At 44.8% G+C, this 288358-nt stretch overlaps 1 protein-coding gene across 1 annotated transcript; it reads left to right on the plus strand.

Annotated features, from left to right (window-relative positions):
• The first annotated feature begins 62526 nt into the window (after nucleotides 1-62526).
• EBPL (EBP like) lies at nucleotides 62527-231290 on the plus strand. Its single transcript, XM_069205362.1, has 4 exons — nucleotides 62527-62770; nucleotides 119638-119707; nucleotides 219201-219339; nucleotides 227942-231290. The coding sequence occupies exons 1-4, from the start codon at nucleotides 62609-62611 to the stop codon at nucleotides 228180-228182; spliced, it is 612 nt and encodes a 203-aa protein (XP_069061463.1). The 5' UTR covers nucleotides 62527-62608; the 3' UTR covers nucleotides 228183-231290.
• Nucleotides 231291-288358: the final 57068 nt, after the last annotated feature.

Below are 288358 nucleotides of genomic sequence, written 5' to 3' on the forward strand. Positions count from 1 at the left end.
CTTTGCTAAAAGGATGTCTAAAGCAAGCCAATTTTGAAGAGTCATAGCTCTTTCCGCCGCAAGTTCAGTATCCATCAGGAGTATAGCCCCTGTAAAATTTGTCAGCATGTTATCCACAATAGTGGACAACTTTCGAATCTTTATGGAGTTTAAGATAACCTCTACTGAAGGAATTATGGCTCTGAATATGTCACCAACGACAGCAGCCACTGTCTCTCGTTTTTGCCTAGCATGTTGTAATTCAGACATTTTAGGTATTTTCTTTAAGTCATCAATCTGGTAGATCTTTGGGAAGACTATCCCCAAATAACATGTCCCATACCATCCCTTAGGAAGACGGTAATAAGCATTAAGTCCACATATATAATATATCCCAGGGATCGCTGGATCCTGTCCATTTAACATAAATGTCCACTTACTCTGAAACAAAAACACATTCCTGCAATCACTCGTTGCCACAAATAAAATGTCATGTTCAGATTTTTGCCTATATATACAAAGTCTTCCTACATGTAGTGCATCTATGGCTAATTTGCCTTGCGTCTTTATTGCAGTGTAAGCATAATCATTTGCATGTGTGCGTTTCTCTAGCCCCTTTTCTAATCTTTCCTTCAGCGCTTTGCGTCTGTCATCGGTGTGATCTAGGAAGCATTTCTCTACAGGTGTTAATAAGCAGGTTAGATTGTTGCGGTGTGCATAAGCTGTCCCAAATGTTAGTGTCGGCTCAAAGAAACCTCTAACTAATTTTATACTATGCTCCTTAGCTAACTTATTCAAAAACTCAATCACAGGCACAAAGGAAAACACCACATCCAAATTAGAATAAAAATATTGCACATGTTCCTGATCATAGAATCTTGTTAGTAGCAGACTACAGCTTATCCCGTAAGTTAAAGGAAGACTATTATAGGTGACCCCCTCTTGTACTGATGAAGGAATCTTTGTACACACATAACAGTTTCTCGCATCCATTGTATCAACATACTCATTCAGCAAGCGATAGAAGACATTAGTAGAGAGTTCCCCCTTTAAATTAGTTCCCTCATGCAAATATTTTGTATCTTGCTCGAATTTTTCCCACGGCGTTAGTGTAGCGGTCTCAGGTTTTGAAGCATTGTTAGTCATTTTCTTATCAATCCATGGCATTACCACAATCACACCCACAATTATTATCACACACACATTACATAATATAACACTTAACCAACCACACACTTTACCTTTCTTGTTACTACCTCTACTGTAAGCCATGGTCTGTAAAGAATCGGATAGCAGAAAACTCAAAACAAACAATCAACTTGAGGACGATTTAAAAGCTCTTTTTTTTTTCAAAGTCTCTCTTTCTCTCTGCGTATATTTATAGCGTTTCACTCACCCTAGGACCTTTTTGTCAGATTAGGTTAACAGCTTGTCATATTCGTTTTTTCAAAGTCAATTCAGGTACAAGTGTCACATCCGGAAATTTATAAGTCTCTTTTCTCAGTTATCAGCTTTCAATTTGAATTTATTTTTTAACATAGTTTCTTGCTCTGTTTGAATTCAGGTACCGTAGTATTGGCCTGGTACTTCTCGATCAAAACAAAATGCTAAGAATTCTTGTTGTCATTCAGATGTCGTTGCATATGCCCATTCAGGACCTGCGTACCTTCTGTTTGCGACTCTCTTTCTTTTCAGTCTGCGTTCTCTTTGCAATTCTCCTTCACTTAAATCCTCTACTCGGGTTGTATCGATTTCTTCCGCTATTGTTTAGTCTGGTACGACCTTTTCTTTCGCAGCTTGCTTCTCTGGCCAGTTATCACCTTTGTGCGTCTTCTTCTTGCTTGGCCTTTCAGGACGCTGAACAGCACCCTCCTCTTGTGCTATGGTGTTTTCTCTTGACGGACCTGCAACCGGTTCAGGGGATGTCGGTGTGCTTTGACTTCTCTCTACTATTTCCCCTTCTTCTTCTGGGTCTGTAACAGGTTCAAGCTCCAACCCGCACCTGTCTACTTCTGGGAGAACCTCTCCTTGACTTATTTCTCCTGCTGCCTCTACTGAGATAGGCTCACTGTCACCTCTCTCGAACTCGTTTACTGTTTGAGGGACTAGGCTGTTCTCAGTGTGCTCTCCTGTAGGCTCAGGCCCCCCTGGGCTGTTTTCCGGCCTTGAGACTTCCTTCTCTGGAATTTCTGAGTCAGAAACTTCAAGTTCCTCATCAGTTGGGCATGTTACCTTCTTTGTGTGACTGGCATGTATCCAGTTTGGGACGCCTGCACATTTCACAGCAGAGGTTGTTGTCAGTATTACTTGATATGGCCCCTTCCAACGTGGCTCCAAACATGACTTTCTCACGTGCTTCTTGACAACCACCCAGTCACCGGTTTGCAGGTTGTGACCTGGATCACTGATCGGTGGCAATGTGTTGGCTTCCACCTGGTGGGAAAAAGAGCGAACCACATCAGCCAAGCCTTTGCAGTAGTCCAACACCATAACATCCGTGATATTCACAAGAGCATTTCCGTGTACTGCGGGTAGCCTCATAGCTCTGCCCATCAATATCTCGTGGGGAGATAGTCCTGTCTTCTTATCGGGTGTGTTTCTCATCGACATCAGCACTAAGGGCAATGCATCTGGCCATTTCATATTGGTAGCTGCACACATTTTTGCCATTCTCGACTTCAAGGTACCATTCATCTGTTCTACTAGTCCTGATGCTTCAGGGCGGTAGCTACAATGCAGCTTCTGCTCAATGTCTAACGCAGCACACAAGAGCTTAATCACCTCATTGTCTGCCCCAATCCGATTCTAAAGAGACCGGAAAACCGAACCTTGGTATTAATTCTCTGAGCAACAGCTTTGCGACTGTGAGACTGTCATTTCTACGTGTGGGGTAAGCTTCAATCCAGTGGCTGAAAACACACACAATCACCAACACATACCTCAATCCTCCACAAACAGGCATTTCAATAAAATCCATCTGCATCTTGCTAAATGGGCCATCAGCTCTCCCTATGTGGCTCAAAGTTACCACAGTCCCTTTCCCTGCATTCATCTGTTGACAGATGATGCACCTGTGACAGGTAACCTCTGCGGCTTGTCTGAATTTCGGGTTAAACCAGTCAATTTTGAATAACCTGATCATTGCATCTCTCCCAAGATGTGCCTGTCCATGATAAAGCCTTGCAAATTGTAACAAGAGACTGTTTGGTAAAACTAACTTCCCCTCCTCTGAGACCCACAATTCGTAAGCTCTTTGTACACATTGCATTCTCTGCCAGGAGCGTTTCTCTTCCTTGCTAACACGACCCTGCAGTGATTTTAACTCATCTAATGTGTCAACAACTCTTAATGCAAAGTTCAAACATGTCTCATTTTCAGTTTGCGGTAACAATTCCCACTGATCCTTGAACGATATACAGTTCAATGCGCAAAACCTTGCGACTTGATCTGCATATCCGTTTCCCATTGACACAAAGTCTTGTGACTAAACATGAGCATTGCATTTCACCACGGCAATTTCAAGAGGCAACTGAATCGCATGTAACAAATCCTTAATCTGTTCGCCATTTTTCACTGGAGAACTAGAAGAAGTCATGAAACCTCTCTGTGACCATAATTGGCCAAAATCATGTACAATGTCGAATCCGTATCTGCTGTCAGTATAAATAGTGACATTCTGGTTTTCAGTTGCGTGGCATGCTTTTGTAAGGGCAATTAATTCTGCCACTTGTGCGGAATACACTGTCTCGAGCCAGGAAGCTTCAATAATACCAGCTATTGTACACACAGCATAACCGGCTCTTAGTATTCCGACTGAGTCTCTCAAACAGGATCCATAAACAAACATAATGCAGTCATTTTCTTTTAACTGCATAGCTTGAATGTCAGGTCGGGGTTTGGTACACAGTTCTGTTACCTCAAGACAGTCATGCTCCTCCTCCTCCGAGTTACTAATCTCAGTATTTTCAACAGGAAGTAGAGTTGCCGGGTTCAATAGAGTACATCTCTTTCAGGAGACATTTGGCGACCCCAAAATAATTGTGTCATATCGGGTAAGTCGGGCATTTGTCATGTGCTGAGTTTTAGTTCGGGTCAACAGAATATCAACTGAATGTGGAACCATTACTGTTAAGGGATGTCCCATCACTATGCCTTCACACTGCGTGAGGCTCTGACCAACTGCTGCAACTGCACTCAAACGACCCGGTAAGGCTGCTGCGACTGGGTCCAAGGTAGCTGAAAAATACACTACAGGGCGGTTTCCACCTCCATGGACTTGTGTCAAAACAGACAAAGAACAAGCATCACGTTCATGCCAAAACAGTAGAAAAGGTTTTGTGTAATCAGGCATACCTAAAGCTGGGGCCCTGCGCATGCACTCTCTCAATTCCATGAATGACTCAAGCTCTTCCTCGGACAGAGTTATAGTATATAGTTCATCCTTAGTTTCCTTGCCTGTCAGCTTTATCAATGGTTTAGAGATAATCGAAAAGTTGGGAATCCACTGGCGACAGTAACCCACCATTCTCAAAAACATTCTGACGTCTCTCTTTGTTGTCGGGGGATTCCTGTGTAATATGGCTGTCACCCTCTCCTTTGATATTCTCCTGGACCCTTTCTCAATCAAGTGCCCTCAGTATTTCACCTCTTTTTAACAATACTGCAGCTTCTTTGGGGACACTTTATGTCCATTCTTCCCAAGTGGTTCAGTAAGGCAATTGTGTCATGCCTACAGTCATCTTTTGTTCTGGACGCAATTAGCAAGTCATCAATGTATTGTACTAGAGTCAAACTGAATGGCAGTTTTAATGACTCCAAGTCCTTCTTCAATATCTGATTGAAGATGGAGAGTGACTCAGAAAACCCTTGAGGAATTCTGCACCAGCTGTACACCTTATCCAGGATTTTGAAACTGAATGAAAATTGGCTGTCCTTATGAAGAGGCACCGAAAAGAAAGCTTGTGACAAGTCTACAACGGTGAACCATTCTGCATCACATGGGACCTGAAACATAATCACTGCCGGGTTTGGCACTATAGGGCAACATTTTACCACAATCTTGTTTATTTTCCTCAGATCCTGAACAATGCGAACCTTCCCACAAGGCTTTTTCAATCCCATTATTGGTGAATTACATGGACTGCTCAATACTTCCTTCAGGACTCCTTGCTTTACAAAGTCTGCAATTATCTGCGACACCTGAATAAGGACATCTTGTGCCATGTGATACTGCGGCACCTGAGGAAACCCTGCATTCGGCTTTACCTGTACCTTAACTGGTTCAACTCCTTTAATCAATCCCACTTCCTTTCCTGTCAAATCCCACACTTTCTCTGTCACTGTTCCTTGCAACTCAGGAGGCAAGTCAGTTACTGTAAGCATTGGGAATAAGGTTATCAAAGTGTAGTCTTCATTTGCAGTCTCCGTTTATGATTCTGTGAATTGCCCATCATCCCCCTCATCATCACTGTTTGTTTGTACCTCAATTCCATCATTGGAACAGGTAATTGAACATTTCGTTTTGCACAGTAAGTCTCTTACGAGTAGGGACACATGACTTGAATCGCAGACTACAAACTTATGCAGTCCCTGAAAGTTGCCAATCTCAAACTGAACTGGATCTGTGATCGGGTTTGTCAAGTACTGGTTTGCTACTCCTACCACTCTTATGGTACGCCCTGAAAGTGGCAGTTTCGGAACCTCTGCACTTCTGACTGTGGAGCGTGTAGCTCCGGTGTCAACCAAGAATGAAACCTTGTGACCCATCACCTTCCCCTCTACATAGGGTCCTCTCTGGTCTACTTCTAAGAACGCTGCAAGTCTGCATTCTTCACTGTCTGAACTGTCATCCGACCATTCATCATTCATTCCATCTTCGCCACGCAATGGGAATTGCTGTACTGTATTATTTTGACTCACTACTTGACCTGTGACCTGCTCAGGAAGCATCACCTGTTGCTGTCCCATTGGAGCTAAAGGTAATTGTATTTGCGCTCTAGGTACCATGGGAACCTGCTGTTGTACTTGCTGCATGGGCTGTAACCCCTGCATCTGAACCATGTTATTTTGAAAGTTCTGATTTTGACCTCTTAATTTTGGATCTCTCACATTTTGAAATGTACCGACATTAGAGCTTTGTTGAACAACACCATCATGCACCGCATTTGGGCATTCCCGCTTCCAATGCCCCACGCCCCCGCACACGTGACATTGTGACATCTTTTTCAACTCTTGCGCATCATTTTGAACCACAACAGTATTCAAATCTGGACCGCGATTCACAAAACCTCGTCCTCTGCCTCTAGGTTGTGCCTGAAACACGCCATTTCATTGCGGCTGTTGCTGTACCATCTGCTGGACTCCATTCCCTTGCATACCTGCCTGCGCTGCCCTTATCTGCATCACCATCACTTTCTCCTTCAGTTTTCTCTGCTTCAGCTCAATCTTGTCACTACAGTATTTTGCATACTGCAACACCTCATCAATCGGCTTTGCTTGCCAACAGATCAAATGATTCTTAATCATCTGGCTAACCTCTGGTCTCAGCCCATAAACAAATCTAAACACAAGATAGTTCATGTCTTTCGGCTCAATAGTCTCAGTGCCACTGTAATGTTTGAACGCTTTCAATAACCTCTCATAGTAAGCATGGATTGACTCTTTAACCTCTTGTGATGTCCGGTCGATTTTCTGCCAATCTGTGACTTTCGGCGACACCTTTTACTTTAAAAATTCAATCACTTTATGATAGTACTTCATCACCTCCTCAGATGGTGCTCTGGTCGCCTTATCCCTTGCCGGCTCCTGTGTCGGCCACTCTACACCTCTCTTGCACTCAAGCCATAGGTAAGGTGGAACAATGATCTCAAACAGGGTATTCAAATCTTCCCAGAGACACTTTGCAAGCTTCACAAACCTATCTGTCTGCTGATACCATTCTATCGGTTTCTCCCTCAATCTGGGGTAATCATTTGTGAAAGACAGAATGTCTCCCCTGGACCACGGTACATGGACTAGAACCCCTCCAGCTGTCTCTCTCATCGGTAACATCTTTACTGTCTCAGTGTCCGGTGAAGCTTTGGTTGGACTTGATCCCGGACTGTCACCTTTCTCTTTATCTCTTTTCTTTGCCAATCTGCCTTCCCACTTTTCTAGGGCCCCCCAGATCTGCGCACTCTGCAGTATTTCCTTAAGATGCGCTTTTATTCCCGCTGACCTCATGTGATCAAAATCTTTGGAGTCGAAGTCTAGCCTGTAACTTCTTTTCAAATGTTTAGTATTCTCAATGTCAATATTGTATTTGTCTGCTAGGTTCGCCAACCTCTGGTTTACCTTGCCCACTTCTTTAGTAATCTTGGGGCACAGATACCTTAACTCTGCTTCAGTGTACGATTCTAATCTGTTTACCCCTATTGTCCCTTCCACTAGTTCAGCAGCTTCCACGCTTAATCTCCCAAAGTTCAGGTACTCATCTTTTTATGACCTTTCTGGCTTCTCCGCAGTTACTGCAGTCTTTTGTGAAGTATAAGTCTTTTCTAACCACTCATTTAACTGTTGTACCGAAAAACCTTGCAGTTAAATATTCCCTGCGTGCATCATTGGTGACTGTGAATGATTCGTATTTATTGTCTATGGGGTTAACACACCTAGCCCTGCCTGTCTCATTGCCTCCAACGGGGCTTCAACCGGGCTAAGGTCTAACAAAGACCTTGGTCTTTCGACTGATTGCTCTCCCGGGGCCATTAACTGAGGAGTTCCTATGGACCCTCCTCTTATTGCATCTTGGGTCATTACTCCCTGATCACACATACCAGACTTACCTTGTGCATACAATGGTACTGGTGGACCAACAGTAATCGTTAGTGATATGGCAGCTGGTGTCTGACCTGGTCCCAAACCCCGCGGAGCAGTAACTCCCAGAGCTTGACTCACTGAAGCTGGGGAAGGTACTAATGGAGGTCCTGCCGCTGGACTATACCCTGGTATCAGCTGTTGCTGCGGCTGGGGCAGCAATTGTGGAGTTGGCTCAATCTGTACTAACCTTGATTTTGTGTATATCGGATCAGGCGGCACTATCAGATTTGTAGTAGCCTCTAGTATTGGGATGTCTGGATAGATTATCTGTATCTGCGGTGGAGGTTGCAACTGTATCTGCATGTCTGGCGCAGTGGGTACACTGACACCATTCTGTATCAAACCCGTATCACTAGTCTGTACTGTATCAGTAAATCCATTCTCCTGTGTCTGGTTCCGAGGACCCGCACTAGTGCTCGGAGCATTGTCGTCCCCTGCATAAGGTGGCGGGAGATCATGCAACATCTGATTAAGAAACTCTTCATCGTCTGAGTCATCTTCTTCTATCCAGGACCTCTTAGTCTCTTTAGGCTTATTAGAGTCTTTGTCTGTCTTGCAAGTGGCTTTCTTTCCCCGTATTTCGTCTCCCTGTGTTACTGCTGGGAACAATTTAAGTCCGTCAACTATTCCCCATCTCCACATTTTGCTCTCATTGTCCCATCTAGCCTCAGCTAAAGTCTTTTCTGCTCTTTTCATTCTCCTCTCGAATTTCTGCTGTCTTTGTTTAATAGCCATTAAATCCCAGACTGCCAATGCCTCGTACTGAGCTGGCCTCGGAGGTGGCTTTTGTACACTTAACATCCACCTCAAATTTTCTAAAATTCTTCTGTTGAACGTCCCGTGCTCCGGAAACGCCAAACAACCCTCTTTTTCTGTCAGTTTGCGCCATTGTTTCATCCATAAGCAAGGTGCGACTCCCTTTTCCTCCATGACTATATAAGCTGGAGTACCCCCAGGCGGTGAAGGGTCCCCTTCACTTGCCATAATGTATGCGTCTCCTTTCAGAGCGCTCCTAAAAGCTTTGATAAAATTCATCCTTTGCGTCTTTTCTTTTGTTTGTATTTAATCAGAAAGTGACTTGAATTCCCAGGACACTCTTCACCCACCTTTCTCAACCTATGGCCTCTCATGGACGGCAGCCAATCCGTGCACGATGCCTCTCGGCAACTGACCTATCTCAGCGTGGCACCACTGACGTCGCACTCACACACTCTGCAGCAGACAAAGTCCTGCGGCTTGTCCGCCCCTCACAGGATTCACACCAAGCTAATGCAACATATTGCGAGCACCTTTAACAACAACAACAATTCAAATTTGCCGGTTTACTACAGGAAGGGTAACACATTTGCTTCAGAACTTTACAGAGATTTCACTTGAAGCCTCTGCCGCTACTCTCTCCTTCTCAGTTCCTGCATACGCAAGTAGAATTCGACCTGCAAATCCTACTCTCGACTTGTCAATGGTTTGTCCTAGTGCACTTTAGAACTTGCCAAATCTCCATCGAAGGTTTCACTCACACAATTGACTCAAACTCGACTTGTCAACCACGCCCGATTGACCTACTTAAACCGCACAAATTACAACATAAACCCAAGTGTCTCCTACAATTGTCAATATACTCCGGAGTCTTAGACCACGACGGGTCCGTACATTACCAACCAACCATGTGGATAATTTTCGAGCACAAAGCGCCACACTCATATGAATTAAGCCGACTTCCCTACTCTCATACTGTGGAGTACGCCCACTCCTACTAAAACAACATTACCTGGCCTAAACGCACATAATCTTCACAAATCACCTGCAAAAAATGCATAAGCTGAGCAAGCGCAAGATCTACACCACACATGCTAAAACGCCGAGAACATTCCAAACTCACTTAGGCAGGCTTCGAGATCCCGGGAAAGTCATGGGTAATTTAGAAACACATCATATCTCTAGTTTACATTATCTCAGAAAAACAATCTAAATAATAATTCTCCGTCCTAGGGCCCCAAAAGGCCAAACCGTCGCTCTGCTACCATAATTGATAACGCGTCCCTTTATAATAATTTATTACATCAGGACTCGTTTTAGGCCAATGAATCTTTTGACCCAGTTGAGAGACACCTTAGGACGAGATAGCTAATCAATATGTCAATCAATACGTCAATGATGTCATCAATATTTATCACAACAATACATTTCACTTTAGTCAAAGTCATTAACCAAATTCAAAACACTACCATGACTTTCAGTCATGAATGACCACACCAGTCTAGTAGAATTTTATGAATTTTATTCCCTATTAGTTACAATTCTAAAAGCAGGTGCGTTAATCTCAAAACCAAGAAACATAATAACATAGTCACGATATGGCAACTTTGATAAGATTTCATTAAGGCAAGAATCACAAACATCGAAGCATAACACGGCGTGAACATAAATCGGTTTAGCACAATGTCAATAACGCGTCGGTTCAACAAAGTATAGAATCAGTTGTTTGTCTATTTGCAAAAACACAAACACATAAAGAGTACACTGTTCCTAAAAAACAAAAAGGTCTAGGGAACCAGGATGTTCAGGAGCAAAAGCCCTCACGCATCACATTGGATGACAGGCATCATCATCGGGAATTGCTGCACGTCAGGCCGGCGCTGCAATGCCTGACGTGCTCCCAAGAAGGGAGTTGTCAGCCGTAATTGCTAATGTGATGACTAGTGGAAGGAAAGAGCAAACCACCAATCCAAAATCAGGAGAGCAAAAAAGGATAGTTTAAAATTGGTTACTCATTTCAAGCTCACATCATAATTTTAATCAGTAAAGGGAAATGAGGACCAAGGTTAAAAATACAAAAGGAAAGTGAGAAATGAGTACAATGCTCAACAACTTTCAAAACACTCATAGAGGATCCCAAAACGTGTGGTACCTCTACCAAAAGGTCGACATGTTTCGCGTCTAAAGGTCCAGATGGATCCGTTGACGCTTCATCAGGACCAGAAAATAGCTTCTCCAATTAACATAGGAAAGAATAAAGCAATCACTTACATTTAGTCAATTATTAAATTTGTCTATTTGCGTCAGTTTTAGTGAACCCCTGTCCTAACCACTGATTAGCATTAGCATGTTGGACTTCATGCAAAACAATTTGGAACACAAATTTGGAAAACATCTAACTACGGTCTCTGTCAAAAGTAAGCAGTTGGTACCTAGAAAGGAAAAGCAAACAGACAAATTACAATTGCATTGTCATAGTTACCCTCCAAAGTTTAGGTCAGCGCACAGGTTCAGTCTTCGTCTTCAGGACATCAGTCGAATCGCCATCAGTCAAAACTCAGCTCCGGGGCAAAAAGGGCACTTCCCTCATATGGAGCTAAAGTGTAAAATGGGCAGTCTAAGACAGAGGATGGTTTGAGCAAACCAATAAGTCACCATACAGAGTGCCAAAGTTTCTGGATAAATTCAATAGCATTCCCTACCTAATTCTCAATGGCTCCCCGTGTCATGGGTTTTTATCCCTTTTTTGTTGTACATTCCCCTAGAATCTAATTGGCTTACAGTTATACCCCACTATCTTTACCCTATTAGAAAACTGATTATGTCATTAATCTTTCACCCCATATTATTTTACAGACATTTTATTGGTCACCATGATTGACGTCTTCAGAGGTAACACGTCCGGTGTGATTTCAGTCTTCTGTAATTCTTTGCACATCTTTTGGTCAGTAGCTCCATTGTCTTCACCGGTTTGAACGACCTTGTATATTACATTAATCTACACTGTTGCATTTTGATTAGCAATTTCTACAAGCAATGGGGATTTCATGTGAACGGATCTACTATGGTTACATTCAGCCTCTAGTTTGAAGAAAAACAAGGGGTCATGTCCTTTTGCGAGCCAGCACACTGCAAAAATAGGAAAACACATTTAATATGAGAGCCAGGCAGCTAAGCTCCGGCTCATGCTAACTTAAGGCCTACAAAGATTTCAGCACAAATTCAGTAACGCAATGATTAATAATTAGTACAAAGCCACACTTAATATTATATTTTATGAATATTAGTCATTCTTATTAATTCTCGTATATATTGGTGGCCACTCCCCGTGGTCACGATTCAGGTGCACGTTTAAGCAAAATACATGAATGCAATTTTCTATGCAACATCATCACACATTAGTTCATAAACATTTTATGTTAATATGGATTATGTAAACTACGCTCTCTCAGTCCCTCCTCTGATGACGTTCGTCATCACACAAACCTTTCCCTTTCAACCTTTCATGTTTAATTTTTCACCTTGCGCATAATGCGCATTTCAACATCTTGTCCCTTGTGTGAACTTTCCCAAATTTCATTGAACATTTTCTCCCTTACACTTTCCTCATTTCTCTGGTTTCTCTTTGTCCAATTTCTTTTAATTCTGTCATTAATTTTGCATGCTCCCCATAAACCTAATAAACAGATCAGAACAATTAATAGACCCCCTAATATTTTTGCAAGAACCCTGTTCCAAATATTGGTAAACCAGCTCCCTACTCTGGAAATTCCTTTTCCAACTTCCTCCCAAACTCCCGGTTCTTTCAGATCCTTCAAGTCTGCACTATCTCTGGTTAAGTTAGTAAGCATACCTCCAATCTTTTTACTATTATCTGGTATAAATGGGCAACAATGACGCTCGTTGAGCATCTTGCAGACTCCGCTGCTCTTTGCTAAAAGGATGTCTAAAGCAAGCCAATTTTGAAGAGTCATAGCTCTTTCCGCCGCAAGTTCAGTATCCATCAGGAGTATAGCCCCTGTAAAATTTGTCAGCATGTTATCCACAATAGTAGACAACTTTCGAATCTTTATGGAGTTTAAGATAACCTCTACTGAAGGAATTATGGCTCTGAATATGTCACCAACGACAGCAGCCGCTGTCTCTCGTTTTTGTCTAGCATGTTGTAATTCAGACATTTTAGGTATTTTCTTTAAGTCATCAATCTGGTAGATCTTTGGGAAGACTATCCCCAAATAACATGTCCCATACCATCCCTTAGGAAGACGGTAATAAGCATTAAGTCCACATATATAATATATCCCAGGGATCGCTGGATCCTGTCCATTTAACATAAATGTCCACTTACTCTGAAACAAAAACACATTCCTGCATTCACTCGTTCCCACAAATAAAATGTAATGTTCAGATTTTTGCCTATATATACAAAGTCTTCCTACATGTAGTGCATCTATGGCTAATTTGCCTTGCGTCTTTATTGCAGTGTAAGCATAATCATTTGCATGTGTGCGTTTCTCTAGCCCCTTTTCTAATCTTTCCTTCAGCGCTTTGCGTCTGTCATCAGTGTGATCTAGGAAGCATTTCTCTACAGGTGTTAATAAGCAGGTTAGATTGTTGCGGTGTGCATAAGCTGTCCCAAATGTTAGTGTCGGCTCAAAGAAACCTCTAACTAATTTTATACTATGCTCCTTAGCTAACTTATTCAAAAACTCAATCACAGGCACAAAGGAAAACACCACATCCAAATTAGAATAAAAATATTGCACATGTTCCTGATCATAGAATCTTGTTAGTAGCAGACTACAGCTTATCCCGTAAGTTAAAGGAAGACTATTATAGGTGACCCCCTCTTGTACTGATGAAGGAATCTTTGTACACACATAACAGTTTCTCGCATCCATTGTATCAACATACTCATTCAGCAAGCGATAGAAGACATTAGTAGAGAGTTCCCCCTTTAAATTAGTTCCCTCATGCAAATATTTTGTATCTTGCTCGAATTTTTCCCACGGCGTTAGTGTAGCGGTCTCAGGTTTTGAAGCATTGTTAGTCATTTTCTTATCAATCCATGGCATTCCCACAATCACACCCACAATTATTATCACACACACAATACATAATATAATACTTAACCAACCACACACTTTACCTTTCTTGTTACTACCTCTACTGTAAGCCATGGTCTGTAAAGAATCGGATAGCAGAAAACTCAAAACAAACAATCAACTTGAGGACGATTTAAAAGCTCTTTTTTTTTTCAAAGTCTGTCTTTCTCTCTGCGTATATTTATAGCGTTTCACTCACCCTAGGACCTTTTTGTCAGATTAGGTTAACAGCTTGTCATATTCGGTTTTTCAAAGTCAATTCAGGTACAAGTGTCACATCCGGAAATTTATAAGTCTCTTTTCTCCGTTATCAGCTTTCAATTTGAATTAAATTTTTAACATAGTTTCTTGCTCTGTTTGAATTCAGGTACCGTAGTATTGGCCTGGTACTTCTCGATCAAAACAAAATGCTAAGAATTCTTGTTGCCATTCAGATGTCGTTGCATATGCCAATTCAGGACCTGCGTACCTTCTGTTTGCGACTCTCTTTCTTTTCAGTCTGCGTTCTCTTTGCAATTCTCCTTCACTTAAATCCTCTACTCGGGTTGTATCGATTTCTTCCGCTATTGTTTCGTCTGGTACGACCTTTTCTTTCGCAGCTTGCTTCTCTGGCCAGTTATCACCTTTGTGCGTCTTCTTCTTGCTTGGCCTTTCAGGACGCTGAACAGCACCCTCCTCTTGTGCTATGGTGTTTTCTCTTGACGGACCTGCAACCGGTTCAGGGGATGCCGGTGTGCTTTGACTTCTCTCTACTATTTCCCCTTCTTCTTCTTCTTCTGGGTCTGTAACAGGTTCAAGCTCCAACCCGCACCTGTCTACTTCTGGGAGAACCTCTCCTTGACTTAGTTCTCCTGCTGCCTCTACTGAGATAGGCTCACTGTCACCTCTCTCGAACTCGTTTACTGTTTGAGGGACTAGGCTGTTTTCAGTGTGCTCTCCTGTAGGCTCAGGCCCCCCTGGGCTGTTTTCCGGCCTTGAGACTTCCTTCTCTGGAATTTCTGAGTCAAAAACTTCAAGTTCCTCATCAGTTGGGCATGTTACCTTCTTTGTGTGACTGGCATGTATCCAGTTTGGGACGCCTGCACTTTTTCACAGCAGAGGTTGTTGTCAGTATTACTTGATATGGCCCCTTCCAACGTGGCTCCAAACACGACTTTCTCACGTGCTTCTTGACAACCACCCAGTCACCGGTTTGCAGGTTGTGACCTGGATCACAGATCGGTGGCAATGTGTTGGCTTCCACCTGGTGGGAAAAAGAGCAAACCACATCAGCCAAGCCTTTGCAGTAGTCCAACACCATAACATCCGTGATATTCACAAGAGCATTTCCGGTACTGCGGGTAGCCTCATATCTCTGCCCATCAATATCTCGTGGGGAGATAGTCCTGTCTTCTTATCGGGTGTGTTTCTCATCGACATCAGCACTAAGGGCAATGCATCTGGCCATTTCATATTGGTAGCTGCACACATTTTTGCCATTCTCGACTTCAAGGTACCATTCATCTGTTCTACTAGTCCTGATGCTTCAGGGCGGTAGCTACAATGCAGCTTCTGCTCAATGTCTAACGCAGCACACAAGAGCTTAATCACCTCATTGTCTGACCCAATCCGATTCTAAAGAGACCGGAAAACCAAACCTTGGTATTAATTCTCTGAGCAACAGCTTTGCGACTGTGAGACTGTCATTTCTACGTGTGGGGTAAGCTTCAATCCAGTGGCTGAAAACACACACAATCACCAACACATACCTCAATCCTCCACAAACAGGCATTTCAATAAAATCCATCTGCATCTTGCTAAATGGGCCATCAGCTCTCCCTATGTGGCTCAAAGTTACCACAGTCCCTTTCCCTGCATTCATCTGTTGACAGATGATGCACCTGTGACAGGTAACCTCTGCGGCTTGTCTGAATTTCGGGTTAAACCAGTCAATTTTGAATAACCTGATCATTGCATCTCTCCCAAGATGTGCCTGTCCATGATAAAGCCTTGCAAATTGTAACAAGAGACTGTTTGGTAAAACTAACTTCCCCTCCTCTGAGACCCACAAGTCGTAAGCTCTTTGTACACATTGCATTCTCTGCCAGGAGCGTTTCTCTTCCTTGCTAACACGACCCTGCAGTGATTTTAACTCATCTAATGTTTCAACAACTCTTAATGCAAAGTTCAAACATGTCTAATTTTCAGTTTGCTGTAACAATTCCCACTGATCTTTGAACGATATACAGTTCAATGCGCAAAACCTTGCGACTTGATCTGCATATCCGTTTCCCATTGACACAAAGTCTTGTGACTAAACATGAGCATTGCATTTCACCACGGCAATTTCAAGAGGCAACTGAATCGCATGTAACAAATCCTTAATCTGTTCGCCATTTTTCACTGGAGAACCAGAAGAAGTCATGAAACCTCTCTGTGACCATAATTGGCCAAAATCATGTACAATGCCGAATCTGTATCTGCTGTCAGTATAAATAGTGACTTTCTGGTTTTCAGTTGCGTGGCATGCTTTTGTAAGGGCAATTAATTCTGCCACTTGTGCGGAATACACTGTCTCGAGCCAGGAAGCTTCAATAATACCAGCTATTGTACACACAGCATAACCGGCTCTTAGTATTCCGACTGAGTCTCTCAAACAGGATCCATAAACAAACATAATGCAGTCATTTTCTTTTAACTGCATATCTTGAATGTCAGGTCGGGGTTTGGTACACAGTTCTGTTACCTCAAGACAGTCATGCTCCTCCTCCTCCGAGTTACTAATCTCAGTATTTTCAACAGGAAGTAGAGTTGCCGGGTTCAATACAGTACATCTCTTTCAGGAGACATTTGGCGACCCCAAAATAATTGTCTCATATCGGGTAAGTCGGGCATTTGTCATGTGCTGAGTTTTAGTTCGGGTCAACAGAATATCAACTGAATGTGGAACCATTACTGTTAAGGGATGTCCCATCACTATGCCTTCACACTGCGTGAGGCTCTGACCAACTGCTGCAACTGCACTCAAACCACCCGGTAAGGCTGCTGCGACTGGGTCCAAGGTAGCTGAAAAATACGCTACAGGGCGGTTTGCACCTCCATGGACTTGTGTCAAAACAGACAAAGAACAAGCATCACGTTCATGCCAAAACAGTAGAAAAGGTTTTGTGTAATCAGGCATACCTAAAGCTGGTGCCCTGCACATGCACTCTCTCAATTCCATGAATGACTCAAGCTCTTCCTCGGACAGAGTTATAGTATATGGTTCATCCTTAGTTTCCTTGCCTGTCAGCTTTATCAATGGTTTAGAGATAATCGAAAAGTTGGGAATCCACTGGCGACAGTAGCCCACCATTCTCAAAAACATTCTGACATCTCTCTTTGTTGTCGGGGGATTCCTCTGTAATATGGCTGTCACCCTCTCCTTTGATATTCTCCTGGACCCTTTCTCAATCAAGTGCCCTCAGTATTTCACCTCTTTTTAACAATACTGCAGCTTCTTTGGGGACACTTTATGTCCATTCTTCCCAAGTGGTTCAGTAAGGCAATTGTGTCATACCTACAGTCATCTTTTGTTCTGTACGCAATTAGCAAGTCATCAATGTATTGTACTAGAGTCAAACTGAATGGCAGTTTTAATGACTCCAAGTCCTTCTTCAATATCTGATTGAAGATGGACAGTGACTCAGAAAACCCTTGAGGAATTCTGCACCAGCTGTACACCTTATCCAGGAATTTGAAACTGAATGAAAATTGGCTGTCCTCATGAAGAGGCACCGAAAAGAGAGCTTGTGAGAAGTCTACAACGGTGAACCATTCTGCATCACATGGGACCTGAAACATAATCACTGCCGGGTTTGGCACTGTAGGGCAACATTTTACCACAATCTCGTTTATTTTCCTCAGATCCTGAACAATGCGAACCTTCCCACAAGGCTTTTTCAATCCCATTATTGGTGAATTACATGGACTGCTCAATACTTCCTTCAGGACTCCTTGCTTTACAAAGTCTGGAATTATCTGCGACACCTGAATAAGGACATCTTGTGCCATGTGATACTGCGGCACCTGAGGAAACACTGCATTCGGCTTTACCTGTACCTTAACTGGTTCAACTCCTTTTATCAATCCCACTTCCTTTCCTGTCAAATCCCACACTTTCTCTGTCACTGTTCCTTGCAACTCAGGAGGCAAGTCAGTTACTGTAAGCATTGGGAATAAGGTTATCAAAGGGTAGTCTTCATTTGCAGTCTCCGTTTCTGATTCTGTGAATTGCCCATCATCCCCCTCATCATCACTGTTTGTTTGTACCTCAATTCCATCATTGGAACAGGTAATTGAACATTTCGTTTTGCACAGTAAGTCTCTTACGAGTAGGGACACAGGACTTGAATCGCAGACTACAAACTTATGCAGTCCCTGAAAGTTGCCAATCTCAAACTGAACTGGATCTGTGATCGGGTTTGTCAAGTACTGGTTTGCTACTCCTACCACTCTTATGGTATGCCCTGAAAGTGGCAGTTTCGGAACCTCTGCACTTCTGACTGTGGAGCGTGTAGCTCCGGTGTCAACCAAGAATGAAACCTTGTGACCCATCACCTTCCCCTCTACATAGGGTCCTCTCTGGTCTACTTCTAAGAACGCTGCAAGTCTGCATTCTTCACTGTCTGAACTGTCATCCGACCATTCATCATTCATTCCATCTTCGCCACGCAATGGGAATTGCTGTACTGTATTATTTTGACTCACTACTTGACCTGTGACCTGCTCAGGAAGCATCACCTGTTGCTGTCCCATTGGAGCTAAAGGTAATTGTATTTGCGGTCTAGGTACCATGGGAACCTGCTGTTGTACTTGCTGCATGGGCTGTAACCCCTGCATCTGAACCATGTTATTTTGAAAGTTCTGATTTTGACCTCTTAATTTTGGACCTCTCACATTTTGAAATGTACCGACATTAGTGCTTTGTTGAACAACACCATCATGCACCGCATTTGTGCATTCCCGCTTCCAATGCCCCACGCCCCCGCACACGTGACATTGTGACATCTTTTTCAACTCTTGCGCATCATTTTGAACTACAACAGTATTCAAATCTGGACCGCGATTCACAAAACCTCGTCCTCGGCCTCTAGGTTGTGCCTGAAACACGCCATTTCATTGCAGCTGTTGCTGTACCATCTGCTGGACTCCATTCCCTTGCATACCTGCCTGCGCTGTCCTTATCTGCATCACCATCACTTTCTCCTTCAGTTTTCTCTGCTTCAGCTCAATCTTGTCACTACAGTATTTTGCATACTGCAACACCTCATCAATCGGCTTTGCTTGCCAACAGATCAAATGATTCTTAATCATCTGGCTAACCTCTGGTCTCAGCCCATAAACAAATCTAAACACAAGATAGTTCATGTCTTTCGCCTCAATAGTCTCAGTGCCACTGTAATGTTTGAACGCTTTCAATAACCTCTCATAGTAAGCATGGATTGACTCTTTAACCTCTTGTGATGTCCGGTCGATTTTCTGCCAATCTGTGACTTTCGGCGACACCTTTTACTTTAAAAATTCAATCACTTTATGATAGTACTTCATCACCTCCTCAGATGGTGCTCCGGTCGCCTTATCCCTTGCCGGCTCCTGTGTCGGCCACTCTACACCTCTCTTGCACTCAAGCCATAGGTAAGGTGGAACAATGATCTCAAACAGGGTATTCAAATCTTCCCAGAGACACTTTGCAAGGTTCACAAACCTATCTGTCTGCTGATACCATTCTATCGGTTTCTCCCTCAATCTGGGGTAATCATTTGTGAAAGACAGAATGTCTCCCCTGGACCACGGTACATGGACTAGAACCCCTCCAGCTGTCTCTCTCATCGGTAACATCTTTACTGTCTCAGTGTCCGGTGAAGCTTTGGTTGGACTTGATCCCGGACTGTCACCTTTCTCTTTATCTCTTTTCTTTGCCAATCTGCCTTCCCACTTTTCTAGGGCCCCCCAGATCTGCGCACTCTGCAGTATTTCCTTAAGATGCGCTTTTATTCCCGCTGACCTCATGTGATCAAAATCTTTGGAGTCGAAGTCTAGCCTGTAACTTCTTTTCAAATGTTTAGTATTCTCAATGTCAATATTGTATTTGTCTGCTAGGTTCGCCAACCTCTGGTTTACCTTGCCCACTTCTTTAGTAATCTTGGGGCACAGATACCTTAACTCTGCTTCGGTGTACGATTCTAATCTGTTCACCCCTATTGTCCCTTCCACTAGTTCAGCAGCTTCCACGCTTAATCTCCCAAAGTTCAGGTACTCATCTTTTTATGACCTTTCTGGCTTCTCCGCAGTTACTGCAGTCTTTTGTGAAGTATAAGTCTTTTCTAACCACTCATTTAACTGTTGTACCGAAAAACCTTGCAGTTAAATATTCCCTGCGTGCATCATTGGTGACTGTGAATGATTCGTATTTATTGTCTATGGGGTTAACACACCTAGCCCTGCCTGTCTCATTGCCTCCAACGGGCCTTCAACCGGGCTAAGGTCTAACAAAGACCTTGGTCTTTCGACTGATTGCTCTCCCGGGGCCATTAACTGAGGAGTTCCTATGGACCCTCCTCTTATTGCATCTTGGGTCATTACTCACTGATCACACATACCAGACTTACCTTGCGCATACAATGGTACTGGTGGACCAACAGTAATCGTTAGTGATATGGCAGCTGGTGTCTGACCTGGTCCCAAACCCCGCGGAGCAGTAACTCCCAGAGCTTGACTCAGTGAAGCTGGGGAAGGTACTAATGGAGGTCCTGCCGCTGGACTATACCCTGGTATCAGCTGTTGCTGCGGCTGGGGCAGCAATTGTGGAGTTGGCTCAATCTGTACTAACCTTGATTTTGTGTATATCGGATCAGGCGGCACTATCAGATTTGTAGTAGCCTCTAGTATTGGGATGTCTGGATAGATTCTCTGTATCTGCGGTGGAGGTTGCAACTGTATCTGCATGTCTGGCGCAGTGGGTACACTGACACCATTCTGTATCAAACCTGTATCACTAGTCTGTACTGTATCAGTAAATCCCTTCTCCGTGTCTGGTTCCCAGGACCCGCACTAGTGCTTGGAGCATTGTCGTCCCCTGCATAAGGTGGCGGGAGATCATGCAACATCTGATTAAGAAACTCTTCATCGTCTGAGTCATCTTCTTTTATCCAGGACCTCTTAGTCTCTTTAGGCTTATTAGAGTCTTTGTCTGTCTTGCAAGTGGCTTTCTTTCCCCGTATTTCGTCTCCCTGTGTTACTGCTGGGAACAATTTAAGTCCGTCAACTATTCCCCGTCTCCACATTTTGCTCTCATTGTCCCATCTAGCCTCAGCTAAAGTCTTTTCTGCTCTTTTCATTCTCCTCTCGAATTTCTGCTGTCTTTGTTTAATAGCCATTAAATCCCAGACTGCCAATGCCTCGTACTGAGCTGGCCTCGGAGGTGGCTTTTGTACACTTAACATCCACCTAAAATTTTCTAAAATTCTTCTGTTGAACGTCCCGTGCTCCGGAAACGCCAAACAACCCTCTTTTTCTGTCAGTTTGCGCCATTGTTTCATCCATAAGCAAGGTGCGACTCCCTTTTCCTCCATGACTATATAAGCTGGAGTACCCCCAGGCGGTGAAGGGTCCCCTTCACTTGCCATAATGTATGCGTCTCCTTTCAGAGCGCTCCTAAAAGCTTTGATAAAATTCATCCTTTGCGTCTTTTCTTTTGTTTGTATTTAATCAGAAAGTGACTTGAATTCCCAGGACACTCTTCACCCACCTTTCTCAACCTATGGCCTCTCATGGACGGCAGCCAATCCGTGCACGATGCCTCTCAGCAACTGACCTATCTCAGCGCGGCACCACTGACATCGCACTCACACACTCTGCAGCAGACAAACTCCTGCGGCTTGTCCGCCCCTCACAGGATTCACACCAAGCTAATGCAACATATTGCGAGCACCTTTAACAACAACAACAATTCAAATTTGCTGGTTTACTACAGGAAGGGTAACACATTTGCTTCAGAACTTTACAGAGATTTCACTTGAAGCCTCTGCCGCTCCTCTCTCCTTCTCAGTTCCCGCATACGCAAGTAGAATTCGACCTGCAAATCCTACTCTCGACTTGTCAATGGTTTGTCCTAGTGCACTTTAGAACTTGCCAAATCTCCATCGAAGGTTTCACTCACACAATTGACTCAAACTCGACTTGTCAACCATGCCCGATTGACCTACTTAAACCGCACAAATTACAACATAAACCCAAGTGTCTCCTACAATTCTCAATATACTCCGGAGTCTTAGACCACGACGGGTCCGTACATTACCAACCAACCACGTGGATAATTTTCGAGCACAAAGCGCCACACTCATATGAATTATGCCGACTTCCCTACTCTCATACTGTGGAGTACGCCCACTCCTACTAAAACAACATTACCTGGCCTAAACGCACATAATCTTCACAAATCACCTGCAAAAAATGCATAAGCTGAGCAAGCGCAAGATCTACACCACACATGCTAAAACGCCGAGAACATTCCAAACTCACTTAGGCAGGCTTTGAGATCCCGGGAAAGTCATGGGGAATTTAGAAACACATCATATCTCTAGTTTACATTATCTCAGAAAAACAATCTAAATAATAATTCTCCGTCCTAGGGCCCCAAAAGGCCAAACCGTCGCTCTGCTACCATAATTGATAACGCGTCCCTTTATAATAATTTATTACATCAGGACTCGTTTTAGGCCAATTAATCTTTTGACCCAGTTGAGAGACACCTTAGGACGAGATAGCTAATCAATATGTCAATCAATACGTCAATGATGTCATCAATATTTATCACAACAATACATTTCACTTTAGTCAAAGTCATTAACCAAATTCAAAACACTACCATGACTTTCAGTCATGAATGACCACACCAGTCTAATAGAATTTTATGAATTTTTTTCCCTATTAGTTACAATTCTAAAAGCAGGTGCGTTAATCTCAAAACCAAGAAACATAATAACATAGTCACGATATGGCAACTTTGATAAGATTTCATTAAGGCAAGAATCACAAACATCGAAACATAACATGGCGTGAACATAAATCGGTTTAGCACAATGTCAATAACGCGTCGGTTCAACAAAGTATAGAATCAGTCGTTTGTCTATTTGCAAAAACACAAACACATAAAGAGTACACTGTTCCTAAAAAACAAAAAGGTCTAGGGAACCAGGATGTTCAGGAGCAAAAGCCCTCACGCATCACATTGGATGACAGGCATCATCATCGGGAATTGCTGCACATCAGGCCGGCGCTGCAATGCCTGACGTGCTCCCAAGAATGGTTTTCAGCTGCGTGGCATGCTTTAGTAAGGGCAATTAATTCTGCCACTTGTGCGGAATACACTGTCTCGAGGCAGGAAGCTTCAATAATACCAGCTATTGTACACACAGCATAACCGGCTCTTAGTATTCCAACTGAGTCTCTCAAACAGGATCCATAAACAAACATAATGCAGTCATTTTCTTTTAACTGCATATCTTGAATGTCAGGTCGGGGTTTGGTACACAGTTCTGTTACCTCAAGACAGTCATGCTCCTCCTCCTCCGAGTTACTAATCTCAGTATTTTCAACAGGAAGTAGAGTTGCCGGGTTCAATAGAGTACATCTCTTTCAGGAGACATTTGGCGACCCCAAAATAATTGTCTCATATCGGGTAAGTCGGGCATTTATCATGTGCTGAGTTTTAGTTCGGGTCAACAGAATATCAACTGAATGTGGAACCATTACTGTTAAGGGATGTCCCATCACTATGCCTTCACACTGCGTGAGGCTCTGACCAACTGCTGCAACTGCACTCAAACAACCCGGTAAGGCAGCTGCGACTGGGTCCAAGGTAGCTGAAAAATACGCTACAGGGCGGTTTGCACCTCCATGGACTTGTGTCAAAACAGACAAAGAACAAGCATCACGTTCATGCCAAAACAGTAGAAAAGGTTTTGTATAATCAGGCATACCTAAAGCTGGTGCCAGGCACATGCACCCTCTCAATTCCATGAATGACTCAATCTCTTCCTCGGACAGAGTTATAGTATATGGTTCATCCTTAGTTTCCTTGCCTGTCAGCTTTATCAATGGTTTAGAGATAATCGAAAAGTTGGGAATCCACTGGCGACAGTAACCCACCATTCTCAAAAACATTCTGACATCTCTCTTTGTTGTTGGGGGATTCCTCTGTAATATGGCTGTCACCCTCTCCTTTGATATTCTCCTGGACCCTTTCTCAATCAAGTGCCCTCATTATTTCACCTCTTTTTAACAATACTGCAGCTTCTTTGGGGACACTTTGGGGGTCATTCTGACCCTGGCGGTAATTACCGCCATGGCGGAGGTCGGCGGTAGCACCGCCAACAGGATGGCGGTGCACCGCTGGGCATTCTGACCGCGGCGGTTCAGCCGCGGCCAGAAACGGAAAGTCGGCGGTGTACCGCCGACTTCCCGCTGCCCTTGAGAATCCTCCATGGCGGCGGAGCGCGCTCCGCCGCCATGGGGATTCTGACACCCCCTACCGCCATCCGGTTCCTGGCGGTTCTCCCGGTGTTTCCCGCTGGGCTGGCGGGCGGACTTTCGGCGGTCGCCCGCCGGCCCAGTGGGAAAGCCAGAATGACCGCCGCGGTCTTTTGACCGCGGAGCGGTCTTTCGGCGGGAACCGCTTGGCGGGCGGCGACCGCCGTCCGCCGCGGTCAGAATCACCCCCTTTATGTCCATTCTTCCCAAGTGGTTCAGTAAGGCAATTGTGTTATACCTACAGTCATCTTTTGTTCTGGACACAATTAGCAAGTCATCAATGTATTGTACTAGAGTCAAACTGAATGGCAGTTTTAATGACTCCAAGTCCTTCTTCAATATCTGATTGAAGATGGACAGTGACTCAGAAAACCCTTGAGGAATTCTGCACCAGCTGTACACCTTATCCAGGAATTTGAAACTGAATGAAAATTGGCTGTCCTCATGAAGAGGCACCGAAAAGAGAGCTTGTGAGAAGTCTACAACGGTGAACCATTCTGCATCACATGGGACCTGAAACATAATCACTGCCGGGTTTGGCACCATAGGGCAACATTTTACCACAATCTCGTTTATTTTCCTCAGATCCTGAACAATGCGAACCTTCCCACAAGGCTTTTTCAATCCCATTATTGGTGAATTACATGGACTGCTCAATACTTCCTTCAGGACTCCTTGCTTTACAAAGTCTGCAATTATCTGCGACACCTGAATAAGGACATCTTGTGCCATGTGATACTGCGGCACCTGAGGAAACACTGCATTCGGCTTTACCTGTACCTTAACTGGTTCAACTCCTTTTATCAATCCCACTTCCTTTCCTGTCAAATCCCACACTTTCTCTGTCACTGTTCCTTGCAACTCAGGAGGCAAGTCAGTTACTGTAAGCATTGGGAATAAGGTTATCAAAGGGTAGTCTTCATTTGCAGTCTCCGTTTCTGATTCTGTGAATTGCCCATCATCCCCCTCATCATCACTGTTTGTTTGTACCTCAATTCCATCATTGGAACAGGTAATTGAACATTTCGTTTTGCACAGTAAGTCTCTTACGAGTAGGGACACAGGACTTGAATCGCAGACTACAAACTTATGCAGTCCCTGAAAGTTGCCAATCTCAAACTGAACTGGATCTGTGATCGGGTTTGTCAAGTACTGGTTTGCTACTCCTACCACTCTTATGGTATGCCCTGAAAGTGGCAGTTTTGGAACCTCTGCACTTCTGACTGTGGAGCGTGTAGCTCCGGTGTCAACCAAGAATGAAACCTCGTGACCCATCACCTTCCCCTCTACATAGGGTCCTCTCTGGTCTACTTCTAAGAACGCTGCAAGTCTGCATTCTTTACTGCCTGAACTGTCATCCGACCATTCATCATTCATTCCATCTTCGCCACGCAATGGGAATTGCTGTACTGTATTATTTTGACTCACTACTTGACCTGTGACCTGCTCAGGAAGCATCACCTGTTGCTGTCCCATTGGAGCTAAAGGTAATTGTATTTGCGGTCTAGGTACCATGGGAACCTGCTGTTGTACTTGCTGCATGGGCTCTAACCCCTGCATCTGAACCATGTTATTTTGAAAGTTCTGATTTTGACCTCTTAATTTTGGACCTCTCACATTTTGAAATGTACCAACATTAGTGCTTTGTTGAACAACACCATCATGCACCGCATTTGGCCATTCCCGCTTCCAATGCCCCACGCCCCCGCAGACGTGACATGGTGACATCTTTTTCAACTCTTGCGCATCATTTTGAACCACAACAGTATTCAAATCTGGACCGCGATTCACAAAACCTCGTCCTCGGCCTCTAGGTTGTGCCTGAAACACGCCATTTCATTGCGGTTGTTGCTGTACCATCTGCTGGACTCCATTCCCTTGCATACCTGCCTGCGCTGCCCTTATCTGCCTCACCATCACTTTCTCCTTCAGTTTTCTCTGCTTCAGCTCAATCTTGTCACTACAGTATTTTGTATACTGCAACACCTCATCAATCGGCTTAGCTTGCCAACAGATCAAATGATTCTTAATCATCTGGCTAACCTCTGGTCTCAGCCCATAAACAAATCTAAACACAAGATAGTTCATGTCTTTCGGCTCAATAGTCTCAGTGCCACTGTAATGTTTGAACGCTTTCAATAACCTCTCATAGTAAGCATGGATTGACTCTTTAACCTCTTGTGATGTCCGGTCGATTTTCTGCCAATCTGTGACTTTCGGCGACACCTTTTACTTTAAAAATTCAATCACTTTATGATAGTACTTCATCACCTCCTCAGATGGTGCTCCGGTCGCTTTATCCCTTGCCGGCTCCTGTGTCGGCCACTCTACACCTCTATTGCACTAAAGCCATAGGTAAGGTGGAACAATGATCTCAAACAGGGTATTCAAATCTTCCCAGAGACACTTTGCAAGCTTCACAAACCTATCTGTCTGCTGATACCATTCTATCGGTTTCTCCCTCAATCTGGGGTAATCATTTGTGAAAGACAGAATGTCTCCCCTGGACCACGGTACATGGACTAGAACCCCTCCAGCTGTCTCTCTCATCGGTAACATCTTTACTGTCTCAGTGTCCGGTGAAGCTTTGGTTGGACTTGATCCCGGACTGTCACCTTTCTCTTTATCTCTTTTCTTTGCCAATCTGCCTTCCCACTTTTCTAAGGCCCCCCAGATCTGCGCACTCTGCAGTATTTCCTTAAGATGTGCTTTTATTCCGGCTGACCTCATGTGATCAAAATCTTTGGAGTCGAGGTCTAGTCTGTAACTTCTTTTCAAATGTTTAGTATTCTCAATGTCAATATTGTATTTGTCTGCTAGGTTCGCCAACCTCTGGTTTACCTTGCCCACTTCTTTAGTAATCTTGGGGCACAGATACCTTAACTCTGCTTCGGTGTACAATTCTAATCTGTTTACCCCTATTGTCCCTTCCACTAGTTCAGCAGCTTCCACGCTTAATCTCACAAAGTTCAGGTACTCATCTTTTTATGACCTTTCTGGCTTCTCCGCAGTTACTGCAGTCTTTTGTGAAGTATAAGTCTTTTCTAACCACTCATTTAACTGTTGTACCGAAAAACCTTGCAGTGAAATATTCCCTGCGTGCATCATTGGTGACTGTGAATGATTCGTATTTATTGTCTACGGGGTTAACACACCTAGCCCTGCCTGTCTCATTGCCTCCAACGGGGTTTCAACCGGGCTAAGGTCTAACAAAGACCTTGGTCTTTCGACTGATTGCTCTCCCGGGGCCATTAACTGAGGAGTTCCTATGGACCCTCCTCTTATTGCATCTTGGGTCATTACTCCCTGATCACACATACCAGACTTACCTTGCGCATACAATGGTACTGGTGGACCAACAGTAATCGTTAGTGATATGGCAGCTGGTGTCTGACCTGGTCCCAAACCCCGTGGAGCAGTAACTCCCAGAGCTTGACTCACTGAAGCTGGGGCAGGTACTAATGGAGGTCCTGCCGCTGGACTATACCCTGGTATCAGCTGTTGCTGCGGCTGGGGCAGCAATTGTGCAGTTGGCTCAATCTGTACTAACCTTGATTTTGTGTATATCGGATCAGGCGGCACTATCAGATTTGTAGTAGCCTCTAGAATTGGGATGTCTGGATAGATTCTCTGTATCTGCGGTGGAGGTTGCAACTGTATCTACATGTCTGGCGCAGTGGGTACACTGACACCATTCTGTATCAAACCCGTATCACTAGTCTGTACTGTATCAGTAACTCCCTTCTCCTGTGTCTGGTTCCCAGGACCCGCACTAGTGCTCGGAGCATTGTCATCCCCTGCATAAGGTGGCGGGAGATCATGCAACATCTGATTAAGAAACTCTTCATCATCTGAGTCATCTTCTTCTATCCAGGACCTCTTAGTCTCTTTAGGCTTATTAGAGTCTTTGTCTGTCTTGCAAGTGGCTTTCTTTCCCCGTATTTCATCTCCCTGTGTTACTGCTGGGAACAATTTAAGTCCGTCAACTATTCCCCGTCTCCACATTTTGCTCTCATTGTCCCATCTAGCCTCAGCTAACGTCTTTTCTGCTCTTTTCATTCTCCTCTCGAATTTCTGCTGTCTTTGTTTAATAGCCATTAAATCCCAGACTGCCAATGCCTCGTACTGAGCTGGCCTCGGAGGTGGCTTTTGTACACTTAACATCCACCTCAAATTTTCTTAAATTCTTCTGTTGAACGTCCTGTGCTCCGGAAACGCCAAACAACCCTCTTTTTCTGTCAGTTTGCTCCATTGTTTCATCCATAAGCAAGGTGCGACTCCCTTTTCCTCCATGACTATATAAGCTGGAGTACCCCCAGGCGGTGAAGGGTCCCCTTCACTTGCCATAATGTATGCGTCTCCTTTCAGAGCGCTCCTAAAAGCTTTGATAAAATTCATCCTTTGCGTCTTTTCTTTTGTTTGTATTTAATCAGAAAGTGACTTGATTTCCCAGGACACTCTTCACCCACCTTTCTCAACCTATGGCCTCTCATGGACGGCAGCCAATCCGTGCACGATGCCTCTCGGCAACTGACCTATCTCAGCGCGGCACCACTGACGTCGCACTCACACACTCTGCAGCTGACAAAGTCCTGCGGCTTGTCCGCCCCTCACAGGATTCACATTAAGCTAATGCAACATATTGCGAGCACCTTTAACAACAACAACAATTCAAATTTGCCGGTTTACTACAGGAAGGGTAACACATTTGCTTCAGAACTTTACAGAGATTTCACTTGAAGCCTCTGCCGCTACTCTCTCCTTCTCAGTTCCCGCATACGCAAGTACAATTCGACCTGCAAATCCTACTCTCGACTTGTCAATGGTTTGTCCTAGTGCACTTTAGAACTTGCCAAATCTCCATCGAAGGTTTCACTCACACAATTGACTCAAACTCGACTTGTCAACCACGCCCGATTGACCTACTTAAACCGCACAAATTACAACATAAACCCAAGTGTCCCCTACAATTGTCAATATACTCCGGAGTCTTAGACCATGACGGGTCCGTACATTACCAACCAACCACGTGGATAATTTTCGAGCACAAAGCGCCACACTCATATGAATTACGCTGACTTCCCTACTCTCATACTGTGGAGTACGCCCACTCCTACTAAAACAACAGTACCTGGCCTAAACGCACATAATCTTCACAAATCACCTTCAAAAAATGCATAAGCTGAGCAAGCGCAAGATCTACACCACACATGCTAAAACGCCGAGAACATTCCAAACTCACTTAGGCAGGCTTCGAGATCCCGGGAAAGTCATGGGGAATTTAGAAACACATCATATCTCTAGTTTGCATTATCTCAGAAAAACAATCTAAATAATAATTCTCCGTCCTAGGGCCCCAAAAGGCCAAACCGTCGCTCTGCTACCATAATTGATAACGCGTCCCTTTATAATAATTTATTACATCAGGACTCGTTTTAGGCCAATGAATCTTTTGACCCAGTTGAGAGACACCTTAGGACGAGATAGCTAATCAATAAGTCAATCAATACGTCAATGATGTCATCAATATTTATCACAACAATACATTTCACTTTAGTCAAAGTAATTAACCAAATTCAAAACACTACCATGACTTTCAGTCATGAATGACCACACCAGTCTAGTAGAATTTTATGAATTTTATTCCCTATCAGTTACAATTCTAAAAGCAGGTGCGTTAATCTCAAAACCAAGAAACATAATAACATAGTCACGATATGGCAACTTTGATAAGATTTCATTAAGGCAAGAATCACAAACATCGAAACATAACACGGCGTGAACATAAATCGGTTTAGCACAATGTCAATAATGCGTCGGTTCAACAAAGTATAGAATCAGTCGTTTGTCTATTTGCAAAAACACAAACACATAAAGAGTACACTGTTCCTAAAAAACAAAAAGGTCTAGGGAACCAGGATGTTCAGGAGCAAAAGCCCTCACGCATCACATTGGATGACAGGCATCATCATCGGGAATTGCTGCACGTCAGGCCGGCGCTGCAATGCCTGACGTGCTCCCAAGAAGGGAGCTGTCAGCCGTAATTGCTAATGTGATGACTAGTGGAAGGAAAGAGCAAACCACCAATCCAAAATCAGGAGAGCAAAAAAGGATAGTTTAAAATTGGTTACTCATTTCAAGCTCACATCATAATTTTAATCAGTAAAGGGAAATGAGGACCAAGGTTAAAAATACAAAAGGAAAGTGAGAAATGAGTACAATGCTCAACAACTTTCAAAACACTCATAGAGGATCCCAAAACGTGTGGTACCTCTACCAAAAGGTCGACATGTTTCGCGTCTAAAGGTCCAGATGGATCCGTTGACGCTTCATCAGGACCAGAAAATAGCTTCTCCAATTAACATAGGAAAGAATAAAGCAATCACTTACATTTAGTCAATTATTAAATTTGTCTATTTGTGTCAGTTTTAGTGAACCCCTGTCCTAACCACTGATTAGCATTAGCATGTTGGACTTCGTGCAAAACAATTTGGAACACAAATTTGGAAAACATCTAACTACGGTCTCTGTCAAAAGTAAGCAGTTGGTACCTAGAAAGGAAAAGCAAACAGACAAATTACAATTGCATTGTCATAGTTACCCTCCAAAGTTTAGGTCAGCGCACAGGTTCAGTCTTCGTCTTCAGGACATCAGTCGAATCGCCATCAGTCAAAACTCAGCTCCGGGGCAAAAAGGGCACTTCCCTCATATGGAGCTAAAGTGTAAAATGGGCAGTCTAAGACAGAGGATGGTTTGAGCAAACCAATAAGTCACCATACAGAGTGACAAAGTTTCTGGATAAATTCAATAGCATTCCCTACCTAATTCTCAATGGCTCCCCGTGTCATGGGTTTTTATCCCTTTTTTGTTGTACATTCCCCTAAAATCTAATTGGCTTACAGTTATACCCCACTATCTTTATCCTATTAGAAAACTGATTATGTCATTAATCTTTCACCCCATATTATTTTACAGACATTTTATTGGTCACCATGATTGACGTCTTCAGAGGTAGCACGTCCGGTGTGATTTCATTCTTCTGTAATTCTTTGCACATCTTTTGGTCAGTAGCTCCATTGTCTTCACCGGTTTGAACGACCTTGTATATTACATTAATCTACACTGTTGCATTTTGATTAGCAATTTCTACAAGCAATGGGGATTTCATGTGAACAGATCTACTATGGTTACATTCAGCCTCTAGTTTGAAGAAAAACAAGGGGTCATGTCCTTTTGCGAGCCAGCACACTGCAAAAATAGGAAAACACATTTAATATGAGAGCCAGGCAGCTAAGCTCCAGCTCATGTTAACTTAAGGCCTACAAAGATTTCAGCACAAATTCAGTAACGCAATGATTAATAATTAGTACAAAGCCACACTTAATATTATATTTTATCAATATTAGTCATTCTTATTAATTCTCGTATATATTGGTGGCCACTCCCCGTGGTCACAATTCAGGTGCACGTTTAAGCAAAATACATTAATGCAATTTTCTATGCGGCATTATCACACATTAGTTCATAAACACTTTATGTTAATATGGATTATATAAACTACGCTCTCTCAGCCCTACTTCCACTGAAAAACCAAACGAAGGCAGAGCATCTTCATTTTAAAAATTGCCACCTGCATTCACTGTGTGAAATGAAATGAATGCTTCATACAAAACGGTGCATGCTATTTTCAAACATGGCCATCCGCTACTTCCATGAGCGCTGAGACATGCCCAATCCACTCTAAACAAAGTGGTCCATGCTAGCTTCAAACATGGCCGCCCACTTCAGTGTGTGCTCTGCCCCTTTTTCCTGCCGGGAAAGAGCAATACATGCTCTATTTGTATGCAAGAGAAGCTCTAGATGCGAGAGGAGCTTGAGACACTAATTTTAAACACTACGGGGACCACACGAACCGAGCTCCCCTACGACTGCGTTTTACCATCGCCACTTCAGACCCACAGTAATTATTTAAATCAACTCCATAATATTTCCTTTGTCTACAATATAAACTACTACCAGTGAAACGTCTCCATAATTGATTAAATATAATCTGTTCTTATCATAACCTCACAATTTGAATCTCACTCCTAAACAAATACATTCCTTCCTCAAAAATCCATAAATTGAATTGAACCCCAGTATAACAATTACATAAATCCATTCAAAACATCAAACTTATTTTCTAAATATACATTAATGTAAAGATGAAAGAGTGTACTTATCTACTCAGAAGCAGCAAACAAAATGGAGAAGATAGAATGTTGTGGAGTTCTATGGACTGAATTTTCTACGGTTCTACATGAGTCATGCAATATTATTGTTTTGGAACTTTGACGTGTTGCTGTTTGGAGGCAATAAATAAGAGAATGCATAATTCTAGCCTCCTTCTCTTTAATAAAATCATGATTCTCTTGTCACTAAAGCTATGAGAATCGACATTCTACACTTGTGACCAGGTGGTCACTGACCATGCACGTTAAACCATCATTTTTACTTGAACATGTGCCATTGCTCCTGTTGTTGAGCAATGTTGCCCTCTGATGAAGACAAACTGACTTTAAAATTGAAGCAAGTCCATTGCTCATGTCTGACAGTCCCCTACGCTCCTGTTGTATATGTGTCTTAATAGCCACTGTCTTTCGGGACCCACTCTTCATTCAACCTTTTGAATTCTGACACTCTGGACTTCAAATGGTGCAAATGGATTATAGTGTTTTAGATTTATATTTGTGGTCTTTGCATTGCAAATGAAGCATGGTTGATGTACCAGCTAATGGACTTTGTTGGACCTGAGATGAGGGTTATCATCCTGTATTTCAGTGAAGATGATTGTGAATCATACACCAACTGAAAGACAGCTTGACAGCTTTTATTTCTTGCCCAAAAAATGTTGTCTGTGATAAGTATGTTCTTCATATTACTCTTCAGATGATGGGTCAGCCTATCAACTGTTTTGTGACAGGCTTGAAGGAGTGTGTCCTTTGTCTGTGGAGTAAGCCATCCACTCTAAAGTCACTAATGGCTGCAAATCTGAGACATTTCATCAAAAGCTACCTCAAAAGCCCTCAAATTAGATGACGTTTTGATGCTGGTGATGACATCACATGCTGTAGAATACTAATGTATTGTTGTAATAGACACAAGATGTATGGTGTCTTGGGATGCACATATGAATCATCAGCATTGTTTGCTAGTTACTAAGCTTGCGTCCAACCGCACATGCCACTAATTTGCCAGTTACCTTCCATATGCTTTGCCCTGCCCAGCACTACTGTGAACGTGCCAAGATGTTTCAAACCTCCTATTTCCTGCCTGTGTGCAGGAGTATAAATCATTCCAGATCCAATTCTAAACCTTCCTCCTCATCAAAACCCAGGAAACAGACAGTCTTCTATCACAGACATGCCCTAGGTTCCACGCAGAGAAATCAAATCTCATGATAACTCTTCTTTCAAATCAGTATCTTCTGATTGAAGCTCAACAAAGTCAGCTACAGTCTTCTCTGTGAGGGAAAGTGTTCTCACAGATGTCAAGGAACAACCACCGGGGCTGGTTATTGAAATGGGCAGTTCCATTCCTCATTGACACAGGAACCACAATCAATGTCATAACAGATATTGGTGGTCATTACAACCCTGGCGGACGGTGTTAAAGGTGCGGTAATACCGCAAACAGGCCGGCGGACAAAAAAAGGGAATTATGACTGTGGCGGAAACCGCCAACATAGACAGCCACTTTAACACTCCGCCCGCCACGGCGGTACAGACAAGCAGCGCGGCGGTCACCGCCAACAGACAGACGGGAGACAATACACCGCCCACAACCCGCCAATCCGCCACCTTTTCCGGGGCGGATTCATCGTGGATAAAAACACGGCAGAAACAGCTTTTGCAATGGAAAAACGCTCACCTCTACACATCCCACGAGGAAGGAGGACACCATGGAGCCGGAATTACAAATACTCCCTGCCCTTGTCTTCCTGCTCATCTACGAACACCAGCAACGGCGGTGGCGAAGACAACGGTGAGTACTGCACCTACGACATAGGGGAGGGGAGGCAAAAGTCAGGGGGACACACACGCAACACCCCCACCCCCATCCTCACCCTCGCACATTACAACACACACACCAATGCATTTCCAAACATCACAGTAACAACCCACAACCCCCCCGGAAGAATACAAAGACAAAAGGAAATCAGTTCAAATATTGTAATGTATCAAAAAACAATTACCAAATATATACAGATATATATACACATTCAAAATTATATACATTACGAGAAGTTGTGCAGGTATGCACATATCAATGTCCGTGCATCACTGAGCCAAAAATGCATGGGCGAGGCCCACACTAGATACCTGTCCACAAACGGAGAGAACACTGCAGGGGCATCAGATAGAAATACAACAGGCACCTCAGGGGGAAGGGAAGGGGGGGGCACCTCAGCCAGATTACAGCACCACGCCAGATCCACGACGGGGCTCCATGCCCATTGATGTATCCTGGGGAGTGTAAAGCCACAGTCTCTCAAGTCTCTCCAGTGGGTGGGTTGCCCACTGTACCATCCTGGGGAGTGCAAAGCTACAGTCTCTCAAGTCTCTACAGTGGGTGGGTTGCCCACTGTACCATCCTGGGGAGTGCAAAGCCACAGTCTCTCAAGTCTCTACAGTGGGTGAGTTGCCCACTGTACCATCCTGGGGAGTGCAAAGCCACAGTCTCTCAAGTCTCTACAGTGGGTGGGTTGCCCACTGTACCATCCTGGGGAGTGCAAAGCCACAGTCTCTCAAATCTCTACAGTGTGTGAGTTGCCCACTGTACCATCCTGGGGACTGCAAAGCCACAGTCTCTCAAGTGGATAACAGTCTCCACTGGTTCTGGAGGGGGACTGGTGCCCAGAGTGCTTCATCCTGTTAAGGACAGACGGAGTGGATGCATGTCTCCACTGGTTCTGGAGGGGGAATGGTGCCCAGACTGCATTAGGCTCCCCGTGACGGTTCCTGTTCCGTCACTGTCCCAGCTGTACATGGGATAACGATGCTTGATGTGGCGGTGTTTTCCTTGTTCATCGGTGCTTTGCCCTGTTCAGCGGTGTCTTGCCCTGTTCAGCGGTCTTCACCATGGCGGTGAATTCCTTGTTCAGTGGTGCTTTGCCATGGCGGTCTCTGACCTGTTCAGCGGTGCTTTGCCCTGTTCAGCGGTCTTCACCATGGCGGTGAATTCCTTGTTCAGCTGTGCTTTGCCATGGCGGTCTCTGACCTGTACATTGGTGTGTGGCATGACGGTCCCTCATTGCCCAGCGGGGCTGTGGCAGCCGGGGCCCTCCTGGGCACTGACTCCGGCGGTGGTCTCCTGACCAGTGACAATACTCCTGCCCTCCTGGGCACTGACCCCGGCGGTGGTCTCCTGACCAGTGACGATACTCCTGCCCTCCTGGGTACTGACTCCGGCGGTGGTCCCCTGACCAGTGACGATACTCCTGCCCTCCTGGGCACTAACTCCGGCGGTGGTCTCCTGACCAGTGACAATACTCCTGCCCTCCTGGGCACTGACTCCGGCTGTGGTCCCCTGACCAGTGACGATACTCCTGCCCTCCTGGGCACTGACTCCGGCGGTGGTCTCCTGACCAGTGATGACCAGTGACGATACTCCTGCCCTCCTGGGCACTGACTCCGGCGGTGGTCTCCTGACCAGTGACGATACTCCTGCCCTCCTGGGCACTGACTCCGGCGGTGGTCCCCTGACCAGGGACGATACTGCTGCCCTCCTGGGCACTGACTCCGGCGGTGGTCTCATGACCAGTGACGACGGTGCTGGCGGTGGCGTCCCGGCCGCCGGGGAGGATGGCGCCCTTCTCCGCCGTGCTGCTCTTACCAGACTGTGCAGACTTCTTCTGGCACTTCACCACCTTTGGAGGAGTCACAGCTGACTCTGCAATCCCCCTGGTACCCTTGTGAGCAGTTTTGCCACCAGGAGTCTTCACCCTGTCCCGTCGGCCACTTTCCAACTTGAGATGCTTTACAGGGGGTGGACTGGCAGTGCTTTGGCTCCGTGTCACACTGCCTGCCCTGGTGGCCGGTGCACTCCACACACCTGTAACACGCACCACTGGTACTGGAGTCTTTTTGGCTGAGGCGCTACTACGGGACTTATGAATTGGAGGGGTGGGGGTGGGGGCAAAGAGGTCAACGTTGCTGAGGGAGAGTTTCTGACGAACAATGGGATGGGTAGCTGGAGGGGGTCTGGGAGTGGAGGAAGAGGAGGTGGTTGTAGGAGGTGTCACTTTAGGTGTTTTGGGTGCAGGTGCAGGTACTGGAGGCTGTTGTGAGGTGGATGGATGTTGGGTGTGTGGGTGCCCGTGTTTGTGTACTTTGGGAGGGGGTGTCACAGACACACTGGGAGAGGACACAGGGGACGTGTAAATGGTAGTGGGGGTGGTGAGTGCAGGTGAGCGGGGTGTGGTGCTGGGTGTTCTGGTGCGAGTCCTAGTGGCTGTAGATGTAGTGCATGCAGGTGAGAGTGTAGACGACACTGGGAGCGAGGAGGGAGACGACGAGGAGGGGGACACAGTGGAGGCAGTGGATGTTGCTGTGTCTGTATGTGGGTGATGCTTGTGTGAGTACCTGTGGGTTGTGTGGTGCCTATGTTTGCCTGAGCTACTTTTGTGTGTTGAGGTGTATGCATGCTGGTCTGATGGTGTGCTTGGGATAGGCTGGGGTACAGGGGATTCGATCTGGGTGGAGGAAGTTGGAGAGGGGAGGCTAGACACAGGGACAATGGCTGCCATCAGTGCTGAGGCCAGAGATTGCAGAGTTCGATGATGGGCAGCCTGACCAGAATGAATGCCCTTCAGGAATGCATTAGTGTGTTGCAACTCCCTTTCTACACCCTGGATGGCATTCACAATGGTAGACTGCCCAACAGTGAGTGACCTGAGGAGGTCAATGGCCTCCTCACTGAGGGCAGCAGGGGTGACAGGGGCAGGGGCTGAGGTGCCTGGGGTGAAGGTGATGCCCACCCTCCTGGGTGAGCGGGCACGGGGCGAACGCTGAGGGGCTGCTGGGAGGGCGGTGCTGGTAGGGGAGGTGGCGGCTGTACCCGTAGAAGTGGGGGGCACAGATGGTGCCACCACCACATGGAAGCTCCCATCGGCGGACGAGTCTGTGTCGCTGGTTGGTGATCCGGTGACCGACGTGTAGCTCCCCTCGCCCTCCATCCCACTAGTGCATTCTGAGTCCGTGGTGTGGCCCTCCATGGCCATGTGGGATGCAGCTCCCTCGTGCTCCGGTGCCACTGTACCTCCGCCTGATGATGCTGATGCACAAAAGAACAGGGAGAGCACAAAAAGGGGGGGGGGGTGAAACGACAGAAGAAAGACAGGTTGAGTGCATGGCTTACCGCTACCGTTGGCGGACAATACAGACACAGCAACCCCCTGCACTACGCCGTGCTCTTGGCCTCTACATATGCAATTCCTGGGATATGGCCTACATGGCTATGGTGGACATCTGCACACATGGATGCCACAGGGGCATGTATACCTGTAATTGGCCCTCTACTGAGGTGGGGTGGAGTGGCACATGGCCTGCATTACGGAGGGGCCTAGCCTACGTAAGTCGCCCTGGCCTAGGGAAACCCACAGCCCTCCTACCACACCCAGACCCCTCAACTGCGCGCAAAGTCCCCAGAATGAGGGTGTACTCACCCCCTTGTGTCTGCTGTGATGCCCTCAAGCGCCCATCCAACTCCGGTTAGGCCACCGCCAGGATCCGGAACATCAGGGGGGTCATGGGGCGACGGGCACCCCTCCCACTTTGGGAGGCCATCCCCAGCTGAGCCTCCGCCGTCTTCTTGCTCCAGCGGCGAATGTCCTCCCATCTTTTCCAGCAGTGGGTGCCCCGTCTCTGGTGGACCCCCAGGGTCCGGACGTCCTTGGCGATGGCACGCCAAATGTCCTTCTTCTGGTGGGCGCTGACCTACATGACATGCACAGGGGAAGAAGAGAAGTCATTACCAACTGCACCGTCGATGTGAGTGGCCCGCATCCCTACCCTTGCCATGTGGCACATGCATTCACAGTCCTTCATGTTCCCTGAACTCTGCCCCCTTCCCTCTTACAACCAGCCCTCTCCACCCAGGCATAGCCCATACAACGTGCTCCCTGTGTACTTACCTGTTGGTCTGGAGGACCGTAGAGTAGCGTGTACTGGGGGAGGACCCCGTCGACTAGCTTCTCCAACTCCTGAGCAGTGAAGGCAGGGGCCCTTTCCCCAGACGCAGCACCTATTGTCTCTTCCAGACTGAGGTCACAGCAGCACTTGCAGTGTAGGTCCTCTCCTGTCGAAGATCAGGTATCGAGTGATTGAACAGATAGAAAATGGCGGTGACGTCCACGGCGGTGCGTATCATCACCACCGGCGCACTTCATCGTTGGCTCCTGGGACCCATAGGGTCCAGTGTTAACCAATGCAGCATTGCGCCGCGGTCTACGACCGCCTACCGCAACGGTGTACAACGCCAGCGCAGATACCTCACATCCCATTGTCCCAGTTTAGAGGTCAGGCAGCCGCCATTTCAGGGGCCCACATGGCTTCATTTACTACTGCGTCAAACATACCTAGGCCTACACTCAACACACATACAGGAAGAGTTTTGTCTTTGGTGTCGTGTTCTGTGTATCTGTGGGTACATACCTGGGATTTTGTTGACTCTGTGGTCGCTGTTGTCCTTCCTAGGCACCGTCAGCTGGGACATTTGAGAAGATGGGGAATCCTCCGGTGTACCGACCGCTGGTGGACCTCTTGACAATGGAGGAGCGACATTTAATCATCACCTACAGGTTTGACAGTGCCACTATCCAGGAACTATGTACCCAGTTGGAGCCAGACCTGATGTCACCAATCCGCCATCCCACTGGAATCCCCCCTGACGTGCAGGTGCTGTCAGTGCTCCATTTCCTTGCAAGTGGGTCTTTTCAGACAACAGTGGCCATGGATCAGGGATGTCCCAGCCTATGTTTTCCAACGTGTTGTCCAGAGTGTTGGCTGCCCTGCTGAAACACGTAAGGAGCTACATCGTTTTCCCTCAGGTGGAGGATTTGGCTACAGTGAAATGCCCTTGGACATATCCCCAACATCATAGGTGCTATTGATGGGACCCATGTAGCTCTGGTCCCCCCCCACAGGAGTGAACAGGTGTACAGGAACCGGAAGAGTTATCATTCCATGAATGTACAGATGGTATGTTTGGCAGACCAGTACATCTCGCAGGTAAATGCTATGTTCCCTGGCTCAGTGCATGATGCCTACATCCTGCGCAATAGCAGCATCCCTTATATGATGGGTCAACTCCAGAGGCACCGTGTGTGGCTATTAGGGGACTCTGGTTACCCCAACCTGTCATGGCTACTGACCCCAGTGAGGAATCCCAGAACCAGGGCAGAGGAACGCTACAATGAGGCCCATGGGCGGACTAGGAGGGTGATCGAACGCACCTTCGGCCTCCTGAAGGCCAGGTTCAGGTGCCTCCATATGACAGGTGGTTCCCTATTCTACTCACCGAAGAAGGTGTGCCAGATCATCATCGCCTGCTCGATGCTTCACAATCTTGCTTTGCGACGCCAGGTGCCTTTTCTGCAGGAGGATGATCCAGATGGCGGTGTTGTGGCAGCTGTGGAGCCTGTGGACAGTGATGGGGAAGAAGCTGAGGAAGAAGACATAAACAACAGGGAGTCAGTCATACAGCAATATTTCCAGTGACACACAGGTGAGAACAGTTTTTTTTTTACCATTACATTCACTTTCACACTTCTACCTCTATCCTGTCTGTCATTTCATAGCAGTATTTGGTCACTGAGTTGTACCTTTCCATTACGGTTTCACAGGTGTGGTTACCAATGTGTGTCATCTGCTTGCATCCTTCAAGGACTTGTGATGTGTGACATAGGTATGTTGGCTTTACAATTGAGAACGCATTTTGACACTGTCATTGATAATACAAATTTACCAAATCACAGACTGACTCCAGATTGTTTTGTGGTTCAAGGGTGTTTATTTAAGTGCTCAAAAATGGAGGGGGGTTGGAATATGGTGATGGGGGAGGGTGGAGGAATGTCCATGGCAGAGTCCAGTCCATTGGTCACACAGGTGCACTGCCCATATGGGTATAGGAAGTGGAGCTGGGGCAGTTTAAGTATGGACAGGTTAACAAAGTGGGACAGTGGGAGGACAATCAGGGTGGTCTCATTTCCTGGCGGGGGTCTTGCCATCTTGCTCTGTCCTGTTCCTGGATCTCAGGGACCGCTTGCGTGGTGGTTGCCCGTCTGCAGGGGGTGGGGTGCTGGTGTGGTGGTCCTGTGGTGGGCGTCCTGTCCACTAGCGCCGGCAGAGGTGGTGGGCAGTTCATCGTCCAGGCTAGTGTCAGGGGCCCTTTGGAGTGCCACGGTGTCCCTCATGGTCTTTTGTATGTCCTTCAGCACCCCTACGATGGTGCCCAGGGCGGAGCTGATGGTTCTGAGCTCCTCCCTGAACCCCAAATACTGCTCCTCCTGCAGGCGCTGGGTCTCCTGAAACTTGGCCAGGACCATCGCCATCGTCTCCTGGGAGTGGTGGTATGCTCCCATGATGGAGGATAGGGCCTCGTGGAGAGTGGGTTCCCTTGGCCTGTCTGCCCCCTGTCGCACAGCAGCCCTCCCAGTTCCCCTGTGTTCCTGTGCCTCCGTCCCCTGGACCGTGTGCCCACTACCACTGCCCCCAGGTCCCTGTTGTTGTTAGGGTGGTGGGTTATCTTGGGTTCCCTGTAGTGGTGGACACACCGCTGATTGACGTGTCCTGGGTACGGAGGTATGGGCCCGCTGGGTGGGTGCTGTGCTGGTGTTACCAGAGGATGGCGCCCTTCTCCGCCGTGCTGCTCTTACCAGACTGTGCAGACTTCTTCTGGCACTTCACCACCTTTGGAGGAGTCACAGCTGACTCTGCAATCCCCCTGGTACCCTTGTGAGCAGTTTTGCCACCAGGAGTCTTCACCCTGTCCCGTCGGCCACTTTCCAACTTGAGATGCTTTACAGGGGGTGGACTGGCAGTGCTTTGGCTCCGTGTCACACTGCCTGCCCTGGTGGCCGGTGCACTCCACACACCTGTAACACGCACCACTGGTACTGGAGTCTTTTTGGCTGAGGCGCTACTACGGGACTTATGAATTGGAGGGGTGGGGGTGGGGGCAAAGAGGTCAACGTTGCTGAGGGAGAGTTTCTGACGAACAATGGGATGGGTAGCTGGAGGGGGTCTGGGAGTGGAGGAAGAGGAGGTGGTTGTAGGAGGTGTCACTTTAGGTGTTTTGGGTGCAGGTGCAGGTACTGGAGGCTGTTGTGAGGTGGATGGATGTTGGGTGTGTGGGTGCCCGTGTTTGTGTACTTTGGGAGGGGGTGTCACAGACACACTGGGAGAGGACACAGGGGACGTGTAAATGGTAGTGGGGGTGGTGAGTGCAGGTGAGCGGGGTGTGGTGCTGGGTGTTCTGGTGCGAGTCCTAGTGGCTGTAGATGTAGTGCATGCAGGTGAGAGTGTAGACGACACTGGGAGCGAGGAGGGAGACGACGAGGAGGGGGACACAGTGGAGGCAGTGGATGTTGCTGTGTCTGTATGTGGGTGATGCTTGTGTGAGTACCTGTGGGTTGTGTGGTGCCTATGTTTGCCTGAGCTACTTTTGTGTGTTGAGGTGTATGCATGCTGGTCTGATGGTGTGCTTGGGATAGGCTGGGGTACAGGGGATTCGATCTGGGTGGAGGAAGTTGGAGAGGGGAGGCTAGCCACAGGGACAATGGCTGCCATCAGTGCTGAGGCCAGAGATTGCAGAGTTCGATGATGGGCAGCCTGACCAGAATGAATGCCCTTCAGGAATGCATTAGTGTGTTGCAACTCCCTTTCTACACCCTGGATGGCATTCACAATGGTAGACTGCCCAACAGTGAGTGACCTGAGGAGGTCAATGGCCTCCTCACTGAGGGCAGCAGGGGTGACAGGGGCAGGGGCTGAGGTGCCTGGGGTGAAGGTGATGCCCACCCTCCTGGGTGAGCGGGCACGGGGCGAACGCTGAGGGGCTGCTGGGAGGGCGGTGCTGGTAGGGGAGGTGGCGGCTGTACCCGTAGAAGTGGGGGGCGCAGATGGTGCCACCACCACATGGAAGCTCCCATCGGCGGACGAGTCTGTGTCGCTGGTTGGTGATCCGGTGACCGACGTGTAGCTCCCCTCGCCCTCCATCCCACTAGTGCATTCTGAGTCCGTGGTGTGGCCCTCCATGGCCATGTGGGATGCAGCTCCCTCGTGCTCCGGTGCCACTGTACCTCCGCCTGATGATGCTGATGCACAAAAGAACAGGGAGAGCACAAAAAGGGGGGGGGGGTGAAACGACAGAAGAAAGACAGGTTGAGTGCATGGCTTACCGCTACCGTTGGCGGACAATACAGACACAGCAACCCCCTGCACTACGCCGTGCTCTTGGCCTCTACATATGCAATTCCTGGGATATGGCCTACATGGCTATGGTGGACATCTGCACACATGGATGCCACAGGGGCATGTATACCTGTAATTGGCCCTCTACTGAGGTGGGGTGGAGTGGCACATGGCCTGCATTACGGAGGGGCCTAGCCTACGTAAGTCGCCCTGGCCTAGGGAAACCCACAGCCCTCCTACCACACCCAGACCCCTCAACTGCGCGCAAAGTCCCCAGAATGAGGGTGTACTCACCCCCTTGTGTCTGCTGTGATGCCCTCAAGCGCCCATCCAACTCCGGTTAGGCCACCGCCAGGATCCGGAACATCAGGGGGGTCATGGGGCGACGGGCACCCCTCCCACTTTGGGAGGCCATCCCCAGCTGAGCCTCCGCCGTCTTCTTGCTCCAGCGGCGAATGTCCTCCCATCTTTTCCAGCAGTGGGTGCCCCGTCTCTGGTGGACCCCCAGGGTCCGGACGTCCTTGGCGATGGCACGCCAAATGTCCTTCTTCTGGTGGGCGCTGACCTACATGACATGCACAGGGGAAGAAGAGAAGTCATTACCAACTGCACCGTCGATGTGAGTGGCCCGCATCCCTACCCTTGCCATGTGGCACATGCATTCACAGTCCTTCATGTTCCCTGAACTCTGCCCCCTTCCCTCTTACAACCAGCCCTCTCCACCCAGGCATAGCCCATACAACGTGCTCCCTGTGTACTTACCTGTTGGTCTGGAGGACCGTAGAGTAGCGTGTACTGGGGGAGGACCCCGTCGACTAGCTTCTCCAACTCCTGAGCAGTGAAGGCAGGGGCCCTTTCCCCAGACGCAGCACCTATTGTCTCTTCCAGACTGAGGTCACAGCAGCACTTGCAGTGTAGGTCCTCTCCTGTCGAAGATCAGGTATCGAGTGATTGAACAGATAGAAAATGGCGGTGACATCCACGGCGGTGCGTATCATCACCACCGGCGCACTTCATCGTTGGCTCCTGGGACCCATAGGGTCCAGTGTTAACCAATGCAGCATTGCGCCGCGGTCTACGACCGCCTACCGCAACGGTGTACAACGCCAGCGCAGATACCTCACATCCCATTGTCCCAGTTTAGAGGTCAGGCAGCCGCCATTTCAGGGGCCCACATGGCTTCATTTACTACTGCGTCAAACATACCTAGGCCTACACTCAACACACATACAGGAAGAGTTTTGTCTTTGGTGTCGTGTTCTGTGTATCTGTGGGTACATACCTGGGATTTTGTTGACTCTGTGGTCGCTGTTGTCCTTCCTAGGCACCGTCAGCTGGGACATTTGAGAAGATGGGGAATCCTCCGGTGTACCGACCGCTGGTGGACCTCTTGACAATGGAGGAGCGACATTTAATCATCACCTACAGGTTTGACAGTGCCACTATCCAGGAACTATGTACCCAGTTGGAGCCAGACCTGATGTCACCAATCCGCCATCCCACTGGAATCCCCCCTGACGTGCAGGTGCTGTCAGTGCTCCATTTCCTTGCAAGTGGGTCTTTTCAGACAACAGTGGCCATGGATCAGGGATGTCCCAGCCTATGTTTTCCAACGTGTTGTCCAGAGTGTTGGCTGCCCTGCTGAAACACGTAAGGAGCTACATCGTTTTCCCTCAGGTGGAGGATTTGGCTACAGTGAAATGCCCTTGGACATATCCCCAACATCATAGGTGCTATTGATGGGACCCATGTAGTTCTGGTCCCCCCCCACAGGAGTGAACAGGTGTACAGGAACCGGAAGAGTTATCATTCCATGAATGTACAGATGGTATGTTTGGCAGACCAGTACATCTCGCAGGTAAATGCTATGTTCCCTGGCTCAGTGCATGATGCCTACATCCTGCGCAATAGCAGCATCCCTTATATGATGGGTCAACTCCAGAGGCACCGTGTGTGGCTATTAGGGGACTCTGGTTACCCCAACCTGTCATGGCTACTGACCCCAGTGAGGAATCCCAGAACCAGGGCAGAGGAACGCTACAATGAGGCCCATGGGCGGACTAGGAGGGTGATCGAACGCACCTTCGGCCTCCTGAAGGCCAGGTTCAGGTGCCTCCATATGACAGGTGGTTCCCTATTCTACTCACCGAAGAAGGTGTGCCAGATCATCATCGCCTGCTCGATGCTTCACAATCTTGCTTTGCGACGCCAGGTGCCTTTTCTGCAGGAGGATGATCCAGATGGCGGTGTTGTGGCAGCTGTGGAGCCTGTGGACAGTGATGGGGAAGAAGCTGAGGAAGAAGACATAAACAACAGGGAGTCAGTCATACAGCAATATTTCCAGTGACACACAGGTGAGAACAGTTTTTTTTTTACCATTACATTCACTTTCACACTTCTACCTCTATCCTGTCTGTCATTTCATAGCAGTATTTGGTCACTGAGTTGTACCTTTCCATTACGGTTTCACAGGTGTGGTTACCAATGTGTGTCATCTGCTTGCATCCTTCAAGGACTTGTGATGTGTGACATAGGTATGTTGGCTTTACAATTGAGAACGCATTTTGACACTGTCATTGATAATACAAATTTACCAAATCACAGACTGACTCCAGATTGTTTTGTGGTTCAAGGGTGTTTATTTAAGTGCTCAAAAATGGAGGGGGGTTGGAATATGGTGATGGGGGAGGGTGGAGGAATGTCCATGGCAGAGTCCAGTCCATTGGTCACACAGGTGCACTGCCCATATGGGTATAGGAAGTGGAGCTGGGGCAGTTTAAGTATGGACAGGTTAACAAAGTGGGACAGTGGGAGGACAATCAGGGTGGTCTCATTTCCTGGCGGGGGTCTTGCCATCTTGCTCTGTCCTGTTCCTGGATCTCAGGGACCGCTTGCGTGGTGGTTGCCCGTCTGCAGGGGGTGGGGTGCTGGTGTGGTGGTCCTGTGGTGGGCGTCCTGTCCACTAGCGCCGGCAGAGGTGGTGGGCAGTTCATCGTCCAGGCTAGTGTCAGGGGCCCCTTGGAGTGCCACGGTGTCCCTCATGGTCTTTTGTATGTCCTTCAGCACCCCTACGATGGTGCCCAGGGCGGAGCTGATGGTTCTGAGCTCCTCCCTGAACCCCAAATACTGCTCCTCCTGCAGGCGCTGGGTCTCCTGAAACTTGGCCAGGACCCTCGCCATCGTCTCCTGGGAGTGGTGGTATGCTCCCATGATGGAGGATAGGGCCTCGTGGAGAGTGGGTTCCCTTGGCCTGTCTGCCTCCTGTCGCACAGCAGCCCTCCCAGTTCCCCTGTGTTCCTGTGCCTCCGTCCCCTGGACCGTGTGCCCACTACCACTGCCCCCAGGTCCCTGTTGTTGTTGGGGTGGTGGGTTATCTTGGGTTCCCTGTAGTGGTGGACACACCGCTGATTGACGTGTCCTGGGTACGGAGGTATGGGCCCGCTGGGTGGGTGCTGTGCTGGTGTTACCAGAGGGTGGAAGGTCAGTGTTGGGATGTGCCTGTGCAAGGGGAACCGACTGTCCCGAGGCCCACGATGGACCGGGCTGGTCATTAGGATCCAGTAGGACAGAGCTGCTGTCGTCACTGTGGGCCTCTTCTGTGGGTGGAGTGGAGTTGTCTGGACCCTCCGGTGTGGTGACGTTCCTTAGTGGTCCTGCAGGGATATAAGTGCATGATTATTGCATGTGTGTGTGTAATGGTGTGCAATGGGTGGGTGTTTGTGTACCCCAGTGCAAGCATTCCTGTCTGTGGGTTTGTGTGATGATGGTTAGGGGGTTGTTATGGGTATGTGCAGTGAGCATGCTTTGGTGAGGGGTGACCATGCTTAGTTTTGTCATGCAGGGCTTGGTATTGGGATGAGTGGTTTGTGTTATTAGTACATTAGTGAGGAGTTTGAGTGATGGGGCGGGGGTGAGGGTGGGGGGGTGTGATAGCATGCAGGTAGGGTGGGGGATATGATAGTTGAGAATTTGACTTACCAGTGTCCATTCCTCCACCAACTCCTCCGAGGCCCTCTGCATGCATGATGGTCAAGACTTGCTCCTCCCATGTTGTTAGTTGTGGGAGAGGAGGTGGGGGTCCGCCGCCAGTCCGCTGTACCGCGATGTTGTGCCTGGAGACCACTGAACGCACCTTCCCCGTAGGTCGTTCCACCTCTTCCTGATGTCCTCCCGATTTCTTGGATGCTGTCCCACAGCATTGACCCTGTCCACTATTCTGCGCCATAGCTCCTTCTTCCTGGCTATGTAGGTGTGCTGCACCTGTGAACCAAATAGCTGTGGCTCTACCCGTAGGATTTCCTCCACCATGACCCGGAGCTCCTCCTCGGAAAACCGGGGGTGTCTTTGGCGTGACATGGGGTGGTGTGAGTGATGTGTGGGGTGGTGTAAGTGTTGATGTGTGTGGTGATGTGTAGTGGTGTGTGGTGTTTTGTGCGTGTAATGTTATATGGGTGATGGTGTTGTGTGCCTCTGTGTGGTGGGGTTCTCAGTTGCTGTGCTTTCTGTCTCTCTGGCCTTCGTCCGTGAATTGTGGTTGTAGGGGTTTGTGGGTGATGTGGGTGTGTGTTTTATATTGTATTGGGTGTGTGGGAGTGGTGTTTGTATATGTATCAGGTGTATGTATTTGGAATTGTCCAATGTGGCGGTGTTTTGGAGATGTGTGTGTATTTTGAGCGCAGCTGTGTGTACCGCCAATGGAATACTGCGTTTGAAAGACCGCCGCGTGGATTTGTGGGTCGTGATAGCATGGGCGTGTTTCTGTTGGCGTGACGGTGGAGGAATTGTTATCGCCAGTTTATCACTGACCTTTGGTGTGGCGGACTTGTGTGGGTGTCTGAATTTCAGCGGATTCCGAGATGTGGGTCATAATAGCTGTGGAGGAATTCCGCGGCGGTGTTTTGGTGGTCTTCTGCATGGCGGTAAGCGGCTTTTACCGCCAATGTTGCAATGACCCCCATTGCCTTTGCTCAGCTCAGCCGAAAGTACGTTAATGCCTACCAACATGCACGTCTATACCTAGGGTTCTAAGAAACCTCTCAAGTGCATCAGTTACATTCGAATGAGCCCCAGGCATAGTGTTCATTCTGCTCACTGGTATATAAATGTGAATTATACAGTTGTGAGCACTGGATTACCACTCAGCTTGTTGACAGTTGTAGAAATGATCTTCTTCAAGTCCTACGTGAAATACCCCCTTTATCAAAAATCAATCTGCTGATATGATTCAGATGGTCCCAGACCTCTTCTGAGGGATCGGAAAAATTCAGGACAGACATATTTACCCCCACATCTATGACACAATTCAACATGTAGCTCAGTACTTTAGAGGCATGCCATTCAACAAACTAGTGGAAGAAGAAAACGAACACTTACGTGAGCGCCTTTGCCGTGGGTGCCTGCCACCAACATGAGGAGGGCAAGATGCACATCTGTTTGGGCATGTAGCCTTCCACCCCCCACCAAAATGCTGCTGTTTGAAAACATGACTTGATTTATCAGCTCAGTGTCACCAGAATCTTTTCAAATGTAGGCCTGAATAAAGGCTATTATCAACTTGAACTCGCGGAAGTGTCTTGCTGTATCGCCACATTGAATACCCACAGTAATATTTTATGCTACATCTTCCTCGGTTTTTGGCATGTCATCTGCCTCTAAAGTCTTTTAAATGGAGATTGTTATATCATAGAAGGTATTCTGGACTGTTTAAGTTATAGCAATGACATACTCAACTCTGGAAAGTTCCAATCGGAAGACAACATGACGCTAATAAAGGTCTGCGAGGCCTTCTAAGCTGCACATCTAATGCTGAACAAAGGTGAGTGCCACGTTGGTAAAACTTTGTTGATGTAATTTAGCCACATCTTCTCTGAAAAAGTAAAGCGGTCTGACCCTGAAAAGTCACTGTGCTGATCTTTGCACCAATACCTAAAAATGTTTCAGACTTCATATCTTTTCTGGTTCTGTCAACTTACTGTGCTGGCTACGTCCTGAATTTACCAACTTCAATGTGCCCTTGAGAGATCTCATGAAAAAAGGTGCAGTTTAACTAGACACAAAATTATAATTCTGCATTCAAAGTAACATGCACAAATATCACTATGGTGGAGAATCTGCATTATTATGATATTCCTTGCAAACTTACCCAATCATCAACTCCAGCCCTGTGGACATGGAAGCCATGCTGATGCAAAAATGTAACTGGACCCTGAAGCACCCCGGATGTGACACTGACTATGATGAGTTGTAATGCGAGGTAGTACAAAACGGGTTTGACATGCCATTACCTCGGTCGTAAGTGTCTTGTTGCAAATAGTGAAGGGTTATTTGGTGTCTGGTTCCGCCCCAGAGGAACGTTGAGGCAGATTTGTCCAGGGCTGAAAACCGGGCTCAAGTTAAAGGGATTGGAATGTTTTGAAACATATACAGGAACCGGGACAGGACCATCATTTTATACAACACTATGCGTCCCAGGATGTTGAGAGGGAGAGACCACCTTTGTTGACTTTCTGCATCAGAGGCCAAAGGTTCAAAGACCATGTAAGGTCAGGAAGAAGAGACACCCAGATCCCTAGATATTTATAGCTCAATTGACGTTGGGGTATTTAGTCCTGTCAATCAAAACAGTCTCTGGATGTAGCAAGAGGCACGAGAATTGATTTAGCTGGGTTTCATTCGTAGACCCGACATGGTGAGGCGACAGAGAATATGGATGCATCTGGGGTCACTGATGGCTGGACTACTCAAGTAGAGGAGGATGTCATCAGCGTATAGGGCCACTCAGTCCTCCATCCCCCTTCCCATCTCCGTCCCCTCATCAACGGGTCCTCCCTCAACACTCATGCCAGCGGTTTAATCGCTAATGCAAAAAGGAGGGGAGACATAGGGCAACCCTGCCAGGTTCCGCGACAAACAGAGAACGCCCACGAAAGGGTCCTATTAATCTGGACCCGTGCTGCTGAGTTTTTATATAATGCCTCGACCAGTCTGCAGAACCGCGGCCCCATACCGGCCCGTTGCAACACCAGCCCCAAGTACATCCAGTCCACCATATCAAATGCTTTTCCAAAGTCAGAGAACAGCAGCGCTAGATAGGATGGCAGGCTGTGGTGGTGTGCCAGGGCTATGTAGAGGCGGCGAATACAATGTCTTGTTCCACAGGTGGGCATAAAGCCACATTGGTCCGGATGGACTAAAGTGTGGAGCACGTGTTTACATACATCTTAACATCCCCATTAATCAGGGATATTGGCCGGTAATCAGAACACAAAAGTGAAGGGGAGTAGTTTTGGGGATGACAACTAGAGTGGCCGTATCCATATCAGAGGTGAAGGAGCCCACTCGACCCACCTCATTATAGAGGGCCTGGAGGTTTACGAGCAATGTCTCTTGAAGTGCACATGGTATCCAGTTGGAAAGCCGCCTGGGCCTGGGATCTTTCCAGCAGCTATTGCTGAGACCGCCGATTCGAGTTTGGGTAGCGTGATGGGCTTGTCCAATGTCTGCATCTCTATAGAGGACAATTGGGGAAGGGGAGCCTCATCGAGAAATTGGGCTAATTAACCTGTTAAAACTTCCGGGTGAAGGAGCACATAGTTGTTGGTAGTAGTCGGCGAAAGCATTCACCACTTCCGTGTCAGGGTTATGCCCTCTTCCGTAGTTATTTCAGAGATAATTCTGGAGACGTGGTGATGAGGGACCAGCCAGTAAAGCAGCATTCTGTTTTTGTTGCCCCAGCCGTAAATGTGCACTGTGGGCGCCCGTCAGTGATGTTTGGCCACCTCCATGGCTTGATGACGTATTTCTTCCCTCAACATGGACAGCTGCTGGGCAGCCACTGCCTCAAGGTCTTCAGACGCAGAGCACGCCCCACTTCACCCCACCCTGCCCCCGCCAGGGGGACAAAATCTGGACCTGCTGCCCACCCCCGCCCCTGCCAGAGGGCCAAAACCTGGACCTGCTGTGTGAGAGCAATAAGTGTCTATCGTGAAACCTGTTGAGAAACCATGCCAATACCTGAAACAAAAGCATTTGTCAACAATAAAACGCAACACCCCTGAATTCCCACATTCCCCCAACTCCTACCCCATACTTCCCTCCAGAAGCATCTGTTGCCTTCATAACTGATTTATACCAGAGAACTAAAGACTAAACATTGGTTCATGGTGGACCCCTCCGTAAAGTAGGATATTCTGTGGCCATCAAATCGTAGAAAGAATTTTCAGTTCTGTGTCCCATGATCAGGCTGGGCCCAAGACAGACATCATATCACAGGGCTCTGGGAAAGATCTGTGTCACTACATGTCCCCAGTCGCCTGAATGGTTGGATTTCCTTGGCTAGAGGTGGGAGCCACCGCCACATCTGCTCCTCCTGCAGCCTGTTGGGAGGGTCCCGGTCCTGGGCTGGAGGAATCGGCAAAATTGATCTTGAGTGCTGCTGACTTTTTAGTTTACGTGAGTGAGTCTGCCTACGTGGCTGTCTGGACCCGCCATGATCTATTGAGTCAAGATCGTGCAGAACTCCCATGGGAGTAGTTTGAAGTGGTCGTTCTTCCATAAGCCACGTCCATGACATCTCCAGTGTTTCAGAGAAATAGGATTTGTTGTTGTAAATTACCTTAAAGCCTGGCTGGGAACAGGAGGCGATATTGTATCCCCAAAGTTCTGAGTGTTTATTTCACCACCAAGTAGAAAGGTGGAGTTGTTGGACTTCATGGGTATAGTCCGGAAAGAGGAGGACCTTGGTGCATTCACATCAGAGATCACTGTGCCTCCAGGCCTCTTGGAGGGCAGCATCCCTGTCTCGAAAGTTAAGGAAGTGAGCTATCACCAGACTCAGCGACGGCCCGGCGGCATTTTGGGGTCAGGGCCCGTTGGGCTTGTTCTAATGCAAACAAGGTGGAGAGGTGGGTGAGAGGCGTCCAAGCTTTGATCCATTGCTCAAGCCAATCCACCATTGATTGTGGTGTTTCAGGGATACCAAGTATACGGCTTTTGTTAAGCTGGGAGCGGTGTTCAGCATCCTCCGCTCGGCGGTGCAGCTCCAAAGTACATGTGAGAAGAGTTGACACCTGCGTCTTAAGGGATTTCATTTCTTCCTCCACAGTTTCAGTGATCCGCCCTGTGGCGTTATGCAGGTCCTGGCACAGCAGCGCCACGTCCACTCGGACCTCACCAATTTTGCTCTCCACCGCTGCTTGGGAAGAATGTATGGCTTAGAGAATTGTGGTGAGATCGTTTGACGCTGACACCGTTTTACCCGCCCTGCCTTCCCCTGTGGCCTTTTGGCCATGCCAGTGGTAAAATGGTCCATGTGGGTTTGGGCATAGCATGATTGGGGGGGCCCTGTCTTTCCCCATGTTCAGAAATATAGGCCCTCATAACCCTGGTGGTAATCCTGCTTACCGCCACGCTGATGGCCGCCAACTTACCGCGGCGGATATCCGTTCACCATATTATGACACACACACACCAATCCGACAGAATACTGCCACAGACAAAAATCCGCCAGCCCGAAGGTCAGTGCTAAAGTGGTGGTATCCAAACCCACACTGTTACGCCAACAGAACAACACCCATTACATTAGGACTCATGAATCACCACTGTGGACATTCAACTGCGGTAAACCATTGGTGATACATACCGCCGCCCTCACAATGGACACCCACAGACAAACCACCACCACAACATTTAAACAACACACACCTGACACCCATACACACACCACACCCACACCATTATAAAACACACACCCACATTACCCACAACCCCTTACGAATACAAATCATTGGCACGAGACTGACACCAAAACCACTGCAACAACTAAACAACTACGCACACACACCACATATACCCATACATCCCTTATGCACCCCACTTCGCACACCCCAACACATTACCCAGCACACCCTCGCCAACACACATCACATAATACCCATGGCACCATAAAGGCGCCCCGTTTCACTGAGGAGGAGTTAAGGGTCATGGTGGAGGAAATCGGCAGGGTAGAGCCACAGCTATTTGGAGCACAGGGCCAGCAAATATCATTAGCCAGGAAGATGGAGCTATGACGGAGAATCGTTTACAGGGTCAACGCTGTGGGACAGCACCCAAGAAAAAGGGATGACATCAGGAAGAGGTGGAATGACCTACAGGGAAAGGTACGTTCCATTGCCACAAGACACCAGCTCGCTATCCAGAGGACTGGCAATGGACCCCTACCTCCTGCCCCACAACTCACAGAATGGGAGGAGCAAGTCTTGGCAATACTGCATCCTGAGAGCCTGGCCAGAGTCGGAGGAGGACTGGACTCTGGTAAGTCAACTTTCAACAATTATCACCCCCATACCTGCATGCCATCACATACCCTCACCCTCACTCCCATCACTCCACTCCATCCCACACACTCCACCATCACATCGCACTAATCCCAATGCCTAGCCCTGCATGCCGTACCAATGCATGGACATCTCTCACAGCCCTGCATGGACACTCATCACTAAAGCATGCACAGCATAGGGAAACTAACAATCCCACCATACACCAACAAACACAAGTAAAAGCTGGCAGGGCAACACCAACCATAGAGGGATAGCCAGGGATGTACAATATGTCATACACATGAAGCATAATACATCATTTACATACCCACAGGTACCCAGCCAATGTCACTGGAGAGGAGGTGCCAGCACTATCCAGTCCCCCAACAGAAGAGGCCACAGTTATGACAGTAACTCTGGTCTTCAGGATCTGGATGATCTACCTGGCCCATCAGGGACCACTTGTACAGGGACCCCAGGCCACACCTCGCCCCCAAGACAATCAGGGACCTGGGGTCAGTGGCAGTGGGCACACCATTCAGGGGACAGAGGCACAGGCCAACAGGGACACCGGGAGGACTGCTATGCGCCGGGGGGAGGACAGGAGCAGGGAACCAACTCTCCAGGAGGTGCTCTCTGACATCCTGGGAGCCTATCAACATTCCCAGGACACAATGGGTCAGATCCTAGACAACGTGCAGGAGAACAGACGGCTGCAGGAGGGACGGTATCAGGGGATCAGGGAGGACTTGCAGGCCATCAACAGCACCCTGATTTCCATAGCAGGGGAGCTGGCAGATGTGGCCAACATTATGAGTGAGGCAATGTCACACCAGCGGGCCCCTGCCACTAGCCAGTCAACTGAACAGCCTTCCACTTCCGCTAGTGGCCAGGAGGCCCTGCCACAGGACCCACAGGCCAGCAGCACCCCTCCCCCTGCAAAAGGTGAACCACCCCGCAAACGTTCCCTGCAATCCAGACAGAAGCCAGAGTCACTTGCCAAGACCCTCGCCAGGAAATGAGACTCTCCTGATTGTCCCCCTTGTGTCCCACACAGTCACCTTGTCCACCTTCAACTGCCATTGCTCCCCTTCCTATGTCCCCTTGGACACTGCACCTGTGCTACGAACAGACTGGAACAATACCCTGAACTTTCCTCCATCATCACCCCCATCCCATTGCACTTTCCCCTCTAAATATTAGTACCACAATAAACACCCTTTGATATAAATCAATTTCGAGTATGTCATGTATTTCAAATATGTATTGATTGAAACAGGTACAATCATTGCAAATGAGCTATACATAGAATGAGCATAGAGTCAATGACCTGTAGCTGGCTGTTATGGTCACACCAGGGGTATTTGTTAAATCACCAACATCTGCAAAATGAATATCCAGAGGTAACAGTAAGTGGACATAGAAGTGGGGAATACCAGCATGCCCATGCCACACAGAATTCAACCAAAGTCATTGAAATGTAAAGTTGCATTGTCTCACCTGTGTGTCATTGGAAGTACTGACGGATCACAGATGTTCTGTTGTCCACATCCTCATCCTCTGCCTCCTCATCCTCACTGTCCACAGGGTCCACTGCTGCCACAGGGGCATCTCCAGTCTGCTCCTCCTGCAGAAAAGGTACATGGGGTCTGAGGACCATGCAACATGCAGCATGCCACAACTATCTGGCAGACCTTCTTGGGTGAGTAGCACAGAGATCCACTTGTCAGATGGACCCACCGGAACCTGGCCTTCAGGAGGCCAAAGGTCCTTTCAATGATCCTTCAGGTTTGCCCATGTGCCTCATTACAACATTCTTCTGCCCTTGCCCTGGCATTCCTCACAGGGATCAGCAGCCATGATAGGTTTGGGTAACCAGAGTCACCTGCAAATATTGAGGGACAACATTAATCCACACACTCTCCTATATGGCCCATACCATAGGCATACACCAACACATACTGGGTGGGAACCAGGGCTCACCTATTAGCCACACCCTGTGCCTCTGTAGTTGGGCCATCACATTTGGGATGCTGCTATTCCTCAGGACAAAGGCATCATGCACCAACCCAGGATACTTAGCATTGACGTGGGAGATATACTGGTCCGCCAAGCACCACATCTGCACATTCAATGAATTCCTGAACACCTGTTCATTCTGGCGGGGGTGGGGGAACAAATGCAATATGTGTTCCATCAATCACCCCAATTATATTGGGAATGTGTCCCATTGCATAAAATCCGGCCTTCACAGTGGCCAAATCCTGAACCTGGGGGAATGCAATGTAGCTGCACATGTGTTTTATCAGGGCAGACAACACTCTTGTCAGCACTATTGAGAACATTGGCTGTGACATTCCTGCTGCCAAGCCCACTGTCACTTGGAAAGAACCAGTTGCCAGGAAATGGAGAACTGATAGCATTTGCACAAGGGAGGGGATCCCAGTGGGCTGACGGATAGCAGATATTAGGTCAGGCTCCAACTGGGCACACAGCTCTGTGATTGTGGCCCTGTCCAATCTATAGGTGAGGATAATGTGCCTGTGCTCCAATGTAGCTAAGTCCACCAGTGGTCTGCTTAGGGGGTATATCTCAACCTTTTATTCATCCGCAGTGGTAGGTATCTAAGGGACAAAAGAGTGAGGAGGCTATCACAAACTGAACAATGGACTCACAACAGAAGTCTGCAATCTGTAAACATTTTATGGGACAGTGTAAATAGTGAAGTATGTGCCTTTTTATCCTGTGTCGCAGCATTATTCCATAGGCATGTTCCCACCCTCTGAATGGCCCACACTGTCCTGTGTTGAGGGACAGGTGAAATTGAGGTAATGCTGCTGACGTTGTGCGTCGTGGCGGTAAGCGGTTGGGAACCGCCGTGCAAATCCTCATTGGTTATTATTGGGCCCTGTGGGGTACAGTGGCCAATGGTGATTTACGCTGGCGGTGACGGTGTGCCCCGCCGCAGACGTGACGGCCATTTTCTGTCTGATTCCTCACTTGTTTCCTGGCCTTCCATAGGAGAGGACTTACACTGCATGTGCTGCTGTGACCTGTGTCTGGAACCTACCATGGCCCGTGTGAGCGGGGGAAGGGCCCTAGCCTTCACTTCTGAGGAATTGGAGAGACTGGTGGATGGGGTCCTACCCCATTACAGACTGCTGTATGGGCCTCCAGACCAACAGGTGAGTACACTGTGGTCACCATGCATGTGGCATGAATGCATGGTGTTGTGTGTGAGGCATTGTGTAAGGGGGGATGTCCTCTTGGCGGAGTACAAGTTGTGCGCTGGGCTACATGTATGCCAATGGTGATGGAAACGGGTATGGTGGGCCATTTGTGTGACAGGCTGGACTGTTTATCTAATGGTGTTCTCCTGTCTGTATTGCCTCTGCAGGTCAGCACCCATCAAAAGAAGGGTATATGGCGTGCCATTTCCAAGGAGGTGCGGACCCTGGGGGTCTATGGCAGGCAGAGCACCCACTGTCAGAAACAGTTGGAAGACCTGAGATGCTGGGCACGGAATACCGCGGAGGCCCAGCTGGGGATGGCCTCCCAACGAGGAAGGGGTGCCCGTTGGACCCTGATCCCCCCTGATGGCCCCCATACTGGTGGTGGCCTATCCTGAGCTGCATGGGCGCTTGAGGGCATTGCAGCAGCCATAAGGGGGTAAGTATAGTGGCCATCAGTGGAGCTCACGGCTGGAGGGGTGGTATCCGGGTGGTAGTTGTGTCAGTGGGTGCCCCTAGACCAGGACAGACATAGCAGCATAGGTCCTCTGGTAGCTAAGGGTCTGAAGGGGAAATACTGCCTACCTAGCTTGTTACCATCCACTGCTGGTCAGGGCTGCGTGGGTCCCAGGTGTGCTGCAGTTGGCTGTGTGTGCTCCCCCTCATGCCTTGGTGGCTAGCAATATCACTGGTAGTGCAATACATAGTGCGTAGGCCTGTACCCTGTGTGTGAGGGTGCTGTGTAGGCCAATGGTGGTGTCGGTGTCGTCACTGACCTAGTGTAACCTTTGTCTCTCTCCCCCCCTTTCTTGTTTTGTAATCCTGTCCTTATGTGCATTAGCATCATCTGGCAAAGGAGCAGCGGCACCGGTGACAGAGAGAGCTGCATCCAACAGGATCTTGGAGGCAGAGTTCACCGATGCTGAGGGCACCAGTGGGACAGAGGGCGAGGGGAGCACCACGGCAGAGACAGGAGGGAACAACACAGACTCTGATACCTCCTCTGATGGGAGCTCCCTAGTGGTGGTGCACACTTCAGTGACCACCCCAGCTACAGGTACAGCTGCCACCCCCGTACCAGCACCGCCCTCTCAGCAGCCCCTCAGCGAGTTGCCCGTGCCCACTCACCCAGGAGGGTGGACATCTCCTTTTCCCCAGGCACCTCAGGCCCTGCCCCAGTCAGTCCTGCTGCCCTGAGTGAGGAGGCTATTGGCTTCCTGAGATCCATCTCTGTAGGGCAGTCAACCATTGTGAATGCCATCCAGGGGCTGGCAGCCCAAATGCAGCAATCTAATGTATTCCTGGAGGGCATTCACGGTGGATTGGTGGCCCAGCAGAGATTGATCCAGGCTCTGGCCTCCTCTCTGATGGCAGCATTTGCCCCTGTTTCTACTGTCCCCCCTCCAACTACCACTTCCCAGTCCCATTCTCCTCAACCCAGCCCATCCCAAGAACACAGCCAGATGAGCATGCACACAAGACAACACCCAAGAGTGTCACAGGCAAACACAAGCACCGCACTTCATCCCACAGGCACTCACACAAACAACATTCATTTGCAGACACAACAACATCCACTGTTTCCACTGTCTCCCTCTCCTCCTCCACCTACCACCCAGTTACGTCCACACTCACACCTGCATGCACTGTTGAGCAGGGGGTCGCATGTAAAGGTCAGGAGGGTGGCATGTGGCCCCCGGGCCGTACTTTGAGTATCACTGACGTAGATGATCAGCTGGAAGACTTGCAGTTCTGGTTTCATGGCTGCGTGGTTCTTCCCTGTGTCTTTAATGGTGAGTCCTTTGACTTCTGTGCTCTATTCCCGCCAGGCTTTTGATGGTGTTGGTACCGCCCTGGAAAAGGTGGCGGATTGTGTTGTCATAATATGGTGGGCGAATCTTTGTCTTCCGCCTGGCTGTAGGCAGCTACCGCTTTGGTGACTGTTGTTTCCGCCCTGGCGGTCGGTGTGGTACATTGGCTGTCTTTCGGAGAACTTTCCGCCATGGTCATAATTTGGCGGTAGTTACCGCCAGCCTGTTGGCGGTATTACCGCCACTTTATCACCAACTGCCAGGGTCGTAATGAGGGCCATAGTGTTGATAGACCCGGCGATCTCAGAAACTCATTATTTGCCTCCAAGTGCAGCTGCACAATTTTCCAACTCTGAGCCCTTAGCCGTGTTAGGTCAGAGTATTGGCGACGGTACGTCAGGGTCCAGTCCATAGGTTTCAGGGATTTCCTTTTGTTTTAATATTGCAAGCGGCCTCCTGGCGTGTTTAGCAGATTTCAAGTTCCCCGGTCCCCAGCAACCACCACGTCCCCAGATCAGGGCAAATGTCCAAGGTGGTCAGACCTGCCGCCAACCAAGGTCCAGATGGGTGGACATTGCTGTCTCATAGGCCTTCCATAGCAGGGCACAGTACCAGAAGAGCAGGGGTGGGGGAAGAATTTTGTAGAGGTCACTCAGTGCGCAGGTCAGTAGAGGGGCCCCCACACACACAGCCGTCAGCAGGAGAGACCGAGGCTGCAATGTAGGGCCAGGGTGCAAAGATCAGGAGGGAGGCCGGACCTCGAGCCATGTGGGCACAGGGCCCAGCCACTCGCTTTCACCTCCGCAACACCGCCCCGGGGGGCCACCAGCAACACGATCAAACAGGTAGGAATGGCCCATGTATAAGCAGCCGGTCCATCCACGTCGTCACGTGTAGAGGGCCTGCGCGAGGGCGGCTCGATCTTCCACCACGCATCGCCAGGTGCCTACTCTCCCACTCTGGGTCCGCCACAGCTCCTCCTCACGTCAGCCGGATGTGGGGCTGGCCCCAGGCCATCCAACACCACCACTCCGGCACCCTCAGGACATTGTCGCGGGTAGGCACAAACTCCTGCAGGTCACTGATTCGGGAGGGGGGGCAAAACCATCTCCAAATGCCGGGCAGCCAGATAGCCTGCTGCGCCTTCACCACCACTCTGGGAGGGCCTCCCCAATCACCGCTGCAACACTGGTTCCTTTACCCACTCACTCCCCGTGGGGGTCAGCAAGAGCGTGCCAAGCTTGTCTCCTTATGGCCTGCCGCAGCCCACCTCCGCACCGACAGGATGCACGGCCGCTGATATTCCACCCCCTCCGGTCCTATGGGTCCCCCTCAGTCCTCACACTGGGACAGTTTTAGAGTTCCAGGGCGGGCGGGCACCGCAGCGCTCTGCGACGCTCGTGCAGGGTCAATCCCCAGGGCCAGAGCATTTTAGGAGATTATAGGGCTTGCGCCATCATGTTGAACCAGCTGCCTCGATCGCCGCGGCTACTCGTGGGGGATTGCTGCATTCACTGCAGGCGGCTAGCGATGAAGTCTTTGATGTAGGTCCCCGGTCACTGATCCGGGACACCTCCCGGGAAGAGTGATGGCTGTGGATTGCAAAGCGGATGATGGAGGGGTCCAGAGCGCTCTTAGAGTGCAATTGCCATACTGATGCTCATGCCAATTGCTTAAGAATTTATATGCTAGACAATTCACCATGTCTGGCCTCTGCCCTCAAACAGAAACGACATAATTGAGACTGCTTGTGTTGACCATACGTTGGATACCATAATTTAACTCATTCACACTCGGCATGCCAAGGATTTGGATCACCTTAGGTAGATTCACAGATGCAGCATGTCTGAAGAGAAGGTACCTTCAGAATTTCTAACCTTTCAAAGCCCTATTAAAACCTTATCTACTCCTGAATCCGTTTAACGCTGGCTGAAATGTCAATCTCAGGGCCCTTCGAAAATTGAGTTCCTTCAGCATTGCTGCCCCAATAGGTAGCTGAATCTCAGTTTATCCTCTCTTCCTCCTAAAATTGCTTCCTACACTTGATAATCTCATGGTCCCTATAAAAAGTGGGTTTTCACTTACACGGTTTGTTCAAGCTAAATCTTCGAAGAATAAATGAAATAAAAAACAAAATCAGTGGCCTAATATGTCTCAAGTGGCTAGTTTATAAGTATTTATAGCTGGCACTGGGGTGTTGTAGCTTTGATGGATTGATGAACACTTCACTTGTATGAAAGAGATATTATAAGGCAGCAGGAATGCAAACCTCTCTGAAACACAAAAGGCAGAGTGGAGACAACAGCAGAGCAAACAGCTTTTGCACAGCCCTTTCAGCAGTAGTGCAAATGGATCAGGAACAGTGTGAGCATCTCTCAGAGTGAGAACTGACCAGGCATAGGAAAGATCAGGTTTGTAAAATTCCTTCACAAACAGGAACACTAAAAGTGCCCCTGAAACAAGGAAATGCGACAAAAGTTCAACCATCCTGCACATAGAACATTCAGAAGCAGGTGCAGATCTCACCTTCACACAGACAGGAAACAGGAAGGGCAGAAGCACTGCAAGTCGTGTACACACAAATGCACAGCTGGTACCGAACATTGACAGACACCTAGCAAGCTTTCCTCACACCAGTGAAAGAGTGTCAGCAAGTAGTGCAGAACAGCTGTGCACGGTGCTTGAAAGTGGAATTAGGGCTCTGCACGGGAGTGAATGTGTTTGCCTTTCCCTGTAGGAATATACTACTGAAAAACTGTGAATTTAAAGAGAAAGGTGCTTTCAGCAATAACTCTTATTTAGGAACCTCTTGCGGCTGGACAGACCACATGCCAGTTGTATTAATGTTAAAATATGCTAAAGCATTAAGTGGATGAGGACTGGCATGCAAAAACAATATATAAATATTTTGCCAGGCAATAGTCCATGCTTTAAATGTGTTTACTTCTACTATTCCTAATAAATGCACCAAGAAGGAGTACAGTTGTGTCTGTTTTCAATACTGTAATAGAGCAAATAATCTGACAGTTTTTTTATGGATGGCATTAAGTTAAAGAAACATAAGCCCAACATGCCTCTGCACAGTTTCTGTAACAGGCTCCCACCCATCACCCTGACTAAAAATACAAGACAACGGTATTTAAAACAGTCTACATTTAAAAATCACTCAAGATCATCAAGCAGGGCTGTCTGCAGAACATCGCTGGGCCAGGCAGACAGTTAAGACTAGCAGCGCCCCGCTGAAATGTCAGGGCTAGGGCCATGAACCACTTTGCCCATGCCTTAAGACATCTCTGCTGGGCTTATGCTATTCCGCAGCATCTTTATCAATGTATTACAATTGCCGCACGTTCTACCACGTGCTGCATATTTTTTTGATCCCAACAAAAGAAAAATTGTTTATTCTTCATATGGATGAAAATTTACAAACAAGTACCTTGTGTACCTTTAAAATCCCCAGGATGTTGGGAAAAAAAGACACAAATTTGGCGTGTATACCTTATGTGGGCAAAACGTTATGGAGGTCCATGTGCGAACTACCCCAATAGCCAAAAAAAAAAAGGCGTAGCAGGGGGAAACATGGAAGTCTTTCAGGTGTCACCAGGGGTTGCCGCTACGACCCCCAGCTTGCCCCTTGTGACCCCTAACACTGCATCTGCCATCCCTGGCCTCTAAGTTGGCAAAATAAATGCCAGAAACAAAGGGGAAGCGCATTTTTATGGACCTTGCTTGGAGCTCCACTTCCCCGTTTTCAATCAGTATTTTTTTTTAATTACACTGATAGTGAGTAATGTATTAGTCACTATTAGTGTAACAAAAAATGGAATACAGTTAGCTGGAATATGCCCCGCCTTGATAACTGAGGTAAGTAAAAAGCACTTTTAATGTACGTTGGGCGCCTGCTTGCGGGTGAGAGTGGGTGTATGTAAAAGAAAGCGTGTTTATGAGTGAATGTGTTTGTGCAATCGTGTGAGTGAAAGTAAAGTTTAAATGCATTTTTAAATATTGGTGAACTGAGGTCCATTGGGTGGAGGGAAAAGGCCTAGCAATGCAGGGGTTAAGCGTGAGTGTTTCACAACAGAAACAATATAACACGTTTCTCCTTTTAGGACAAGGAGATAAGAGTGATTTGCTCAGGATGACAGAGTGTTGAACCGACGTCGTGATTCTAACTTGGTTCCCCGTGTACCCATTTGCAGCTTTAGTCACATCTCTCCAAATACTCAACTACTATACAACCAACAGTTATTCGGTCGGTTCTGCCGGCGGACCCGTACAAAGAAAACACCACAGCCATGGGCACGCAAGGAGGCGGAGAAGTACCAACGCCCCCTGGCACCTCCACTCAGGCGCCCCAATGGGCGGGCTCTCCCTCATTGGTGCTCCGCGGCACGTCACGAGCTAACGCCATGGGGGCGCGGCCACGAGCCGCCTATGGCGGGCAGAAGCACAAAACAGCGCCGCCCTCCTGCCCCGAGCCCTCCAAAAACCTGTTACCCGTCTGAACCTGGTAAACTCTGACTGGGGGTGGCGTGTGGAGCCCGCTGCTGCGCCATGGTGGCTCTTACCTCGGTGACGCTGTGGTCGCTGCTGGCCTGCGCTGCACAGCTGGCAGTGGGCTACGTCTTAGCGCAGCGCCTGGGCAAGAACTGCTCTCCGACCGACATATGGGTCCTGGTCTGGCTATTTTATGATGCCATTGTGCACTTTACTCTTGTAAGTAAATATTGAATAAACCCTGGCTGCTTCAGGTTCCCACCCGTCTGTAAAAACGCTCGCACCCAGATAGGTCCAATAGATATTATGTTGAATTGTAGAGCGCACTAATAACCCGCGAGGGTTAGATTGCATTATAATGGAATTATCCATGTTTGTGAATGTCTATTTTGCCTGTCATAGGATGACTTTCAGTGTTGTCATATGATGTATTTTCCTTCTTTGTATGCCCGTTTTCCCATCAACTCTCCATTAATTCCATTGACTTGTTTAAGTGTTTTACATATCATTGGATTTGTTCGCATGTTTTGCACCTGCGTGTACATGCTTCTTTCTTCATGCTGGTTTGCATGCGCGCCCGTTAGAGGCACCGTCTAAGGGACAGCTTGCGTCAGCAGAGATCACTCAGTGTCTTTGTGTGGAATGTGCCGCTCATCTGGAGAACGCAGGAACCGAACTTTGCGATTCAACCTGTCAAAAACACCAGCGTTGCAGGTGCGTGCTGAGCCCATCTTCATGGGTGGCAACTGTTTACATGAGCGCTAAGCCCAAGAATTGGCGATTGTTCGGCTGTCATAGTGGTTGACTAGCTTCAGGAGTCCGAAACAGAGTGACACCCAAAGTTGGAATGGGTTTGGAGCAAAGGTAGGGGCTTAACGCGGCACCTGCGTTGGGACTGAACGGAGGGCATTATTCTAGCGGGCCCCGGTCGTTCCGGGAGACGTAAGAGCTCTTCATCATATTCAGCTTTGCGGGGTGGGGGCATTATTTTTGTTACACCACTGGGCAAAGGTAGTATTAACTAAATACGGTACACACGAATGCGAAGCAGAGTCGTGGCATCGTCTGAAGCCCATATTCAACTGAAGGTCATTGCATATAGGACATTCAAGGGCTCCTCATCCATCCTGTGTACCGCCACTGGTGCGAAGCTTGTGACTGGATGATCTGCATGTAGCCAGAGATACACTCTGATCACGAGGAATGAAACATTAGCAAGGTGTGCTGAATGCAAATAACACTTGGATCTGTGTGCAAAGCTTGTGTGTTTAGAGACGCATTGTATGAGGGACCGAGGTGTACTTTGATATTGGCGCAATGGCATACGGAACAAAACACAAGTTAGTGTGAGTTTGGGAATAGGGTGACCATATGACATAGAGACAAACTTTGGACAGGACTGGCAAAAATTCAGGACAAAGGGTCAAAATTCAGGTCGAGTTCACACTGCATAAATCTGCAGAGACATGCACAAGAAGTAAAAACATAGCTTACCTAAGAAAATACAAAAAACAATTTCCTGACTGATTTGTACAAAATTAAATTAGAAAATTGGGATGAATTGTGGTTTTCCTGCTTAAATTGTGTGATCTTAGACAAATACTTTACTTCACCAAAACGATTTTTTCTTCATTAATGTACATGAAAGCACTTTGAAATATGTGAGTTCTGAATACCAGTTGTACAAAAAACGATTGTACTGGATTTAATAGACTTAAATGCCATGTATTAACATCAGTGCTTCACACGTTAAAGAAATACACTTCTCCTGATTTTTTTCCATATTTTACATGATGGTTGTTGTAAGATTTAGATATGTTGAAGGTCTCCCCATTCCAGTCCTCAGCGCCAGCAGAGTCCCCGGGGTACATAGCAGCTAGCTGGGAAGTGGTGTAAAAGAGCATGATCTTGTATGCTGTTTCTCTGAGTGACAGTCCCCAGTTGTGAGCTAGCTGCTGTTGGCATGGCTTTATTCACTGCAGATAGAGGCAGCCTTAGATTGAGTTGGCGAGGAGAGTTTATCCATATTGCGGAGATGCCGGATGATATTCTTCTTTGTGTCTTGGGAGGCTGTAGACACCAAGTCTATGCCAGAGCGGGCACGCCCGACTGTGGTCCAGATGGGTTTCAGGGCACCCCCAACTGAAGCGTCACGCTGTGGAGGGGGGGTGGGACTTCCGAGTCGTCAGTCACTGGGAGACCCAGCAATCTCTTTGCTTCAGTCAGGGAGCCAAGGGCTCGTTGCCTGCCTTCCCACTCAAACATCAGCGCGAAAGGGTGCCCACACTGGTACTGCGTAATTTATCAGTGATGACCTTAAACTCCCACCTTTCCTGCAGGGTTGTAGCTCACAGATCTTGGTACAGCTGAATCTTGTGGCCTCAAAAAACTAGGTCTGTTTGAGAGCGGGTCTCTCGGAGGATGGCCTCCTTATCCATTTTACCATTTTCAAAGGTGGTAACACTGTCTGGGCATTGGTTGCAATTCATTAGTACCAGTTTAACACCCAAACCCAGCAATAGACTGCAGAAAGGTGACCAGTCAAGCTTTGCAAAGGGCCTTCCACTGCATGGCAATGCGTTGCTACGTTTTTTGTAACTTTTGAAACGTTTGAGCTAGAAACAACATTTAAAAAAAATATGCAGCAGAGCAAGGATTATATGATAAATCTGGCAACTCTATATTTATGCAAACATTTCCACGGCCACACAATCACATAATTCCAGTGGCCCTGAATATATTATAGGCTGCCTTTAAATGTACATATGAATTTAGGTCATAAAATAAAAGCGCTTCTAAAGCATAGAGTTCGGTAACATACAGATTATACCCAGTGAAAACATTTGTATAACCGTCTATTAAAAGCACAACTCCATAATTCAAATTGGAACACCCTTACTGTACCCCAGTGGTCTTCACACTTTTTAAAGCCGTGCCACCCCTGATGTAAAAAATATATTAATTGGGCCCCCAGAATTAAAATTGCTAATGTTTAAATAACACCTAAACATATTTAAACATTGCAGTTGTGTTGAATCTTCATTTTTGATAATGCAATCAAATACAATTGCCAACTTACTATTTGGGTCAGCAAGGTATTTCTAAAGTGTAAAAGTAGCCACATTGTGATGCCCTCATTCTTTGAGACTTTTTCCCAGCCAGGTTATCACTGACAAAAGATGAGTGATTGCCCATTTGCTGACTGACTTTTTTTTTCACTAAAGCAAAGCATAGTTATTAGCATGATGCTTCTCTTGGCCAGTGCCTGGTGCCCCCCTTCGGATCAATTCAGGCCCCCGCAGGGTCCTCCCAGTTTGAAGACCTCTGCAGATCCCTCTCAAAAAGAAAATATCTTGTCATCAGGAAGCTTTTAGTGACTCCTCTAAATAACGCCTCCCAAGCAGCCTTTACCTTTGCCAGCTAACCAGCTGCATATATTTGCATTTCTTTGGGGAAGCAGACACCCTGACAAGAAGGCTTATTTCTTTTAAATTGCCTGCGCCTCTCTTCAGAGTGCAGCACAGGAGACTCCCTCCACTTCAGCTGGGAATCTGTTTGGGAATTATTTCTTGCCCTTTGGCTGCGAGGCTCAAATTATGGACAAATGCCATCCGTTAAGACTTCAGTCACGGATGGGATGGCTAATTTAAGGGCAGTCCATAAAAATTACGGACTGGCGGTCTCCCTAGTTGGGAAAAGCCATGATTTATACAACATTTATATTCCACTGCAAGGGGCTCATGCTGGTGATAATCATTGAACATTTGGTAATGGGTGAAAGTAGTCACTCAGAGCCACAGCTCACTCTCGGTCATATGGAGGGTTCAGATTTTGAGGTCAACACTGAGACTAGTAGTAAAGGCTTCATCTGAAAGAATTTGTCATGGCATGAGAGCTCTTGAAAGTGTAGGGTGCTGTTGTTACTTCACGATGAAGTGCCAGAAGTGTAACTGCAGAAGCAGGTGCTTGAGAATTTGAGGATAGATTGGAGTGTCCAGGAGTCTGGGAAAATGTTAGAGGTATATATTGGTCTGCTGTTGAGTCAGAGTTTGAGAATTGGAAGGGCCGCACTCAGTGCTATCTTCTTAAAGTCTCATACTGTAAGGTAACTATAACACAACTCCCTCGCCATGCACTGCTAATTGCCCCAGATATTACATCACTTATGACACCTTCTTTGACATCATTGATAATATCAATGTAGCATTTGCAGTAAAATTATCAATGAGAAAACTGGGCGTGGCGAGGGTGCGAGTTATAGTTAACTTAGGGCCCAAGTTTTATAGTTACATGAAATAACTCTAACATCCAGATGTCTATGGTTTTGTGCATGTAAAATCTGAACCGAAGTATAATATCACTGTAACTGTAACCATTGTTTTTTTAGTGAATTTCTAGTGTTTTTTAAATTCTATTATCTAACTATACTGTCCCTATCACCGTTGTTTTAAAAAAAAAATATATATATATATATATAGCGGAGTGTAGCATCAGAGGCGCTCACCAGCAAAATCACAGTAAGTTAGTAAACACTCACTTGGGATCCAGTTGCAGTTCAACCCAGTTTATACATAATGCATCTCCTGACACATATATGCCAGCCAAACGGTCTTGATAACATGGCGACGTGAACACTGCAAATACCATATGAACACAGAAAGAGGACCACAAACCAAACTATATGTATTAAATATAACTAAGATATGCACCATACTGGACTGATCCTAATAAGAAAGCTAAAGTGCCCATGTTCACTAGAAGAAAATGTCTTTCTACTTCAGAAATATATATATATATAATATTTACACTCATAACAGCTATGGCATGCCGCCTGGTCGCTAGTGGTGCTCGGGTAAGCGCGTATGCCTGTGCATTGTAAGTACAAGAATCCCACCTCCTTACAGATGAGATCAACACTCCAAGGGAAAGAGTTGCAAGATCTATTGAAAGCTGAAGACCCACAACATGTTTTGGTGGCTAAGTTCAGCCTTGTTCATGATTCAGACGCCATATTCGTTACTCCATTTAAACAAACAAATCATAGTTATAAATGGAGGACGAGATTTCAAAATAAACAAATGGGCACCATTTTATAATCTATATAATACTAACAAACAAATCAATTTGTGACAATCCAAGTCAATAATTTGGTCGAAAAATGTGCAGGGATTCTCAATTTATATGTAATATATCATGTAACATTAAACTCAACCTGGAATGATCATTACCTGCAAAGTTTAATTCTACAAAATGTCAGTTAAGCAACATCTTATAATATGTAATCCATCAATGTGTAGTTGCTCACAACACATATACAATTATACCAACCATAAATAACATCATGCGTAATTCATTGATGCAGAATTATTACATGAAAAAGATTATAATGATTGGAATGTTAGCTCTTTAAAATCATCTGTTTGGACTGGCCACCGCAGTGTCTTATTTATCTATGTCCCTTTTCCAATATTTGCACTCCCCCATCGAGTCGCCACATTTTGCCCCAGTGGGCAATAAAATCCATGACCTTCATTATGAAAATCTGCGACAAAAAAAATGTTCTTATGTTTGTTGTGGGTGACATCATATTTCATCCATATTCATCCATCCTCCATCTTCAATGTCACAACCCGTAAGCGATCTATTGTAAGCGTACAAGCAAGCAGGCTTAACCTAGGTACCTGTGTAGTACTTCACAGAGCTTGAAATCACATGGCTCCTCACTGTCCATATCAAAAATAAATATCCTTTCTAATTGTCTCAAATGCCATTCTCTATCACCACCTCTATTATTTTTGGGTACCTATACTAAAATATTATATCTTAGTTGGGACTTCGCTCCATTATGGAAACTATTAAAATGCCTGACAAGTGGGTAGCTAAAATCTGCATTTTAATCACTCTCAAATGTTGTAACATTCTTTCATGTACAGACAATGTTGTACTGCAAATATATGTCTTTGGGTAGGGGCATGTTAATTGATGAAGCACATATGTACTTTTACAAGTCAAACTACCCTTAATCTTGATGTTTTTAGGTTGAGCATAAGCGTTTGACCTCATGTGTACTTTTAGTATACTTCTTATGGCTTACAGCAATTTCATTTGTTGGTTGCAGTGTCCTTTAAAAATTCTTGGTTGCTAGTGGTCAGTTCTTCCTTTTTTTCCCCCTCCTTTTTCTTTTGCAGAGCAGTGACCAACTACTGTATTATTCCAATTTGGTTTCTTTATCTGTTGTTGTGATGGACTATTTTTGTTATTTCTTTGGTGCTCCCATTTCACTGTGGGTGTTTAAGGCTGGTAGCTACCTGCATTTTATTGCAACATTCCGTTCCTCTCATCTCCTCCCATGTTGCTGACATTTGTTTTGGCTTTGTTCCAGTGCTGTCCTCATTTACCTCTGGCTTCTAAAATAATTTTACTTTACAAAAGAAACACCCAGTAGTTTAGCTCACTGCTCACGAAAGCCACAATATGCCCTTTCTGGTAGAATGTAGCTAAACCTAGATGCAATGATGTGAAACTTGCTTAGACTCACATCGCATCTCGAGTCTCTCTCTCCAGGGCTCCTCCCTACCAGCCCTCACATTGCACACAGGGCATTGCTTATCTCCATTAGAGGAGTCATAAATCTTCTCAGGCTGCTCTTCTTGTTGAAATGGGAGGCAAGAATGCCTGCAAGATTTTTCATTCTGTTAAAATAAAAATCAAATACTTTTCCAGCCATATTTTCCAATTTCTGTTCAGGTGTTTACACAGCACGAGGTAGTGTAGTCATCTCGTCTCTCCTCAAGGACTTGTGATTTCCGGTGCTCTATCAGCCTTTTACAGCTCCGTTTGTTGCAAATTTAGCAAAATGCTACATTCATTTAATACGGTTAATTCTGCATCAGTATGTTCCAAATTATATGTATGGTGCCTTGTTGCTAGCTGGCACTCAGTGCATGTCATGCCCTGTTTTTTATTCATAAGCCTAGACTGATTTTAGTATTAAACACACACTTGCACCTATCGCATTGTTTTACATGGGATTTATATAATTTATGTGCTATATAACATTTATGTGCCTTACTGGCCATTCAGTAATAGCAGATTCCTATATATAACTGGCAGAAGTACTATCCCTGCTTAAATTTCACTAATTTTGACTTGCTGTACTGGCCCTTGTCAAACGCAACACCACACAATTCAATGCCACACAATTCCACACCAGTCAACATAATTCCAGTCCGCACAATTTCACTCCACACCACATAATTTCACTCCACGACACACAGTTACACCACACACCACATACATCCAATACACACCACAAAATTCCACATCATACTATATAATTAAATCCACTCCACATAAATCCCCTTCACGCCACTCCACAACACATACCACTCCACATAATTACACTCCATGACACAATCCTACTCAACATAATTCCACTACTCACAATACCACATAATTCCTATCCACATAATTCCAATACACATAGCTCCACTGAATGCCACACAATTCAAGCACACACAATTCAAAGTCAAGCAATTCCACGCCACACAATTCCACTGAAACCCACATAATTTCACACCACACCACATAATTGCAATCCACACAATATAATTCAACATCATTACACACAGTTCCAATTAAAGCCACTCCACATAAATCCATACCATACAACATAATTACAGTCCAGCATGCTCTCCAACCTGGCCTCTTTAATCCCTGTCAGACACTCTGTGCCCCTTTAGCTCTCTTTTGTCGATCCCTGCTTTCTTCAAGTTTTCAATCTGTTGCTTCCTTTGTGTGTTTTTCCCTCTCTTGCTTGCAGAAAATGTCTGCCCACTGGCAACCACCGGATCAAATTAATAACTGTGTGCTGCCCCTCGTTCACCAGGTCTGTGCATCTCCAGTGTCTTAAGGTCTCATTCTGAGGAGTTGTTTAGTGTGTGTGTGTATATATATTGTAGGAAGCTGGTTCTGTATATACTATCTCAAAGTGAGAGATAGTGTGCACAGAGTCCACGGGTTCCCCTTAGAGGTTGATAGTGGCAAAATTAGATAATACTAATGCTCTATTTTGTGGTAGTGTGGTCAAGCAGTAGGCTCATCAGAGGGTAGTGTTAAGCATTTGTTGTACACACACAGGCAAATAAATGAGGAACACACACTAAAAGACTTAACTCCAGGCCAATAGTTTTTATATAGAAAAATATATTTTCTTAATTTATTTTAGAACCACAAGATTCAAGATTTGAGGTAAGTACATAAAATGCAAGGTACTTCACATAGGTAAGTATAGAACTTTGATTCAAAGCAATAGTACACACAGTTTTAGTTAAAATGGCAATAAGCTATTTTAAACGTGGACACAGTGTAAAAATCAACAGTTCCTGGGGAGGTAAGTTTTATTTAGTTTCTCCGGTAAGTAAAGCACTTATCCAGTCAGTCTCCTGGGCATAGGCAGCCCACCGTTGAGGGTTCAAAGCAACCCCAAAGTTACCGCACCAGCAACACAGGGCCGGTCAGATGCAGAGGTCAAAGGAGGGCTCAAAACACATAGGCACCTATGAAGAACAGGGGTGCTCCGGTTCCAGTCTGCTAGCAGGTAAGTACCTGCGTCCTCGGGGAGCAGACCAGGGGGGTTTTGTAGAGCACTGGGGGGACACAAACAGGCACACAAGACACACCCTCAGCGGCACAGGGGCAGCCAGGTGCAGTGTGCAAAGTAGGCATCGGGTTCGCTATTGAAAGCAATGGAGGGACCCGGGGGTCACTTAGGCGATGCAGGCAGGGCATAGGAGGGGCTTCTCGGGCCAGCCACCGACTGGGATAAGAAGAGGGCCGTCTGCTGGTCACTCTTGCACTGGAAGGTGGTTCCTCTCGGTCCTGGGGGATGCGGATGCAGTGTTTGTTCCAGGCATCGGGTTTCTTGTTACCAGGCAGTCGGGGTCAGGGGGAGCCTCTAGATCCTCTTTGCAGGCGTGGCTGTGGGGGTACAGGGGGTTCTTCTCAGGTTACTCACGTCGTCGTAGTCACCTGGGAGTCCTCTCTGTGGTGTTAGTTCTCTGGAGCTTGAGCCGGTGGCATTGGGTGCAGAGTGTGAAGTCTCACGCTTCCGGCGGGAAGAGAGAGTTCTTTGAAAGTTACTTCTTTGTTGCAAAGTTGTTGCAGGTTTTGAACAGTGCTGCTGTTGTCAGGAGTTTCTTGGTCCTGATGGTTCAGGGCAGTCCTCTGAGTCCGCCGAGGTCGCTGGTCCCTGTCAGATGCGTCACTGTACAGGTTCTTTGAGTCTGGAGCAGGCCGGTAGGGTTGGGGCAAAGTCAGTTGTCGTCTCTGCTGGGCTTTCAGTTAAGCATTCCTTCCTCTTGTTGTAGGCTGTAGGAATCTGATTTTCTGGGTTCAGGGTCACCCCTAAATACTAAATTTAGGGGTGTGTTTAGGTCTGGGGGGCAGGGGGCACATCCTATTCCTATTGGGGGAATCCTCCAATCTCAAGACGGCGGATTTCTAAAGGCAGGAGTCTGCTCAGCTCAGGGCACCTTAGGGGCTGTCCTGACTGGTGGGTGTCTTCTCCTTGTTTTCCTCATTATCTCCTCCAACCTTGCCGCCAAAAATGGGGGCAGTGGCCAGAGGGGTGGGCATCTCCACTAGCTGGGATGCCCTGGGGTGCTGTTACAAAAGGCATGAGCCTTTGAGGCTCACCACCAGGTGTTACAGTTCCCACAGGGGGAGTTGAGAAGCACCTCCACCCAGTACAGGCTTTATTCCTGGCCACAGAGTGACAAAGGCACTCACCCCATGTGGCCATAAAATTGTCTGGTTGTGGCAGTCTGGTAGAAACTGGTCAGCCTAGCACTAGGAGTCGGACTGGTATTCAGGGGGCATCTCTAAGATGCCCTCTGTGTGTATTTTACAATAAATCACACACTGGCATCAGTGTGCATTTATTGTGCTGAGAAGTTTGATACCAGACTTCCCAGATTTTAGTGTAGCCATTATGAAACTTTGGAGTTCGTGTTTGACAGACTCCCAGACCATATACTCTTTATGGCTATCCTGCACTTACAATATCTAAGATTTTGCTTAGACACTGTTGGGGCATTGTGCTCATGTACTTATGCCCTCACCTGTGGGATAGTGCACCTTGTCTTAGGGCTGTAAGGCCTGGTTGAGGGGTGACTTACCTATGCCACAGGCAGTGTGAGGTGGGCATGGCACTCTGAGGGGAGTGCCATGTCGACTTAGTCATTTTCTCCCCACCAGCACACACAAGCTGTGAGGCAGTGTGCATGTGCTGAGCGAGGGATCCCCAGGGTGGCATAAGACATGCTTCAGCCCTTAGAGACCTTCCCTGTCAACAGGGCCCTTGGGGTACCATTTACAAGGGATTTATCTGTGTGCCAGGGCTGTGCCAATTGTGGGAACAATGGTACAGTTTAGGGAAAGAACACTGGTGCTGGGGCCTGGTTAGCAGGGTCCCAGCACACTTTCAATCAAAACTGGCATCAACAAAAGACAAAACGTCAGGGGGTAACTATGCCAAGGAATGCATTTCCTTACACACACACATATATGTGTGTGCGTGTGTGTTTGTGTGTGTGTGTGTGTGTGTGTGTATATATATATATATATATATATATATATATATAATTTGTGTGTATGTATATCCCACCATTCAATGTCTTTTTTAAGCTCTCTCATAGCTGGAACTTTTGCTTTACAGCTGAGAGTAGTTTCTGTTTAAGGGCCTTGTTTGTAATAGTATTGCAATGGGCCTGCTAGGCCTGAAAATGTGTAAGGCACCACACCCTCTAGGGGTTACATATATGGTTACACTGCGTTACTTTCTGCCATTCTGTTTTCATGTTGTTATGCCCTCTACAGGCTGATTATATGATTACATGACCATGTTTCTTATAAATGCTATTTTCATTATGGTGTCCTCTAGGGGCTGTTCTAAGCATTATAGTCAAGAAAGTACAATATTTGCTGCACTCAGAAAGCTTGCCCCATAATGCTTTGCGGGACATTGCTTTTACAAAACATTTTTGCCCATAACTCACAGTGAGGTGGTCCTAGGACAGTGGGACCACTATCAAAATTTTCAGCATGGCACATGCTATCCAGGGCATCTCTGGGTCCTCACACTAGGTTGGGGGGGGCACAAAGTAATATCTGCCCCCACCCTACCAGTCAGTATCTTTTTTTTTTTTATTCTATCATGGCTGGAACCTTTGTTTTACAGATGGGCATAGTTTGTCTTTTAAGGTCCTTGTTTGTAATATTATATTAATAGGCCTGCTAGGCCTGAAAATGTCTAATGCACTATGCCCTATAGGGTTTAAATATGTGGTTACACCTCATTATGTTCTGCCATTCTGTTTTCCTGTGGTTATGCCCTTTAGGGTCTATTTGGTTACAAGACCTTGTTTCTTACAAATGTTATTTTTATAGTGGTGCCATTTAGTGGGTGTTCTGAGAATGACAGCAACAATATTTGCTGCACTTGGAAATTCGCCCCATAATGCTCTTTATGGTACATTTCTGTTACAAAATATATTTGCCCATAACTCAACACACAATGTGCTCTTTCTGCCTAGGTCTTCTCTGGGTCCCCTCACTAGATTGGGGGGACCCCAAAATAATAATATAACAAGCATTTACAATGCGACGGGTCTCGCGTTTGCTCATGTTAGAGTTGATCGCGTTGTAAACTCTTAACCCGACTTTTCACCTATCGGGCAAAAGTGTATTTATGTACACAACCCGAAAAAGTGAATTCAAGTATGTAAAGCGCTCGACTTCTGCCAAGCGAGATCGCGCTCTAAATTAGAGAAAAAAAAAGTCCACGAGCCGATGGAAAACAGCGAGCCTCGCATGTTTTCTGTACTTGGTCGCTGCGCTCGAGGAGGGCTTGCCACCGGAAAAGGCATGACATATGGGTGCCTTCCACTAATGAAAGCAAGAAGATTTTATTAGGGAAGCCCACGAACCAATAAAAAGCACTGACGTGAAGTTGACAGGGCTCGGAGCCCTTTTCTAAATACTAAAGAGTCTCCCTGCATTACGCATGCGCAAGCGCATGCAACGCAGGCTCGACCCTAAAAAATATAATAGATAATGGCAATATTTTCATTTTTTGCTGAAGATAGAGGAAGAAGGTAACTAGAAGTGCTTTTTTATATGCAGAGCCAGTGGTATTATGTGGCAGAGAGGACCAAATTATGCGGCAGGGTTGACCAATTTATGTGGCAAGAAAAGTCTAGTTATGCATTTACAATGGCAATAGGTCTACCTGTTGCATTGCAAATGCTTGTCGTTAAATGGTGTTCTGACTGCATTGATGTTAACTCCATGCTGACATTTTTGCCTTTATTACAGTACATAACCCCCTCTTTCGGGTAAATCCATGTTAACTTCTCATCACTACTTTTTATATCACTTCTCACTAAGTTATCTTGCGTTGACAGAGCACGTCTATAACAAATAAGGGGCATCCTAGGACAATTAAGGCCAATTACTGGATCACTTTTAAAAAGATGCCAATGTTTGTTAAGGGCAGCCTTACCCTGAAATGATCTCGGTTATAGCTGGTTAGAAATCTAAGTTCCTCCTTCCTCTGTTTCTTCCTTGTAGAAGTAGCCCTGGTTTACGGTCTCCCTCTTCAGGAGGTTGCAGTCAAAATATTGTAAGTCTACCCTCTTGCCCCAAATCTAGTTACCGTTTGCCTTCCTAATTCACAGTGTTCCTCAGTTGAGCTCTGTGGGATCCCCCGAAGGGTATGTATGCTGTTAATAAGTGGGGCCGGGTGGAAGCTACGAACATGTAAAATACTGTTGCCTTCTGTGGGCTTTTGTTACAGTGTAGACACCAATTTCTGTGCATATCCCTTTATTAATGCATCAAGAAACTTCAGCTCTCTCTCTTATCTTACTCGTAAAAGCCAAATTCAAATCAAGTTTTAAGTTGAATTTATTGGACGAGTTATAACTTTGTCAAATAATAATCATATGATGCACGATCTAAAAGAAAAAAAAAGAAAAATATGATTATACAAAGCTTTGGCTGGTGCTAAAGCAGATACAAACAGAAAGTTAAAAACTAGAATCGGAGCGTACTGAACATAAAATGTTAATTCCGGCAACCCTTATGTCCTTTGTCTATAAGTATTTGCAGACTAGAGAGTAATGATACAAACTAACAGTGCAACACATTGCATTAAGCAGCCATTTGATACACAATTAAAAAATATTTTGTAAAGTGCTTAGACCGGTGGTGGGATGGATACAAACATAAAGTTAAAAACTTAGAACAGGTGTGTGTTGATCGTAGATGTTACTTCTGGCAACTGTTGCGACCTTTGTCAATAACAAGAGTTTACAAATAGTCAGTTCAACATGCCGTCCTCTCGCTTTACGGGCGATAATTGGCTGCCTGCATGTTGGTAGACCCCTTGCATTAGTGCTTTAACCTTGGGTAGATGCAAACCAGGTGGATTAGGTCGTCTTTTGTCGCCTCAAACAGTTTGCAAGCAGTTACCTCGCTAGCCATCCAACGGCTTCCCCACCAATGGCGGAAATTACCATAGCAGTAGGACCAGGAATGTCCATTTATTGACTGCTTAATAGATGGAAAAATAGGGTGCATGTTTCAAGGGATTACAAGTATTATTCAACATTGAGGCATCTGATTGCTTAGCCAATGTCAATTTATCCTCAAGCAATGATTTTTTTCCTTATAGATTTTTTTAAAGCCACATATGGTAGAGATCCCATAAGACCTGTTCTTGCATTTTGCCTGAACATTTTTCCAAATAAATTTTATTGGTCATCAGCGGGGAGCTTGCAATAACCGACCACAATTTTTTTTATTAATGGAGCATTCTTCAGTGTGCTTGAGTTGAGCCTGTACCAACATCTGATGAAAACACACTGTCTGGCGATGACTTCCTTAATAAGGCCAAATTCCAAATGAATCTATGCTGGTGAAGCAGATTTTGGGATCTTGAAAAATTGCCTATAAATTTTAATTATTGTTCTAAGCAAGGCAATATCTGGACCCTATCAAAGCCTTAACCCCTTCCCTGCCAGGCCTTTTCCCCCTCCTGTGCCAGGCCTTTTTTTGGCTATTTGGGGCAGTTTGCGCTTAGGCCCTCATAACTTTTTGTCCACATAAGCTAGCCAAGCCAAATTTGAGTCCTTTTTTTCCAACATCCTAGGGATTCCAGAGGTACCCAGACTTTGTGGGTTCCCCTGAAGGAGGCCAAGAAATTAGCCAAAATACAGTGAAAAAATCGTTTTTTAAAAAAAAATTCGAAAAAGTGGCTGCAGAAGAAGGCTTGTGGTTTTTCCCCTGAAAATGGCATCAACAAAGGGTTTACGGTGCTAAAATCACCAGCTTCCCTGCTTTCAGGAACAGGCAGACTTGAATCAGAAAACCCAATTTTGCAACACAAATTTGGCATTTTACTGGGACATACCCCATTTTCACAATTGTTTGTGCATTCAGCCTCCTTCCAGTCAGTGACAGAAATGGGCGTGAAACCAATGCTGGATCCCAGAAACCTAAACAATTCTGAAAAGTAGACAAAATTCTGAATTCAGCAAGGGGTCATTTGTGTAGATCCTACAAGGGTTTCCTACAGAAAATAACAACTGAAAAAGAAAAATATTGAAATTGAGGTGAAAAAAACAGCAATTTTAGTCTACGTTTTACTCTGTAACTTTTTCCTGCAATGTCAGATTTTCGAAAGCATTATACCGTTACGTCTGCTGGACTCCTCTGGTTGTGGGGCTATATAGGGCTTGTAGGTTCATCAAGAACCCTAGGTACCCAGAGCCAATAAATGAGCTGCACCCTGCAGTGCGTTTTCATTCTATACTGGGTATACAGCAATTCATTTGCTGAAATATAAAGAGTGAAAAATAGCTATCAAGAAAACCTTTGTATTTCCAAAATGGGCACAAGATAAGGTGTTGAGGAGCAGTGGTTATTTGCACATCTCTGAATTCCGGGGTGACCATACTAGCATGTGAATTACAGGGCATTTCTCAAATAGACGTCTTTTTTACACACTCTCTTATATTTGGAAGGAAAAAATGTAGGGAAAGACAAGGGGCAATAACACTTGTTTTGCTATTCTATGTTCCCCCAAGTCTCCTGCTAAAAATGATACCTCACTTGTGTGGGTAGGCTTAGCGCCCGCGACAGGAAATGCCCCAAAACACAACGTGGACACATCACATTTTTTTAAAGAAAACAGAGGTGATTTTTGCAAAGTGCCTCCCTGTAGCTTTTGGCCTCTAGCTCAGCCGGCACCTAGGGAGACCTACCAAACCTGTGCATTTTTGAAAACTAGAGACCTAGGGGAATCCAAGATGGGGTGACTTGTGTGGCTCGGACCAGGTTCTGTTACCCAGAATCCTTTGCATACCTCAAAATTTGGCTAAAAAAAACACATGTTCCTCACATTTCTGTGGCAGAAAGTTCTGGAATCTGAGAGGAGCTACAAATTTCCTTTCACCCAGCGTTCCCCCAAGTCTCCCGATAAAAATGGTACCTCACTCGTGTGGGTAGGCCTAGCGCCCACGAAAGGAAATGGCCCAAAACACAACGTGGACACACCACATTTTTTTAAAGAAAAGAGGTGTTTTTTGCAAAGTGACTACCTGTGGATTTTGGCCTCTAGCTCAGCCGGCCCCAGGGGGGGCAGAAATGGCCTAAAATAAATTCCCCCACAACCCCTCCCCGGGAGCGACCCTTTCCTACAGGGTCGCTCCCCTTGCGTGACATTGGCGCAAAAAAAAAAAAATCCCCGGTGCCTAGTGGTTGCTGGCCTCTTGGGGGCAGATTGACCGAAAATCAGCCAATCTGCCCCCAAGAAGGGCAGAAATGGTCTAAATACAATTTGACCCCCAGGTGAGCGACCCTTGCCTAATGGGTCGCTCCCCATCTCTAAAAAAACAAACAAAAAACAAATATTTTTTTTTGCCTTGGCGCCTAGAGGTTTCTCCCCCAGGGGGGGCAGAAATGGCCTAAAATAAATGTGCCCTCCCATCCCCCCAACACCCCACCCCGGGAGTGACTCTTGCATACGGGTTCGCTCCCCCTGCGTGACATTGGCGCCCCAAAAAAAATCCCCGGTGTCTAGTGGTTTCTGCCCCCTTGGGGGCAGATTGGCGTAGCAAAAATCGGCCGATATGCCACCAAAGGGGGCAGAAATGGCCTAAATATAATTTTCCCCTCCAGGGGAGCGACCCTTGTCCAAGGGGTCGCTCCCCATCTGTAAAACAAAAAAAACAAAAAATCCCTAGTGCCTAGTGGTTTCTGCCCCCCTTGGGGCAGATTGGCCTAATCAAAATAGGCTGATCTGCTCCCCAGGGGGGGGGGCAGAAATGGCCTAAAATAAATTTTCCCCCCAGGGGAGCGACCCTTGATTAGGGGGTCGCTCCCCTTGCGTGAAATTCACGTAAAAAAAAAAAAACTCCCTGGTGTCTAGTGGTTTCTGTCCCCCTTGGGGGCAGATTGGCCTCATCAAAATAGGCCAATCTGCTCCCAAGGGGGGCAGAAATGGCCTAAATATAATTTGCCCCCCTAGGGGAGCGACCCTTGCCTAAGGGGTCGCTCCCCACCTAAAAACATTTTAAAAAAAAAAGATCTCTGGTGCCCTAGAGGTTTCTGCCCCCCCTGGGGGCAGAAAAGGCCTTTCCAAAAAAATGCCCCCATTGGGAGCGACCCTTGCCCAAGGTATTGCTCCCTTATGCCACTTTCAAAAAAAAAAAAAAAAATCCCTGGTGTCTAGTGGGCGTTTCAAAAGCTGGATTGCAAGCAATCCGGCTTTTGAAACGCTCGGAGAGACTTCAAAGGGAAGGAAATACATTTCCTTACCTTTGAAGCCTCTCCGGGCCTCCCCCACATGATCGAAAGAGAAATGCAAAGCATTTCTCTTTCGATGGGGGAGGCCCTGTGACAAATCAGTGCGCGCTCGTGCGCTGACGTCACAGCGGGGGTGGGGGGGATCGGGGGTGAAAGGGGAAGGGCTTCCCCTTCCATCCCTGCCTTGGGGGGGTGGGTGAGGAGCACAGGAGGGGAGCGCTAGCGCTCCCCCCCCCCAGTTCCCGGGTGTAGGACAAGGTGACCTCGTCCAAGGCACCCGGGAACCGGTGCCTTGGATGAGGTCACCTCGTCCAAGGCACGGGAGAGTTTAATGATGTGAGGGTTGAGTCAAATTTTGTAGCCTTAACTGTCAGTATTAGCGTAAGTGTTGGTCTGTTTAAACTGTTGTATGTGGTGAGAAAAGTAGCTCCTAAGGCATTACCCTTTCTTGTTAACCCATGCTTTTGTGGTAGATAAGTTCCTTTATTGTCAGTCAAGACCCCAAGTACATGTAGACATCCACACGCTCAAAAGGCTGCCTATTTAGAAGCCATCTTATGATGCATTGGTTGCTGGCCGAGGTGGTCATGACTTTAGTATTGTTTCTGTTAATTTCTAGCATGTTTTCATGGATGTATTCTGAAAGAGCATCCAATAAGCATTGTACTCCAACCTTTGTTTGCAGAGGAACACACGTCAGCATACAACAGGTGGCTAAGCCTCAATGGACCCATGCGGACAGGATATCAATTTATCTGATTGAGAGGCTTTGTTAGGTTTGATTAAAAAAAGATTAAAGAGAAACGATGCAAGGACACAACCCTGCTTAAAGCCTTGATGCTTCCATATTTTCCTTGAGACGCGAGTACCATTGGGTGTTTTATACGGATCTAGTTGTTGGAATGCAGTTGATGTATCCCTCTCAAAAGAGGTTGAGGAATGCCCCTTTTGACAAGCTTGGACCATTATTTCTTGTGATCGCGCACCCAAAAGCCGACTTAAAATCAGCAAAACATTGATGTAAAGGTTGGTTTGTTCTTTTTAGTGTGTCAGTGATAAGTGACAGCATTAGGATATTCGTTGCCACCTCGACCCGCTCATAAACCCGGTTTGATTTAAGGGAATTATACTATTTGTACATGACCAGGTGGTTAGTTCAGCCAGGAGTGCTGATGCGACAAACTTCCTCTGCATCCTATGGTTGATTCTAGATAAGATTTTTGTCTTAGATGTGCCATCCCGTTGGACTTTTTGTGAGGGGCTGAGGGGTGGGGCGGTCCTGCAAAGTTGGGCTGTCTTCCAGCAAACACATTGGTTAAATAAGAAGCGCAGATATTTTCAGGGATGTTGGAGTTGCTTACGGCACAATTTGATCTTGTGATTTCATTTATTGCTTTCCAGAAATGTTTTGAGTCATTTTGTTTGCTGTTATGAAGTAACTTGGCCCAATAAGAATCTATTTGAAGCCTCCTCCCCTTCCATAACTATGTCTTGCACTGTTTTTTTTGTTTAACCTTAGATGTTCAACATGACAGTCTTAGGGGTGGAGTTTCCTAGTGGCTTGCTAAGCTTGGTTCAACTTCTGTTTTGTCTACCTAGAGCAAGTGATACTTTCTTCTAGCCTTGATGTTGGCATTTGTGTTGTTTGTGCCTTCTTCCCCTTTATTATATCTCAAAGCTAATTTAAGACAGAATGCTTCCCACTGTTGGACCAGATCAATATGGGTAGCCTCGTATTTATGTAACATTTCTTCTGCTCTTAACACAGTGTGGTTTATTGTTAAGTCTGGGCATTTAGTGTTGTGTAATTCATGGTGTACAACATGCTGATATTTTTTTATCATTCCAAGAAGGTGTTTTGAAGCTGCTAGACATAGTTCCATCACTTGAAGGAAATGGTTGCTCTCCATTGATGTGCCTATTTTGTACTCCTTTAGCAAAGGGAATAAGTGAAACAATGTATAATCGGTGATAGATTGCAAATTTGGCCTTAAATGCATTATGCGCAGCGGAGTATCTTCAGTCGTTCTGCCATTCAGGGCCCTCATACCCGAGTATTCCAGTTTTCAGACTAGGTGCTCCCCTTGATTGTCCTTGCACTCCTTGTTTAATTGATGTTGTGAGGGAATATCTCAATGTGCATTTTGGGAAAAACGAGCTCATCCTCTTCCTGTTTGTAGATTAAGTTAATGTTAAAGTCTTCGGATAAGAGGATCCTAGATGTGAGGGTCCGATTCATGTGAAGTTGCACTAACGATAATATTCTTTTTGTGAGATCTTTTTAATGAAGATTAATCTGTTTGAATATGTACATTAATCAGAACTAGAGGTGAATTGTCTTGTTGGTATCAGCTCTTAAATAGCAGTACTTGAACCTGTGACCTATTCCTGGGAGATGTTCAACTTCGACTCGAAGAGAAAGGGAAAGGGAAAGGTCAGACCTCCATTTAGTCTTCCGGATTTTTGTAACTTGTTTGCAGGGTTGCAGTAATGCCCTTAGCCGGAGATTAGGATGGACATTTGCAGAATCAGGTAGCAGGTATTGGCCTGGGAGTTTTGCTCCCCATTACATGACTACAGGTTTTGTAGCCATCCTCTGGGAAGTTTGGCCTGGCTGTGATACCAGGCAGCTTTTCAAAGTTATTTCCAGAAGTTGTTGGAACAGGACTCACTTGGGTGAAATGGTGAGACTCAGGTGAGCAGAAATTGGAGTTGATGGAGGCTGTAGCGTTTACGCTGACTTCCAGGGAAATTTGTGCACTATTTTCTTGCTTTACAATGAGTGAATTGTTTGTTGGGATATTGTCCCTAGTTTGGCTTAGTGACGTTCCTACAGTTGAGATTTTTATCATTGGGTGAGTGTTGATGTTTTTATTTGCAGTGGTAATACTTACTTGTTGGTTGTTTGCAGCTGTCCTTTTGGAATTATTCTCAGAGATCGGATAGATGGCGCCTATATTTCTATTTCTGTGACCGTACTCCTTTGTTCCTTGCTTTCCTTAATCTTTTTTTTGCTGTGAGGTTTGTTGCTTGATTTCTAGATTTGATTATCTATACCGTCTGAGTTACCTTTTGCCACTTTGTCTTGCATAGGACTGAATCATACTAGTTTGGCATTAGATCGCTGTTTACTCCTGAGTTCCTTGCTTGTTCCTTCCGCTTTGATGTGTGGAACAGGGATTTCTGGGGAAGAGATGGGTATATCTGGTTTGGCTTTATGTTCAAGCTCCTCTTTTTGTTCTTTCATGTACATGAGGCTTTCGGGAGTGATGATATAGTGTGGACTTTAGTCTGGCTAACAACATAGCCAGGGTGTTGGGAGAGTATTTAGCCTATCGATTATAGGAGCTCAGGCACATTGGACAGGTGAAAGTAACCGGGGCTCGAATAATTAAATTAAATTAAATTATTCAGTTTTGCAAGTTTGGTGTCTTTTCCTGATATAAAAGCTGCTAGTATGTTTGAAAAATAAACTTAAACATTCAGTTTCTTTGACTGATAATACAAAGTGTCGAGCAATGCTTGAAGGGTGGTTAGTAGCCTAGGTTCCATTTGATGCTTCATTTTGGCTTTGAGATAACAGACTGTGTGAAGACTCCTTGTTGTTTGAACTTTTTTTTACATCCTGAGCTCACTAAGTTTTGTTGTCCGGCTGTAGAGTTTGGGGCAGTGGCAGTTTTGTGTAGCTTGATGACAATATGGTATAGTATTGTTTAAAAGATGTTTGAATATCGTCTTGTTGAAAATCATGCCAGTTGTGTTCACTTTGAAATGTGGTATTGTCTTCTAACCCGCTTTGTGCTGATGGGCTAAAACAATTCTCCGAATTGTGATTGTGTACATGAGCCTGGTCCTGGTCAAAGTTCACAAATTATATGGACCAGCTCTTATCCTTGGTTGATTTGTTTAGAGTCCCTGTCATTGGCACCAAATTTGAGTTACCAGATGTACTTATTTAGTATATATATATGATGTTGAGTATGCTTGTAGTGTACACAATATTGTGCGATGGTTATTATATTTGTTTGCATGCAGGTGCTACTAATTTTTGTTTTGTATTTTATTTATTTGTATGTTGCTTGTAGCTTGTTCCTGGGCAGTTTGGTCACTTATTAGGCTTTGAGACTGCATCAAAGAGTGGATTCTGCTTTTTCCCGTTGTTGAGGCTCGGTGGACTGAAATACTTGTCCAACCTAGGGGATTTTGTATCTGTTTACCTATAACTAACTTTGGTGGAGTATCCTCATTTTTCTCATCTTATGACTTTACTGCTGGTTTCTTCAAAATGTTTGTTTTTGATTGGGGTGATGGAGTCGGGTAGACCTCATAAGTCCTTTGCGTATTTGACTGCTTGGGGGTCTTTGAGAAAGGTGAATTTACTTGGTTGGTCCATGCTTCTGGAGAACATTTGTGCAAGTAGAGAGATCAAACCGAGCATCCTGGGTGTTTTTTGACTTGGTGTTCCTTGTTGAACGTTCCTGCTGTGGCTTCCTCCTCCTATGGGCCATTGTCTGTGGGGTACTGATGTGATCTTCCCTTAGCACATAGTTGGGTTGCATCTCTCTGATGAAACCGAATTACCCGGTTCCTGGCCTGTACCTTCAGTGATACGGGTGCTACTGACATGCGGCACCGTAGTTCAAAGAGGATTTTTTAGTGGGAAGGGGGCTGTGTTTGTTAGGTTGGATTAGATTAGGTGTACACATTGGAAGCGCAAGGCAAGGGGAGAACATCAAGTCTGAGACACATCAGCGGATCCTCCATGACTGGAGTAGAATATAGCTCTGATAACGCGAGAGCGGGACTGGGCTGAACTATGGGGTCCTATGGACTTGTGACATGCTATGATTTAATGGGGATTAGGAATTGAGTTAAAGGCGATACTATCATGGCCTGCCCACCACCTGCCGTGGCCAACTGCCATGGTCTGCTGTATTTTTTATTTTTTTTCAAACCTCCTCATCACCATGTCTCCAGTCCTTTAGGTCCAGTTTGCCAAGCCTAGATTAAACATCAAATACCATTGTGGGGTCGATTTGTGAAATGAAGGTGGGCAAATCAAGCAAGTCTCACTGCTGGCCTTTATTGGCATGCGGCGGCGTGCTTTGGTTTCAGAGCTACCTCAGCTTCTTTACCTCTTTTTTGTTGTAACATTGTTGTAGCTTTGTATCAATACTGTTATGTCCCAGTTACATGGCTTGACTTTGGGAGGAGCTCACTTTTGGATCTTATTGTCCACGTTTGTCATACTATGCGGCATTCTTAGCTACAGTTTCTGCTTATCCAATTTGCAGCCACAAGCTGCATGGGTGCCGCCTTCTCCTTGCAGGATCGGCCTCCCTGCACCACTGTAAACCGCTAGAGAACTAGGGTGCTCTGACAATGGCAGAACTCTAGCCGGCTCACAACAATCTCTGCCTCGGGAGGGCACATACATCTGTCTTCTCACATAATCCAGTCTATCTCTTTGGAATTTGGCTCATCCTACAGCTCACTGAAGGTCTTAACCGCATTCCGCGGCCAGAGGTCTCCTATCTTTGATATACCAATAAGGTCCCACTTCGCAAATCCAGGGAGGTCACCCAGGGTGCCCAATACCCCACAGTCCCAGAGCAGGGTGGCTTAGGTTAGTTTTCCCTTCCAGCCCAGGGCTCCGTGCCTGGTGCGCCAGTAGCCAATGGTCACTGAGGAGGGGCCTAGGTGGCAGGACGACCTGGGGGAGGAATAGACGGCCCCCAAACATCCTCCCAGCTGTAGTAGCCACTTATCCATCCGATAGGCGGGTTCATCTGGTGGAGTGTACATCCAGTAGTTGATAGTTGTCAACTGCACGACCCAGTGATATTTTTTATGTTGGGGAGGGTGATACCATACCCTGGTCAGCTTGGTTAGGGCTATTCTGACCCATGCTCCATTCCACAGAAGAGCCAGTAGCTCACTGTCTATTACTTTGTAGTAATGTGGGGGAACTGTGTAAGGGGTGTTATGAAGGACATATAAAAAACCTGGCAACGCCATCATTTTGAAGAAAGCAGCTCTTCCTAGTAGTGACAATGCTCTCCAGTGTTGTATGTCCAGTTTAAGCTGAGCTAAGAGGGGAAGCAAGTTGTGGGAGTAGTAGCTGGTGGGGTCTGCCATTACATAAATGCTTAACTATTTAAAGCCATCTGTGTTTGTTTCAACTGGGCAGTCTTGGGGAAGGCGAGGGGTGCCCCCCTTAAGGATATAAATAACGGACTTTGCCCGGTTGATTGCGTACCCTAAATACTGTCCGAAAAGGGTTATTATGTGCATTATTTGATCTAGTGAGGTGGAGGGCTTTGTGGCGTACATCAGGATATCATCTGCATACAGTGGTATTCTGTCCTCCCATTGTTCAGCCCTATTAATTCCCCTAGCCAGAGGGTCCATCCCCATTCACACTGCCAGTGGCTTGAGTGCCAATGCAAACAGCAGGGGCGATAACGGGCTACCCTGCCAAGTGCCGCATTGAATGGTAACTGTCCTTGGCCGTAAACTGTTCACCACTACCTGAGCCAGTTGGGAGGAATAGAGGAGCCGTATTAATGCCCTAAACCGGGGGACAAATCCCATTGAATATCCCCATATTTGATTAATGTTTTCACAATTCCCAGGAAAATCATTGCATTATGTTCTGCCCATTCCCAGAGGAGATCAGGGTGGTAGTGTTCATAGCCTGGTGGAATGATTATCCTCAAGTTTCTTGGTATCCTTCCCACTTCAACATACTTTTTGAGAGATGCACTTTCCCACCATTTATAGAGCTCTCAGTTAGATAGCCTTTTCAATTTCTGGAGAATGTTCCAGAGCCTTTCACCTGTGTTAAAGCACCCCAACTCCTTTTTCATCTCTTGTGGCCCCAGCATCTCCGTCATTAAAAAAAAAGTTCAATTTCTGCTTGCTCTCTCGCTGCTCAGTCTTCTTCAGCCATAGTTTAGCATTGTTAATCTTATTTTCCCCTGCTGACTCCCACACCTACCTCATAGTAATTGTACACTTCCCCCTGGGAAGCTTGTCGTGTAATTGCAGGTTCTCCGACTCGTAGCCTGCAGTCCTCAACCTCTGGTAATCCAAGTGTTGTGTGGTGGAATGAGGGCATGACCACCAAAAATGGAGTAGCGTGCCACATTCTCTGTAGCCCTTCCAACATGCGTCTGGGCTACCGTACATTTTATGTAGTCTCATGGGTGTGAGGTACCATCTTGTGAGGAGTTTATAGGCATTCTGTTTGTGATGGGCCATATAGAAGACCCTGCTGTCCTCTACCATATCGACTTCCATGTTTCATTGGGTATTTCAGTCTGTAGGTCCCCTCTCCCATCTGATGATGTAGGTATGTTTTCTATATGGGTGTAGGTCTACAATGTATCTAAATATTGAAAGAAGAGATCCCTTTATGATGAACATTGTTCATGAAGAGGGATTCCGATAGGATGCTTCTCTCCTCACTTTGGCACAAATGTGTCTCCCTCTTATGTAGGGCTTGCACTAATATAACCTAGTTTGGAGTTCATCTTTTTTTTTTTTTTTTTTAAAGCTCCTTTTGACAGGGGGGTTCATTCCTTCAAGGTGCAGAATCCCGGGTCAGTGACTCCGGGGAAGGGGGTGGTGAGGATTCGGTGTATATGTGGATTATAGGTCAGCAAAGATGGGGGGAAAGAGTATGAGGGAAATTCTTTTTTGCAAAGGAAGTTGACAACATTCTAGTAGTGTTGTTGTGGGGAGAAGAGTCCAGGAGTGTATCGAGGTTGTGGTTGGTAGCCATAGCAGACCTTTGAATAGGATGGATAAGAAGGTCTGTTCAACCTGTAACCATGGTTTGTGGTCTGAGTCCTGATTCTAACCTAGTACTGGGTGGAGCTGTTCTGCCCAGGCATAGGCTGTTATATCAGAAAGTCCTAGTCCTCCTTGGTCCACAGGTTGCAATAGGGTCGAAAACTTTACCTTTGGGGATTTACCTTGCCAGATGAAGTCCAGCATCTTTTGACAAATTTGTAGTAACGTTTGTCTGGGTATGGTAAGAGAAAGTGTGGAGGCATAAAATTCATTTTTAAACTATCCAGCCTGCCCAACCAGGAAATCTCCAGATTGCCCCACCTCTACAAAACTTTGAAAAGAGCTGTGTGTAAGAGAGGGATATTGCTGTCATGGAGAGACTTTGTGTGGTTCAGAAGGACTACCCCAGGTATCTAATGGTTATCCCAGTCCATGGAAAAACCACTTAGTTATAGTGGTACTGTCATTTGTTCAAGTGGGTCCACCACCCTGCTGCCTTGTGATTTAGCATAGTTGATTTTAAAGCCCAAGACTTGTGTTAAGTTATAGAGTTGCGCTTGGAGGGCTGGCAGGGTTCAATCGGGATTAGTAACAAAGCAGAGGATATCACCTGCCAATAGGATAACTTTGTGTTCCCTGGTTCCCACTGAAAGGCCTTGAATGTTGGGATTATGCATGATGTTGGCTATAAGAGGTTCCATTGCTAACTCGAAGACCTGTGGGGAGAGGGAGCACCTCTGTCATGTTCCTCTGGTTAGAGGGATGTCAATTGTGTATTCACTGTTGATTTTGAGCTTAGCTGTTGGTTCTTGGAAGTTGGCTGTCATGAATGTCTGCACTTTTGGGCTTATGCTACACTTGGCGAGGTGTTTCGATAGATAGTGCCAATCCAGTCTATAGAAAGCTTTCTCTGCGTTGAGGGAGAAAAGGGCCATTGGTTGGTTGTCTTTCAGCTATTTCCATTAATGTAACCGCCAATTGAGTACAATTGCTGGCTATGGGATTTTTTATGAAGACCGATTGGTAAAGGGAAACTAGATTTGGGCCATATATGGTGGAGGCGTTGATCTAATATAGATGTGAATATTTTTACATTGCAGTTGAGGAGGGCTATTAGCCTATGCAATGTGCAATTGATGGGGTCTTTCCCTGGTTTGAGAAGGAGTGTAAGTCGGGACCCCAACATAGTATATGTTACCCTTCTGGCTGATAAGAAATAGTTAAATACTTTCGCTAGGGAAGTAGTCAATAAGGAAGCATACGCTTTGTAAAAAATCTGTAAAGCTGTTTAAACTCTGAAACTTGTGTAGGGGAAGACACTTAGGGCCTCATTGCGGGTTTGATGGAGGGGATTTCTCCATAACAAACGTGATGGATATTCCGTCTGCCGTTATACAAATTCCATAGGATATATTAGAACTTGTGATACAGCGGACGGGCTATCCGTCACGTTTGTGATGGAGTAATCCCCTCCACCAGAGGGGATTACTCCATCACAAACATGACAGATATCCCATCCTCTGTATTACAAGTTCCATAGGATATAATGGAACTTGTAATACGGTAGACGGGATATCCGTCACGTTTGTGATGGAGTAATCCCCTCTGCCAAACTCATAATGAGGCCCTTAATCTCATCAAGTATCTCTGTTTTAGAGATGCTATCTTCTAAAGAGTGCAGGTCAGCTTCTAGGTCCGGGGAAAATAATCGTGAAGAAAGTCATCTTGGGGTGCAGAGTCAAGCTCATAGCTATGGAATAGTGTTGAGTAATAAAAATGGAAAATAACTTTGGTCTGTGCTGTGTGGGCGAATATCTGGCCATCATCTGTTTTGAGGGCTTTCATGTGATTCTATATCACAGCTTGCCAAATTATAGGCTAACAATCTGTCTGCCTTATCTCCTTTTTCGTAGTGGATTTGGTTAATATACATGAGTTTCTTAGCTGCATCTTTCATTTGAAGATGTTTTAACTTGCCCCTGATTCGGGGCAGGTCTTGCATGGTTCTTGGCGGGGCCAATCTGTTTCTGCTTCATTCTGCTGGGGACAGCTGCTGTTCCAGGTCCTGGCTAGTCTGCATGGCCAGGCGTTCAAACGTGGCTGTGTGGGAGATCAGATCTCCTCTGAATACTGCTTTAGCTGCATCCCACACCAAAGAGGTAATGACCTCTCTATTGTCATTTTACGCAAATTAGTGTTCTGTGATATCTTTAATGCAGTCCCTAAAGGGTGGGGGGGTCTCAATGCTATATTGTTGATAAACCAAGATTTCGGAAAAGGTTTCTGTGGCATGGAAGAGGACACCATGAGTGAAATAGGTGCAGGGTCAATGGGGGAACTGACGTCTGTAATTGAGTCTACCAAAATGAACAGTAGAGGCTCGGAGGTCAGGAAATAGTCTATCCGAATGTAGGTTTTATGAAGGTGGGAATAGAACATGTAGTCCCTCTCTCCCCGGTGGTTGTGGTACCAGGCACCTTTCATATTAAGGTCGGCGAGTCCTTTGTTAAGTGAGTGTGGAGGTGCACTATCCATATATCTAGCAAGGAATCAACCCAGCTGATGGTCGGTAGTGTATTAAAGTTGCCTCTGATTAGTATATTGCCCAATGCAAAATGTGTGATCTTTAGAAGAGGGTGGAGTAGAAGTTCTCCTTTCCCTCTGGGCTGCTTACAGGTGAGTTAGTCACAGGTAGCTGGAGAGCTACCAGTAGCTCATGAGTAGCTCGCTGGAGATGCTTGGTATATATGGCTTCAAGTATCCAATATATGTAAGGAGGCAATGAAGTAAATTAATTTCAATGATGCCCATTTCTAATCTGTCAGTTTATGAGATTTCGAAATACAGAAGAGAAATATATTCAAAAATGATATTCGTCGTTACAGTTCATCTAACTCATTTCTGGTTATCCAAATTGAATTTGCTGTACAGAAATGGTTTAATTATATTAATATTTTGACAATACAAAGGCTTTTAAGAATTCTTTAAACAGTAGATAAAAGTGTTGGCGGCGCAGCACACAAAATGCAGAATTTAATAAGTGAGAAAGATGGTGAATGTGTCAGATGTGCCCAAGTTGAATCCACTTCAGGTGAACTAAGCCAACTGCATCAGTTATCTAATCCACTAATGTTAAATCCATCTGGATACAGTCAAAATGGGATGTTGTGAGTACGTTTTGATCCTTGAGACTATAGCTCTGCGGGTCTTCTCAGGACAGATAGGTGTGAACACAACAGGCTATCTGCCTACAGAAAGAGAAACGATACAGTTGAATTGTACTTATGACTGTCTGCATATCAAGTCTTGAGGCGTTCAAGAGTACAGTAGTTACATGTGGCCAGGTGATCAGAAAAATGTGTCTGTAAATGAGACCATAAAAATGAAAATAATGTTCACTGTACACAATTGGTGATTCAATTGCGCTAAAACTATAAAGAAGAAGAAAAAAGGGTGTATTGCCAGTCATTCTTATAATGGAACACTCTATGCGTTAATTATGTTTTCTAAAAGAAAACTTACCTTACTCAAACTGGGGAGCAGAGGTCCACCCCTGCGGGTGTACTGTCCATATAGTGGAGAATGTGACCGACAAGAAAAAAAAAATTCAAAGGCTGCGAATCATCACAAATGGCCACCACGCAAAGTGTGTGGCCTGGAGAACTAGGGCACAAACATGTGACGTGTGATGACGCAGAAAAAGAGGGTCCTACATATATTCACACATCATGTAACCAAAATTATATAATGTAGTGTGATTTTAGTAAAGAAAATAATGTACAAGGGAAATTGTGCCCTTGGAGTAGTTCGCCAATATTATAAACGTGCTTTATTAATCATGAAGAATTGAAAATGTAGTAATCCGTTATAATTGCAAATGTGTGCCATGATTTTTTTTATTAAAACTGTTTGTGCTTAGCTTAAATTTAGTAGAGGCTTTGGCCTAGTTGCCTGGTCTCAAATTCTAACTGCATGACTTTTCCTTGAACTAATGTAACATATATTCTTGCTTGAAGTTGTATTTTTCCAGTAGAAGATGACTAATACACTTATCTCCAAGGTTTCGTACTAGGCCGGTTTCATCCCCTCTGATCCAAGGTCAGTCTGCAGGTGCGGACAATGAGGGTATAGATATCAAACTAATTGGCAAACCTTGTTACAACTTGTGTTCCAAGGCTCCAAGGACAATGTATGCATAAAAGAGTACTAGTAGAAAGACATTTTTCATTGGTCAATTTGAAGCTACCCTATGAACTCTCCAATGGAAGACCCTGCAGAATTTGAAATGTTTCTTACTTTAACCCGCTGGACAAAAAAACGTCAGCCATTTTTCCTTGATGCCATCTTTGAAACGAAGCGCCAGACGCCATCTTAGACGACATCCTGATGCCCTTTTCTCTATTACTGAGAAAGAGACTTTGAGAATTCTCACCCTAGAGACTTTAACTTTAATTTGCCCCGTCTTGCCCATTTTCCTTGCTGCTGCAAGGAAACTCGCCCTTAAATTTGCCCTTTTGAAATTCTGCCCCATGTTGTCGAACCGGTACCTGAAGGACGAAGACTTTCTTGAATGCTGAATGTAATTGGTAAATATGAAAGGTTAATTGTATTATGCATTGTGTTTTTCCTTTTAGGTACCAACTGCTATTTTGATAGGGCCCAAGCTAGAAGTTTTCCAAATTTGTGTTGAATAAATTCGTTTTGCATGAAGCCCCACATGCCAATGCTAATTAGAGACTAGTCGAGGTATAAACTTGATGCCCCATGTTGAATTGAAATCTTGTCATGCTGACCGATGTATGAAATTAGTCAAATTCAGTTGCTTATATTAGTGATTTGTATTGCCATAACTGAATGTACTATCATTCAAATATTTCGTAGATTGCGTTTCTTCCGCCGCTATGGACAGCTAGTAATGTTCGTATACATATATAATTTGGTTTTGAGACTTATATACATTGTGCTAGCTTTGTTAATATAGGGAAATAAATTGTCTAACTTTTAATAAACCGGTGTGGTTATTCATGACTGAAAGGTCATGGTGCGTCGAAATATCAACTGTTACCGATTCCTAATGTGTTATTTCGATCTATTAATTGAGTATTGGCTATCGCGCACAACAGTTATTGATTATTGATTTAAGTGACCTGACTATTCAAGGATGAGGAGAGCCCAACTCGGCTAAAAGGTTCACCGACCTCCAACGTGTCCAGGTACAGGTAATTTCTAAGGGCTGGACGTGTTATCACGTGTAATTGGGTAGACCAGACAGTGATAATTTTTAAGACTTGCTTATTCTAATGAAGGACCAGTGATGTACTAACACTGGGATCCTAGGCACAGTGGAGTTATATATGAACGGATAGTTTGGTGATGCAGCTCTTGCAGTTCATGAGTCAGTCAAAACGTCAGTTGGACTAGCAGTGGGGAAAAATGTGTACCTCTAAGAGTACCTCTAAAATAGTATTACTTGACCTGTTGTCTGGGGACCCCTGAGGGAAGCGACGCCTTATCAGGGCAACCGCGGCTGCTTAGAAAATTAAATAATGTGCATGTAAATAAAGAAACAAAACGTATGTAAAATTCTAAATTTCAAAATGTTCAGTAAATGTGAGAAATTTGCAAATGGAGGCTAAAAATGAAGTTGATATCCTCAGATTGATTTGTGGGAGCAGTGCAAACGCAACAAACAGAGTATAGTAGGGACATGGGTGGTCTCAGTTCAACTGGGAAAAGCCTCAATCTTCACATTAAAATTATTTTTTTTAATTGTTTGTAAATTTACTAAAATATTTCATTATTTGTGTATTTATTCAATGAATGCTTGTTTTTGTATTCTTGTGTATTGTTTTGAGGTTCAGATCGTTGAAATTGCTCACACCGGGACCTCTGGCTGCCAGTAATGACTCTGTGTTAAATACGGGTGTAAATAACATAGCACAGTTGACTAATAAGCTTTATCCACATGTGAGCGGTATTCTAGCACTCTTCACTCGAAAGAACATTTTGATCAGGGAGGAAACATTACAACGAAGAAAATATAGAATTGTTCTCTATTTTTTTAAAATCCGTGAGCAGGCGTTCCAGCAAATTTCACTCACAATAGCTCAGGAAGCAGAGGTTCTTGCAGGGAGGGTATTCTGGCAGCTGGGAGCCCTGCTTTTTGTGGAGGTTAGTAAGTGAGGTGTTTAGTAGGGTGACCTGGCATCCCGGATTTGCCGGGACAACCCCGTATTTTCACCAGCTGTCCCGGCAGATTTCGGGAAATTTTGCTCATCATGTCCCGGTTTTTAAAGAGGGTCTACTGATAATGGTGGGGGGTGCCGTTGTTATCCAAAGCAGAGATAGTTAGCAGCTGTTACAAGAAAGCAATTCAATTAACAGGCATGATACTGGCTTTAAAAATTGCATTTTATGTTCTTAGTGCCTCTTCTGTAACTCTAGACTGGTGAGCGCTGTCATTCTGTGCGGTCGGTTGTAGTAAAAATGTTCCCGTTTTTGGCTTTAAAACTGGTCACCCTCTCTTTAGAAATGCAGCGATGACGCAGAGATAACAGGTTGTTTGTGTGTGTGTGGTCAAAGACTGCATAGAAATAGTTTTGTGTTAGTTTTGTGGTCAGTGGCGTAGGTTCCATGTTGAAAAGAATGCTGCCCATCATTTAAGAGGTAGAGAAGAAGAGGAGACTCTAATAAATAGCGGCCGAGCAGCAGGGGGTGTTTGTGGAACGTGCAGAGGCCGCCCCCGCAGGGGGCATGAAGGGCCGGCGCCTTAACGGCCGCCTTGGCCCGAAAGGGACCGGTCTAACCGGTTTGGGGAGGGCGCGCCCAACAAAGGAGCGTCGCGCCCCCTTCCCCCCCAGGGTGACCATAAAGTGGGGATTGGGCCAGGTACGACCCCTCCAATAGCAGGGGGGTTGCAACTTTCAAACCCCCCAATGAAACCTCCCTAGGGAGGCGAGGGGGGGGTCAAGAATGGGGATTTAAGGAGCGCGTCCTACAGGTCCCCCCAAATTCAGGACCAGCTGGGCCAGGACGACGCGCGCCGCCAAAGAAAGAAGAAGGAACAGACATCGAACATCAAGGCACCTACGGCCCCGGTACGGCGATACACCCCCCCCCCCCAACCTTGCATTACCTGCGGCCACGAGGATCAGCGCAACACAGCGCAGGGCCGCTCCGCAGATCCTGCGGCCTCGTCCAGCGGTAGCTCCCGGTCACTTTTAGCACCCACAGAGACCCTGCCTAGGGGGACCGCGCTAGCAGCGCGACGCGACCCCAGGTGGGTGGGTGACTCGTCCGTGCCAACACCGACCACGCGGCTCAGTCGAACAGCGCCAGCAACTGCCTTGGGGGACCGCGTTTTTCAACGCGACGCGACCCCGGGCTGGTTCGGCCGAGCCGGCAACGAGCGCACTGGTCACACCCCCGAGCTTCACCGTCGCGGCGGGGCTTTGGGTCGAAAGCTAGACCCCGGCCAGACTCGCAGAGCCGGCACTGTGCGCTCCGCGCGCACCACAGGACTGCACCAGCGCCTAGGGGGACCGCGTGGTTGTGACGCGACGCGACCCCTGGGCCGAGTGGTTCGAGCTGGCTGAGAGCGCACGGCTCCCAACGAGGAACGCGTATTTTGAGGAACACCCCAAAAAACGTGCGACGCAACCCATGGGCAAATCCTTTCGTGCCGGCAGAGAGCGCACGGCTCACAACAAAAGAACGGCACATTCGCCTCGGGGGACCGCGTTCCCTAACGCGACGCGACCCCGGGCGCCACCGGACACACCCCCAGCGTGCCGGCAATCACTATAGCAACGCCAGGAGCCGGAAAAGCGGACACACCCCCAGCGTGCCGGCAAGCACTAACAACAACGCCAGGAGCCGGAACACTCGGCAAATTTACTCTTCAGGGCCTGCAGGGGACCGCGCACAAGCGTGACGCGACCCTGCAGCACGAGCACTCACTTTCCCAGTATCAAGGCAACGCAAAGAAGAAGTAATTAGCTGAATCCCAGCCCGGGGCCAAAACCAGCACATATCTGTTTACAAGGGTCTGTGCCACACGACCCTGACCTGAGTTAAGCGAAATGGAGGAGGACCACGCAGCAGAGCAGCAGGACGATTTGGAAAGCATGATAGCGCACATGAGGGCAGAAGCGTTGAAGCGAGGCAAAGATTGGCTTCGCGCCAAGATGGAGGACAAGAGCAGGGAACCCACTGAGCGCATGGAGGACACCACATCGCCGCCGGAGAAGACACCGGAGAGAGCAGCTCTCCCACCACAGAAACCATGCAGGCGGCGAAGAGCGGAGGGGAAGCAAGCAAGCAACCCAACCAAGAAAGCAAGGGTCGTGATCCAGAACGCAGAGGTCGAGGCAGCGGCGTCACCGACGGAGGGCGGAACGAGCGCACCAGCAGAGGGTGAGCATATAAGCGCAATTATCAAAGAATGTTTTAAGTCACTGGCGCCACTGCTGTTGCGGGGGGACGGGGCAGGGTCAAATGTAGACAGGACCCAACCCATGGGCAGACATCCAAACACCCCAATAAATACAGTAGAGCCCCCCGCCCCAAGCGATCCCTTGTCGGCTTGGGGACCACTGCGCCCAATACAGGTAACCCACCTGAATCATACGCAAGGCCCTCATTGGGCCCCGCCTCCATGACAACCAAAGCAGCAGGCCTTGCGACTGCTATCCCATTCCCAGTGAAAGAAAGAATATGGCGAAAAGAGTTCATAGATATTTTTACACTGCTAGAAATCCAGCTGGAGGGCCTAGACCTCACGGTATGCGATAAGAAAGACGATGATAGAAGAGAAAGAAAGAGGGCTAGAAAAGAGAGAAACTTTGAGAACTGGCTAGACGCATTTAGGATAATGGCCTGCGTCATAGTAGAGAAATTCCCTCACTGCGCAGCGGACCTCTGGCTTTACGAATCCAAGATTCACGAGGCACATCGCCAATTCCCCGGGGATGCCTGGCTAGAATACGATAAAAGTTTTAGACTAAAAATGCAAGCCCACCCAGAAATGGAGTGGAACCAGGAGGATGTATCGAGCTACATCCACAAAATGATGGTCGCAAGGGAAGTTAACGCATGGGCGGGAAGAGGGGACCAGCCCTTTCGGAATGGCTTTAGCAAAGGGAGACACGAGAAATTTAAAGCGCCCCAGAAGAACAGAACCTGGCATAGCGCGAAACCACAAGGCGAAAAGGGATCACAGGCTATATGTTGGAAATTTGACACAGAGGAGTGTTCCTGGGGGCAGAACTGCAAATTTAAACACTGCTGCTCCACCTGCAGGGGGGATCACCCAGCTTCCACTTGTAGAAAGAGCAGACACAAGTCAGACAAAAAAGATAGGAAAAAGAAACATTAATGACCACCCCCCCCAGAGCGCTGACCAACCAGTTGAATTTCAAATTAGCCAAATCACCAATCAATACAACCACCCTGAGGAAGCTAGCCAACGCATACCACAATAAATGCGACGCACTCACGCTTGTGAAGGGTTTTGGGGAAGGTTTCCCTATCCCAATAAAGGGGCAGATAGCTGGGGGGACCACAAAGAACTTGAAATCAGCCGCTGAGCATCCCCTGGTTATCCGTCAAAAAATCAGCAAAGAATTGAAGATGGGGCGCATCGAGGGCCCTCTTTCCCCCCCTTTCCCAACAGACCTAATTATCTCACCACTAGGGGTGGTGCCAAAGAAAGAACCTGGTCAGTTCAGACTAATACACCACCTCTCTTTCCCAGAGGGCACATCAGTAAACGATGCAATCCCAGTAGAAGTGCACAGTGGGCTACGCCACACTAGACGACGCAATAGACATAATCAGAACAACAGGCAAGCGGGCACTCCTGGCGAAGGCTGACATTGAATCCGCCTTCCGGCTCCTGCCAGTGCACCCGGACAGTTTCCACCTGCTAGGTTTCCAACACGAGGGGCAGACATTCATAGATAAAGCAATGCCAATGGGCTGCTCCATTGCGTGCGCATATTTCGAGCGGTTCAGCACATTTTTAGAATGAGCACTCCACAACAGGCACCCAGCAGGGGGAAAAATGCACTACTTGGATGATTTCCTATTCATAGGCGGGGCGGAGGAAACCACATGCGCCAGCCTCCTGGGAGCATTCCAAACACTAACAGAAGAATTGGGAGTTCCCCTAGCAGAAGACAAGACAGTAGGGCCCACCACCTCACTTGTATTCCTGGGCATAGAATTAGACACGGTCACAGGCACATCCAGGCTGCCGTGCGAAAAAGTAACTGAGCTAAAGGCAGACATCAGGGCCATGCTGGGCAGACAGAAAGCAACCCTAAGCGAGTTGCAGAGCATGGTGGGCAAACTCAATTTCGCCACAAGAGTTATCCCAGCAGGCAGGGTGTTCGCCAGGCGCCTGAGCCGGTTGACAGCAGGGCTGCGTGAGAAACACCATCACGTGAGACTGGGAAGCGGGGTCAAAAGAGACCTCGCCATGTGGGACTCCTTTTTGGAGGAATTCAACGGCCAGCTCATATGGAGAAACGGCTGGGTGGTTGCCAGGGAGATCTCTCTATTTACAGACGCCGCAGGCGGCTGTGGTTTTGGGGCCATCCTGGGGAAGGAGTGGTGTGTGGCAAAATGGCCATGCAGGTGGTTGGAGCTAGGGATCACCAAGAACATCACCTTCCTAGAGCTATTCCCCATAATAGTCGCCCTAACAATATGGAAATCTCAGCAAAAAAAATTGAAAATAACCCTGTGGTCAGACAACCTAGGAGTGGTCCTGGCCATAAACAAAGGATCGGCATCTTGCCACAACACCTTGAGATTGCTTAGGCGTTTAGTTTCCATCCAGTTGAGAAACAACCTGGACATCAGGGCAAGGCATGTAGAGGGCGCAAAGAACTCACGTGCGGACGCCCTTTCTCGTTCTCAGATGGACAGGTTCAGGAAACTCGCTCCAGAGGCAAACCACAGGATGACCACCTTCCCAGTAGAGCTATGGGATCTGGCAGAGCAGACCTGTCCGTTCTAGTAAAGAGCGCCTTCACGCCTGAAACCCAGCGGAGGTATGATAAGTATACCAAGGTTTTTATGGACATGGGGGGCTTAGAATCATTAACCAACGCCGCAGAAACCAGGCGAGCAGCAGAGCATTTCATCCTCTGGGCATTCGAACAGGGAAAAACCAAGTCCTGGGCACAAGCACACCTTGCGGCGGTTGCCCACCATTCAAAATTACAGTTGGGATTGGACCCCACCGGCTCGCACTATATAAAAACAGCCATGAAAGGCTGGAAACGCTTAGAGGGGTGCAGAAAAGACACCAGACGCCCCACTGATTTCAGCAAACTAACTAAGCTAATAAATTCCCTGCAGCTCGTAGCGGAGGACCGGTACGAGCAGCTACTTTTCAGGGCAGCCTTCACCACAGCGTTCTTTGGGGCTTTCAGGGTGGGCGAGCTGGCGGCAGCTGCCAAGCTCTCAGGGGACAAGTCATGCTTGCAGATCGAGGACTGTCATCTAGAACCAGAAGAGGTACGGCTAACCCTGAGACGATCCAAAATGTACCAAGCAGGCCAGGGCACTAGCATCAGATTAAAACGCATAAACCAACCAGAGTACTGCCCAGTGGTCAGCATAGGAGAGTATTTGCAGGCTCGCCCGGCCGGGCCAGGCCGCCTGTTCAAACATGCCAACAGGGACAACCTGAGCAGGTTCCAGTTCACCGCGGTCATGCGGAAAGCCCTAGGGAGGGAAGGTTTCCCAGCGGCGGATTTCAGTGCCCATTCATTTCGCATCGGGGCAGCCACCACCGCAGCCGCACTGGGGCTTGAAGCAAACGCAATCAAAGCAGTTGGTAGATGGCGTTCCAACGCCTTCAAAAGTTACATTCGGCCTCACCTATTGTGACGGTATCTTGTCATTCCAGGGGCGGGGGCACCCCCCAAGGTCACATGGATCATAGGGCACTCATTTGTTTCCAGACTGGAGGCATGGTGGAAACGGAACGGAAGGTTGCACCCAAAGGACAGACCAGCAAACAGGATACGGTGGTGGGGATTTCCAGGCATGAGATGGGCACAGCTCCAGGCTGCAATTGAAAAAAATATCGAATCCGCCCAAGAACACCCGGATGCCATTATCATCCACTTGGGGGGCAACGACCTGACCACGTTGGGGAGGAAGACACTCCTCTACAACATAAAAGAGGTCCTGTGGAGCATCGTCAGGCGGCTAGGACACACCACCATCATTTGGTCAGAGCTAATCCCCCGGATCAGGTGGCGTGGGGAAACTTCAGATAGTGCGGTGGATAACTCCAGGAGAAAGCTAAACCTGGCAGTCGCCAAGTACTTCAAATACAACGGGTGGGAAAGCATCCGGCATGGCCTGATCCACCTGAGGAGACCAGAGCTCTATACGCCGGACGGCGTACATTTATCAGAGGAAGGGTTGACCATCTTTTGGTCCAACCTAGCGGCTAGTCTAGCATAACAAATGAAAAAAAACAAAAAAAAACACAAAGGGGGAGCTGCCAGGAGACGTGAGCCTCACTGGCAGCGTGGCGGAAGACAGCGAAAGTTTTACCAAAAAATCATTGGTGGACACACCTAGTAAGGGGGTGTGCGGACAAAAGCCACACACCTTGGGATGCCTCACGGCAGGGTGTAAGATGGCAAAGTAAGGGGGCTAAGCGGAACACGGCACTCGCAGCCCAGAACCGCCATATCGGATGGCAGGGCATTTAGCACGCCAGGTAGCGAGTTGGGCCTATTTCCAAGAACTGAAGGCTACCCCCAAATAAACAACACTGGTAAAACAAACACTGTTGGTGAGAGCCTTCTCCATAAAAGGAAAATGGGACTGCTAAATTCAGAGGACAATGGAACGCATGACAAATTGTCAAATGGAGAACTTAGACGTGTAAGGGTTGATAACTAAAGAATGCACAAGACAAAAGTTATTTGACATTTGTACTAAACGCTTGTTGATCATTGACCGAACTGCATAACCTGTAAATATGTTAACATTGAGGCAGTCACACGATCGCTTGTCCACACTAATAAAGCGGCCAATTGATTCCACTGTAAAGATTTGATAAAGTGTCATTTTGTATGCTAAGAATTACATGTACTGTACTGGATGTCAATTGGTGTCTATCACCGGGCCTGTAGTGTGCCAAGTGCGGGAGTTAGTGCAGAGGCCGCCGCCGCAGGGGGCATGAAGGGCCGGCGCCTTAACGGCCGCCTTGGCCCGAAAGGGACCGGTCTAACCGGTTTGGGGAGGGCGTGCCCAACAAAGGAGCGTCGCGCCCCCTTCCCCCCCAGGGTGACCATAAAGTGGGGAGTGGGCCAGGTACGACCCCTCCAATAGCAGGGGGGTTGCAACTTTCAAACCCCCCAATGAAACCTCCCTAGGGAGGCGAGGGGGGGGTCAAGAATGGGGATTTAAGGAGCGCGTCCTACAGGTCCCCCCAAATTCAGGACCAGCTGGGCCAGGACGACGCGCGCCACCAAAGAAAGAACCACCCTCCCACCCCAACGAAGAGGCTTACAGTCGCAAGTCGGACTTAAGGCGGAAGACAGCGAAAGTTTTACCAAAAAATCATTGGTGGACACACCTAGTAAGGGGGTGTGCGGACAAAAGCCACACACCTTGGGATGCCTCACGGCAGGGTGTAAGATGGCAAAGTAAGGGGGCTAAGCGGAACACGGCACTCGCAGCCCAGTACCGCCATATCGGATGGCAGGGCATTTAGCACACCAGGTAGCGAGTTGGGCCTATTTCCAAGAACTGAAGGCTACCCCCAAATAAACAACACTGGTAAAACAAACACTGTCGGTGAGAGCCTTCTCCATAAAAGGAAAATGGGACTGCTAAATTCAGAGGACAATGGAACGCATGACAAATTGTCAAATGGAGAACTTAGACGTGCAAGGGTTGATAACTAAAGACTGCACAAGACAAAAGTTATTTGACATTTGTACTAAACGCTTGTTGATCATTGACCGAACTGCATAACCTGTAAATATGTTAACATTGAGGCAGTCACACGATCGCTTGTCCACACTAATAAAGCGGCCAATTGATTCCACTGTAAAGATTTGATAAAGTGTCATTTTGTATGCTAAGAATTACATGTACTGTACTGGATGTCAATTGGTGTCTATCACCGGGCCTGTAGTGTGCCAAGTGCGGGAGTTAGTTGCAGTGAGCTCCGCGCGGGACTCCCAGGCTGCTCGGAGAAGAGATATCACGTGGCCAGGGGGCAATGGTGAAGAAGGGTCAGGGTCTGAGCAAGCGGCTGCGTCAAAGGCTGGAGGATTCTAGCATGCCAGCCCCAAAAGAACTGGAGCCTCTTGGAAACATACTAGCTCCAGGAGCAATTGTTTCAATAAAAATGAATTCTCTCTGACACATCCCCCAGCTGGAGGGAAATATGAGCGCGACGGTGAGAGGTGAACAGTGACAGTGCACTGTATACCAAAGGGGACTGCGGAGGTTGTACTCGGGCCTGGAAGACAAAGCAGCTTAGACAGAGAGAGACAGACCCACGTTCGTTCTCTCTCCCTTGAGTTTTGAAGAGAGGAAGTTGGAGGGGTCTGAGCTCAAGTGAAACCTTTCCCCAGGGTGCCAAAGCCCCCGTCATTACCACAGAGCCGCACTATAGCGGAATTTAGTGAAATAGATTTCTGGAAAAACACACTAAAGGCTACTGCGTTATTTACTTAATTGTTGCGTTGCAGAGTTGGCTGTAGATGCGCATTCCGAATACGTGACCGGTGTAGTAGTTGCAGCTTTTTCAGGCAAGTGTTGCCATGTAAAACCTTTTTTTCAAGAAACATTGGTGTACTTTTCTTATTAAGGGGATTGCGTGTCAGTCACTCTGTGCACTCTTCCTTACCATTGTTATTTATTCCTTTATAAATATTTAGTTGCTTGTGTTTTCTCTCCATTCAGGGGCTAGGTGGGGGGCTTGTGTAAGTATGATCATGGAGCCCCTGCTGCATCAAAAGCGGTCCTGAGAGACGAGGCAAACGCAGACGTCAGGAACTCTACCAGCTCTTTTGTTATCGCTGCTCTTTGGAACTGTCGGTTGCTGTGTTATCTGTGTTGCAGGGTCGGTGCAAGGTTTTTGCTGACCTGGGCAAACTGTCATTTTGCTGCATTTCAGGCCTGCCCGCAGTGAGGGCCGTGTTTGTTTCTTGGAGGGTGATGTGGTGACTTGCACAATTGGCACTCTAGGGGGATGCGCTTCTTTGCAGAAGATTAGCTCAATTTAGGGAAATAAAAATCGAGTTCTTTGGATTTTCTCTATGACAACATTCGATGCGGTTGATAATGGTGAGATTTTTAGGGGCCATAGGTCTAGACACAAAAACAGGTTGAAACTCCAAATTGGTGAACTACAGAGTTGAAGATAAACTATATTGATCAACAAAAAATGCTATACCAGGTACTGACTTCTGGGGTAGGGAGATAAAAACTACAAATCATCTTGCAGTTTCTGAAATATTAGGAGTTCTAAGGCTAATTTTCTTATAGAAAATAACATGGCTAGGAAGGGTATTTCGGGCAAAAATGCATATGAGTGAGTGGAAGAAATAACCTGTTCTAGTCCACAAAATCGATCAACAGGGTACAGGAAAAAGGTTGATGAGAATTAGAACATAGGGAATGAGTGGGAGAAGTACATGGTTAGGGGAAGGGACAGGGTAAGAAAAAGAAAAAAAAGGAGCGTGAGGAAGAAAAATGGGAGTAACTAAGGTTGGTCTCTCCTCCTACCAGAAGGCGCGAGTGAATCAGAGGGATTAAATAAAAAAGAGGGTCCTTCCTTAGTGAAAATCAAAACGAAATGGCTGACAAGTCAGCAATGCTATTTCTCAAGAAACCGCTTTTGTCAAAAACAAATATTACCCAAAGGAGGTTATCACGATTCAAGGTAAGGTGAATATGTTTGAATCAGCTGATCTGATCTGGTTTACTTCTTGCTGGCTGTATCAGCATCCCATGTAATGGTAAACTAACATTTCTAGCGCCTCTGTTTCAAGATAAATGCTGGCCTGTCAGTTCCAAAGACAAAGGAGGAATCAAACTGCTACAAGAGGGATGCAAGTAAAAAGAAGCATTAGTATGCAGTTTTTAAGTCTACAAATTTCTCCATACTTAAAATAACAGTATCAAGAGGCCAGAGGTGGAGCGGGGTTGATGTTTAACAGTCTAGGCAACACACTAGCAGAGGAATCTATAAAGTACTGGTGCACTATAAAGACTCCACTCCAGTGCTTAATTTGTAAATAAAAACATGCGAATGTGGAAACAGGGAATACTGCAACAGCGTAATCCTGAAGCAATCTCGGTCCTCTTCAATCCATTTAAAGCCACTCCCTGCCCCTTCAGCTCACTCTTGCAGCTTTCTGCTTTCTCCTATTATGACGCTTTTTCGTTTTTCTCTTCCTCTGTCCTTCCCAAATGTGTCTTTTGCTTACAGTAAATGCTTGAGTCAGAAGAACAAGCCCCAGCCCTCAAAAATAAGTGCCAGTGCTCAGCACTGGAAACAACAAGCCCAAATTAAGCACTGCTCCACTCAGTCCTACAAGGTTCTGTCTCGTCTAGTGAGATTTATACGTAATTTGACAACTGTCATATCACTGTGAATTAGCTGGAAAATTCGTCCTGTGTATTCTCTTTCTGCACTTGCTATAAAGTTGGAAGCCACCTTCAACTGATGTCGAGGCGCATTTTGCTTAAGAATGCTGTCAGTTTCAATTTTTGAACTGTGCACCACAAACCCTGCTGCCCTTATGCCTTCGCAATCACACTGCCCATTTGTAATTAGCTTAGTCTCACTTAACAGTACCTGTTTTGGCTGTGGGTAAATTATATGCTACTGTTATTTCGCAGAAAGTACATCAAAGGTAAGTTTTACTATGTTTTTACATCAATAGTACTTGACTTTGCAGGTATGTATTTATTGAATTATTAAAATGTACGTAATCTGACATATATATACATAGAGCTCAATATGTTTATAAATAGGATATTTACTTTAAATAGGAATAAAGTTAATTGTTTAATAAGTTAAGGTTAAGTAAATAATATATATTTTGTAACACATCCCTTATTAGCAAATATTTACTTAATTATATGAATGTTATATTAAACATTAGCTAGTTCAAATAGTTTTAAGGTAAAATTTATACTTACATTAAAGTCAATAAAATTTGGAAAATTAATTATAAGGAATTTTTGGGGTTTCCAAGTTGGACATTGTTAGGGCATAAGGTTTTTTAGAGTCCAGGGTTAGAATGTGTTTTGGGGTAAGTGTTTTTTTAGGGTTCAGGAGCTGGTAGCGGGTAGTTTTTCATTGTGTAGGAGGTTTATTAGACTTGAGGGGTGGTTAGTTTTATGAGGTTTAAGGGTTTTTGGGATCTATGTGAGTGAGGATTTATTTTAGAGTTTAAAGGTAGGTATTTTTTTTTGTGGATGTTAGGGGTTGTTAGGGTTCAATCGTGATAATGTCTGAGAGTGTATGGATTTTTTAGGGTTCAAGGTGGGTAGTGGTTTTTGAGCAAGGGGATTATCAAAGTTCTGGGATACGTCGGGATTTTGGGGTGTACGTAGTTTTTATTTTAGGGCTCTGGGGTGGCTGGTTGGGGGAAAAGATGATTACTAGGGTTCAGGCTGGGTACTGTTTTGGTGTTTACGGGTATTTTTAGCCGTGATAGTATTTTATGTGGGGTAAGGGTTTTTTGAGGTTCAACGATGGGTATTGATTTGAGGGTAAAGGTGTTTAGAGGGTCCATGTACCCATTTTTAAATAGCGGTTCAAATCTAATGTTAATTAAGTTATGTTACAATTCTTTAGGATTGCAATTAAAATAAAGGGTGCAGTTTTGCTACTGATGTTTGGTTTCGCAACAGTGCCGCAGTATCGGCCCCCAGTTACAAAGTCAGCAGGCCAGCATAAACCTTTCAGCACTCATGTTTGTTTCTAGCCTCCCTGTGTTTTGAAATATGTTATGGTTTTAAAAGCACTTGCTGTAGAATCCCTTGTATATCCAGCAGTTTAAGGCATCAATAAAAGTCTCAAGATATCTGTGGTGATTTCGTTTTGTAATGGAGACAGCTCAGAGTTTTGTCTAGTGGCAATTTTGACTCCTCTTAGATAGTGCAAAGGGTTAATATGCCTGCTGCAAACACGTATATTACAAAACTGTATTTTATGTGCATAGCTCAGCACGTATCTGCTTTTGCCACAAATGTCCTTTTGTTACTGTGCAGTTAATAAGTTACTACCATTATACTGCACAGTGAGCTATTAACTGCCATCAAAGAACTGCATGGAAACTGCATGATAAAGGTCAGAAAATAATGTTTTTTCCCAGTGTTTTATTAGCCTAATGTTGCTAAAAATGGTTTGTTTGGGTAGATAAATTCTTATTAGTAAAGCCATCCCTAACCACTGTGTTCAGTTTTCAATCCCGAGTTTGTGCTTCTCCAGGCCAAGCACTCTCACAGAACGCCTACCAATATGGATGATGTGAACATTACCCTTTGTAGTCCCTTTTGTCTTATGTATGTTTTCTTTACACTGATTTATACACGTAGTATTCATTGTCTCTATGTGTGATGTAAAGTGCTCCTACACCCTACACTGGTATGGAAGGCGCTACAAAACAAATGAAATACATGTAAGAGAGAGGCTGTGGAGAGATGAGGGGGTGACGGAGGCTGATAGTAAGGGAATCATTGGAGGGCCTCTACAGAGATTGTTGCATTCTGGTGCACTGTAAGGTCATCATTTATTATGGTTTAAAAGCTAAATACAATCGAATGTATAATGGAAAATGTGTTGTAGAATGCACCAGTTTTGCTACTTTTCCCAAAATCTTCTTGGGTTTGGGTTCTCAGATATAGAACTAATTTAGTTACTTTGATAATAAACCCATCAAAAAGAATATTTCTGGGTCATCATTCAACTAGAATGATGTATGGTTCTAGAAAGGGGTGATGGGTTTACAGTAAAGCATCACTCTACAACTATACGAGATGAGATCAACAGTGAGAAGAGGGCCTATTAAAAGGAAAGGCCTAAGAATGGATGCATATGAGAGATGTATATCGTGCCATGTTGAGGAGATGGGGAGACAATGGACAGTGTAATCTTGACCTGGAGGAACTTAACATTATTCAATTAGTGGGGCAGGAGCTGCAGTGCTAGGTGAGGATAGGGTGAAAGACCTAAAACTTTGATGACCAAAAGTTAAGAAAATACATCTTAGATATTTACGCAGTTGCTCTTTCTGTCTCATTTTGATGGAGTGGAAAGAGGAAGCTTCTATATTAGAAGAATGGTGCACTTTATTTAAGATTATGTTTATAAAGCAGTTGGTAGTTTGTCATACTTCCATGCCTTGAGCTCTCTTGTTTCATTCGCATGAAGTAACTGTGGATCCAGTTGAACTCCTATAGCCCTATAAAAGAGTATTTGAATTGTTTTCTATAAGATAACCAAAAAAGTGATACATTTCTCATGCTCTTGGGTACGGGGAATAAGATTCATGCAAAACTGAGGTTAATAGAGCATCAGTATTTGGCTAGCGGCAGAATGGTGATACCTTGCAGTTAGCTAGTGTTCAAGCGTAGAACACACCCTGGAAACAATCGCCTTGCCTGGCTACATATTGCTAAGAGAGCCACACAAAATAACCTGTAAATGATTATGGTTGTTGATAGAGCTTGTTACAGTTTTCATAGTATGACTAAGGGGCAACATTGGTCCAAATGACAAGATGGGTAATTACTACCCATCTACTTAAGTTAATGTGTCTTCTGTGTGCCTTGATTCGTGGGTGAGAATCAAGATGGATTCTTCAGGAACAATGTTTAGGTATCGAAATAAGAATGCCTTTTTTCTTCAATTCATTTATAATCTCTGCTTTGCAGGTTTACTGGAATTTATAAACTATGCAGCACTTCCTTTTATGTCTACTGAAGGTGTATAAATGCACTTATCTCTAAAACATTGGCAGCTTTTTTGGGATATACTACGAAAATATTGTCAATAATGGCATTTCTATAAACTGAAGGGCAATCAAAAACATGTGCATATAATGGCTATTTTCTTTAGAGCACGACTAACACTTGCTGTCTGTAGTAAGTTTAAATATATGAAGCTCTATATGAGTATAGTACAACCTATTATAAAAATAAAATAATGTTTGGGTTGTAGATGCTGAACGGGATGTTTTATGGAGGTTTGACCATATTTGTTTCCATGTTCCCAACAAATTGAATCAAAAGCTTTTTCAGCATCTAGAGTAATAGCAGCTATAGGGTCCCTAGACTTAGAAGCAAGATGGATTATTTTGAGAAAAGTTCTAGAATTATCCGATATGTATCACCCCTTAACAAAACCTGACTGATGAATGCCTATTAAATCTGTGATAAAATGATTAATCTGTAAGGCAAGAACTTTTGCAAAGATTTTACAATCACCATTGATAAGGGTTATAAGTCTATAATTGCCACATTTGTATACATTTTTATCCTTTTAAGGAATCAAGCACAATATAGCTTCAGAAAAAGTGCCCTTTGCTTGATCTTGTGATATGAAATATTTTGTAAGTGTTAATAACTTTGGAACTAAAATAGATGCAAATGTCGAATAAAATGCAGTTGAAAAGCCATCAGGGCCGGGGGCCTTATCTTTTGGAAGTTTGGTGATGGCATTTTTAATTTCTGTCTCAGATAGTTCAGAGTCTAACAGAGACAGATCTACTTTATGTGTCAGAGGAATAGATGGGAAGAAGGTATCAACTTCAGTTATATTAGAAGTACTTTAGGGAGTATATAATGTGGTATAGTAGTCATTAAAGCATTCTAGGATTTTTGAGTCACTAGTGTGTCTCTTTCCAAATGTGTCTGTGATAACAGTAATTTTAGACTTTTGTTTTTTAATCTTTAAATAATTTGCCAATAGTTTACCTGCTTTATTTTTCCCCCCATAAAATTTGGAATTTATTTTGAGTAGAGAACCACATGGACTTTCAAAAGATTGCTTATTGTATTGTAATTTTGCATCAATCAACCTGATAAAGTATCTGGTTTGTTAGAGGAGAAATATTCATGCTCAAGACGCTTAATTTGTGCAAGCAATTGAAAGGAAACTTTAGAATGTGCTTTCTTTTTAGTGGCAACATAAGCTATAATAAAACCCTCTAGCAGTAGCTTTAAAGGCATCCCATATAAAATTCATCTGAATGTCGGAAGGTAAATTGTGCATAAAAAATTCTTTAGAAAACATTGTAAATTGTTCAATAAATAAATGGTCTTGCAATAAAGTGTTATTAAACCTCCAGTGATTAGAAAAGGGGATATTACCTGGAAAGTTCAAATCAATAATAACCAGGGTGTGATCTCCGCATACTGCGAAAAACCTTCAAATGGATACCCATAGAAACTAGAAAGACAGTCACCCAGGCACTCATCAGCAGCAGGCTAGACTACAGAAACGCCCTCTACGCTGGCACCACAGTCAAGCTTCAGCAGAAACTCCAGAGGATCCAAAATGCAGCCACACGCTTCATCCTGAACCTCCCACGCCATGAACACATCTCCGCCCACCTCAGATCCCTCCACTTGCTTCCTATCGACAAAAGGATCATCTTCAAAGTCCTCATCCACACACACAAATCCTTCCACAACACTGGACCAGCCTACCTCAATGAAAGAGTGAACTTCCACATTCCCACCCACCACCTCAGCTCAGCTGACCTCGCCCTCGCCACAGTTCCTCGCATCCAATGCACCACCTCAGGAGGCAGGTCCTCCTCCTACCTCGCCCCCAAAACTTGGAACACCCTCCCCACCAACCTCTGCAAGGCCCAGGACCTCTAATCTTTCCGAAAGCACCTCAAGACATGGCTCTTCGAACAGTAAAACGGCAGCCCCTCCCCCCACCCTCCAGCGCCTTGAGACCCTCACGGGTGAGTAGCGCGCTTTATACATTTTTTGATTGATTGATCTGATATAAGAATAGACCCAATATCAGCATGTGAACTTGATTGTAGAATATTTTGTGTAGCAAATACATAGTCTATTCTAGAATATGAGTGATGTACTGAAGAATAAAATGTAAAATCTAATACATCTGGATGAGCAGTTCTCCATATATCACGTAAACCTGTGGGAGAAATTGCTTGATGAAATGCTTTTTTGCATTTTATTAGGAATATAACGAGTTTGAGAGCGACGATCTACAAGAGGATCCATAAGATGGTTGCAATCACTTCCTACCACAAGATTTTCAGAATTGCAAGACAGTAATAAAGAAGATAAAGTAACCCAAAATTGAGGCTCTACTCCAGTTGGACCATAAACATTGCAAATGGAAAATAGCACACCATTAATTTTAACTGTCAAAAAAATCCATCTGCCTGTAACATCTTTAATCTCTTCTATAACCTGTAATTGTAAGGACCTATGAAACAACATTATTACCCCATTCTTGTTATGTACTGCAGAGTAAACAAAAACATGACCAACCCAGTTTCTATTTAGACTTTGAAAGTCTTGCTCCTTAAGATGTGTTTCTTGTACAAGAGCAACCTGACAATTCTACCTAGAGAGATGTTGGAGCACTCTTTGTTTCTTAACCGTATTACGTAAACCCTTAACATTCTATGAAATCATACAAAGGCTGGTCATTTAAATGGTGAGAGACATTTAGACAACAGAACCATAACTAAACTCAAAATACAGACAACATGTGAATTGTAGAATAAGGTGGAAAGGAAAATTATGAACACATATCTAAATTAGGTTGCTTGTTGATGCCAACATTGCATTGTAAGGTAAAAATAAATAAAAGAAGAAGAAAGAGAGACAGAGGAAGAAGAAGAAAGTACATGAGAGAAAGAAAAGTAAAGAAGTAGCAAAAGCATCCGATTGATAGAAGGAAAAAAAAGATGACGAAAAGCCAAAAAGCTTTAGTCATACTTGACTTGAACATAAGAAATATATTTTGCAAAGGAGAAAGGGAGGAGCAAGAAAATTAGAGGACAATCAGCAACAGTACCCCCGAGGAATTAAAATAATTAGATGGCAAGAGGGAGGAGAGACATTAAAACAGAGTAAATACATTACAATATGAACAATTGACGATGTGACTTACCAACAAGGGAAAGAACCACTATGATGTCGAGATATACAAAAATATAGACACATTTGGAAAGGGGATCTTCTCAACTGTGAAGAAAAAATTGAAAAGTTAAGAATCCCACATTAACTAATCAAGTCTTGCTGAGTTCCATTGCCTCCCCTTTGTAAGTATATATGAATTGTTTCAAATCTGAGGGATTGTCAAAAGTAGTTGTTTTGTCCTTGAAGGTAACCTTAAAGAAACAAGGGTGAATAAGGCCAAATCTTGCATTCATAGATCTTAAAGGTGGTCTCAGATCCAGAAATTCTTTCCTTCTTTTAGCTGTCGCCGTGGCCACATCCTGACTAAAGAATATCTTTTAGCTTGACCCCAATATTTGTTTACGTTGTTTGGTGGCAGTTAAAACTGTCGTTAAATCCGAGTATTGTAGAAAGAGGGAGATAATTCCTCTTGGTTTAGATGTAGATGGAGGACCATTATAATGAGCACACTGAAAGTTAAGGACCGTGGTATTCTGTAGACCAACAATCTTTGGAATTTGAGTTTGCAAAATTGTTATCAAATCTTGGCCTTCTGAGCCTTCCGGACTGCCATAAATATGAAGGTTATTTCGCCGATTACAATTTTCCAAATCTTCTATATGTTTTTTTAGTAGTATGACTTCTTTATTCAGATTATTGACTTTAACAGTAGTATCTTGTACATTGCTGATCCTTTGTTCCACCTCAGAAAGTCTAGAATCCAGATGTGACCATTTCTCTTCAATTCGTTGTAACGCAATATTTGACTCCATAACAAAAGGCTACATTAACTTAAGTTCATCCATAATGTCGTCCAATGTGAGAGGCAATGGAGACTTTGTTGGAGAGGATGTTTTTTTTTTTTTTAGCTCTTTTGTTGCCCCTGGAGTCTTTACGACCATTAGAATTAGAAACTGAGGATACAGATACTTTTGAAGTATGAGGAATTTCCATTTTAGCAATACTGTGAATATTTAATACAGTATTTTAGTTAATATTCCTGCACAGTCGATTAGGTCACCTCAAAGGACGAATATTCAAAGTTATATGAGAATACCCAGAATAAATTGTCTAAAACAACCTCGGAAACAACATCAAAAAATGTCAAAAAGCATAAAGTTCCCCACTTAATTAAAATAATACTAGGTAAAATAGAACGTAGCCAAGAAAAAATTGGGGAATAAAAATGTTCTTTGTTCTTAAAATGGCAGCCACATTCGTGTGAGAAAGGGAGCAGCAGGTTGAAAGAATTAAACTCTGTGAAATACCATAGTTAAAAAGATTTAAAAAACTCACCATACTGCTCCCTGCACTTTCACACATCATATTCTGAAGAAAAGAAAAAATGGGTCAGCTGTCACAAATGCGCTCCTTCAATAAAGAAATGTCCTCGGTGACTCAGGAGTGTCGTTACCGAGTGGCCATCTTAGCTGCTCTGGCACCAAAAATTCAGTTGCATCTTTAACTATTGACTTTTAGGTATGTTAGTTTCCCTGCCGTAAGAGTGCTTTCCACTGAAGTTTACGGAAAGTGAAGTGTTGTGTTCATGCTCTAGAGTGGAGGCACATTTATGCTCATAAAAGTATTTTAACACCCCTGTTGATGTTGCACCATTAGTGATTTTTGTTCCTAAACGTTCCGTGTGCTCCTTAAAGTGTTTCAGTACTCCTGCTGAGGTTGCATCATGGGTGATTTGCAACTTCTAGTGATTTTTTCTTTTCTTAATTGTGATACCACTATGCTGCTTAATTTGCACCAAGGGGGTTGTGAATTTAAAAATCAGTTTTGCATTAAATGTGTTTTTTCTCCTTAATGTGAAACCACAAGGCTTCTCAATTTGCCCCAGAGGTGATCTTGTAAATAAATAGGGTTTTACACCTAAATGTGATTTGCTCGTGAATGTCATACCACAGAGCCCTGCTTACTGCTTTGTAGCAAGGGTGTTTTCACACCTGAAAGTTATTTTACAGCTAAAAGTTTGATTTTTTTTTTTTTGCACTCAAATGTGTTCCCAAAAAATGTCCACATACATGCATAATTTTGCACCTCTTACATCTTACTGCTCCCTCTGTATAAGGTAATTCCCTATGGCTGCATATTGTGCCTGTCCCATCCTGAAACTCCCTCTCAAGATCAATAGCTGACAATTTTTTCACACAATTTTATTATGGCCACTGATTTAAAACAGACCTTCATTCAAGACCAGGATGCATAATCAAATGCCTCAGAGAGCCTGTTCCTATGTAGCCTATCAAAAACTACCCTCCAGTACTACAAACAACAATCCCTGACAACAAACCCAGAAACCTTAAACCGTGGCACACATTAAAGTCTCAAAGCAAGATACATTAAATCTCCTAGATTGATACACCGTGCTTTTTCTTCTTTGCTCAAAAACACAAACATCAGTAGCTGGTGGGGGTGGGAGGGGAAACAACTAAGTGTCTGAGGTTACCATAACAGGTTTCAAAAAATCATTAAAATGTTACTAGACCTGCAGGTCGAGTAACTTGAATACTCTACCTAACCTAACTGTAATGTACTTGACCCATAAACAGGTCTCAAATTGTGTGATCTTAGGCAAATATTTTAGTTTAGGGTCTCATTTTTCTTCATTATAAATAGTGCAGCATCAAATATGTGATCTTAGCATTTCTGCTGTACAAAAAAGCTCTTTTGTTTAATTAAATAGACTAAGCTTTTGCTCCATCATTGTACAATAAGACTCTAGTCCACATATAGGGGACCCATGATCTATGACTTGCCTCCTAGGTCAGGAAACATCACTAGACACCAGGGATTTCACTTGGGGTGGTCGGCCCCCTCAGAAAACGGGCCACCCCTCCCCCGGGGGCATATTTTTTTTTTTTAACATGGAGGTAGGTGTCCCCGGGGGGGGGGGGGGGGCGCGATGGTGCTCAATTGCACCCCCCCCCCCCCCCCGGGCCTACATTTAAAAAAAAAAAAAAGAAGAAAATAAAGCCCGTGGGAGGGCGACCCCCTGTGGGGGCAATACTTTTTTTTGTAAATGTAGGGTTTCCCTGGGGGCCATTTTGGCCCCCAAGCAAACCATACAACTACTAAAAAAATATAGATTTCTCTCTCTCTCTCTTTCTATATATATATATATCTATCTATCTATCTATCTATCTATCTATCTATCTATCTATCTATCTATCTATCTATCTATCTATCTATGTAGATGGATATATCTATATAGAGATAGATCTCTCTATATATATGTATGTATATATATGTGTATATATATATCTATCTATGTAGATAGATCTCTCTATATAGAGATAGATCTCTCTCTATATATATATGTAGAGAGAGAGAGAGAGACAGACAGACCGACCCACACCACTTTTGTCAATGCATGTGTGGTTTCCCTAGGGGCTGCGATCGGCCCCCAGGAAAACCAGACCCACATATAAAAGTGATCTCTCTCTATATATATATGTGTGTTTATTTGCCACCAGTTGTCTTGCAGTTGCAGCTTGCGTCTTTAAAGCAATGCACATACTTTAACTGACGCATTTCAACTGTAGCTTTTAGGTAGCAATAAAAAAGTCAAGTAAGTCTTGTGATTATGTTTCTGCTACAAAAGGATCATACTTTTGTCTAGTGGCAGTTTTAGTACCATAAAGAAGCGCAGAAGGTTTATATGCCTACTGCAAAGAGCAAATCTGTATTTTATGTAAATAGCTGAGTACATTAGTAAAGTCAGCCATTACCTGTGCTATAATACAAATTAAATGTATGTGCAGGTGGGGGGCGGCTATGGAGAGATGAAGGGCACTTTTGCTGGGTGGTAATGAGGGAATCCGAGGAGGAGGCCATTGGAGTGGGAGCACCAATAATGATTGTTGGACTGGGCGCAGGAGGTGCTAAAGATTGCGACGAATGGTATGTGACAAGGTGTTTTTTGAGTGTCTTGAAAGAACGTGCTGATTGAGGGAAGAAGTGCAGGTAAGGTGGCCTCTACTGTTGCACGTATCACACACACACCAGCAATTTTGTGACTGTCTACGTAGGCTAGTGTTTTAGCCAATAGCAGAGATGGCATCTTGATGGATGACTGCTGCTGACGTTGTCACTCGGGTTATAGAGGACAGCTCTGACATAGGATCAGAGACTGAGACAGCAGATACTGAGACAGCATCTGAGGGATAGGACAATGGCGCAGACTCTGGGAGTGATTTTTCAGTCGGAGGAGTCCCATTCGATAACTCCTCTTCCAGTAATTATGAGGGAGGTGATGAGGACAGTCCTGCTGTCCCTTCGCAAGCACAGTCTGTGCAATGGGGCAATAGTGGTTTAGCCCAACCCAGAGAGCAGGTGAATGCGGCAGCAAGCACAGAGGGAGAGTGCTCTCTTGGGAGCTCCCCAATTTAGTTCAGCCCCAAATTCCACCGCCCAAATCGTATTGTGGAGACATCAAAATGATCTATCACAAAACAAACTGGTTTTGTAAGGCAGGCACCCTTGTGTTTTTGGTCCTCTGTTCGGCGGCCATATAGGGAAACATACTAAACCCAAACATTTCTGGAAACTAGACAACCGGGTTAGTCCACAGAGGTTTTCTTACCCAGAATACCCTGCAAAGCTGAAATGTTGAATAAAAACTCTATTTTTATTGCATTTCTGTCACACAAACTACAGGAATATTCTGGGATCCACAAAATTCCTACCACCCAGTGATTATTCACCTGTCCTGATAAAAACACTACCCCACTTGAGTGCCTATACCTAGTGCCTGCGTCAGGAATGGATCACCCCAGGGTCAACAGTTGCCTCATGTAAGGACCAACATTGACTGTGTGTGATCTATTCCTGTCGCGGGCACTAGGCCTACCCACACAATTGAGGTACCATTTTTATCGGGAGACTTGGGGAAATGCTGGCTGGAAGGAAATTTGTGGCTCCTCTCAGATTCCAGAACTTTTTATCACCGAAATGTGAGGAAAAAGTGTTTTTTTCCCAACTACTGAGGTTTGTAAAGGATTCTGGGTAACAGAACCCGATGAGAGCCCCACAAGTCACCCCAGCTTGGATTCTCCTAGGTGTCTAGTTTTAAAAAATGCGCAGGTTTGGTAGGTTTCCCTAGGTGCCGGCTGAGCTAGAGGCCAAAATCCATAGCTAGGATTTTGCAAAAAACAGCTACATTTTCTTTAGAAAAATGTGATGTGTCCACATTGTGTTTTGTGGCATTTCCTGTTGCAGGCGGTAGGCCTACCCATAAAAGTGAGGTACCATTTTTATCGGGAGACTTGGGGGAACGCTGGGTAGAAGGACATTTGTGGCTCCTCTCAGATTCCAGAACTTTCTGACACCAAAATGTGAGGAAAAAGTGTTTTTTTGGTCAAATTTTGAAGTTTGCAAAGGATTCTGGGTAACAGAACCTGCTGAGAGCCCCACAAGTCAGCCCATCCTGGATTCCCCTATGTGTCTAGTTTTCAAAAATGTGCAGGTTTGGTAGGTTTCCCTAGGTGCCGGCTGAGCTAGAGGCTAAAATCTACAGCTAGGCACTTTGCAAAAAATACGTCTCAATGTAAAAATTTGATGTGTCCATGTTGCCTTTCCTGTCGCGGGCATTAGGCCTACCCACGCAAGTGAGGTACCATTTTTATTGGGAAATGTGGGGAACACAAAATAGCACAACAAGTGTTATTGCCCCTTGTCCTTCTCTACATTTTTTCCTTCCAAATGTGTGACAGTATGTAAAAAAGACGTCTATTTGAGAAATGGCGTGTAATTCACATGCTAGTATGGGCACCCCGGAATTCAGAGATGTGCAAATAACCACTGCTTCTCAACACCTTATCTTATGCCCATTTTGGAAATACAAAGGTTTTCTTGATACCTATTTTTCACTTGTTATATTTCACCAAATGAATTGCTGTATACCCGCTATTGAATGAAAACCCATTGCAAGATGCAGCTCATTTATTGGCTCTGGGTACCTAAGCATCTTGATGAACCTACAAGCCCTATATATCCCCACAACCAGAAGAGTCCAGCACACGCAACGGTATATTGCTTTAAAACATCTGCCATTGCAGAAAAAGTTACAGAGTAAAACATGGAGAAAAATGGCAGTTTTTTTGCAGCTCAATTTCAATATTTTTTATTTCAGCTGTTATTTTCTGTAGGAAAACCTTGTAGGATCTACACAAATGACCCACTGCTGAATTCTGAATTATGTCTACTTTTCAGAAATGCTTAGCTTTCTGGGATCCAGTATTGGTTTCACACCCATTCCTGTCACTAACTGGAAGGAGGCTGAATTGTGTTGAAAAATGTGGTTTTCTGATTCAAGTCTGCCTGTTCCTGAAAGCTGGGAAGATGGTGGGTTTAGCAAAGCAACCCCTTTGTTGGTGCCATTTTCAGGAAAAACAACCTCTAGCCTTCTTTGGCAGCCCTTTTTTCCCATTTTCTTTGAAAAAAACGAAATGTTTGCTGTATTTTGGCTAATTTCTTGGTCTCCTCTAGGAGAACCCACAAACTCTGGGTACCTTTAGAATCACTAGGATGTTGGAAAAAAAGAATGCAAATTTAGTGTGGATAGCTTATGTGGACAAAAAGTTATGAAGGCCTAAGCGCGAACTACCCCAAATACCCAAAAAAGGGCTCAGCACTGTGGGGGGAAAAGGCCCAGCAGCTAAGAGGTTAAAGGTGTCTTTATTGCTCCTTCACTTTCTGACTGAACAGAACACCTGTTCTTTGTCAACATTGTCAGCATAGCTTGCCCTGATAAAATATGACTCACAAGTAGAGTTCTCGAGGCTTGCATAACCAGAAATATGAGCTAAACATCACCCTGTATGAAAATGGGAAGGGCATTATCCAATTTTCATATAGCAACCGCCATATCTTTGCCATATACAGGTCTTCTGCCCTGGCTAGGAACGTTAACACTGATGTCATGCCTACCATCTCTATTGACTATGACACAACCGGATCACACTCTTCCACTCCCTATATTTCATTGTCACCCACACAACTCTTGAGGAATGAATTGCAGACCACATAAAGTCAGCATTAGTCAAGGTTGTCTGTAGCATACCCTGAAGGACAACTATCATACATCCCTGTTACAACTCACTTTATACACCTACTTCTGAAGAGTGCAATTCACATATCACTTCCAGTGATTTAGAATCCCCCTTCCTTCCACACACAAATGATGTCTAAGGCATTCTTCACATCCAAAGACATTGTAATCATACAACCACACCACGCCCCATATACACAATCTCCAAAGGTGGACATCCTAACCACAATCAAACATTTAACAACCCAAAGCAACTTCAGAAAAATCTTATCCTCTCAACCCAGTGACCCATCACCTACACATCACATGAAAGCTGTCAGCAGAGAAAAGTTTCCTTTATCCATAAGTTGACAATTTACTTCAAATGTATTAATTAAATAAACTCCTTGTTTCAGTGACTTACTGTGGAGATTACACATGCAACCCCTAAACCACTGAGGCGGAACACCTTATTGTTTGAAATTGGCTGTAAATAGAGTTTTAATATTGGTTTCCTTGATTATAGCAGTGACTAGCTCATCTTTATTGTGGTTAGGTTTTGTTGCATGTTTCCATCCTGCACTGAGGAAAAGACAAAAGCTTGCAGGCATCACTCCTAAATGTCTTTTTATCTTTTATTAACCTGCTAAAACCTTACACCTTTCTGTTGTGGCCTCATAGGCATAACTGCCAACATTTGAAAATGGGGAACTAGGTTTGAGCTTTGGCTCAACATCCTTTGATTCTAAGTAAATCGCTTCATTTCCCTGTGTCTTAAAACAATATTTATCCGACCTTGTGTAATGTAACTAGTGCTCATGTAAAGTGCCTCCTCGCCCTTGGATCAATCTTGCTCTAAATAAAACCACAAAATAAACACAATACCAGCTCTTCCCTGGACTGGGCTTTCAAAAAAGAAACCTCACAAACAAATCTGTAACTGCCTCAAAATGGATTGGTCAGACCTCCGCTTTATTCCTTTTAAAGTCCTGGCCTTCACAACCCATCCCCATGCTCAAGTAGAGACAGAAGTGGTAAAATCTACAACCCTCAAACACAGTGACAACAAGCAAGCAAAGCAAACAGGTCTGGCTCTAATGTGTTAATGCAAAAAAACATAAACATACACATATGTGTACTGTTTGCCCAATATTTTTGTGCAGTCTGTTTTTTGTGTCTTCTATAACTGTGCTGTTTCTTATTCCTCCTGCTTGGTAGATTCCCATAATCAGTCTTAGTGGACCATTATTTGTGATCACGTTTATTCCTTATCATAATTTGTTTAGGATGATGTACGCTCAGGCTTCCCTCTACCTTTTTAACATGTTTCTGGAAGTATTGCTTTTATCCTAAAAGTAACAAAAACAATTGAATGAGTCTTTGATAGTGCATCCACTATGATCCACTAAACCCTTCTTCCTATGATGTTTTGTGTCCAATTTTCCGTTGAAAATGATTAATAAAAATGAGGCATGAGGGATCAAGGTCTTTCTTTGAAAAGTGAAATAAACAACACCAGGAAGCTGAGATTGTTTGTCTAGGATCATTGTTGCAGCCTGTAGGCAGTGCACTTAGGATCTGCTTACGACCTTGGCGGAGGGGATTAGTCTGTCACAAACGTGACGGATATCCCACCCGCCGTATTACACGTTCCATTACATCCTATGGTACTTGTAATATGGTGGGCCGGATATCTGTCACATGTCACGGAGTAATCCCTTTCGCCATGGTCGTATTCAGGTCCATATTCTTTGTTGCAAGTTCCTTTTTTTCACAGTTTCTTTGTTAGGCCCAGTAATTTGGTTTGATAAAGCTTCAAACACAAGATGAAATACACATTTAGGCAGCTTTGTGAAGAAGTTTTAACATTTCAATTGTCTTATTAAGAAATTATTGAAAACTTCATAGAGAAGAGTCGTTTGACTTTACCTTGCCACCAGTGATTTCTCAGAAGGAAGTTGCTGTAGCATATCTATGAAACTAGTTATTATTGATAGTCTGCAGCATGACTTATGTTGGCGAATGCACATCATACAGTGCTGTTATACTTCGTTAGATTCATTGTTTTGTGCATACTCACTCTATTACACTCAATATTGGTATTTTATAGCACTCTAAACTGTGCTATTTGTATTTTGATTTTAGTTTAATAAATCTTGAAAGTTTGAAAAAATGTGTTTATGGAAATGTGTGTTTTTGTTTTTAGGAATGCCCCTTTGTTTATTTCTCTTTAACTGGAACAGTAGCAACATCGGACAGCATCCTTGCTTCTCTCTGTAAGTATGCAATTTGTTTCTGTTTCACAGATGAAAAATTGTATTGGACAAGACTGTTCGCTGAGCAAATCGTGGAGTGACAATATTACTCCCACTAATTAAAGTTACAGAAAAAAAATGGAAAGGAATGTTCTCCATTTACATGCTTATTTTTTCAACTTCAGAATAATGTTTGTCACAGGTCCAGTCTGCCTTTAGATGGTGCCCTTTAGCATTAACTGTACTGCTGGGTTTTCAAGATGATTCTGTAAAGGTCATTGACAAAGGTGCTGCTGCTATATTTCTCTCTTTAGATGTCTTCTCAGCATTTGATATGGTAGACCAATGCACCATGTTACAGTATTTGTTTGCCAGTTGGTTTGAGTTCTTTTTGGGAAATGGGTGGCAGCAAGTTACGCTGGGTTCCTTTAAATCTTAAAGCATAATATCCCTGCCTGGGACTTTTTGGGGGAAAAAAGAATCTGTTCAATCATATAGTAATGAGACTGAGGTCTGCACTAGAATCATTATAGATCCACACTGCTTCATGATTTTGACAAATATTTGGTCTAGCTCAATAGTCTGAAACTGAGTTATCTTCTTTTGGACAAAAGGAAAGCCAAAACTATCTCTCTTAAACTTCCCAAACCAATTGGCATGGATCTGAGAACTGATGAGATGTTTTAGAACTTTAGAGACATATTTCATGCTGAGGCTTCACTGTCCTTGTAGATAATGTCAGGGGCTAGAGGCTGTGTTCCTCAACTATGCTGAGGAACTCCCATCATTCCTCTTTCTCTCTGGAAAAAAATTGAAATTTGTATTATGGGGTGATCAGGTCCTCTAGTATTACTATAATGCTTCATAAGTGAACCTTTCAAAATCGTAATCCTTGTACCCCACAAACGCACAAAATTCAACTGTCTGAGCAGTCACAAGGCTCCGCGAAAGGGACCACATTTCCTGTACATGAAGATCATATCATTGACTTCTGGCCATAGTCTGAATATTGCTCAAGATAGTCTTTCTAGCTTATTAAAGCATAAAAATAATCTTGCACTTGTTTATCTGTCTAACACAGTTAATACTTACATAGCCCTACTTAACATACATATAAGGAGCGAAACACACTTGAGACTTCATATATTCAACGTTAGCATGAGAGAATGGACAGTCTTTCAGTTCAGGCCCCTACTGTGGGATAGTCACTTTCATTGGTTATCAGGCTGTCCGCTCACTGACATTTTTTTAAATGCTGTCTGTATTAAATTTTCTTTATTATAATGGCTTGAGACAAGAGACTCCGTAGGGTAGTGAGTGCCTCATAAGTGCTATCAGTTAGTCATACAGTATGCAAATACAGCAGTGAAGCCCTCTTGGCTTCAGCAGTGCTTGTTCCTTCCATTGGAGATGGGAGTCCGCAGCTTCTTTGTCTTGATCCCTGCTCGTGGGAGAAGCATAGATTCTTCAGTTGGCCTGCAGCAGAAGAAGAGTTTGATTTTCAGCTGAGAGATGAAGAGAAATTCAAGGTAGTTATTAGTGTGCCTTCCTTCTCTGTTTAAGTGTGACGTTATTTTCTAGTCCATAGAGGAACACCTGTATTGTTATAAAAGTCGAGATGGTTTAGCAATATGAAGGTATACTGTCTGTGTGTGTTCTTGGTCTTGTAGGGAATGCGCATCCCTTCACAAACCACATGTAAGTGTAGTTGCCCTGGTTTGAGGTAATTTATGCAGATTAGGGTTTCCCTGTTTGTTTTTTTATGCTGTGCTGTGCTGTGCTCACCATAACATCCGGTTAACTGTAATGCGCTGAAAAGCCACAAACATCACATTTAAACATTGAGCCACATTATGAGTTTGGTGGACGGGAACACCCGTCTGCCAGACTCCCGACTGGGTGGTTGCCACTATGCTGACTACCTTCCCGCTGACACCATTAAGACTTTACCACTGAGCTGACCCGTGGAAGCCAAAGTTTCTGCTGGTCAGCCCGGTGGGAGCAATGCTGCCGCCCCAAGGGGGCACACACCTTTGTAATGCGCACTTTCTGCACGAGGGTGCTGGGCAGGGAGACCCCTGCACTGGCCATGCCATGGGTATACTAAGTAATCCAAAGACCAGGTCTAGTCTTAAATAGGTTCTTTATTAAGAGCATCCCATCCACACTCTCCAAGACAGCAGCTCCACCAACCTTCTGCCTTGGGGAATGGAACTCCCCTCGCATTCTATATTCTATGTGTAATGTAGTTCCAAACATATTCCACAACGGGCATGGGCAGTGCAGCCCCCTGCACCCGTTGTCTGCCAGGCTTTTCATGGCAGTGAAACCATAAGTGAGCCTTTCAAACCGCCATGAAAAGAGTGGTGGAGAACCAGGTTGTAATCAGCAGGGCAGCGCTGCGTTTAGCACCGTCCTGGCTGATTCCATCCTGCACCCGCCATCAGCCCATCGGGATCCCTGAACCCAGCAGAGTCGGCGGAAGGTTGGTAAGGCTGCCTGCCAACCTTGTAATGTGGCAGTCAGACCGCCACAACTGTGGCAGTCCAACAGCCACTGAGAATGTGACGGTCCAAGGACTGCCACACTCTTAATTAGGCCCATATTCATTGTTGGAGATAAGACACCAGTTACTACAACAAGGTTATCAACAGTTCAAGTGTGAAGAATGAAGTTTACCGCTTGAAAGCGTATACAAGTAATTCAAAAGAAAGCAGGCTCATGAGTCAAAGGACCTTCTCTGTGCTTATGTTTTCCTTGACTGTGCGGTTTGGGATAATATTTTATTGGTAGACTTTGTGGCTGGAGAAATCCTTTGTTTGAGCAGGTTTCACGTATCCTGGAGCCTGGGTGCATCATAAAAGGAGGCAAGTAAACATATTGTTGGAGCCCCACAAGTCAACAAGTGTTTCTCTCCACTAATGAATGTTACCATTAACAGTTTCTCCCCTCCAACATTTGCCTCCAACAAGAACTGGATCAAAGAGAGGCCTTCACAATCAATATCAATTCCTTCAATTACAGCAACAAAAGCAGATTACTGGGTGTAAGACGAATACCTTCCACCAGAGGTCTGATCAAATGCTTGCCTTCAAAATTTCAGTTGATCCCTTCAGTCAACTAAAAAATGGATAAGAAAATGACAGACAAGCCAGAAGAGTTTTTCCACAAAACACAATCTTAATCGACTGTAACCTCTCTCTTAAATCTAACCATTGTCTAGCATACACCCTGAGGTAAAAGAGATTCAGTATTGATAAGATAAATGATCTTATCAAAATGATGAAACTTCAAGAGAAGTCACTTAATAGGTTAGGGATACAGATAGGCAACACAGTTGTATCTAGTAAACCCAGGTACTCCACATACCAAACACAAGTCAACACCATGGATTCTAAAATAGAGAAGTGTTCCCTCTTCTCTGACCTACAACAGACCTGATCTTCCCTGTACAAGCCTGAAAATACGATCATAACATAAAAACCTCACTTGCTATCCTACGTTCAGCATAAGATCCATACCACATAATAATCGAGAGAGCAACATCACCTGTGAACACAAAAACATTTAATACCTGTTGAGGTCTAAAGATCCCAAATTGGCAGAGAGCAACCTCTTTGAACCCCATAAAATCTATTGCAAAACCACAAGGAAAAGGAGTCCACTGAGATATTCTAATAGAAAATAAGACCTTGCCCTTTTCCATTTTATCCAATGATTGATTGCTCATTCCTCCAAGTTTCTCTATCATCAGAAGGGTAGCAGTGTCACATAAAGACCTAGTGGAATGCAAAAATCAGAAACATTGCACGTTTTCCACCTTCCAGAGAATATTTGTGGAAATAAGCACAGGGTAGCCAAATCACTAAAAATATAAATCTGCCTCCTCTCATGGACAATGTTACTCTTGTGGGACAGCTGATCATTCCAGAAAAAATGATCTTGTCAAACCAAAGCACATTTCTGGGCGACTTCAACTTACACTGTAGGTGGATGAAAAAGATGCTGCAGCCTCTCAGCTTTCCTAGACAACAGTGATGTCAAACTGTTGGGCTTAACTTCCACTCATGTGAATGATGCCATTCTGAATCTCATTCTGTCTCCAGAAAGCATGGCTAAGATAAACTCCCATTCCGGTAAACGTGTCTTCCCTCCTGGAAATTTCCAAAGGTCAAACTAGAAACCCAAAAACTGCACTAGAGACCTCAAAATTACAAAGAAAGATACACATCTCCTTCTCTTTACAAACAGTCCCAGACAAATAAAAAAAATAGTATGTTCATATTTAAGTACACTGACACAATGTCTAAAATCATTGAGAATTTAGCAACTCGAGCTAACAAAAGCTAACCTCCAGCCAACTGGTTTTCAAGCAGCCTTCTTAAGAAAAGCTTTGAGAGCTGGAGAACAATTGTTGTGTCATAGTTTGGTGACAGCTTGTGAAAAAGCTAAGAAAGGAAACACTACAAACAAGCTTATCTTTAAGGTGACATCAGTAGAAATAACTCAAGCCAAAAATGCCACAGAAAGCAGAGACTGTAACCCAGCATACAACACATTTCAATCCTATCATAATCAAGGATTCAAAATAGAGCTGCCAGAATATTTCCAGCAACTTTACAGAAAAAGTGAAAAAATAGAACTGACACTTATAAAACATAACATCTGGCTCCAGAAGTTCTAAAGAGCTAGTGAAGCCGGACCATTTTGTTCTTGTCTGCTTACCACCCAATCAAACCACAGCAATATCAACTTTATCTTGTCGAAAAATATATTGGGAGTCTAATTGGAAGCTGTAGTAGTAAATACAGAAATGTTGCCAAACCTTAGATTTTAATCAAGATCTGACCAAACATTGATAATAGGCACATTTTCTTTCGTTAATCTGAGTCTTAACCTTCATAACATTTCTTTTCTTAATTATATTTTCTTATTGGCAGTTTGAAACATAATACACGGTACAGTGAAGTACCATTATGAAGATGAAAACAATAGCTGTCACATAACCAACCAACAATATCTGCCACAACCTTCATAACATTTCCACACTGATAATTCTCAGCTGTACATGAAAGTATGATCACCAAATCACTGCATGTCCCTAGAACAAATATTTAAAGAAAGTGAATTCTAGATATCTCATAATTACCTTAAACATAACACCCTCAAAATTGAGTTTCTACTGAGCTCTCCGCCAAGGGCACAATTACTTCTAAAAAAAAAAAATGGATCAACAGCTTCTCCATAGTAGACCACAATCTGGAAAACTTAAGGTTGCCTATCTGAAAAAACAAAACTCAGCATACAATCCCACATAAATGCACTGTATACTTTGTCGCTGGACCTGTTTTATACTGCTGTATTATAGAGGCTCTTTTTTGTGCCATAGCCAATCCAATACTAACATAAAGTGATCTTGTTATTCCTGTTAGGTCTGGTCCACACTGTGTCAATCTGCTAAATAAATTAATGTTTGGCAAACATTAGCGTGAGAGACATTATATTTTGCCAATTTAACATCCAGAGCAGTGTGTAGATGTTATCCATCCTCATGGTGTTAGTAGCTGCTCTCGCTGCTTAATGCATCAAGACCTCAAATTTCAGGTGTGCATCATGGTAGCTTATTTTCAGTTTTTTTGTTTCTTTTTACAGTTATATTTATCAGCAGGACAACAATAATAAGATACAACCACCTTCCCAGATCCAGTCAGGTGCACACACATTAGCATAGTCAAAGAGAATCTTTGAACAAATATTCCATTAGCGGAGCAAGTTGTGACTGTCTACATGTCTACCTAGGTGGTGCACGGCTTTTCAGTTCATTACCACTTGACTGTGAGTACTAACTGCAATATTTCCTAATACTATAATTCAGTGTCAGATGTTTAGTTCCTCGCATCACAGAGGCACTCTGTAAGAAGGGTGCCGCAAACCTGCCAACATTGGAAACTTTCCCACAGTGTGATCCTGCAGTTGGTTCACGGGTGTATGCTTAGCAGAGTACAGGCCTGCATCACAAGAGTTAAAACACTAAACATTACATACTTATTCTGATAATTACCAGGTAGTTTATTAATTGCTGCATGTGCATTAACTGTGGTTTAAATTATAACATTAGTGTAAACATTTAAGTACTTTACATGCATCAGCAGCTTTGCTGTGTTTCTGTGTCATTCACCGCATAGGCATGTAGGGCAAGCCAACTGTAAAACTTAGATCTATGTTCAATAATGAAGGACCACACTTCAGAAGCTTATGCGTACGTTTATTGCTTACACCTCAGCCACTGCCTAGGTCTCAACTGTCGTTACATTCTAGAATCCCTCAGAGAGGCTGCATTGTAATTCTGGAGTCGCCAGAATTCCATAGATACAGGCCAATACACAGAGGCTGTGGAGCAGGATGTCACACTTCTCCCTCTTTATACAGTAACCAAGATATATACACTAATAAATAATTTGAGGCCTAAAGCTCATTGTAAAAATAACATTAAGAACCAGTAATAACAAAAGTAATACATTGGAACATTGTTGTGTCTACAACAGTTACATGGAATTCACTTAAGAATAAAAGCATTTGCACAATGAACAATTCTCAAAGAATTATGTGATAACATTGGAATATTGCTAGTGAGTACAATGCTTACATGGAATTATATGAGGTATAATAGTGTTTTATCCCCATGAATAAAACCTCAAGACGTCTGTAGGAAAGTGTCCTTGTTGACATGGTTACCCCCTACTTTTTGACTGAGAGTGTGCTGGGATCCTGCTAACCAGGTCCTAGCACCAGTGTTCTTTCCCAAAAACTGTACCATTGTTTCCTCAATTTGCACACCCCGGCACACATTTGAGTCCCTTGTAAAGGGTACCCATGCTGCCAAGGGCCCTGTGACCAGGGAAGGTCCCCAAGGGCTGAAGCGTGTATTATACCACCTTGGGGGACCCCTCACCAAGCATAATCACACTGCCTTTACAGCTTGTGTGTGCTGGTGGGGAGAAAAAGACAAAGTCGACATGACACCCCTTCCAGGGTGCCATGCCCACAAACCATTGCCTGTAGCATCAGTAAGTCACCCCTCTAGTAGGCCTTACAGCCCTAAGGCAGGGAGCACTATAACACAGGTGAGGGCATAGGTGCATGAGCAATATGCCCCTACAGCGTCTAAGTCAGAGGTCTTCAAACTTTTTGATGCCGGGACCCCTTCTTCAAACATTTTAGGTGTAAGGACCCCCTCCAGATAAACATTTCTAGAACCTGGTACTCCTCACCATCAACAATAATAAACTTCCCCAGTTCCCACAGAAAATCATTTTTACTGTGAGGAAATAATATTAAACAGTGTTTATCAAACCAAAGGTCAGTGAGTGTGGGGGCGTGGTCAAGGGTGTGGCTAAAAAGAAAGGTCATCATTTATGAGGAATTGACGTGGGGCAGCGCCGCAAGTCTTCTTGCTACACTGCTCCACGACAATACAAAAGGGCAGGAATGGTCCGTATTTATGAAATACAGTGCATTTCTGTCCTTTCCCCCTGCGCTGGTGCAAAATTGGTTCCTAATCAAAGGAAATTAAAACATTTCTCTTCATTATGCCTGCTCTGAGGAGAAGTAAGGTTTTGGCACTGCTCCAGTTTACGTGATTTTTTAAATCTGGCGCAGCGTCAAAATCCATCTGTGTTGCATGGGAACACCCACTACAACACCCATGGAACCTCCTTGACGCAAAGTAAGGCAATGCAGAGGCTTGCACTTCTTTGCCTTACTCCATATCTACAAGGCCATTCAAAACCACTCAGGGTCACTTTGCGTCACCTTGTATGTATGATTGAGAGGCTTGTGCCGCTGGAGCGTAAAAAAAAATGATGCTCCAGCAGCGCAAGTCTCTCCTAAATAAACCCAACATATTCTCTACGTGTTTTTTTTAAGTCTTTCACCGTCAGGTAGCTACATATAAAATAACACCCAGCTTAAATGAAAAATAAATAAAAGAAAGTTGTTACTTATTGGGAAATGCACTGTAGTGCATTATGAAACTTCTATTAATTAATGCACTGCAGAGGTCTGTGTGTAACCAGAGAGTGACAGAACTAAATCTAGGTTAGTGCAGTTGAGAATAGTGACTTGTGTATTTTTAGTGCCATGAGGTCACAGCCTGTGACAAAAAGCACTGTAAATATGTAAGGCATTATTTTATACTTGCATTACACACAGTATAAGATAGGCCACTTCAAAAAGATTTAAAATAAAACTGTGCTTCCAAAATGTAGATTTAAGTAATCTCAGAGCATATGCAATACCTTTTGTTTTTCTTTAATAGCTGTCCCTTCAACACCTCCAGGTGAAGAAGTAAGCACTGTGGAAATACAATTACAATTAAAAGCATGCACTTGTTAACTCTTTGTATTACCCCTCAAAAATAATAAATGTTTGTTCTCACAAAGCTTTGAGAGAGCCAATCATTTAAAGCTGCACCCAAGCACCCTTTACATTTGCAGATTAGCTCATTCAGGGAGCAGAGGCCCTGGGATGAAGGTCTCCTTAGCTGTCTGTGAGGCTTTCGCAGCACAGGAGATGAGGCATTTTAAGAATCGGCTGTGGGAATGCGCGACCCCCTTTCCAGGACTCCAGGGGCCCCCTGGGGGTCGCGACCCCCAGATTGAAGACCTCTGGTCTAAGTCCATTCTTAGACATTATAAGTGCAATGTGGCCATATTGAGTTTATGGTCTGGGAGTTTGTCAGTACGAACTCCACAGCTTCATAATCGCTTCACTGAATACTTGGAATTTTGGTATCAATCGCCTCAGCTCAATAAACCCACACTGATGCCAGTATTGGATTTATTGATAAATGCACTCAGAGGGCATCTTAGAGATGCTCCCTGTTTGTTAGCCAAACTGCTAATACATGACTGACCAGTCTGTGCCAGCCTGCCACTTTCCGACGAGTTTCTGACCACATGGGGTGGGAGCCTTTGTGCTTTTGGTGGCCAGAAACAAAGTCTGTCCTAGGTGGAGGTGTTTCACTCCTCCCTCTGCAGGAACTGTAACACCTGGTGGGTAGCCTCAAAAGCTCTGGCCTCTTGTTACAGTGCTCTATGGCCCTCCAGCTAGTGGAGTTGCCTGCCTCCCGGACAAAGCCCCACTTTTGGCGGCAAATCCAGCTGGAAAATTAGAGAAAACAAGGAGAAGTGACCACCTCAGCAGGGACTACCCCTAAGGTGTCCGGAGCTGAGGTGATCCCCTCCTTGAAACATACTCCATCTTAGTTTGGAAGACAGGTACCAATAGGGTTAGGTCTGTGTCCCCCTCCCCAAAAAGAGTGGACACAGAAAGAGTGTAAGCATTCTCAGGGACAGTAGCCATTGGCTACTGCCCTCTGATCCCTGTAACATCCCTAAATCCAGGATTTAAGGGCTCCCCTGAACCCAGTTAGGCAGATTCCTGGCGACCTCACAAGAACCAGACGAAGATTCCCGATGCCAAAAAGTTACCCCTGTATCCGCAGCCCCCTGGCCTTGGGGAATCCGACCTTTGGTGCAGCAATGTCCAGTAGGCGGTCCTCCTCCTTGTCCAGCCTTTGGTTTACCGGAGCTGACCTGCTGAACTTCAGCAGCAGTGTCTTTGTGACCCCAGGGTCGCCCTATAGGAAAGCATTAGGAGCCCGACGATGTGTTTGCACCCTGCACCTGCCCGCCCCAGCGCCGCTGACCTGCGGCCCCTCCGGTGCTCCTCTAAAACCCCCGGGTCTGCCCTCTGAAGACATGGGCACTTACCTGCAGGCAGGCCTGAATCAGAGTGCCCCTAGCCTCCATAGGAGCCCAAGTTCAATTTGGCTCCTCTTCGATCTCTGCACCCGGCTGGCCCTGTGTTGCTTGTGGTGGGTGTTTGGTTTTAACTTCAACCCCGACCAGTGGACTTCCTAACTCCAGAGACTTGACCATAAGTCTCATACTTACCTCAAAACTGTGCTAATTCGGGCAGTGGAATGCGCGACAGGGCTGTGCATGGGGGTCCCTGCACTGCCCATGCCGAGTGCATGGGCAGTGCAGGGACCCCCAGGGACACCCCGAGTCCCCTATTCCACCAGGCTAGCTGATGAGGACTTGTAATCCCTAGGGCAGTACTGCCTGCAGCGTTGCCCTGGCAGACTACAACCGCCGGGACCACCAGGCTGCAGGCTGGCAGCAACCTTGCGGTCCCGGCGGTTGAACTGTGGCGGCTCCGCCATGGTCATAATATTGTGGTCGGAACACCACTTTGGCAGCGTTCCTACCACGACCCTGGCAGTCAATGAGGCCCTATATTCCATTTTGATATAGTATAGACAGAGACAGCTTCCTACAGTGTGTGAAACTCAGTTGAATTTATAATCTTTGAATTATATTGGGAGCCTTGTCATACTCCCACTCTTCCTGATATAAACGTTAGATTTGTTGCTGTTTGACTTCACCAAATTGTCACTCATTTAGGTATTCCCTAACAGATGTTCATCTCTGATTTCTCTTTCTATCTTCCTCCGTCCTGAGATTTCAATCCCTCTATCATGCTGAACTGGCCCCACACATTTTACCACTCTACACAAGTTCCATATCCTTTCATCCTGTGTTTTTACTGCATTATGAAACAATTTAATTATCTTCATTGGTTCTGTGAATTTAGATCATTCTTTCTAAGCAGTAGAAGATTTCACTTTAAGCCATTCACCTTACCTGAAATCAATTACTTTGGTCTTATGTGTCTTGTCATAATGTTTCTTTCATGACTCAAGCTCTTTTCACCTCATGCTTGGTTTGTGTCTATCTTTACCCAGCCTTTATACCACTTCATCCACCCAGGCTTTAATCTGGACTTATGTCTCCCACCCTTTAATAGTTTGAAGGATGTCATGCCAGTGGTCTGATGTAGAGTAAGACGATAAGCTTCCAATCTACACATTACCTCCTTCTTCCAACTTAGTCCATTTGCCTTAGCCAGTTGGATGCCTTTCTTCATGGTTTTGTTAAACCTCTCTACTACTCTGTTTGTTTCAGGATGATAAAGAACACAGTTTGTGTTTTAGTCCATTTCATTCTAGAAACTCCTTTGTTTCTCTTGAGCAAAATTGTGTCCCATTGTCAGTCAATAACGTGTTGGGAAGACTTTCACGCATGAAAACTTCCACCAGACATTTGATCACTGTGTTGGAACTGATGTCTGAAACTATTTTAATTTCTGGACATCTTGAGGATAGATCCACTAATACTAAGATATATGAACAACCCTTTTCTCCAGACAACGGCCCAAGTATATCCATAGTAACATCCATCCAAGGCCCTTCAGGTGACTGATGACACAACATAGGTGGAATGTATCATTTTAACACCTTGTCACTAACTGCACACTATATACAGTCTCTGACTACTCTCTCTGCAACTCCATCAATCCCTGGCCCCCAAAAGTCCGGACGTAATCTCTGCTTAGTCTTGGTGATACCAAAGTGACCTTTGTGAACCAGCTCAATACATCTCATCCTTAGATTGCTAGGCGGTATTAATTTGGTACCCCTGAATAGACATCCATCCAACTCAGACAATGCCTCTCTGACCATCCAATATGGTTGCACCTTTTCAATTTTCCTTTGTGAATCCCATCTCTAAATAAGATTTTCTCTAACCTTTTCTCAGAATGGGATAAGCTTGTAATTCCTGTTCCCAACAATCCTCTTTAATGGCACCCTTGGTTATTATACAGACCTATTATTTGGGTACATCTACATCCTCACAACAGTTCATCTCATGGTCATGTTATATATCTGTTTCTTTCACTAAACGTGAAAGACAATCGGCAGCACAATTCCTAACCCCTGGAAGATACTCATCATCAACTGAACTCTTGGAGATTTACCTCTAGATCCTACTTGAGATTGCCATCAAGCCTTTCTTTGTAAAATCTTCCTTAAGTGGTTTATGGTCTATTTTCTCCTTAAACGTGGTTCCCCAGATGAAGTCTCTAAATTTATTAAGAGCCCAGAATATGCCAATGCTTCCCTCTCAATCACAGAGTAATTCTACTCTTCTACTTGTCTAAGTGCTCTGGACACAATGGCTATAGTTTGTTCACCTGTACTATCTTCTTGAAGAAGAACTGCCCCTAAACCTTTTGAGCTTGCGGCAGTTGCTACTATTGTTTTCTTTCCTGGTACAAATGATTTCATACTGTGTGTGTTCGCCGGTGATTTCTTAATGTCTTTAAATTCATCCTCATACCCCTTGTCCCAGGGGTAAATAACACTTTTTTTGAGTAATTTCCTGAAATGTGCTACTTGCAAAGTTGACTATAAATTTATTATAGAACTCTACCATTCCTAAGAACGACTTTAACTCACCTTGTTCTCAGGAGAAGCTAAGTTCATTTTTGTGTACACTAATTCAGATTTAGGTTGTATGCCCTGTGATGAAATTGTGTGTCCTAGATAATTTATTTCTGCACATTTGCGCTTACACTATTCTTTTTTTGACAGTTATCCCTTACTCTTTGAATTTCATAAGGACATGTCGAAGTCTTGTGTCATGTATTGTCTCATTTTCACCAAAAATCAGCACATCATCTTGGTAAAAGAATACCCCTGGTACTCCTGTTAGAATGGAAGACATCACCCTTTGAAAAACTGATGCCACTGAAACAAGGTCAGACTGCATTCGCTTGAACTTGTAAGCCCTCATAGGAGTTATAAAGGCTGTAAGGTCTTGTGAATCAGCATGTAAACACATTTGGTGATATGCTGAAGTTAAGTCCAATGTTGAAAAATACTTAGCTTCAGCTACCTTGGTAAACATTTCTGTAATTTTTGGCAATGGTAACTTCTCTACTAGAATTTCTTTAATAAGTGCTCTAAGATCTATGCATAGGCAAATCTTCCCATCTGCTTTCTCAGCTACCACAATTGGAGCTAACCATTCCGTCGCCTCAACTGGTGTGATCACGTCTAATTTGCACAATTCTTCCAACTCAGCTCTGACTGCCTCATGTACACTAATGGGAAGACTTCTTGCTTAGGCTGAAACTGGGATGGCATTATCTTTTAGTTTTATTTTGTGTACAAAAGTTTTAAGACAGCCTAACTTGTCAGAGACGACTTCAGGAAATTCTTTTTCAATATTGCATTTTTCATCCCCTGAATGAGATATGTTTCACACTAAGATTTGTGGGCTGGAGTTGGGGTTGAAAAACGTACCTAAATCCTTCTGTACAGGCCAAGCCAGGATATTATCACCACAAACACACATATATTTTGCATGCAGCATATCTGTTCTTGTATTCTGCCGTTCCCAGGAAGTAACCCTTCATTTTTATGGGTTGTCCACCATACCCTTCTGGAGAAATATCCACTTTGCTTTAGAAGTTTGATTTGTCCCTTGTACATTAAATTGAACACAATTTCAGAAATAATTGTTAACCTGGAACAAGAGTCAAATATGACTTCTACGTCATTGTCACCTATCCTTATCCAATCCTTTGAATTACTTATCCATTTTCTTTATAAACTTCCCAGTCTTGCAACACAACATGTAATGTCCTTTTTTCCCAGATTTGTTGCAATGAGTTTTGATTGCGGGACAATCTTTATTGTGTGCCAAATGTCCAGGACGTCCACACCTAAAACATTGTCCTTTGAATTCATCATCAGTTTTCTTCCCCTGTTTGATCACTTTGTTTTTTACCACCTGGACATTACGGTCTTCCATCTCTAATTGATGTACATCCTCTTTACTCATGTTATCTTTTTTTATTTCTTCAACACATTTCAACATATGTCCCACTGGTTTGGCTACAATTAACACTTCACTAAAGGGAGGGTCATCTTTAAGCTACAATTCTTCTTGAATTTTCTCTATGTTGCAATTTAGTAAAAATTGATCTCTGATCAGTTCATCACAACTTGCTCCAAAGTTGCAAGTGAATGCTAATTTCCTAAGTACTGACGCATATTCTTCTACACTTTCTCGCTCCTTCTGTGACCGTTTGCCAAAGTGGAAGTGTTCTAAAATGGTGCTGATTCTGGGGAGAAAATAATTATCTATTTTTTTAAAGTAAATTTCATAATCATTTAATCCTCTAGCTTCATTAACCCCTAAATCAGGAAGGTGTTCTAATATTTCCAGTCCCTCCACCCCTATTCAATGTAGTAATAAGGCTGTTTTCCTTTCTAAATCTTAATTCGGTCCACATACTACAGCATCATTATGGAAAACCTTTTTCCACTTATTTAATTTCAGTGGTGGTTCACCTAGGCATGATAAAAAAAGGGAGGTGGTGTTACATTTAGCATGTTTGTGGATTCTACCCCTGTGACTGGTTACATTTTTTAATGGGGTATCACAACTTAGGCAAAATATCATATACTGTCAAATTGTACAACCAGAGTTTTTGAATGATGTGTTCATACATTATATATATATATATATATATATAATCATACACTGTTACCACGGATTTTTGTTGATGTCCAATATAAGTGTGAGGCTCACTGAATGAGAGTATGTTGATGTGCTCACAATGCTATAAGTGTAATATATCTTCACTGGAGAAAATTCACTTGGTAGTAGTTTCACAAAATATGCACTAGGTGGCAGTAGAGATTAAAGAAATGGTGTACACAAAGGAGCTAAACTGTCTGTGAACGGAAACTCTCGCCTACTGAATACAAGACAGGACAGCCCCTTCTTCAAGCAAACTGTCACTTCTCCAAAACGGTGGGGGAGAGAAAATCCTCACACTACACAGAACGTAGGCCTAAGGTAATCACATATTTTCATTACAGTTCCTGATATCTCCATACAAGGAAATTGAAATGATGCTGATTCTGCATGCAGACGTGCCCCTCAAGCCACCATCCAGTGGGCCGATAATTTCTCACATGAGGGGGCGGACGTATCTGATCATGGTTTATATGTATTAGTGTGCGTGTCACTGACAAACGTGCTACCAACGACTCCTCAAGTCTTTTCTGTTTGAAGACATATGTGCACTAAGAGACAGATATAATCACTTTGCTGATAGATAATTTTGTTAATAGTACACGCACGACAACACACCTGGATAACAATATTAGTGTGTGTGTCACTGTCTGACACACTGCTCACAAATCATCCAGGTAATGCTGTTATGAATCGCACATGTGCTGGGGCACAGAAATGCTGACTTTATTGAAGGAGAACTGCATGGCTTATCATATTTGGTATGTGCATCACTGACATTCACAATGAGTCTAATCTTGGGAGGAAACCTGTTGTGAATCTAGAGTGCACACTTCTCCCTTCACTAGAAAAATGCACATTTTTTAAAAGTCTAGTAAAGATTTTCAAGAGCTGCACTTGCGCGTGATTTCAGTACTTGCTTCTGGGGCTCTGCTGGTCAAGAACAAGGCGTTCTCCAGTATAGTTGCTTATGTCCTCAGAACCAGTTTCCTCTAAAAGCACTAATACAACAGTTTGACCAGATGCCAACTGATTTCTTCTCTTTATCCTCATTGTTGTTTGCTTTTAAACATAGCAATTGTCACTCTCCAATGTGAGGTTTGGCACCATTGACTCATGCAGGCTGATTCATAACTCACATTCACTTGTACTGAAGATCTGGTGGTGAACCATCTCCTTACTGGTTTGTCGTCTTCCTGGCGCGTTGGGTGTATTCTGAGGTGGAAAAGTCTTCTATCGTCGCCAGTGTAAAACGTAGATCTATGTTCACTTCAGAAGCTTATGCTTAAGTTTATTGCTTACACCTCAGCCACTGCCTTGGTCTCAACTGTCCTTACATTCTAGATTGGAATTTGGGAGTCTCCAGAATTCCATGGATACAGGCTAATCCACAGAGGCTGTGGAGCAGGATGTCACACCACCTTTGTGAGATTGACCTGTCGTTGCTTTCTGCTCACTAGCATACATTAGGTCTTGCATAATTTGGCCCTCCCATTCCGCACAATTCCAGTTGCCCGCTCATGAGTAAGGGACCTCACCCATACCCATTGTTGGTTCTGGGAAGGGGTACTGGCTGGCAAGATGCAAACTCCTCCTTTAGTGACTGATGTTTCCCCTGTCTTCTGTCAACAGTGAAAATAAAGGACATATTACACTATATGCTTGGGCATATCTACTGTAATGTATTATTCTTTAGTAATTTGAAAAGCCATCGCTACTGACATTATGGTATTTCATTACTAGAAAAAGAATTGTTAGTGTTGGTGTGTGATTATCTGCTCCAAAATATATTGCCTCATTATCAGTGAGGTAATGGGGTGCAGGGGAGAGGGGGCTGAATCTGGTACTTGTTACAATATATATGCAATATATATGCAAACAAAAAGTCTCCCTTTCTGTTTGCATCTCAGTGGCACTGGAAAGTGAATCTCCTAGCTCTTCTTTGCAGCAGTCTACCAGTGGGCCTTAGGGGGTCATGTGCTCCTCCTTTCTGCACAGTCAGACCTCTCAGGCTCCATAGTTCATGTATGCAGTGACCCAGCTGCGAGGAACTCCCTCCAAAAATATTAGGTATGTTATATGAGCGTTTCCCTAGTCACTGCATTCCTTCTAGTAAGCTTTCAGATTTGACGATGCCAAAATAGCATTGGTGGGTTAATAAAATAAATCGATCTCTGCTTAAGTTATTATTAGCAATGGGAGGAGAATGTGCTAGTGCTATTGAACATGTTAGAAAACTTACCTGCTGACTTTTGCCCATTGTTGGGTGAACTAAATTTGCCCAATTTCGACGAACATTTCAAGTTCATTGCTAGTATGATTTAAATCAAAATCAAATCTGCTTGCTTGCTTCTTGGCACTCTCTGATTAGAGGCGTGCTATGCACTGTGCTGGGGTGGACGAAAACTTGGGGAGGACACAGATCTATTGGTCCGACTCAGGACACCTGATGCTTCAACAGGGCCAGGGAGGGGTGGGCACATTTATTTATAAGACCTACTTGCACTGCCATTGGTAGTGCTGCCTTGTGGACTTTACGCTGAGGCAGGAACCCGCCCAGACTGTTTCTGGCACTGTGTGCCTCCATAAAGCAGGTGGCAGGCACCAAATTAAGTGTATGTTACACACTGTATAATCCAGCCAGTGACCTGGAGCCCCCAGTGGTGCTTTTTCCTGCACAATTGAGAAACATTTCATCCATTTGTGCGGGAAATCGCCCAATCTGGCAACACTGAGTCTGGGGGCTGGAATTACCACGTGGTATCGGCTCTTCACTGGGAGACCGTGTGAAGTGAGACGATATTGTGTGACACACTTTGCCACTGTGTGAGTTTGCAGGTCTGGTGCCGGTTAAAATACCCTCTAATGATTTTTTTCAGCTGTTAGCCAGTTGTATAGATCACCCATGGCGACCCTGTCCATCCCGTTTTGACTTTCCAGGTCAAGTCTTTTTGCTTGTACCAGCTCCAAGGTCATTTGCTCTTTTTCTTTACTGGCATCAGTCGTAATAAGCAAATCTTGAGGGGATATTACTAATTGTATGTCCGACACCCCGTTCAAACCTTTTAGCACTTTTTCCTAGTATTTCCACTCTGCTGGGTACCTACATATGTCAAAAGATGCCTGTTTCTGTTCGACTTCTGGTACATCCTGCTTTTGTCAGTGGGTTCATTTTGGGTAGAGGCTGAAGTGTTGCATTTCTACTCATTGTTCTACAGTTTATTACCCTGGACCATACAGTAGAGTATTCTAGATCCTACGGTTGCCTTTGTCCCTTATTACCTAGTGGCCTGGTGTCAGATGCTGGATTTTTTGCACCTAATAAATAACAGTACAGTGGGGAATGCTATTTATAGCGTGCGATTAGTAACACCAACAAGTTATTCCTCTAGAATGGGATAAAACGTGGATTTTGATGCTCAAAACACCAAAATCCGAATTTCTTTGTAATTACCAGGTGTTTTCCTCCATTTAAATTCCTACAGGTTTAACGATATCGAAATTTAACTTGGGATTTTTCTAACACCCTTAATATATCAGTGCACTTAAAAAAAATGCAAAACCAATAATTTGGATATGTGCTGTAACCAGAGTCACCACACATATCAGTAATTATTAGCTAACTCATAATGAGGGTCTAAAACAGTGTGTTCCTGTGATTCTCAGCCAGGTATTCTTGAGTCCTGCTTAATAGTTTAATATAGTTATTTGAAGAATCTACAGGAGCATGAACCTAATTTCACAAAGACATGATGAGGTAGACTCATAGGGTTTGCAGTTTGACTCATGGGGAGAGGTGGTTCTTTGTCCTTGCTTAGATCACTCGCTGGGATTACGTTTTGACTCCTCAGACATTAATACAATCAGAATCAGTACCTCGCCTCAAGATAGCACGAAAGGGATAATAATTACCAATGTCTATATCCCCCCGAAACGTAAAGCTGTTGCTGCCTGCAAGCTGGTGCATCACATTACAGACAATCTGTGTGATGGTTCATTTTCAAACATTGTCCTTACTGGCGATTTAAATTTTACACCTGCTCGGTTCCTTCTCTGATGAAGCAGTAGCTGCCCAAACTTCATGTTGGGACATACCGTCACAAGGACAGAGCACATGGGGTCACCCAACAAAGACAGTGACAGGGCTATTGAATGATCTAGAGCATCTCAATCTCAGAGCCCTTAGCGACAGGTTTGTCGATGACTACCCCAGTAGCATCTTTCTACTCTTCTAGGGCCCAAACGACAATAGACTACACTTTCATCTCCTTACCACTGTACCATCGAGTGGCCTCTTATTGCTTGGGTGACAAAGGAGATAGCGCTCATCGGCCTCAAGAAACAACATTAACCCCTTCGCTGCCAGGCCTTTTCCCCCTCCTGTGCCGAGCCTTTTTTTGGCTATTTGGAGCAGTTCGCGCTTAGGCCCTCATAACTTTTTGTTCACATAAGCTACCCATGCCAAATTTGCGTCCTTTTTTTCCAACATCCTAGGGATTCTAGAGGTACCCAGACTTTGTGGGTTCCCCAGAAGGAGGCCAAGAAATTAGCCAAAAAACAGTGAAAATTTCATTTTTTTAAAAAAAAATTGGAAAAATGGGCTGCAGAAGAAGGCTTGTGGTTTTTTCCCTGAAAAGGGCATCAACAAAGGGTTTGCGGTGATAAAATCACCAGCTTCCCAGCTTTCAGGAACAGGCAGACTTGAATCAGAAAACCCAATTTTTCAACCCAATTTTGGCATTTTACTGGGACATACCCCATTTTTACGATTTTTTGTGCTTTCAGCCTCCTTCCAGTCAGTGACAGAAATGGGCATGAAACCAACGCTGGATCCCATAAACCGCAACATTTCTGAAAAGTAGACAAAATTCTGAATTCAGCAAGGGGTAATTTGTGTAGATCCTACAAGGGTTTCCTACAGAAAATAGCAACTGAAAAAGAAAAATATTGAAATTGAGGTGAAAAAAACATCAATTTTTCTCTAAGTTTTACTCTGTAACTTTTTCCTGCAATGTCAGATTTTCGAAAGCAATATACCGTTACGTCTGCTGGACTCTTCTGGTTGCGGGGATATATAGGGCTTGTAGGTTCATCAAGAACTCTAGGTACCCAGAGCCAATAAATGACCTGCACCCTGCAGTGGGTTTTCATTCTATGCCGGGTATACAGCAATTCATTTGCTGAAATATAAAGAGTAAAAAATAGCTATCAAGAAAACCTTTGTATTTCCAAAATGGGCACAAGATAAGGTGTTGAGAAGCAGTGGTTATTTGCACATCTCTGAATTCCGGGGTGCCCATACTAGCATGTGAATTACAGGGCATTTCTCAAATAGACGTCTTTTTTACACACTGTCTTACATTTGGAAGGGAAAAATGTAGAGAACGACAAGGGGCAATAACACTTGTTTTGCTATTCTATGTTCCCCCAAGTCTCCCGATAAAAATGATACCTCACTTGTGTGGGTAGGCCTAGCGCCCGCGACAGGAAACGCCCCAAAGCGCAACGTGGACACATCACAGAAAACAGACCTGTTTTTAGCAAAGTGCCTACCTGTAGATTTTGGCCTCTAGCTCCGCCGCCACCTAGGGAAACCTACCAAACCTGTGCATTTCTGAAAGCTAGAGACCTAGGGGAATCCAAGATGGGGTGATTTGTGTGGCTCGGACCAGGTTCTGTTACCCAGAATCCTTTGCAAACCTCAAAATTTGGCTAAAAAAACACATGTTCCTCACATTTCTGTGGCAGAAAGTTCTGGAATCTGAGAGGAGCCACAAATTTCCTTCCACCCAGCGTTCCCCCACGTCTCCCGATAAAAATGATACCTCACTTGTGTGGGTAGGCCTAGCGCCCGCGACAGGAAACACCCCAAAGCGCAATGTGGACACATCACAGAAAACAGACCTGTTTTTAGCAAAGTGCCTACCTGTAGATTTTGGCCTCTAGCTCAGCCGCCACCTAGGGAAACCTACCAAACCTGTGCATTTCTGAAAACTAGAGACCTAGGGGAATCCAAGATGGGGTGATTTGTGTAGCTCGGACCAGGTTCTGTTACCCAGAATCCTTTGCAAAGCTCAAAAATTGGCAAAAAAAACACATGTTCCTCACATTTCTGTGGCAGAAAGTGCTGGAATCTGGGAGGAGCCACAAATGTCCTTCCACCCAGCGTTCCCCCACGTCTCCCGATAAAAATGATACCTCACTTGTGTGGGTAGGCCTAGCGCCCGCGACAGGAAACGCCCCAAAGCGCAACGTGGACACATCACAGAAAACAGACCTGTTTTTAGCAAAGTGCCTACCTGTAGATTTTGGCCTCTAGCTCAGCCGCCACCTAGGGAAACCTACCAAACCTGTGCATTTCTGAAAACTAGAGACCTAGGGGAATCCAAGATGGGGTGATTTGTGTGGCTCGGACCAGGTTCTGTTACCCAGAATCCTTTGCAAAGCTCAAAAATTGGCTACAAAAACACATGTTCCTCACATTTCTGTGGCAGAAAGTTCTGGAATCTGAGAGGAGCCACAAATTTCCTTCCACCCAGCGTTCCCCCACGTCTCCCGATAAAAATGATACCTCACTTGTGTGGGTAGGCCTAGCGCCCGCGACAGGAAACGCCCCAAAGCGCAACGTGGACACCACCAAAATTTTGGAAGAAAACAGAGGTGTTTTTTGCGAAGTGACTACCTGTAGATTTTGGCCTCTAGCTCAGCCGGCACCTAGGGAAACCTACCAAACCTGTACATTTCTGAAAACTAGAGACCTAGGGGAATCCAAGGAGGGGTGACTGGCGGGGCTCGGACCAGGTTCTGTTACCCAGAATCCTTTGCAAAGCTCAAAAATTGGCTAAAAAAACACATGTTCCTCACATTTCTGTGGCAGAAAGTGCTGGAATCTGAGAGGAGCCACAAATGTCCTGCCACCCAGCGTTCCCCCACGTCTCCCGATAAAAATGATACCTCACTTGTGTGGGTAGGCCTAGCGCCCGCGACAGGAAACGCCCCAAAGCGCAACGTGGACACATCACAGAAAACAGACCTGTTTTTAGCAAAGTGCCTACCTGTAGATTTTGGCCTCTAGCTCACCCGCCACCTAGGGAAACCTACCAAACCTGTGCATTTCTGAAAACTAGAGACCTAGGGGAATCCAAGGAGGGGTGACTGGCGGGGCTCGGACCAGGTTCTGTTACCCAGAATCCTTTGCAAAGCTCAAAAATTGGCTAAAAAAACACATGTTCCTCACATTTCTGTGTCAGAAAGTTCTGGAATCTGGGAGGAGCCACAAATTTCCTTCCACCCAGCGTTCCCCCAAGTCTCCCGATAAAAATGATACCTCACTTGCGTGGGTAGGCCTAGCGCCCGCGACAGGAAACGCCCCAAAGCGCAACGTGGACACCACCAAAATTTTGGAAGAAAACAGAGGTGTTTTTTGCGAAGTGACTACCTGTAGATTTTGGCCTCTAGCTCAGCCGGCACCTAGGGAAACCTACCAAACCTGTACATTTCTGAAAACTAGAGACCTAGGGGAATCCAAGGAGGGGTGACTGGCGGGGCTCGGACCAGGTTCTGTTACCCAGAATCCTTTGCAAAGCTCAAAAATTGGCTAAAAAAACACATGTTCCTCACATTTCTGTGGCAGAAAGTTCTGGAATCCGAGAGGAGCCACAAATTTCCTTCCACCCAGCGTTCCCCCACGTCTCCCGATAAAAATGATACCTCACTTGTGTGGGTAGGCCTAGCGCCCGCGACAGGAAACGCCCCAAAGCGCAACGTGGACACATCACAGAAAACAGACCTGTTTTTAGCAAAGTGCCTACCTGTAGATTTTGGCCTCTAGCTCAGCCGCCACCTAGGGAAACCTACCAAACCTGTGCATTTCTGAAAACTAGAGACCTAGGGGAATCCAAGGAGGGGTGACTGGCGGGGCTCGGACCAGGTTCTGCTACCCAGAATCCTTTGCAAAGCTCAAAAATTGGCTAAAAAAACACATGTTCCTCACATTTCTGTGGCAGAAAGTGCTGGAATCTGAGAGGAGCCACAAATGTCCTTCCACCCAGCGTTCCCCCACGTCTCCCGATAAAAATGATACCTCACTTGTGTGGGTAGGCCTAGCGCCCGCGACAGGAAACGCCCCAAAGCGCAACGTGGACACATCACAGAAAACAGACCTGTTTTTAGCAAAGTGCCTACCTGTAGATTTTGGCCTCTAGCTCAGCCGCCACCTAGGGAAACCTACCAAACCTGTGCATTTCTGAAAACTAGAGACCTAGGGGAATCCAAGGAGGGGTGACTGGCGGGGCTCGGACCAGGTTCTGTTACCCAGAATCCTTTGCAAAGCTCAAAAATTGGCTAAAAAAACACATGTTCCTCACATTTCTGTGGCAGAAAGTTCTGGAATCTGGGAGGAGCCACAAATTTCCTTCCACCCAGCGTTCCCCCAAGTCTCCCGATAAAAATGATACCTCACTTGCGTGGGTAGGCCTAGCGCCCGCGACAGGAAATGCCCCAAAGCGCAACGTGGACACCACCAAAATTTTGGAAGAAAACAGAGGTGTTTTTTGCGAAGTGACTACCTGTAGATTTTGGCCTCTAGCTCAGCCGGCACCTAGGGAAACCTACCAAACCTGTACATTTCTGAAAACTAGAGACCTAGGGGAATCCAAGGAGGGGTGACTGGCGGGGCTCGGACCAGGTTCTGTTACCCAGAATCCTTTGCAAAGCTCAAAAATTGGCTAAAAAAACACATGTTCCTCACATTTCTGTGGCAGAAAGTTCTGGAATCCGAGAGGAGCCACAAATTTCCTTCCACCCAGCGTTCCCCCACGTCTCCCGATAAAAATGATACCTCACTTGTGTGGGTAGGCCTAGCGCCCGCGACAGGAAACGCCCCAAAGCGCAACGTGGACACATCACAGAAAACAGACCTGTTTTTAGCAAAGTGCCTACCTGTAGATTTTGGCCTCTAGCTCAGCCGCCACCTAGGGAAACCTACCAAACCTGTGCATTTCTGAAAACTAGAGACCTAGGGGAATCCAAGGAGGGGTGACTGGCGGGGCTCGGACCAGGTTCTGTTACCCAGAATCCTTTGCAAAGCTCAAAAATTGGCTAAAAAAACACATGTTCCTCACATTTCTGTGGCAGAAAGTTCTGGAATCCGAGAGGAGCCACAAATTTCCTTCCACCCAGCGTTCCCCCACGTCTCCCGATAAAAATGATACCTCACTTGTGTGGGTAGGCCTAGCGCCCGCGACAGGAAAGGCCCCAAAGCGCAACGTGGACTCATCACAGAAAACAGACCTGTTTTTAGCAAAGTGCCTACCTGTAGATTTTGGCCTCTAGCTCAGCCGCCACCTAGGGAAACCTACCAAACCTGTGCATTTCTGAAAACTAGAGACCTAGGGGAATCCAAGGAGGGGTGACTGGCGGGGCTCGGACCAGGTTCTGTTACCCAGAATCCTTTGCAAAGCTCAAAAATTGGCAAAAAAAACACATGTTCCTCACATTTCTGTGGCACAAAGTTCTGGAATCTGGGAGGAGCCACAAATTTCCTTCCACCCAGCGTTCCCCCAAGTCTCCCGATAAAAATGATACCTCACTTGCGTGGGTAGGCCTAGCGCCCGCGACAGGAAACGCCCCAAAGCGCAACGTGGACACCACCAAAATTTTGGAAGAAAACAGAGGTGTTTTTTGCGAAGTGACTACCTGTAGATTTTGGCCTCTAGCTCAGCCGGCACCTAGGGAAACCTACCAAACCTGTACATTTCTGAAAACTAGAGACCTAGGGGAATCCAAGGAGGGGTGACTGGCGGGGCTCGGACCAGGTTCTGTTACCCAGAATCCTTTGCAAAGCTCAAAAATTGGCTAAAAAAACACATGTTCCTCACATTTCTGTGGCAGAAAGTTCTGGAATCCGAGAGGAGCCACAAATTTCCTTCCACCCAGCGTTCCCCCACGTCTCCCGATAAAAATGATACCTCACTTGTGTGGGTAGGCCTAGCGCCCGCGACAGGAAACGCCCCAAAGCGCAACGTGGACACATCACAGAAAAAAGACCTGTTTTTAGCAAAGTGCCTACCTGTAGATTTTGGCCTCTAGCTCAGCCGCCACCTAGGGAAACCTACCAAACCTGTGCATTTCTGAAAACTAGAGACCTAGGGGAATCCAAGGAGGGGTGACTGGCGGGGCTCGGACCAGGTTCTGTTACCCAGAATCCTTTGCAAAGCTCAAAAATTGGCTAAAAAAACACATGTTCCTCACATTTCTGTGGCAGAAAGTTCTGGAATCTGGGAGGAGCCACAAATTTCCTTCCACCCAGCGTTCCCCCAAGTCTCCCGATAAAAATGATACCTCACTTGCGTGGGTAGGCCTAGCGCCCGCGACAGGAAACGCCCCAAAGCGCAACGTGGACACCACCAAAATTTTGGAAGAAAACAGAGGTGTTTTTTGCGAAGTGACTACCTGTAGATTTTGGCCTCTAGCTCAGCCGGCACCTAGGGAAACCTACCAAACCTGTACATTTCTGAAAACTAGAGACCTAGGGGAATCCAAGGAGGGGTGACTGGCGGGGCTCGGACCAGGTTCTGTTACCCAGAATCCTTTGCAAAGCTCAAAAATTGGCTAAAAAAACACATGTTCCTCACATTTCTGTGGCAGAAAGTTCTGGAATCCGAGAGGAGCCACAAATTTCCTTCCACCCAGCGTTCCCCCACGTCTCCCGATAAAAATGATACCTCACTTGTGTGGGTAGGCCTAGCGCCCGCGACAGGAAACGCCCCAAAGCGCAGCGTGGACACATCACATTTTTTCATTGAAAACAGTGCCTACCTGTAGTTTTTGGCCTGTAGCTCAGCCAGCACCTAGGGAAACCTACCAAACCTGTGCATTTCTGAAAACTAGAGACCTAGGGGAATCCAAGATGGGGTGACTTGAGGGGCTCTGACCAGGTTCTGTTACCCAGAATCCTTTCCAAACCTCAAATATTGGCTAAAAAAACGCATTTTTCACAAATTTCGGTGACAGAAAGTTCTGGAATCTGAGTGGAGCCACAAATTTCCTTCCACCCAGCGTTGCCCCAAGTCTCCCGATAAAAATGATACCTCAGTTGTGTGGGTGGGCCAGGTGCCTCCAACAGAATAAGGCCCAAAACTTGTAGAGATACAGGGGATAGTACTGCGAGTTTATAAGGACATATTCTTTTATACATCTTTAGACTGACTCTGCTTTGGGGACCCACATACGTGAGGTGTCATTTTATTTGGGAGACTGAGGGGAACACTGGGGAGTAGGAATTTTGTGCTGGAGTGGTGATCGTACGAAGAAAAGTCAGGAAAATATGCTTTTTTTAAGCACATTTTGAGGTTTACAGAGGAGTCTGGGTAAGAAAATGTTGGGGGATCCACGCAAGCCACTCCTCCCTAGACTCCTTGGGGTGTCTAGTTTTAAAAAATGTCTGGGTTTGGTAGGTTTCCCTAGATGAAGGCCGCACACAGGACCAAAAACATAGGTGCCCTCTCCCCCCCAAACACAGGTAGTTTTGTAATATATCGTTTTGATGTGCCCACATACGTCCGTGATGTGCCAAACACTAAAATTTTGAAAAGAAACACACTTAGGTTATGTGAAAAAGACCCCTCACCCACCAACCAAGTTGGTGGCATGCTTCATCATCGGGGTCCCACCTGAGGCACCTAGCGTGTCATAGGTGTGCTGCGACGCCTGATTACAGCGGAGCAGGTTTGGTCATTTTTACCACACATACTGGTTGGATTTGGCACGAGGGTGAGTGATGGTTCAGTGGATCAAATTTTACTAACAAGAGCTTTCACAAAAATGAAAAGCACTGTCAGTAACTGAAAGGCAAAAAACTGAACCAATGACTCACAGCTCGTGAGCTGTAAAGCCGCGACAAGGCACCAACCGCTTTACAGTCCATTCACACAACTTTCATACATGACACACACAAGGCCATTCACACCGCCAGCCACGGGCCCAGCACATTACAACACTCACATCGACAGACAGCGCCACTCAAGGGCCCATCACTTACATACGCCCACATGCCTGATACAACAATCACACCAGCTGATGGGAGTGTGTGGACTGGTGTTTGGCTGGCAGTGTGTTGCAGTAGCCAACATCAAGTCAATATGTACAGTCTCAGCCAAGCCCCACTCCACACACAATGGCATCATATATATATATTTTTTTTTTAAACAGAGGAACCCCTAACTAAGTAGAAAGAATTACAAAACAACAAACACAAAAGCTCTAACTAACAACATGACAGAAATGCTAACCATGAAACTAAACACATGAAAATACAAAACAGACATGAGTTTACACTCATGGTTGTTCCCAGAAATTCTTCTGGGTGTGGTAATTCTTAAAACAAGCACCGACACACAGCCCAGGCTTTGAAGGACAATCTGGGCAGTACATTCGAGACTCCCTCCGGATACCTCTTCGAAAACACACTCTACATTTCTTAGCTGGAAAGTCTTTTTTGGGTGTGGGAGGAATGTGCTCAGCAAAGTGGCGATCTTTCAATCTAGCCACATCCTCCACCACTGCTTCTCTAGGAACTCTGGCCTGTTCCACCACAATAAGGCTCTCTATCACTGACTCCTGAAATTTCACAAATGTCATCTTTGAGTCTGGAGACCTATCCCTAAACACAATAAAAGCATTGAAGGTTGCTAAGTGGAAGAGGTGAAGTGCTAACTTCTTATACCAAACATAAGACTTACGAATAGCAGTATAAGGTTCCAACCTCTGGTCAACTCTATCTACACCTCCCATGTGCTTATTATAATCTAAAATGCACACAGGTTTGCGCACTTCAGCAACCTGGCCCCAAACAGTCACAGGGGAAGTACTCTCATCATGGATGGTACTTAGCATGTAGACATCCCTCTTGTCTGAAAATTTCAAAGCTAGCAGCTCCTCGTTCCGCAAGGCACAGCACTGTCCCCTCTCAAGTTTTTTTACAGACAAGCTCCCTTGGATAGCCTTTCCGGTTAGAACGGATTGTGCCACAAGCAACTGTGTCCACTCTAAACAATTCCTTGAACAACTGCACACCAGTGTAGAAGTTATCTACATACAAATGGTGACCTTTGTTGAACAGTCGTCTACCAAGATCCCACACTATTTTCTCAGTAACTCCAAAAGTGGGAGGACAACCAGGGGGGTCAATATTGGAATCCCTACCAGTGTACACACGGAAACTATACACATATCCTGTCCTACTTTCAGACAGCATATACAATTTAATTCCATATCGTGCCCTTTTGCTAGGAATGTACTGCCTAAAAACCAAACGACCCTTGAAGAGGACCAAAGACTCGTCCACACTTATCTCTTTGCCTGGAACATAGACCTCCGAAAACCGATCTACAAAATGATCAAGGACAGGCCTAATCTTAAAAAGACGGTCAGAATCTGGGTGATCTCGTGGCAAGGCTAATGCATTGTCAACAAAATGCAGCATCCTAAGAAGAAGCAAATACCGATTACGACTCATGGTAGCTGGAAATATAGCTGTTGCCATCAAGGGACTAGTAGACCAATAAGAAGCCAGTGACGGCTTCCTTATCAACCCCATCAAAAAAGTCAAACCCAAAAACTTTTTTAGCTCCTCCAAATTTGTGGGAATCCACTGGGCAGCTCTAGAGTGTGGCCTAAGTCTAGCAGCGTTGTCCCTCAAATGCTGCTCCGCATACAAATTAGTCTGCTCAACAATCTCTTCCAAAAACACATCATCCATGAATAACTCAAAGAAATTGATAGGCATAAAGTTCTCTGTATTGGCGTTACACCCCGGGAGACCAGTAAAGGCAGGCAACTCTGGCTGCTCCATGTTTGGGGCAACCCAGACATCAGGTCTTCTAACGGGAAACCTTTCAGCCCCAGGTTGCTGCACTATTGGCACATCAATGTCCTCCTCTAAAACAGAACCTTCATCTGCACTGAGTGTGGCTTCATCATCAGAAGATTCCCCTCCAACAGAAACATCACTGCCAGAATCTCTGACTTCCTCCTCTGCCTCAGATGCAGAGTCCGTCTCATAGTCATGATCAGACTGTGACTCAAAAAGCATACCAACCACCTGCTGAGCGGTCATCCTGCGGCTAGCCATGATCTCTCCTGCTAAAATTAACTGGACAAATTCACCACCAACAACCAGCACTGTGTAAGACAAGTAACAAAGTGTAGCTTTGTTAGTAAGAGTTACAAACTCAAAAACTATACCGCTCACTTGCCTGAAAAAGCTTGATTCACCAGCAACTACACAGCAATCACCAATGATATCCCACTAAAAAGAAAGAAAGAAAGGCAAATTAGAAATAAGACAAAACAAATATCATTGTGCACAAACCTAAGGACAATTTCACACACAATCCTGCATTTAGTACACCCCCTACAAACATGTCATTCATGCATGGCAACAATACTCCTTTGGAGTAAATTGTTTTTACTTACCTAAAACATGCAACTGTGCAAACTGCAGGTCAACCACCGCCAAAACCGCAAGGAGCCACAGCAAATAAAGCAAAAGCTTTGAACTAGAACAAAAAGGAGGAAAACATTTTTTATCACAAATGCAAAGACTTCTTCAGTTGACAAACACCCCACCATCAAACATTTTAGAAATTGGTGCCTAAGTGGATTCTGCCATAGGGGCAGATGGGCCTACTAAAAAAATAGGCCTGTCTGCCCCAAGGAAGCCAAAAAATACCTTTAGTACTGTGTCCCCATGGAGAGCGACCCTTGCCAAAGGGGACAGCCCTCAAACAAAAAAAACACACACAACACTATCCCTGGTGCCTAAGTGGCTTCTGCCCCCTTGGGGGCAGGTGGTTCTAGAAAAATAGGCCCATCTGCCCCCAGGGGGGGCAGAAATGGCCAACAGGTCAATGCCCCCCTTGGGGGGGCGCCCGTGCCCAAGGGGACGCCCCCCCACAAAAATAAACACATAAAAAAACTTCCCTGGCGTTCTAGTGGTTTCTGCCCCCCTTGGGGGCAGATCAGCCTAAAAATAATAGGCTGATCTGTCTCCAAGGGGTGCAGAAATGGCCTGGGTACATGTGCCCCCAAAGTGGGGGGCGACCCTTGCCCAAGCCCCCCCCCATCCACTAACACACACACACACACTATCCCTGGTGTCTACGTGGCTTCTGCCCCCCTTGGGGGCAGGTGGGTCTAGAAAAATAGGCCCATCTGCCCCCAGGGGGGGCAGAAATGGCCAACAGGTCAATGCCCCCCTTGGGGGGGCGCCCGTGCACAAGGGGACGCCCCCACTCAAAAATAAACACATAAAAAAAAATCCCTGGCGTTCTAGTGGTTTCTGCCCCCCTTGGGGGCAGATCAGCCTAAAAATAATAGGCTGATCTGTCTCCAAGGGGTGCAGAAATGGCCTGGGTACATGTGCCCCCAAAGTGGGGGGCGACCCTTGCCCAAGCCCCCCCCCATCCACTAACACACACACACACACTATCCCTGGTGTCTACGTGGCTTCTGCCCCCCTTGGGGGCAGGTGGGTCTAGAAAAATAGGCCCATCTGCCCCCAGGGGGGGCAGAAATGGCCAACAGGTCAATGCCCCCCTTGGGGGGGCGCCTCGTGCCCAAGGGGACGCCCCCCCACAAAAATAAACACATAAAAAAACATCCCTGGCGTTCTAGTGGTTTCTGCCCCCCTTGGGGGCAGATCAGCCTAAAAATAATAGGCTGATCTGTCTCCAAGGGGTGCAGAAATGGCCTGGGTACATGTGCCCCCAAAGTGGGGGGCGACCCTTGCCCAAGCCCCCCCCCATCCACTAACACACACACACACACACACACTATCCCTGGTGTCTACGTGGCTTCTACCCCCTTGGGGGCAGGTGGGTCTAGAAAAATAGGCCCATCTGCCCCCAGGGGGGGCAGAAATGGCCAACAGGTCAATTCCCCCCTTGGGGGGGCGCCCCGTGCCCAAGGGGACGCCCCCCCACAAAAATAAACACATAAAAAAACATACTTAGGTTATGTGAAAAAGACCCCTCACCCACCAACCAAGTTGGTGGCATGCTTCATCATCGGGGTCCCACCTGAGGCACCTAGCGTGTCATAGGTGTGCTGCGACGCCTGATTACAGCGGAGCAGGTTTGGTCATTTTTACCACACATACTGGTTGGATTTGGCACGAGGGTGAGTGATGGTTCAGTGGATCAAATTTTACTAACAAGAGCTTTCACAAAAATGAAAAGCACTGTCAGTAACTGAAAGGCAAAAAACTGAACCAATGACTCACAGCTCGTGAGCTGTAAAGCCGCGACAAGGCACCAACCGCTTTACAGTCCATTCACACAACTTTCATACATGACACACACAAGGCCATTCACACCGCCAGCCACGGGCCCAGCACATTACAACACTCACATCGACAGACAGCGCCACTCAAGGGCCCATCACTTACATACGCCCACATGCCTGATACAACAATCACACCAGCTGATGGGAGTGTGTGGACTGGTGTTTGGCTGGCAGTGTGTTGCAGTAGCCAACATCAAGTCAATATGTACAGTCTCAGCCAAGCCCCACTCCACACACAATGGCATCATATATATATTTTTTTTTTTTAAACAGAGGAACCCCTAACTAAGTAGAAAGAATTACAAAACAACAAACACAAAAGCTCTAACTAACAACATGACAGAAATGCTAACCATGAAACTAAACACATGAAAATACAAAACAGACATGAGTTTACACTCATGGTTGTTCCCAGAAATTCTTCTGGGTGTGGTAATTCTTAAAACAAGCACCGACACACAGCCCAGGCTTTGAAGGACAATCTGGGCAGTACATTCGAGACTCCCTCCGGATACCTCTTCGAAAACACACTCTACATTTCTTAGCTGGAAAGTCTTTTTTGGGTGTGGGAGGAATGTGCTCAGCAAAGTGGCGATCTTTCAATCTAGCCACATCCTCCACCACTGCTTCTCTAGGAACTCTGGCCTGTTCCACCACAATAAGGCTCTCTATCACTGACTCCTGAAATTTCACAAATGTCATCTTTGAGTCTGGAGACCTATCCCTAAACACAATAAAAGCATTGAAGGTTGCTAAGTGGAAGAGGTGAAGTGCTAACTTCTTATACCAAACATAAGACTTACGAATAGCAGTATAAGGTTCCAACCTCTGGTCAACTCTATCTACACCTCCCATGTGCTTATTATAATCTAAAATGCACACAGGTTTGCGCACTTCAGCAACCTGGCCCCAAACAGTCACAGGGGAAGTACTCTCATCATGGATGGTACTTAGCATGTAGACATCCCTCTTGTCTGAAAATTTCAAAGCTAGCAGCTCCTCGTTCCGCAAGGCACAGCACTGTCCCCTCTCAAGTTTTTTACAGACAAGCTCCCTTGGATAGCCTTTCCGGTTAGAACGGATTGTGCCACAAGCAACTGTGTCCACTCTAAACAATTCCTTGAACAACTGCACACCAGTGTAGAAGTTATCTACATACAAATGGTGACCTTTGTTGAACAGTCGTCTACCAAGATCCCACACTATTTTCTCAGTAACTCCAAAAGTGGGAGGACAACCAGGGGGGTCAATATTGGAATCCCTACCAGTGTACACACGGAAACTATACACATATCCTGTCCTACTTTCAGACAGCATATACAATTTAATTCCATATCGTGCCCTTTTGCTAGGAATGTACTGCCTAAAAACCAAACGACCCTTGAAGAGGACCAAAGACTCGTCCACACTTATCTCTTTGCCTGGAACATAGACCTCCGAAAACCGATCTACAAAATGATCAAGGACAGGCCTAATCTTAAAAAGACGGTCAGAATCTGGGTGATCTCGTGGCAAGGCTAATGCATTGTCAACAAAATGCAGCATCCTAAGAAGAAGCAAATACCGATTACGACTCATGGTAGCTGGAAATATAGCTGTTGCCATCAAGGGACTAGTAGACCAATAAGAAGCCAGTGACGGCTTCCTTATCAACCCCATCAAAAAAGTCAAACCCAAAAACTTTTTTAGCTCCTCCAAATTTGTGGGAATCCACTGGGCAGCTCTAGAGTGTGGCCTAAGTCTAGCAGCGTTGTCCCTCAAATGCTGCTCCGCATACAAATTAGTCTGCTCAACAATCTCTTCCAAAAACACATCATCCATGAATAACTCAAAGAAATTGATAGGCATAAAGTTCTCTGTATTGGCGTTACACCCCGGGAGACCAGTAAAGGCAGGCAACTCTGGCTGCTCCATGTTTGGGGCAACCCAGACATCAGGTCTTCTAACGGGAAACCTTTCAGCCCCAGGTTGCTGCACTATTGGCACATCAATGTCCTCCTCTAAAACAGAACCTTCATCTGCACTGAGTGTGGCTTCATCATCAGAAGATTCCCCTCCAACAGAAACATCACTGCCAGAATCTCTGACTTCCTCCTCTGCCTCAGATGCAGAGTCCGTCTCATAGTCATGATCAGACTGTGACTCAAAAAGCATACCAACCACCTGCTGAGCGGTCATCCTGCGGCTAGCCATGATCTCTCCTGCTAAAATTAACTGGACAAATTCACCACCAACAACCAGCACTGTGTAAGACAAGTAACAAAGTGTAGCTTTGTTAGTAAGAGTTACAAACTCAAAAACTATACCGCTCACTTGCCTGAAAAAGCTTGATTCACCAGCAACTACACAGCAATCACCAATGATATCCCACTAAAAAGAAAGAAAGAAAGGCAAATTAGAAATAAGACAAAACAAATATCATTGTGCACAAACCTAAGGACAATTTCACACACAATCCTGCATTTAGTACACCCCCTACAAACATGTCATTCATGCATGGCAACAATACTCCTTTGGAGTAAATTGTTTTTACTTACCTAAAACATGCAACTGTGCAAACTGCAGGTCAACCACCGCCAAAACCGCAAGGAGCCACAGCAAATAAAGCAAAAGCTTTGAACTAGAACAAAAAGGAGGAAAACATTTTTTATCACAAATGCAAAGACTTCTTCAGTTGACAAACACCCCACCATCAAACATTTTAGAAATTGGTGCCTAAGTGGATTCTGCCATAGGGGCAGATGGGCCTACTAAAAAAATAGGCCTGTCTGCCCCAAGGAAGCCAAAAAATACCTTTAGTACTGTGTCCCCATGGAGAGCGACCCTTGCCAAAGGGGACAGCCCTCAAACAAAAAAAACACACACAACACTATCCCTGGTGCCTAAGTGGCTTCTGCCCCCTTGGGGGCAGGTGGTTCTAGAAAAATAGGCCCATCTGCCCCCAGGGGGGGCAGAAATGGCCAACAGGTCAATGCCCCCCTTGGGGGGGCGCCCGTGCCCAAGGGGACGCCCCCCCACAAAAATAAACACATAAAAAAACATCCCTGGCGTTCTAGTGGTTTCTGCCCCCCTTGGGGGCAGATCAGCCTAAAAATAATAGGCTGATCTGTCTCCAAGGGGTGCAGAAATGGCCTGGGTACATGTGCCCCCAAAGTGGGGGGCGACCCTTGCCCAAGCCCCCCCCCATCCACTAACACACACACACACTATCCCTGGTGTCTACGTGGCTTCTGCCCCCCTTGGGGGCAGGTGGGTCTAGAAAAATAGGCCCATCTGCCCCCAGGGGGGGCAGAAATGGCCAACAGGTCAATGCCCCCCTTGGGGGGGCGCCCGTGCACAAGGGGACGCCCCCACACAAAAATAAACACATAAAAAAAAATCCCTGGCGTTCTAGTGGTTTCTGCCCCCCTTGGGGGCAGATCAGCCTAAAAATAATAGGCTGATCTGTCTCCAAGGGGTGCAGAAATGGCCTGGGTACATGTGCCCCCAAAGTGGGGGGCGACCCTTGCCCAAGCCCCCCCCCATCCACTAACACACACACACACACACACCTTCCCTGGTGTCTACGTGGCTTCTGCCCCCCTTGGGGGCAGGTGGGTCTAGAAAAATAGGCCCATCTGCCCCCAGGGGGGGCAGAAATGGCCAACAGGTCAATGCCCCCCTTGGGGGGGCGCCTCGTGCCCAAGGGGACGCCCCCCCACAAAAATAAACACATAAAAAAACATCCCTGGCGTTCTAGTGGTTTCTGCCCCCCTTGGGGGCAGATCAGCCTAAAAATAATAGGCTGATCTGTCTCCAAGGGGTGCAGAAATGGCCTGGGTACATGTGCCCCCAAAGTGGGGGGCGACCCTTGCCCAAGCCCCCCCCCATCCACTAACACACACACACACACACACTATCCCTGGTGTCTACGTGGCTTCTACCCCCTTGGGGGCAGGTGGGTCTAGAAAAATAGGCCCATCTGCCCCCAGGGGGGGCAGAAATGGCCAACAGGTCAATGCCCCCCTTGGGGGGGCGCCCCGTGCCCAAGGGGACGCCCCCCCCACAAAAATAAACACATAAAAAAACATCCCTGGCGTTCTAGTGGTTTCTGCCCCCCTTCGGGGCAGATCAGCCTAAAAATAATAGGCTGATCTGCCCTCAAGGGGGGCAGAAATGGCCCTAAAAGACATGCCCCCCAAAGGGGAGCGACCCTTGCCCAAGGGGGCGCCCCCCCATCCACTACACACACAATCCCTGGTGCCTAAGTGGCTTCTGCCCCCCTTGGGGGCAGATGGACCTAAAAAAAATAGGCCGATTTGCCCCCAAGGGGGGTAGAAAAGGCCAACATTTCTCTGCCCCCTTGGGGGGGGCGCCCCTTGCCCAAGGGGGCACCCCCCCACATAAATACACATAAAAATAAAAAACCCTGGTGATCTAGTGTTTTCTGCCCCCCTTGGGGGCAGATCTGGCTAAAAAGTAGCCAATCTGCCCTCAAGGGGGGCAGAAATGGCCCTAAAGGACATGCCCCCCACAGGGGAGCGACCCTTGCCCAAGGGGGCGCCCCCCCATTCACTACACACACAATCCATGGTGCCTAAGTGGCTTCTGCCCCCCTTGGGGGCAGATGGATCTAAAAAAAATAGGCCGATCTGCCCCCAAGGTGGGCAGAAAAGGCCAACAGTTCTCTGCCCCCTTGGGGGGGGCGCCCCTTGCCCAAGGGGGCACCCCCCCCAACATAAATGCACAGAAAATAAAAATCCCTGGTGATCCAGTGGTTTCTGCCCCCCTTGGGGGCAGATCCGCCTAAAAAGTAGGCCAATCTGCCCCCAAGGGGGGCAGAAATGGCCGTAACAAATTGCCCCCACAAGGGGAGCGACCCTTGCCCAAGGGGCCGCTCCCCGCCAACAAGAAACAGGAAAGAACAACAAAAAAAAAAAATCCCTGGTGTCTAGTGGGCATTCCTGCTGCCCGATCGCAATGCGATCGGGCAGCAGGAATGCTCAAAGAGACACCGGGGGAAAGGAAAAGCCTTTCCTTTCCCCCGGTGCCTCTTTAGCCCAAACCCCCCACCCACCGGGAAGAGGAACTCACCTCTTCTCCGTTCGCCGCACAGGAAGCAAATGGCTTCCTGTGCGGCGAAATCCCCATAATGAAGTCAGCGCGCGATCGCGCGCTGACGTCATTATGGGGGGGTGGGGGGGTCGGGGGTGGAAGGGGAAGGGCTTCCCCTTCCATCCCTGAGTTTGGGGGGGTGGGGGGAAGCACACAGAGGGAGCGAAAGTGCTCCCTCTGGGCTGTGTGCCGAGGACGTAGTGGTTACGTCCTCGGCACAGCAGCACTGTGCCGCGGGACGTAACCACTACGTCCGCGGCACAGAAGGGGTTAATAACAAATAAGCCTGCCATTGCCTCAGACCCCAGACACTATCTACACAGTAAATTATAAAATGATAAAGTTCGCTCAGGCGTAGAGCAACTATCCCAGTCCGCCATAGTGCTCTTCCATGCCCCTGGGAATATGGGTTTAAGCAACGTAAGACGGTGGGCGTGTTTCACCAACAGCCTATCAGAACAGTTTGCTACAGTGCCGAAAGCCTGTAATGCAATGGATGAAATTAGGCATATCTCTACAGTACACTGGATGGAGATGAGGTCTCTCAAAAGATCTATAAATAGTACTCTAAGATCCTTGCTACTTAGTCCAGAAGACACCACCCTGCGAGCTGTTCTGTGTAAGCACAACCATGAAGTGGTCTGCCAGCCAAACACGTGAGGACGATATCTGGGCAAAACTGCTTGCCGACACCAAGTATAACAATGGGGTTTGCTTCTGGAAAACAATAAAGCAACTGGCGTGTCCATCGCATGTGGGCATATGTAGGAAGTTGGCTCTTTATATACTATCTCAAAGTGACAGATAGTGTCCACAGAGTCCAAGGGTTCCCCTTAGAGGTTGATAGTGGCAAAATTAGATAATTCTAAAGCTCTATTTTGTGGTAGTGTGGTCGAGCAGTAGGCTTATCAGAGGGTAGTGTTAAGCATTTGTTGTACACACACAGGCAATAAATGAGGAACACACACTCAAAGACTTAACTCCAGACCAATAATTTTTATATAGAAAAATATATTTTCTTAATTTATTTTAGAACCACAAGATTCAAGATTTGAAGTAAATACATAAAATAGAAGGTACTCCACACAGGTAAGTAAGGAACTTTGAATTAGAGCAATAACATACACAGTATAGGTTAAGATGGCAATAAGCTATTTTAAAAGTAGACCCAGTGCACAAATCAACAGTTCCTGGGGAGGTAAGTAAGGTTAAGTTTCTGAGGTAAGTAAAGCACTTACAAGTTCAGTTTCCTGGGCATAGGCAGCCCACCGTTGGGGGTTCAAGGCAACCCCAAAGTCACCACACCAGCAACACAGGGCCGGTCAGGTGCAGAGGTCAAAGGAGGGCCCAAAACACAGGCGCCTATGGAGAACAGGGGTGCTCTGGTTCCAGTCTGCCAACAGGTAAGTACCTGCGTCTTCGGAGGGCAGACCAGGGGGGTTTTGTAGAGCACTGGGGGGGGACACAAACAGGCACACAAAACACACCCTCAGAGGCACAGGGGCGGCCTGGTGCAGTGTGTTTAATAGGCATCTGGTTTTCTGTAGAAATCAATGGAGGGACCCGGAGTCACTCTAGCGATGCAGGCAGGGCACAGGGGGGCTTCTCGGGCCTGCCACTGACTGGGCTAGGCAGAGGGTCGCCTGATGGTCACTCCTGCACTGGAGTTTGGTCCTGGGGGCTGCTAGTGCAGGGCTTGGTCCAGGCATCGGGTTCTTTGTTCCAGGCAGTCGCAGTCAGAGGGAGCCTCTGGATCCTCTCTGCAGGCTTTGCTGTGGGGGTGTAGAGGGGGTTGTCTCAGGTTACTCACGAGGTTTCAGTCGCCTGGGAGTCCTCTCTGCAGTGTTAGTTCTCTGGAGCTCGAGCCGGGGGTGTCGGGTGCAGAAGGTGACGTCTCACGCTTCCGGCAGAAAGAGTGAGTTCTTTAAAAGTTTCTTCTTTGTTGCAAAATTTTTTGCTGTAGGTGAACAGTGCCGCTGTTTTAGGGAGTTTCTTGGTCCTTTGGTTCAGGGCAGTCCTCTGAGGCTTCAGAGGTCGCTGGTCCCTGTCGGATGCATGGCTGTGCAGGTTCTTTAAGTCTGGAGACAGGCCGGTAGGGCTGGGGCCAAGTCAGTTGTCGTCTCCATCGTCTCTGCAGGGCTTTCAGGTCAGCAGTCCTTCTTCTTTGTGTAGGTTGCAGGAATCTGATTGCCTGGGTTCTCGGTTGCGCCTGAATACTGAATTTAGGGGTGTGTTTAGTTCAGGGGGCAGTAGCCAATGGCTACTGTCCTGGAGGGTGGCTACCCCCTCTTTGTGCCTCCTCTCTGAGGGGAGGCGGGCACATCCGTAATCCTATTTGGGGAATCCTCCAATCTCAAGATGGAGGATTTCTAAAGGCAGGGGTCACCTCAGCTCAGGGCACCTTAGGGGCAGTCCTGACTGGTGGGTGACTCCTCCTTGTTTTTCTCATTATCTCTTCCAACCTTGCCCCCAAAAGTGGGGGCAGTGACCGGAGGGGCGGGCATCTCCACTAGCTGGGATGCCCTGGGGTGCTGTAACAAAAGGCATAAGCCTTTGAGGCTCACCACCAGCTGTTACAGTTCCTGCAGGGGGAGGTGAGAAGCATCTCCAACCAGTACAGGCTTTGTTCCTGGCCACAGAATGACAAAGGCATTCTCCCCATGTGGCCAGAAACTCGTCTGGTTGTGGCAGGCTGGAGTAAACTGGTCAGCCTAGCACTAGGAGTCAGACTGGTATTCAGGGGGCATCTTTAAGATGCCCTCTGGGTGCATTTTACAATAAATTCCACACTGGCATCAGTGTGCATTTATTGTGCTGAGAAGTTTGATACCAAACTTCCCAGATTTCAGTGTAGCCATTATGGAACTGTGGAGTTCGTGTTTGACAAACTCCCAGACCATATACTCTTTATGGCTACCCTGCACTTAAAATGTCTATGGTTTTGCTTAGACACTGTAGTGGCATAGTGCTCATGCACATATGCCCTCACCTGTTGTGTAGTGCACCTTGCCTTAGGGCTGTGAGGCCTGCTAGAGGGGTGACTTACCTATGCCACAGTCAGTGTGAGGTGGGCATGGCACTCTGAGGGGAGTGCTATGTTGACTTAGTCATTTTCTCCCCACCAGCACACACAAGTTGTGAGGCAGTGTGCATGTGCTGAGTGAGGGGTTCTCAAGGTGGCATAAGACACACTGCAGCGCTTAGAGACCTTCCTTGGCATCAGGGCCCTTGATTCCAGGGGTACCATTTACAAGGGACTTATCTGGGTGCCAGGGCTGTGCCAATTGTGGGAACAAAAGTACAGTTTAGGGAAAGAACACTGGTGCTGCGGCCTGGTTAGCAGGGTCCCAGCATACTTTCAATCATAACAGACATCAACAAAAGGCAAAAAGGCAGGGGGTAACCATGCCAAGGAGGCATTTCCTTACAGAACTCCCCCCCCCCCCAAACGAAAGAGGATGAGACTAACCTTTCCCAAGAGAGTCTTCATTTTCTAAATGGAAGAACCTGGAAAGGCCATCAGCATTGGCAGTCCCAAGTCTGTGTTCCACTACAAAGTCCATTCCCTGTTTTGATATGGACCACCTCAATAGTTTAGGGTTTTTTGCCTTTCATTTGCATCAGTCATCTGAGAGGTCTGTGGTCAGTTTGAACTATGAAGTGAGTACCAAAAAGCTATGGTCTCAACTTCTTCAGGGACCAAACCACAGCAAAGGCCTCCCTCTCAATGGCACTCATACGCTGCTCCCTGGGGAGTAACCTCCAGCTAATAAAAGCAACAGGCTGGTCAAGGCCATCATCATTTGTTTGGGACAGGACTGCTCCTATCCCGTGCTCAGAGGCCTCTGTCTGCACAATGAACTCCTTAGAGTAATCTGGAGCTTTCAAAACTGGTGCTGTACACATAGCTTGCTTCAGGGTGTCAAAGGCCTTTTGACAGTCCACGGTCCAGTTCACTTTCTTGGGCATTTTCTTGGAGGTCAGTTCTGTGAGGGGTGTCACTATTGATCCATATACCTTCACAAACCTCCTATTCCTATAGTACCCAGTCAAGCCACAGAATGCCCTGACATGAGTCTGGGTTTTTGGAGCTACCCAGTCCACAATAGTCTGGATCTTGGGTTGGAGTGGCTGAACTTGGCCTCCACCTACAAGGTGACCCAAGTAAATCACAGTACTCTGCCCTATCTGACATTTAGATGCCTTGATAGAGAGGCCTGCTGCTTGCAGGGCCTGCAAAACCTTCTGGAGCTAAAGACAGCAATATCATCAAGATAAGCTGCACTAAAGGACTCCAAGCCAACAAGGACTTGATTCACCAACCTTTGGAAGGTGGCAGGGGCATTCTTCAAGCCAAAGGGCATCACAGTAAACTGGTAGAGCCAATCAGGTGTAGAGGATGCTGTTTTCTCTTTTGCTCCAGATGTCATTTTTATTTGCCAGTACCCTGCTGTCAAGTCAAAGGTACTTAAGTATTTGGCAGCACCTAATTTGTCTATTAGCTCATCTGCCCTTGGGATGGGGTGAGCATCTGTCTTGGTGACAGAGTTGAGCCCTCTGTGGTCCACACAAAACCTCATCTCTTTCTTGCCACCTTTTGAGTGAGGTTCGGGGACCAAGACCACTGGGCTAGCCCAGGGACTGTCAGAGTGCTCAATCACTCCCAACTCAACCATCTTGTGAACTTCCACTTTGATGCTTTCCTTAACTTGGTCAGACTGTCTGAATATTTTATTCTTGACAGGCATACTGTCTCCTGTGTCCACATCATGGGTACACAGATGTGTCTGACCAGGGGTTAAAGAAAAGAGCTCAGCAAACTGCTGGAGGACTTGCCTGCAGTCAGCCTGCTCTTGGCCAGAGCGGGTGTCTGAATAGATCACTCCATCTACTGAGCCATCCCTAGGGTCAGTGGAGAGGAGATCAGGGAGAGGTTCACTCTCTGCTTCCTGGTCCTCATCTGTAACCATTAATATGTTTACATCTGCCCTATCATGAAAGAGTTTTGAGGCGGTTCACATGAATCACCCTTTTGGGGGTCCTGCTAATGCCTATATCTACCAGCTAGGTGACCTGACTGTTTTCTCCAGAACTGGGTAAGGGCCACTCTATCTATCCTGAAGTACCCTGGGAGCCACAGGCTGCAGAACCCAGACTTTCTGCCCTGGCTGAAACTCAACCATAGCAGCCTTTTGGTCATAACTCAACTTCTGGAGTTGTTGGCTGGCCTCAAGGTTTTTGCTTGCCTTTTCCATGTACTCTGCCATCCTTAAACGTAGGCCTAGTACATAGTCCACCACATCTTGTTTTGGCTCATGGAGAGGTCTCTCCCATCCTTCTTTTAGAAGTGTTAGTGGTCCCCTAAGAGGATAGCCAAACAGAAGCTCAAAGGGGGGAAAATCCTACTCCCTTCCTTCTGTGGCACCTCTCTTTAGGTAAAAAAGCAGACATGGCAAGAGGACATCCCATCTTTTGAGTTTTTCAGGGAGCCCCATGATCATGCCCTTCAATGTTAAATCTCTCTATAAGACCATTGGTTTGTGGATGGTATGGTGTGGTGAATCTATAAGTCACCCCACACTCATTCCACATGTGCTTTAGGTAAGCTGACATGAAGTTGGAACCTCTGTCAGAAACCACCTCCTTAGGAAATCCCACTCTGGTAAAAATACCAATGAGTGCTTTGGCTACTGGAGGGGCAGTAGTGGACCTAAGGGGAATTGCTTCAGGGTAACTCGTAGCATGATCCACTACCACTAGGATATACTGGTTCCCTGAGGCTGTGGGAGGATCAAGTGGACCCACTATGTCCACTCCCACTCTTTCATAGGGGCCCCCCACCACTGGAAGTGGAATGAGGGGGGCCTTTGGATGGCCACCTGTCTTACCACTGGCTTGACAGGTGGTACAGGAGGCACAAAACTCCTTTACTTTCTGGGACATATTGGGCCAGTAGAAATGGTTTGCTAATCTCTCCCATGTCTTGGTTTGTCCCAAATGCCCAGCAAGGGGAATGTCATGGGCTAAGGTCAGAATGAACTCCCTAAACTCCTGAGGCACTACCACTCTCCTGGTGGCACCAGGTTTGGGATCCTTTGCCTCAGTGTAAAGGAGTCCATCTTCCCAATAGACCCTGTGGGTTCCAATGACATTTCCTTTTTCTTGCTCAGCTGCTTGCTGTCTTAGGCCTTCAAGAGTGGGACATGTTTCTTGCCCCTTACACAGCTGTTCCTTTGAGGGTCCCCCTGGGCCCTAGAGTTCAACCTGGTAAGGCTCCAGTTCCATGGACTCAGTTCCCTCAGGGGATAGAACATCTTCCTGGGAAGAGAGGTTCTATTTCTTGTGCTGTTGAAGCTGGTTCCCCAGTCCTCTTTCCTTTTCTCTTGGAAGTTTGGGCCATTATTCCAGACTCCAACACTTCTTTTTCACCCTGAGCCATGCACTGTGCCCTTGTCTTGACACACACCAGTTCAGGGATACCAAGCATGGCTGCATGGGTCTTGAGCTCTACCTCAGCCCATGCTGAGGACTCCAGATCATTCCCTAGCAGACATTCTACTGGAATTGCAGAGGAGACTACCACCTGTTTCAGGCCAGTGACCCCTCCCCATTCTAAAGTTACCATTGCCATGGGATGGGCTTTAGTCTGATTGTCAGCATTGGTGACTGGATATGTCTGTCTAGCCAGATACTGTCCTGGGGAAACCAGTTTGTCTTTCACCATTGTGACACTGGCACCTGTATCCCTCAGGGCTTCTACTCTAGTACTATTGATTAAGAGCTGCTGCCTATATTTTTGCATGTTAGACGGCCAGGCAGCAAGTGTGGCTAGGTCCACCCCTCCCTCAGAGATTAATGTAGCTTCAGTGTGAACCCTGATTTCCTCTGGGCACACTGTTGATCCCACCTGGAGACTGGCTATTCCAGTGCTTATTTGAGTAGTATTAGTTGTGGGACTTTTCTTGGGACAGGCCTTGTCTCCAGTTTGGTGTCCATGCTAAAAACAGATTCGACACCAGGCCTTTTTGGGAGCAAAGTGTTTACCCTTATACCCATTTGAGGACTGTGAAGAGGCTCTGGGCCCACCCTCCTGAGCAGGTTTTTGGGGCCCTGTAGCAGACTCTTTGCTTTTTCCCTTGGAAGTCTCACCACTCTTGCCCTGGGGAGGCTTTGTGACCCCTTTCTTTTGGTCACCCCCTGTGGAAGTTTTGGTCAACCCAGTCTTGACCCAATGGTCTGCCTTCTTTCCCAATTCTTGGGGAGAAATTGGACATAGGTCTACCAGATGCTGATGCAGTTTGTCATTGAAACAACTACTTAACAGATGTTCTTTCATAAACAAGTTATACAGCCCATCATAATAATTTACACCACTGCCAGTTATCCAACCATCTAGTGTTTTGACTGAGAAGTCAACAAAATCAACCCAGGTCTGACTCGAGGATTTTTGAGCCCCCTGAACCTAATCCTGTACTCCTCAGTTGAGAATCCAAAGCCCTCAATCAGGGTAGCCTTCATGAGGTCATAGGATTCTGCATCTTTACCAGAGAGTGTGAGGAGTCTATCCCTACAGTTTCCAGTGAACATTTCCCAAAGGACAGCACCCCAGTGAGATCTTGTTTACTTTTCTGGTTGCACAAGCCCTCTCAAAAGCTGTGAACCATTTGGTGATGTCATCGCCTTCTTCATATTTTGTTACAATCCCTTTGGGGATTTTTAGGATGCCATCATCTTCTCTGACCCAAGTTATGTTGCTGCCACCATTGATGGGAGCTAAACCCATCTCTTTTCTTTCCCTCTCTATGGCTAGGAGCTGTCTCTCCAAAGCCAATCTTTTGGCCATCCTGGCTAACAGGAGGTCATCTTCATTGAGGCTGTCCTCAATGTTTCCAGAGTTACTGGTCTCCCCTGTGGAAGAACCGGTCTCTCTGACTATTATTTGTGGAATCAGGGTTTGAGAGACCCTGTTTTCCCTAATTCTGACAGGAGGGAGGAAATCATCCTCCTGTTCACTAATTTCCCCCTCTGTAGGATTATCCTCAGAGGGGTGGTCCTTTTCAAACTCTGCCAATAAGCTCCTGGAGCTTTACTTTGGTAGGGTTGGACCCAGTCTTTATATTGTTTAGCTTACAGAGAGTCCTTAGCTCTGACATCCCTAGATGCAGGTAAGGGGTGAGGTTGAGTTCCACCACCATCTCATCTGTGCTAGACATTATCACTCTAAAAGTTGGGATAACTTTTAAAAAATCTAAAAACTACTTCTAGAACTTAAATCCAAACTTTTACAAACTTTTAAACTCTAAAAGAAATTCTTATAGGGACTTACACAAGGCCCTAGCAGGACTTTTAAAAATGTAAAAAAAAAGAGCTCAAATTTCAAAAATCAGTTGTTGATGACAATTTTTGGAATTTAGTTGTGTGATCAGGTATTGGCTGAGTAGTCCAGCAAATGCAAAGTACTAAACCTCACCGCTGATCCACCAATGTAGGTAGTTGGCTCTTATACTATCTCAAAGTGAGAGATAGTGTGCACAGAGTCCAAGGGTTCCCCTTAGAGGTTGATAGTGGCAAAATTAGATAATTCTAATGCTCTATTTTGTGGTAGTGTGATCGAGCATTAGGCTTATCAGAGGGTAGTGTTAAGCATTTGTTGTACACACACAGGCAATAAATGAGGAACTCACATTCGAAGACTTAACTCCAGGCCAATAGTTTTTCAATCATAACTGGCATCAACAAAAGGCAAAAGGTCAGGGGGTAACCATGCCAAGGAAGCATTTCCTTACAGCATATCTTTGCATATAGTAGAGGACTGGGCGAAATTCTTATATGGGAACATTTTAATCAAGGAGGTTATGTCGCTAAGGCATATGGGGCAACCAGACTGAGGGTGCATAATACGGCCTGCAATTCCTCTTTGCCTGGAACTCTCAAACACATCTGCCATGGTCAGTAAGTGGGCTAGGGTCCGCCCCCAGGTCCACACATGTGAATGCAATCAGGTGGCAAATAGGCAAGGGTAGGAAGAAAAGGGCACTGGGACCTAATGTAATCCCTCTGGGAAGTTTCAAACATAGTACAGACTTATGGGCTGAGGCCCTAGAACTGCTCTTTTCAGAAATCCAGCTCAAAGGCACAATCCCGGACTCCTGGAGAGGATCATTAATATCCAAATTTACAAAAGCTAAAATAAGTTGCTGCCAAAAAATTACCGTCTAATTGCCTTAATTGACAACGAGGCAAAATATTTTGTGGGGACCTTGTTAGAAGACCTGTAGACCTGGGCAGCGGAAAATTCAGTTATTCCACTAAATAAAACTGTTTTTTCAAAAACATCTGCTTTGACCACTAACATCATGACTATTGCACTACTTCCAGACATGGAAAAGCTACAAAACAATCACTCCATCTTTGCTTTATCGACTTTAGGGTAGCCTTCGACCATGTGGAGCGCGCCAGGCTTGGAACAAGATGGGGGATTCCATGAACTCTCCTAGACATGTTAATCACCTTGCACACTGACACATGGGTCCAGGTAAAGCTTGGGGGAGGGACGCACCTCTCACGGTGCATACCAATGACCAAAGGGCTAAAACAGAAATGCCTCCTAGCTCCCACACTTTTCAACCTATTTTTGGCCGATCTGACTCTGGAACTTGACAATTGCAACTCTCACACCCCCGATACTGGGTGGTCTGTCAAGCCTCCTGTATGCTGACGACATAGTCTTATCAGTCACACCCCAGTGGGACTGCAACATCTTCTTTGCGCAGCACAGAAATAATCTGACGAAAATGGCCAAAGCATTAATTTTGACAAAACACGTACTCTTGTCTTTGAACTACACCTGGAAAAGGTTGCCAAGCTGGTACTGGGGGAACACAGCTGTTCAGTCAGCAACGGAATACAAATATTTACGTGTATTAGTAGACAAGGAAGGCAACTTTACACACCAGGTGGAAGCAGCAAAGGAGAAAGGGCTGTCACTGGCAGTCTCACTCAGGACTCTGAAGGCAAAGCTAAACTTATGGCAGCGAACCCCAAAGAGGAAGGGACACAAACTCTGGACCGCATAGTAGTAAAAGCCTACAGAATAATCTTCAGCATGCCAAAGTACACATCTCTGGCACAGATTAGGCTGGAGTTCGGTCTAACAAAACAAAACCTGGCAAGGTAAGGAGCCTTTATATTCTTTTGGGACAAATCAAGGAGGGTGCGACTTGGTTCACTAAATCACTATCTCTGGCAGGAGCTACAACAGAGAGATTCATCCCCAGCTGGTACCTAGCTCAAGGACTCCCTGCTCAAGTCTGGGCTAACTGAGCTGTGGGAAACCCCTACTAGCCATACTGTGCTAATAAAAAGTAGTGTGGAAATCCATCAGGCTTCAATCACTGATGGAAGACAAGGCTGCCATCTCAGCCAGAGCTCACACCTGGATGGTCCTGCGCACCTACTCCAAGTTGGCCCTCAGAAATTTCTAAGCTTGGGTTTCTCAAGAGTGATGTAAGAATTTTTTTTTAGACACTGTCTGGGTCTGATCCCCTGCTCCCAGCAACTTCCACATTGGCAGAGAGTCAACATGGCAGCCTGCAGGTTATGCTGCATTGCCCCGGAAGACATGCCACACATACTGTGCAGTTGTGGAGGTCTTTCAGAGGAACGATGACTCATGCTAAAAATTCACGTCCACCAAAGGAGAATTTGTTCCTGAAGGCAGGTCGTGATGGCCTGCTTTGCTCCCGATGACCCCCAACTGATCTGCTGATTTTGTAAAATTCCTTATGCATATCTCCAAGAAATTGCCAAAGATAAACTGCGGCGTGTCCTGATCTGGATTTTCGAGATTTTTACCCGCCTGCAGTGGCAATTTTATATCATGCACTTTTCACACTGCTACTGTCACTTACGCATGCAGCACCTTGGTCCAGACTGCTGAAGCCTCCCTGATAAAGGCTTTGCCGAGTCACTTTACCCCCACACACTTGTTATTATTGCTGCACTATGTGATAGATAGCTTCGCAAAGCCGCCTCCCCCCCCCCCACTAGTCCTTCAGGCTTATAAGGCCCCTTTTTAGCCTGGGCCTGGGTGCCAGTTTTAACAAATGCTGCTGGGCCCGATGCGTTTCATTTGCTAAAGTTTTATATGTAACTTGTTTTTAAAGTTCGCTGGCATTATGCTACATAATGTGTATTTTACGATCGTCTTTTGTGAGATGCAATGGTTGTAAGTAACTAAACAATAATCTTTACATACTTAAACAGAAGGAACCAAGTCTAACCATCTCCATGACAGACAATTCTTGTTCATTCTCATCCTTTCGAGGTGGATGCTAAGCCTTGTTATCACAGCCCCTCACGTCTCAAAACTGTTTTATATCAACAGAGCTATAACTAGGCAAACTGTTTGCAAATAAATAAGCTCTCCGCTATGGATTTCATAAGCAATTTGTTTCCGAAAAAAGTCAGCATTTTGAATATAAACAGTGGCTTGCTGACAGCTAAGCTAATTGAAAGGGGCAGACCCAGTGTCTGGTTCATCTTGCCCTAGCCTGCGGGGAGGAGGACATTCCATATGGACGAGAACGATTCAGTGCTTTACGAGTGAATGAGCATGTGATTCATTCACAAACCACTGATACATTTACTTGCATCCAGAAGGACTACGGAAAGCTCCTGCAACACCCAGTTTGACCTTGCAACATCCAAAGATTTGACCTTGCAACGAACAAAGATTTGCAATGTTGACAACTGAAGTGCCACAGGAGAGCTATTTGATTTACAAGGCTTCAGCCTCTGAAGAGATAAAATCGCAGAGATTACTCAGGTGAGCCATATGGATGACATGCATTTATATGCAAAAGTTATTAAGGAGCTGTCCATCAGCCTCCTCCATCGGGATCATCCTAGAAGAGCCTACATAACCCATATACGGAGAGGCAGGGTGCGGTTGATGCCAACACTGAGACCAAACTGAAGTTGCCTTTGCAGCACGCAGAGAACACAGTGGGTTGGGTAGACCAAGCCCAAAAACTGCAGTCTTCCATGGTCTGTGGTTAAAGCAGCTGGTTTTGCTTTGCCAAAAAGATAAGTAGATCACCAGTTCCGCAAATGTATGAAATTACAAAAAGAGAGCCCCTGAAAAGCATATAGGGCAACCCTACCAAGGGAAATAACATCCATAAACCATCAGGCCACCCTATTATAATATGATCAAACAATATTTATATACCTTATATAAAAATATGTAGAGCCCAAATATACACTCAATTGTTTCTATTTATTATTTGTGGATTAACATCAAAATACTTATGGTATATAAATTACAATCATATATACATAAAATACAAGACAAATAGTCAGGTAAAAAGTAAGAGAAATTAATATAGCCCCTACATCAAACTAACACACTTGAAAGTCCTAATCAGACTCACTTCCCATTCATACCCATTCCACTAATGGAACTCAAAATCAGTCATACTATCCACTCACTACAAAACACACCCTTTCTATTCCCACAGAATAGTTGTTGATTTAAGCATACAAATAATTGTATTTCTTATTGGCCCATACTGTGGTCATTTCTGCTGGTTGAATAGTTAACCTGAAATGTGTTATGCTTGATGCAGGAAATTAACTGTCCGTTACTCACTTTACAAATGGAGGAAGTAGGACATTGTGGATGAAGTCTTATGTACCAGGGCAGAGATAACCTATCCCATAAACAGGATAGGTTAGTTGATTACGAACTGTTTTAGAGCTCTTCCAAACTGACGATAAATGTTCTCAGGATTCGCTGGCACAGATGGGAGATTTCAGAGCACAGGGACCTGGATTCTATATATTCTTATGTTCTTGTTGTTGACCATTTATACAGTTTTATGTCAGAAGAGCCATGTTGGAAGAGGTTTGTCATTTAACAATTTTCTCAGGCACGCAGATTCTGTTAGGCTTTTGATGTCATGGGGCAGACAGGGATAACTGGGCAGTATCCAGTGTAATGTACAATTGGTGTTTCTGGACCACCAGTATGATAGCGCTCCAATTTGATAACCACGTTATTCCCTTTAGGTACCTGTGGCAGTGAAGTTGACGCTTACTCAAGGAAGCGTAAGGGACTAGAAACTCAAGTACAACATGACCTAGTAAATAACCCTAAAAAAACCCATGTTCAGCCAGTGCTAGATTTTCAGAGAAGAATAGATATTTAGTTAACAGTTAAATGAAAAGAATATTTAGAAATCCTACACATCGAAATCCAGAAGATGCTAGCACCTTTTGGGTTGAGATGCAACCCACATTTTTAAGGAGATGAGTGGTGCAACTATAGATTTTGTAGAACATTGGCCCAGGGCTAATATTATGTTACAGGGCTGTACTTGGAGTAACTGAGGACTTTGGGACTCAATGGGTTTCAACATAAGTTTGATAACCAGAATCGCATTTAATGGGAGCAGAAGTGCTACACAAAAAGAATGCAATGTGTTGATCTTGCCGTCGTATTTCTGACCCTCTGCTTCAGTGGTCTCTGGGTTCAATACTGGACAAGTCAGTCTGCTGAAGACCCAGCTTCTAAGTTATCAGTAGAATAATATTAAACCTCTTTTACTGGAAGACACGCTACCGAAACAGCAAGGGTCCAGCCAGTGGAAGATGAGTAGGGTGATTAGGGTGCCAAGAACCTGTGTCCACTTCAGTAGTTATTGGGGATCCATTAACGGATATGTTTTGGGGACCTGATGCAGAACCAGCTGGTTTCCCATTTTCAAGTGGGGGCATATGTAGTAGTGGTTCCTGCAGGGGTACCAACTTTAGAGGCCCATATTTTATTTGGCCAGTTAAGGTCATGATTTTCACATCGCTGGGTCACCCTTTGGACTGGGGTCGATCTCTAGCATAGCAGATGCTTTGAGCAGACTACAGAGCCTCCTTGAAGCCCAACCAATTTGCAGATTACTAGCTCAAGGTGTGGGGCAGCTGCCTTCAGAGATAAGTATACCTTTTCTCTCTGTGAAATATTTCTGCAAATCACTTGGAATTAGGAGTCCATGGTCAGACAGACAGCTTTGGAGTGGTTAAGAAGTGGATGTGGATCCAGGGAAATTGAATTCCTATAGCTTGAAACCCAGGACATATTGTTTGGGGTCAAGGACAAGTTTTCATTAGTATTTTGTCCTTGGGACAAGTAGGCCCAACGCCTTGTAGCAGAAACACTTTGGCTGCCAGTCTACAGTACCACATTATGGATCAGGGAAGGGCATTTTCTACAGTCAAGGTAATATTTGTGTTCATATGTTAATTCTGTTCAAATGTGTATTTATGGTTCTTTAATGCAAAGCCATTATTATTAGGGTGAGCACTCTCAGAAAACGTTGTAAGCTCAGACTGCATTACTGATAGTTCCAGTATAAAAATGCGTACACACGTTTGCAAAGTTTAACAGTATGAGACTACATATAATGCTCCCAAAATGTTCTTTGATTAGAGGCAAATATTTCCAGAAGCTTGAAATCAAAATTGAGGATGCTTAGCTTTCAAAATAAAATGTGCACAAAAAATGCATATGAAAAAAACGTTTTGCTAAATGACTGTGAAATTTTAGGGATCATTTCTTTGAAGCATCATTTAGCGAAATGTGTTGATGCATGCTAGTATTTCCAAAAACTATTCATAATGGAAATATCAATTAAACCAGTTTCAACAAGATTATGGGAAACATAAAAATAAACAATCATTGGCAAAGCCAGTAGATTTGACATTGGTCGTCAGCCTTTTGGTTTTGTCAATGTGTGTCTTGTTTTGACATTGTGTAAAACGTTATTGTTGTGGGAGCTGTCGGGCCCTTACTATTATAACAAACACTGGAAAAAATATTTTTGGGCAGGGGTGTGGGATTCCTATAGCCCGACACCCAGGACATATTGTTTGGGGTCAAGGGCAACAAGTTTTCAGGTTTATTTTGTCCTTGGGACAAGTAGGCCCAACCCCCTGCTGCACAAACCCTTTGGCTGCCAATTTACAGTACCACATTACAGAATAGGGAAAGAAATTGTCTAGAGTTTAGGTAATATTTTTGTCCATATGTTAATGCTGTTCGAACTTGTATTTATGGTTCATTAATGCAAAGCCTTTATTATTGGGGTGAGTGATCTACATAAATGTTGTAAGATCGAACTGCACTACTGACAGTGGTTCCAGTAAAAATATTTGTACTCGTTTGCAAAATGTTAAAATGGAAGGCTACGTATTATGCTCCCAGAATGCTCTCTGTATAAATGCAAATATTTGCAGAAGCTTGAACACGAGATTGATGATTTTTTGCTTTCAAAATAAAATGTTCACAAAAAAATGCAACTAGGAAAAAAACATTCTGCTAAACAACTGAGAAATTGTAGGTACCATTTTTTCCAAATAATATTCATAATTGAAAGTCACCAGTTACCAGTTTCAACACAATTTTGGAAAACACAAATCTAAACAAGCATTGGCAAAGCCAATAGGTCCTGCATTGAGATCAGCCTTTTTGTTTTGTTAATGTGTGTCTTGTTTTGACATGGCTTTTGTAAAACTTTATTGTTGTGGGACCTGCGGGTCCTGACCATTGTAACAAATGTTAGTAAAAAGCAAAAATATATTTTGTGAAAGAGCAGATTGCTGTCATTGTAATGTAACATGGATTTGTAGATTGTGGAACTTGTCAACCCTGAGGGTATCCAGGCGCTGAGCAGGTTCTGCAAATAGGATCAGTCACAGTGAAGCCAGCCGATAGACGGAGAGAGAAATAGAATTTTAATAAATGAAAAGGTCTTGGTTAATGCCAGATCTAATTAGGTGCCCAATTCTTAGAGAGTCACAAACGTGCACCCATTGTATATTTCTGTGCACTAGTGCAGATTTGCGAATTTTATAAATGCACAAGAATTCAGACGTAGACCAGGAAATCATACTCCTAGAAAATACTTGTGAACTGCATTTTTGCACAAGCAAATATGCAGGTGTGGATTTGCTCATGTGAAAATTTGCTGAGCGTTTAGAAGTTCACTTTCTCTTTAACCACTTTATTCCCAATCCTGAAAGAAGTTTTACTTCTGACCCTTGTCGGGAGTAATTTTCCAACCTTTCTCAGTTTGGGAAATGATTAGGAAAGACCTGATGAAAATCCTTAAAACATGCAAGTTAGTAGTTTTGCACAGACTCAAAAGGGCATTGCAACCCTTGAACTATTGATTATTGCTACTTCCAGCCCCAGTATGTAGATCTGCATAAAGGTGACAAAATCAGGAAACTGCTAGTATTCAAGCCCCTCTATATATTAGCCCTGGCGTAGTCAGAGAAGCTATTATCGGAGTTCTTATATAATGAGATTAGTGCCATAACTTGTCGCCACACTATATGGCACCAAAGGGACAAGTAGATTTATGAAGCAACTTGCCCCATGTTCAATTAAATATTTTATTAAATTCCACACCCCTGTTTGGTCTCAAAAAGCACACATTGTCCCAGTAGTTCCTGGCATTGAACAACACTACTTTGTATGCTGATATGCCCCTTGTGAAAGTGTACAATGCTGTTACTCATAGTGAAGCCAGCCGATGGATAGCTAGAGAGGCAGGATTTAATTAAAAACAAAAGGTCTTGGTTAACATCAGACCTAATTAGGGACCCAATTCTTAAAGGAAGTCACAAACGTGTACCCATGGTATATGTCCTTGCATTAGTGCAGATTTACAGCTTTCATGTATTACCAAGAATTTACAGAAGTAGGCCGGGAAATGGTACTTCTAGAAAATATTTGTGAACTACATTTTAGCACAAGCAAATGTATAGGTGTAGATTTGAGCATGGGACAATCTGTTGAACGTTTACAAGTTCACTTTTCCCTCCAGCCACCTTTCTCCTAACCCCGGAAGAAATTTTACTTCTACCCTTGTCAGGAATACATTTTCAAGCTTTTTTAGTATGGGAAAAGATAAGAGATGACCTGGTGAAAACCCCTAAAACTTGCAAGTTAGTAGGTTTGCATGCACTCCGTAGGGCATTCCAACCCTGGAACTAATGCTTACAGCTACCTCCAGCCCCAGTATGTACAACCGTGGAAAAGTGCAAAATAAAGGAATCGATAAATTTCAACCCTACTATAGTATTATCCCTGGCATAATCAGAGAGGCTATAATCAGAGCTCCTAAATATTGAGATTGCTGCCATAATTTGTCGCTGCACTACATGACACCAAAGGGACAAGTGGATTTTGTTATAGGACAAGTAGAATTATGAAGCAATTTGTCCCATGGACAAGTAGATATTTTATTAAATTCCACACCCCTGGGATTAGTACAAGATGGAGCCCAAAAGAAAGCCCTTCTTAGTAGGCAACAGCCAGCAACGTAGGACGATGGGTGAGAGGTGAGTTTCAATGAAGCGGGAGACACCTATGTAGAAAAAGTGAGAAGACTGGCTTCAACAAAGAGGTCCTGAGCACATTCAGGCTGTCATATCTACGACTGGCAAATCACAGTCTACACCAGGTCTACGATGGGCAAATCACAGTCTACGCCGAGACCACTATCTTGCGCACCTATGAACACTGTTCCTTATGGGCACCACCATTCAGTGAGTTACAGTGAAACAGACACAGAGCACATCAAACACATGCCTCATCCATGACTATAGGATTGGCAACCCAGTTATGGGGGATTAATGTGTCTATTCGTGGAGAGAGTAGCAGGCATGCTTCTGAAAGGAGGACAGATTAAAAAGGCCTGTGAGCATTGACTTCAGTTTCTTTGATACCACTACTAGCCACCTTTTGGCCTGGAGTGTGGGGCCGTTAGTCATCCTCAATCAGGTTGGGGATTCTCATTGGGTGACCCACTGTTGGTACTCTGCTTCAGAGCATCATAGAAAAAAAGGAGTCACACCACCAGTTCCTGAGTTCACTGGTGGTAAAGTGCAGAACAGAGCAGTACAGCTTTTGAAATATATGCAGATGCAAAAGACGCTTGAACTATAGAAGCAATTTAAATTTGATTCTTTTGGTGATTGGTCACCAAGGCACCTTTTAGAGAAACTTGGTTTGTATTACATAAAACAACTGTGTTGTGCCAATATGCAATCTTGCGTGTTAAAATGCACTGTAATGATGCGATGTTGTGATACATTTCTTTGTTGTGGCACAGTCCTTGCTGTTTAGGGTCAGCAAAAATGAATGTTCAAATTTTATTGATGTAGATGAAAACTTGTTTACATTTATTTATCTATATTTTATTAACAGTGCTGCTTAAAAAACCCTTATAAAAGATTGCCATTGTGCTATTTATTTCTTAACACGCTTTAAAGCAAAGCATTTTCTTATAAAAACTAGACTAGCCATATTCACCCTCGGTATGCCATGCGCTATATAAAACTAGTGTGTAAAAACCTTTACCGCATTTGTGCCACAGTTCCCTTGTGACACATAAAACAATTAGTAATACTAATTGCAAGTAATCCAGTTTGTTGTTCAAAGTGCAAGACGAATTTCATGAGTTAAACAAGTTGTATGCTCTCTTTGTCAGGGGGGCCCTCTATTGGTGATAAAAATCACTCCTTCAGAAGGTGATGAGGAATTCAGAGCATTGTTTATTAACTGCCCTTCACTCTATCTTGGGAGTTCTCCAGTTCTGTATTTTCTGCACTCTTCAGAAATATGTCAATGTGTTTGAACTCATCTAGTGGAGTCTAGTCTTATATGGAAGTCATCCTCAGATGTATGGATCCTCTCATGCCTACTGTTCGCTATTTCAAGAAGGTGAAAATGCATGAATGAATGCTAGAGTAAATCCCAATATCAAAGGAAAAGTCTCAACTAGTTAAATTTATCTTTTACCATATTGACTTTTAGGCTATCCACTCGTTGATGTGTGACTCCGAAATCGGTAGGATAGTCATGAGTAACGCTACTCGTATATAAATATATTCGCCCACAGTGTCATAATGTAAAAATACTGTTTTGCCCTGAAGAAGTTATTTTACGCCAAGGAAGCTTCTTTTGAATCAAGATCAAACGGTCGATGTTTTGCCAAAGTCTCATTGTTTATTCATTGTTGGTGCTCACGCAGGCACGGTACTCACTTTATTGAGCTTTGAGCTTCTTTCAAGGCAGAGGTAGTCATTGAGAATGTAGTGAAAACATCAGTCATTATGAGGGCGGGTGTGTGCAGGAAAACGACAGAGTTCACTCTGAGTTGGAACCATTTTACAGAAGTTTCAGTGCTTTAAATGGGCCAGTACTCACAGGTACCGAGTAAAGGCACGTCTTCTTTTTAGTGAGTTGAGTACCGGCACTTCTTCACTGCCAAGGAGAGTACCGGTACACAGGGTCAGAACGATAAAGTGGGCCCCAAGGACTTGCTGTGTGTATCATTCAGCTGTGGAAAGCGCCCCGATGAGGCCTGCCATAGGAGCAGGCGGGCCTCTGCTCCCTCCCCACCCAGATGGAAGCTGTCATTGCTCTCACCAGCACCCTGCCGACCCCCCCATGCGGGTGATCTTATTAGTATATGGGACATCGGCTGCCCGGGGCACACTGATGTGTGCAGAGTGAATGATGTGGAGGAGAGAGGGCCTAAGCATGAGGCGCCATGTAGGAAACAAGGTAAGAAGGGCCATTTTTACCTCTTGGCCTCCCACTGGGGTCTGACTGTCTTTTCCCGTGACTCACTTGGCACTTCAAATCCACCACCACCCGCATACCTGCTGGGACATTGATGAGGTGGTGGAGATAGCCTAAGCGGCCTTCCTGAAGCCCAAGTGGGATGGGAGGAGGTCTACTGACCTTCCCTCAAAGGCCAGCATTGTTCTATCCCCGACCTCTACCCTCCTGAACTCTGAACATGCTCAGGCCCCTGCAGTGCTCACTGTGTGCCACTGCGGGCTCTCCGACCGTGGGGACTTCTGCTGAGGGAAGAGGAGGGACAATAATGTGAGGGAATGTAAAGAGTGTGGAGGCAGAGATGGAAGGGTCAGAGTAAAGTTTAAAGGGATAGAGAGAAAGAAGGAAGGTAAGCAGAGATAGGGATGGGGAAGAGATTGAGAGAGGTTTGGAAAGAGTATGAGGCAGAGAAAGACATGGAGATGGCAGATTAGAAATAGAAAGGGTGAGGGAAGAGAACGGTAGGATTCAATTGGGGTAAAGAGAGTGGGGAAGCGAGAGGAAATAGATATAATGCAGAAGTGTGTGTGGGAGGGATCGAGACTAGCGATGTGAATACTGATAGAGATAGTGAAAAGGGAGGGATACAAAAACGAGAAAGAGAGGTGTGTGTGTATGATAAAAAGAGGGACATAAGATAAAGAGGGACGAAGCAATGTTCCTTACTGGCTGCGCTTTCCAGGGACTGTGCAATTGCTATACATCCATTTTCTTCGAGGCATGCCCTGCAGCTGCAACTATGTGTGATGTGCATACCTGCTTATCTGTAGTATGTTTTTATAGAGGATGGCTGAATAGATATACAGGGAGTGCAGAATTATTAGGCAAGTTGTATTTTTGAGGATTAATTTTATTATTGAACAACATCCATGTTCTCAATGAACCCAAAAAACTCATTAATATCAAAGCTGAATATTTTTGGAAGTAGTTTTTAGTTTGTTTTTAGTTTTAGCTATGTTAGGGGGATATCTGTGTGTGCAGGTGACTATTACTGTGCATAATTATTAGGCAACTTAACAAAAAATATATATATACCCATTTCAATTATTTATTATTACCAGTGAAACCAATATAACATCTCAACATTCACAAATATACATTTCTGACATTCAAAAACAAAACAAAAACAAATCAGTGACCAATATAGCCACCTTTCTTTGCAAGGACACTCAAAAGCCTGCCATCCATGGATTCTGTCAGTGTTTTGATCTGTTCACCATCAACATTGCGTGCAGCAGCAACCACAGCCTCCCAGACACTGTTCAGAGAGGTGTACTGTTTTCCCTCCTTGTAAATCTCACATTTGATGATGGACCACAGGTTCTCAATGGGGTTCAGATCAGGTGAACAAGGAGGCCATGTCATTAGATTTCCTTCTTTTATACCCTTTCTTGCCAGCCACGCTGTGGAGTACTTGGACGCGTGTGATGGAGCATTGTCCTGCATGAAAATCATGTTTTTCTTGAAGGATGCAGACTTCTTCCTGTACCACTGCTTGAAGAAGGTGTCTTCCAGGAACTGGCAGTAGGACTGGGAGTTGAGCTTGACTCCATCCTCAACCTGAAAAGGCCCCACAAGCTCATCTTTGATGATACCAGCCCAAACCAGTACTCCACCTCCACCTTGCTGGCGTCTGAGTCGGACTGGAGCTCTCTGCCCTTTACCAATCCAGCCACGGGCCCATCCATCTGGCCCATCAAGACTCACTCTCATTTCATCAGTCCATAAAACCTTAGAAAAATCAGTCTTGAGATATTTATTGGCCCAGTCTTGACGTTTCAGCTTGTGTGTCTTGTTCAGTGGTGGTCGTCTTTCAGCCTTTCTTACCTTGGCCATGTCTCTGAGTATTGCACACCTTGTGCTTTTCGGCACTCCAGTGATGTTGCAGCTCTGAAATATGGCCAAACTGGTGGCAAGTGGCATCGTGGCAGCTGCACGCTTGACTTTTCTCAGTTCATGGGCAGTTATTTTGCGCCTTGGTTTTTCCACACGCTTCTTGCGACCCTGTTGACTATTTTGAATGAAACGCTTGATTGTTCGATGATCACGCTTCAGAAGCTTTGCAATTTTAAGAGTGCTGCATCCCTCTGCAAGATATCTCACTATTTTTGACTTTTCGGAGCCTGTCAAGTCCTTCTTTTGACCCATTTTGCCAAAGGAAAGGAAGTTGCCTAATAATTATGCACACCTGATATAGGGTGTTGATGTCATTAGACCACACCCCTTCTCATTACAGAGATGCACATCACCTAATATGCTTAATTGGTAGTAGGCTTTCGAGCCTATACAGCTTGGAGTAAGACAACATGCATAAAGAGGATGATGTGGTCAAAATACTCATTTGCCTAATAATTCTGCACTCCCTGTATTAGTTACTGTCGGATAGCAATTCATGCTTCATTTTTGCCAACTCTAAGCAGTGTTTGTATAACAAGTATCACCAATGGCCAATTTATTAGTACTCCATTTTCAGACCTCAGAAGGATGATTTTGTTTGCCAGTATTCAAATTTGTGACATCCAACTCACAGCTGATCTCAGCGGCAGTCAGAACTCACGGAGTCCTCTTTCCGGAGTATGTTACTATTAAGACAACCAACATGCACAATGGAGAATTCTTGGGGTGGCAGAAAGCCATGTCAGATGGGAGTGAAAACAATGAACACTACAGACCCGATTATGAGTTGCATGATATTGTGAGGTGGTAAATCTGCTCATGAAACTAGCATTACCGTGCAATAACACTGCACTAATACTGTGCTAACACAAGTTGTAACCAATGAAATGGGGAAGTTTGAGATAACTATCGAGAGCAATGCATTGGCAAAATGCCACGCCCCTAGCTCAATTTTAATAAGTATCTGCACTTATTTTTTCCCATTTAAATCTCTGAGTACTTTATTTCTGTGCCTTTGTTGCCTGTCTCAGTATTTTCTGTGTATTACACCGTCCTGCTTCTCAGCATAGCATGGCAGTGCCAGTCACTTCTGCATGCAATCAGACAGAAAAACGAGAGGTGGCCCGGAGCGTCCTGCGTAGATCATGACGTAACTCTGCGTCTTACTCTGCTTCGATCTGTCATGTTCGGTTCTACCAATCAAATGTGCAACTGTGTTTTGGCTGGGATGGTAATGATGGCTTTTGTTAAGCCTCGGTACTGCATTTACATAATCCCATATATTATATTGACAAGGATGGTCTTGTGTTTGAATAGTATAATTATTGTACAAATGCCATTCAGATCGTGTCCTGTGCATGGTGTCATCAAATCCGACTATCAAACGTGAATGGTTCGTACAGTGAGTTAGATTAAAAAAAATGTCAGGTTAGATGTGTTTACTTTATTTGGTACACAAAACATTGTTAACCTAATTCTCAAGGAATAAAGTATATGCTTGTTCCATAATTGTAGTGTCATGTTCAGATAGCCTGCATCTCATATGATTCATTTGATTGTATGATGGATAACGCATGCGGGAACCATGCATGCCTGACAATGAGGTCAGAACAATGACCGTGTTGTTTCCACGCATGCCTTTACCATGCATACCTTTACAATGATTTTTTGCCTATTAAAGGCATGTGTGGGAATGGCATGCGTGGTTCTACCATGCCAAAAAGGCCCAAAAGTACCCCACCCCTAAGACTTAAACTACCCTGACCCCATGCCCTAAAAACAAAACTACCCTGATCCCCCCACCCGCCCTAAGGCCCAAAAGTACCCCACCCCTAATACTTAAATTACCCCAACCCGCCCTAAAAACAAAACTACCCCCAGCCCCTACCCCTAAAAACAAAACTATCTCAAGGCCCCCACCCGCCCTAAAAATAAAATTACCCTGACCCCCACCTGCCCCTAAAAAAAAAAATAGCCCAACCCCCTACCGAAGCCCTTAATCCACCCCTACCCCTTAAAACTACCCGCAACCCTGCCCCAGCCCCGCTTACCTGACCGTGCCCTCTGACGATCTACCATAAAAAAAACACACCCTACCCCGCCCCTAAAATAAAAAATAGCCCAACCCCCACACCCACTGAGGCCCTTTATCACCTGCACCCCTAAAAACTACCCCAACCCTGTGCGACCCCCCCACCCTAAGCCCTACCCTGAAAAAAAATCCCAAACACCCTCCACCCCACCCGTAAAAAAAAAAAGCATAACCCTCACCCCTTTATCCACCCCATCCCTAAAAGCTACCCCCAACCCTGCCGCAACCCCACTTACCTGACCACGTCCTCTCCCGATCCACTCTGCCTTTTTCTCTGCCTTAACCATGCATATGCCTTGTTCAGCACATGCGTGTTTAAAGCAGAGAAAAAGGCGGTCCTTGTTCCGGCAGGCGTGATTACACTTGCATGGGAAACATCTGCTTTGTTCCCAACACGTTGTTCAGGACGTTTCCCGGTTCATTCAGACCCCTTTGCACAAAGTATGGAGAATCGTTCATGCTTCCCTGCTTAGATGCAATCTTTTGCCACTGTCCTATGAGTTTCTTTTACTTTCCTCGCGTATTGTTCACTTTAATTCCATTTCTGAAAGTCCCATTTCATTGAGATGGCTCACCAGTGGTGCTGCCATGCTCTTATAACATATGCCTGATTTTCTGTGTAATGTGCTTGTTCACCTCGTGGCTAGTCTTTTCGAAGATGCACTAGTTGCAGGGGGTGTTTAATTGCATATATTACATGTTGCTATTTGTGAAGGTTTCGTACAGCAGTTTACTTCGCCCTACACAGATTCAGAACCCTTCATTGTCTGGCTCCATACTACAATGGCCACATTTCTGATAGTCTTTTCTTGGGGGTAAATTCAGACTACTTCTCTGGGATTTACCTTCTGGATTGATTCTGAAATTGGGGTGGACCAGGCTTTATATCAGGATAGCGCTGATACGATCACACCCGAAGCCTCTGCATGTATGTATATATGTATGTTTTTTTTCTTTTTCCCCCTTATCCAGCAGTCCGTGAAGGTAGTAACCAGTTGCTGAAGGGTCACTACAGCAACGGCAAGGGAAGAATGGGTCAACTCACTTCAGCACTTGGCTTCTGTACTTTCAGCAATGACACTTTATCTGATCAGATATTCACATGCACCCAAAAAGGAATGCACTATAGTGTTTTACTTTGTAAATGCCTTTTCATTTCATTTCTTATACTTCTTTCATATCCAGCACCTCCAGAAATAACCACACCAGAGTTCAGAAGGTGAATGAGCAAGAAGGATGCCTTGAATTTATTCTTAATCTAGCTCCTTTTGCAGTGTGCTCCAAGCCAGAGGTCAAATGTCAGGCTATGTTTTCTGACAGGTGATTGCTTATTTCTTTAACATGGATATTGGTGTTTACTTCTCGTTTTCTAACTGCAGATTGAAAGGATTTTACAAAGTGGATTATGAGGGAGTCTTGCTGGATTACAAGGAGTGTGTAAGGAAAGGCTGTATTATGTCAATTTTCTCACACGATAACATTTAAATACTTGCAAATGTCTTGCACAAATATTTCAAAATATACCATAAATGAATTACTATTTTTGTAATTCCGAATTGTGATAGAAACAACGATATATAATCACAACACTACTTAGTGATGTGCAATTGGTAATTAATCCCTGAAACTAGATCTCCACACAGCTGTTTGTGCACTATATAGTCTTATCAGTGAAACTACGTGTCTAAGAAAATGTAGTGGCCATTTCAATGGAAAATGTGTTCTGTAAAGGACAGTGCACTACCATACCATGCTATATTAATATATTTGCAAGTGTACTCCAAAATAGAGCACTACCTTCTCCACCCTTACTAATCTCCTGCTGAATGGATGGAGTGTAGCTAATTTGCTGCACCTGTTTTTTGTGTGACAGTTGGAATTTTCACAATCCCGATGACTTCGGTGATGTAACACTGATGGCAGCACTCTCACCACTGTATCAGATGATCAGTTTTAAAAAAATCTGAAACTTTTATGACAATCGTATTGCTGACATCTTTAGGTGGCATGTTTTCCTTTTTCTTCTTTTGGTGTTTGCGTTCAATAAAAAAAGATAAAAACATACAAATTAACCATCGCATCTGCTTGCGAAGGGTGGACCCATGTGCTTTGCCAGTGTTTGTTTTTCTGTCGTGGAGATGCAAGTGTGAGTTCTTGTGCTTCTGAGGCTCGAGAACCACAGATTTACCCTTGCAATATTGCTCATTTAGTTTTCCTCGTAACAGGTTTGTGGTCATAAATGGACCAAACATTTTCTGGCAAGGAGTACCAGTGCTTTTTACCTCTGTAGGCTACTACTGATCCAGTCTCCAGGCTAGGGAGAGAAGGTGAGCTTTTCTGTCTGGCAGCAGCTGGCTGTGTGTCATTCTGGTGATCTGCGTTGCCTCCTTTGTGTGCATGGTACCCAATGCAGCCCTGCTGTGTTGTAGGATGAACCATGGTAGGTGTGAACAGGACAAGGTAATGGGGCTTCAAAAATACTACACATATTAGGCGATTGTAAGCATTTTGGTGGTTGAATGAAACGTGACATGTTGCCATGGGCATTAATTCCTTAAAATCAATTCTAGCCATTCCATAGATATTCATGAGCACACAAAAAATATTATTTGAATGAGTTGAAGTGATTTTGGATGTTGAAGGACCAGCAGGTTGCCTTTGATGAAATTTGGATCAGGTTCCATAGAATAATTTGTGGTCCCCAATACACAGAATAAAGAAAATAGATTGGAGATCTTGCTGCTACATCAGTTGAAAAGGTGTTAACGTAAGTTATATCCTCATCCCAATGCTAGGCCCATTCCGTACCCCATGAAGACATACATAATTGGCACCCCTTTGGCACGATCCTATTGCAGTGCACCAAGACACACTGACAAGCATGTGGTTGCCTCGCTGCACCACACAACCAAAAGCAAGACTGTAAGGAAATGCCTCCTTGGCATGGTTGCCCCCTGACTTTTTGCCTTTGCTGATGCTATGTTTACAATTGAAAGTGTGCTGAGGCCTGCTAACCAGGCCCCAGCACCAGTGTTCTTTCCCTAACCTGTACTTTTGTATCCACAATTGGCAGACCCTGGCATCCAGATAAGTCCCTTGTAACTGGTACTTCTAGTACCAAGGGCCCTGATGCCAAGGAAGGTCTCTAAGGGCTGCAGCATGTCTTATGCCACCCTGGAGACCTCTCACTCAGCACAGACACCCTGCTTGCCAGCTTGTGTGTGCTAGTGAAGACAAAACGAGTAAGTCGACATGGCACTCCCCTCAGGGTGCCATGCCAGCCTCTCACTGCCTATGCAGTATAGGTAAGACACCCCTCTAGCAGGCCTTACAGCCCTAAGGCAGGGTGCACTATACCATAGGTGAGGGTACCAGTGCATGAGCATGGTACCCCTACAGTGTCTAAACAAAACCTTAGACATTGTAAGTGCAGGGTAGCCATAAGAGTATATGGTCTGGGAGTTTGTCAAACACGAACTCCACAGCACCATAATGGCTACACTGAAAACTGGGAAGTTTGGTATCAAACTTCTCAGCACAATAAATGCACACTGATGCCAGTGTACATTTTATTGTAAAATACACCCCAGAGGGCACCTTAGAGGTGCCCCCTGAAACTTAACCGACTATCTGTGTAGGCTGACTAGTTTTAGCAGCCTGCCACAAACCGAGACATGTTGCTGGCCCCATGGGGAGAGTGCCTTTGTCACTCTGAGGCCAGTAACAAAGCCTGCACTGGGTGGAGATGCTAACACCTCTCCCAGGCAGGAATTGTCACACCTGGCGGTGAGCCTCAAAGGCTCACCTCCTTTGTGCCAACCCAGCAGGACACTCCAGCTAGTGGAGTTGCCCGCCCCCTCCGGCCAGGCCCCACTTTTGGCGGCAAGGCCGGAGAAAATAATGAGAAAAACAAGGAGGAGTCACTGGCCAGTCAGGACAGCCCCTAAGGTGTCCTGAGCTGAGGTGACTCTAACTTTTAGAGATCCTCCATCTTGCAGATGGAGGATTCCCCCAATAGGGTTAGGATTGTGACCCCCTCCCCTTGGGAGGAGGCACAAAGAGGGTGTACCCACCCTCAGGGCTAGTAGCCATTGGCTACTAACCCCCCAGACCTAAACACGCCCTTAAATTTAGTATTTAAGGGCTACCCTGAACCCTAGAAAGTTAGATTCCTGCAACTACAAGAAGAAGGACTGCCTAGCTGAAAACCCCTGCAGCGGAAGACCAGAAGACGACAACTGCCTTGGCTCCAGAAACTCACCGGCCTGTCTCCTGCCTTCCAAAGATCCTGCTCCAGCGACGCCTTCCAAAGGGACCAGCGACCTCGACATCCTCTGAGGACTGCCCCTGCTTCGAAAAGACAAGAAACTCCCGAGGACAGCGGACCTGCTCCAAGAAAAGCTGCAACTTTGTTTCCAGCAGCTTTAAAGAACCCTGCAAGCTCCCCGCAAGAAGCGTGAAACTTGCAACACTGCACCCGGCGACCCCGACTCGGCTGGTGGCGATCCAACACCTCAGGAGGGACCCCAGGACTACTCTGATACTGTGAGTACCAAAACCTGTCCCCCCTGAGCCCCCACAGCGCCGCCTGCAGAGGGAATCCCGAGGCTTCCCCTGACCGCGACTCTTTGAACCTAAAGTCCCGACGCCTGGGAGAGACCCTGCACCCGCAGCCCCCAGGACCTGAAGGACCGGACTTTCACTGGAGAAGTGACCCCCAGGAGTCCCTCTCCCTTGCCCAAGTGGAGGTTTCCCCGAGGAATCCCCCCCTTGCCTGCCTGCAGCGCTGAAGAGATCCCGAGATCTCTCATAGACTAACATTGAAAACCCGACGCTTGTTTCTACCCTGCACCCGGCCGCCCCCGCGCTGCTGAGGGTGAAATTTCTGTGTGGACTTGTGTCCCCCCCGGTGCCCTACAAAACCCCCCTGGTCTGCCCTCCGAAGACGCGGGTACTTACCTGCAAGCAGACCGGAACCGGGGCACCCCCTTCTCTCCATTCTAGCCTATGTGTTTTGGGCACCACTTTGAACTCTGCACCTGACCGGCCCTGAGCTGCTGGTGTGGTGACTTTGGGGTTGCTCTGAACCCCCAACGGTGGGCTACCTTGGACCAAGAACTGAACCCTGTAAGTGTCTTACTTACCTGGTAAAACTAACAAAAACTTACCTCCCCCAGGAACTGTGAAAATTGCACTAAGTGTCCACTTTTAAAACAGCTATTTGTCAATAACTTGTAAAGTATACATGCAATTTTTATGATTTGAAGTTCCTAAAGTACTTACCTGCAATACCTTTCGAATGAGATATTACATGTAGAATTTGAACCTGTGGTTCTTAAAATAAACTAAGAAAAGATATTTTTCTATATAAAAACCTATTGGCTGGATTTGTCTCTGAGTGTGTGTACCTCATTTATTGTCTTGTGTATGTACAACAAATGCTTAACACTACTCCTTGGATAAGCCTACTGCTCGACCACACTACCACAAAATAGAGCATTGGTATTATCTATTTTTACCACTATTTTACCTCTAAGGGGAACCCTTGGACTCTGTGCATGCTATTCCTTACTTTGAAATAGCACATACAGAGCCAACTTCCTACATTGGTGGATCAGCGGTGGGGTACAAGACTTTGCATTTGCTGGACTACTCAGCCAATACCTGATCACACGACAAATTCCAAAATTGTCATTAGAAATTGATTTTTGCAATTTGAAAAGTTTTCTAAATTCTTAAAAGTCCTGCTAGGGCCTTGTGTTAGATCCTGTTTAGCATTTCTTTTAGAGTTTAAAAAGTTGTAAAAGTTTGAATTAGATTCTAGAACCAGTTGTAGATTCTTAAAAAATATTCCAACTTTTAGAAGCAAAATGTCTAGCACAGATGTGACTGTGGTGGAACTCGACACCACACCTTACCTCCATCTTAAGATGAGGGAGCTAAGGTCACTCTGTAAAATAAAGAAAATAACAATGGGCCCCAAACCTACCAAAATACAGCTCCAGGAGCTTTTGGCAGAGTTTGAAAAGGCCAACCCCTCTGAGGGTGGCAACTCAGAGGAAGAGGATAGTGACTTGGAGGACAATTCCCCCCTACCAGTCCTATCTAGGGAGAACAGGGTCCCTCAAACCCTGACTCCTAAAATAATAGTCAGAGATGCTGGTTCCCTCACAGGAGAGACCAACACCTCTGAAATCACTGAGGATAGCCCCAGTGAAGAGGACATCCAGTTAGCCAGGATGGCCAAAAGATTGGCTTTGGAAAGACAGATCCTAGCCATAGAGAGGGAAAGACAAGAGATGGGCCTAGGACCCATCAATGGTGGCAGCAACATAAATAGGGTCAGAGATTCTCCTGACATGTTGAAAATCCCCAAAGGGATTGTAACTAAATATGAAGATGGTGATGACATCACCAAATGGTTCACAGCTTTTGAGAGGGCTTGTGTAACCAGAAAAGTGAACAGATCTCACTGGGGTGCTCTCCTTTGGGAAATGTTCACAGGAAAGTGTAGGGATAGACTCCTCACACTCTCTGGACAAGATGCAGAATCTTATGACCTCATGAAGGGTACCCTGATTGAGGGCTTTGGATTCTCCACTGAGGAGTACAGGATTAGGTTCAGGGGGGCTCAAAAATCCTCGAGCCAGACCTGGGTTGACTTTGTTGACTACTCAGTGAAAACACTAGATGGTTGGATTCAAGGCAGTGGTGTAAATAATTATGATGGGCTGTACAATTTATTTGTGAAAGAACACCTATTGAGTAATTGTTTCAATGATAAACTGCATCAGCATCTGGTAGACCTAGGACCAATTTCTCCCCAAGAATTGGGAAAGAAGGCGGACCATTGGGTCAAGACAAGGGTGTCCAAGACTTCAACAGGGGGTGACCAAAAGAAAGGGGTCACAAAGACTCCCCAGGGGAAGGGTGATGAGACAACCAAAACTAAAAATAGTAAAGAGTCTTCTACAGGCCCCCAAAAACCTGCACAGGAGGGTGGGCCCAGAGCCTCTTCACAAAACAATGGGTACAAGGGTAAAAACTTTGATCCCAAAAAGGCCTGGTGTCATAGCTGTAAACAGCATGGACACCAAACTGGAGACAAGGCCTGTCCCAAGAAAGGTTCCACTCCAAACTCCCATCCAGGTAACACTGGTATGGCTAGTCTCCAAGTGGGATCAACAGTGTGCCCAGAGCAAATCAGGGTCCACACTGAAGCTACTCTAGTTTCTGAGGGTGGGGTGGATTTAGCCACACTAGCTGTCTGGCCGCCTAACATGCAAAAATACAGACAGCAACTCTTAATTAATGGGACTAGAATAGAGGGCCTGAGGGATACAGGTGCCAGTGTCACCATGGTGACAGAGAAACTGGTTTCCCCTGGCCAATACCTGACTGGAAAAACTTACACAGTCACCAACGCTGACAATCAGAGAAAAGTACATCCCATGGCAATGGTTACTTTAGAATGGGGAGGGGTCAATGGCCTGAAACAGGTGGTGGTCTCCTCAAATATCCCAGTGGACTGTCTGCTTGGAAATGACCTGGAGTCCTCAGCATGGGCTGAGGTAGAACTAAAAACCCATGCAGCAATGCTGGGTATCCCTGAACTAGTGTGTGTGAAAACAAGAGCACAATGCAAGGCACAGGGTGAACAAGTAGAGCTGGAGTCTGGAAGAATGGCCCAGCCTACCAAGAGAACAGGAAAGTCAGTTGGGAAACCAACTACAACACAGCAAAAGAAAGGGAACCTCTCTTCTCAGGAAGAAGTTCTGCCCTCTGAGGGAACTGAGCCTTTGGAGCTTGAACCTTATCAGGTTGAGCTCTTAGGCCCAGGGGGACCCTCAAGGGAGGAGCTGTGTAAGGGACAAGAAACCTGTCCCTCTCTTGAAGGCCTTAGGCAGCAAGCTGCTGAAGAGTCCAAAGGCAAGAAAAATGGAACGCATAGGGTCTATTGGGAAGATGGACTCCTGTACACTGAGGCCAGAGACCCCAAACCTGGTGCCACTAGGAGAGTGGTAGTGCCTCAGCTGTTCAGGAAGTTCATCCTAACATTGGCCCATGACATTCCCCTTGCTGGACATTTGGGACAAACCAAGACGTGGGAGAGGTTAGTCAACCACTTCTACTGGCCCAATATGTCCAACATGGTTAAGGAGTTTTGCCTCTCCTGCCCCACCTGTCAAGCCAGTGGTAAGACAGGTGGGCATCCAAAGGCCCCCCTCATTCCACTTCCAGTGGTGGGGGTTCCCTTTGAAAGAGTGGGTGTGGACATAGTTGGTCCACTGGAACCTCCCACAGCCTCAGGAAATATGTATATCCTGGTAGTAGTGGATCATGCTACCAGGTATCCTGAAGCTATTCCCCTTAGGTCGACTACTGCCCCTGCAGTAGCCAAGGCCCTCATTGGTATCTTTACCAGAGTGGGTTTCCCTAAGGAGGTGGTGTCTGACAGAGGTACCAACTTCATGTCAGCATACCTAAAGCACATGTGGAATGAGTGTGGAGTGACTTATAAATTCACTACACCATACCATCCACAAACTAATGGCTTGGTTGAGAGATTCAACAAGACATTAAAAGGCATGATCATGGGGCTCCCAGAAAAGCTCAAAAGGAGATGGGATGTCCTCTTGCCATGTCTGCTTTTCGCTTACAGAGAGGTGCCACAGAAGGGAGTAGGATTCTCACCCTTTGAACTTCTGTTTGGTCATCCTGTAAGGGGACCACTTGCTCTTGTTAAAGAAGGCTGGGAGAGACCTCTCCATGAGCCAAAACAAGACATAGTGGACTATGTACTTGGCCTTCGCTCTAGAATGGCAGAGTACATGGAAAAGGCAACCAAAAACCTTGAGGCCAGCCAACAGCTCCAGAAGTTTTGGTATGACCAAAAGGCTGCACTGGTTGAGTTCCAACCAGGGCAGAAAGTCTGGGTTCTGGAGCCTGTGGCTCCCAGGGCACTCCAGGACAAATGGAGTGGCCCTTACCCAGTACTGGAGAGGAAGAGTCAGGTCACCTACTTGGTGGACCTGGGCACAAGCAGGAGCCCCAAGAGGGTGATCCATGTAAACCGCCTTAAGCTCTTCCACGACAGGGCTGATGTCAATCTGTTGATGGTAACAGATGAGGATCAGGAGGCAGAGAGTGAACCTCTCCCTGATCTTCTGTCATCAGACCCAAAAGATGGTACAGTAGATGGAGTGATCTACTCAGACACCCTCTCTGGCCAACAGCAAGCTGATTGTAGGAGAGTCCTACAACAGTTTCCTGAACTCTTCTCCTTAACCCCTGGTCAGACACACCTGTGTACCCATGATGTGGACACAGGAGACAGCATGCCTGTCAAGAACAAAATCTTTAGACAATCTGACCATGTTAAAGAAAGCATCAAGATGGAAGTCCACAAGATGCTGGAATTGGGAGTAATTGAGCGCTCTGACAGCCCCTGGGCTAGCCCAGTGGTCTTAGTCCCCAAACCTCACACCAAAGATGGAAAGAAAGAGATGAGGTTTTGTGTGGACTACAGAGGGCTCAATTCTGTCACCAAGACAGACGCCCATCCAATTCCAAGAGCTGATGAGCTCATTGATAAATTAGGTGCTGCCAAATTTCTAAGTACCTTTGACTTGACAGCAGGGTACTGGCAAATAAAAATGGCACCTGGAGCAAAAGAGAAAACAGCATTCTCCACACCTGATGGGCATTATCAGTTTACTGTTATGCCCTTTGGTTTAAAGAATGCCCCTGCCACCTTCCAAAGGTTGGTGAATCAAGTCCTTGCTGGCTTGGAGTCCTTTAGCACAGCTTATCTTGATGATATTGCTGTCTTTAGCTCCACCTGGCAGGATCACCTGGTCCACCTGAAGAAGGTTTTGAAGGCTCTGCAATCTGCAGGCCTCTCTATCAAGGCATCCAAATGCCAGATAGGGCAGGGAACTGTGGTTTACTTGGGACACCTTGTAGGTGGAGGCCAAGTTCAGCCACTCCAACCCAAGATCCAGACTATTCTGGACTGGGTAGCTCCAAAAACCCAGACTCAAGTCAGGGCATTCCTTGGCTTGACTGGGTATTACAGGAGGTTTGTGAAGGGATATGGATCCATTGTGACAGCCCTCACTGAACTCACCTCCAAGAAAATGCCCAAGAAAGTAAACTGGACTGTGGAATGCCAACAGGCCTTTGACACCCTGAAACAGGCAATGTGCTCAGCACCAGTTCTCAAAGCTCCAGATTATTCTAAGCAGTTCATTGTGCAGACTGATGCCTCTGAACATGGGATAGGGGCAGTTTTGTCCCAAACAAATGATGATGGCCTTGACCAGCCTGTTGCTTTCATTAGCAGGAGGTTACTCCCCAGGGAGCAGCGTTGGAGTGCCATTGAGAGGGAGGCCTTTGCTGTGGTTTGGTCCCTGAAGAAGCTGAGACCATACCTGTTTGGGACTCACTTCCTAGTTCAAACTGACCACAGACCTCTCAAATGGCTGATGCAAATGAAAGGTGAAAATCCTAAACTGTTGAGGTGGTCCATCTCCCTACAGGGAATGGACTTTATAGTGGAACACAGACCTGGGACTGCCCATGCCAATGCAGATGGCCTTTCCAGGTTCTTCCACTTAGAAAATGAAGACTCTCTTGGGAAAGGTTAGTCTCATCCTCTTTCGTTTGGGGGGGGGGTTGTGTAAGGAAATGCCTCCTTGGCATGGTTGCCCCCTGACTTTTTGCCTTTGCTGATGCTATGTTTACAATTGAAAGTGTGCTGAGGCCTGCTAACCAGGCCCCAGCACCAGTGTTCTTTCCCTAACCTGTACTTTTGTATCCACAATTGGCAGACCCTGGCATCCAGATAAGTCCCTTGTAACTGGTACTTCTAGTACCAAGGGCCCTGATGCCAAGGAAGGTCTCTAAGGGCTGCAGCATGTCTTATGCCACCCTGGAGACCTCTCACTCAGCACAGACACCCTGCTTGCCAGCTTGTGTGTGCTAGTGAAGACAAAACGAGTAAGTCGACATGGCACTCCCCTCAGGGTGCCATGCCAGCCTCTCACTGCCTATGCAGTATAGGTAAGACACCCCTCTAGCAGGCCTTACAGCCCTAAGGCAGGGTGCACTATACCATAGGTGAGGGTACCAGTGCATGAGCATGGTACCCCTACAGTGTCTAAACAAAACCTTAGACATTGTAAGTGCAGGGTAGCCATAAGAGTATATGGTCTGGGAGTTTGTCAAACACGAACTCCACAGCACCATAATGGCTACACTGAAAACTGGGAAGTTTGGTATCAAACTTCTCAGCACAATAAATGCACACTGATGCCAGTGTACATTTTATTGTAAAATACACCCCAGAGGGCACCTTAGAGGTGCCCCCTGAAACTTAACCGACTATCTGTGTAGGCTGACTAGTTTTAGCAGCCTGCCACAAACCGAGACATGTTGCTGGCCCCATGGGGAGAGTGCCTTTGTCACTCTGAGGCCAGTAACAAAGCCTGCACTGGGTGGAGATGCTAACACCTCTCCCAGGCAGGAATTGTCACACCTGGCGGTGAGCCTCAAAGGCTCACCTCCTTTGTGCCAACCCAGCAGGACACTCCAGCTAGTGGAGTTGCCCGCCCCCTCCGGCCAGGCCCCACTTTTGGCGGCAAGGCCGGAGAAAATAATGAGAAAAACAAGGAGGAGTCACTGGCCAGTCAGGACAGCCCCTAAGGTGTCCTGAGCTGAGGTGACTCTAACTTTTAGAGATCCTCCATCTTGCAGATGGAGGATTCCCCCAATAGGGTTAGGATTGTGACCCCCTCCCCTTGGGAGGAGGCACAAAGAGGGTGTACCCACCCTCAGGGCTAGTAGCCATTGGCTACTAACCCCCCAGACCTAAACACGCCCTTAAATTTAGTATTTAAGGGCTACCCTGAACCCTAGAAAGTTAGATTCCTGCAACTACAAGAAGAAGGACTGCCTAGCTGAAAACCCCTGCAGCGGAAGACCAGAAGACGACAACTGCCTTGGCTCCAGAAACTCACCGGCCTGTCTCCTGCCTTCCAAAGATCCTGCTCCAGCGACGCCTTCCAAAGGGACCAGCGACCTCGACATCCTCTGAGGACTGCCCCTGCTTCGAAAAGACAAGAAACTCCCGAGGACAGCGGACCTGCTCCAAGAAAAGCTGCAACTTTGTTTCCAGCAGCTTTAAAGAACCCTGCAAGCTCCCCGCAAGAAGCGTGAAACTTGCAACACTGCACCCGGCGACCCCGACTCGGCTGGTGGCGATCCAACACCTCAGGAGGGACCCCAGGACTACTCTGATACTGTGAGTACCAAAACCTGTCCCCCCTGAGCCCCCACAGCGCCGCCTGCAGAGGGAATCCCGAGGCTTCCCCTGACCGCGACTCTTTGAACCTAAAGTCCCGACGCCTGGGAGAGACCCTGCACCCGCAGCCCCCAAGACCTGAAGGACCGGACTTTCACTGGAGAAGTGACCCCCAGGAGTCCCTCTCCCTTGCCCAAGTGGAGGTTTCCCCGAGGAATCCCCCCCTTGCCTGCCTGCAGCGCTGAAGAGATCCCGAGATCTCTCATAGACTAACATTGAAAACCCGACGCTTGTTTCTACCCTGCACCCGGCCGCCCCCGCGCTGCTGAGGGTGAAATTTCTGTGTGGACTTGTGTCCCCCCCGGTGCCCTACAAAACCCCCCTGGTCTGCCCTCCGAAGACGCGGGTACTTACCTGCAAGCAGACCGGAACCGGGGCACCCCCTTCTCTCCATTCTAGCCTATGTGTTTTGGGCACCACTTTGAACTCTGCACCTGACCGGCCCTGAGCTGCTGGTGTGGTGACTTTGGGGTTGCTCTGAACCCCCAACGGTGGGCTACCTTGGACCAAGAACTGAACCCTGTAAGTGTCTTACTTACCTGGTAAAACTAACAAAAACTTACCTCCCCCAGGAACTGTGAAAATTGCACTAAGTGTCCACTTTTAAAACAGCTATTTGTCAATAACTTGTAAAGTATACATGCAATTTTTATGATTTGAAGTTCCTAAAGTACTTACCTGCAATACCTTTCGAATGAGATATTACATGTAGAATTTGAACCTGTGGTTCTTAAAATAAACTAAGAAAAGATATTTTTCTATATAAAAACCTATTGGCTGGATTTGTCTCTGAGTGTGTGTACCTCATTTATTGTCTTGTGTATGTACAACAAATGCTTAACACTACTCCTTGGATAAGCCTACTGCTCGACCACACTACCACAAAATAGAGCATTGGTATTATCTATTTTTACCACTATTTTACCTCTAAGGGGAACCCTTGGACTCTGTGCATGCTATTCCTTACTTTGAAATAGCACATACAGAGCCAACTTCCTACAAAGACAGTGCACAAACCTGCAATGACAACTAAATAAGTCTATGAAGAAAAGAACGTGAAAAGAGTCCTATGGCTTCCTCTTCTCAATGCCACTCATGAAATAAGAGGAAAGTCAATTGGCTTGTGTACCCAGCATATGAACTGGATTCATTGCATACATGGAGCGACATTGTAGGCTATTAAACAGAAGAGTGGATTTTGTACAAAGCTCATCCTAAACTCATGTACTTGAAGGTGCTGTTGTATTTATAATTAGGGCTCCCAGTTTTATGGTATTTATTTTTTTAACATTTCCATCTGTATTTACCCATATTTATTTTTTTAGTCATCTTATTGGTATTCATATTTATTTTGTATTAACTATTCGAGGGATTTCATGTGGTCAGAAACAGTAATGGTGATAGAACATTGGACAGAAAATAGTATTGATTGAGAGGTTGAACTGGCGAGAATGTGAGCAATATAATAGGGAAATAAATTTGTAACCTCCTAACCGTGCTGCTCAACCTTTGCAAATACCTTTCACTTTGAATAAAAGCTTATTCTGTCACTGACTGCTTCTGCATTTTACAGCAGCCATAACTCATGCAAAAAATGTCAACAGAATTAAATACCTGTGCATGCAGCAAATATATTTTCCATGTGCTCTCAAAATGCACGTGTTATAAAATAAAATACAATTAAATATGCCACCAGTATGAGGGGGCCCGCGGGAAGCATAGAGCAACGCTCTAGTCTTCCCCGCCGGCCGGTTCGGGGAAGGAAGTGACGGCGGGACAGGGGATTGGACGAGAGGTAAGTGGGGGTGGGTTTTAAGGGTGGGAATAAAAGGGGTTGGGGGAGGAGGGACCGGCCTCTTTCCGCGCTGACCCATCGTGCGGTTAGTTTGGCCGGTCCCTGGGGGTTCGCAAGAGTCAGAGGTAGTGTGGGGTTTTGTTTTTTTGGTGGGCTGTGGGGCCCGGGTAGTTTAGGCTGTGCCGGAGGGCACTGTTGATTTGGTAGAGGACAGCCGGGTGTGGGCGTGAGCCCTCCCTGCGGTGTGGGAATTAGGGGGCGGCAACGCGATCCTTCGCGGGCCGCCGCCCTCCCTGTGCAGACATCTGCACGTGCTTGGCAGCCAGCCAGGCCCCCGCGGCTCAGCGGCCGGGGTTTTAAAACGGTTGCCGAAGCAACCGAGTAAAAACAGTCACGCGAGCCAGGAACGGCTGAGGAGCGGTTCGCGCTCTCCCCATCGCGCTGGAATAATAATAATAAAAAAAAATATATATAAGGAAAAGATAGAGGGCCATAAGGCCACATCAGGTCCAACAGTCACCCCGCGTGGGGGATTGGGCCACAGGCCGGTAGGGCCTGGTGAGGGCCCAAGTAGTCGGGCCAGTGCCCCTTAGGGCACCCCCCCCAAAAAAAAAAAAAACAATGACAAATATATATATATATATAGGAATATAAGGTAAATAATTTCTGAAAGAGCTCTTGTCCGCAAGTTTCCTACGAGACAGAAGCTCGGGGCACACAAAAAAAAAAAAAAAGGAGGCCTGCCCCTGCGCCATGGCAGCCAGCCACGACGCGGAGGCGGTACAGGCCGCGCTTCGCGTACTCGGCGAAGCGGGTCGGGCTGACCTCCTCAGGCCTGGTGTTTTAGAACAGGCATGAGTGGGCATGGTGCGGCCAACGCGTGCCGCGTCAAGCGGAGTAGCGGCGGCGGTGGCTGCATGTACATCCCCCGAGAGGCCCAAAAAACCCAAAAAAGCGGCGGTGGAACGGGCGCATGGCGCATCCTCCTCCACCAGCCAACCAGGTGACGGGGAAGGCCCAGTGGTCGAGCCAGGCCCATCAGACGAGGGCACGGCACCAGCGCACCAGGTGAGGGGCATAGATTTACACCAGGATCAGTTTGTAGAGACAGGAGGCCCCGCTCAGGATGAGTTAGTGCTCGAGCGTCCCGCCACCCCCATTGACCCCCATGCCGATAGACCTGTCTCTGCCTAGGAGCGGGGCCTACCCGGCCGGGGCCAACAACAACACCAAAAAGAAAGGCAAAGGGCCCAGACTCACGGGCGGGCTGGGCAAGGGCAGGGCCAGTAAGGGGCAGCCCAAAGAGACACGAGGGCCGTCAGGGGAGTCCACGCCCCCCGGCCCCTGGTCCGGCAGGCTAGTGCGGACGAGGCTTGGGACCTAGAGGCCAGGATTAGGGAACAACGCCGCATAGTGGCAGAAACTGAGGACAGGTGGGCCCAATTATGCTTGGAGCGGGACGTGTCCGTGCCACACGGCCGGCAGCTAAAGAGACCAGCGGATAGTGTAGGCAGCACAGGAACCATGCCGCAAGACGCCGGGAAAGGTAGTTGGGTATGGGTCCCGAGCGACAGGGGTCAGGAATTGGGGATAGATAGCGGTTTAGGCAGCGCGGTGGGTACCAGTGCCGCATACGGCCAGACTGGGCGCGGAAGATCAATGCCAAGGCATGAGGTTGGCAGAAAGAAGGCGATGCCAACGGGGCGCAACACGGCCCCTGTACGTTGGTCCGAAGCACTAGAGGGGTCTTCGGCGGCCTTCTCTACTCCGCAGGATCGGGGACAACACAGAGGTGGCGGACGCCACGAGGGCCATGAGGATAACCCTGCTAACTATATGACGATGAGTGGGAATGTTAGTAAACAGACGGATGTGTGCGAGGATGACGTGCTGGAACTAGATTATGAAGAGGAGCTGGAGGAATGGGAAGAGGGTGAGATCAGGGAGACTGAGATACTCAGCTTAAGGGGGAGGGGAAGAGGACGCAGGAGCGGCGCAACCCCCCTCTCCGCTTCTATTTTTCAGGAACGGGACTACAGCAGTGGTACACAAGAAAGGAGGCAAGAGCAAGCACGGGGCCGAGGGGCCCGGAAGGTTTCGCGACCAGTGGCTACGCAAGGAAGAGGTAAAGGGCAATGGTGGTCGGTCTGGGGGGATGGCGCTAAAGGGGATGATGCGCCAATCTGCAAGTCTGTAGGAGTAGGTGATGGTTCGATACTTGACCCGGTACCAGCTAAGGATAACCAGGGCGGGGAAAAAAGTACAGAGACACAAGCCAAAGCCACGACCGAGGGCGAGGGTGGAGACAAGGCAACGGGGGAGAAGTCAGGCGCAGAAGCAAAGGAAGGGGGAGAGCACAAAAAGAGGTTACCCTATATGGGCTTGGCTATGCCTTTGGGCTCACATGTGGCGGAGAAAACAAAGGCCAGAATATGGAGACACGAGTATGTGGACGTTTTTAAGCTATTACATAGGGACATACAAGCCAAGGAGGGGTCTAAAGAGGAGGAGTGGGAGTTGGCCCGTAGGCCGAGAGTCCCAATCAATATGGATAACTGGACATCGGCATTTCTGATTTTTGCGAGTATTTATTGTGAGAAATACCCGGACAGAGCTATAGCGCTATTTAAATACATGGACATTATTAGGAAAGCGCAGATGCATTTTGGGGGTTTTGCCTGGCTGAGCTACGACGAAGAGTTCAGAGCCCGAGTGAGCATTAACCCAGATAAGCCATGGGGGGATGTCGACCCAGAATTATGGATGCAATGGATGGCGTCATCGCAATCCACGGCATCAACTCATACAGCGAGTGGTTTACCTGTGATCTATAAGCCATTTCAGGCACGTCCCGCTCCGGGGGGGGGCGGGTGTGGGACAGAAAACAGCACCTAGCACGACAGGAGCGTGCTGGAATTTTAACAAGGGTTTCTGCTCCAGACACCCTTGTAGGTTTAAACACGACTGCTCCAAGTGCGGGGGCCGTCACCCGGTCACACAATGTTTTTCACTTTCCAGCCCCTCCGAGCAGTGGAGGGCCTCAAAGGGCAGAGGGACCCAGGGCGCTCCTGCTCCAAAGGGGGCCTACACCAGTTAGGGTAGAATTTATCTTACCATGGCTGCACAGATACCCTGATGGGGCAGCTGCGTTGAAGTTAGCGGTAGGTTTTCAAGAGGGGTTCAGGGTCAGCTACCAAGGCCTGCGGGAGAGGCGCTGGGCAGACAATTTGCGGTCTGCGAAGGAACTACCTCACGTGGTTAGGAAGAAGCTGGACAAGGAGCTGCTATTAGGCAGAATTGCGGGCCCATTCTATGAGTGGCCAAGTCAGAATTTAATGATCTCCCCATTGGGAGTCGTGCCGAAGAAGGCCCCGGGTGAGTTCAGGTTGATTCACCACCTATCATGGCCGGAGGGCACATCGGTTAACGATTTCATTGCGGCGGAAGATACCAGAGTGGGGTATGCATCGGTGGATGATGCTATTAAATTGGTCAGGGGATGTGGCAATGGCGCAGAATTGGCAAAATGCGACATACAATCTGCCTTCAGGTTGCTACCAATACACCCTGGGGATTTTGATTTGCTGGGGATGCAGTTTGAAGGGGCCATCTACGTGGACAGGGTTCTGCCCATGGGTTGTGCAATTTCATGCGCTTTGTTCGAGGCCTTTAGCACCTTCATGCAGTGGGTGTTTGTCAAAAGTAGTGGGCATTATGCGGTGACCCATTATTTGGATGATTTCCTGTTTGTAGGGAAAAAGAATTCAGGAGACTGCCAGAGGGCCCTGACAATCTTTCAGGAGATGGCACAACAGATGGGAGTGCCTTTGGCACCCGAAAAAACTGAAGGCCCCGCAGCGGTATTAACTTTTCTGGGTATTGAGTTAGACTCCAATACAATGACGGCCAGACTACCAGCACAGAAGGTAACAGAGATACTGTTTTTCTTGGGTCTTGTGAAAGAGGCACGAAAGATCGACTTGCGGACAGCCCAGAAGCTGTTGGGGTATCTCAATTTTGCTTGTAGGGTAGTTAGGGGGGAAGGACTTTCTGCAGGCGATTGGGTTTGTCCATGTCGGGCGCAGTTTTGCCACACCACAGAATAAGAGTGTTGACGGGACTCAGAGAGGATGTGAGGGTGTGGGAAGCATTTTTTAAACAATTCAATGGGGTATCTATGTGGTTCTGTGAAGAGGAGACAGTGTGGCAGGTGCAGATTTTTTCGGATGCGGCGGGAGCACATGGCTTTGGGATTTTCTGGGACGGCCGGTGGTGCGCGGAGGCGTGGCCAACATTATGGTTAAAACAGGGAAGAAGTATTGATTTTCTGGAATTTTTTCCCTTCCTGGTGGCCATGGCAGTATGGGGACAGGAGCTGGCAAACAGGACAGTTTTATTCAGAATCGACAATATGGCGGTCGTCGAGCTGGTGAACAAACAGAAGGCGAGGGATTTGAGGGTGTTGCGCTTGTTGCGCCGATTTATGTTGCAATGCTTATCTCTGAACGTGATATTTAAAGCTGTACATATTCCAGGAGCTTTCAACGAGATTGCGGATTCCCTATCCCGTTCACAGTGGCAGCGTTTCCGCAACCTGGTGCCAGGAGCAGAACAGAACAAGACATCGGTCCCGGCAGACATTTGGGAATGGGGGGCATGATGATCACAGGGCTGGTGGAGATGTCTTTAGCGGAATCGACTCGGCAAAGTTACCGGCTGGCTTGGTTGGATTTTCAGTTTTTTGAACGGTTTATAGGAAGTTTTTGGGGACAGAGCAAAAGACAGATAGAGCATCGGGCGTTGCGTTTTGTGCTGTACATGATTCAAAAAGGTCTGTCAGCAGCCACTATCGGGGGTAAATTGGCAGGGGTATCGTTTTATGGAAAATTGTTTTTTGATCACGACCCGGCAAGAAACGATCTGCTGGGAAGGATGCTGAAAGGTTGGGGCAGGATTAGATCGGTAGAAGGTAGAGCGGCCAGGGAACCCATTGATTTTGATTTATTACTGGAGTTGTTACACGTACTGCCGGTATGTTGCACAGACGATTATGAATTGGCACTTTTTCGGCTATGCATGGTGTGGATGTTTTTTGGAGCTTTCCGTGTGTCAGAGTTGCTGGGGGTTGGGAGGGCGGTGGGGGTACGCTACAAGGAGGTGTGCGCGCACGTCGGCCGTTTAGGGATCTGGCTTAGACGATCAAAAACCGACCAACTAGGTAGGGGTAAGTGGGTATGGTTAGAGAAAGGGGGCAACGTGTTGGCCTGCCCTGTTGCGGAATGGAGTAAGTGGCAATCTTCAGGCAGCTTGAACAAAGAAGCAGGGGTTTTCACACACAGGTCAGGCTCCAAGCTCACCAGTTTTCAGTTTTTGCGAGTATTGAGAATGGCTTTGGGTCGTGTGGGCCGCCAGGCCATGGATTATGGCACACATTCATTTAGAATTGGGGCGGCCACGGCCGCAGCGCATTTGGGTTGGGACTGGGCAAAGATTAGGGCAATAGGCCGCTGGAGATCAAGGTGTTGTGAACGATACGTTAGACCCTGAGATGTGAGGAGGGATAGCTTCAAGGTTTTTTGGTTGGGGGGGGGGCTGGTTGGTCAAAAACACATGTTACAGTTATTTTTCCGTTGCAGGAGATGCGTGTGGTCCATCGCAGGGCAAGACGGTGACATGGCTGGTCGGCCATTCATTTGTACATTGGGCAGCGAAGTTCGCAGAGAAGCAGATATATGGTCGGGCCTTGGTACTATCCATCAGGCGGCACGAGGTGCTATGGTGGGGAAAGAGCGGAATGCGGTGGGGTAACCTGCTTCCTTTCATCACTACTAACTTATCGAACTGGGGATGTCCAGATTTGTTGATCATTCATTTGGGAGAGAATGACCTGGTAAAATTATCAGGACTCACGCTACTGCAGCACATGCAGAGGGACTTGGAGATCCTCAAGCAGAAACTGCATGGTACATGCTTGGTTTGGACAGAGTTTGTTCCACGAAGAGTGTGGAGAGGGGCAGTAAAATATGGAGCCATGGAACGGGCTCGAAGAAAACTTAACAGAGCGATGAGGGTGTTCTGTTGGGCTCAGGGGATAAAGATACTGAAGCATGAAAATATTACGGAGCAGGAGGTAGCTTTGTTCAGAGATGATGGGGTGCACTTGTCCACACTAGGGAATGCGTACTATCTGACAGATCTGAGACTGCTGGTTGAGGAGTTGTGGGGAGAGAACTTGTGGATTACAAACAAGAAATGAGTAGTGCGGGGTGCAGTAGCGTGTCAGAAGGGGGGGGTGGGGCAGCACAACGCCAAGTGGGTTGGTGCTGGTTGGCAGTAGATGGGGGAGGGTGGTGAGCCAGATGCGGGCTTGGCCACCCTTCCAGGGAATAAACAAGGAGGTGAAGGCTCTGAGTGGGGGTACGCACGAACCAAATGGGGCATGAAAGGAAAAGGGGAGTGCGTAGGGGAATGGAAACAAAATAAGGGTTTGAAGGGGAAGGATGAGCAAGGCAGATGTTAAAGGGAGGGCGTTAATAAAGTTACGGTTTACGTTATAAAAGTTAAGGTTATTTTGCGTATGCAACCCTGTCCTAATAAATGACCTTTTACACTATAAATACAGCTGTCACTGAGTTATTTCCCGATGAGGGGGCCCGCGGGAAGCATAGAGCAACGCTCTAGTCTTCCCCACGGGCCGGTTCGGGGAAGGAAGTGACGGCGGGACAGGGGATTGGACGAGAGGTAAGTGGGGGTGGGTTTTAAGGGTGGGAATAAAAGGGGTTGGGGGAGGAGGGACCGGCCTCTTTCCGCGCTGACCCATCGCGCGGTTAGTTTGGCCTCCCACCCACCCGGCAATTGGAAGAAGATTTTGAAGGATGGTAGTTAGAGGTAGGGCATAAAGGGGGGGAGGTTTACTTGTCAGTTAGGGCGGGTTGCAGCAGAGAGCGAGCAGTAGATGGGGGAGGGTGGTGAGCCAGATGCGGGCTTGGCCACCCTTCCAGGGAATAAACAAGCAGGTGAAGGCTCTGAGTGGGGGTACGCACGAACCAAATGGGGCATGAAAGGAAAAGGGGAGTGCGTAGGGGAATGGAAACGAAATAAGGGTTTGAAGGGGAAGGATGAGCGAGGCAGATGTTAAAGGGAGGGCGTTAATAAAGTTACGGTTTACGTTATAAAAGTTAAGGTTATTTTGCGTATGCAACCCTGTCCTAATAAATGACCTTTTACACTATAAATACAGCTGTCACTGAGTTATTTCCCGATGTGCCAAGGGGCTGTCGTCTTAAGTGGAGGTACTCGATGCCAGCTTTGCTGTCTGTTACAACAAAGGAGCTATGGATCAAGGGCATAGACTGGAAACACGCATGGTTTAAATGTCCAAGATTAATGCTAGACCAGTAGTGCACCATGGAGGCTCAACATAGGGACACTTTAACTTGGGTGGAAACAAATGAAAAAAATTTCATATTCCATTCGTTAGCTTGGCCATTTGCAAACATTCCTGAAATAAGTGCAATTAACAAACTCAGTTTCCAAACAGAAGAGAACACATTCTCCTTCCGCCATTAACTTAATAAAGTTAATAATTAAAATAAAATTAATTATACTTACCCAAAGGATTGCATTTATAATAAAACAAGCCAAGCCAGCGAGTGGACTGGCTGGCGATGTGTGGCTAGCTTCATTAAAAAAAAAAAAAAAAAAAAAAAAAAAAAAAAAAAATTCCTCTACTTACCACGTGTCTAGTCCAGCTAGAACAGCACTCGGAGGCATTGAGCAGGCGATGTGCCTAAGTAGCAGGGGAAGAGCTGACTTGCTTTTCGATCCCTTGTTGTCAGCCCCTGTATACGTAGCAGGCAAATAGACCAGGCAGAACAAGCAGCAGCAGGGCAAGGAATCTACGTCGAGTCTTAAACGGGAGGGGTAAAGATATTCGGATCCGGGTCAGTCAGGTCGCAAAAGGGAAGGAGCCAGATGAGGCAACCCTGAAAAATAAAGGGCAATGAAGCACGAGGACAGGGCTGCAGAGGTTCAGCAACGCCCATGCAGTGATGCCTGATATGGCCACTGATTGGTCTCAGAGTCACAGCATTTACTGGAGGCAGCCTGGCAAGTTCACAGGGGCAGGTTCAAAGAGCAAGGCAGGGCTGCTATAGGTAGCGCTTTCACGCGCTACACAAGGTTGATAGCGTGTAGTGTGGGGGTAGGTGGGCACAGCTACTCCAGAGGAAAGGTATGTCCCAGGGGGCGTGGAGAGCGGCTAACCGAGAAATTTCCGGATTTTGCCAACATTGAATGGACTTGGTTGGTGGGGCACTCTGTTAGAGTGCACAGCTTTTCAGCAGGGTGGACACCGTCCACCCTGTAAAAATAGTGGGGGACAGTGTCCACCTGCATGTACCCTTGACTTGTGCCCTGCTAATGCTATATTGTCAAAAGGCAATAGCAAACGCCTTCCATAATTTAGATGCTTAGTTGTGCAAGCAATAACAATTTTCAGCAGCAGTAATGATTCCATTATCAGTAATGTTCATTAGCAAGCAAATTTGCATTGGAAGTGCCAAAAAAGGTAGGGTGGGTTGAGGACTTGGACTCAAGGACTTGGACCCAGGAAGGAAGATTGTAGGGTTTCCCCCAGCCCAGAAGCATACAAATGAATACGCCACACTCGGAGCTCTGCAACAGACTTCTTTATTCTTCAACATACTTTCGTGCTCTCCCTGTATTGCGTCATAAACTTCATAACTGCATCATAACACCTCCCATCAGATTAAGTAATTCCTGTTTTGAGTCCACCCAGAACTGTGGGGGTCCTAGCGCATGATATCAAAGACACTACATCTCCCACTTTGTTAAATAAAAAGTAAAAACAACAGTCCCCTCTCTCCAAGACTGTTTCCTGGGCATGTCAGTGCTGATCGGCATATGTTTTCATTTTGCACTTTGAGAAGTATCTGTGACACAAACCTTATCAACATTCATCGATCGGTTCAATGTCCATTCTGTTAGCTCGGTTCCAATGACTCACAAATAGCAAGGTGGCAGGGCTCTCACCAGTTGTGAAGTGAGGAGCTGATTGATAGACAGGAATGGCTGGGAACAGGGCTTGATTTAGATGGGTTTCTTTCTTCACATGCTGAATTACCCTCTTGAAGGTGTCCATAAATTGTTCAACACCACCATTGGCTTGGGGGCAGAGAGGTGTACTCTTTTGATGCTTGACAGTGATTTGACCAAGAAACTCCTTGAAATATTTGCTATTGAAAGGTTGGGATTTGAGAGTAGTGGCAATGCCCCAGGCTGCAAAAATGTCATCAAGAGGCTCGATTACTTTATCGTGGGTTGTCGATGATAAGTCTATCTCCAGAGGAAAATGCAAGTATCCAATGACTACAATGAGATGATGTCCATTTTCTATAGGCCCAAAGAAATAAACTGCAACTCTTTCCCAGGCATGCACAGGAAGGCAAGACATTGTCAATTGATGCTGCATCAATGCTGCTCAATAAACAGTTATAAAGGTAGCATGCTGGTAGCTCTCTCTCAACTCGTTCATCTAGGCTAGGAGACCACACTCGGTCTCTTAGAGCTCTTTTGGTGGCAACCATACTACAATGTCCTTCATGGGCGAGCTCAATGACTTGGTGTCTCACACTCTCAGGTATGACAATTTTCACACCTATCAATATAATACCCTCTCGGGAGACGGATAGCTCATCCTGTACATCTTTGAATTTTTGGAATTCAACATCATCAGCAAAAGGTTGAATACTTGTCTTTCAAGATTGCGTTGTAACGAGGTCTTTGAGGATGAGCATGTCTTGATCTGCTTTGTTAGCAGCAATAATCTGTTCAATGGATAGAGCTATGGCATGCTGGACCTCACAATGAAGTTGAGATACTTTTAAGCAGCTTTGGATGTCAAGCTGTGGTGATGTAGTGGCACTCATGAAAAGTAATCTGCCGGGTTTATGTCTTTCCCGGGCTTGTGTACAATCATGTAGTCATAGTCTTGTATTCGCAACCCCAACTCTTGATGCAAGTGGGCAGGTTTCTTAGCTTTCGGGTTTCCAAGGATAGTGAGCAACGCTTGTTGGTCGGTGATGATAGGGAAAAGTTTCCCATATAAAAATACATGAAAATGTTCACAGGCCCAAACTACGGCCAAACACTCCTTCTCTGGCTAACAGTGGGCACGTTCTGTTTCGGACAGGCTTCTACTGGCAAAGGCCACAATGTGTGTCTGAGCAGTCGGAAAGCCATAGTGTTGAGCGAGGATTGCCCCTAGCCCCACCAAAATCGCATCTACTATAATCTTTGAATGTTTCTTGGGGTCAAAATAGGCCATTTCAGTTGCATTCTCAATTGCATGTTTTATTTCTTTGAAACTGTAATTGTATTGAGGAGACCACTGGAATGGGACATTCTGCTTTATTAAGTCTTGCAATGGGACGCTCACTGTAACAAAGTCATGAATGTACCTTGAGCAATAACTGGCCATGCCTAAGAAGGATCGTAGCATGGCTCCATCTTGTGGGGGACAGGTAGATGACAGTGCTTGCACCTTATTCGGGTCAGGAGTAATTCCCCCATCAGAGAATATGTGCCCAAAGAATTTAAGTTTGGTTTTGTGAAACACACTCTTTGTTGCATTCAGAGTGAGTCCTGCATCAGCAAGTAATTGGTACACGTGTGAGAGCCATTTCATGCTTCTTTTGTTGCTGCCTCAAATACCAATATGCAAAATGAGTTCAGCATCACATATAAGTATCTCGGTAATAGAACCATTTTGCCCAACGCCACATGCCCCATGACCGACAGCGGTAGGGTCATCCAAAATTCCACTGATCGATTAAGACCTCCCATTGTGTGGCCAGTGTTCAGGTCATATTGCGCATGTTTATCATGTATCACCTGAATTCCCAGGTACCGAAAATGACTCGTCTCTGAGGGGAATCCCACTGCCGGCAGGTCAGTCACCGGGCACGAGGCCAGCACAGCCAAAGGAAACAGCACTGTTTCATGCCGATTAACCTGATACCTGCCCGAAATTCAACAGGAGTTGTAAAAGGTGTGAAACCATGTGGTTTGGTCCATCACATAAAGGAGGGTGTCATCTGCATTCATAGACCCCACATGTGTGGTATCTCCCACCTTTATCCCATTGTTCCCAAGCCTCCCATGCAGGTAGCTTGCCAGAGGCTCCAGGGCAAAGAGGAGCGGTGACAATGGGCAGCCCTGACTTCTGATGTCAAAGGCCTCTGAAACCACCTGACGTGTACAGACTCAAGCCCTGGGTACCGTGTACAACAATCTGATCCAGACCATGTATCGTGGACTGAATCCCATTTATCTGAGTACCTCCCACAGGGTCCATGATAGGGTGTCAAAGGCTTTTTCTGTATCTAGAGCCACTAACGCATCCTCCACCTGTGAGTTTTTAGTGGCATGCATAATATGAAAGAGTCTTCTGAGGTTCGTAAGTGTGTCCCTGCCCGGTATAATACCATTCTGATCATTGTGTACTGACTGAGCGACCACTGGGCTGAGCCGTGTGGCCAGTGCCTTCACCAATAACTTTACATCCACATTTAGCATTGTTTAGAGGTCTGTATGACCCTGGATCATATGGGTTTTTGGCAGACTTTAAGAACATAATAATGAGCGTCTCCCTCACGTAGTCCAGCAGGACCCTACCAATAGCACCTCCTGAAGTGTTTCCAGGAGTTTAGGAAGGAGGTCATTTCAGTACAATTGGTAGAACTCAACTGGAAGGCCATCAGGGCCAGGAGACTTTGCTCTAGCCATTTTCCAGAGGGCTGCTACCAATTCTTCCAACTGTATGTCTCCCTCTAAGTCAGAGGTCTTCAAACGTTTTTGCTCTGAGCCCCCCCTACCCAAATATTTTGAAGTTGGGCCCCCCCTTCAAAACTTTATGGAAAGTCTTCGGGGAGCTGTGCGCAGGGGATTGGGCTTATGAGATAATATCAGAGGCACTTTATCAGTAGCTCATACTCCACACTAAATGTGAGACATATAAAAGAGCAAGCACATAAAAAACTGAACTGAACAAAAAACACTACTCCCATTAATTGAGGTCCCCATACTCTTGGGTCCCAATGCAGTGGCGCCATCTGCACTAATATCATCTGCGGCCCTGAGTAGTAGGCTATCCCTTCTGCTTCTTTCACCTCTTCCCACCACATCTGGCCATTACTCTCTTCTTGAGACAGATTGTCTGTCCCTTTCAGTAAAAATGAGTGCCTACGTACAGCCCACCTCATCCCTAATGCTTTCCCCATATCTTACTGTGAAGTAAGACAGTCTTAATTGTGAAGTAGTGGGCCCTTCACCCTCCTCGACCCCAGTCCCACTTAGTTTGCTTCACTAATGAGACCTACTGCCTTTCGAAGTAGGAAGTCTTCTCTGCTGCTTTTTAAAGTCCTCTTCCCATCCTCCTTTTTACCATCTCCCCGAAGCCTAATGCTAAGATATCTCCTCTGCTCCAATTATCCCCTCTCTTGGGCTATTGATGCAATGCCGAAAGCAACAGTGGCACAGCAAGGGGCACTGAACCCTAAGGCAAGAAAAGAGTGAGTAAAACAGCCATAATAGTTGCTTTGGTTGGGCCCTCACACCCCTAGGCACACCTCACCTGCAGCACCAATGATGCCCACTCCTGTGCTCATTTTATAGACCATTATTTCTAGGCCTGATACCCAAAGAAGAATGTTTGTCCTTTTCTTTTAAAAAGAAAGGGGGGAATATCCATATCCCTTTTTTCTTGTAATCTGAGCAATAGTGCTAACAAGGAAAATGGCTTTCCACCCCTTTGTGATAATACTACACCCATTTTTGGGGTACTGTGGTTCCTCACACCATTGTCCCAGTGCCAGTGCACCAGTTGCACTAATGGTAGTGATTGGCTTTTAAAAGAAAATGAGCCCACATTTCTCAGCACCTTCTTCAAGGCATCTCTCTGATGAAAGGGGAAGCTGTCATTTATAAAAGAAAAAATTGAATTCCATATAGCGGCACCTCCTCAGAGCCATCTTTTTGATGCTATCCATAGATTTAGCTCCTTTACTCTTTCTCCTGGGCCATTACCCAGAAACCTTACGGGTCCAGACGATCAGGCCTCTGCGTATGACCCTTTTGGCTTCCTCCACTTTACCCCCTCGACTCACCCAAAACAACATCTGCATGTAAACAGAGGTCATCCAGGGAAGGGTGTATGAGGACTAAGTTGTGACAGTTAAAGGAGGGAGTCTAAAGTGATTTAATTTATAGAGTCACTGGAAGCATCATGATGGCAAAAATATTTTTTTTTTATAGGTAATGTAAGGATGCTGAGTTTTGGAAAATGTCCTTTTAATGGACTTATACAAAAGCCTGCTCTAGGTACAGTCTGGTTAGCTATTACTAATATGTGTTCTTTGAAAGCACTTGTTTTATCTTACACTGGGCCACTGGAATTATGCAGTGCTGCAGCATTTTTATCATAATTATGGATTTGCAGCATTTACCAAATATTCCACCATCTACAGTATAATCTGCAGATTTTAATAAAAACAATTTTGTTTCTTGCTCAAATGGATCAAAAGTAGCAACAACATGGTGACATGTTTGTGCTCGGTGGAAGCCCTTTGTAAAGTGTAACTGGTCATCTTTCAGTTGCTTATTTCTGCATTTGGTTGGTAAAATTGGTACTAATGAGGTGAAATCTTTGCTCAGATAGTATTACCATGTGAAAAATTTAAAAATAATGAAGTAATACTTGTAAAATATGTGCCACATTATATCACATAATTTGCCTTTTCTTGCCACATAATTTAGTAAACCCTGCCACATAATTCCAGTGGCCCTGATCGCATACACAAAATCATTGTTTGTCAGCCTATCTTAAATCGTGTGTAATGCAATTTTAGAATAATGCCTTATATATGCACATTGCATTCTGTTACATGGTGAGACTTTATAGCACTATTAATACACAAGTCACTACTATGCACTTCACAACCCATAATTCAGTACTGTAACTGTCTGGTCTCGCATTCAGACACCTGCAGTGATCACATTAAACACGTTTCATAATAAGAATGAGTGCATTTCCCATCAATTAATTTAATGTGTATTTATTTTACACATTATTTTACACTTTTAGTTGTGTGCATTATTTTAAATGCAGTTGCTATGAACGTGAAAATACAACAAAATACTTATAGAATATTTTGTTGTTTTTAGCCAAGCCTTGACGCCAACACCACAGGGCTCGGGAACACAGCTGCCTTATTTTTTATGCACTTCAACTGTCAAGTAAATTAAGATGGCCTGGAAACGCGAAAAATAAACAAAGTTGCGCTTCCAGGCCATCTTCATTCACAAGTATTTACTGAGGCATTGGAACCCCACCTGGGAAGGCTGCCACGTACTCCCAGGGGTGTGCGTCCCCCAGTTTGACGACCTCTGCTCTAAGTACTTCATATCTTTTTGGGACAGGTGGGGATGTCAATGTTACTTAAGAACCCTACTGTGTTCTGCAGCCAATCTTCAGTGGGTGCCTTGTATATGTCCGCCAGATAATCTCTCAACACCTGGTTAATGGCAGATTGGCCCATCATCACCTGCCAGTCTACTCTCGTTAGGGAGAGTATCGCAGAAGGAGGCCTCTCCCGTCTCAACAGCAAGGCCAACATGTGGCCTGACCGATCACTTTCTCTATGGAGTCTCTGCCTGTAGTCGCTCCTCAGATGGCGGTCCAGTCTGTCCCCTGTCTGTGCTACTTGTCTATGTGCTGAAGTGAGATCTTCCTCCTTTCCCCTCAACTGCTGTTTCAGCTGGGTAAGGCAGTCCTTTCTCGCCTGTAGTTCCTTCTCAGGTTTCCTCCTTGTGCTATATAGCTTTCCCAGGCATTCCCCCAGATAACTACCTTACAGGCGTCCCATTCGGTACCACAATTGTTCGTGGTGTTCCACTTAGTTTCAGAGTAGCCCTGTATGGCCCACCGCATGTTCAACTGAAACTTAGTGTCCCCCCAATGACTTCGATTGGAGTCTCCCCAGTGGGATCCATGGACGATGTCTACTCATATCACATCCTAGAAGTAGCGGGGCATGGTTGGAGAGGAACCTATCCTAAACGTAAACTTTGCACTTGTATAGCGCACTACTCACCCGTTAGGGTCTCAAGGCGCTGTATGCATACTGCTGTGGAACCCCTCCTGGCTTTTCCTTGTGAGGCGCCCACTCCTGGGCAACCCCCAGGGTGAAGCCAGGAATCCAAGCGCAGTCAGGGCCGTTGTCGAGATTAAGGAAGCTATTGCCCAGAGTTACAGAGTGGGACCCATTAATTAGATTAGGCACCGAGGCAAGAATGATCTGGTCCAAGGGAATTGAGCCCAAGACCCGCAGAGGTGGGAATTGAACCCTGGTCCCGGGCCAGATCACTGCATCAGGGTCTGCCGCTCTAACCATTGTGCCACACTTCTCCACTGATATCTCACATCCCTGATGTGTAACGCTCCCCCCAGGTAGCAAAAAACCTATCTAGCCTACTATAAACTTGGCGAGTGGGAGAATAGTAGAACTCTGTCACCGTCCGGTACAGTTCCCTCCAGATGTCTCTACATTGTAGTCTATGCTTGGTCTCTATCAGACTGGCAGTCATGGCTGGTTTGGTGCCTATTTGCTGTGTATGGCGATCCAGTGGACCATCCAGCACGCAGTTAGTTGCCTCCGCCATATAATGGGCATGTCCACATAGTGGAGGAGATCAGTCTCTAGGGACGACAAAAAGTCTCCTTAATCTGTGTTCGGGCGTGCATATTTAAAAGCAAAATATTTGATCCCGTCTAACCTGCCTTGCACCAGGGTATATCTTCCCCTCAATATCTGAAATATGAGCCTGTTGCTGGAAGGGACATCTTGGAGCCACCCATATGGAGACCCCCGGCATATGAGGAATACGTTGGGGAGTACAGCTAGCTTTCCACTTTTTCTGTAACTCCCTCTCCTTTAAGTGTGTCTCCTGAAGCATAGCTGTATGGATTTCAGTGTGTCTCAGGTATGTGTGTGTCCTATAGCATTTTGTAAAGGTTCCAAGCCCCCTCACATTCCATGAAAGAAGACAATTTGGTATTCACCTGTGGCTATATCGCTCTCGTCCATCCCTCTCACCTTCTTCCTCGCTGTAAGTGCCGCCATCCCTCCTCATCCCCCCTCCCCACCTGCACTGCAAGAGTAGTCTTCATCGCCCCATATAACACAGTACCCCATCATCAAACCCCTCCCCCCCACATGTAAACACATGAAACCACAACTTGTGTCTCCCCAGTTGAACCACACCCAACTTGCCCATCAGGCTACAACATAAACTATGAAATAGAATTACATGTCACAGCCACACTATGTTCTACTTTGTCTCCCAAGGGCAAAAATCCCTGAGCCCAGGTCAGCAATTGCCTGTGCCGGCTCCAGGGAAGCCACAGTGGTGTCCCTGTATCTCTCATCCATGCATAATTGCAATGTTTCACTTACTTTTACACTCCAGCCACAACACAAGTGCATGAATCTCAATCACACCAGGGAAAGGGGGCATAGAGGGTGAGAATCTGTGAACTGATATATTGGCATGGACCCACCCACTGTAGAAACCCTCTCAGGAGGCCAAGCCCCGACACCTACTTCGTGTCTGGGTGCATCTAATACATTATGTAACAAGCATATTGTGAGAGCCTCGAAATACACGTTGCCCCCCACATAAATCAATAGTGCCTCTAGTGAGACAATAACATCACGTTTGTCATTTATAAAGGATATAAAGTCAAACAGGAGGTTCTTGGCCGCTTGCTCCATATAGGGAAACCACATTCTATGGCATCATCAGACATCATAGGTTGGTCTAGTGTGGCAAGGGCAGATTCGGCGGATGTAACCAATTCCACCAGGGTTTTGGCATGTTTGTGTTCTTGTCTCTGCTGCTCTAGGTCCAATGTGCTGTCTCATCAGACCATCACTCTGGATCCTGATCCAGACCTACACCTCCATTTACTCCGTTTTTTTCCCTTTGTGGTAGTTCTCCAGGTTTCTCCCAGTCCACCACCGGCCTCTCTCCGATTTCCTGATGACCATCTCCCCCTATCTCCAGCCAGTCCTATACTTTCTACGGTGTGGTGAAAAAATGCATAACTCCCTCATGTAGAACTCTCAGTTTACCTGGATATAACAACATATATTTTAGACCCGTAGCCCTCAGTTTCTGTTTAACGCCTGCAAATGATTGACTGTGTTGCCAGAAATATGCGGATTACTTGATTGTCAAAGGAAGGATCTCCCCCTTTGTGCACTCCCTGTAGTATAGCATCACGGTCTCTTATTCAGTATCTTAGCGATGGTAGCTCTGGGGTGCCCCCTGGAGGGGGAGTGTGTGCCAACGATCTGTGGGCCCATTCCACTACAAAAATTGGAGACAAGTCAACATTCTGGAGTTGCAATCGAATTCACATCTCCAAAAACTGTTCAGGCCTAGATCCCTCAGCTTTTGCCTGGAAACCCACAAAATGCAGATTGCATTTATGTGATTTTACTTCTGCATCCTCTGTGCACACTTCCAGTTTTCGTGTCTGTGCTTCCAGTGTTAAGACTGTGACTTTTAGGGCCTTCATTTCCGCTTGCAGTGTGCCGACTTGGTGTTCAGTCTCAATGGAGCGTTCCGTCACTTTCCGGATGTCCGCCTGTTAAAGTTTCATGTCATGACCATTGCATCAATTTTGCTCTGTGTCGTGGGCCCTAGAGGCCTTTGATGGCTGCCAGGATTTGGACACCTGTGGGGCCTTGTGGGGTCTGCAAATCATCAGCTTCCGCCGTCTGTTGGGTTCTCGCTGCACCAAGGGCCGTGTACTGATCCATAGTGGTCTGCTGGGTTTGGCGTAATTTCTTATTGTGAACCATCATGTGGTGGCAATAGTGAGGTTTCCCTGCTTCCCTTGCGCCCAGGGTCTTTGTGCCTTCATTGCCAGGATGTCACCTTAAGTGACCGATGAGATCCAGAAGTGGCAGAATCAGGTACCAGAGTATGTTGCGCGAGTAGCGTGCTGGCAGTGTCTCCACAGCTTGTCTGCCTCTGGGGTGAGGAGAGGTCAATGGTGCGGTGTCATTGGGTAGGGTGGACAACCAATGCTATCACCAGGTGCCTTGGCTCTTTCCATGATTCGGGCGTTGGCAATAGGCCTTCAAGTCCCCTGACACCATGTTTACCTCTAGGTTCAGCCGCTAGCCTGCCTAGGGGCATGGGGTCTTTCTCACTGATTGGCGCTCAGCTACACTGGGCGTCAGGGGCCTGCAAGTGGGGCTGGGGGAGGGGGGTCCCCGACCGCCTTTGTCAATTCCCCCGAGATCTATGGGGCTCCGTGGACACCTTCTGTTTTATTCTGCCCGGTGTGGCAGTGCTGCAACAAGCACTTCACACCGGCCTGTGCAGCCGCCCCGCTCTGTTCCTGGCTTGGTGGCTGCTTACAGTATGTACTAAGGAAGCCCCCTCTCCCCTGTTCGCTGCTCCTCCTCCAGTAGGGGGAAGCACCGCAAAGCTCAGCCCAGGCCTACCTTCACCTGCTGTGTCTTAGTCCTGTGGCTGTGCCTGATGAAGACACAGGAACTCTGTGGCTCCGGCAGCAGAGGCAACCACAGCTGCTGCCGCCAAGGCACCCTAAATGGTGTCCGAAAGCCGAACAGATGAAGTCCCCGCGAGCCCCTCAGCGTCCGCTGTACGTCATTAATACCAGGCCGTTTCTCATGTATGGCTGCTTCCTAGGTTGCGGGCCCAGTTCTTGCGTTCAGGCCTCTAAGCTCCCCGCTGTAATTTTTCTGCTGGTGGTAGGAATCAGGTCCCTGAAGGGATTCTTTCACAATATCCCAGCCATGCAGGCTTTAGTTCCATGGATCCGAGGCTCAGTGCGGTCATGGGATGGAAGGATTTAGCAGAATATTTTTTTATAGGGTCGGGAGCTCTTGCCCAGTGCGTCTATTCGACTGTCATGTTGGCCACACCCCTAAAGTATGTCCTCGTTAATAAGAAGTTGCACTTTCATCTTTTTTAATCTTCCTAAGCCATGAAACAACAACTGGAACGGATGCACAATTTCAGCCTTAGCATGATGTTGTAGGTCAGAGATATCATTCCCATGTCAGCAGCAGTGACAAAGCTAAGTAAGCATGCACTAGATGAAGTTCCTTGAAGGACATGAATTGGCGCTTGCACTGGTGTCGCTTTGTGTCACAAAGTTGCTGTAAATGACCCTTGCTTCTTTAACGGTTGACAAGCAGTCCACGTGTATACCTTCGTGTTTGACAGAGTATTTTGCCTCTTCGTTTGGTGATTCTCTTTTGACTTTAGATCTCCTTTGCAAGCAGCTAATCCTACATGTGCATGTAGTTCTTTAGTTGATATCATCCACACACTTGCGTCTTCTTCGCTAGTGCTTGATAATTACATTCAAATAACTTTTACATAATGAATTTGATGATCGACTGTGCTTGGTTTCTACCTGTTGCATCTGATGCTTCCTTTTGGCCTTGTGGGCATGGCGAGAATGCTCATAGAACGTTCTAACGTCCATTTTCTCTTCACTGTGACACATTTGGTTTCTCTTTTGCTTTGCAGACCGTTATGAAGTGATTTTCTTTCCTGCATCCTTTGCATATCTGTTCTATGGCTGGACATTTACCTTCATCGGAAGCATAACTTTTCTGTCTTCAGAGATGTCGAATTGTGTGCATCTATTTTGTGCTTCTGCTTGCTTTTCATGATCAGTGCTGATTCACTACATGCTGTTGCTGCTTCTATATCTGCAGCTTGTCGATCTGCTCATTCTTTGCCCTGGCAGCCATTAGCATTTTCGCTAAACTGAGTGGCTCTCTCAACATGCGTCTTCTGAAGGAGCCTGAAAGACAGCCATCAATTACTCTGAGGTGCATGACTTCCTCATCATTAAAGTTACAGAACTCTCAATGTTTGAGAAGTGCATCAAGTCTCTTGATGGCTCTGTGTTATGACACAGGGCAGTATCTCTTCTTTCAACCTTACAAGCGGGTTTTGGCGGGCTTTTCGAATGTGCTGCTCTGCAGGGCCTTTGACTTTTTCGATGTCTGTGTGTAGGCTGGAGTAGGGCTTTGACTCTAAATACGCCAACTGCAGACTGCTTTGCATTAATGTAGCATTTGTAACTTTCTTTCCTTTATTTGCTACCCCATATAAGACAAACAATGCATTTGAAATCAGGATGGTCTTAGTTCTTTACAGATTTATTATTAGAGCACAACTTACATATATAGTTAGAGGGATAGCGTCAGGAACCTGGAATCAGATACCAGTAAACCTGTTTCTTGAGACCTGAGATTATGTGTTACTCCCTTGGCTTAAACTTGAGGTTGGACCGTGAAACCATTCAGTGCAGAAAAAAAACCTAAGATAAGGAAAATAAATTATCAGAACTCACTAGACCACCCGGCCAAGTAGGTTAGAAAGGCTACCTTCGCAGGGAGCCAAGATATGTCCGTAGAGTCTAGTGGTTCAAATGTTTTTCCTGCAGCCCTTTTAACACCAGTGGAAGATCCCACTAGAGTCTTGGGCTTGGAACCACTGGCTTTCTTAATTTGAAATCTTTTTACTAATCTATTAGATAAAAGACTCCTTTCTGATAACTCATCCCATGACTCCCGAAAACCATTATTGCTGACCATTGCACAGAAAGAGTAGCTGAAGCTAGGCTCTTAAAAATAAAATCCCTGTGGAATTCTAAATTTTGAAAGGGGTCACACTCCATTGCAGACGGACCCTTACAGACCCTTGTACCTGCACCCTTTTTTCAAAGTTACGCCAATGTTTAGAATAAGAAGTCAAAGTTGATGGTTTTCTGGAGGCAAAAGGAGTAATAGAGGTGCTGGAGACACTTTCCCACCTTTAACTTGAGTCAACATTTGTCTTAACAGCAATGGAGTCTGCAAAGGAGGAGGGTTCATCGGAAAGTGGAAGCACTCCTCTAGTGCTTACTGAGACATCATTGATAACCATGGATGATAAGGCAAGAACAGAACTATTGCCATCACTAAGACTCTCTCTCTGGATCTTCAGAACCACCTTCGGTGGAGGGGAATTGGCAAGAAAGCATAGAGAACTTCTGCTGGCCATGTCACTGAATGGGCATCCACCACCATCCTGGTTGGTGACAAAAGGTCTCGGTGCAAACTATAAAAGATGTGCATGGGTCAGGGTGACAAAAAGATCGAGCAGCGGTTTGCCGAACAGAGATACTATCTGTTGAAATACAACTTGTGAGAGATGAAAAGTTTAAAAAATTGGAAGGTTGTGGCTGAGTTTATTTGCTTAAATGTTTTCCTTTCCCCAAATGGAAATTGCTCTTAAAGATGTTAGATGGACATCAACCCAATCAAAGATAGCCTGAACTGCAGTGGCTAATTTCCTGTTTTTTGTTCCACTTTGGTGGTTTAAATAGGTTATTGTCACCTGGTTGTTCTTCCTCATGAAGGCCAACCTCCCTTGCAGGTGGTGCACAAAATGCAGCAGAGCAAAACATATCACCATGAGTTCCTTACCATGGGAAACCTTTCCAGATTGCACCAAATGCCATTCCGTTCCATTATCTCCATAGTGCACCCCCTACTCCACTTGCTGGCATGGGTTGTTACCACCAAGAGTATTTACTGCTGTAACATTAGATTGCTCTGTAGGTTACCTAGAATTAGTCTCCAATGAATTGCCTGTTTCATCCACTTCAATACCATTATAAACTCCTAATAATCCTTGAACACCGAAGACCAGTTATCCAGGAGATGATTCCTGAAGGACTTCAACTGATGCCAAGCCCATGGAGCAACTGCTGGGAGAAAGACACTCTTTCTCTGTTGAAGAAAGATCGCTGAACAACTTCTGTTGTTCCTTGTTTGCAGTTCAGACCTTTGGAGATACTGGGCCTCATTACGACCCTGGCGGGCGGCGGAGGCCGCCCGCCAGGATGCCGCCCTCCATAATACCGCTCCGCGGTCAGAAGACCGCGGAGGGTATTATGAGTTTTTCCCTGGGCTGGCGGGCGGTCTCCAAAAGACCGCCCGCCAGCCCAGGGAAAAACTCCCTTCCCACGAGGATGCCGGCTCGTAATCGAGCCGGCGGAGTGGGAAGGTGCGACGGGTGCTACTGCACCCGTCACGTATTTCACTGTCTGCTACGCAGACAGTGAAATACTAGCGGGGCCCTCTTACAGGGCATGGGCACTGGCATGGGCACTGCAGGGGCCCCACGACAATCCTTACCGCCATCCTGTTCCTGGCGGGCGAGCCGCCAGGAACAGGATGGCGGTAAGGATTGTCAGAATCCCATCGAGCCGGCGGAGTGGGAAGGTGCGACGGGTGCTACTGCACCCGTCGCGTATTTCACTGTCTGCTACGCAGACAGTGAAATACTAGCGGGGCCCTCTTACAGGGGCCCCTGCAGTGCCCATGCCAAAGCGCCGCGGTCAGAATGCCCAAGGGAGCACCGCCGGCCTGTCGGCGGTGCTCCCGCCCCCGTTGGCCCTGGCGGTTCTCTACCGCCAGGGTCATAATGAGGCCCACTGTCTCCTTGTTGATCTTGACCTTAAAAAAAATAATCAGCAGAAATCAACCCAGTCATTAAGGTATAGGAGTATTCGAATTCCTTCTAATTGTAACTAGGCCACAACTGATGGTAACACCTTGGTGAGTACTCTGGGAGGAAAAGAGAGACCAAATTACAGACTTTGGAGTTGAAAATGTTGGTCTTCCAGTGCTTACTTTAGGAAGCACTGGTGTATTGGTATATAAAAATACACATCTTGAACTTCCAGTATCACTAAAAAGTCTCCTTTTGATAACACATATATAATCGATTACAATATTAACATTTTGAAAGGAGTGCATTCCATTAACATTTTGAGTATCTTTAAGTCCTTTAAGGCCTTAACGTTCTATCTGGTTTTGGAACTAGGAATATGATTGAATAAATCCATTGTTCTCTCTGAGACAGAGGACCCCATGACAGCCTCTTTTATCATTGCCTCCATGTCTGTTCTGGTAATTGCCACAATGTCCTCTGTTTCTGGATCTTGCCTCTCATCCTACACATGTTAGTGCTCCTCTGTAGCCTTAGCTGACTCAATTGCATTAGCTTAAGAAGATTGACTATTCTGATTGCAACAGTATCTTTTATGGGTCTCTCTGCCTGCCCAAATCTTGTCTCGCAAGGCATTGCAGGTTAAGAATCAGTGCACTTTGTTAGCACACACAAACATCTACTGCGCATCACATTAACCCAGGGAGACTTGCTGCTACCACGCTTCCACATGGTGCGGCCTGAAACTTAATAGTATCACTCCCAGCCTAACATAGATGAGGAGTGGAAGCCTCTGTGCTGCATTGGGAGGGAGGAGGGTTTTTGTACTGATGGGCACAGTGATGGGTGAAAGACTAGCAGCTAGTGCTTTCAATTTTGTACAGGTTTGTAAAAAAAAAAAAAAGAAATAAAGTCTGTCTCAGGAAGTCGGGCCTTCCTCACATGATCAGGATTGGGATGCGGAGGACAGACAATTGGGTAAAGATCAGTCCTATATCCCCAATCATATCCTGCCCCCAAAAAAGCTTTGCACCATGTCTTCTTGCTAAAAGTTTTTTTTCCTGCTGCCCTACAGCTTCCTGAAAATCTATCCAAGCTGTGTTGTCATGTCTCACTTGAATTGTTGTAAAGGTGTATAGACAAACCTCCTAAGTGTATCCCTTTCAAAAATCTAAAAAGTTCAAAACCAAGCAGCCTGTCTGCGGTTTCACTAAAAAATAACTGATCAGATTAGAGTGGCTCGGATGCCTCTCCATTGACTCATGGTAAAAGTAACAATGGCCTTCTAAACTCTCTGCTTAGTGCTTAAGGCATGTGATGGTCACTTACCAAACTACCTCACAGATCTGCTCACCCCTTACCCATCAATTAGAAACCTCAGGTTTATCAACAGAAGTCTCTTGATTACCTGCAAACCAAGACTAGAAATGTTATTAGACTATATCTGAGATGTGATCTTCTCCTTGTGGAACTCTCAAGCACTTCAGTTGGGACTTGAAAAAGCATGCTTTTGTCAAATAAAGAAGTGACTTAAAAGCTGTACCTCAAAATCCACTGGGTCAAAAGGTTCGGCTACTTTCAAAACTGGAACCCCTCACCACACCCATAAACGTGCAATGTGACATCTTCTTCACAACTTTCAATCAGCAGAAATATGGAAGACTATGAAATGCTCTGTACTCAAGTGTGAGAGCACAAACCAGGCCAGTTCTGGGCCAGAAAACCCCTAAAGACTGATGCTTGCATTGTGCTGAAGAACCACATAGGCATGCTTGATAGAGTAGGCATATCTCACTTTTGCTTGAACTCTAATAAGCCCTGTATCACTCAGCAACTTTTGCACATCACTGTTAGGTACAGCACTTGGTTCGGGCTATAAGTCAACATATGGTGCTTTATAATACTCCTTAATGCATACATTTGAAACACACGTCTCCTTTACAGGAGAGCCCTTGAACGTGAAGGGGTGCATGCCAGTTCCCAAGTCCACTCAAGCCATGTCTCTTTGAGGCTGAACACAATGCATCATTTCTTGGTTCCAATATCTCCTTGGTCAAGGCTATGTTTTTGGGTCACTTATGTGCTGATGAGGCCAATTTTAAAGATATGTAATTATCCTGACATAAGATAGAGGACGAATGGATGAAGTTGGGTCAGCAGTGGTAGCAGCCTCTGCATTTGCTGAACTTGTGTTATAATGTGACTTGAACGAGTTGGTCGCAGCGGCGTATTCTTAGACATCTGGCTGGTTGGATTTATTCTTCAAGCTAAGGCTGCTGTCCCCTCCTCAGCTTATGACTGCTCTGAGGGAGATGGAGTTCATTGTGAGTAGTGTGTGATAACAAAGTTATGGGTTTGAGTGGTGTTGCCATTTTGTGTTCGGTATGTAGGACGATGTGTAGATATCCTTTAAGTTTCCTAAATTTCTGTCATTGACCTGGATCATCACTGTGCTGTTGGCATGGACACTAATTATAATTTTTCTGTGGTAGGCAAAGCTACTAGTGGCATACATTTTTAGACCTCTAAGAATTTCTGTACCTTTTTGTTGTGATAAACGTTTTCAACAACCTTTCTTGCTATTCCTTGGGGTTGCAAAAAGTGGGAGTAGAATAGGGCTAGATGTGGGATTAAAGAAATAGTTACTAAGTGTTATAATGCTGTTACTCTAGTTAATTCAGAACTTTGCTGTAGTCTGTGAATACTGGTCCTTCATGTATATCCCTGGCTATCTGGCAATTAATAATGAAAGGCGTGGTCAGCAGGATATATTTGAAGTGCGCATTTCGCTTTCGATGAATAAGAGGTATTCAGTGATGCCTTGTCATATGGAACACGTGCTGCTTGTTCTGGCTTTTTAGTCAACAACCTTTGAAGGCAATGTGCTTTTGGCTAAAGTGCTGGGACTTGTTGAAAATGGTAGTCTCACAGTCTCTTGCAAACAGTAGGATTGAACTTGTGTTTACGTTAAAACCTACTAGGTAAAGTATCTCAGGCCCCTTTGACTTGAGATGGTTATTCAGCAAAGAAAGTCTGAGCAGCTTCTCGTATCTTAGTAAACGTGAACTACATTGCTCTTCTATGCATTGGTCTACTTTGAATACACACACAGCACTGAAACTGATGAAAAGTATTTATTTCCTAGGGAAAGAATATGGAAATGCAGATACAAGATGGCTTCACGCTGATCCAACCATTGTCTCCCTTGAGATTCTTACTGTTGTTATTGGTGGAACTTTAGCCTTAACACTCATTTATGCAATCATCAAGGATAAACACTACAGGTAAGCTATTCTTAATTACCATTAAATATAAATGTATTTTATAAACAAAGATAACGAGTGGACAAGGTGAGATATCTGGTGAGTAGAAAATATTCCTTCTTTGCGTCTTTAAAAATGCACTATCTAGTGGCTCAACATGAATCATCACCAGGCAACCCACAATCGAGCTCAAACCTTGTTTTTTTGCAGCTGCTGTGTGATATTAGTTGGATGTTCTTTGCCCTGTTATCTGCCTGTCCGGACATTTGTTTGCCTGCCACTCCTGAAATCAACTCACCAATTCAACACAGGCAAAAATTACTTGGCATGCCTCAATGGGGATGTCCTAGAATAATGTGGTAGGAAAAAGTAATAAAATGGAGTTCACTCCCTAGCAACAGAATCAATCAATTTCTTAGTCACTGATGTCGAAAATGTAGGGCATTCTGTGTGAAACTATTTATTGCCATGACCTGCAACAATGTGAATACAAACGTCTGTGTTGTCCATATGGTATGTCGCATTGGATTCCAGCCTTTTGGTCAGTTTCCCCTTTAGTGCAAAACATCCCACAGAATTCCAGAAGAATAACCCAGTCAATAGCGATGGAAGGAGTTACAGTGAAGGTGCTTCTCTCATTAAATTGAACATGTGCCTACTACAGAGCAAAATGTGTTTGATGCATTCCTTATTTAGTGATCAGCAAAACGTACATACACAATTTAGGATACGATGTACAAAGTTAAACTGCTATCTTAGATATTGTTTTTACTGCAAAATGGCTTTTTCGTATGCCTGCTTGAAACCCATTTTGTGAGTCAGGAAAGCCATTCTCATTAGCAAAATGAATTTAGCAACCCATACCGATTCACAATTAGGATGGGACGATCTTTCTCAACTGTGGTTCGGTATTTTATCAATGTAGTCGAAACCACGGATCATTTACTGACACCTCAGAAGGAGGTATTAACTTATCCTCAGAGAGGAAGGTTTCTCCTTGGGACACCTTCCCTTTGTGAATGGTGTCAACGGCCTCAGGGGTAGAAAGTGGTCCCCGGGACCACTGCCTATGCCCCTGATGCTTTCTTAAACAGCAGTGCTTGCTTTAAAAAAATTAAAAAAATATAAAGCTTCCTAGTTGAGAATACAGCCTATAACTGGAGCCACAATTAGCAGCCTCTCTAATTAATATTCATAAGGCTGGGCTTTCTGCGACCTCATATGACTGGATGTTTTGAAATGTGGCCTCTTAGTACATAGATTGCATGATAAAGATTTTTTGGGAAACGCCTGTGCACCATTTGTGACCACTGTTTGCGACGAGTCTTTTAATACATTGGGCCAAAAATGTACTCTTTTTTTCCAGGTGCACAATGTTCTGGAATAGATAATTTTCTGTAGCTCGAATAATCTCATCAGAGGTGAGGGGATGTAAGCCGAGGTTGGCAGCAGCGGCATCACTGATTCTGTTACTCTTCTAGATGCGAGGCAGTCCTTCCTTCAGATTCAGACTGTGCCCATGGGGTGCACCAGTAACACTTTCTTCTCACCCCTTTCCTACAACAGAATCAGTGGTGACCTTTTGACATGGCTTGTCCTATTTCATTCTACTGAACCACAGTGTCGCAACAGTTGTCCCTTTGCTTACTCAGTTCTATTTGTTGTTTGGCTTCTCTTTTCTTCTCCCTTCTCTGTTTCTGCTGTGCATCTCGGTGCTGCAGATCCTTATGCAGTTACTTCTTTGTCCACTAAGCAGTCAAATAATGCATTTGTCTTCTCTCCTGTGTCATTGTAACACAGTTATCATTTGGGTTTTCTCTGTGTACTCTTGATTGTTAACCGGATACTGCTGTAGGAGCTCTGCTCCTAGTGCATATAGATGTTGAACCCTAGGCAAAACTTGGATGAACTGCGAGCTATGCTGTTGGATATCATGTGCGTGATATATAAACTGAACCAATTCATACATGTTGGCTGCAATTGAAGAAGAATGCCATCAATTTCAAGGTAGTTCTTGATGAACCCATTCAATTGTAGGTTTTCTCACAGATGGTCCACAGTCAGGGCTGTCTTGTTGCGCCTCTTAGACATAAAGCCTGACTGATGAATTGTTAAGGAGTGATGTAGGCCTGCATGTTTTAGGCTTTGGCAATGGCTGTGAAGAGAGGTTTTATGGATGATGCTTGGCAAGGGTCAAAGGGCACGTTTTTAGCTTTGGTTTTAGTAGGAAGCTTAAGAACTCAAGTTAGATAGGTTAGGTAGAATTCATAGTTTGTGCATTTTGTGTGAGCTGGACTGTGTCTTACACATTCCACGTCCTCCGAGAGCTCAATGTTAAGGCTTTCTGATTTGTCAGTGTTTACTTTAATACCCTATATCTATGGTTAACGTTGCTGTACCTCAGTCCTTGTTCTCAGCCAGCTTTTTGTGGTTCTGCAAAGCATTTAGGAAATCACCAGCAAACATGCACAATTTGAATAGAGCCGTTCAGGATTTTCTTCTACTTGCTATTACTCCTTGGACATTGGAGGAGGGATTCCGGTGACAGTGCAAACTGAAGCAATCATATGGCAAAACCATGTTTAGTCCGTGTATAAAGACTAACTTTGCTCAGTCATCTTTCCACTCATAAGAACGTGCGATCTGGGGGACTGTGTAAGAGACAGTTGCCCAGGACACAATCCTTCTACCTTAGTCAGTATGTGCTGAGATAAGTTCTTTAACCACATGTCTGCCCTTTGAAATGCCTTGCCGTGTTTTAATACTATCATGGAATTTTTATTGTGCATGGTAGTTTTACGAGGGCATCTGTTTTAATGCTATACCACACTTCTCTAACCATAATAAAACTGAAGTGGTCTGGATGGACAAGATGAGTCACAATCACTTTGAGCCTGACTCCTGAAATTGTAGTAAAAAAAGCTTGTATGTGCATCCAGTAGGGCTGTCAATCTATAGATGTCACAGAGCGCTGAATCTTTTCCTGGTTTAGGTAAAGGTCTGACCACTGTTCTCATCACAGAATGTGCAGCAGTTCCTAATACACTAAACTGGTTGCATTGGTTAATGAGGAATTCCAGCAGAGCTCGGGTAGCCTATTTTTAGAAAGGAGCAGTGAGCCCATCAGTCAGTGGGATTTATTATTATTATTTTTTATAAACAATTTTTCTTTTATGCATACACACCACCAAGTCATGCATATCTGCCTTCCTTTAAGCCTGAACAGTCCTAGGAAGTTAGTTGAAGACCAAAATGTTCCCACCATTTCCCCCAAATCCATGCATGTTTGCATGGGCATCCTCTAGCTGCACAGATTGATTCCTCCACATTTGCACATAAGTCCATTCCTGCCCTCTATTCCATAAGCGTGGGCAGACCAGCAGTCTTCCATTTCCAAGCTATGTCACTTTTGGTGATCATTATAGCCATACCTGTTAAATATTGCACCCCAACCCGAGGTCGAGTACCCTAAAAAAAAATGGCTGTTAAGGTGAGGGTTTGACTGGGTATCCGAAGACCTGGGTCAGGGAGTTCACCACCTGGTGCCAGTGCTCCACAATCGGGGGTCACTACCAGATCATATGAATTAAATCTGCGTCCATGATTGGATAGTGGAAAAAAGATAGGGCAGTGTCCCTGCTTGCCACAGTCTCTGGGTATCAGGTAGGTACTATGGAGGTAGTTCAATTGGACTAGTCTGAGTTAAGAGGATATAGTGATTTCACGGTGGGGCATACAGTAAGTCTCCAATAAAGGTCGTCACTACGGCCTATCCACTCCTTCTATTTCTGCCTCAGGGAGTCAGGTATTCAGGGGTGTTGGTGACAAGGGTGCAGTAGATGCTGAAAATGCCACCTTTTTGTCAATCATCCCATCAATAGTGTGGCTTCCAGCAGGGTATGCTCAGGGAGTCCCACATTTCGGGTCTTGTATGCCATCAGAGTGTGCCTAAGCGGCAGGGTTCTGTGTAATTGTATTTTGAAAATGTCATAGTGGTTTTGGAGGTCTTGAAGTAACATGTGTTCCCCTTGCAAAATGACTCCCAAGGTTGTAATAAAATGTATTGTGCCATCCCATGGTGCGTAACGCAGTCCTCTAATTGAGAAAGATTACCTGAGTGACTTAAGGGAGTCGTTGCGGGCCTGTGACCCTGTATGGCAGTCCCATCATTTTGTCAATGCCTAGGAAGGAGAATGCAGCTCGGTATGCAGGATTATCTCATCCCCCGGTCATCCAGTCATTAGCAACGAGAAACAAATTTGAGTATTCTTACCCCTCTGATTCTTTGCCTGTGAGGATTTGTGTGATTTCCCACCAGCCTCTTTTAGGCAGATGTTTTGTTCCAACATTATTGTGAGTTCTCACTTCTATAGTCACAGATAGTATTGGCGGAGTAGCTTCATTTTGTCTGGGTCCTCTGAGTTTTCTTAGGTGTAACTTGACGAGCCTGAGCTCAGTTTGGATGTCCAGTTTGATGCCACATTCATATTATTCTTATTTGTGTCTTAAGAATGGAGCACTCTACCCTTTCTGTAAACAGCATTTTCAGTTTGCTCTTTATTACAATGTTTCTCTATATCATTATTGGAATTGGAAGCCTTGTGAGTCAGTTTCTATATTTCCCTAAGTAGTGATTCACACAAGGCTTTTCTCATTTCCTCAATCGAGTTGCTGCAACTATGAGGTACCCTCTTAACAGCTTCTTACAAGCATCCCAGACATCATTTCTTCAACATATCCTGCATTGTTCATTAGAACAAAGTCTTCTTTAACTATTTGATCGTTCATCAAGTATTCACATTTACCAGTACTTGGGTCTGACTTTGTCAGTTCACTGTCATTTTTCACTGTGACTGATGTGTTGTCTAAATGATGAAGTTGTCCATATTGTCACCTCTCATACTGATGACATAAAATATTTTGTCTTCCCCTATGACAGACCCAGAAGTAATGGCATTCTCTCCACAAATAAACAATCCTGTCCAGGGTCAGTTAATGTTACCTTGTTTCATCCTTTAGCACTACATGTCTACCCCCATTGTCAGTCTTCAACCTGACTTGGGTTTGTGAAAAACGTTTACAGCACTGTATTCCAGCTCCCTCCACTTATGTTGTATCAGATGCCTGACACTGTTTGGAGAAGACATTGTGGCACTTTGTGCACGGGCCTTCCATAGTCAGTACCTGTGTTGTAAAATATAATGTCACTATATATACTGGCTAACAACCTCACTGTCATAAGAATCTTACCGGGTAAATTGGAGCAATTGGTAAATGTCTCCATTCTAAAAGAAAATGGACATTTAAGTTTAATGACATTATATGATCAGTTATTCAGTGTTCCATACAACAGCCAAATCAGTGGGACATTGACACTGGCAGTTGGTAGGGACGGTTGTGCAGCAAAGTGAGCTCCTTGGAAACTTGTGATCGTCTTCAACCTAAAACCATAAAGAAGCATGACATCCCCAAGTTACTATTGTGATTAGCTTCCCCCCACATGGGGTCTCAAGGACTTCTGGTCATTCATGCTTTCTGGTTGACTGGCTATTGTGTTCCCTGGTCCCTGACTCCATCCTTTCCCTCAGTCTCTTTTCCCTATTCAGCAATAGTTTCCCCAAACTCTTTTCTTTGCAAAAACATGCCTTCTTATAACGTGTCTCCTACCACATCCCAAGACTTCCTCATTTTCAATTCTGCACTTTCATAACAACTCTTGAGACCTTTGTTTATAATGCCCCCTACAAAATTGGTCACATTTTTTCAACAGCCTGTTCTTTTCTGGTGTGGATGTGGAATCCCAAAGACCTAAGCTTTTACAGATTGGGTCATGTGGAGTTATCATGGGATACTGAACATGTAAGGAGATGGTGTTCTGTAATACTTGATTGCACCAGAGTGCAACAACAAAGAGAAAAATCTGTTTGTACTTAACATCTTCCTTGCACAGGCAGGTGGGTACTTGTGTCAGCTAGCAACCCCGCTGTTGTGTTGCCTGTGTTAAGTGATCACATAGTGGGATCTCTTTCCATTGAAATGTGGTCCTTTCTGACATCCAGGTAGTGCTGGGCATCATTCTTGCATTGTGAAGGAATGCAGTGTGGCCAGAATGTACCAATTATTTTGTTAGCACTGGAGCTTTGTTTTCTAATTCTACTCTAAAATGCAGACTCCTAATTTATTTTCTAGATCTTCCATTTTTCAGTGTGTTAGTGAGATGTGCTTAAACTGTTTCCACTCGAGCTTGTAGGACTGATAGATCAGTCATCAAAGGTAGAGTTCCTCCCTCACCAACATGTGTGTGCTCCCCAAGGTTTACCACATCATGGTCCACTACAAGAAAAATTCCCATTAGATCCTCTCTTGTATTCCTTGCCTTGCATTTGTCATCTCATTCTGCTTGTTCATGGAGAAGGAACAGATGTGATTTGCACACAGTTGCTTTCTATCTGAAGTTTCTAAGTGGGTAAATAAATTGATGGCTCAGAGTAATTACCCGTGATTAAGATCAATTCAGGCATTCCACCCATCATTTTTAGTTTTTCTCAGTGTAACACTATAGGTGCATAGAGTATACCCACACATAGGCCCCATATCTCACTTTGCCATAGGATGAAAGCTGCAACCAACTGTTGAGTACAACCAAGTCTAAAATTGGCTTGGGGTTGTTTGGGCTTCTGTCAAGAGTGGACATAGCCTGGCAAATGAAGCTGGGCAGTCCAATTGAAGCAGGGCCATTACTAATTTTCATATGGTTGTTCCCTTTCTGGAGAAACACAGTAAGCAAAAAGAAATAGACTGGGATGTGGTCCATTGTAACTCCCAGTGGCAAGCGTTAGTTCAAGCTACACCTAATTGTTGAGTACAACCAACGCTGAAATCAGAGTGTACATAGCTTGACAGCTGAACGTGACTAATTTGTTTATGGTTGCGCTCTTTCTTGCGTAGCACAGTAAGCAAAAAAAAAGAGACTGGAATGTGGTCCAGAGCAATTAACAGTGGCAAACATTATTTCAAGCATTCCATGCTCACTTTTTTATCAGTATCTAACATTTCTGAGCAAAATCGTTCAAGCATCGTATAAGGTCCACCTTCCTAGAATAGACATGGAGGTGTTAGCTACAGTGCCCCTCCTCTCCCCCCATATAGTTGTGTGCAGATCATTTGGCCTGGTCTCATTTTCTGCTGAGTCCATGTAAGGTCCCACTGAATTGGCCACCCTGTGCCGGACTCTAGAGTTCATTAATCAAGCCCAGAGTGTTCTCTTTAGTATATTTCCTTGTTTCAGCAATTGGGGAGAGTAATGTAGTAGCATTGTGCAGACAACCGAACACAATCATGCCTTCTGGATCGGATGCAGGGCCCCCCTTTGTTTCACTTACGTGCATTTCTTCTCTGAACGGTCTCCCTTCCCTTTCTTTACTACTGTCAGTGCTCAAACAGTGGAATGTTACTCCAGCCAAGTAGCTGGTATATTTTGCCGGGCCATTGGAGCTTCAGGTCTTTCCTCTTTCCACACATTCTGTACTAGTACCTAGCAACAGGTCCCATTAGTAGTACGACTGATCCTTTGTGGCAACCCTGCGAATGATGTATCTGGCTCGAATTCTGAAAACATTTCTCAGTGACATATGCCTTCCTTTTCTCAATCAAAGCATCACCAGGTGTTTAGTTTGTGGCAGGGTCATGAATCCCGTTTTTAAGTAAAGGAGCTCTACAAGCTCATAACATAACCAGGCTTAACTCTCCCCCTTTTAATAGTGCATCAGGGCTCCATAGCTGAAAAGCTATTTGTGCTTTCTTGGTGGGATGCGCATTGCTCACTAGGAGAAGCTAAATGTTCAAATCCTCTTCTCCCTCAGTTGGACCTCAGCATGACAAAACAACTCCGATATAGCTGCCCTCGTGATACATAAGAGCTCCAGGTAACACTTGTGGCTGTAAAACACTAAGTCAGTGCTTGCCATAAGAAGTATCTTCAAAGAACGAGCTGCTCTGCTTTGTTTCCTGTGTTACATGCTGCTTTATCTGCAGTTACAAAGGGCCACAGTACTTGTTTGCCACGGACGCCTCTGTGTACTCGGCCCATCACGCAGCTCTGTCCCCTTGCGCCTTGCACAGTAGCACAAGTCGCCATCTTGTCTCCTCTGTGTTGTGAGCCAGCTAGGAGCTCTCTCCTCACATTATGCACTAAGGTGCCTTATTTTCCCTTACACATTGGGCAATGCAACATGTAGTGGATGTGTAGCTGGGGGGATTTCAGGTTGAGCGTTGGCTTATCTCATTTAGATTTTGAGGCAGTTGTATTGGGACTGGACACAAACACACATTTCAGACTTGCTGAGTGACTTTACTACTCTAAACTTTGTCTTTGTTTCCAGCATTGTTAACACAGTGGCCCTGTTCTCCGGGTAAGTGAGGGAGCCTGGGAGTAGGAATACAAATATCTCTACACAGCCAAGACACATTTTCTTATTTAACATACTGTGAACGTGCATGATAGCATAAATTATAATTCAAGTGAACTGCAATTACTGTGTTTAATAATTATGTTCATACTTTAAGGAAAATTTTAATACTTAATTTGTCACTGTTAAACTTGTCTCTTTTGTTTTGTTTGTAGGCATTTTATACAGATCACATTGTGTGTATGTGAGCTGTATGGTGGATGGATGACATTTTGCCCAGATTGGCTTGTGGGCAGCCCTAGCCTAAGCACTGGAAACTGGCTCCATCTCTGGGTCTATCTGGTGTTTTTCAATGGCATTTGGGTGGTGGTACCAGGATTATTACTGTGGCAGTCTTGGCTGTCCCTCCAGAAACTGCATACTGAAAAGAAGAGCACGGTGAAGAAGCTGAGATGAAAGTGTGTAATGTATTTTCTGAAAGGCTACAAAGCTCTGTGTGGGTTTGCGTCTCTCAGTGAGGATGTTTCCCTGCTGCAGGTTGTTACATGCCTTTTGGACTTCCTAAATGTATTTTCTCTCAGCATAGTCGCATTCCAAATCTATGAGGTATGTTTTTTCTCTGCATCATTCTTTTGTATATTTTCCGCACCGAAGAGGAGTGGCTTTTAGCCCGAATTGGACTAATCCACTGCTTGATGCCACCGAGTTATCCTTCTGTCCATGAGGTCACAGGATGAACTAGTATCACAGTTGAGAGACAGATCTTTCTCCCTTTTTAAAAAAAAAGTGTGACCGTGATATGTTATCATTGATGCTCAACACCAACTGGGCCCTCACCTCCTGACATTCTATATATTTTGTTGCATTTATGTACAGTGAACCTAATGGTACAGCAAGTAATGGGATCGACTTCCAGTTATCTTCACGCCACCAAAAGAGCACTTCAAATCTTCTTTCCCTAAAGCATGGGGTATATTTCTCCTTGTTATCCCTTAACATTCTCCAGCATTTTCTTTGACTGTCCTGTCAACTGCACTCCGGTCTGTGAAAGTGAGTTCTACTGATGAACTAAATGGATGGACATGTCCAAACCCTGTGCTAACTGTCTTTTAACAGTAAGTCGTACAGCCACCATCTGGCATATCAATGCAGCGTCAATCCAGAGTTTGACAGCACTCATGGTAGATCCAAAGTCTTGCAGAGCCATTGGCTACTAAGATAAACATACCGTATTTATCGGCGTATAACACGCACCGGCGTATAACACGCACCTCATTTTAAAAGGAAATTTCAGAAAAAAAAACCATTACATTTTATCGGCGTATAACACGCACACATCATTTGCCCCCTATTTTCAGGGAGAAAAAGTGCGTGTTATACGCCGATAAATACGGTAACTTCTGGTCTTGAAATGTACGTCACTGAAGGAATCCTCACAAGAAAAGCAAACCCTTAGTCATCTGGCCAATTTCATTTGCGTTCTGATCCTAATGACCCTAACATCAGGGTCCTTCGCAGTCAACTACAATCTGTGTTTCGGACAAGAATTTGCACACAGAATACCTCTGACATGTGAGGTGGGATGTTGCTTTTTAAAGTGTTAGAGGGGATTGCGCAATAATCAAATGTACAAAGAAAAGTGTCTCCAGTCAGCCATAAATCACAAAGTATGACCAACGTTTCAAAGTTCTTCAAGTATCAATTGTACATATCAAATTTTTTCTCTTAAATATTAACTTCACCCATTATGCACTTTCAACATGTTTCCATCGTAGCCGGAATGAAACTTGAAACATGTTATATGAAGTGCATGTATTTGTCTATTCGCTATAAAACTGAGGTGGCATAGGGTCATGAAAATATTTTTGATTCTCTTGAATATGTATCTCTCAAACTTCATTCCAGGCACCATGGAAACATTTTGAAAGTGCCTAATGGATGGTTTTAATATTTTCAAAATAAATGTTGTTGCAATTGTAAATTTAATTTATAGCGCATACTACCCCTGGTGAGGTCTGGAAGCCTTTGCGGTGAGTAGTGTGCTACTCCAGAACTCAAATTTAGACCTAAATAGTGAGTGGATTTGTGATATGTTCTTCCTTTTTCCTGATGGATTAGTTAAGGTAGGTTTGTTATCTTTGTGCTCTTAATTTTTTGTGAGTTAAGTGGTGTTTTCAGTAGGGATAGAATAATATTCGTAGATCAGAAAAGGGAAGTTGTAAGTTGTTATTGGGAGTAGTAAGCCTGTTTGCCTGTTAGTTGGGTGAATTGATTGAAAAGGAGGTGTAAGTTTGAAAAGGATGCTTGTGAGTTCATAGTAGTCGGAAAGGTTTATGATGAAAGTGAGAGAGGAAGGATAAGGCAAAGGTTGAACGGAATAGAATACTTTTCATATATTTTTTTAAAGAAATAATTGAAAATAACGTGTACATGTACAGAGATATACACGCACATCTTGTTTATGTAAAACTGACGCTAGAAGCACATCAAAATGTTAGTCATACTTTGGTGAAACTAATATTGGTTAATGACCGGATTTGGACACTTTTCTTTCTATACCTAACATATAGGAGGCAATAAAAGGGTTGCTAGTCTGGAAATCTATGTGCCTTATAATAGTATTGTGTTAAGATCTACTTTAACCTGTTTACACTGCTGTTGACACACCATAGATAAACGTAACCCACTGGTGAAGCCACCATTGTTGAGACTTGGCCTATTTTTCCATTGCTAGGTTTATCTGTTGATGTAACACTGTAACACTGTACACTTGTTATGTGTGTTGGTGTTCTGTTTTTTTAATTGTTTTTTTTAAAATTTGTCTTTATTGATTTTTGATTGATTAGCACATTACATAGACTGTCATATATTAAACATATATTGAATATCAATCAATATAGACCACAAACATCCCAAAAAACATAACACATTGCAACCAGAAAACAATCTAAATTAGTTGGCAACATTTACATTCCAACACTATTCACTATAGTCATCTCTTTGTGAAATTCTTTAGTTCTATTTTCTGTAGGTGCTGGTGTTCTGTTTACACTGTCCTTTCCCAGGGCTGTGTGTTCCATTCTTTCACATATTCAAGCTCTTGTAACCAAGATGCCCTCCTCCAGCAGCCACAGTGGCCAACTGACACTCTCTCCAGTCCACTGTTAGCACAAGTGTTCCAGAATGGAATGAACACAAATAAATAATACAAGTAGTAACAGAGTCATTTACTGTCCTGCTTAACTTCCAGTCTAACTTTCTGTTTATGCCTGTTATGTGCATTTGTTTTTACCTGTCCTCTATATAGTGTTGTGGACCAAGTAACTTACACTACAAAAAATGTTCCTTGTGTGGAGGTAGTAACTAAACTTTTCACTTTGCTCATATCTGTGATGTTTCTTGATTTTTTTAAATCGTTGTTTTAATCAACAAAAAATGGCAATATTATACAGTCTGTTCAACAAGAAGCCACTAGTTGCTGACCTTGAAGTCTGCCAGTTCCTCACCCAATGATGGGCTGTTGAAAGTTCTTACAAAATTGCATTAAAACCTATTTTGACACTAGACTGCTTACTGCCTGTTTATTTTACAGACTTCACATACCTATGAATGTAGAAGAGTAAACATGTGTTTCACAGATACTGTCATTAGCACCTGCATAACATATTGATTTCATGATAAAGCCCAGTTAGCATGATGTGTTGTTTGGGTGTCAGCTCGTAGAAACGAATGAGGATTTGGTGTATGTCTTATGGTCACAGAACCGTAAATACATTGATTACTACATGGATTCTAACCCCATTAGTTAAAAAAGAATACCTTTGACTGACATTAATTGAATCAGTATCTAAAGTATCAGATTATCAAAACACAGACGTTTTTCCAAAATTGCAAATGCCATGCTAATTAAAGTAATCCCAGTAGCTGTGATAAAGCAGCGAGTTCTGCCAAACACCTTTTGCTGCTACCATAACTTATGATATGAGAATTTTGTAATTTGAAGAAAGATGTTCAGCAGGATAACGGTGATATGGTAAGTGTAGTGGAAAAGGACACTGAGGGCAGTCAAAAAAAGGGCGTGGAAAACCACAGTGAAAGATGCGACAGGTAAGTAAGTATTTTTTTAATTGTTTGTTTATGCATAGAAAAGAACACATATAACTATGCACTACATTATAGCAATTTACATTTAGGGGGAAGTTACAGTCCAGCCGCACGGCCGATGGCAATACTATTTTGAGACCCCAACCCCGAGTCTACACATTGTGCTCCAACCTATCAAGCATAGAGAAATAAATCATTAAATAATAATATACTAGGTCGACCCAACCAACACAGACTCAGCAAGCACATCGATTAGCGGCGCCAATCCCTACAAATTCAGTGCAGTTAATTTCAATACATTAACGTTCAGACAGAACATTGTGATTGTAATGAGCACCGACAGATCAGAAGATGGTGCAACAAATGTCCAACCAAGGGGGAGGGGGGCAACTGGAACAGCCCGTAAACAAGTCAGGGAGGTAAGTAAGTATAAGGCGGAATAAAGTGTTGAAAATACAAAATTGCCATATATGGGAATTCCTATGCCTTTGAGGGCACATTTGAAGCAAGCTATGAAAGAAAAAATTTGGAAGAGAGAATTTATTGATGTATTTAAGCTTCTACACAGGGAAAGTTAAGCTAAGGAAGGTTCAAAGGGGCGGGATGGGAGGTTGCTAGAAGGCCTAGAGTGCCTACCACAATTGAGAATTGGACATCTGCTTTCCTGATGTATGCCAGTGTTCTCTTTAAATACATGGATGTGGTTTGTGAAGCTCAGATGGACTATGGTGGCTTTGCTTGGTTCAGGTATGAGAAGGAGTTTTGAGTGAGATTAGCTGTCAGTGCAGATACAGATTGGTGTGAGGTGGATAATGAGCTATTGATGCAATGGATGAGACCATCTAGGCCAGCTCTGTTGGCTGATGCAACTAGTGGGTTGCCTATTCCATATGGGCATATTCAGGGGCGTTCCACCCAGTTCGTGGTGGGTGTTACAGGAAGAGGACAGATGCCAGAAAATGGAGCATTTTGGTCCTTTACTAGAGGCAGTTGCCTTGGGACACTATACAGATTTAGGAGCAATTGTTCCAACTGTGGAGGGAAGCACCTGGTCACACAATGCCTTGGGCAATTGCAATCCATTTGGCAGAGGGGTCACTATAGGGGCAAGGTACAAACATTAATGGAGGTGAAGGGGCTTACACCAATGAACACAGAGGCTTTGAGTAACTGGTTACATTTCTACCCCAGAAGAGACAAAGCACAGACCTTATTTTGGGGTTTTAAAGAAGGTTTTAAGTTATGCTTTCATGGACCTAGAGCATGCAGCTTGGCTATGAATTTAAAGTCAACAGATACTAAGGTGGCCGTGTTACAGAAAAAGCTGCAAAAAGAAGTTGTAGAAGGCAGAATAGTGGGTCTATCTTGCGAATTGCAATTGGACAATCCTATAATATCCCCACTGGGTGAGGTCCCCAAGAAGCAACATTGGGAGTTTAGGTTGATTCACCATTCAACTTGACCTCATGGAAAGTTTATTAATGATTTTATTGCACCTGAGGACAGAATGGTGAAATATGGTTCAGTAGATGATTCCATGGCTTTAGTGAGAGCTTGTGGTAGGGAAGCAGAATTTGCTGAGTCAAATATATAGTCTGCTTTTTGATTGCTGTCGGTTAACCCAGAAGATTGCTCCTTGCTGGGGTTACAATTTGAAGGGATTATCTATGTTGACAGAATGTTGCCTATGGGCTGTGCAGTTTCATGTTCCTTTTACGAGATGGTAGGTTGGTTTTTTACAATGTTTTTTTCAGGAGTAGCCATGGACTGATCTTCCACTATTTAGATGACTCTGTTTTTTGGCAAGGCGAGTTGAGGAGAATGTGATGCAGCATTGATGGCCTTCCAAGAATTGATTAAGGAGCTAGGGGTTCCTTTGGCTCCAGAGAAAACGGAAGGGCCTTTGACTTGGTAAATTCACAGAATGAAAAAAGACAAGAGAGTTTTGCGTTTCTTGTATATATTTCTGCCTGTATGCTTGAAATTTAACATCATATTCAGGGCAAGATACATACCCGGAGAGGATAATAAACTTGTGGATGCACTATTTCATTCACAGTGGCAGAGGTTCTGTGGTTTGGTACCAGGAGCTGGAGAAGACCAAGGTACCCGGGGAAACCTGAGAGGTGGGGACATGAAGATACTTGATCCAAGATAGAAGCTTGTTGCTGTTTCCACTAGAAAAGCCTGTTGTGTAGCACAGCAGGAATTTTTGCAGTCTGGGGCACAACAGCAGGAGAAAGTTTAAAATTACATGGAACACAAAAAGGCCGATGCTATTGTGAGTGAGATTTCTAAGGGTTTGTCTTTAGTGACTTTTTCAGGAAAATGTGTGGGCATTTCAATTTACGGGAAGTGTTTTTGGGGTTGTGATCCTATAGCTGGGGACATTTGTAGAAGGATTTTAGCAGGTTGGGCTAGGGACAGGAGAGTCAGAAGGGGCAGGCAAAGGCCTATTTCTTTGTCAATCACAAAGGAAGTATTAGCCCGGTTGAATTTTATTTGTACATCAGAATGCGAAGTGCCCTTATTTTGTCTTTGCATTGTCTGGCTTCATACTGGGGCTTTTTGCATTTCTGAGTTGATGTTAAAAGGTGTGCCTGGTTTATCAACAGCACAGGTGGTGGCAACAGCAGAAAAGGTAAGAATTTGGGTGAGGAAGTCTAAAAAGGATCAGCTGGGAAAACAGCAGGAAGTTGTTTTGGTAAAATCAGACATACAGTTATGTTGCCTGGTGAGCAGATGATTTTCATTTATTGGGTTATGTGGCCTGTTTTTAGGGCATGTGTTTGTACATTAGGATCAGGAGTTTTGAGGTTTGCCTTAAATGAGTTGAGTCCGGCAGCGGATGAATATGGTATGTGGTACTCATTCATTCAGGATGGGGGTGACTACTGAGGCAAGGCAGACAGGATTGTCATCGGAGAAACTAAAGGTTTCGTGCAGATGGTCTTCAGATTGTTATAAACATTACAAAAGGCTGCACAAATAAAGAAATGTGTTAATCTCATGGTAAATATTTTGTTTTTTTCTTTCTTAGTTTGTGTTGCCAGCCCTTCCAGCCCAATCACATTGGTGTGGTTTGTTGGACTTTCACTGGTTAATTGGGCTGCTATACAGGCTGAAATGAGTTTTGGAAAATAGTTGGGGCTGGATGGGCCCAAGTAAGAGTGTTTTGAGATGGGGTGAGTTAGTACGCTGTCAAAACTCATCACAGGAAGGTCTTTCCTTGACCTGCTGGTTTTGCATTTGGATGAAAATGATTTGGCAAAGCTTTCTGTAATGGGTTTGCTCAAAGCAATAAAAGGGGACTTGACAAGCATAAAGGAAGGTTTGGTGGGGACTCATATAGTGTGGACAGAGTTTGTGCAGAGAGGAGTGTGGATGGGTGCATGGAAACCCACTGCAATAGAAAAGCAACACAGGAACGTGAACAGGGAAATGCACGGTTTTTGTAGGGATTTAGGGATCTCAGTCCTTCAGCATGTTGAGATTAAACAAGAAGACCAATGCCTTTTTAAACAGGATGGTGTGCATCTGTACGTTTTTGGAATGAATATTATATATTGGAACTGGAAATTGTTAGTGGCTGAATTATTAGGTGATCGGTTGTGGCACTGATGTCTGTCTACAGTAAAACGTTATGCATGCAGGGTAGTCTCAACTGGGGAGATTTAGAGTAGTGGAAGGTGAGGCAGGAAAACACTTGCCAGGTTTTCCTGGTTGGCGAGGCAGCAGGATCCATTGTTGCTAAAGGGGTAGGATCACAAGGTGGAAGAGCACAGGCAAGTAAAGGCGAGCTATAGTCAGGAGAGTAAGGTGGATGGATTGGGTGAAGGGGACAATGGAGTGAGTGATGAAGTCAGTGGACAGGAACTGTAGAACAGGTTAGGTGTGTGAAGGGGAGGAAGTTATAAGGATGGGGAAGCGCTTGGAATTTTACCAATGGAGAGTGTTTGTTGAGGTAATGTATTGTCTAGAGACGTGTTAGTTTTGTAAGGCAACGTTTTTGCCTAGGTTGGGGTTTTTATGATGTAAAATATTTCAGACCAATCCTGTTAGAGCAGCCTTTTACCCCTACTTATGGTGGTAGAGAGTGTTATTTAAGCGCCACCTTGCCCAATAAAGTTGTGATGTTAGGGGTCATGTGAAAACTCAGTCAAGAATATCCCTCACACTTTCTTTCAACAATGTGAACCCACCTGTGAAAAATGCTTGTACTTTCTGTTGGATGCAACAAGAAAAAAACATTTATTATAAGCTTGCTCGCATTGACCCAACAGATTTTTTTATAAAAGAATTTGACATTTAGTGGCTGGAAGCAGTTTAGGTTCAATAATATAATAAACACACTTACTCTTTGGATTAAAACTTGTTTTGATACCAAACCACTCACTTGCAGACATTTGACAGACATTTCAATGATCAGGCAAGGACACATGTTTTGCACAGTTGGCATTATGAGCACGTGCAGAATTTGTTGGTTTAACAATAAGGCCCAATTAGAATTATGCAAATAAGAATGAAGTCCACCAGGGACCATTCCTCCCCTCTCCTTTGCAAAAACAATGATAAACCGCTGAGTGTCAGGCTGTTCGTTTCCCAACTAAAGGTCAACTTGAGTTCCTGTAGACTGTCATAACCAGTTTTTAGGAGAATAATTTGTTGAAACTGCCTATGCAAAAAACGTGATAACTGAATTGTAAATTATCTCTAATGGTGCCTCCACTCCATCCCATCCAGTTACTTACAGGTGGTATGTGGGATGGGCCATGATAGAATTAGTCATTCACACACAGACAAGCAATTAAATGTATTAAGCATAATTAATCTTACAGTGCAAGTAAAACCTCAATACATAATGCGTGTATTACAGGTGTAAGTTTAAAAAAACATGGTTTAGGTTGTAATCTAAATATGAATACTTAAGGAAACCTTAATTGGATAATTTACTTAGGGATTTTTTTTTTTTAGAAGATAGACTATCAACTATAGTACTCAATATACCGATTTAAATAACCATTAAATGAAGGGATGGGCAAACAGGTGGTCTAGCCCAGCTTGCTGATTTAGCTGAGGCAGGCACTTCCAGCACCGTAACTGATATGCGGATGGGTGGCGGTGGGGCCGTTCCTGTTGGCAAGGAAGGGCCCATCACTGAGAGTGCGATGTTGCTGACAGTTGCTGAAAGGCTTCGGGGATCTTCACTTTCTTTGTTTGCAGCAACAGGGTTCAGCAGAGGTGTAGGGCTTTGGGGCACGGCCTCCTTATTTGGCCTCACCAATATGGTAAGTAGCAGAGGGGGGGCGACGTCATTGCTGGCTGGTGAAGAGGCAGTGGGTTGTACTAGTGTGCACAATCCCGGAAGAGGATTGTGTCTGTTAACACTGATGGGAGTCAGTTGGAAGGGGGACAACAAAGAATGGGGTGGTTGAGTGCATATTACTGATGAAAATGTAATCTTCTGCAACACTTTACAGCACCATCAATGGACATCTAAAGGGCAAGCTGCCAGCCAAGATAAAAGGGGATGTGAGGCAGGTGTTGCACCGTTGAGGCCAAGCGTCCATATAATTAAATAAATATTGCAGTCAGATAATAAGGAGCCAACAACAGAGGGGTTGGAGACAGAAACCGGGACTGCTATCAAGAGAACTGCGGGAGATGGGTTTGGATTCCAGCACGAGGTAGATCTTATCAGGGTGAGCAGCAGACTGAGGTGCCTGGAGGGTCCCACTGGATCAAGGAACCCCCAAAAAAGAGTGACTCGGGGCGTTGCATTATTCATATAGGTCACCGTGTCTTGAGTTCCCACTAGGACCTTATATTATATGACCTTATTATTGCTCCTCTCACTCTCAGCTCCAGTGACCCCTGCTGTCTGTACAACATAAGACATTAGGCCCTATTCATTAAGGTACATTTATTCATGTAAATTTACTCCTGCCTAAATTTACACTTTAAATTTGTAGTAACTTTACTAGTTTTGGTTATTTGCCATTTATGAGTACAAACTTACTACAAAGTTACTCCAAAACCAGATAGTTGAGCAAAATTAACAAGTGCAAAGTTACTTCTTGTAACTTTTCACTTGGAGGCGGGGGTATACGCCAGCAGGCTAAGATCACTCTAAGGAAAAGTGTAGGAAAAAGTAAAAAAAAGTTTATTAGACTAAAAAAAATATATATATTTATATTTTAATGTTAAATATTTATGTAAAATTATTGTGTATATATTTTTTAAATACTAACAAAAAGTTACAGCACTATTTTACTAAAATTAATGAAATATTTAAATGTTAAATATTAATGTAAAATAATTGTGTATATATTTTTTTTAAATACTAACAAAAACGTTACAGCACTATTTTCTTAACATATTAAAAATCAATGTTTATTTGTAGTGGATGACTAAACATTATGTATAGGATTAATTTTAATTCATTTTTGTTTTCAAATAAAGTTACATTTAATTTTAAAATGTAAAAAATGTATTAAAAAAATAATTGTTATTTTATATATACATATATATATATATATATATATATATATATATATATATATATATATATATATATCGTTAACATGAAATAAAATGTCAAAAAAAATTAAAAATGGAAATAAATCAATTTTTAAACATTATTTCTTTAAGTATTTTACTTTGAAACCCTGTCTCCATTATTTTCTACTGGTGCATGATGTAATGCCTGTGAGTGGCCATGTGTGGTGATGTATTTACTCTAAGGCTGGGCTGAAGTCCATTTACAACTGTTCTGGGTCCTTTTTGGCTGTCACAACTTTAGAATGGTAGTTTGTGAATTGAAGTGGGTTCATTGTTATGTGGGTGACTGTCGCTATCTAAACCCTTCCATAATATACTCTTAACTCCTTCTTACCTCTACTTAAACCCCTCCTATTTTGTAGTAAGTATTCCCCATTTTCCAGCCACTCCACTCCTCACACAAGTTTAATACTACTAAACATACCTGCAAAGTACAGTTTGTGAATAGGCCCCTATCAATCTCTCCAGACCAACTCTCTGTTTGTGGTGGGCTCTTTTGATTGTGTGGACCTGCCTTTGATATACTCTGCTTAAGTAGCTCTCAAAGTGTGCTGCCCACCCACTGTCTTTGCTTGCTGCCACCTGCACACCAACCAACCCTGTAGGCCTCCGCAATTCACCTATTCCACATACCTTGCTATATCCTGGGATCTGGTGTCACTACTCCACCATCTTATTGAGCAGCTAAGGCTCACTACGCCTGCAGTCACCCCCCTGTTGTTACTATCCATGCTCGACAAGAGTACCCACCAGTGTTGGTTATTCTCAAGGGGTATCCTTTCATCCAGTGGGACAGGCACCTGTCAGTTTATCTGCAGCTGACACAGAGACTCAGTTCACACAACAGCTGTCAATTTAGGCATTTCAGACGTACCCAAGTAAACCCTTGTAGCATTTGATTCTGAGGATAGCAGAGCAATCTAAAGCTTACTTAGGGAGATGATGAGAGGTTACAAACTGTGAACAAAGGGCCCTACTCACAGTAGTAAATCTGGTCTTAAGCTTAAGTTTACAATCAAATGTACCTTTCCTACACCTGCCATTAATTCATACAGTGATTCCTTCCAGGTTTAAGCCCATTTACAGGGGTGGAGACCGCTGCTACAAGTAGCTTTGGAAAATGGGCTTTTCAAGACATGATGTCTTAAATTTTTGTGAACACCCACAATTCTAGAAGTTTGTAGGCATTCCAGATCTATGATCTGACTCATTCCCACCTTGAAAATTAAAGACTTACTTTTGGATGGGGCTTGCGTAAGACTAGTACTAGCGTATAATGTAGAATGGATCACCCCCACATTTAGTGGTGGTGTAGGGGAAGGGCTTTCTCCACAGAGTAAAAGATTTTCCCCTTCAAGAATTAAAATGAAAAGAAAAAACAGCCTGTAAGTTTTTTGCCACAGAGAACTTTGTACAGAGGGAATAGAAGCAAAAGTTAGTAATCATATGATTCCAAATGGAATCCACATGGAACCATGCATCAGGAGCAGCTTTCCATGCTGATTCCAGTGTGATATAGTGAAATCCCAAAAGCAGGAAATCTACACACATCTCCACTGCTGGTGTCTGACGCACTTTTCCTTTTCTGTGTGATTGCCCGTTTTGCAAGCACTAAGGCTAGGTCTGTGAAACGCATGGCCATCTCGTGTCTCCTTGACCCTTTGTAAATTCCCAGAGCCCTAACCTCCCATAAGTCCAACCATGGTAGGGCTGATGTGTGTTGTCTTTGACCGTTAAGTCCGCAGAACAATTCCATAGGGCATGTTTGTGGTCTACTACTGGGGAGGTACAGTGGATACACAAGTCCGACGCTTCCAGAAATATTCTGTGAAGCCATAGGAGTGAGTAAGATACGCCCTATGTAAGAGATAAACTTCATGATTAGAGACATGCATTACAGGAAACCCTTCAGGGGTACTCTTGAGCTGTGGACAATTCCTTGGCATGTGGAGCCCTGCCAAAGTTTGTCTCAGGTGTCCCGCAGAGATTGCAGTGGGACCTGCATGTGAGTGACCAGCACCTTGGATAGCCAACTGACAAGCCTTCTGCAGTACACAAGATATGTAAGAACTGTATGAGGCAGTGGGTGGTTGTCACGCACTCACCTCATTCCAACTTCAGGGACGATGCTGGACCTCCAATCCCAGCTGGGGCGGAACAGTTTAACAATAACATCTCTCTAGATTCACCAACAGCCCTCAAGGGGTAAATGGGAATGGGATAAAACAAGAAAAAGATGAACTCATGCTGCCTCATTGTGGGAACTGCTCGACTGCCTCGTACACTGCCTCGGAGGTTGGAACTCACTGTACCTCGATATCTTCTATGCAGATGTGATCAAGTATAAACTACAAAAACAATGTTACCTATAGTTCCCTAATTGGTACCCCAAACAATTATTTACACTTCTGGTACACTTACAGGCATCATCACAACATTACATTAAAGAGAGAACAGCAACCAATTCAAGAATAAATGAAGAACTTCCAGAACTCCTGAACATACAGGATTTACAAGTCTGAATGAAAACAACTAGAGTCTCTAGGAACTTATTCCAAGGTGCTAGATGCAACTTGTCAAGAACACAATGACAGACTTTTAGTTTGTATTTGACGAGTTCAGAGCGCTACAACAAGAGTTCAAAGCGCTGGGCCTCAGGGGGTAGGTCTCAACACTCCAACAATGTTTAAAGTTCAAAACAGGATCATGTCTTCAAGAAAGAAAGCCTTGAAATATCACAATTCTGTAGGTTAGTGCTCACTAACCTGAGAGTTAAGTACTTAGCCTTAACAATACTGGAACTGGAATCTAAAACAACAGGAAACTTGGTGCAAGAAGCTTAGTAGAAGCAGCATCGTAACTCATGAAGGAAAACATTGGAAGCATTGCAGACACCGGAATCAAGGAGTAGTTAGAAGGGCTTGGAAGACTAGAGCTCTGGAAACTGGGCAAATCAGGAGGTGATTGCAGGGAAGAGACTTGCGCAGGACCAGGACACATCAAGGTGAGAACAGAAACAATACTGATGCGAATCGGAAACTTGTTCAAGGCCAAGCCCTGATGTAGGTTCAAGGAAGGGTATTTATACAGGAAGCCAGAAGTGTTTCAGAAGGGCACGTGGCCTTGGTAGAGGCGTGGAATATTCCAGTGAACCTGAGGAAGGGGGAATACATGTGTTGCATAACAGGGAAATAGCCTACCCAGTAGCATGTGCAAACAGTAATTGATATATAACCATTACAACGGAACCCAAGTGCATAATGGTTACAACCCAGTGTTCCTCAGAGGAAACATGGTTATTTTAACTGGGCACATGCTGTGTGCAGGTGCAAACTGGATGAAATTTGCATATCCAACACAAAAAGAGGGTCAATGGTTCAGGCTTCTTCAGGAGAGCGAAACCATAGAGAGAACACGGGCCTAAGAGGCACCACTAAGGTAGCAAGCATGACGATCAAGGAGCACCTGTGTGGTGTGGAATATGCAGATGCCCAGATAGTGAAAGGAATTATCATATTGTTGCATGGCCCGCATTCAGTCTCCATTTTAGATTCACATTTTAACTTCACATCTTTTTCTAATGGTAACTTTTTACATAGTTACCCACTAACATGAGAATGTGTTGTTCATGCATTTATTTCTGGTAGGCATTGTCACCCTGTAGTCTGCACATTCAGTTCAGGGACATACAATCAGTACAAAATGCACTTGTTTTCCTTTTCTGTGCTCTTTAGAAGACAACTCGTATTTGCTACACAAACCAAAGTGGCTGTTCTGCACCTCTGTCACAGTGTGATAGAGAGATTTATCATTAAAACATGGTCCATACTGCCCTCGCTGAGAGGAGCACTTCACAGCAGATGATCATGGAACCACTGTGAACTCTGACTGAAATGCAGCCCTGCTGACTCCAACCTCTATCTTGCTAAGGAAAATAAGCTGTGCACCTAAACCAGCTTCCTGACACCCAAGACCAAGGCATGGGAGTTGGACTATCCCAACTGATCTGCCAGAAGGGTACTCCTGTTATGCTCTCTTTAGAATAGTATTACATACAGATAGGAGTGAGCCAACATTAGTAACAATTAACACGGTTGAATTGTTTGTATTGTTTATTATTTTAACAATGCTGATTCCATATGTCTCTTCTCTTTAATAGTCACAGCTCATGCTTTCTATGCAAGAATACAATTATTTTAATAAGGGTTTCAAAATTACATTTTCGTATCCTTCTTGTCACAGTGCCCTTTCCTCGGGATCTGCACGCTGCTGAACAAAAGGCCCACCACCCGGCGTCACCAACTCAGAAGGCTATTATAGCACAGAGTTATGATGAAGCCAGGCGGGGGAAGGGTATTAGGGTAGGGAACTGCAGGGAGAGAGATCTGAAAAGAAACAGTTAGAACAAATATGCATACATTCATTCATAACAGTATAACTCACCAATAGACTCTTGAATAAAGGCGTCTCTGTGATATCAAATTGAGACCCTTTGTGAATTGGGCGTAGACCCTTCTTTGAATCATGGAACAAGAACAAACTGCAACATCTAAACCTAGAGATGGCAAGAGCTTTGGACTATGGTCATACTCTAAATATCTATCATGTAACAATTATGCATTCATAAGATAAACGTTTGATCTCAGCCTAGAAATTCTCAAAGACTTAAATATGTATCTCACATATTATGCTTCCCAAAAAACAATGAAACTATAATTTGCTTATCTCTGAAACATTTTCACATTTGCTACCTAGGCCTGAAAGTTTACTCATTGAACTTGAAGCGTTTTTGTTCATTGGGCTGAAGCGCCTTGCTTGTTGTTCATGAAGCGCTTTAATCATCATACATGAAGCGCTTTGTTCATTATGCCCGAGAGCGATTTTACTTGCTTTGTCTGAAGCGCTACGCTTGTTATGCCAAGGGCCGCTTTACTCATGTGGACTAAAGCGTTTTGATCCTCGTGCCAAGACTGCTTTACTCATGTGGCCTGAAACGCTTTGATTGTCATGCCAAGGGCGCTTTACTCATGTGGACTGAAACGCTTTGACTGTCGTGTCAAGGGCGCTTTACTCATGTGGACTGAAAGGCTTTGATTATCGTGCCAAGGGCGCTTTATTCATGTGGACTGAAACGCTTTGATTGTCGTGCCAAGGGTGCTTTACTCATGTGGAATGAAACGCTTTGATTGTCGTGTCAAGGCCGCTTTACTCATGTGGACTGAAAGGCTTTGATTGTCGTGCCAAGGGCGCTTTATTCATGTGGACTGAAATGCTTTGATTGTCGTCTCAAGGGCGCTTTACTCATGTGGACTGAAACGCTTTGATTATCGTGCCAAGGGCGCTTTACACGTGTGGCCTGAAGCGCTTTGCTCGTTGTGCTAAGGGGCGCTTTACTCTTAGAACTGGAAACACTTTGCTCGTTGTGCTAAGGGGCGCTGTACTTTTGGAAGTAACAACTTCCTTCAAGATTGGGCTCATCAAGACCTTACCGCTACTAGTACGACCTACTCGTATCTGAATTCACCATGGAAACAAGGATACTCCGACTTGCTGTCAATCTGCCATGCAGGAAATCTGCTCTTCTTCAGAAGAACTCCCACAAAGTCTGACTGCATCGTAGTCCTCAAAATAGTGAGCAATGTGCTTGGGTGTGGCTGGGCTATATAGGCCTGCCACACCCCAAGATGGCCGCTGCCTCTAAAAACTTGGGAATTGTAGTCCCTTCATAGAATAGCACTGATAAGTGCATCTTGTCCACCAATGTCCTGACCCTGCAGCTACATGAGCTTTGCCACAGGACAGGCGATGCTGATGACCACTTTTAGAACAGGAAGGGAGGACAAGTGGTGCGCATGAAGCGCTGCAAATTCGCGCAGCGGAATTTCAGGCGGGACCTGGACTGCGCACAGTCTTATTCCTGACATTTCTTGTGTTTATGTTGGGCATGCAAGGGTGACCAAACAAAAGGGTAAATCTGTTTCCACAGATTCCTTGGGAATCAGAGAATCATGTTTGAGTTTTGGGTAATTTAGGGGTTTGGATGTGGTACTGTGAGCTAGCCGAAACAAACACAATTACTGAAGGCCAGTTGTATGTAGGTTTTATTTTGCGATTTATTCTTAGCGATTCGCAATTAGGACCTTGCAAACTGGAATGTATAACCGTATGTTTACCACTGTTTGCAATTACCAATGGGGTCACAAAGGACCCAAGGGACCCTTCCTGTTTACAAATGTGTTGCCACCAACTTGAAGTTGGGGGTAACTACAATTGTTTTGCGACTGCATTCATGGTTACAAAACAATCCAACATGCCATTTTGACCCTCTATTTGTAAGGGACACCCTTGGTACACCCCTTCCAAATAACGACTCACAGATCTATTTTGCGATTCAGTAAGTACCAAATTGCAAAATAGCATTGGTACATACCAAAATGCTATTTTCGTGCCGCAGACGGCCCGATTCGCAGATCCAGAGGGAATGAACTGCCTCCATAAAGCAGTTCAGGTGTCTAATTATTAAGGATTTAATTCTACTAGGTATAAATCCACATTGGTCTGTGTGAACCAGGTGGGCAAGCACTTGCTGAATATGGTTAGCCACGATCTAACTTAAAATGTTATAATGAAGATTCTGGATGTCTAAGGATGCGGAATTCAACAGGTCAGTGTTGGATTTTAACAGGGAGACCAATAGAGCCAGCCTCCCAGAAGGTATCAGGGAGGTGACCGCCTTTCACCCCATTGGCAAACAATTTAACCAGTTTTGGTGCCAGGGAACTCACAAAGGCTTTATGGAAATCTGCTGGGATGCCATCCATGCCTGGGGATTTTCCAGTTGGCAGTTCAGCAACCACTGTTTTGATGTCATCAATCACAATAGGAGCATATACATCTCTTTGCTCCACAGCTCGGGCACAAGTGGGGGGATACACCAGAAATGCCTGGAAACTGGACTATGTACAAGGTCCTACAGAATTTTATGAAAGCTTTGTGAATGTTGCTTTGTGAGTAAAGCATAGTACCATTCGGCCAGCAGAATGCAACATAAGCTGAGTAGTCTAGACATGACAATCGTTCCTTCAGCCTGGGTGTGTCCCTGCAGAGCAAGAATAAGTATGGACTCAGCATTTGGTCCTCTACAGTCAATTGCTCTGTGTCTAGACACAATTGTTCAACTCAGTCTAGCTCATTAGCAAGCTTCTGACATGCTCTCAAAGCTTAGTAGATACATGACCCCCCAACAACCACCTTGAAGACCTCCCACTCCACTGCCAGGAAGGTGGTAGATACTTCAGTAATATTGAAACAATCTGTGATATGGTTCATCAGTATGTCCCTAAAGACTGAGTCCTCCAGGGTCACAGATTGTAACTGCCATGTGGGAATTAGGGAAGGGGTTTTACCCCAAGTCAAGCCCAGCCAAAGAGAGTTGTGGTCAGACAGGTCTCTGCTGAGATAGTGCAGGGACGAGAATGAAGAACAGAGCACCTTTGAGCACAATTCTGTCCAGTGGAATGTACATGAACTGGAGAGTAAAATTAATAGTGCTAGGTGAAAGAAAGTAGGTTGATCAGTGTTCGGGGCATACACCCTGTCTGAAAAAGATAAAAGCCATCCAGTCGGCTCTTGAGAAATACCTGATCAACTGTGTCCACATCATGTGCCAGGCCCTAATCATAAAAGGGCCCCTGTAGTGTAAGCTGAATAGTTAGTTGTGTAAACCTGGCCCCACCACCGTTTCTCGAGTCTATACACTTCTGGTTGTGTAATATGAGATTTTTGTATTCATGCAATAGGGGGCCTTTTGCGCTTCAGGAAAGAGTAGATTTTATAACGTCCAGATGGCGTGTGCGTTCCTCTGATGTTCCAGGCTATTAGATCATTTTAAGTGTTTGGGTAGGATTCGTAGAGTGCAAATAACCCCTGTTGATTCCCTCTTGGTGGTCGTCTGTGGTCAGTGCCCTATTAGGATTGGAGAGTCCCTCAGTGAGGAGGTTAATGGAGTTGTTATGTCCTGGGTAATAAACTGCAGGTAAACCACTAAAAAAACTCAAATCAAATTGAATACTACTGACCGAAGCCTGAATACCCACCGTCCAAACCAGTTGTTGAAGCACCCATGGGGGAGTGGGACTGGCTGTCAGGCATGTTAATTGAACTATGTGGCTGAGGCTATTGTGGAAATTGGGTCACTGTTGAGATAGGGAAGCAGAGAGACGATAGTGAGCCAACAAAAGGACCTGAGGGAAGTGCAGCCAGCTACCCTGCTCATCTCAGTAGAGACCCCCTATGAAATCAGCAAGTGTGCCATCCCCTGAAGGAGCGGTCAATCATCTAAGTATATCTCCCTACAGGAGGGACACCTCCATCTCATGTGGTAGAGGAGGTTTGATGAGCGTTCAGGAAAGAGTCACTGTGAAATAGTGGTCTAAAGGTGTTCAACTGCTCTGTACGGTATCACCTGGGGCAGAGACCCAGTCTCTTAGTGAAGTGAAGATGAAACATTGGATTCCATTTCCGAGGAGCCATTTAAATCCTTTGGAGAGTCATGAATGGAGGCTGCAGCATCGACAGCAGAATGTTGGCTGCTATGAATGTATTCTCGAGTTGGGGCTACTGAGGAAGGCCCTGTCAGCTCCTCCCTGGAAGTGATACCTGCACTGTTTAGATAGGTGAGGCGGTTAGCCCTGGATCTCCTCAGTCTCAACGGGTCTACCTGTTAAAAAGTTACAAATCCCTTACGCCCACTGCTGGAATTATCTGTGAGAAGATTGCTAGTAAATACAACTGTGTCGTACTTCAATATACAATTTTAATGATGATAGAACTTGCCTAGTGTTCTTAGTAACATATCCAATAAAGAGAATTTTAGTGTCAATAATATCTTAATCGCATTATGTGCGATTGAAGGCTCAGTTCTGGAATAGAAATGGCTTATTGTGTTGACATGCTCCTTGAAGAGCAATAAGTAATCTATAGTACGTTTGAAGATCCTTGTGCTCAGGTGAATGAACCCCCTGTGTCAGCCTGACATGACCATTCATTATGGCACTACACAGCTTCAATTCCCAGTTTAGTAAATGTATGCCTCTAGTATTCAAATAGCTGTTACATTTAATGGGGGAATCTAAACCCCATATCTCATATAATGTAATTGAAAGCATTAAAATTGTCCACCATGAAAATCAAGAGGTTGGGGGTGAGCGTTTACATCATTAAAAATAGTATTAGAGCAAATACCTGGGGGCAAGTAAATATTAACAACAGAGCATTGGCTGGAGAAGAACTTGAAGTGGTATCCATTTTAGTGCCATCGAAATATTTAAATCAGCTGCAATACAACTGCTGTTCCAGTAAATGTTTTTTAACTCATAAAATTGCTGAGCCATCTTTCACATGGCTTTTCCTAGAGGGTGTTGCATATTTGCAAAAAGAAATATAGGGCCTGATTTATGAAAATCCAATTTACCGATTCCTAATTTGCGACTCTTACCGACTCACAAATTAGGAAATGATAAATCTGATTTACATAGCTTTACTTTATTAACATTGTACTTCATTGTGGTCTGGTATTTTTAAATACTGACTTGTTAAATGTGATTTGGTATGAATCTCAATTGGTGAATGTCGCACCTGGAGGAAATCGATACCACATCCAGTGAAGGAAGTTAATTTCCTGGGATCAGCAGAGCCAGTCGTTGTTTGCCGTCCAGCTTGGCACTACCAACGTGGAAGATGTCAAACCAGAAGCCACAGGAGGAGCAGTAGAGGAAGACGAAAATAAAATGTAATGATGCTGAGCTTGAGATTGTGGTAAAAGAGTGTTGGGGAGCAGGACAGGCTCTTTGAGAAGGCTTTCATATCTGTTCCAGAATCTACTAAAAAGCATATATGAACCTGGATACCAGACAGAATTAGTGCAAAAGATCAGTTGAAGAAATTTGCAAGAGGTAGTATGACCTCTGCTCCGGTACTAAAGAGAAGCTACTATACCCAAAGAAGGAGGCAACAGCTACTGGTGGAGGCAAGAGTAAAGAACCAATAACCACCTCTATGGAAGAGCTAATTGAATCAACTTTCCAGGTAGAATGCATTTCAGGGGTTTCTACAGTTGATACGTCTGTCCCTTCATCGGCTATTCAAGGTTAGTTGTAATTATTTTATATAAACTATATAATAATTAAAATAATTTCTGATTAATCCTTAGAAAGAAGATGTACACATTTTGGAATGCGGCTAACTTTTATTTTCAATATAAGTATAATTAGATGAGTCAAAGCACATTAAAAAAACATTGTTGCAAGAATACATATCAGCTTTTCTAAGGGTTGAATACAATGCATTGTGGGTAGTGAAGTTCAGTTGGTGTTAATAAAAACATTGACAAAGCACATAAACTTTTAACTTCTAGATTTATGGGGCACAATACAGAACCTTCATTGCTGATCTTTAATTTCAATTTTCTTGGAAATGATTAAAAGAAGTATCAGTGTGAACATAGCAACTTTGTACAAATCAATAACATTACTATCAAAAACATATGTATATCATCTTTTATCTTGCTATAAATCAAACTACTAATAACACCCACCCAGAAAATGAAGATGTTGGTCAAGCATCATGTCCAACTGAAGACTAACCGGAAGAATCAGTTATTGACATTCCAACTAACTGTCAGGAATAAGGCCAGGCGCGGTCCAGGTCTCGCCCGAAACTCCGCTGCGCGACTCTGTAGCACTTTATGCGTACCACTTGTCAACCCCTCTTGTTCCAAAGGTGACCATCAGCGTCGTCTGCCCTGTGGTAAAAATCATAGAGCTGCAGGTTCAGGACATTGGTGAACAAGATGCACTTATCAGTGCTATTCTGTGAAGGGACTACAATTCCCGTGTTTTTAGAGGCAGCAGCCATCTTGGGGTGTGGCTGGCCTATAACGCCCAGCCACACCCAAGCACGTTGCTCACTATTTTGAACACCTTGATGCAGCCAGACCTCGTGGGGGTTTCTCTGGAGAAGAGCAGAGTTCCTGAATGGCAGAGTGTCATCCAACCGAAGTATTCTTGTTTTCCATGGTGCATTAAAAAAAAAAAGTAGGTCGTACTCGTAGCGGTAAGGCCTTGCTGAATCCAAGTTTGAAGGAAGTCGTTACGTGCCCCTTATCATAATGAGCAAAGCGTTTCCAGTTTCTAGAGTATAGCGGCTTTCGTGCAACGATCAAAGGCATTTCAGAGCACAGGTGTAAAGCGCTCATTGCACAGCAATTCAAGCCATTCAGTTTACAGATGTAAAGCGCTTTTGGCACGACAATTCAAGCACTTCAGTTCACAGATGAAAAGTGCTCCTGGTACGGCAATTCAAGTGCTTCAGTTTACAGATGTAAAGCACTCTTGGCACGGCAATTCAAGTGCTTCAGTTCACAGATGTAAAGCGCTCTTGGCAAGACAATTCATTCGCTTCAGTTCATAGATGTAAAGGGTTCTTGGCACAGCAATTCAAGTGCTTCAGTTCACTGATGTAAAAGTTTCTTGCCACAAACAATCAAAGTGATTTAGGCCACTTGAGTAAAAGCGCCCCCTTAGTATAATGAGCATGGCGCTTTAAGGCAAGATAAGTAAAAGCACTTCCTGGTATTATAAGTAAAGCGCTTCAAGTTCAATGAGTAAAAAATGTTTTCAGTCTTTATAGTAGTGAATGTGAAAGCATTTTTTGGAGATAAGCAAATCATAGTTTTCATTGTTCTTTGAGAAGCCTAAGATGTGAAAAGCATATTTAATTATTTGAGATTTTCTAGGTCATGGTCAATGGTTTATGTTGAGAATGCAGAGATGTTACAGAATTTGTATTCTGAGTGTAATCATAGTCCAAAGCTCTTGCCATCTCTTGTTTCTGAGGTCGTAGTTTATTCTTGTTCCATGTTTCAAAGAAGGGGCTTTGCCCTCATGTCAAAAGGGGTCTCCATCTGATATCTCGGAGACGCATTTAGTCAAGTCTATTGATAAGTTGCTTTTCTATGAATGAATAAATGCATATTGTTCTAACCTTTTCTTTTCAGATCTCTCTCCCTTCCCCCGACTGGCTTCACCATAACTGTGTGCTATAATATCTTTCTGAGTTGGTGACGCCGGAAGGTGGGCCTTTTGTTCAGGAACATGCAGATCCTGAGGAAAGGACACTGTGACAGAATAGTGAGCCCACAAGTTTATACTTTCCTCTTGGTCTGTACGTGATCTGTGCAAAATGGCCACCATAGATACCCTTATGCAAGTAGTCATCAGATGCAAAGGGATTTGACAGACTCAAAAAATGATACAGCTGATTTAATGAATAAAGTAACTCAGTTACAGAGTAAGGTGGATGGTTCTGAATCTGAGTCTCGTCCTACGCCTCCCGCACCTACTAACATAGCTGTGAATGTGCAGACACAGATTCCTTTAGCTGCACCAGAGAGGTTTTCTGGGGACCCCAATAAGGTTCACATTTTTCTGACACAGGTGGAACTACATTTTACGTGTCGGCCTAGTGCCTTTCCGGACGCCCAATCTAGAATTGCATTCCTTATATCATATCGGAATGGTGATGCAGCTACTTGGGCAGTGCCATTAGTTCGAGTAGATTGTCCTCTTCTATATAACTGGCGTCGTTTTGTAGAAGAATTCGTAAAGGTTTTTGACAGACGCGCAATCACAATGTCTGCAGACAAAGAATTACTAGAATTGCGTCAAGGAAATAAAGACCTGATAACATATTTGTCACACTTCAACCTGTTAGTGGTGGAAACCCCTTGGCCTGAGGAAAAAAGGTCAGCAGTATTTTATCAAGGGCTAAAAGACGAACTAAAAGATGTATTGGCCCAAGTTGAACCACAACCAGAAACTTGCACTGATTTAATTAATCTAACTCTACGGATAGATCACAGACTTTCTGAAAGAAAAGAAGTAAGGAAAAAAATGGGAAAAAACAAACTGGCGAATGGAAAGATCCAGACACTTTCAATTGTCTTCAGATTCTATGATAGAACCAATGGATATCGGAACTGTTCGCCCACCACTGACCAAAGAGGAGAAAGACATGCAACGAAAAAAAATTCAGTGTCTGTGTTGTGGGGAAAAGGGTCATTTCATAAAAGAATGTCAAAATAAACCCAAGGGTAAAATTGACCCAACATCTGTGACTAAGAAAAAGACAGCGGTTGCTTTGGAAAATTCCCAGGAAAACTAAATTGCCCAAGAAAAAAACGAAGGGGACCTCTTGGGAAAATTGACAATCCCTTCAGTGTGCTCTTGCACAAATCGTTATGTCAAACATTTCCAAATCTTAGTACAAATGACTGTGCAGGGGAAAATACATAATGTTCAAGTTCTAATTGATTCAGGGGCAACAGGAAATTTTGTGGAACAACAAACTGCACTAGTCCTGCATGTATCCAGTGTCATGAAAAAGCTTCCAGAAGTTGTAAATGCAGATGATGGAAGTGAGTTGGCAGGAGGCCACGTTACTAAACAAACCTCACGAATACAAATGATTTGCAAAGATAATGAGAATCAGAATATACCGATGTTTTCAGTGAAAAGAAGGCGAGCTCATTACCACCTCACATGCCGTACGATTGTCAGATCGACCTTGTACCTGGCGCCAATATACCAAATTGTAGAATCTATGCACTATCAGAGAAAGAAAATCAAGTCCTACGAGAATACCTTGATCAATGTTTAGCCAACAAGCTAATTCGGCCATCACGATCTCCAGCAGCTTCTCCACTGTTTTTCGTACCTAAAGCAAATGGCGATTTGAGGCCTTGTATTGACTTTAGAGTGATAAATAAGATCACAGTTAAAAATAAATATCCACTACCACTCATACCAGTCTTGTTAGACCAGGTAAAATCCGCCGTCATTTATACTAAACTTGACTTACGAGGTGCTTATCACCTAGATTGAATTCGAGAGGGAGATGAGTGGAAAATGGCTTTTAAGACTCGTTATGGCCTCTTTGAGTATCTAGTGATGCAGTTTGGTCTGTGTAATGCCCCAGCAGTCTTTCTATATTTCTTAAATGATGTTCTGAGAGAATATCTAGACATCTTTGTCATCGTTTATATTGATGATATATTGATTTATTCAAACTCTGAAGATATACATGAAGAACATGTTAAAAAGGTTTACAAACCCTACAAAAACATAATTTGTTTTGTAAGCTAAGTAAATGTGAATTCCTTACCAAAGAATTTGAATTTCTAGGAGTCATTCTAATACCTGATGGCATGCAAATGAATGAAAGAAAAATTCAAGCTGTATCCGAATGCCCCACACCAAAATCAGTACGTGATATTCAATGTTTTTGGGGTTTTGCGTATTTTTATCTATGCTTCATCCATCACTTCTCTCAAAAGATGGCACCAATCACCAAATTGCTAAGAAAAAAGGCCGTCTTCAATTGGTCCCAAGAGACAGAGAAAGCATTTCAAGATTTAAAAAAGGCTTTTGCTACCGCTCCCATTCTAGCTCACCCTAATGTGGAAGAACCATTCATCGTGGAAGCTGATGCATCTGATGTTGCCGTTGGGGCCATCCTGTCTCTGCGTCATCGAGAAACTTGTCAATTGCACCCCATAGCATATGCATCAAGAAAATTGAATGAAGCAGAACAGAATTACACCATAGCAGAAAAAGAATTACTAGCAATTCATAATGCTTTTAAAGAATGGAGACATTATCTGTTGGGAGCGAAACACACCATAACTGTATATTCTCATCATAGAAATTTACAATTTATGAGTTCTGCCAGGCTACTAACTCCTAGACAACTAATATGGATGTTATTCTTTGCAGAATTTGATTTCATAGTGACTTTTAGACAGGAATAGATAATCGTAAGGCCGATGCATAATCTAGACAAGATTCTTCAATCACACCTACTGAACAAAAATCCATGCCTTCAAAAGTGTTGTGTTTAGTAGCTGCCGAGAAATTTTTCGATCTAATTCGTAATCATTTTCACATCACTAGGTGGCAAGAGTGGTTACAACAAGACACCAATAGGTCGATTCAACAAGGCTTACCTCTACATGAATCTCGAGTATTCCTGCCTACTGAGGAGTTAAGAGGAAACAGCTTTTCATTGGTTACACAAGCATCCTCTGGCAGGTCACTCAGGTCCTCAAAAAACAATAGAACTCATGAAAAGATATTTTTGGTGGCCTTCATTTGTTCACAACCTTAAGCAAATGCTACAATCCTGTGAAGTATGTGCAAGATGCAAAAGCGAACATAGCATGCCCAAAGGTCTACTGATACCTCTACCCGTTCCCAGTCATCCATGGGAACATATCTCTATGGATTTTATTACTGGTCTTCGTCAAATAAAACAATTTACAACCATTCTAGTGGTAGTATACAGTCTTACCAAGTATGCTCATGTCATTGCCTGTAAAGGTCTCCCAACTTCCGACACCTTAGCAACTATCATCTTAAAAAATATAGTTTGTCTTCACGGACTTCCAAGAGTTATCCTCTCTGATAGAGGAACAGAATTTTCTGCACGTTTTTGGCAACAATGGTGCAAGGCTCTACAAATGGATTCGACTTTATCTACTAGTTATCATCCACAAACGGATGGTCAAACAGAGAGACTAAACCAAACTCTGAAACAATATTTACGATGTTATGCAACAAAGTCTCCTACAACCTGGCTGGATCTTTTGTGGCTTGCAGAACTGGCTTATCATAACTCTCACCAATCTTCAATAAACTCAACTCCTTTCTATGGTTTATATGGGCGTCATCCGCACATTTTGCCAGTTACGTTACCTGCATCTAATCAAACCACTCCAGCAGTCATGGACATGCTAACACATAGGAAACAGATACATGCACAATTACAAACAAATCTTCATCAAGCAAAGAAAAAATATAAAATGCAATATGACAAAAAACACCAGCCTGGTCCTCAGTATACAATCAAAGATAGAGTTTGGTTATCCACAAAAACCTTTGTATTAAAAAATAAAAATATGTTTAATCCAAAATTCATAGGGCCCTATGAAGTAATACAACAAGTAAACCCAGTAACATATAAGCTAAAATTACCATCGTCTTTGAAAATTCATCCGGTGTTTCACACTTTGCTTCATTAAACCTGCTTCGCCCTCAAGCGTCACACAGCCTGCTCCTCTACTAGTCCAAGGCCATTGGGATCATGAGGTGCGATCTATTCTAGACTCTAAATATAGAGGGTCTTCCCTTTGGTACTTGGTGTCCTAGAAAGGATACAGACCGGAAAATGACTCTTTGGAACCCGCAAAAAATGTCCATGCACCACGTTTGGTGCGACGATTTCACCTCCTCCATCGTGATAAACCAGGCCCTGCATCGCGCTTGGGAGAGGGGATGTAATGTCAGGAATAAGGCCAGGCGCGGTCCAGGTCTCACCCGAAACTCCGCTGCTTGACTCTGCGGCTCCTTATGCGCACCACTTGTCATCCCCTCTTGTTCCAAAGGTGACCATCAGCGTCGTCTGCCCTGTGGTAAAACTCATAGAGCTGCAGGTTCAGGACATTGGTGGACAAGATGCACTTATCCATTCTATGAAGGGACTACAATTCCCATATTTTTAGAGGCAGCAGCCATCTTGGGGTATAAAGCCCAGCCACACCCAAGCACGTTGCTCACTATTTTGAAGACTTTAATGCAGCCAGACCTCATGGGGGTTTCTCTGGAGAAGAGCAGAATTCTTGAATGGCAGAGTGTCATCCAAACGAAGTATCCTTGTTTTCCATGGTGCATTCAAAAAAACGAGTAGGACGTACTCGTAGCGGTAAGGCCTTGCTGAATCCAAGTTTGAAGGAAGTCGTTACTTCTAAATGGTAAAGCGCCCCTTAGCATAACAAGCAAAGCGTTTTCAGTTTCTAGAATACAGCGGCTTTGGCGCATGGAAAAAAGGCATTTTAGACACAGGTGTAAAGCGCTCTTTGCACAGCATCTCAAGCGATTCAGTTCACAGATGTAAAGCGCTTTTGGCACGACAATTCAAGCGCTTCAGTTCACAGATGAAAAGCGCTCTTGGCATGGCAATTCAAGCGCTTCAGTTTACAGATGTAAAGCGCTCTTGGCACGGCAATTCAAGCGCTTCAGTTCACAGAGGTAAAGTGCTCTTGGAACGGCAATTCAAGCGCTTCAGTTTACAGGGGTAAATCGCTCTTGGCACGGCAATTCAAGCGCTTCAGTTCATAGATGTAAAGCATTCTTGGCACAGCAATTCAAGTGCTTCAGTTCACAGATGTAAAGCGCTCTTGGCACGACAATTCAAGCGCTTCAGTTCACAGTTGTAAAGCGCTCTTGGCACAACAATTCAAGTGCTTCAGTTCACAGGTGTAAAGCGTTCTTGGCACGACAATCAAGGCTCTTCAATTCACAGGCGTAAAAGGTTCTTGGCACAAACAATCAAAGTGATTTAGGCCACTTGAGTAAAAGCGCCCCCTTAGTATAATGCATATTGTTCTAACCTTTTCTTTTCAGATCTCTCTCCCTGCTGTTCCCTACTCTAATTCCCTTCCCCCTGACTGGCTTCACCATAACATGCTATAATAGCTTTCTGAGTTGGTGACGCCGGAAGGTGGGCCTTTTGTTCAGCAACGTGCAGATCCCGCGGAAAGGACACTGTGACACTAACACAGAAAGAAGAACAAACAGTCATGTGAACACCACAACTTTATTACAACTCATTCCAATTTAGCTGATAATGAAGTGCAAAACATTTCGTTTTGGCATTGTACGTAAAATATCTAGGGGCTTATTCACAAACTGCATCTTGTGGCACTTTTAGTTCTACTACAATAGTGCTACTCATGTACTACAAAATTATATTCACAAACCTATGTGTGGAGGTCTCTGCCTCTACCTATCATATCTTTTCTGTGCTGTGATCTGTTCCCTGACTGTCTATATTTTAGTAATAAATGTGGAAGGGACAAAGGAGAGCAGCTAGAAAATTTTAAATACTTGCTACTAAATGAGAGGGGTTTTGGGAGGAGTAAGGTGGGGTTAAGGGAAGGCTAGGAAAAGGTTTGAGGAGGAGACATGCACCCACCCACAAAGGAATAGCCTTTTCTTGTACAAAACAGTAGCAGATTTACTCCAGCTCAGACCTGGGGTAGTTTCAGCACCACCAAAAGCCAATCTCTGGTACTGCAACACCCTGGAATAGAAAATAAGGAGGGAGGGACTTAAAATAACGCACCAAAGGTAATAATGTTAAAATAAAATGATTGATTTTGACTTCTTAAATATATACATATGTATATATATATATATACACACACACACACACAAACATACATTAAATTAAAATTTAAAAAGATGTATATAAAAGATAAGCGTAATTTAAATTAATCCTGTACATAAAATTTAATCATTGTAATACATAAGTAAATATTTGCATTTAGGTGGGATTTGTTTAAATACTTTAAAAAAATTGTAATTTAATATTTTTAAGTTAAATATTTAATTGAACAATACAATAATGCTATAATATTTTTGTCACGTTCTACGTGTAAAATAAATATATATGGTTAATTTACATGAATAGTTATCAATATAGTTACCTTTTCTTTTTTTAATAAAGCTTTTCCCTATACTTTATCATAGGGCGGTTTCTGCTCTAGTGGCATAGATCCCCGACGACATGAAAAATTACTAATAGTAACTTTACATTTTTAAATTATGCTTTAATCCCCGAATTCAGGGGCAGAGACATGTAAACCTAAACTTTGTACTAAGTTACACTTGTAAATGGTTAATAGCCAAAATAGTATATTTACTATATTGTGTATGAGTAAAATATCCCATTAAGATATTAGTAGTGTAGCAGTTTTATTTTGTTCTACATTTAAAATAAATGTATATATTCATTTTTCATATTTATTATAAATGTGTTTTTTAATATTTTAAAATTAATAATCTTTTTAACCTTTCTTTATACTTTGGCATTGGGAGATCTCCGACTACATGTCAAAATTTACAAATAGTAACTTTACCTTCGTAAATTAGGCTTTATCTCCTGAATTCAGGGGGTGGGTGCATGTAGGTCTATACTTTGTAGCACATGTACACTTTTAAATGGTACATTAACTATAAAGTGTGCAAGGAAATGTTCTCATTTATAGGTTTATTTTGGTGAGTAGCTCTCCAAGGATATAAGATTGATTTATTGGCTGGGCATTATAAACATCTGGAAATAGATGTTCACATATTAAGTAGGTTGTGTGGGCCAAACCTGGCATTCTGGCCTCAGATATACTTGTTTTTTCAAGTGGGGGCTTTATTGATTTTAGGATTGTGCCGGGTCGAACATCGGCGATACGGCACAGCAGTACCCCGGGGGCATCGTCGGCTCCGGACAGGTTGACCCAGATATAGATGACACAGCAGCCAATGAGGGAACACACAGGGAAGGAGGAGGGGTTTTTAAACCCACAAAGTCCTCACCAGGTGAGTCCGCGGATTCTCCCAAAGACGGGCAGAACCAGCAGAGGAGCGGAGCGGCAGAGACGACGTCGGAACAAAGACGACTAAGTCGGTAGCAGCGCAACAACCCTTGCGACGCACTGTGGGACGGACAGGAGGCGACGAGGCGAGCAGACCGGCCACGCTTTGGGAAGAGCGTGGCCTAGTAAGGTACAGTCCTCCCTCAGGACAGGGATCTGGATTAGCAGGAACATTGGGAGGAGGGTTTTTTTTATTTCAGTTTTTTGTTTGAAAGAAGGGGGGAGAAAGAGAGACAGAGTGAGCACCATAGGTTCACAACCACAATATAGTTGGGTTCCGTTTAGTTTAGTCTTGTTGATGTTTTGGTTTGTATCCCCACCCTATCTTCTGGGCACCAAGGAAATAAAAGACCAAATAGACTATTTTTGTTTATATAGAAAATGCAAGCAGAGAATAAAGAAGAAAGAGAAACAGGGAAACAGGAGAGAACCAAAAGGGAGCAGAGAGAGGGAGAGAAGGACAGCAAAGAAAGAAAACTGGAAGGAAACTATAACACAGAAAGGAAAAGAGAAAGTCAGTAAGAAAGAGGAAAAGAGGACCAAAAAGGGGAAGAGAAAGACAGACCAGACAAAAGGGAGAAAAAGAGAAAGCATATCAGTTGTAATACGTACCATCCAAAACCAACATTTCTGTATTCTTCTTTCCTTCCATGCGCCTCCTGAGTCACCACCTGGGGAAAGAAGAATAAGAGGGTGAAGACCGTACAAGAACACAGAGAAGAAAAGGAAAAGAAAGACAAAGAGGAGAAGAAAGAAATTGTAGAACTGTTAGTTACTTACTTAATAAACACCATACACTACAGTACCGCCTGTGAGCCTCCATTACTCTGACCCTGTTACAGTGGTGTCAGAAGTGGGATTTAGCGACTCCTTTCTCACGGACAGGTACAGGTAATGGAGGAGAAACCTACAATGGCAGACATGATTGCCCAACTAGCGGAAGGTTAGAGACATCTACAGCTAATTTGGGAGGAACAACTAAAGGGGGCAAAGGAAGAACGACTATCATCGCCAATAACCAGCTGATTCATGGAAAGGCCATTGGGAAACTAACAGAGACCATAGCAAGCAGCAGGATACACCCCAATGTCCCTAGTAGTGTCCTACAAATATACCAGGAAAATGAAGACCCTGACTCTTTCTTTACGAATTTTGAGCGAGTTGCTAGTTCTGCCAATTGGCCTACAGATAGATGGGGACAATACATCGTGCCTTTACTAACTGGTAATCTGGAGGCTGTTTATCAGGCGGTAAACCCCGGAGATGTAACTCCATATACCAAGAACAAGAAGGCCATTCTTAAACGATTAGGTCTGGATCAAGAGAGCTATTGACTTAGGTTCCTACAAACAAAGTGGGCACAACAGGAGAATCCCCGCACCCTCTCTTATAGAGTACATCATGCAGCAGGAAAATGGTTAACTCCCACAGAATCCTCCAAAGAAGACATATTTGAAACTGTGGTACTAGAACAATACCTAGACGCCCTACCCCCCTCTACAAGAAATTGGATCCTGCAACATCCGGGCCTCAATAATACCACTGCTATTGAACTAGCATGTGCATTCCACCAAGCTCTTGAGTTTAGAAGCTCCTGTGCTAAACCCCTACCAGTACCCAGCCGGGCACCTAATCCAAAACCACTTCTTACCAAATCTTTACCGGGTCCCAGCCCAGATAAGTCCAGTAGCCCACGTAATTCTTCCAAAGACTTCCCGATGGGGCCCCAATGCTTTCACTGTGCCAAATGGGGGCACATAGCGAGACATTGTCCTCTCAAAAGAGAGCAGGAGGAACCTATGGAAATAGGTATGACCAAGGGACGAGTCCTATGGTTAGGACAAACTATGGTGAGCTATACAACCACTATGTTGGTGAATAAAGAAAAGAGGCTATTAGGCTAATACTCATTGATTCCGGTTGTAGTCAAAGCGTAATTAACCAAGCATATGTGCAACCAGATCAATGGGACCTGAACACCCAAGTATTGATCACTTGTGTACATGGAGACAGGAAAACATACCCTGTTGCCACCATATATATCATTTGGAGGTGATAAGAAGAGTACCTCTCAGTAGGTGTAATTCCTGATTTAGGGGAGGATCTTATTTTAGGGACTGACTATGAAGCATTCCCCGAACTGTTAGAATCACTAAATCAGAATAATCTTACAGAGTCTTGGTGGAGGGAGGCTCCATTTGTATCGTCCAACATAGAGGAAAACAGCACAAAAAGGAGACTCACTGAATCTCAAATTCAAGAACAAAAGCACTGTTTCAGAGTGATCCTACTAGAGAAAAGACACATCCGCAAGAGCTTCCGAAGACCATAATGTCCATTGCCGGACAATTCCGGCAGTCACAAAGAGAAGACCCAACATTGAAGAATGCCTGGCAGATAGCCTTATCTTCCGATAACCATTTGGTCGGTCCTCCCTTCCAGCTCACTAATGAATTATTGTATAGAGTTTGTCCCACCTCCAATGACCAGGGCCCCCAGTTGGTGATTCCCCAGGAATACGGAAGCAGGTGCTCCACTTAGCCCATGGAGATAACGGTGAAGGACATTTAGGATGGGTAAAAAACAGAGGAGTCTATAACAAAGAGGTTCTATTGACCGAGAGTGTACGGCGATATTCGGAAACATTGTCAGGCATGTCCAAGTGCCAATTGATAGACCCCTCCATGAGTCCCAAAGTTCCCCTCCATCTCCTTCCCATAATAGAAGTTCCCTTCACAAGGGTTGGCATGAATCCGGTAGGACTCTGGTAGGACCATTAAGGTAGGACCCTTAATTCCATCTGTAAAGGGGCATCAATACCTCTTAGTGCTAGTGGATTACGCTACCCGGCATCCAGAGGCCATTCCATTAGCCAGTATGACCACAAAGACCATAGCACAAGCTATGATAGAGTTTTTTTCTAGAGTGGGGTTCCCCAGAGAGATTCTTACGGACCAAGGGACTCCTTTTATGTCCCGATTGATGTCCGAAGTGTGTCAGGCGCTAGGAGTTCAACAGATCCGGACATCAGTCTATCATCCCCAAACTGATGGACTTGTCGAGCACTATAACAAAACTATCAAGAACCTCTTACGCAAGATCATTAATGACTCCGGGAAGAATTGGGAAAAAAACTACCCCTAGTTCTATATGCCCTCAGAACCCATGTACATGTCATCCATGGAACACAGCCCCTTTGAGCTTCTATTTGGAAGACAACCCCGTACCTTATTAGACATGTTAGCAGAACAATGGGAAGAGACAGAGGAAAAAATCAAAGATGTTCTAACCTACACTAGGGACTAGGAAAATGTACACACTATTTGGGAAGAAGCCCATAAATATTTGAAAGAAGCCCAAGAAAAACAGAAAGCCTACTATGATACTCAAAGCAGACACCGAAACTAATCAGTAGGTCAAAAAGTGTTAGTTCTATTACCCACGACAGAGAACAAATTACTCGCCCATTGGCAAGGGCCCTATACTGTACATGAAAAGGTTACTCCGGTAACCTACAAAATTGAAGTATCTACCGGGTCAGGTAGAGAGAAAATAATCACAATAATCTCTTGAAATTATGGCATGACACAGATAAACCTATCAGTGATCTGTATATTTCCACCGTAACTGAAGCCGATATACCTCTATATCCCACAGAGACTAAAGAAAACAAAGAGACGCTTATGCCCCAGTTTAGTGTTTCTCTCTCTCCCGGACAGCGCTCCCAGTTATACAATATAGTCAGTGCTAACCTGGATGTTTTTTCAAAAACCCCAGGAAGAACCCACTTAATAAAACATCATATCTGAACAATAGGTGACAGAGTGTCACGACAAAGGCCATACCAGATACCGGAGGCCAGACGACAGATGGTAGAAAAGGAATTGAAGGAAATGTTACAGGCAGGGATTATTGAACCTTCTTCTAGACCTTGGTGCTCCCCCATAGTTTCAGTCCCGAAACCAGACAGTACTATCAGGTTTTGTATTGACTTCAGACAAGTAAATGAACTCTCACATTTTGACACATATCCCATACCTAGAATTGATGACTTACTTGAGCGGTTGGGGAAAGCCAAATATATGACCACATTAGACTTAACTAAGGGTTATTGGCAGATTCCTCTTAAAGAGGAAGACAAAGAAAAAGCAGCGTTTGCCACACCCTTGGGGCTCTACCAGTTTACTGTCCTTCCATTTGGTTTGCATGGGCACCTGCCACCTTTCAACGACTGATCGATATGGTGCTGCGTCCTTTTCAGGACCCTGTTACAAGGATGTAATGACAGGAGGAAATAGAAAACATATCATACTGGCCTCAAATAGAATTAATCAGTGATTAGCCTTTGGTTAAAAGGTGCAGATCCTTTGGGTTTGAAGCATCACTGAATTGAGTTGGAGGGTACGTTCTGAAAAATCTGAGTTAGGAATACACACTTCTGCAGAAGGATTCAATTCTGTCATTAACAACAACAGAATTTTTAGAACAGATTTGGTAATGGATCCTGTGCTAAAGTCAAGGACCGGAATCTAATTTTATGCATGCCTTGAAGTTCTTGAAATGGACATGTTTCAGTCAAGGTATTTGATCTCCTACACATCAGCCAGTGTATCAAGCAAAGTTAATTTCAGTTATCATATCCCAGTTTTCTTTTCACAGCCATGTTTTCGCAAGCTACCCTGCTTTTTCAAGGCTTAGTAGACTATTGGCCACCAACATATGTGGCCCACGTGGATCACAGATTCAGAAGGAGGTTAATGCTCTTTTAAGCATGTAAACTACACTATAATGTCTCTAGTAGTCCTCGTATGAAATTTGCTGGTGTATGCATGGGCAATTTATATCATGACTAACAGACCCATGATAAGGGACATCAATAGGAAGACAGCTTTGCTGTGTGTGCTCTTCAATAAGGACTGAAACGACAGCCTGGACTACAGTTTGTTTATGAAGAGTGTTGCTTAAGTGACTTCACTTTTATGACAATTCATTGTAACTAATGTAGTAGGAGTGGGGTGATTGACGTGGAGAGCACTACGCCCAGGCAATCAATCCTCTTTTACTGTTAACAGTTTTATTTATAGTATAGTCTGATGCCTCAATAAAACGAGCTTCAAGTTGGGTAATAACTATCATTGAGCACCAAGATGCCCACAGTGTTGAAAGTGCACTTTACCTTAAAATATATATACATATTTTGAAAATCATGCAATGTGGTGTCCTATGCCTCACTAGAGCGATCATTGGCTGGATGCTGCAGGGCAGCACTATTTTCCATCATTTAAAGGGACTGTAGTTGGCAGATTACTTGGAAATTGAGAACTCAGGAAACATGAGATTGAGAAGCAGTTGATAATTATACTATCATAGTTGCAAGAAACAAACTGCAGCCCCACAAATCAGTAATGCATTTCAGTCCAACGAGAATCTTTGTCTGACCAGCACTTACCGTAAACAAATACTATACAAGTAGTCTTATTTTAGTGTTTTCATAAACATAGAAAACAAACTCTTCTCGTTCTTGTTTTTGAGGATATAGACTCATTACTACAGACACCGTTTTATTTTTAATGTATTCAGTACCATGTAGGACAAATTGTATTAAAGACTGTCCTTATTCATTTTATTTGAAAAATGACAATATTAAAATGTACATTTGTGATAGATTATACACCATGTTTTAATCCTGAGTTGAAAAATGTATATATTTGGCTTGAGTCTCATGCAAACCTAAATTTAGTGGCAATTAAGTTAAAGTTCAGCATCATGTGCTACGGCCCTCACATCAATACCATTAAGAACTAATATGAGCCTACATTTTGAAATGTTATGTGTTGTCCAACATGCATGGTGTGATTTTCTGTTTTTCTTCCAGGGTGAAAGATCTTATTGCCCAACATAAGCCTGACACCTGCGTGGACTGCATTTCATCCTAAAATGGTTTCACAACTGAATAGCAATAGCAAATCACATGCTGCAATGCTCGTTTAATAAAGCTGTCTAGAATGGATGCCGTCATTCCTAATATTCCAATAAGTTTATAACGTTTTATGGTTTCGTATAGACTTAATGGCGCAATATACCTTGCCCTGCGGGCATACTTTTTTCCTAAACAATTATACCTGCCGATAACATGATACTGATGGCACAAGATCTTCTGTGTACAAAAAAAATGGCTACGCCAGTCATTGATACCAGCTCAGAGGTACCCGTTGGCACTACACTCCTACAGGGAGAGTTGAGTGTTACCTCTTTAAATCTAAACAACCCCACAGTGAAATCCTGTTATTTATTTGTTTTTGTATATGCATAGGTGAGAGAATAATGCAAGCATCAATGTGCTGGTAATTCATCAATCCAGTCAATAAAACTCTGATCAGTTTCATGAGAGCCACAATTGGTGAGGTGATTTCTACTTTATAAAAGAGCAACAGTCAAACTCAGGAAGCCAGGATGAATCCCACTATTCCTTTTTCCTCTGTTGATTGTAAGAGACTACATGAGACAAAGAGTCTGAGGGGAACATTGGTCGGGATGTTGAGAGAGTCACGTAATGATTTCCTTCTCGGTGGCAGGGGCATGCTGGTCTCATGAAGCATGTAAAGAAAAGCAGAATAATACAATATGAGACACAAGACAATTGCAAGTGTAAGGCATCGACTACACACCGGAAGCCGGCTTCCCGAGTTCCGTGGCAGAAGGTGCTTCAGTGAGTTCCAAACCTACTAGGATACAGGTGTCGAACCCATGGAGACTCAGCTGCTGTAGAATGGTAACAATGGTAAAACACCGAGCAATACCTGCCTTACCCTACTAACCCAAGGGACCGAAGGAAAGGAAAACAAGAAAGGGTTGAGATACGAAGTACGGTGCCATACAACTAAAAGGTAAACTTGCCTGGCAATGAATACATTTGACCAAAGAGCGTAAGCACTCCATCACCCTTTCTAGTTCTAGAAGTGCAGAAGGTAACCTAGAAGTGGTTACACATACACAGGTTGGCGCTCTAGTTCTCATTCTTAGCTTACATCCTATTTCCTACCACTTCCAACCCAGTTTAACACCTGTCTTCCTGATGAATCATGGGGCTTGTGATTTATAGATATAGGTCCATACTCTCCAAACAGATTCTCTCCTTCTCTGTCTGACATTCCGTTCTATCTACTGTCCAGTCCTGACAGCATCATGCTCTCACGCTCTCTATTTTGGCAAGTCCTGATTTATTCATATTCCAAATGCACACAAGTCCTCTTTTTGATTTAGCCCCAAAGGATGCTTGATTTCTGCCGATCTTGTATATCGTGACTCAAATAGACATATTTTTGCTGTTCTGGCACCTCCCTTAATGTCCTCTAGCATAGCCTCAATCCCATCTAATCCTTTGGTATCCCTGTTGTGTTCTTTCTCGAAGTGTCTGGCCACTGGTTACGCCACATCTTTGTTTTTGATAGCTCTTTTATATTGTACTATCTAATACATCATTTCAGAACGATGTTGGTTCCAGTGTGTTTCTTCTTACAGAGACATACAGTTTAGCCTTTTTTTCTTTATCCTGTTCATTTCCTACTTTTTTCTTCCTCCCTTTATTGGGAGAAATATAAAACAAACCAAAGAGAGGATTAAATACCAACCTGTAGTAAACCTCCCCCATTGAAATGATCACTGGGAAACCAGTCCACTCTTAGTATGTCATCAGGAGGCAAATCATGCATTATTCTAGTAGTGTTAGTGGCATCATAGCCTCCACGCCACAAGTCCAATCATTGATGGTATATTGTACCATTCTAGGAAGTGCACAATAGCAAGTATACACTAGAAGTCAAAGTAACCAACAATAAACGTTAAAACACCAGGGGAACAAACAGAGGCACTTGTTATCTTAAGGGTGCTCCTTCGGGGCTTCAAGGATTGCATCCCATCTATTTGCAGTAAAAAATGTTAGTAATCCTGCCCCTTTCACCCTATGCAAGTACTTACTTTCTGCCTCAAACCAATTTATGAATATATTAATCAGTTTCATAATTGAAGTAGAATTATTTTTCTTCCAAATCACTGCAACATTACGTTCTGCCAAGAGTCAAGTAAGATCCACAAACCTCTCTACTGCTGTATTAGTCCAGGGGGTAGGAGAAGTCCCTGCAGCCAGTGACATGGGTTAAAACAGCAGCAACACCCAGACCAAAAGGATGTAGGTACACTGCAAGCCCATAATCATGTGCACAAAGTAGGACTCATTAACGTGGCATCAAGGACAATGACAGGGCTCCAGGGTAGATTTGTTCGATTTGGCTGGGGGTCATGTGTGCTCTATTAACAATGTTAAATTGTATATATTTAAATTGCACATTGCATGAAACCTTATTTGGGTACATGAGGATCCTCCCCTATTCTCAATCTTTCAACGCAATAGATATGTCAGTATCCCACTGTGTGCAGAGCTTAACCACTCGGAGCTGACATGTAGACAGAGTAGGAAGGTGGGCAAATGTGGTGTTGGTGCGTGCATGCATGCATGCAAAGTGAGTGTTGTGTGGAAATAAAAAAGAAAACACTTACCTTGCTTGCTGCACGACGTCTGATGTCCTCGTCCCTTTGGCCTCCTCTCAGGATCCAGCAAATTCTCTTAAGCAACCCTGGTGCTGCTTTCATGCTGGTAAACAGCATGAAAGAAGTGTCAAGATTGGAGGGGCTGGGGTCTCTCAGCGCTCTTAAGAGCACTGGATGCTTGTGCTTTCTCTAACACAACTGTCTTACCATTTTGTGTAGTATTTGACTCAATTCGTGTACAAGTGTTTATTTAGAGTGTTCCAATCTGCCACAGCTCATGCAGAGCGAATTTGATCTATACATAGGTAAGAAAATGTCCCATGTGAATGTTGCGATCGTCTACAAGAAAAGTGCTTTAGAACCCCTTCTGCAAATAAATCCCCAATCGCGACCACTCCTTTCTCAGCCAACATCCAGAGCTGATGTTTCCTAAGTATCCTTTGTGGTGAGGCGACAGGAACAGAGGACAGTATATGCTTTGTAAGAGCATAGCTAAGGTTCAGAAAGGCCAGCACTGTCTACAGTAGTGTGGATCATAGAATGGGTAAAGCTTCATGGCAAACAGCAGTCTCTGTAGAATACCATCATAATATCTGTGCTTATGGAGGCTTTACTCAATGAATAACCAGCCAGCCACCTGGATACCCACTGCAGCAGTGCAGAGAGGTAGGATGTTTTCAAGTCTCCGCGTCACAGTCCTTGTGCTTCTCAATGCAGCTTTAGGGTCAATTTAGTAACTCAACATCGGCCTCCAGCCCATACCAACCAACCAGTATTTGATCTAGTACATTGGGGAAGGGAAAGGCTCACTAAATAGTATAGGAAGTGTTGAAAGGATCACCATTTTAATGAGCGTCACATGGCCCATGACAGACCGCGCCAGCAAAGTCCAAAGTGCATTCTATAACTTAAGAGTACGTACCACTTTCTCCAAGTTACTGTTGTCGCGCCGCGTGGTGCGGCGCGAGCCGAATGTTCGGCACAAGCCGGGCGTTCGGCTGGGGCCGCACAGCGCGTTTCTAAAACGCGGCGCGCCCCCAGCCTTTCATGCACTTTTCGAGGCCCCAGGCATTGCATGGGGCCTCGCTCTATCGTTTTCCACCGCCTTGCTGGGGTCTCCTGACCCCCCTTACCTGTTCTTCTTTCTTCCTTCTTGTCCTCTTTCTTTTCTTCTTTCTGGGGTCTTTTTGTTGTACTTTTTTTATGTCTTCTTCCCTTCCCAGGTTACCTTTCTCTTCCCAGCATTCATTGTTCCCTATTCTCTATGGTTTCTATTCTGTTTTGTTCTATGTACCTCTCCCTGCCTAATATGGTGTCCTTTTACTTCCTGTGGGTCACTTCCTGTCTTTTGGTATATAAGGGCTGTGTTTTCTTCATTTCCTTGCGCTGCAACACTTTCTGCTCAGTTAGTGTCTTCGCTCCTGATTTCCTCCCCTTTTGGTTCTGGATTTCAGCATTCTGTGTTTCCTGTCCTTTGCTCCTTTTGGATTCCTGTTTGTTTGTTCTTGTTTTTTCCAGGAATCTTCCTGTTTGGAGGTTTTTCCCCTTTTCCTAAGGATTTTTTTCCCTCTGGCGCTATTTTCTGAAGGGCACGGTCTGTTCTTGGCGTCTCCATTGCCTACAGCACCGTGGCTACCAGAAAGAGTCGCCCCTTTTTGGGCCAAAGTCGAACATTGAAGATCCACGCCACCAGATCTGCAAATTCCAGGCGCAAGCAGCACGTGAGTCGTGACAGATTGCAGCGCCAAACCATTCCGACGCCCTCAAACACCATGGATGACTCAGTGGCGGCTGCTGCAGATACGGAACAATCTCTTTTGACCACGATTCAGCAACAAGCTCAGGAATTGCAACAACTACGCAATGAAAATGCTGCGTTACGACAGGCTTTGGCTCTCCGCACCAGTGATGTTCCAACTATCTCCGCTTCCACCCCTTGTTTCTCTGGTGAACCAACCAAGCTTCGCGAGTTCCTGGATGCATTAACAGTGTACTTCGCCTTCCGACCTACCCAATTCTCCCACGACAGGACCAAGGTGGGTTATCTTATCAGTGCCTTATCCGGTCCAGCCTTGGCCTGGGCAACCCCGATGGTGTCCTCCAACGACCCGGTATTGTCGGACTATTCCACCTTTGTGAGTCGCTTCAAACAGATGTTTAGCCGTCCTGGATTGGAAGCCTCTGCTGAAGAAGCCCTATGTGACATCCAACAAGGCTCGCAAGACGTCCTGCAATATATAACCCGTTTTCGTCAGCTGGCGGCAGAGACCACTTGGGTGGAACGTACTCTGGTAACTTTATTTCGTAGAGGACTCAAAGAAGAAATAAAGGATGAACTAGTACATTCTACCAGAGCAGAAGAGCTTCGTGGCCTGATGGATCAAGCACTGTCCATCGAATATCGTCTTCAGGAACGGAGATCGGAAAAGAAAAGGAGTAGAGGGTTTTCCCAGCCAAGTAGCTCACGAGCTTGCCTACAGCGTTCCGAGGAACCTCGCACTCCTGCTAGAGACATCGAAGGGGAACCCATGCAGGTGGATACTACCCGAGGTCCGCTCTCTGCTAGTGAACGAGAAGACAGACGCAAGAGAGGGTTGTGCCTGTACTGTGGTTCTGCTGGTCACATGCTTCGTACCTGTCCTGTACGTCCACCCAGGCCTTCGGGAAACGCCACCTCCCGTCCTCTGTAAGAAGGGAGGGGACGGGATCTACAGCTATACCTTCCATCAGCTCCTTTAATGACAATACAACCGCCTTGTTCATTTTTCCTGTCCTGTTACAACTTCCTGACGGTCGTCAAGAAAAGACTATGGCATTACTAGATTGTGGTGCTAGTGGTATATACATGGACAAGACGTGGGCTGCTGCTCACCAAGTTCCTACACAAGCAAAAGAAGTACCCGAACAGGTACACACCGTGGATGGATCCTTGATATCCTCGGGTCCTGTAGACACCACTACCCTGATGTTAAGTCTACAGGTGGGAAACCATCAAGAACACATTTCCTTCGATCTTATCACGTCCCCCAACCATACCATCATTCTTGGAATTCCGTGGTTCATCCGACATAACCCGTATATAAATTGGGTAACCCGGACAGTTTCTTTGTCTTCGCAATTTTGTCATGAGAACTGTTTTACTTCCGACAAGTATTGGTCTCCGAAAAGATCCTTAGATACTGAAGGTGCCACTGGTATGTCCATTAATACGGTCCAAGGGGTCCCAGACCACTATTTGGAGTTTCAGGATGTTTTCCAAAAACCGTCGAAACCTGTGCTACCTCCACATCGAGAATATGATTGTGCTATTCCATTGGAACCCGGCACAATTGTTCCTTTTGGGAGGATGTACTCTCTCACGGAACCCGAAAGAGAAGTTCTAAAAGAGTATCTGGACGAAAATATACAGAGTGGTCTTATTGTTCCATCGTCGTCTCCGGCTGGGGCTCCTCTCTTTTTTGTGCCCAAGAAGACAAAGGATCTTCGTCCTTGCCTGGATTTTCGAGGTCTGAATAAAATAACAATTAAAGATCGTTATCCTTTGCCTCTCATCAGGGACATACTAGAAGCTATCAGAGGGGCTCAACGTTTTACTAAATTAGATTTACGAGGAGCTTACCACCTTTTACGCATAAAAGAAGGCGACGAATGGAAGACAGCTTTCAGGACTCCATTTGGCCATTTTGAATATAGGGTTATGCCGTTTGGCCTCACTAACGCCCCCGCAATCTTCCAGAGATTTATGGACTCAGTGTTTTCAGACCTTCTGAATCAGACAGTCGTGATCTACCTAGATGATATTCTTATTTATTCTAGAAATCCTGAACTCCATTCTTCCCATGTGAAACAAGTTCTTCAAAGACTTCGTGCTCATCAACTATTTTGCAAACCAGAAAAATGTGAGTTCGACATGACGGAAGTCAAATATCTGGGCTATCATTTAAGTCCCACTGGCATAGCTATGGATCAAGAAAAGGTACAAGCTATCCTAGAGTGGCCTTCTCCTTCTTCCATAAAAGAAACACAATGTTTCCTAGGGTTAGCAAACTTCTATCGACAATTCATTCTAGACTTTGCCAGACTGACTAGCCACATAACTCACACCTTAAAAAAGGAAAATTTAAAGAAAGGGTTTGTCTGGACTGAGGCGGCTGAAGCAGCCTTTCAAGAATTAAAGAGAGTCTTCACCCAAGCCCCCATCTTGAGACATCCAGATACCACCAAACAATTTATAGTCGTTACTGATGCTTCTGAGCGAGCCATCGGAGCTGTCTTACTCCAACGACAAGAGGATGATGGTCTTGAACATCCTGTTTTCTACTTGTCTCATATCCTTTCCACAGCTGAACAACACTATTCTGTACTAGAAAGGGAATTATTGGCTCTGAAAACAGCCTGCCTTGAGTGGAGACAGTTTCTGATGGGTTCCAAGGAACCATTTGAGGTGAGGACAGATCACCGTAACCTACAATGTTTACGAAATTTTGTATGCCAGAATAGTCGTCAGGCCCGCTGGGCCTTTTTCTTCAGTCAGTACGATTTTTTTATCACATATATTCCTGGATCTCAAAACATTCAGGCTGATGCTCTGTCTCGCCGATATCCAGAGTGTACTCCTTCCTCATCTCAGTATCTTCTGGAACCCCGTAAGATCATTGGAGTGGCTCAGTCTTTCCTGGAAGAAGTACAACTGGAATACGCCAACCTATCGGACCACGACATTGAAGAACTAAGACCATTAATACATAAGAAACAAGGATATTTTTATTATCAAAACCTGATATTCCTCCCCACTAACAAGGTGCAAGAAAAGGCATTACAAATGTGCCATGATTCACCTGTAGCTGGTCATAGAGGCATCAAGGCCACACAAGAACTTCTTTCATTATTTTTCTGGTGGCCTACCTGGAAGCTGGATGTGGAAAGATACGTTCAGGCCTGTCCCATATGTGCCCAAATCAAGATACCCCATACCAGACCGGCAGGATTACTACAGCCTTTGCCTGTTCCACCGGCCCCATGGCATACCATCTCTACTGATTTTATGTGTTCACTCCCACCATCAGCAGGAAACCGGGTCATCATGGTCACGGTGGATTCTTTCACGAAGATGGCTCATTTCACTGCCCTGAAAAGGCTACCCACTTCTCAAGAACTAAGTCAAATATTCATTGATCATATCTTCCGTCTCCATGGACTTCCACATACCATAATATCTGATAGAGGACCTCAGTACATTTCCCGATTTTGGAGGCATTTTTGTAAAACACTAAATATTAATAGAGCCCTGTCTTCAGGATTCCATCCTCAGACCAACGGCCAGACCGAGCGTCTGAACCAAGGACTAGAGCAATATCTTCGATGCTTTTGCAATTCTACCCAAAGTAACTGGAACACTTACCTCTATAGCAGAATTTTCCTACAATAACTCAGTCCATAGTGCCTCCAAGGTCACTCCCTTTTTCTGTTCATATGGTTTTCATCCTACCTCTTTTCCTACTTCTCCACAATCCAACTCTCCTCTACCCGCTATTACCTATTTCTCCAAACGCCTTCTCCAAATCCATAGACTAATTCGATCTAATTTGTTACATACCAAGAGATATATGAAGAAGGCTGCTGACAAGAGACGTGCTACCAATCCAGACTATCATCCGCAAGATAAAGTCTGGCTCTCCTCCAAATTCTTACCCTCACGTCTTTCTCAAAATAAGTTCACACCTCGTTACTATGGGCCTTTCCGTATTCTTCAGTTGGTCAATCCTGTCACTGTCCGTCTTCACTTACCTCATACATGGAAGATTCATCCGGTCTTTCATGTTTCTCAGCTTAAACCTTATGTGCCTGACCCTTACTCACGTCAGTTTCCTTGTCCACCTCCTGTACTCGTGGATGATGTTCCTGAATATGAAGTACAGGAAATTTGTGACTCTCGTCTTTTTCACAAACGCCTTCAGTATCTGATTCATTGGAAGGGTTATCCTCTCAGTGAATGCTCTTGGGAAGATGCATCTTCTGTTCACGCTCCTCGCCTGATTCAACGCTTTCACCGTTTATTTCCTCTCAAACCTGGCCCTTCGGGAGGGGGACCTACTGTCGCGCCGCGTGGTGCGGCGCGAGCCGAATGTTCGGCACAAGCCGGGCGTTCGGCTGGGGCCGCACAGCGCGTTTCTAAAACGCGGCGCGCCCCCAGCCTTTCATGCACTTTTCGAGGCCCCAGGCATTGCATGGGGCCTCGCTCTATCGTTTTCCACCGCCTTGCTGGGGTCTCCTGACCCCCCTTACCTGTTCTTCTTTCTTCCTTCTTGTCCTCTTTCTTTTCTTCTTTCTGGGGTCTTTTTGTTGTACTTTTTTTTATGTCTTCTTCCCTTCCCAGGATACCTTTCTCTTGCCAGCATTCATTGTTCCCTATTCTCTATGGTTTCTATTCTGTTTTGTTCTATGTACCTCTCCCTGCCTAATATGGTGTCCTTTTACTTCCTGTGGGTCACTTCCTGTCTTTTGGTATATAAGGGCTGTGTTTTCTTCATTTCCTTGCGCTGCAACACTTTCTGCTCAGTTAGTGTCTTCGCTCCTGATTTCCTCCCCTTTTGGTTCTGGATTTCAGCATTCTGTGTTTCCTGTCCTTTGCTCCTTTTGGATTCCTGTTTGTTTGTTCTTGTTTTTTCCAGGAATCTTCCTGTTTGGAGGTTTTTCCCCTTTTCCTAAGGGTTTTTTTCCCACTGGCGCTATTTTCTGAAGGGCACGGTCTGTTCTTGGCGTCTCCATTGCCTACAGCACCGTGGCTACCAGAAAGAGTCGCCCCTTTTTGGGCCAAAGTCGAACATTGAAGATCCACGCCACCAGATCTGCAAATTCCAGGCGCAAGCAGCACGTGAGTCGTGACAACTGTTGCAGATACCCCTCACCGTGTGGCAAATGCTAGTTCCCAAATTCCTAAATGACAAGGTCTATCACACTAGATGGCCCTCCAGCTCAGCCTGATCTGGTGGTTGCATTCTCTTTTAAAACACTGTGACTACAGGATTTACCCTTCTCACATGGAAAGAAACTTTTTGTGCTGGTCAACCAGTCACTGTTGGTTATACTTTTCAAACGACTGTGCAGTAGATCATATTTCAGCAATCAAGAGCTTTTGAAAATGATACTTCCTCTGCTACCATTCAGATTCTTCAGTATATGATCTGTCTTTAGGATGCTCCCATACTTGCTAAATAGGTTTACAATCTGAGTCTAAACTGTAGTCCTCGATCAATCGTATCACCTTTATTTTTGTGTCACAAGTAGTTGCTTTTGCCAACAGATTTTTTTCATTTAAATTTTGCTGCAGTCTTTAGCACTGTGCCCATATCACCTTTTTCTTTTGTGCCCTTTATTACTTTTCTGTTTCAGAATCCGCATTCATATTGCAACGTTTACCATTGCAAATACTGCTGTCTCCCAGGCCATGCTACGCAAGGCAGTCGGCTGTGCGCAGCGGGAGTTGGGCAGAGCCTGTGGCCAGGTCCTGTGCCCTAGCCTTTGCCATCATCCATTCCCTGCTGCACGCGACCTTGGCTATGCGCAGCGGCAGGGGGGACGCAGGCCTGGCCTACAGTCGGGCGAAGCACAGTACCCACTGCCATCAAACTACCCCAACATACACCCATCTGCCCAACCCTTTACCAGCAGCCATCCTACTGCACATGGCATTTGGTTGTGAACATTAGGGGTTCGGCAAAGTGCCTTGCCTCTAGCCACGCCCTGCACCCTACCCTTCCTGTAGCCTATGTTCAAAGTGCACAGCCGTAGGGTGCAATGGCTTGGTCTTTGCTTCGGTCAGGCACTCGTGAAAGTGTTTGCCTTTGGTTATTGTTTGATGAGCATGAAACTTTTGAGTCAGAAGTGATTCGAGGGTCATGAAACTCTTGAGTCAGAAGTGATTGGAGTGGCAGCCACAAAACTGCTGTTTATTAGGGCACTTAAGATGGCAGCTAGCCTTTCTCTGAAACTTTTTTGACTCAAGAGGTAGAGTGCCAATTTTGAGGTTTTATCCTGATGTGTGACGTGAGTTTTCCACACCTCTGGGTACCCCTTAGCACTCGTAGGATGGCTGCTATGGCTGTGCAAAAGTCTTTTCAACAGAGTGAAACTCTTGAGTCACATCCAGCGAAAAATAACAACTAAAATTGGAACAAAATAAAATTAGTTATGGTCTCATTAACATGCCAGGGGTGAGTAAATGTAAGTCCATTTCTACCCAAATTGTATGGAAGTCAGCTTATTCATAGGTGAAGTTGCTTATATGAGATAAAACATCTTTCTAAACATCTGGCAGAAAGAAGGTGAGGAGATAGGAGGAAAGAGAATTAGAAGTGTATTCTCTGAGTGATTTACATGAAAATCAGCAGCCAGTGGATTATGAAGGTAAGATCTAAATATCCATGAATCAAGAATTTCAGTGATCACTTCAGCTGTCTCCCAGGGTTTTTCTCACTACTCTTCTTACAATATACATAGGGGGAGCGGTTTCAGAGGATTGCTTATTTCTGACCGTTATACTGTTTGATATATCATTCCATCTTCTGCGTAGTGCTTCCATTGCAATGCACGAGGTGCATATTTTCACACCTTGTGATGATTGTATAGGTAATAAAAAAGATGTCTTCGAAAGGAGACACCCCTGAGTAACAGCAACCCATTGTGACTATTTCACAGAAACATGGCTCACCTTCACACCCTTTATATATCTTAGGTGTCATTCTTTCCATAGGTTACAATCTCTATTGTGTGGAACATGCACATAAGATGGAAAGAGACCTAACTGTCATTCATAAGTCCTTTTGGTCCTGCACCTTAGGCAAACAAGTAATACTCAACTCCATGGAGTTGCTGACCTGACGTTTTGCGTTCTCCGCAACATAGGCCACCACCATCCATCTCATCTACAAGCTTCCCAGATAGAACAAGGACTTTATAGATGAATGTGCAGAACTCCTTACCACCTCGTCCACCTGACGTGCCTACGCCATTCTCTTGAGTGACTCCAACCTTCTGGACAACACATGTTAAAAACAAAACAAGAGACACCCTATTCAATCTTATCCACACTTTATAGGCTACATCTCCGACCTTGTATTCCCAACATCCCCAGCAATCCAGTGCAATTCAGGCATACGCATGGACTAACTACTGTGCTGTCCATGTCTTTTGCTCAGAATCCTACCAACAAACCAAAGTCAACACAAAAGAAAAGACTAAACTTTCAGGTGCTTCAAAGACTTATCCATAAACAATGTTAATTCTTGAACTCCTCTCTCACCCTAGCAACTTCACGTCTGAAGCCAGCACCCTTCAAAATGAATTCAATACTTTTTTGGAAAACTGCATGAATATCCACACCCCAATTAAAACGTGAAAGTGCAGGCCATAGTCTTAACCACCCTGGCACTCTAAAGACCTCGCAGGCAATAATCAATCAATCTTCACACAGGAAAGAAAATGGAAGAAAAACAAAGTTCACGAAGAATGTATGATACTGAGTTTCTTCTTGCAGCACGCAGAAAACTCATCACAGTATTGAAAGCAAAATACCATAGCAACACCTTCAATGAGCTATAAACAGAAGCAGAAGGTTTTTCATGGCAATTAATTACTGTATCAACCCCCTGCTAGACCAACCTATTTCTCACTCCACAAAAAGTGCAATGCCATTAACTTATTCTGCAGGGAACAATTACAGAAGATCTGACAGCACATCAACAACACCAAGCCAGCTTGATCTACAGCCACTCCTTCCTGTAGTATCCCACAATGGTCATTCTTCAAAGTCATATCTCTTGCAGATCTCACCGACATACCCAACTCCCCCAAAGCCACTTGTTATGAAGATGTCTTACCCTCATCCTTCACCAGTGCTTTTCATGGGGACAGTCTTTTACCCCTACTCACCGTTGTCAGTGCTTCCCTCATTCAAAGCATCTTCCTAGAACCTCCTAGGACAGGCCAAATACTCCCACTCCTAAGAAGACCTTGACGATCTCTGCAACTACTGGCCCGTCACTCACCTACCATTCATTGGCAAGATCATTGAAAAAAACTGTTGCTGTTTAATTCCAAGAAAACATTAATGCTAACTGTCTCCTGCATGATTACCAATCTGGTTTGAGGTCACCTTACAGCATAAATGCCTTACACATCGTTGGTGATATCCTTTTGACTAGACAAAGATGACCCCTGTCTCCTAATACAGTATTGCTGGACCTGTCAGCTGCCTTTGATACAGTCCACCCGCATACGCACCTTGGAGTATCAAATGGTTGCCTGCAATGTCCTTCACTGCTTCCCTTCTTACGGTTCCAACTGATACCAGTTGATTCACTTTGGCATCTCCAGGGCCCAGAAGATCTCTATCACTTGTGAAGTCTCTGAAGGTCCTATGTTTCTAATGTTATTTTCAGCCTCTCCATAGAGCAACTTGGTGCTCTAATCATATAGCATCAAGATTCACCAATGTGCTGATGGTACACAATTCTGTATGAAAGTCCTCTCTTACAAATTTAGCCGAATAAATCAGGCACTTGGCCGGAAGAGCCCTTAATAATGGCAATCTGTGTTTAGATCAGACCCACTGAGGCGAGTACAAAAAAGATGCAGCTGGTCTCCGCACATCTAATCTGAAACCTCAGGCTGTGGTATGCAAAATCTAAAAACTAGCATCTCAACTTGGTGAGCATATGACTAAAATTGAAGAGAGTAAATATGAAATAGAATGGCTATAAGTTAGTTAGTTGATGCCCAACAGAAACAGACACAGGCCTTAATTGATAAAATGGAGGCTATGGGGAAGAATATGAGAAGGAACAATCTACAAGTTCTTGGCATTGACGAAGGTGCTGAGGGGGATGATTCCTGAGGTTTTATTGCATGATTATTTCAGAGATCCTTTCTCAAATTTCATAAGTGTGGACATTGATTGCCAAATCTGATTGTGCTTCCTTGGTGCATCCTTTCTCTTTCAATAAACCTAAAGGTAGTTTGAAGGGTCATTAAAAATCAATATCCTAAGACTTTCTTGATTTGTACTAGAAATGTATTTTTTGACAACTACTCTGTTATGCTGCACAACCCAAAAAGCCTCCAAGAGACGGCAAATACACATTTTGCATTTGATCTGATTTCTCTCATTGCACAGTTGAATGTTGCTGGACACTGAGACAAATGATTTCCAAATTTCAATCTTTGGGAGCACAGATTTTCTAGCACAAACCTACATGGCTAAAGATTATCCATAGATCTCGTACACGATTCCACATTAGTGGAGCAACCAGAGTCTAAGAGAGGGCTCCCAGATATTCACCAAACTAAGCAATTCATATATGATTTAACTCACATCAAGTTTGTACGATGATCTTTAATAATTGAGGAACATATATAGACATCTCAGGAGATTGCATACTCTTTTCTTTTTTCTTTTAGCTTCTAAGCCTAATAGCTATATATCTTCCCGAACACATGACCTGGTGGTCAATGTTTTAAGCACTAGGGATAGTAGGGGGTGGTTGTCTCTGCATTCACAGAGGTAAATGGTGGTTTGAGATTCGGGGTAGTGTTCTGCCCTCATTCAGGGTGGGATGGGTGGGTGGATGGGAGGCATGAATGGATGGGGGCTCAGGCTAGCAGAAAAAAACACAGAAAAGAAGGATATACATTCATGGTGCTCAAGCAAAGCAAATAAATGATTATGCAGATGCAGGATAAAATGGGACGAAAATGTAATTAACAAGACATAAGAGTTACTATGGGAAATGTAGAAGGTCTATGATCCGATTCTAGGATTCATATTATTAGAGCAGAATTAATCTAGTTAGTACCTGAGATATTATGCATACAGGAGACCAATCTTTCTGGGTGTTAGTCCTCCAAATAAAATCCTGCGTATGCAACAACCGAAGGCTACCCTTTTTCATATCATGGATTCTTTTGAGGTTGAAGATGTCTGGAGGACACTTCAGCCACAACAGCCATGCTTAAATTCTTTGGCGGCTCTGTATAGATCATGCTCTCGTATTGAAAGCAGTCACTAGCTGCTCTACCCCCACATATACATCTTCAAAAGTTAAGAAGGACGGAGCCAGAATCAACCAGCTGAGGACTACATTTCAAAGAATCTGATTATGCATTAGCCCTAGGTCTGGATGAAGATCAATTTATTCAAGAACTGCAAACTAATAAACTTAAAACAACTAAAATGTTAATAAAGAAACAGCTATGGGACAAGGCAAATAGCTGACTTCAGCAGACCCGGCTAAAATATTTTGAAAATAGTGAAAATATGAGTAGACTTCTCACCTTAAAATTTAAGAAAATATCCAATATAAATTACATAGCAGGAGTTTGAGGTAATTAGGGTAATGTAGCACATGAAAAGATTACAGAGGCATCATTTTTTTAATATATCAACAAACTATAGATACAACCTATAACACCTATAGAATGCCATAGTTTCATTACCCCCATAGTTAAAAACAAAATAAATCAGGCAATAAAGGGATTATCTTCTACAAAAGCAACAGGGCTAGACTCTATTCCTTTAGATTTTTATACATTTTTCATTGCTACATTACGCCCCTTGCTAGCATTTCTGTTTATTTTGATCAAGAGTGATCACCAAACACCAACTTGATGTAACAAGACCAATATATCTGTATCTTAAAAAACAGAACAAAGATCCCTTTTGCTGCCGAGCATGCCATCTGATACCATTGTAAATGCAGACTCAAAAATATACACCAAAAATTATGACAAATACAATTTCTCCCCGAATTGCAAACTAAGTGGACCATATGCAGGATGGCTTTGTGCCCTAACAGGATACTACCTTTCACACACATTTAGCAGTTTCAGTCTATGATTTTGGATCTTTACAGGAAGTGTCAGCCAGGATGATCCTTTTGGATCCAGAAAAGGCATTCAACAGGGTCTCCTTGCCATTTTGCTGGAACCTATGTGATAGCTTAGGGTTCGGAAAAAAGTAAACGGATCCAAGCGGTATATAGTTGCATAACAGTGAATGTAATCTGTATGGGCAAGTTATCAGAAAATTTCCCTATTATAAGGGATACCCAACAAGGGTTAACACTCTTACCCCAGCTATTTGTCCAGCATCAGTGAGACCAGGTTTGCGGTGTCAAGCAGGGCAGTGCGATGGGTGGCATCGCCAAGCCACGGTGCAGGCAGCAGCATCGTTGACTGCATCATGGTGGTTTTTCTTCTGATTCAGCACAAAACACACAGTCCCTAGTGCTGTAGGCAGATGAATCTGCAGTCTTTGGTGTCTCTGAGACTTCCAACAGGAGGCAAGCTCTACTTCAAGCCCTTGGAGAATGTCACAAGCAGGATACAAAGTCCAGTCTTTGCTCTCTTTAAGACAGAAGCAGCAACTGCAGACCAACCCAGCAAAGCACACAAAGCAAAGGGGCAGTACTCTTCCTCCAGCTCTTCTTCTTGGCAGAGGTTCCTCTTGATCCAGAAGTGTTCTAAAAATCTGGAGTTTTGGGTCCACAACTTATACCCCTTTCGGCCTTTAGGGTATGCAAAGTTCAAAGAAAAGTCTTTGTTGATCACAAGATCCTGCCTTGCCCAGGCCTGGCTCCAGACACACACCAGGTGGATGGAGACTGCATTGTGTGAGGACAGGCAAAGCCCTTTCAGGTGTAAGTGTCAGCTCATCCCTCTCCACTCTTGCTCAGGGGACTCATCAGGATATGCAGGCTATACCCCAGCTCCCTTTGTGTCACTGTCCAGAGGGAATTCACAACAGCCCAACTGTCAGTCAGACCCAGATGTGGAATACACAAGCAGGCAGAGGCAAAGAATGGTTTGGGCAAAAAAGTGCCCACTTTCTAAAAGTGCCATTTTAAAACTGACAATCTAAAAACCATCTTTAACAAAAGGTATATTTTTAAATTGTGAGTTTAGAGACCCCAAACTCCAAGAAGGAATGTAAATATATAATTGATTTGAAAAGTCTGAAGCCACAAGGATTGAACAACGAACAGGATTTATCAGTATTTGTATAATGAAAAATAATAGTTCTAGCACTGTTAAAGCTATCACATTGTTTTAAAGCTGTTGAAAATCAGAAATGAGTTACATAGAAAATGTAACCGACAGCGAGTGAAAAGCCAAAGTGATTGGTATCTATTACCAACTTCTTAAAATGTCCAGTAGAAGGTGCTAGAGACCTGTTAACAAGTTTTGTAATTTTGTATTTTACAGTTCTTGAGTGCTGATGTAAATAATTAAATTGTTTATATCAATTAGAAAATATTGCCTAATTTAGGCGTGGTTTAGTAAGCCTTACTAGGCCTCGGCCAGCTTCAATTGACATCTCTTCATATTTGCAGAAAGAAATGTGCACCATTATTTTATGAGTTTTTCCACTCGCATGTTCCTGTCTGCTTTTTTATTCAGAAAATCATATTTTCCAAGCAATCACAAGTGAAAGTTTTCCGGCAAAGAGCCCCCCTTGGGGGCCCATCAGGCATTGCAGCACCAGCATGAGGAGGTGCAGTGCTCGATGATGAAGCATGTCACCTACTGGTGAGTGAGGGCACTTGCTTCTAACAAACTAATGTGTTTGATGACCTGGCGACTCCCCCTAATTGGCTGTGTGGTGTCCAACACATCGGAACAGTGTACTTTGATAGTATTAAATTATGGTACCTGGAGGGTGTACACTGGACCGGACAATAACTCCCTTTTTCCTCTTGTAGTTATCGTCTTTTCCTAGGAACCATTCATTAGCTGAAGTGTATATTGTATTTCTGTATTACATAAATGTAATGGCATTTTTGTCATTTGCTATGCACAGCTCATTCATTAATGTGCAGTTAAGTAGATATTTCTAGATGTATATTATTGAATGTGTCTTATGTATTAGAATGTTCATTGGCTTAATAGAATGTTACATTGCTAGTTTAACCCTAATACATTATAGCTTATCACTGAATGTGTGTGGCCTTTCTTTCTAAAATCCTATAGAAGGTTAGGTTTTGGGATATGAGCAAGACTTTCTTGGATTTAAACTGAGCAGACTCTATGTCTGTCTGTTTATTTGCTTTATTTTTGTTTATTTAAGAGTTTTATAAGGCACGAAAGTGGCCCAAAAGTATCAGAGTGCTGTACTTGGTAGGATACAGCTAAACTCAATACAAGCTTAGAAGATGCAGGCAGACAAAACAAATCATAATTTATATAACTCAGTTAGATGCTCTGTTCTGTAGTTTTCGTCGTGCTGTATGTCAGAGTAGACCTGACCAGAGAGCTTACTAGTCAGTGGAGGTTCTAGGTTTGTGTTCAGGTCTCAAAAAACATCCACTGGAATGCCTGTAAGCCAGGATATGCCTTGTTGGGGGCAGTGAACTCAGAGTCAGCTGCTGTCCCCTCATATAGGGAAGTTCATTATGCTGAGAGACTATTCATCGGGAATTGAATTCCTTTTGTCCTTTTGAACGTAATAGCTGATGGGTTTGGGCGTAGCCCAGGCGGGAGGGAGTTCCATATTCTGGGGGCTGTACAAGAGAAGGTGCAAGTGTTGGCACTTAGGGAATCTGTGCTGCAAAGGGATCAACTTCTGCCTGAGATGGTCAAACTGCGTGCTAAGTAGTTGGAGGTACTAGAGTGTTTTGCTTTGTGTTTCAAGTGGGTTATTTAGAGAGTGTTCCTGGCTTCAATGAGGAGCCACTGGAGCACTACGAGGGAAGGAGTTATGTGGTCAAAGCCTTTCGCTTCAGTTATCAGCCTTGCTGCAGCATTGAGAGTTGCCCTATATTTGTGTTGGTATATTATCTTTTGTTCAGGCTATTGGCTTGTTTCAGAGATGGATCTTATGTTAGCCCTGGCACAGATTATAATTTTGACAATTCTTTTAGCTAATTCATAATTGGTTAAGTATTTTGCCTTCTGTAATGATCTTAATTCCAATGCTACTTTATGGTTTGATTTGATACCCTGTCTTGCATAAAATATTTGATTTGGCTTTACACTGAGTCTTAGGAAGACTCAGACAGTCCTTATCCTGATTCTCGAACCGCTTAGTTCATTAATTAGAACGTCAGTATCCCTATCCACTCTGACCTCAAAATTCGCAATGTTCTTCTTTGTAGGTTTTTCTATCAGAACCTCCCAGGGATACTGTGCAAAAGCCTTGACAAACTGAAACTCCGATTCCGTTTATTATTTGAATGAACCAACAATGGATTCACTGTTGGGAAGCCCCAGAACCGAACGTTGCATGGTTGTAACCCTCAGCACATTATGGAGATCTTGTTTTTTTTTTTAGCATTGTTGATTAAAATCAAGCATGTATCCAAGCTGTGAAGATGAGACTCTTTGGACTCAGCTGAAAGGCAGCTGATGCCAGGCCATTTGTGTGAGGATCTCTTTTCACGTTCTCTATAAGGATCACTCTTGACGCCTACCTGAATGTCTCCTGAGGCTGCAGGGAAGCAACATGTAAGTAGCCCATTTGTGGCTTTGGCTTCACCTTTGCGCTGTGTTTTAATTGTAGTCTGTGTTCTGCACCTCACAGATTACTTGGAGGGAAAGTTGAAATAAAGTCTATTACTTTATTGCCTTTGTATCTGCCTATCCATTTTCCTGCATATTCTATCTCTGCTTGACTCTGAACTTGTCCCAATGACTTTTATACCTACTGGACTCTGAACTTGTCCCAATTACTTTTTATACCTTGCAATATTTAGACATGTGCAGTGAAAATAGTATCTTGGGGCTATCTTTTCTATGCATAAAGTAACCCTTGGCAAAGATCGTCAATTTATACTTAGTTGATCACATATGATCCACGTTTTGGTGCAGTAGCTGCTTGTCTGTGTGCAAACCAGTCTATTCCAGCCTCTGTGGATGCCTTTCTATCTATTCTTCCTTTTCAGTGTGTGCGTCTGCCTCACTGTCTATTTCTATCTGTTTTTCTCTACTCACATTAACACTATTAAAGAGCACGTGTGTACCTCCGAAAGCTTCTTAGTGCTGTTATTTATAAAGCTGGGCTTGCGTTTTATACCTGTTTATTCTGAGCCAATTACGTATGCTCTATGTTTCGCTAACATCAATATATCTGACTTTCTAGCTACAAACCTATAGGAATACATCAATAGATCTGACTTTCTGTTTATTTATCCATGCAAATCTGCCTACCTTTCTATCGGTCTCTCTATATGTCTGTGCAACATGTGGCGGAGGTAATGTCCCCACCCCCCCCCAGCAGATGAAGACCCTCCTCCAAACCTTAAATCAGGCCCTAAGTGTCTGCCAAATTTCAGGCATATTCCACAAATGGCACCAAAGGCTATTGTTGCATTGGCTCTCATTGTACTATTGAGGCTGCTGGATTTGGGTGGCAGCATCCCCTTAATTGTGGGGAAGTGAGTCCAATCCCTCAGCATGTGACAACTGTCAGCCTAATCCATTTCTGGCCAGCTAGCAGTGCTTCATCTCGACCCAAGAGCAGGAATGTTTGTGGCAACTGGGCGCATGACATGATGGCTTCTCAAGGAAATCGTGGTGGATCAGATCTCATCCTTTTCTCTCAGTTCCATTAGTCTCACAATACAAAGACAAAGAGAGGCAGGAAATGGTTCAATAAGATTTATTGGATCAGCTGCATCTTAGATAAAATGGCATTAAATGCAATATTCAGAATGATGAAACACACTACAAGCAAATGGTAACAAGGAAAGTGAAAGACAGGAAAAAAAACCACCATACTGTCACTTATGCACAATATATGCGATTCCTACCTAAGCTATGTTAGAGCACAGCAGGATAAGCTCTAATCTGCCCTTCAGGATTCCCTATGGGAAGACATCATCCCCCATACCTGAATATGACAGTGGTGAAGATGCCTGTTATCTATAGAGACACCATCCCCACGTAGGCCAAGGAACCAGTGGTCTCAGCAAGCAGCTGTAAAGAGGTCAGACAGCATGCAGTTGTGGTTATCTGGCTGGAACCTCTCTCTAAAGTGCATGGGACATGGAAGTGTTTTTATAATGAACAGCTAATGTTCTGAGAATATGTCACTACGTGAAGATATGTATGTTTCTGTGAATGTTAGAGATGCAGGGTACCACTTGTGCCGATAATCCTATCCCGCTGCAGCCTTGAGGAAAGCACAAAGTGAAAAGAATCTCATGTTCTATGTTCTTGCGAACTATGATGTGAATCCCTTCAGCGGTTTTTGCTCTATATTTTGTCAAAATCTCTCATGGTAACTTAAACGGAAAATGGTACACTATTAATCTGTCCTTGTGGTTTGACTGCACACTGTTGTTTAATCACAATGCCTGACTGCTGTGGCTAACCCAGCTGCTCACAGTTGATGTCAATGCAAGGTTGGCTTTCCATCGGAGTTGTGCACCGGATCTGGCTACCAGTGGTCGGTTGGGAGCAGGGAGTTGTTGCACGTAGTTTATGATTAAAAACAAAACATTTATTGAAAAAACAAAGGTTATAGTTTAGTTCTGCTTTAACTAAATGTAACCATATTAACATATGTTTAAAAATAAGTTAGACGTTCCCTGAAAAAAGCACTGCTAAAGTGGAGTAATTAATGCAAATTAAGACCGAAAAACCACTGGAATTGTCAACCTGTGGTTAGGCTGCAATCGAAAACTGGCACAACAGACATGCAAACCGTAACTGGAAATGTTATTTGTGACTGGAAAAGGTCACTCACAATACGTAGACTAATTGTCTCAGTCTGTCTTTAGGCACGCGACCTCCGGTAGATGTACGGCGGACCCCAGGAAGACAACAATGTACTCTCCTTTGGTCTGAGGTTTACGCGTCCCTATGATGCCTTGTCTCCACATGGGATGGGCGACCTACCAATCGACTGACTGAGACAATTAGTCTACGTATTGTAAGTGACCTTTTAGCACTTACTGTTTGTTTTTTTAGGAGAAGTTACAATTTACGGTCCTGATGAAGCGCCACTGGATCAATTTCTGACCGCACAGGCGCGAAACATGTCGACCTTCTAGTGTTAGGACAGAGCACATCTCCTCCTTTCCCTTTTTTTAGGAGTACAGGGGACATTACTCCCTTCTAGTACTCCTTCATTCATTTTTAATCTTGGCCTGATCCTCATTTTGAGCAATTAAATTGAGACATTGGGTGTTCAGAGCCAATTTTAACACACACTTCACTCTCCTTTTTCTCTCTTTGTCAGCACGTACTGCAGACTCCACTGGATCTGCGATACTATCTCCGGTCTAGTGCCACCACCACTTGTGTGGTGGCCCGTCAGATGTTGCAGTGCCGGTCTGACGAGGAGTTAGCCCAATGATGATGCTTAGCGTCTTATTTGATGCTTGAGGGCACTCCTATGACATTACTGACACTCTTTCGTCCTCATTGACAGAGCTGCTTGGAACAGTGTACTCTTTTTATTTATAAGTCCACGTTTAGGGAGAACGTACACTGGACCATTAATCCTCCCAGTCCCTCTCCTCTCTTTAGTATTAAATATTACAACCAATATATATTCTTATCTTATCTAAGATGGCAAGGCTATCATAAACTACAATAGTAAGCCATAATAGTAACTCTATCTCAGACTTATTATGTTCTTTTGGAGGAGTAGTGATTGTAAGGTAAATACGGGACACTTAAGGAAAGGTTAATAACAAAGGGCCCTATTACGGGTTTGGCAGACCGAGGACCGCCAAAGCTGTGGGGGAGGTCAGACCTCCCAACTCCTAGCGGTAAGACTGCCAGATTACAACCCTGGGTACCGCTGCCACCAGCATTATTGTGAATCCTGGCAGAATGGTGGCAGTCAAGAGTCAGGATCCACCGCGGCGGCACTTAGTTCAACGCCGTCATGCTAATCACAAGTCCTGTTTCCACCAGCCTTTTCATAGGGGGGTCTCCGCCATGAAAAGGCTGGTGGAAAGTTAGTGCCGAGGTGCCACAGGGGGGCCCCTGCACTTCCCATGCCCATGGCAGGGGCAGTGCAGGGCCCCCGCCTGCACCCTTGGAATGTGCACTGTCGGCAGCACTGACAATGCGCATTCCGAGGGTGCTGTTGTGCCACAACATTGCCCTCAGCTTCTTTAAGGGAGCCAAGACCAATTCTGTGGCACTGTTTATGCCAGTCTGACTTGCTGTAACTTCATAATACGATGTTTCCACTGGTCAGCCCAGTGGAAACATCGTAAAACTACTGGGGTGGAGGCCACTGGTATGACAGCAACCTGTTCCCGCGGCTTTAGATCATTCCAACCACCAAAGTCGTAATCAGGCCCAAATTCTTGTGGAATGGAGGTATGGAGTGTAAATTTCTGATAGGTTTTTTGTATGGTGCTTATTAAAGTAGAATACGTAGTGGAAAATGAGGTTGGGAAGGAAAAGCTTGTGCAAAGGAAAGAAAACTCCCATTATCAAACAATTGATGAACTCATTTTAGACAATTTTTCTGCCACAATTTCCAAAATATAGTTTATTAATCTTAATATGTTTGTTATACCAAAATGATGAATTGAGAAAATGGTATATTTAATATTGTTATGGGTAGTATACATGGGTAGTATAATGGGACATAAACTCTTACAAAAAAAATTCAAAATAGGAAAAGATAAAGGAAGGGGTTTCTGTGTAAAGGTTAAGAATTCTTGGATTGAAAAAGGGTGAAAAAAAGTTATTTCAACATCCACCCATAACGGTGTTGTAATAGAGTCATCCTCGTTTAATTAAAAAAAAGTGGTTTGTTTGAGGAAAAATGCTGTATGATGTAAACGAAAGTCCTGGAAATTTACCCAATTATTAGGTTTTTTAAAGTTTTTGGAGAGACATTCAAGGCTTTTTTTATTATTCCACAGGAATCTAGATGGAATTGAGTTAATTTTACTAAAATAATGACAGGGAATAATGATTGGAATATTAGATAAATAAAATTGTATTAAAGGGACTAACATCATGCTATGGGTGTTTAACCTGCACCACTGGGATAGGAAGAGAAGATTCTATTTGGATACGAGGGAAGTAATAGTGGAATGAACCTGCAACATATTTGAAGAGACTGTTTCTTTTGTAGAAGCTTCAAACCAAAGATCCAGGTTTTTAATTTTGTCTTGATTCCAGTGAAAGTGAAAGATCTTAAAAACTGCATGACAAAAGAAATTATGTAAAGGAAGTATTTCACATTTGTCTTTGTTCACTTTGTATCCCCAAACGGAGGCACAGTTATTAACTTCCATCAGGAAAGCTGGTAGTAAAGATTGTAGCTTTGGCATGAAAGTAAAATATCATCTGTATAGGCAGAAAATTTCAATGGATCATTCCCATGTTGAAAGTTACGAAGAGCAGGATTCAAACAGAGTTTCATTAGGAAGGGTTGCAAAGCGAGGATAAATAAGAGTGGCGACAAAGGACATCTTTGACGGACCACCCTGTGAAGTGCAAAAGAGGAGGATATGAGGCAGTTCACAAAAATGGATGCCCTGGATGAAGAGTATATTAATGATACTAGCTGTAGAAAGTACCCTCTTTTTTGCATGGTTGCCATCACTTTTTGCCTGCTGTCAGTGTGTTTTGACTGTGTTCACTGGGATCGTGCTAACCAGGACCCTAGTGAATGTGCTCTCTCCCTCTAAATTTGGTTGTTCCTGACTTAGTGCACCCCACAATTGACATACTGGTGCCCCCTTGCTCCAAACTTGTCTGGGAGCCTAGTGTTAGAGTAGGTAGGGACTTCTACACCACTGTAGCTAGACATCATGTCTTAAGCAGAGCACACCTCTCAGGCCCTGGGCTCTCAGTATGAGGGTCTAACTTTCAAAGAGTTAATGAAGCTGTGTGCTGAGAGACAGCT

This window comes from Pleurodeles waltl, chromosome 8 (assembly GCF_031143425.1).
Source record: "Pleurodeles waltl isolate 20211129_DDA chromosome 8, aPleWal1.hap1.20221129, whole genome shotgun sequence".
In the NCBI taxonomy this organism is placed as follows: Eukaryota; Metazoa; Chordata; class Amphibia; order Caudata; family Salamandridae; genus Pleurodeles; species Pleurodeles waltl.

What these genes read in the sequence shown, in the direction of transcription:
- EBPL (XM_069205362.1), top strand. Translation starts at nt 62,609, where the DNA reads ATGGTGGCTCTTACCTCGGTGACGCTGTGGTCGCTGCTGGCCTGCGCT. An exon ending in CCATTGTGCACTTTACTCTT is followed by an intron (nt 62,771 to 119,637) that starts GTAAGTAAATAT and finishes TTTTGTTTTTAG; the next exon opens with GAATGCCCCTTTGTTTATTT. An exon ending in CAGCATCCTTGCTTCTCTCT is followed by an intron (nt 119,708 to 219,200) that starts GTAAGTATGCAA and finishes TTTATTTCCTAG; the next exon opens with GGAAAGAATATGGAAATGCA.